This window comes from Poecilia reticulata, chromosome 19 (genome assembly GCF_904066995.2).
Source record: "Poecilia reticulata chromosome 19, P_reticulata-male-v2, whole genome shotgun sequence".
Classification (NCBI taxonomy): domain Eukaryota; kingdom Metazoa; phylum Chordata; class Actinopteri; order Cyprinodontiformes; family Poeciliidae; genus Poecilia; species Poecilia reticulata.
This window is the reverse complement of record NC_088848.1, coordinates 6,220,906-6,459,908: the sequence shown is the minus strand read 5'-3', so window position 1 is coordinate 6,459,908 and position 239,003 is coordinate 6,220,906. Positions and strand designations below refer to the sequence as shown.

The window sequence follows — 239,003 nt, the reverse complement described above, 5'->3', positions numbered from 1 at the left end:
GAGAATCACAAGCAAAACTTTGAGTCAAACAAAAACTTAGAATATCAAGAAAAGATTTATGACATGCACAAATAAGTTTGCTTAACAAAAACAATCACAGAGACATGAGACATGAGACTGCTGTTCATGAGACAAATGTGTGATTTAAATGTTTAAAAAAGTTTTTTTAAGCAAAACTTAGTAGGCTTTTCTCATGGTGACATGCATTAACAATTCAATTTTTGCTTTTGTTTTTTTCTTTGTTCCGCAGTTCCACCTTAAAGTTTGATATTTCTCTGCGAGAACGTTTTTGAAATCAGGTAACATTTCCCAAAATGACGTGATTAGAAGACGGCAGAACTCTGATCGTTTCCTGATCCCGCATCACTTCCCTCTGCGGGAGAAAACCCAGCAGAAGCGGATCAGCTGCGCTAGGCGCTTCAAAGCCTCGGGTCCGTTAAAGCGTCCAGATCAGAGATGATTCTGTGACAGATATTGTTCTTAGTCTGATTAATAATGAGCTCCACGATGTTCTCTGTGCGTAAAGTTGAAACTGTCTGAGCACCAAGTGGTCAGCTGATCACAGTCTGGACAGAAACCAGCGAACTGCTCTCTGTTCTTATCAAAATGAGGCTGAGGAGGGAATCTGACATATTAACTCAGTTAAGTTTTTACTGGTTTTGTTTTTAAAACATCATTAACGTAAGCAGTGTAACTATGTATTGTATATTTGGCGTTTGTCATCTCATGTGTGATTGATTGGAGCATTTACGCGCATTTATTGCCCAGCGCTCTGCGCTTGTTTCTGCCTAACGGATCTGCACTTTAATTTCTTTCCTCTCTCAACAGTCAGCTGTTATTCCTCTACTTAAACTATAATAAGTAGATCATAAAATTCTCTTTAGTTTTTCTCTGTGTGCTCCAAACTCATTAATGTAAACTCATCAGAAGCCCGAACCACCATCAGGCAAATAATTCTGGTCCGACCCGAACTATTGTTACCTGTCCAAACAGAGCTTCCTAAAATTTTGCCCCCCCGAGATTTGGGGGGGGCAAGGGGGAGCCAGGACTACTCCTGGCCCCCCCAACTTTAAAAGTCTAGCTCCGCCACTGGTTGTGAGCAGGGCCTAAAATCACAACAAAAGATTCATGATGTGTGCAAATAAAAGTTTATGTTTGGCAAATAACTTTAAGTTCACAAGACAAAAATTAGTTATTTAATTATTTTTTTAAAAGTTTTTTTTAAAAAAAACAACTTGTTTTTAAAAAAGAAATCATTACAATTCCAAAAGTTATTACAATTTTATTTTACTTAACTGAGGTCAGTTTTTTTTTCCCATTGGGAAAAAAAATGTAACTTCATGCTCTGCAAACCAGACCCTAAACTAAAGTCTGGGTTGAGTTTTTTTCCCCTTCATTAATGAGACACACTATATCTATTATGGTAATTCAGGGCGAGTTATTTTTAATTCTAAATGAATATCCTTGTTATTTAAGTGATATTCTCCTTCAAGATACATTTACCTAACACCTGAATAAATGCAATGTACATGATGCAGCAAAGAAAATTAGAAGATTGGACATATATCCATAATGGAGATGATAAGTTTTGGACGGGCGATGTGCCTCGTACACAGGGAAGAAGCTTTTTAGTTATCTAGTTTTGCTAGCAAAGTCGTTAGCTATCAGCTAGCTAATAGCACAACAACAACAGCCTAATGTCTATATGATAAAATAGTGAATTGATAGATAAGAACAGTTTTCCTCACCTGGCTGTCTCCTCCCGCTCAGTAGTTCTTCAGAGAAAGGCAGACGCAGAGGCCTGTCAGTGTCTGTTGTATTTCATTACCTCTCTGCTTAAACCGCGACTCCGAGCTGAAGCAGAAACGATACTTCAACGTTTTCCGTCATCTGACACGTAGCAAGTTACTCCACTTTATTCACCAAAAACGTTTTTTTATAATTCACCAAAAACTGTTTTATAATCTGGAACGTTCACTACGTTGAGCTCCAGTTAGCCGCCTCATCTCACTGCGCGAAAGGCAACTGCGTCATGCGTCACGGGCAAAAGGTCAAAGGTAACAAGGTGACCGGAGGGCTTATTATGTTGTACAAAAAAAAAAATTCATTTTAGTACATGTTATTATGTGTCAGAAGAGGGCTTAGAAAATAATAATACAAAAAAAAAAAATTAAAATTAAAAATTGACCAAAAGGGCACTTGGGGGCACGGAGCGAAAAGGGCAGGTGCTCAAGCCCCCCCAGGCCCCCCTCTGCACGTGCCTGGTCTGTATTCATCAACTCTGTAGAACTTTGAAGACCTTTGCACACTTACCCAGCTCAGCTTTCATTGACCTCACTTCTTGATTTGACTGACCTGACAATTTGTTTCCAAGTTGCTGTAGTTCCCAATTGCTTTCACTTCGTTATAACCCCACTATTCCAGCTACTGGTGGAATATTTAGTTGCAAGATCATTCCACAACTGGACTCACTGCTGGATTTCACACGTTTGTGGACACGGAAGTGACACCTGAGTTCAATGATTTAGAGGGGTGAATAAAAAGCAAAAAAGTATTCAACACCTCCACCAGACTTCAACAAACGTCTTAAAGTGAACTGCAGTAAAACTCCAGTAGCGGAAAAAAAGAACAAAAAAAACAACGTAGAAGTAATTGGAACGATACTTTCTAACTAATCATAACTTCCATGGTAATATTCCATAAAAACTGTTTAGCATGAGGTTCATGTGTACTGATGCAGAGGTGCTGAAATTTTTACATTAAATACAATCGCAACGCTACCAGATTTAGTACATTCATCAAACATGACCTGTTGACTAAAAACTAAGTGGGCACTGTACACAAAAATGCAGCTCTTTATGCTAGTACTTTAAACATTCAAGTTAGGCTGAGATTTAATCTTTTATGCTAAAACTCATTGGCATACATAAAATCAACTACTGAAAAGTCACAGTAGAGTTCAGGAAAATGTTTTCTGTATGACATTCTTACAGAAAACCAGTTCTTACAGTTCTGCACATAGCGCAGGGCTGCACAGTGGTGAAGTTGGTAGAGCTGTTGCCCTGCAGCAAGAAGATTCTGGGTTCTGGGTGCATGGAGTTTGCATGATCTCCCTGTGCATGCGTGGTTTTCATCGGGTTTCCTCCCACAGTCCAAACACATGACTCTCAGGTTAATTGGTTTCTCTAAATTCTCCCTTGGTGTGTGTGTGTGAGTGTGTGCATGGTTGTGTGTCCTGTCTGTCTTTCTGTGTTGACCTGTCCAGGGTGATCCCGCCTCTCGCCCGGAACGTTAGCTGGAGATGGGCACCAGCAACCCACCCGACCCCATTAAGGGACAAGGGTGTAAGAAAATGGATGGATGGATGGATGGATTACAATTACTAATTATTCACATGTTGTATTCAATAATTTACACATGAACATGAAAGGTACAACACAACATGTCAAAGAACATTACTAATAAATTGTCAAACAAAAACTTAGAATATGAAGAAAAGATTTATGACATGCACAAATAAGTTTGTTTAACAAAAACAATCACTGAGACATGAGACGGCTGTTCATGAGACAAATGTGTGATTTAAATGTTTAAAAAAGTTTTTTTAAGCAAAACTAAGTAGGCTTTTCTCATGGTGACATGCATTAACAATTCAATTTTTGCTTTAGTTTTTTTCTTTTTTCTGCAGTTCCACCTTAAAGTTTGATGCAGCTCTGCTTTCCTGATTGGACCGTCTTCATCTCCACTGCAGCAAACAGGAAGCTCTTTTTATAGATTACAGTCCACTAATCTGTAATCTATAAAAAGATTACAAGGGCATAAAGGTTGCTTTGTGCCCTTGTTTATATTTTTAATAGTGTAATTCTGTAAAGACAAAATATGTAAACCAGAGCTAGACCACCAGCTCTGATTTACAAAATAGATCTGCAGAAAGAAATTACTAATAAAATATCTTACATATGCATAGTGTTATGCTCTATGTAGAGATTTCCTTTAGCTCTGATTGTATGTCTCACAATTTTGTAATTTATCATTGTTTATTAAACTCTGAAAGCTGAGAGGCTGTTAATATTCTGTCCTAGAAGGCGGTTAGATGGGCCCTTTTTTGTTGTTGAGCACCTGCCCCTGTAGTGGTCTCTGTACGGCCCTGGCCATATATCTGCCGTAGCTAATACTAGGGACATTCTGTCATATGTGCATGGTTGTAAGTGAGGAAGACGCCGGTAAACCCAGGTAGTAATGAGGAAATTATGTATTTAATAAAGAATCAGGAACAAACTCAGAAAGACATGCGGCACTGGAAACGGACAGACGAACGATGAACTAATGACGAGGACCCGACGAAGGACAGAGACAACAGGTGGGGTTAAATACACAGGGAAGCTAATCAGAAAGACATGGACACGCTGGAGGGACTACGTCTCTCGGCTGGCATGGGAACGCCTTGGGATTCCCCCGGAGGAGCTGGAAGGAGTGGCTGGGGAGAGGGAAGTCTGGGCCTCCCTTCTGAAGCTGAAAACCTATTGATCGTTTTTGTAGGGAAACTGGAGCACCCAGAGAAAACCTATCCATCTATCCATCTATCCATCCATCTTCTATCTATCTATCGATCAATCAATCGTTTTTGAAATGAAACTGGAGCACCCAGAGAAAACCTATCCATCTATCCATCTATCTATCCATCTATCTATCAACCAATCGATCGTTTTTGAAGGGAAACTGGAGAACCCAGAGAAAACCTATCCATCTATCCATCTATCTATCCATCTATCGATCAATCGATCGTTTTTGAAGGGAAACTGGAGCACCCAGAGAAAACCTATCCATCTATCCATCTATCTATCCATCTATCGATCAATCGATCGTTTTTGAAGGGAAACTGGAGCACCCAGAGAAAACCTATCCATCTATCCATCTATCTATCCATCTTCTATCTATCTATCGACCAATCGATCGTTTTTGAAGGGAAACTGGAGCACCCAGAGAAAACCTATCTATCTATCCATGTATCCGTCCATCCATTTTCTTCAGGTCATGGGGGCAGCAGCCTAAGTAGGGAGGCACAAACTTCCCTCTCCTAAGCCACTTGGGTCAGCTCCTCCGGGGGATTCCCATCACATTCCTTGGCCAGCTGAGAAACAGATATTTATCTGGGACTGGAAATGGACGGGAATTTTACTCTTTTAATTTGCTGTTGGTGATCCTCAGCAAAGTGCACAGAGGTGGATTTGAGTAAAGGAAGTGTGACAGGCTTCCTAACTTTCTGACTACTCAGTATAGGTCTGTTCTTTGTGTCGTCATGTTTGTCAGCATTTCCCACCGATCTTCTTGCAGATCTTCTTGCAGACTCTGCCAGGGAGGTAGTTCTCCCTGGCAGAAGTACCTCCCTGGCAGCTCCACACACTCTGTCTAATTCCATCAAGGTCTGCATGTTTTTCCTTTCAATCTCACACTGTTCCTTTTTCTCCTGCCGTTTGAGTTGAACTCGGGAATCCCAAGAATTGGTCAGACTTTTTATAGCTGCAGCTTTTTTCTCTTTCTCCAGTTTTTCACGCTTTTGCTCTGCAGATTCCCGCTCTTTCCTTTCTTTCAGTAACTTTTCCTCCATAAAAGCCCGTTTTTTAGCTTCTTCCTTCTTTGTAAGTGACAGTTGGTCGTACACTATTTTTTTACGTATTTCACGACTTCTGTCCTTATCAGGAATGTCGCAGTCCATCAAGGAATCAGACCCTTTATTTATGATCTTGTCCATTTCAATCTGCTTTTGCCGTTTGTATTCAACTTGATCATCCCATGCATCAGTCAAATACTTTTGCATTTTGACTTTCTTTTCTTTCTCCTGTTTGTCAAGTAACTTTTGGGCAAACTCCTGCTTAGCTTTTTCTTGATTAAGCTTTTTCTCCTCAACAGCTTCTTTGACATATTCTTTTCTCCTTATATTCTCTATATTTTCATAGGCCATCTTCTTACATTTCTCTTGAAATTTTACCTGCTCGTGAACATTTTTCTCCCTCTCGTCATGTACATATTCTGACCGTTTGCCTTCACTAACTCTGGGTGTTTGCCTTGGCTTTACCAATCGTTCCTCTGCCTTCTCACTAACCTGTTTGATGAATTTTTGTTCATTTCCACGTGACAAAGACTTTTTAAACTGTATGCCATGTTTGTCCTTTCCAGAATCCTCATTGGAAAGGACAATGAGTTTTGGACAAGCTCTCAACTTGTCAGCTTTAAACTTGTCCACATCCGTGGACAAGTTGAGAAGTTTTTGCCCATCTCTGTCAATTTGCAGCAACGTTTTTGAAGGAGTTTTCTCCCGCTTGTCTCTCCAGTTTTGCACATCCCGTGCGTAGGCATTCGTTGGTCTTGGCTTCTTCTCCTGTAATTTACGAAGAGCAGCTTCGTGTCTTTCTTTCATCTCCTGTACTTTTCGAAATTCATTACGCTGGTTAATGCGTGCCTGAATATCAATTCCGTCTACCAAACTTACAAGGAAACCTGAGCTTGTGCTCGAGTTGGAATCACTTCTGGCGGAATTCTCCTGAAAATCTATGCAATCCTCCCGAATCTCTACTTTTCGTTGCGGTATGGGGGTAGGATGGATATCTTTTTTAATTTTAGGTAATTTTAAAATCGAGTTCCTTAAAGCATGGTCCTGATCCTCAATTTTGACGCTCTTCTTGAATCCAAAATCACATGGGAGGTCTGGGTCAAATATCTTTCTCATCATAGGCATAGGTGTATCAGGCCTCCTGGGGAATCGACGGGGCTCCATCTTGCGTTTCAGTCTCTGGGTGAAAAATTGCACTTCTCTATAAATCCGTTGAGTTCTGCGCATCTGGCTTTAGAACACACGTAACAAGATATTCAAAGGGTTCAGAGCTGATGTCATAGAATCTATGACACAAAGCCTGGGTTCCTAGTGACATCATCAGTTGGGTAGAAGTATAACAGTTGCTATGGTAACCAGGAAAAGCTCTGAAGTGATTCACACTTCTTAGTGAAGGAGATGTTTCAACCCATCAAAACATTTCCAAATAAACTCATTCATATTAACACAAATGTAACTTTTTCCAACAATTTAGACAAGATTCAGCCAATGTGGCTGTAACTGATTTAGGCTTTACAATGTGCAAAACACAATCACCTGGTTTCCCATTAAATCTGCTCAACAGTGTTTTCCTCATCAATACATTTTTTGATGAGGAACCTAACAATAGTTTCTAATTTCTTTTGCTGGCCGCTATCTAAGCTACGGCCTAAAGACGGCGTTCCCAGCGTGTCATTTCGTTCAACCTTAGCTTCGAGCGCATGGGCGTGTGAAAACCACCACGTATGTACGAGCATGCAAAGAGCTGAGAGAGGTAGAGGAAAACAGAATGATTTATTCCTGACGCTCTCTTCCAAGTGACCTGCACAAGTTTTGACTCTCCACTGAAGACTCCATCAACAGTCTTCATGCTTTTTTCATGTGGTTTTGTATGTTTTCCTCCCACAAATAGCTTAATACAGAAAACTTTTCATCAGAAACAACTGATGGTCAAGCAGGTGATGAGCTTTTTCAACCAAGTTCCATTGAACAAGTGGGTAGTTTAAGTATTTCCAATTTATTAGTAATGTTCTTTGACATGTTGTGTTGTACCTTTCATGTTCATGTGTAAATTATTGAATACAACATGTGAATAATTAGTAATTGTAATCCATCCATCCATTTTCTTACACCCTTGTCCCTTAATGGGGTCGGGAGGGTTGCTGGTGCCCATCTCCAGCTAACGTTCCGCGCGAGAGGCGGGGTCACCCTGGACAGGTCAACACAGAAAGACAGGCAGGACACACAACCATGCACACACACACACACACGCCAAGGGAGAATTAAGATAAACCAATTAACCTGAGAGTCATGTGTTTGGACTGTGGGAGGAAACCCGATGAAAACCACGCATGCACAGGGAGATCATGCAAACTCCATGCACCCAGAACCCAGAATCTTCTTGCTGCAGGGCAACAGCTCTACCAACTTCACCACTGTGCAGCCCTGCGCTACTGTGCAGAACTGTAAGAACTGGTTTTCTGTAAGAATGTCATACAGAAAACATTTTCCTGAACTCTACTGTGACTTTTCAGTAGTTGATTTTATGTATGCCAATGTGTTTTAGCATAAAAGATTAAATCTCAGCCTAACTTGAATGTTTAAAGTACTAGCATAAAGAGCTGCATTTTTGTGTACAGTGCCCACTTAGTTTTTGTCAACAGGTCATGTTTAATGAATGTACTAAATCTGGTAGCGTTGCGATTGTATTTAATGTAAAAATTTCAGCACCTCTGCATCAGTACACACGTACCTCATGCTAAACAGTTTTTATGGAATATTACCATGGAAGTTATGATTAGTTAGAAAGTATCGTTCCAATAACTTCTACGTTGTTTTTTTTGTTTTTTGTTCTTTTTTTCCGCTACTGGAGTTTTACTGCAGTTCAATTTAAGACGTTTGTTGAAGTCTGGTGGAGGTGTTGAATATTTTTTTGCTTTTTATTCACCCCTCTAAATCATTGAACTCAGGTGTCACTTCCGTGTCCACAAACGTGTGAAATCCAGCAGTGAGTCCAGTTGTGGAATGATCTTGCAACTAAATATTCCACCAGTAGCTGGAATAGTGGGGTTATAACGAAGTGAAAGCAATTGGGAACTACAGCAACTTGGAAACAAATTGTCAGGTCAGTCAAATCAAGAAGTGAGGTCAATGAAAGCTGAGCTGGGTAAGTGTGCAAAGGTCTTCAAAGTTCTACAGAGTTGATGAATACAGACCAGGCACGTGCAGAGGGGGGGGGCCTGGGGGGGCTTGAGCACCTGATGATAGACCTTACGCTAAGAGTTCATTGCAGAGGAAACTAAAATCAATCAAATAAAAGATCCTTTCTAAATATCATCTCATGGACACTGAACTAAATGCGTCTTTCTGACCGGGAGCTGACAGCGTGTTGAAGAGTTATGGACACCTTGGTTAGGAAGCTCTGTTTTGACAGGTAATTTGACAGGTAACAATAGTTCGGGTCGGACCAGAATTATTTGCCTGATGGTGGCTCAGGCTTCTCATGAGTTTACATTTAATGAGTTTGGAGCACACAGAGAAAACCTAAAGAGAATGTGATCTACTTATTGTAGTTCAAGTAGAGGAATAACAGCTGACTGTTGAGAGAGGAAAGAAATTAAAGTGCAGATCCGTTAGACAGAAACAAGCGCAGAGCGCTGGGCGATAAATGCTCCACCGTTACGCTCCAATTAATCACACATGAGACGACAAACGCCAAATATACAATATATAGTTACACTGCTTACGTTAATGGTGTTTTAAAAACAAAACCAGTAAAAACTTAACTGAGTTAATATGTCAGATTCCCTCCTCACCTCGTCTTGATAAGAACAGAGAGCAGTTCGCTGGTTTCTGTCCAGACTGTGATCAGCTGACCACTTGGTGCTCAGACAGTTTCAACTTTACGCACAGAGAACATCGTGGAGCTCATTATTAATCAGACTAAGAACAATATCTGTCAGAGAATCATCTCTGATCTGGACGCTTTAACGGACCAGAGGCTTTGGAGCGTCCAGCAGCTGATCCGCTTCTGCGGGGGTTTTCTCCCGCCGATGGAAGTCAGTGCGGGATCAGGAAACGATCAGAGTTCTGTCGTCTTCTAATCACGTCATTTCGTGAAATGTTACCTGATTTCAAAAACGTTCTCGCAGAGAAATAATAAATGTTTCGTTTGATGAATACAAATTGGAAATAAAATTATTTTTCTTTGACGGTCAACGAATAAACTCCAGCGCAACCTCTGCTCTGAACTATGAACATTGTCGGCCCCTCTTAGGTTTTTTTCTTCTTTTTTTTTTTTTTTTTGCGGAGGATCAATAAATAACTTATTGGTGTTTTACCATCACCACCAGGTATGAAGTGCTTTAGCCTTTGAGTTTCACCACAGCGCAGCACAACTGAAACACCCAGGAGAATATCAGCTTGTTCTTATGAGTATAAAGGAGGCTGGTATCGTGCCTGATCTAAATCTATTTATTTATGTCATCACATGGACTTATATAAAGTTTTATACATTTTCTTTTAATATATTTATTATTGTTTTCTTCTTTAGATATTAGGTTGACTTAGAATGATTCCAAATAATGTGCAGGAATAACCTGGCGCTGTTACATGTCAATCATCTGGGGGGCCACTAGGGGGGCCAATCAGATGACTGGGGGGCACTGGCCCCCCCTCTAGCTCCGCCACTGCCTAGGAGGCGCTATTGTAAAGACAATGCGCTTTGGTCAATAACTCATTCACATAAAAACCTTACATGAGTATAGTCCTCCAACGATTCTGCATCATGTGACATTGAGAAAGTTTTTTTATTGAAATGGGAATGAAAAAGACTTAATATGATTTCACATATAGACATGACCATATATATTTTGTACATTTTAGAATAAATGACAGATTTTTATTAACTTCTTAACCTTACATTCTGTTGAACGTTTTTAGTATGGAGGGGTTTAAAATGTGTTTAACCAGTTTGTGAACCCAGTGTTCCAGTGTAAAGGTTAAATACCTGCCATGGAACAGGAAGTTTCCTCTCCCTATATGCACAAACTGCCAGGATGTTCAGTCTGTCTCATTGTTGTGCAAGACATGTAACATCTGTCAACTTTCAGACTGATGGCCTCATATTTAACTCCACAATATTCTGGTATTAAATATATGAGCAAAGAAGAGCTGATTAGAAATGTTCTAACTTATTAATGTTAATATATATTCACATTAAATGTATATTTAAACCTTTGATATAATGGTTTAAAGGGACAAGACATGTGACCATCCATCCATTCATCAGTTCCTGACATACCTTAAACTTTGAAAGCTAACTTAAACTGCATCAGCCCCTTTTTTTCTCAAAGTATATATCTATAAAACATTTTATTTTGTTCTGCCGGGTTGCAAACAGTGTAATGTTCTCAGAATTTACAAACAGAATAAAACATTTTGGGTTTTCTGATCAATAATGCAGCACCTGAATAATGAACATGAGTTTTCATCTCTCCAATGCGTTTCTACTTAATATGCCGCATTGTGTTTACAGAAGTGCGTTAATCCCAACAGTGACTCTAATGAAACATCAGTCATAATATTCCCATTCAGCATCACAGCTCTGCATAAGCTCAGCAGCAGCTAAATTCAACATGACAAGCTGCTGAGTCAGAAAATGCTCAAATTTTTTTTTTAAATGAGGGGCAGAACATCAACTCGCTTCCTTGTTTTTTTTTCTCTCAGAAGTGCAAACACAGCCTCAGGTGATAAGCAGCCAGCCGAATGTTGACTGAATCGCATTAAAATGCAAACCGGCTGAAAGGGCATTTTATTCAGAGCAGGTTGGTTGTAGGATCACAGTGGAGCAGAGCCGCTGGGATGAAAGGCAACGGTTCCCTAAGATTCACTGAAACCATAGAGCAGAACCGCCGGGATGAAAGGCAACGGTTCCCTAAGATTCACTGAAACCATAGAGCAGAACCGCCGGGATGAAAGGCAACGGTTCCCTAAGATTCACTGAAACTGTGGAGCAGAACCATTGGGATGAACGGCAACGGCTACCTAAGATTCACTGAAACTATAGCGGTTCAAAACCAACCAGAGGTCAATATGAGATCTACTGATGGTAAATACAACGAGTATCCATCCATCCATCCATCCATCCATCCATCCATCCATCCATCCATCCATCCATCCATCCATCCATCCATCCATCCATCCATCCATCCATCCATCCATCCATCCATCCATCCATCCATCCATCCATCCTGCTGCATCACGGATAAATATTTTCTGGTTATTTATTTTCTTTAAGTTTAGTGAAAATCTGACGGCATCAGATCAGATAAATATCAGAAGGATTAATAAATATTTACAAAACCACATTTTAACACAACATGTTACTTCTTCACTCATTTGCAGCATAACGAGTCAGGCTGCAATTAGCAAGTGTCGGTGACAGTTTTACAGTGTAGTGTTAATAATATACAAGATGAAGCCAGAGACAGAAACACATTTTAAACTGACTTGGAAAAATAGATTGAAATGAGTCACAAAAACCAGCTGTAGAAATCAGCTTATTATGTTTGTTTTTGTTTTCCATGACTTATCTCCACTCAGATCTTTATAAGGTGAATAAGAGCACATTCTGGTGAACGCTGCCACCAGAAAAACAATCAATACATTTAGAAAAAGCTTCATTGATGAGACTGAAATTTTTCCGGCTCAGCTGAGATATTGATTCTGTGTATCAGGCAGACTCTTTTCAATCTCACAATGCTTTGGAAATGCCACATGGATTCGGGGTTTAATAAAAAAAAAAACATCACTGTGATTCGTCTTTGTTGTGAAAATGCAGGTTTATACAGTGAAGAGTGGCTTTGTTTCGACTGCAGCAGTTTTCATCCAGATTTCTCAGAACAATAAGTTTTGTTATCGTTGCAGTTTAATTGCCTAATTTGTGGGTGTGGAAATTACTGAAATGAGAAGAAGTTTCTGAAATAAGAAGAAAACATGAGGAAACAAGTTTAAAGTGTTGAGATTAATGAACGGCTCAGTAAGCGCTCCAATTACAGCCGGATACGTTAAGTTTCTAAATGTTAAAAAAAACATTGCGTTAAAGTAGCGGTCCTCAACGTGGGCGATACCGCCCCCCAGGGGGCGTTCAGAGGACGGCAGGGGGCGCTGGCGGACATTTTTTCAAAAGGGGGGCGCTGGGATACCTTTGGGGGGCGTTTAGTCGAAGGTAAACTTTACACCTTAAATGCACAACAATGCCAGTTTAGACTTTGAGCAACTTGGAAAAACTGTATTGTGTAACATTAAACCATGCTTGGCTGTATCGATGGCAGCTCTTCTTCTATTCAGTGTTTGTAGCTTCTGTTAGCTTCTTGGCGCAGCTCCGTTCTTCTTCTACTGGTAGCTAAAATCACGACACCCTCACTGTGTATCCCTCTGAAAAATGAACCCATTTAAATAAAGAAATCAAGAAATCCCTCCATGGGTGATACCACGATAGAGAGTGTTCATTTTATAGCGTTAACACCGGTGTTGTAAGTGGTCCGGTATATGAAACTGGTGTGATAGAACAACACAGCACTTTTAAATTTCAGTAATCAGAATGCAGTATAGCCTGTATGTGCTGCATCGCTTTTCCCCATCGATACGCTTCCCGACCGCCGAGCACCTTAGGGGCTTAAAAAAAAGACGCACATTGCGCAAAACTCTGAAACAGGAGAAGCGGGACATAAAACGGAGCGACGAACTAGATGTGAATTGTGGCATAAAAACAGAGAATCCGACACTGAACATTGAAAAAATCAACACATGATGTGAAACACATGACGATTAGACGGCGCAGCAGGTGATGAGTGAAAATTACTGCCGGTGAGCGTCAATAAATGATCAAATAAATCTAGCAACAGGAAAGAAACTAAAGTGGACATAGCAATAAACCAAGAGAGGATAATACTAATCAAAGGAAACTAAATGGAAATGAATGAAGAACAAAATGCAAGAATAAACTAAGAAACTAAAGTAAATACAGAGGAATAAACTGGTATGGCAAGACCTTTCGAGCAATAATTAATACAGAGACTGTATGGCAAGAATAAACTATTCTTGACACTATTTCCAGATAAAAGGTAAAATAATATTGTTGAAGTGCCATGGGTTTGTTGAGACCACATCTAGTACTGAGAATAAATATATCTTACAGACCATAACAGTAAAGAACTGATCACTTATTTATGTTTTTAATTAGATTTGATATATTTATTTCTTCAATATTATTTTTCATGTCAGTGTTAATGTCATGAGGCTGATGACTCCATGACACTTTCAATTTGACTCATTAGGATTTGATTAAGAACCAGATTTGTTCTTTGTAATTTCTGTCCAGTAAAACTATTAATCTATAATCAATAGTCAGGTCTATATAAAGATATAATCCATGTTTCTGTCTCATATTTGTGTGGCATTAAAAGGACCTGGAACTTTTGTTTCTCCACTGAAAGCTCTGGTTTGCACAATAAATGCCCTGTGGGTGAAGTTTTATGGATGATACTCTGATGTCCCATTCTCCTGAAGGCAGCACAGAGCTGCACCACCAGAAACTGACAAACACTGAAGAGAAGAAGAGCTATGATTAATGTAGTTACAGTTCTATCCATGTTTTAATGCTGCAGAGCTCAGTCGTTTCGCAAATAGTTCAAAGTTTAAACTGGCATGTTGTACAACTTTTATCTGGTCATTTTGTGGAATATTTAACAAATAGAAAATGGCACAAAATAAGAATATTTTTTCCACTCTGATTGGCTGCTATTAGGCCTACCAATTTTAACTTGAATGTTCATTGCATTTTTCATAGACACCTGTGAAAATAATTTCTATTCCCATGACTTTTTTGTTCTCTGGGAAATTATTTTTGATGATAAATACAGAAACAAGCATAAAAATCAAAACGTCTACAATAGTGATAGTAATATTAATGATAAAATAATAGTCAGTGCAAAGTAGCCTGCAAATTCTTTGGTGGGGGGCGGTGAGGGACCTGGATAAAGGCTAGGGGGGCGTTGGCCTGAAAAATGTTGAGAAACACTGCGTTAAAGGAAAGCTTGAAATGAACCAATTTGAACCAATTTAAAGAATCTAAACATTTATGCCAGTGGAGGAAAGAGATAAAACGAGAGAAAGAGATAAAAAATAAATCTAGCAAAGCAAACAAATGCATTTATTTTAAAGCTAAAGAAGATTTTAGCTGAAAACTGCTCATAATGTGGCATAAATCCGATAATAAGGACGGATATCTCCTGTCCATCATCGTCCTCTGGTGAGACGATACGTCTCTTCATCTTTAGCTTCCTGAAGGTTTTTGATCCAAACTGGATTTAAAATGTAACAAAAATCAATATCAACCTTTTCTACCTGCAGATAAACTGTGTAAATTGGACCTTAAAGGTGCTATCTTCAAGTTTTTGTGCAAATTGTAACATTTTCATTTACATTTCTCCAATATTTGGCCTAAAACTGTCTCAGTGCTGCCCTCTTTGGGCTGAAGGCTGAATTTTCCTATTGGTTACACAGCAGTTCGGAGTTTGGTGATCGCCCAGCGGTTCGGGTGTAAAACCGTCACGCCCCCTGGTGGAGAGTCAGGATCACTTAAAAGTCTCCAATAACAGAAAAAAGCTGTCAGATTTGTTGCTAGTTGCTTTTTTTGAAAAATAAATAAATAAAAAATCTGCTAACGTGGTCTGGGGCACAAAATTTGTTAATTTAGCAACAGTGTTTTTGTCTCTTCAGCCCGTCGTCTCAGCCCCACACTTGGCCACGCCCACTGTGCACCTGAGCTCCACCCACTTCAGAGGAATTTCAACATTTATCTGTTTCCACAAAGTCGACTTTATTCATGAAATCAAATCATATTTAAACCTTTTGACAAATCTACCAAAAACAACACTAACACTTAATTGCGCAATTTGACATTTCAAAAACAAATTTGCTAAATTCCATCCATCCATCCATTTTCTTGCACCCTTGTCCCTTAGTGGGGTCGGGAGGGTTGCTGGTGCCCATCTCCAGCTAACGTTCCGGGTGAGAGGTGGGGGTCACCCTGGACAGGTCGCCAGTCTGTCGCAGGGCAATTTGCTAAATTGAAACAGCAATTTAAAAAAATAAAACTAGTTGATTGAAAGTTTTGGATGCTACTTTGAGGTGGTTTTTCAGCCATATAATTTTTTTTTTCCTAAACTACAATGAAGAAAATGAGTCACATGACCAACAACCAAATGTTGCTACTGCCTGAGTCCTAAATCCTGAACATCATAGCATGGAGTGTATCCCAGTTTTCCATGTCTGGCATATAATCATTCATTTTAGCTTTTAAACTGGTTCTATTGATCCTGTGTCCAGATAGAGGGACAATCAGTAGCCCAGCATCATGACCTGTTTGTTCTGAAGATCCTGCAGCTTCCACTTCTCTTCCTAACATGGCGCCTCCTCACCCTGACTCATACTGATAGGAGGAACCACAGATCACTGTTAGGTTAAAGCACATCTTCTGAAGTTGGGATATTTTTCCTCCAACAGGTTCCAGAGGAATCACCTCAAACCAGATGTTGGACTGGATTTTATTTCACTGTCATTTGTGAATGTTAGAGCCTCATTTTCAATAGTGGAGCTAGGGTTGAAAAAGGTTATAATTTTGGAGAAAGTCTCATCAACATCAATATTTCCACTAAATAAGAGACACAAAAAAATTGTTTGATAAAGGAAAAACCTCAGACTCTGAGCCTGACAGCACCAAACTATTTTTTATATTAGACAATGTAATTTCACATAATTATGGAGGCAGAAGCCATTTGTTTGTTAAATACTTAATGAAACATATTTACCATGTTTGATGTTTGTTGTAAATGACATATACTCTCAAAGAACGAGGTAATTAGTCCAAGTTTGTAGTTAAAAACATTCAGTCCATCACAATATCAGGTTTTCAGGCTTGATATATATTTTGCGATTATTAATAAGCCTCAACTTTAGCTTGTAAACAGAGACCAGTGTTTCAGCTTGAGTTTAATTTCTCTATTTCTACTCTTTTCTGGAACTGCAACACATCTGGAAATACCTTTTGTTATTCTGGATCCTGCACCAACAGACACATAAACCAGGCAACACCCCCATAAAGACCAGTAAATCCTCACCAGCCAGTTTCTAGGCAACACTGGAGCCTCTAATGATGCCTGGTTATTGTGGCCTGCTGTCCGGGTGGGGGCATATATGGGGGCTGACAGTCAGGGGTTGTAGATGGGAAAACATTTCTGATGAAGACCTCATCTCTGTAAGCGTCGTGGGACCCAGCAGTCACCATTAACGCCGCAGCAGACGGACACGAGGGGCCGGGATGCTGATGCGAGTCGTGACGGCTGCAGAGCGGCCGAGGTGCCTTCTGTGTCGCTCCTTTTTCCAGAACAGAGGGAGGAAGAGCGAGGGTACGAGTGGGCGACGGCAAAAACGAACCCTTCAAACCTGAAAAACATCTCAGCAGAACACGATAACAACTCCCGTTGTTTTTATTTTATCTCAGCCTCCTTGCTCTGCTCACAGGAAATTGGATAAATTGAACAGTTGTTCCTAATTTACATCTCCACAGCTGTGGGAAAAATGAAGAGCCCTCTGCACTGAACCGCACTGAAAACCTGATGGTTATTCCACCAAATATTGATTTCTGAGTTAAAACATTAATATTGTTGTTTCTAAATTAATATAAACTTGTTCTCATTGCATTTTTTGAGCTCTGAAAGCTCTGTACCGTTTCCTTATTTTGACCATTTCTCATTTTCTGTAAATAAATACAAACATTTTTGCTTTGAATTTCAGAGACATGTCAGTAGCTCATAGAATAAAAGAACAAAGTTCATTTTACTCAAACATAAACCTATAAAAAGTAAAATCAAAGAAACTGATAATTTTAGGTGGTCTCTTCATTATTTTCAGACCCGTCTGAAAATTTTATATAAAAAACTTTTATTTTTAGACGTAAAGTTTTCCGCAGCAGATTAATGGCACGGATCATATGGAAGTCTAAAAAAATTAACTTTGAATAAATTTCTGAAATCCAACATTTATTTTGAATACATTAATTCAATGGAAGCCAAAAATATGTTCATATCAGCTTGTAGGGTAGCTTTATGGAATGGATTAAATTATAATTTCAAATGTAAACCATCTTAAAAACAAACTGTTTAAAAGGAGCTTATTGGGAAATATGGGTGTCTCACGTTTTGTCTTTTTGGAATAAATAATTTAAAAAATCTGCATAAACAAAATAAAAGTCACTTAAACTGAACCATTTTCAATTATACTTTACTTCAGACCGTTGACTAAATTAGCAATTACATAGTTTTTTATTTTTTGCTAAGTTATGCAAGTGGAATTAGAACTGTTTGCTTCACAAGGAGAGAGAGTGTTCCTGTAAAAATCTGCATATTTTTACTTCACTTTCCATATATTTGAATTCATAAAACATCAAATTATGAAGAAAAGTTGAGCTAAAGAAAATCTGCCTTCAGTTTAAAGTGACAAAAACAGTAAAAAACATAAAAGTTTAATATAGTTTATTTGCAGAGAACAAAAATCACAAAAGTAGCTCCTTCCATCCTGTCAACACTTCACTCTGACATCCATGTGATTTTTATTTTTACTGCGTTTCATCCCTCAGAGGCAAACTGGCAGCCGTTTTGTCAGGTTTAGTCAAGCCGCCTGAACCGTCTCCCCGTCGAAATTTAAAAATGCTTAAAAGTTACGAGCAGAAATTTCTTCAGAGGACGTTTTTGCAGCAAAGCAGTCGACTCACTGCAGAATAACAAGGTTTTTCATAACGCATTCCCAGCTGTTTCTGAAGGTATATCAGGACAAATAAAGCTAATTTTACCCCAGGTGCAGCATTAGAGCGAATGCACAAGCGTTGGCCAAATGTCTAATAGTCATGGGCGTCTCTCAGCGTGATGAAAATAAGTCATTATCAAAACAACAGCAAATGTAGAAACATTAAGACTACAGCAGTAGAAAGCAGCAACAACATGGTGAGAGGTTTCAGCAGCAAAGTGAAATAAATGATAAATATAATAATATTCAGGTCATTTCCATATATTCTCTTCTAAAGTTAGCCTACATAAATTCTATTGCTAATCTTGATTGATCAGGAACAAATTTAAAGTGTAAAAATCCTATTTTAGAGCCTGCAAACTGAACTGGAGCACATTTTAAATCTTTATCAGGGGAAGGAACCGTTGCAGTCCAATAACCCATCTTTGCCTCTTCTCATGCAAGATTTATTTTCTTTACAGGTGCAAGATGTTTTTAATCTCTGAAAAACTTTTAAAACCGTTGTATCCAACATTTGTGAGGGGACACATTAGAAAAATAACATTTTGAGAAGAACGAGTTGAGTTCTTTACAGTTATGGTCAAGACAGCTGACTTACAGAAAAAAACAGACAAAATAATATTTATGCTAATAACATAAATACAAAAAAAGAACATTTAATTTGTTCTATTGTTTTAATTTTGTTGAAGAGTTTGACTGGAGATGTTCAGAAAGAAGAAAGTAGTCATTCTTATTTTGCATAAAATGTTTACCTGTATCACCTTTTTTTTAATAAGGTACCCCATGGAGAAGCTAAAGAACGACAAATGGATGTGAAGCTGCAAAATGAAATTATTAAAAATGTTTTTAATCACAATCAGTCCCCTTGTGGGTCCCGGTTTGCTAGGTCTCCAAGCTACATCCTCACCACTACATAAGTCACCATATGCGTCCCCGAACGTTTTAGAGAGAGAACATTTGTTTCTAACATTTATGCTGGATTTCTCTGAAAACGGAGACACAATTATTTAAACTGATATAATGAAAGTCAAAGCATTTCTGAAAGTAGACCATCTGTATTTTTTTTATTTCCCGGCCCATTGCCATCATGTGACGACCAACCTCCCGGTTGTCTGACCGAGCGGATCAGCCACAGGGAATCACTGTCTGGCATCATTATGGCCGCCTGCCAGCATCCATCCATCATTAGCTCCGTTACAGAGCTAATGTTTGCCCACTGAAGACAAACTGTGCCACCCTGTGGTGGAAAAATCCCTCCCATCACAGCTCGGTGACCAGTACGTTAATCAAATGGTTTTGGTTTCTGTTCCAAACATCTGGACTCATCTATGAATGCTGAGGAAAATAAAAACATCGGTGTGTTTTTTTTTTGTAGTGGTCCTGATGCATCTTTTCAATTAACAGAAGCTTTGATTTATATATTATATGACCTGATTTTCTATGAGAGCACGAATAATCCCAGTAGAAGGCACCATTACACCAAATATTTGTTCAGTAGAGAAGAATAACTAACAAGTCATTAAAACGAGGTCATAACAACACAAATCAAATGTTTGCAAGTGTGGCCTATGTGGTTCTGGTGGCTTCTATTGGTGTGGCAATGAATGACAAGGAGCTGCTCAAGTTGGCATCAGCTGTTTCTTTAATTCTCCATCTGCATTTCACACAACGGGCATGGAGGTAAAGTCAGTCTCTGGCATAAAACAAGCTCCTCGTCGGTGATCCTCATGGCTCTGAGGATTACCCATAACACAGTTATGTTCTGGTCGTTTTTGTTTTTGGACTTTTCTGTTGGGCGTCTGGTAGCCGCCCCTTGAGGAGGGGGTACTGTCATGATCCATGTTTCTCTGTGTTTATTTTTGAGTTTTTCTGTGTGATCCTGTTCCCTGTAAGTCCTGTCTCTGCGTCTTCCCCTTTGATTGTCTCCCAGGTGTGTCTCGTTCCCTTGATTACCCCATGTGTATTTAGTCTCACCTGTTGTCTCTGTTCTTCGTGGGATCCTTGTCTATTGCTGTCCTACATACGTTGAATGTGAGTTGTTGCTCTCCAGTAGAACTGATAAGTCCTGGTTAGCTTAGCTCTTGTTTTCAGTCTCTAGTTATCAGTTGCTACCGGTATTAGCTGTGTGCTACTCTCTGCCGTGCTGCCTGTTCCTGGACTGTTTGAGCTTTATTATTCATTAAAATCATCATATTCCTCATCTTATCTGGGTCTCAGCGTCTCTCCTCACCATCACCTACCACCCCATCCTGACACAACTACTTTCACCACTGGTGACCAGTAAATCATGATGGTTTCCAGTATTATCAAAACGATGTTTGAGTTCTAGTAGATTAGGTAAAGATTTCACACGAGCTCAATGTCAGTTGAGTATGATGCAAAGTTGAAGAACGGCGAATGTAGTTTATGAAAAATAACATTACAGCTTATTTTAATCATTTAACTATATGAATCACTTTCAACGTCAAACTATTTTATGTGGAAAATAAAAGTTTTATTGGTATTTTCGTGGAAAATATTTGCTTAGTTAAAATTTTCTTATGGTTTAGTTACATAAATTATTCAGATCCTGAAACACCATATAATCACACTGTAATGATGGAACACACTGTAGTAAATATATGTGTATGCATATTTAAAACTCCATTTTAAATGTATTTTATAAAAACTTTGTCAAATGTTTTTCTATACTATTTATCAATTTTACATTCTTTCTATGCTGAAATACAGATTAGATTACCAAGAAGAGCCAAGAAATTTGTGAGATGAGTTCCTTTCTGCAGCAAAAAAGTTGTAGTTTACTAGATTTGAGGGACAATTAAATATTACGGTATTCAAATATCAAAATAAACATTCTTAATCCCATAACATGTACTTCTTGAATGTATTCAGATATTTTCTCCTCAAAAAATGACAATATTGACTTTATAAGTATTTGAAATTCCAGACATGATGAAACAGTGACATCTAGTGGCGCAATTGATTAGAGTAATATTTTTAATTTTACATGGATAAAACATTTTGAGGAACAGTACGTAATCAGAGGAGATTTTAAATTCTGAAAAAGAAAGCGTCATTGTGTGTCATTAAAGATTATAATGAATATTTGCTTTTGGTTAGACGTGGGGAAAATAATGAAGCCCCGGAAGCAGGCTCTTATTTTGAAAATAAGCGGTAAATGTGCTTACCGTAATACTGAGCACTCGTGCGCCATAGAAAAAGGCTCGTGGGGGGCTGGCTGGACCGTTTGTTCCGAAGCGAAGCCTGGTTTGACCGCAGCACCGCGGCCTCGGTGGCAACTAATCTGAATGTCCGCCTCGTGAGGTCTGATTTCCGGGAAGGACGCTTTACAATGGACCGGTGAGGCTGATGCTGTATAACGGCGTTTCTGTGCGATACCGAACCGGTGCAATACCCTCTAACAAAGCCAGACAGTTACTTTTTATTGAATCACCGCTTATTTATATGCTAAGAAGCGTAACACGTCATAATAAACATATTTATAACCACTGACCCACTTTGGAGGAATATCATGCACAGGTGTTTCCCAGGAAATCCGAGAACTCTATTTATTTTAGCAATAAATGTTAGAAAGTTGAATTCACAGAATTTATAGAATAGCTACAAGAAAAGTTATTTATTTTGTCCAAAAATGTCAAAGATCAATAAAATTTTTGTATAGAAATGTTGGCCCATTGAAACTACTACACTGTATGTGTTTTCAATACTTGGTTGGGGCTCCTTTTGCATGAACCACTGCATCAGTGCAGCGTGGCATGGAGGAGATCAGCCTTCTTATAGAGTCTCCATGATAGTCATAACATTTCTGAATTAAAAATAATTTTCTGTGATCTTGTGTAATGTTCTAACTTTCTAATAAACAACATTTTCAGTTATCACTAGGCATGTCACAAAAAATATTTTTAGCTGGACATTAAATTGCCCCAGAAATTGTGATAATATTGTTATTTTGAGACCATGGTTTTTGGAGTTAGCACAAAACAAAAGAAAAAGAAAAAACACATCTTTGTACAAGTCAATGGAGTCGGGTCTTAAAGATCTAAAAAGAAGCTGTTTTTTAGGATTTGCTGTCTATGGTTCCACCTGACCATAGCCACAGCAAATCAACATGCTAGTGATAGCTATCATGCTAACAATAGCATTTAAGCTAGTTTTGATATGAACGCTAAACTTATACTGAATGAAATGTCAATGATAGTCAAAATGCTAGTAATAGCCAACACTTTTTTCATCCTTTCTTTACAATTAAAACAAAGTTCAAAAATAGGCATCATTTTAGCTAGCTAATTTCTTAGCTAAGTTTTACTTACACAGTTTTCTGCTAAGTTGAACAAGTCAATGATAGTCAACATGCTACTTACACCCCACATGCTATTGTCAGCATTTTAGCTAACATTAGCATTTTAGCTAAATTTAGCTTTTCTAATCTGTATACGAGAGACACGTTTATTTTATCTTATTAGAAATACAAGATGTCTTCTCTTAGAAAGGTTTGTGGATTGACAGCAGCATAACCAAGTTAAGGGTCCAGGATCGTTTCTCTTTCTCCCTCGTTTCTCCCTTCAGATTTGCTACGGTGGAGCATTATAAGGCGGCCATGGTGCTGAGTGGTGCCGGTGATGCTCTGGGCTACAGGAACCAGCTCTGGGAGTATAATGAGTCCGGACCAGCTATTCACCAAGTCAGGAAACTAAATCCTGCATCTTCAGGAGCTGATCTTGAAGCAGAAAAACTTCATGATGTTTGTCCTCTTCTGGCCCCCGTAGGAGCTGCAGGAGCTCGGCGGTTTGAAGAACATCAAGGTGGAGCTTCCTGATTGGCCGGTGAGCGACGACACTGTTCTACACCTGGCAACAGCTGAAGGACTGGCAACAGGTGAGGTCAACAAACCCACAAACTACAGCTGAACGATTAATTGGATTAATGGATTATTCAAATAATTGTCAATAATAATACTGTATATTATTGCTATTGCCTTTTAGGCAATGAAAAGTTTATTTTCTACTTTAAAAAATGGTATATAAATTCTTCATTATGGTTTTCATGCATTTTAATATTGTATATAAACAAAAAAATCTTAATCTGATTAATCGATTAATCATTAGAATAACTGATTATTAAATAATTGTTAGAAACCTACCACAATCTCTCATGTTTTTCCTCAACTTAAGTGTTAAATATAATTCCCAATCTTGTCTGGAGTTGCAGTTTAATTGAAGTTCTATTTAAGACCAAAATTAAAAATGGACAATTAAATTGACCTATTTTTAATTGTCCAATCAGATGAGTTCTAGATTTGAGTGTTCAGAAAGCGCTATAAAAATTGTATTTCTAATTATTTAAAGTCTGAAAACTGTGGCATTTATTTTAGGGAAAACAGGGGATTTTTAATTGTCCAATCAGATGAGTTCTAGATTTGAGTGTCCAGAAAGCGCTCTAAAAATTGTATTTCTAATTATTTAAAGTCTGAAAATTGTGGCATTTATTTTAGGGAAAACAGGGGAGGAGCTCCTGCATGAGGTGGCCGGTCGGTATGTGGAAGCCATGAAGGACATGGACGGGAGGAAACCCGGCCCTTCCAGCATTCTGGGTATGTTTTGTTTGTAAAATTAAATAAAATCTGCTGTTTGGAAAGATAGATGTGCAGCTGTGATGTGCTCTTCAAGGCGTTTCCCAGCTGAAGCCAGGGGAGGAAGAGGGCTACAGAGTGCCGTATAACCCAGACGGTACAGGCTGCGGCGCGGCCATGCGGTCCATGTGCATCGGTCTGAAGTAAGACGCTTCGTCCTGCTGACTTCAGCCCGTTTCATTTTGTTTTTTTAAAACAACAAACCCACAAGGCGTGGCTCATACTGGTGAAAAATAAATGAAAATCTTCATCTTTTTCAGCTTAATTCCAAATATGGAAGAAACGATTAATCAATAATTGTGATTATCGCTAATTGAAATAATCGTCAACTAATTTGATAAGCTGCACAGTGGCGCAGTTGGTAGAGCTGTTGCCTTGCAGCAAGAAGGTTCTGGGTTCGATTCCCGGCCTGGGGTCTTTCTGCATGGAGTTTGCATGTTCTCCCTGTGCATGGTGGGTTTTCTCCGGGTACTCCGGTTTCCTCCCACAGTCCAAAAACATGACTGTCAGGTTAATTGGCCTCTCCAAATTGCCCCTAGGTGTGAGTGTGTGTGTGCATGGTTGTGTGTCCTGTGTGTCTCTGTGTTGCCCTGCGACAGACTGGCGACCTGTCCAGGGTGTACCCTGCCTCTTGCCCGAAACGTTGGCTGGAGATGGGCACCAGCACCCCTCCCGACTCCACTGAGGGAAAAAGGGTGCAAGAAAATGGATGGATGGATGTTTTACCCAGAACTCCTCAATTTTACCTTAATCTGGTTCAAAATCTGTCAAAAAAAATTCAGTTTTCCAGGAAACAGAATTTTCCTTTAGCAGAGCCATAAACATTTAAAATTGATCTTTAATTAGTTAATTGAAAGAAATTGACTCTGTGAAAAGATAATTTGAGACACGTCTCCTGCTTCAGGTACCCGAAGCCTGACCAGTTGTTGTCGCTCGTGGCCGTTGCCGTGGAGACGGGCAGGATGACCCATCCGCACCCCACGGGTTTCCTGGGGGCCGTGGCGTCGGCCCTGTTCGCCTCCTACGCCGTCCAGCGGCGGCCGATGACCACCTGGGGCCTGGGCCTGATCAACGAGGCCTGCCCCGTGGCGCGGACCATCGTCCAGGGCCGGGGCTTCGCCGTGGACGAGACGGAGCGCGATTGGGGCTACTTCTGCGACAAGTGGCAGTGGTGAGAAACAATAAAATATGTTTTAATTTTACCTTTTCATCTATGTGAAAGGTTCATAGGCCGCTGTTTGGTAAGTTTCACAATCAGAAATTTGAGTTATTTAGTGTCATAAGTTAAATTAATAACATTTTCACCATGTTGTTCATTCTTAACATGTCACAGTTTGAAACTAAATATTTGTTAAATATGTTTAACAAGCTAAATATTTAGCTAACAAGCTAAATCTCTACCTTCAAACTAAATGTCGTTAACTCACTAAATAATTTACAAACTAAATACCTAGCTATTTAGTTTTCAAGTTAAATATTTAGTTTTCAAACTAAATATTTAGTTTTAAAATTTGATAAAACTAAATATTTCATATTTAATATTATTGTAATGTAATATTTGTTTTGAAAACTAAATATTTAGCTAAATACAGCTGGCTAAATCTTTAGTTTCAAACTAAGTATTTAGTTAGCTCAACGGTACGTCAATATTTAACAAGTTAAGAGTTAAAAATTTTGTGTGGATTGTTAATAAAATATTTAGTTTGAAACTGAGACGTTTATAAATGAATGAATAACATGGTGAGATGATTTTGTGCCAAATGTCCCTGTTAGATTCAGTCCAGCTGCAGAGAATACTAAAGTCCAGCCTGACAGACGACTGATTGATTGATAGATAAAGTTAATTGATTAGATGGCTATCAATCAATGCTCTGCCTCCATCCTCAGGTACCTGGACCTGAGGGGCCTCTCTAACGGAGTGGGCCCTTTGCTCTGGCCCCCGTCCTTCGGCCCAGCTGAGCGGGACGAGGCCTATAAGAGCTTCAGTCTGTCTGGCTGGGCGGGACGCAGCGGCCACGATGCTCCCATGATAGCGCTGGATGCCTTACTGGGCGCCGGTTCCGACTGGGAGGAGCTGATGAACAGAGCTGCTTTCCATGGAGGTCAGTTAGAAAATGTAGAGTTAAACATTACAGGTGCCCTGTGGGCTTTACAAAATATTTTCATTATATATATATATATATATATATATATATATTTTTTTTTTTTTTTTGCACAAAATTATTCTTAGATAATGAGAGTTTAGTTTGGCTAGTTCTGCATATGTTGAGCTTTTTGCTGCTGCCGTTTTACGGTCCAAACAGAGTCCGGTGTGGATGCAAAATACACTTGATGCAGCGCCGTTTTGAAATATAAACACTCGATAAACTCAAGTTATCAATAGCGCGCAGATGAATGATGGAGCAACTTTCAACCAAAATTGTGATCCGCTATGAAGACGAGGACTGGATACCAGAAGACATAACAGGAACCTTAGCATGATAGAAAAGAAGCTTTCTAAATTTAAAAATGTGAGAATACCACCATTTTCTTTTTATTCAATCAGTATTTAACACCAAAATGTTTATATGCACTTTAAAAATTTAGCACTGCATGTTACGGAAAGACGGTCGGCCATTTTGAAACAAAAGAAAAACTCAGTTTTTAAAAAATGGCCGCTCAACCAACCAATCAGTCGATCGATAAGAGCAATCAACTTTACTTAATAACTTTAATCCCTACTACTGCGAAGTAAAACGACTTGCTTATACCTTCCTCTTTGATTCTGCCAAGGTGACAGCGACAGCACAGCGGTGATCGCCGCCTGTTGTTGGGGTCTCCTGTACGGAACCAAGGGGGTCCCCGAAGGCAACTACAGCAACCTGGAGTACCGCGACCGACTGGAGCGCTGCGCCGAACAACTCTACGCCCTCTCACACTAAAACAGCAGCAGAAACCGGGCCAACGAACCGGAGAGCTCCCATCGACCCACTAAGTGTGTTGTCAATTCAGCCTGAAGGGAAAAGCCTGGCCCAGTAACCCAGACTCGTTTTCCTCATGGGTGACAACAGCCTGGCTTGTGTTTAGAGCGCTCCCCCTGGTGGCCATTCCTGAGATAACAGTGGAGGAAATTACCTAATTTAGTCTACCTGAATAAAGACAAATGATCAAAGATGCAAAACACAAAGTTGACACGGACTAATGTATTGTAACGATATTACTTTAGTAACTGATTAATCAATTATTCTAATGATTAATCGATTGATCTGAATGATCTACAGGATGTGCCATTTTTTCAACCACTTAAGCCTTTCATACAATATTAGACATTAAAAGATGCAAATAGATCCTTTTTAAAATAGAAAATATTTTTTTGCCTTAAATGCAGTAACATGTTCAAGGCAAAAATATATATATTAGTGAATAGATGAATCTGCAGTTGAAAAAAATGTTTTAAATGATAAGGTCAGCTCTTCCCGCTTGATTTATCAATACTGTTTAGGTGTTTATTATTTTACCATCTTATCAATTGAATTAATTATTTTTGGCAGAATTTTAACCAGATTAAGTATAAAATTATCACTACAGCAGTACTGGGTAGTATATATTTGCAAAGTTGTTTTTTTTCCAAGTTAAATGCAAAATGTATACGTTTGTTAATCAGATTACTCATGATAAATGCGAGTAATGACGATTAATCACTCACAATTGAGCCAATTAATCACGATTAAACATATTACTCGCAGCTAATCCGATTAATTGTTTTGGGGAACATTTGCATCATTACAGCAGAAAGTAAAATAAAAACAAAAGACAGTAGTTGAGTAGAGAACTTTATTTTTTAGTCATTGTTTTTAAACTTTTTTTTGTCTTGTCCATTTTTTTTTATTAATTATATTTTCCTACAGGAGAGAAGAAGGGCAAAGGGGGCAGATTTTCACTACTAGATTGAGTTTTAAAAATTTTTTTGCTAAAAGTCCCCTCACGTCTTCACCTCCCTCCTCTGTCACGCTCTCAATCTTTTACATCAGTCCGTTTCCCGTTCGTGTTGTGGTAAATACAAAACCTCACAAGGCTTAAAAACATGTCTGGAAGAGAAAAAAAACGTCTGCAGCTGCCCCCACCCCCGCCTGTTTCTGATTCTTTCCCCAGTCCAGGGTAACAAAAAAAAAAAAGCGGGGAAGAAGGTGGAGGGAAGAGCTGCGGCTGTCCTCTCATCTTCATCGTCACCAGTAATAAACATGTCCTCGACTGGGCAGACGCTCTCGCCGATGAGCAACATCACAGCAGAAGAGTAAGGTGCCGTGAGAAATTTGTGTCGTCGTCTCTCCTCTGTGTGATTCTGTCAGTTCTGGGTTGTTCTGTCCTGGACCGCAGGTCCAGCAGGAAGTGGGGGAGGGGGGACCAGGACGTCATGGAGGATGGGACGGAGGCGTTTAGTTTCCAGGTGGATGGAAAGAGGCGGGGTGCGTCTGTACCTGCATCGCTGTGCAGGAGAACAACACAATCCGTTAAGATCGCCGGTATAATCGCGATTCTGCGATCATGGAAATTCACGTAAAAAGATTTTCTGAGTTTCAAAAGTCAAAAACTCTTGACTTTAGAAACTCTGAAAAATCCGAGCATTTTTCTAGAAAACTTTTGACTTTTCGATCCTGGAAATTTTCTTGTAAATTTTAGAAAATATCTGACAATCTCCAAATTTGAGTTTTTTTCAAGTTCAGAAAATTCCAAGTTTTTTGAGAAATTGATCTCACAATTTCAGAGTTTTATTTTTGCATAAATTTACTTTTAAATCTACAATGTAATGTTACATTGTACAAACCTGACTTCATTTAATCGTGTTTTTGGATTTACCGATATGTTTTAATGCCCTTGTAAAAAAAACAGAAAAGAGTTGAAAAATAATTCAGTCTTTTTTTTCACACTAACTGAAATGTATTTATTTATTTATTTATTGATTGATTAACCGAAAGGTTTCTGAGTTTTTAAACGTAAATGTATCGTATTTGTCATGACGAATACGATACCGCAGTGTATCTGAACGACAGTGGCTACCTGGTGGGTGTCCTATGTAAAAGTGCTGGTGCGGTGCTTGCTGCGGCCCGTGCTGCGGGTGCTGCGGCACGCCGCCCGGTCCCTGCTGCGGCGTCTGCAGCATCACTAGCTGCGGCTGGCCGTGGCTGCCTGAGTGGTGAGGACCCGCCATCGCTCCTTGAACGTGAGCCTGATGGGAGCCAAAGAGAGCTTAGATCCCGCCCAAGTAGAGCAGGACGGGCAGGAGGCAGAGACGTACCTGTGTCAGCTGGCCCAGAGTGTAGGCAGGCGGGAGGCCCTGGTGGCTGTGGATGCTGTAGCCCTGAATGGGGTAGGAGCCCTGCGGGGAGGTGTGGCCCGGCGGCATGTTGGGCGGAGTGGGAGCCGACAGCGGACCTGAGTGGTACAAGGACTGAGGCTGCGGGCCGGACTGGGCGTTCTGCAACGAGACACAGCGAGAAAACCTGAACCCGGACGTCTGAAGATGAGGCCGCCACTCAGAACTCACCGCTTATATCAGCATGACGGAGCTAGAGTTTAAATCTATCGACTCGAATGAACAAGTTATTAATACTAACAGACAGAGAGCTGCTGGGAAACTCCAGAATACATCCAGAAATTACATTTCTGGAACATTTTAAAAAACAAAATTCACAATAAATTTACAGATTTTTCACTCGTCAGGATTTGGACCATGAAACTGCAAAAACAAGACAAAAAAAAAAAAAAAGGATGAAAAAAGAAGCAAATGACAGCCGTAAGAAAGGATGAATGAAAAGATAAAAGGAAAAAAGGAAGAAAGACAGGGAAAAAAAATAATAAAAGGGTGAACAGAAACAAAGACAAAAGAAAGAACTAAATGACGGACAATAGAACCAGATGACGGAAAGAAAGAAAAACTAAAATGTTGAAATGAGTTGAAAACAAGAAAAGGGTGAACAAAAGTAATGATGAAAGAAAGAAAATATAAAAGAAAAAAAGAATGAAAGGACAGATAAAGTCACAAAAGGATGGAAGAAAAATAAGCAAAGTGAAAAATGGGGTACAGAAGAAAAATAAAGTTGTGTCTCTGCTGTAAAGTCTTGTTTCAAAGCTGCAACTTTCCTCTCCTACGTTTCCAAAAGTTTTTCTCGCCTTGGAAAATTACGTCAATCAAATTTCTGAACTCTAAAATATCTAATTAATTCTGCTGCATATTTAAAGTCACAGTCTCATAAAAAAACCCAGTGAAAATGAAAAAAAGGGTTATTTCTGGATGTGGTACCTGCCCAGGGCTGGGAGCAGCGTGCTGTGGGGGCGGCTGGTTGCCGGTCGGGGTGCTGGAAGGCTGCGGCTGATGGACGGCACCCGAGTGATGGGAGAAGGACTGCGGCGCTGCACACAAACAGAAAGGCCGTCACAAATATGGTTTTTCTTTAAAGAACTTGAATGGCTCGATGTTTGTTACGAAGTGGGAAGAATATCCAAAACTTCACTCAAGTAAGAGAAGTTGTCCAAGAAATTACTCGAGTAAATTACTCGAATTTACTTAATTTCTTGAGTTTACTCAAGAACTTAATTTAATATGTTTATTAAATCCAGGTTTTGGTTTAATAGACATGTTTTATTTTTGTTTGTTTGGTGGTTTAGTTTGGTTCCATTTTGTTATAGTGAAAAAACTTAAAAGTGATGGGGAAAAAAACTGCCTGTTGCCGAGATGTCCCGACTTGAAAACCCAGCCCCACTCACCATAGATGCCCTGCTGCGGCCCCTGGGGCCCCTCTCCCTGCGTGGAGAACTGCGGCCCTCCGGGCGGGCCGAGGGCTTGGGGGTGGGGGCCGCTGCCCTGACTTATCATCCTGGCTCCGCCCTGCAGCATGGAGTACATGGGCTGCGTAGAAGAAGCAAACGAGTTCAGGCCGTTACCTCCAGCCGCCCGGTGAAGGACATTTAAGGCCTTTATGTAGCGCCGTACCTGTCCAGGGTATGGCGTCATGGCCTGGATGACCTGCTGCTGGCTGTACTGCTGCGGGTTGTACTGAAGGTACGACGGAGGGTACGGAGACGCCACCAGAGGGGCTCCAGCTGCTGATGCAGCAGCTTGCAGCATCTGTGATGTTTCTGGCCGCGTCGGCACTGCAGAGGAGAAAACGTTCAGATAAATCTCACCAACTTCTACGGTGTTTTCACACCTGATAGTCAAACCAAGTCTTCCACAGTGGCCACATCTGTTAATATTTCCAGCTGGTGGGGTTTGCTTTCACACTGAACTGAGCCAAACAAACCAGTTTGATGCATTAACGGGACTTTGTAGGCAAACAAACTGGAGTTTGATCAAAGCTGACTAGATGGGGCACTCAGTCACTGGAGCAAGAAAATCTGATCATTCCCTGATTTTAAAATGAAAATGTTGGAAGTGTGGCAATACAAGTTTACTCAGGTGAGACAATAAGAGCAGTTACCTTTGCCCCTGGGGTATTTTCCTTGGTTAACTGTCGACATTGGGTACTGGTACATTGGCTGAGCCTGAAGGAAAAGTAAACAGGTCGATGAAAACTAAATTGTTGCTACTTTTACTATAAAATCCCAACTTATGTCCCATAAACTGCATCATGTGTTTAAAAGAAGTGTTAATTTTCATCAGATTAAATCAAATTTGCATTCTTACCCAAAAAATACAAAAAAATGTTGTTTTTTTTACAAAAAACTATAAATATGTTTGAATATTTGTCACTCTGCCAGATGAAATCGCTCAGTGATGCGTGTTTATACCTGTACAGGGTGGATCTGTGACACGTAGGAGAGGTAGGGCGTATTGTAGAGCGGTCCCTGCCCGCCAGGATGCTGCAGGACCACCGGGCTTGGAGGAGTTGGACGAGGCGGGGTCGGTGCAGTGTTGGGTTTTGTCTGTAATAAAGCAAATAATCAGGTAAACAGATGATTTTTTTAAGATGTCTCCAAGTTTGTAGTTTAAAATTACACATCAGGAGTTTCACTTTTGAGCAAATTCAGATAATAACCTGAAAAAGATTAAAACGGATGGTAAAGAAAGTTGAGGCTTTGAAGTAAAAAGTAAAATGTCATCAGCATAAAGGGAATAAAACTAGGGTGGAATGAATAATCAGATTAATTGTGGTTAATCAATTGTTGAAATAATAGTCAACTAATTTAGTAGTTGATTAATCATTTTTGTACCGTTTTGGCTTAACTTCTATGACTAAATTGCACTTTCAGCAAATTACTTTTTGAGTCTATATACTCCAGTTAATGATTAACTGATGACTAAATTACTTGACACTCATTTTATCTATCGATTAATCACGATTAATCGTTTCAACCACTGTTTTTATCAACATCAATCAAATCTCAACAGTATCTCCATATAATCCTCTAATAAACAATTAGAAGAGATAATGTGGATGAACTTTCTTACCATGGGCATCTGAGTTTTGTTTGGGTTGAACTCTTTAGCATTTGGATTTAAAGTTGATTTCTTCACTTGACTGAAAGACAGAGAATGATTTTATTTATCAACAGGGATGTGAACGTGCAGAAAAAATACCCTCAACCATTCACAGCCACTGAAACTCACTCTGCCACACCATCAGTACGCTCTCCTGACTCAGACCTAGCATCCTCTGATCCCGGGGTCCTGGCCGGCTGAGGGGTTGCTGGTGATTGCCTGTCTGGAATGGGAGCTGTGGAAGCAGCAGCGGTACCCAGTGGCGTTGTGGCGTCCTTGGTGGGCTCTTCAGAGGGAGCTGGTGAATGCTGAGGTTGGGACTGGGAGGGGCTGGGAGCTGGAGGCTGAGGTTTGGGCTCTGAGGGTGGGTGGGTGTCTGACGGAGGCTTGACTGCACCTGTCTGGGTCACCTCACCGACCGGAGGAGGCGCTGCTGCTGCCGGAGAGCTGGGAGAGCTGGAGTTGGCTCCACTGGGCTGGAGCTGGAAAACAGAGTTAGGTCATAATAAAGTGAAAATCTTAAGACTGTGTGTGCGTTCAAGAAGTCAATAAGAGGTCAGGAAATTTTTTTATCTACAAATGTTCCAACAGCACATAGCTTGAAATATCTACAAAACCTTATTTCATCCAATTTATGACACAGTATCACCTATGTACTCATATTTTCAAGTTACACTAAAACCACATAAATAATCACTGAGGATAAAACCTCATGAATTATCAAAGCAACTTTGGGAAAGGAGTTAAAAACAACAGAGGAATGAATGTGACAGGTTACCTTCCTAACTGGTCAACGAGGTAATGCAGAAACTATGTTATGCCAGGAGTAATAAATTATTTATTCACTTTCTAGGAGTAGCTTTTAAAGTAAAGAAACTAGATACATTTACTGAATTACATTTACTTCGGTAACTAAAAAAAATATATACTTTTAGGTGTATTTTTACAATGTTGTACTTTTTACTTTTACTTCAGTAATCATATTATGAAATATTTTTACACTTACTTGAGTAAAATTTCTGTATTTTCTACCCACTGAATAAAAACAAACATGTTTTAACCAAAAATTCACCCGACACAGACACACACAGCTGCTGTTTTTGTTAAAGTTCATAAGTTTTTATTCAAAGAAACTCATTTGGAAAAATAATATTTTGCCCGATTTTGTTACTTATATGAATTTTTGTCGTTTTGTAATTAAAATACCAAAATTTCCCACTTCATTTTATATTTTTGTCCATCTGAGGATGTAATTTTTAAGTATTAAATGATGACAGTTACTCAGTACTTGAGTAATTTCTTGAGTAAACCATATGTTGAAGTAGTGCTACTCTTACTTGAGTACTATTTTTGTGTACTCTGCCCACCTCTGGACAGGACTAATGTTTTGAATTAAAGTCTAGATCAATATAATTGTTAATAAATTTTTTAAAAACACAAACTTAACATAAACAGGCTTACCCTGAATTCTTTGCCAAATTTCCGCAGCTCTTCAATTTGTGATCTTTGCTGAACCGAAGGAGCTAATGGAGGAAAACAGAAAAACTGAGCAGCCGTTTAATAAACCGATGAATTTTCCTTAAATGTCCGAAGCTCACAAACCTTTACTGCTTTTGCCGTCCTCTGTGCTGCCGGGGCTTTCTGCAGAGCGCTCTTTAGCAGCTGCACCGAGGATCTCATTCACTGCAAAGGCAAAAATAAATAGAAATCAAATCTGCTCTAAAACTATGCTGAATTAAAGTTTTTGCGACTGCAGGATTGATTTTGTAGACTCTATAAAACCCAGGTGAGCAGGAACAAAAACAGACAGCCGGCTGGGAGCCTTTACCATCTACAGTGAAGAGAGGGGCGGGACCAGACGTCTTCTGGGCGGAAACAGAGACGTCTACGAAAGGCGAGTCCTGGGAAGAGGCTGATTTAGGAGAACGAGTGGCTGCAAGGACATCAGAAACACCACGGTAAGTCCGGCTAAAACGCTGCAAGGGAACCAAGTTTTATTGAATTTGAATTGTTACCTGTGGACTGTGAAAGTGGGTTTGGAACACGATTTGTCCGACTCAGCTGTGAAGGTCTTTGGGCTTTAGGAGATGTTCCAGCAGAAACTGATAAGACACAAAAACTTTGCTCAGCTACTCAAATTAGTGAGGCAGCAGATGAAACAATCAGCGATTTAATTCATGCAGGGTTTCACCAACAAATTTAAGACTTTTAAAAAAATTAAAGACAAACATGTATAAAAGAAAATATGTTACATAGTAATGTTGAGATTTTTAGCAGAATGAATGCATCATTGCATGGGTTGGCAAAAGAGGTTTACACTTTACCCATGATAGACACAGGAAAGCAAACTAGCTTGGATAAATTGGCAGCTAGTTAGCAGCAGCAGTCAGAACGCAGGTGACTCAAGTAGAGTGGCACTCATTCGTCGGACAGAAAAGTCCCACGTGAAAAGAAAACTACAGATTAAATCGTCCTCCCACAACAGAAAATTTAAGACCTGTGATTGACTTATTTAAGGCTAACTTGATTTTTTTTTTATTCTTTTACAAAAAATTTTTAGGCCTTAGTTTTAGATGCATAAATTTAAGTTTTTAAGACCATTAATTAAATCTAAGACCTGCAGTACAAGATCGTACAAATTGGCAACAGGAGTGAATCCACAGGTGATAAATTTACAATTTACACATGGACACTAAAAAGTTAGCTAGCTGGGGGATATTGGCAGCTAGTTAGCATAAGAAGCAAACCTTGAATCACAGAACGCAATGATAATGAGGAAAAAAAAACTACAGATAAAATAATCCTGCCATGATGAAATTTAAGACCTATGACTGACTTATGTAAGGCCAACTTAATTTTTTTAAATAGATTTAAGACATTTTAAGGCCTTAGTATTAGGTACATGAATTTAAGACAATTTCTTAAATTTAAAAGCTGCATCACAACACAAATTAGTCAGCAGGCAATAAGTTTACACTTTACCCATGATAGACATGAAAAAGCTAGCCAGATAGGGTATATTAGCAGTTAGTTAGCAGTAGCAGCAGCTACCTTGAGTCACAGAACATAATGATTATGTTTGACTCAAATGTTTGCCTGACAGTGAAGTCTCACAAGATCAAATATTCCTGCTGCGACAAAATTAAAGTCCTGTGATTAATGTATTCAAGGCCAACTTTGAATGATTTTAAAGCCTTAATTTAAGACTTTTTAAGGAGGCACGGACAGCCTGTCTTACCTCCATTAACAGGCCTGCCAGTATCAGACAGAGACAGCGGGTGTGAGTGGGAGTGAGGAACAGGATGTCCGTGGGGGGCGGGGGGGCTGGATGGAGACGTGGCAGTAGAAGCAGAGGCTGGGGTGGCTGCTGACCCCCCAGGAGAGGCAGGCGTGTACGGGCTCGCCGGACCGGAACCTGGGCTCGGACTTCCCTGTGCATGGTGGGCAGCGTATGCACCGACTCTACTCGACTGAGGGCTGCTTCTCTCCGAGGGAGAGACTCCGGGTTGGGGTCCAGCAGCCGAAGGAAGCTGGGGTCTCGGCGAAGACGAGGATGAAGGAGTGGGCCGGTACCCTCCGCCGAGTCGACTGTGTGGTGGCGGCCCACCGGGACCTCTCTCGGGTCGGTCTCGGTTCAACTCTCTCTGGCGTTGAGGTAGTGGAATGTACTTTCCCTCTCTGAGAAACAGGAAGTACATCAGAAATGTACTAAAAACAACCAAAACCAGGTGGTGCGGCATTTCAAATGTCAATCCTTTCACATAATTTCATATCTGATCTCAGTAGTGCCAATTAATCGCATTAACAGTGATTAATCGATTATAGAAATAATTGTCAACTAATTTAGTAATTGATTAATCTGTAACTTTGGAATACAGACTCAGAAAAGGTGAAGTTAGATAAATTAAAATTTAGTTGTTTAAATGAAGAAAGATTAATCGTCAGAATAATAGATTATTAAAATAGGTCCTAGTACAGCGGTAAAGTTATTAGGGACAACATAATGAGCATGTTTGCTTAACGTCTACATCAGGGGTCACCAACTCCAGTCCTCGAGGGCTACCATCCTGCAACTTTTAGATGCGTCTTTGCTCAAACACACCTGGATCAAATAAACTGCTCGTTTCCAGCCTGTTTCAGAGAGGAATGAATGCTGGTGAGGAAATTCAGACATTTTGGAGCAGAGGTGAATCTAAAAGTTGCGGGATGGTAGCCTTGAGGACTGGAGTTGGTGACCCCTGGTCTACATGAACATTTCATGGAGATCCGGTCTTACTTGCTGCTCGCTCCAGGACTGTCTCTGCCTTTTTCGCTGCCTCTGTCTCGGGGGCTCTCGCGACCTTTCTCGCGATCGCTGCCGTCTCGCACCACGGAGCTGTACTTCTCCTCCTCTGACTTGCCCTCGTCGTTTTCCAAGCCGACGCGATGGCGGTACTGGGGGCTGGACTCGATCTCGTTGGCCAGGCGGGCGGCGCGCGCCTCCCTCTGCCGATAAACCTCGGAGTTGCCCCGCTCCAGCGGGACGCTGCGAGGACGGAAGAAATGTTTAGAGCTGCAGCAAAGTATTCATGAGCCAAAAAATATTTTTTCTACTTAAGCAGCTCAATGACAAACTAAGAGCTCACTATTTTTAAACATTTCATAATTTAATTAGACAAATGAAGCTTGTCACATTATTCTCAGAAAAGGGATTTGTAAATCTTTGCAGAAATAAAACTTTCTGCATGTTTCCCTCAGAAATTTAAGACACCAAGATTGAAAATTACATTTGGATTGATTTAAAAAACATACACATAACAAATTATTATCATTAATTATCAGAGTAACAGTAAATCATTAGACAGATGTGGTCCTATCCAATACAAAATTAGAGAGAACACAAAAAGCATGTTTAATAATAGAATATAAGGCCTGTAATCTTTCTACACAATAAATTGTCCCATAAATTATTGCAATAAACTATAATATTGTCATTTTGACACCATTTTCAGTCAATATAATATTAATATTGGCAGATTAATGCAAGTATACGATAAAAGATAAAGTTTTATCCCCACTGAATTAGCGCAAAGGGAATAAACAGCATTTATCATATTTCTGTCAGGTTTCTGTTAGCTCTGCGTCAGCTCCAAGTTATTTACACCTAAACACAATAAGAATCATTATTTTATTGATCCTGAATAAAACTTATAACTACAGTAAAATCATTCTTAAATACAAATTTATCATGAATCATATGAACTTACGTATACATGGAGAGACTGGAATCATATGTAGATGTGACTCCATATTTTACTTCATTGTAACGAAACATCTCGTTTGCATCCCAGCCATTGGACTGCAGAGGAAGAATCAAGGAGACAATAAAAACCCAAGCAGCGTTTTATGGGATGGGAAGCAGAAATCCCCCATTTTACGAGGCGTTTCTGGTTTCTAAAACATCTTACTGCATCATTCTCGAGATCGTAGCTTTCTCCGTTGCTGTCTCCTCCCTCCCATTTCTGTAGGACCTTCTCCTTATGTTCTCCGTTAATGCGACTGGAGCTGATGGCCGTGTCTGTGAAGGTGTCTGAAAGTCAAAAACACACAAAGTCACGACTTTTATTTGGGGAACAAAAAAAACACACAGAGAGGAAGGACTATTACGAGTTCACAGGGAAATAATGACTGAGGAGTTGCAACACGTGGTTTTATTTTCCATGTTATCAGAAAATAATGTTGGTAGGAGTTCAGCGTTTTGGTCCAGCTGTTCATACTTCCTCCAACAAACTATATAACATGTTTTCTGGCTTCAGGAAGTTTAGCAGTTTGGCTCTATTCTGACCAATCATATATAACTTAGTATGATTGGGAAGTTCAGCAGGTGGGATGTGATAAGACAAAACAAACGGGCTGAGACGATTAATCGAAAGACTGGATTGTTATGAAAAATTTTATTATCTGGTAATAAAGCCATAATACATTATCTGATAATAAATTTTTCCACCACAGAAATCATGGTCATCTAAAATCAGAAGTATTTAAAATAAATTAATGTAATAATGATTGAATATTAAATAAAAAAACATTTGAAAAGTTGATGTTTCTTTACATATTTCGTATCGTCTGTGAGTTTGCAAAGGGGTTCCTCAGACAGAGCTTAATGCTTTTTGGGGGGAATAGCATGAATAAGTAATATAATCTTTACTGCTCAAATTGTGCAGTTTCAAAGAATCATTTGTAGCATTTAATCCAGATAAAAGCTACAATGTTCGTACCTCTGGTAGCGTAGTTGAGGTCAACGTCTCTGCAGATCATTGTAACCAGATCTGTTGGGCTGAAGATCATTGTGTCAGTAATGTCCTCACTGCGTGGCGGAGCAGATGACGAGCCCTCTTCCTCGCTGCGTTTGTGTACAGCGTCCACAGCCAGCTCACACTGGGAAGCAAACAGAAATATTAGGACAGAGCCGATACGCACAAGAAGCTAACAACCGAATCGAAGCTCCCATTTCAATCTGATTAAATTTATGGTGTTTAAGAGCGTCTTACCCGAGAACTGAGTGTCTTGAAAATGCCTTCAAACATGCTGCCATTCTTCACTCTTAATTCACAGGTGGAACCCTGAAAAATAAACATTTTATTTCCAAAATTCATACTATATTAACAGATTATTACAGAAGAATTGGCACATTTATTATGCAGCATCCTGTGTATAAAGAGTATTAGGAGAAATATGATGCAACTTGAAGAAATATTTTAAAAACTTTTCCAACCTGGTTTCACATGATCAGATATTCATTTTTATCTGGCTAAACATTTTTAAACTGTTCATAAGTGGAAAATCAATAAAATTTCAATTATAATATTTTAAAAATAAAACCCCCACACCTGTTTATATTGGTGGGATTGTTATTTTAACTATTTTCTTCTAAGAGTTTGTTGTTGTTAACAGTTTGTTGATATTTAAATGTGAAAACATAATTAAATGCAGATCCTATGAGCAGTAAATGCATCACTTCTTCATGTCTTAAAGAAGCGCATTACAAATAAGAATCGATGTTTTTCAAGAGCAGAACTATATTTAAAGATTTACTTAAATCTAATTTTCTCTGCACTCATTTATAGATTAACACAATTGCATGTGCATGCTTGTTCTTTATTTATATTCAGTCATACTGAATTACTTACATCAGTCTTAGATGTATATATTTTATAAACTTTATTTCTTCTGGTTATATTTGTATTATTAATACATTAGATGGAGCAGCTTGTCAGTGAATAAGCAATTTCCCTTTGAAGATCAATAAATATAGTATATTCTATTCTACATATATGGGGGGTATAATTGCTTGTTATAGTTGTACAATTACCTTAAATTGTAAAATGTGGCAATAATAGTTTGTTTAGACAATTAAATTGTTTTCAGAATAGTACCAATAAATATTGTGGTAAAACTTTAAGCCTACATCGCCCACCCCTGATGATATGAAGTGATTTTTTTAGACGTTTTATTTTAGACAAATGTCATTCCTTCCTATTTATTATTCATTTTCAATCCCATTTCATATTTATCCTGCCAAATATGAACAAGATTAAACATTGAGGGAAAGTAAATGGATTTCCACATAATGTGTAGAATCATCATCATCAGCTCTGTTTCACTGTGACCCAACATATCCAAACCCACAAGTGGCTTAATGACACTATAAAATAACTTTTTGTGTTTTTGTTGCTTCCTCGTCTTTCGTCTCCCCTCTAATAGCTGCTGCTCCACCATAACAGGAATAAATGTGTTTATAAATGCCATTTAACACACCTTAGTGAAGGTATTGGCGACAGAACTGAGGTTTTAATGTTCATATTCAAAGCAATATTGTTGCTAATTTTAGATATACTGGTGTGACTTATCACCATTCAATCCTTCCATGGAAAAATGTTGGTTGTCTTTGACCTCTAATGTTTTTACTTAGTCACACAAACTGAAGGAAGTAATTCTTCCAGACTAATTGGGGGGGGAAAACCTGACAAAGACCCAAATGACTGACTCACCACTACAGCTGTGAGGAAGTGAAGCATTCTGGCGTTGTTGTACACGCCCTCAAACACCTGTACACAGGAGACACACAGGTACGCATCATGAGAGAGTTTCACACACACCTGACACATAAACCAGAGAAATATTTATTTATACACCAGCTTTAAAAGACACAGATCACAAAGTGGTGTGCAGAATAAGACTGAAAACTTTAAACATCAGTACATCTACATTAGTAAAAATAATTGTAAAAAGAAGAGATTTTAAAAGTTTTTTAATCAGTTTAAATTATACAAATATTAACTAACTTTGAGTTGGTCATGTTGACATCCTGGGATGTATTTAATTCTGATCCATTTTAAAGACAAGTGAATAATTTAAAGAAAAATCAAGTCACAGATGATAAGTGAGAAAACCTGAAGTCAACTTCCGTTTATTAAAATCTTTTATGACTTGAATCAAATGAGAAATTATGATTTGAACTTTTAATCTATTTAAATGACTGGATTGCTGTGAAAATAAAACTATATAGTATGCATATAAATAACATCTAGTACTAGTTTTGTAAAGTGATTTAAAAAAAACAAACATTTATTATAAATTAATCCCATATAAAAAATAATTAAAATAACCTGAATACTGAAAATCATGTAAAGTTTTAAAGGAATATTTTCCTGTTGTTGAAGTTAAAACAGAATCCTTCTAATTTAAATGCTGTTCTTGTTTTTGTTTCATTAATTCTTCAGCTAAAGCAGATTTTTGTGCTTGGTATACTTACAGGAGAGGACTGAAACGACGGCTTTGCAGAGGAACGATTCCTGCAAGAAACAGAATTTAAAAAACTATTTAGAAGAAGAGTCACTTTTTTATGTTCCCGGGCTGCTGTTATTTCACTGCGGACATAAATGTAGCAATTTGTAAAGATTGAAGTATTTTCATGAGAGGTCAAATAAGATAAATGACTTATGCTGGTCAGTTTTCCCTGGTTCTGTGATTTCCGCTCTATTTCCTTAAAAGAAGCTGTACTGCAAGTATCCTGTTAATCTTTCCACATGTATAAAAATAAATGATTTGATTTAAAAAAAAAAAAAATGGAAGTATTCTTATCTTATTTTCAAAGATAAACTATTATATTGACTTTAAAAACTTTGGCTGTCGGGCAGATTGAACTCTTAAGCTGTTTTTAAATTGTAGATATACTTTAAAAGTAAGAAATATTTACTTTTTTCTAAATAACTTGAACATTACAATATTACTATCACAGTAATACTGCTGCCAGTTATTTAATTTATTATATTATCCTCCATCATTAGGTCAGCGTTTCAACCATTTCTATTGATAATGTAAAGTCAAAACACCTTCAATATTATCAGTTATGTCAAGTTTAACACAGTCATGTTTAATGTAATTGGAAAAACCATCTTTTTTGTTTTTGTGTTTTGAAAACTTAACTGATTTGATACCTGAGCATGTTTTATTATGTATCCCATTATATCACAATTTACCTTTTTGTTATTACTTAAAAAATGCCAACTGATTTTGTTTGTTTCTTTGTTACTGTTTCTAATACCTAAGACATTCAGGCTGTCTGAAGGGACTGATAAATCATTATCATCTGCTATTTACATTTAACCTCTTTAAAAGGTTAGATCAACCACCAAAGATCATATTTTTTAAAGTAATTTTTTGTGATTCTGAAACATAACTTGTCAAGGTTTTATAAATAAACCAGCGTTTTTGTTTGTTAAAAATCTTCTTGTCTTAATTTCTAAGAGAAGCACCAATCTGCTTGTGCATTGATCTTCTATTTTCAGTTTGACATAAATAAGAAAAGACAATCTTATAAATCTTTCATTTTTAATTGGATTTAAAATCCCTACATCCATGAAATAACCTCCAACACATTTGTCTTGTTTAATGTGTCATAGCCCTTTCAAAAACACACAAAAAATTTATTGATCAAAACTAGCAAGAAAACTAGAAATTGCTATGGGGCAATCTCTCAACAACAAACGTGCAATTTTTTATTTTGATTTTTGGCAAAAATATTTCAAAATCAAATATTTTTTCTTAATATATGACAATGAAAAATCGTAATATACCTGGTACTAGGCTTTCACTTGCACACGTCTAAGAGAGAAACACTGACGTATTTTTTTCCCTTTTAAGATTAAAATAATTAACGAAATAAAATTTCTATTGAGACATTTAACAAAAGCATCAGGATCAATTCAGATGAGGAAATTGCTAAGAATAAAGAAGGTAAGCTAAAATAAAATGTAATTTTATCGCTGCTACTGGTTACACACAAGGTTACAAAACAAAGACGAAGCTACAAAGACTTCAGTCAACAAACGTCTAACGACATGATTCATATATGCCGGAGTCTCTGCACCGTTAATAACTTACAGAATTATAACGACAGCAGACGAAAACAAAACTACGACATATCGAAACGACAAGTCAGATTTTCTGCACTGACAGGCCAGCTAAACTTTGCATAGCCTTAATGCTTCTTTATTGTTTTCACAAAGTCGGACCCACCTCACTGATTCGGCTATATAAAACAAACAGCATTTTTATTGGTCCATAGATTCTGCCCATCATAATATAACGAATCCTACTGGATAAGACAAAGTCTCTATGTCCAAGTCACGCCCCCTTTGAGCAGGGTGCTTTAACCGGTAGGCCTTGCGCGCACGGGACAATCCCCGGACTGTCCTACCCAGAGAGACCCCGCCCGCTCACCTTCCAGCCGGTGTCCGGCCGCCGCTGTTGATGCCGCTGACTGGGGAAGACATACCGCCGGGCCCTGATGTTCCGTTAGTCGCCTTTCTCCCGCCTGAGCCGGATTGCTGCTGGGGTTTCAGCATTGCGAAGCACAAGCCTTAGACAGTACCAAGCTTGAGCTAACTTAATAAAACTGAAATCTCCCGAAAAGAAGCTGGTGTAAAGCCAAAACTACCTTTAGCAAAATCACCTGCCCTACAGAGAGAAGAGCCGGGGTAACCTCGAAAAAACACCCCGGCCACTGTAGCTACTCAACACCAGTCGCCTGTGGCCTACAGTGTTGAGGCAAACCTCGTTGGAAATAAAATTAATTATAACATATAAATTAAACCTCTCGGTTACCAACTATTTTGTAACCCCTTGAGTTACGTAAAAAACAAACAACTACTCAAAAAAACAACAGCTTCCATGTAATTATTTAGCAGGCTAAGTTAGCATTAGCTTTGATCCTCAGGCTCACTTCGGACGCTTTCCCTCCGGGATTTACTTTCTTCCCTCTGTCCTGTCGCCTCAACTTCGGCACCGCTGGCTCTTCCGTTACAAACTAAGGGCTTGACGTTACTGTCAGTCGCCTCAGAAGGTTGAAATTGTTCAGGTTTCTCGGAGAAAACCTGCTGCGGTCGGTCAACACCACCTTTCGGTAGGCTCACTTGACTCAATCCGCGCGCGGCTGACTGGAAACCGGCTGGAAGGGGGAGGGGGCGTTGACGTGCTTTTTTCACGTACCGGTGAGAGAACAACGAGTTCATTAATCCACGCTTTGATCTATACAGGTATATAGCAGGCTATAAAAACAAAAAATTATGTATTGTAATGTACACGTGGCAAACACTACCTATCTTTATTTGTTTACAATATTTTATTCCATTTGATAATGTTCGATTCTATCTTCTCCCTCCACCTTTGCACATTAAGTTGCAGTTTTTTTTACTCAATTTCTCCAATTTCAAGAATAAATTCTAAATTGATTTTAAATGATACAAAATAGACACAAAAAAATTGTGCGTGCGCCTATACGACAGGTATTACGGCGCTGTGCTCCAAACAGCATGGCAGCCTCCGTAAAGAGCATTTGTGTAATGTAGCTGGGGTTTCACATTAAAGAAGCCTTTTTTTCTGATTTGGTCTTCGTTTCTGTTGGATTCAAGTTATACAGTAAGCAAATCAACGATTTTATTTTCTGGTTGGCTAACTGTAAGTACCTGTAATGCCTAATAGTGAATGTTAGTTGTGGATGTTCTTAAAGTTACAAAATATGGAAGCGAATTACCAATACTAGTTTTATGTATGTGAGCTTTGTACCAACAAAGTGCTAATATTGTGGCTCCAGTTCATTATTAATTGATTCTGTTTGTAAGATTTGTCAGAAATGTACATCCACTTTTGCCACTTTCAATTTAAAGGTTTAATACGGAAGTGGATTAGAGCACTAAAAAAAAGGAATTCTGACTTTATATATCAGAATTCCAATCTGTTTTGAAAGAATCTAAATTCTGGAGAAAAAAATTATAAATTCTGAAATTGAAGTATTCGGACATTAAACTCAGCATTCAATAAAACAGTATTCTGACTTTCTATGGTAGATTTCTGGCTTTTCATCTCAGAATAGAGAGAAAAAAGTCAGAATTCTGTCTTTGTTTTCTGAATTCAGATCTCAGAATTCTTTAGTTTTTTTCTTTTTCAGCTCTTCCATAGAAATACTATAACAATCTTGTATTTCCCAGGTGATTGAAGTATATCCTGGACACACATATACATAAAAAAATACCCTATCAGCATTATGTATCAACAAATTTTCCCCACTTCACTTCTAAATGTTGATATAAACATTACCAGTCAAATATTTCATATTTTTAAAAAAAGAATGTTGAATGTTAGCATTGTGTATTAAAAGTGCAAAACTAACTTTTGAAAAAAAAGTATTTTCATTGCATTTAAAGGAAACCTTTTATGAAAATTGACTTTTTTCAAGTTTTGTACTTTCACTTGGATCTCTGCTGCTTCTACAAACAACCCAAGCACTTAAAAAAACACCCAGATATTTTCTGACAATATGTTATTGTTTTTTGGTGCCCAGAAAATTAGGTGTTTCAAAAACCTCCTAATTTTTAAGTCCCAGTCAGAACTGCGCCATTACCTAGCAACCCCAGCTGAGCTCCAGCATGTTTGGTCAGCTGGTCTTACCGCTCTATGCGCTGTACAATGGGTGCTGGAAAACACGAGTTCTTTTTTGTTGTTTTACCGACCAGAAACCACTTGCTGCATTCTTGTTGGTTGTGCAGGAAGCTTCACTTCTGCTTTTCGAAGATGTAGGGTTATATAATTGGGCCTCTGATTGTAGCCATTTTGACAGGTGTATGTCTCACATGTTGACGAAGAAGCTTCGCCCAGTGCAGAGCGTCTTGTTCCTGGTTTCCAGGAGAGCCAGTCAGCTCTCCAGACAGCGGTATGATGTCATCGTGGTGGGCGGGGGCCACGCAGGAACCGAGGCAGCAGCTGCAGCGGCCCGAGTGGGGGCAGAGACCCTCCTGGTCACACAGACAATACAAACAATCGGTACGAAGAATGGGTTTATTGAGACTGGGTGAACATCTAGAGATCTCACTGTGCCTTCTTCCTCACAGGCGTGCTGTCCTGCAACCCGTCCCTGGGTGGCGTAGGTAAGGGTCACCTGGTGAGGGAGGTAGACGCTCTGGATGGGCTCTGCGGCCGAGCTGGAGACTGGGCGGGGATTAACTTCTCCGTCCTGAATCGTAGCAAAGGCCCAGCCGTGTGGGGGCTGAGAGCCCAGTTGGACCGGCAGCGCTACCGAGAGTTCATTCAGGTTCACCCCACACACACACACACACACACACTATCGAGGAAAAAATTACTTTAGCAAGAGTCTGGATGAGAAGAAATAAGAAATTTATTAAAACCTTGCAAGGTGAGAACAGAAATAGAGTCAAGTCTGCTCTGACCAACAGTGGATAGGTTCTGGTCAGAGAAGAGAGACTTGATTGTCCAATAGGTGTGAATCCCTGATTGTTATGTATCAGGGATTCTGTGGAGCCCAACTCAGATGGTCTGGCCGTTTGTCTATTGTTAGGGAAAGTGGGTTGTTCTTTCATGCTAAAGAGGGCAGATAAGTTCTACGTTGGGGAAGTAACACTTGGTCTCCAGGATCAACGACGTCCCCTGCTGTTATGGCACCGTAGACGTCTATAGGAGAGCAGCTTGATCAATCTGATGATGAGATCCTGCAGACATGATCTCATCATCAGACACAATCTAAAACACAAAAGGAGTGAAGAGCACATTATAAAATGTTCCATTACAACACACACACATATATATGCTGGGCCAGACGTTAGAAAGGGCTTATAGGGGCAGTAACCCCTCAATTTTGGGGGGTTGTCCAAAGATAATTTTTTTCTTTTATTTAGTAAAATGTACTTTTTTGAGCTTTACATCATGTCATCATGTTATTCTCTCATCAGGAACATTTCTGGAGTTTTGCTTTGATTCTTTCATGTTTGTGAAATCCTTTAATCTCAGATCCAGTTGTTCTACCTGCAGGCAGAGCTGCTGTCCACTCCCAGGCTGACGGTTCTGGAGGGATCAGTGGAGGAGCTGCTGGTGTCGGAGCCGAACCCTGCAGAACCTGGGCGCCACAGAGTCACCGGGATACGGCTCGGTACGCATCAGTCATTTTCCACATCTTATTCGGGGAATCCTTCATTCCTTCCTTCTTTTCTTTCTTCATTGCTTCATTCCTTCCTTCCTTCATTTTTTCCTAACTGACTGACTGACTGACTGACTGACTGACTGACTGACTGACTGACTGACTGACTGACTGACTGACTGACTGACTGACTGACTGACTGACTGACTTACTTACTTACTTACTTAATGAATGTTGAAAATATGTTGGATCCCTTTAACATAAATTTGTTTTAAAATCTAGACTAACTTTGTTCTCTAACATATAAATTGTCAGTGGTATAATATCAGGTCAGATTATGTCACCATGGCAACAGATTTCATCACCATGGTTTCTTAATCCGTCCATCAGCCAATGGCAGCCAGCCAATCTCCGCCTCCTCCGTGGTTCTGACCACCGGTACCTTCCTGTCCGGCTCGCTCTTCGTGGGCCGGACCTCGTCCCCCGGAGGCCGGATCGGAGACGCCCCGTCGAGTTCTGGCCTGACCCAAACGCTGAGGGACCGGCTGGGTCTGAGGGTGGGCAGGCTGAGGACCGGAACCCCACCCAGACTTTTAAAAGACTCAGTGGACCTTTCCCTGGCTAAGGTCCACCCGCCGGACCGCCAGCCGACGCCATTCAGCTTCATGAACACTCACACCCGCTGCAAGGTCCAGTCCGGGATTGGTTCTGACTCTGTTGTGTCCATCAGCACATTTTCATCATAATCACTGCAGATGCTTTTATTTTGAAACTTCTGTAGCCGGAGGAGCAGCTGCCGTGTTACCTGACCTACACGACTCCAGGTGTAGAGCGAGTGGTGAGGGAGAGTCTCCACCTGAACTGCCACATCCAGCAGGACGCCAAAGGACCCAGGTAGATGAAGAGTTCACCAAAAAAGTATTTACACCCCCAACTGTCACTCTGACCAGCATTATGCGGCCACCACTGTTTTTCCATTCATCAATAACTCGTTGTACATCATCATGTTTATTTATCCTTCCTTCTTTGCTTCCTTCTTTTCCTTTTTTACTTTGTTTTCTTCTCCCCTTGCTTCCTTATTCCTTTATTTTTCTTTCCATCTTTTCCTTAGTTTTATTCCTTCCTTCCTTTTTCCCTTCTATCCTTCCTTTGTTCATTTCCTTCTTTGCTTTTTCCTTCCATTTTCCCTTCCTCCTTTCTTTTCATCATTCCTTCTATTTCTTCCTTTCTTCTTCAATTCTTTCTGTAAATAACCCCAAATTTAGCTCCTCATTTGTTGTATTCCCTTTTAGCACTTATTGCATTTGCTTCGTTTTATTTTGTATAATATATGACGAACCTCCAGTTTTTGATTTAATGCTTTTATTTTGATAAGGGAGCTTTCGTTGTTTATATTGTGGAACGGCAGCAGAGCATAGTATTGAATTAGAGTTGATATTTTTAGTAGTGAACGTTATTTTTAGTTGATATGTTACATTAGTGGGGCTGCACAGTGGCACAGTTGGTAGAGCTGTTGCCTTGCAGCACGAAGGCTCTGGGTTCGATTCCCGGCCCCGCTCTCCCTGCATGGAGCCTGCATGTTCTCCCTGTGCATGCGTGGGCTTTCTCCGGGTACTCTGGTTTCCTCCCACAGTCCAAAAACATCACTGTTAGGTTAATTGGCCTTTCCAAATTGCCCCTAGGTGTGAGTGTGTGTGTGCATGGTTGTGTGTCTCTGTGTTGCCCTGCGACAGACTGGCGACCTGTCCAGGGTGTACCCCGCCTCTCGCCCGGAACGTCAGCTGGAGATGGGCACCAGCAACCCTCCCGACCCCACCAAGGGACAAGGGTGAAAGAAAATGGATGGATGGATGTTACGTTAGTAAAAGCGTGTTTTTGTAGCTTACGTTGTTTTTTTGTGTGTGTGTTTGAGCTACGGCTCTTACGGTGAAACTCAGGGTTTATCCCAATAAATAAACCTCACTGTTCATCAGTAAAGCCAGAATCCTTCACAATCCCGCTACTTTCCTTTAACTCCTTTCCTTCTTCCTTCCTTCCCTGTGTATTTGGAGTTATGTGTAGCTCCAGTTTTCTCCCACCCACCTTCTGAAAGCCTCTCTGCTCCAGCGTTAAGCTGTCAGCCTCTTCAGCCTCCTGCTGTTTTTTGATCCAGTTGAACTGAAGCAGAAACATTTAATCTCTGTGTTTTTCTCTTTCAGATATTGCCCCTCCATTGAGTCCAGGGTGTTGCGCTTTCCAGGAAGAAGTCACCAGGTGTGGCTGGAGCCCGAGGGGTTGACCTCTGACCTCTTGTACCCACAGGGTCTGTCCATGACCATGCCTCCTGACGTGCAGCTGCGCCTCATCAGAGAAATCCCTCCCTTGCAGAGAGCGGAGATCCACACACCAGGTATGCAGAAAACCTGGAAAACCTGACCCAGAGAAATGGATGCCATCAGTAGATGCGTCTCCATTCAAAATATATGTAAAACTTTGTCAATATTCCACTAAAGTAAAAAAAACACAAAAAAACACGATTTCACAAAAAAAGTCTTCAGTGATTCCATGAAAAAGGAACACAATTAAAATCAAACGTGTACGGAGGAGGATTAGGACCACTGACTTTAAAGACAGAAACACAGAATCGCAGAAGACTAAAGTCAGAATTCGGAGAAAAAAAGTCAAAATTCTGCGATTAAGTTAAAATTTTGAGATTAAAGTCAAAATTCTGAGGGGAAAAAATGTCAGAATTCTGAAAATAAAGTTAAAATTCTTAGATTAGCCAGAGAATATTCTGAGATTATTGTCTGAATTCTGGAAATTTAAATCAAAATTCTGTGTTTAAAGTTAGATTTCAGAGAAAAATGTCTAAATTTTGAGATTAAAGTTAGAATTATTTTTAGTGGCCCTTATCCTTCTCAATACATATGAATAAGTTTGTTCACAGTTAAATCATTTTTAAAAAACCTGCTGCGCCATCAGCCTCCTACGACTCCCTGTGATTTCATTCATCATTTCTGCCACTAGTAACATCCGTTTATTGATCACATGACTTGTATGATGCAAAATAAGTGTTTCCATTGCAGTTGTGTGAAATACGCCAATTTCAATGCAACGAATAACTTAGACAAAAACCCGTTTTCTTTTTTATCAAAAAATGCTTTTTTAAATTGTCCTTTCATCACACAAATTTATTTTCATAATTCCAATTTTGTTAAAATTTTATGGTTAATGCAAACGCACCTGCTTTTTTTTCCACGTACAAACCTCCCGCTCTCTGCAGGGTATGGTGTGCAGTATGACTATGTGTGTCCCACCCAGCTGAGTCCCGCGCTGCAGGTGAAAAACACGCAGGGACTTTTTCTGGCCGGTCAGATCAACGGGACGACGGGTTACGAAGAGGCAGCTGCACAGGTGATTCCTGAAGCTCAAAAGTAACTTAAGGCTTTGAATAGAGCTGCATAATCGTTTTAATTAAATCCCCAGCAAAACCGTCAATGGTTGGAAATTTGGAATTTCCAAGTAACAGTATACCTTGGAAAAATATTCAGAATGTAGCCCCAATAATAACTGCTTGAAATCAGAACAAATATTATTTTAAACTCATAAATGCTAGGAATAGAGATACAAGTTATCGATTGTTATAATTTTGCTCAATTATATCTCCCGCTTTTGTAGCTAGGCTAACCAATAATTTTTGAATGATATTGACTCGCTCCGCCATTAAGAACTGCTGAATGAGCGCTATTAAGGTGATAACATAAGGTCCTTGTCGATGGTTTAAATTCCTAAACAACTTAAAGAGTTTTTCGAGTGCTAAAACAGTAGTATACAGTTCACTTTTGATCCCATCCCTGACTTTGTTTGGACCGCTCCCGTTCTGGTGTGTCTGTGTGTCTTTAAATCCTGTATCATTCCTGTTGGTGAGCCTCCGCTTCAGGTTCACCAACAGGGCCCTCTGCTGGATGGCGGCCAAACTACAACACTAAAAGAAGGTGGATGTCATTAGCAAATGATCGGATCTAATTTTAATCCAATAAGCCATTATTCGAAAATTAATAGTAAGTCAGTTATCTAGCTAGCATCCAGCCTAGCTAGAGTTAATTAATAATTTTGGGTTTGACCGTAGCGATCAGAGAGGAAGAAAACGGGAAGTGAATCATGTTTCTCCGGTGGTGTTTTGTGCAGGGGCTGTGGGCGGGAGTGAACGCCGCCCGCCGCGCCCTCTCCCAGCCTCCGGCGGCGCTGTCTCGGACAGAGAGCTACATCGGCGTCCTCGTTGATGACCTGGTGAGTCGAGGAGTTACCGAACCGTACCGCATGTTCACCAGCCGGGCGGAGTTTCGTACTTCTCTGAGGCCGGACAACGCTGACCTCCGCCTTACGATGAAAGGTAGCCCTCCGTTTTTTTCATACCAAATCTGATTTTAGTCGATTTTTTTCTCTTTTTTTCCTTTTTTTTTCATAAAAGAAATTACAGAAAATATTTACAAAAAGTGAGTTTTTCAATCATCCATTCTGCGAGTTGTATGACGGAGCATTAGGGCCAGGCGATGAGCATTTTGGTTTTTGTAATAATATTATGACTGGCTTATAACTATATTCTTGTAATTTTACAGCTTTATTCCAGTAATATTAAGACTTTATGCTGGTAATATTTTAGCTATTATACAACTTTATCCTAGTAATATGGCTTTATTCAGACAATAAAGTTGTATTGTCGGAGTCAGACTTTATTGCAAGAATAAGTTAATTAAGACTCATTCTGGCAAGTCAAAAGAAAAAAAATCCAGATTTCCCAAAAGTTAAATCTTCAAAAACCAGAAATCTTGACTAATCGATGGAATCGATTTATGGGCAGCTCTGGACAGCGTGTTATTCTGCGTCTCCATCAGGGTTTGAGCTGGGATGCGTCTCGGCTGTGCGCCACCATGAGGCAGTTAGGGTGCGTTGCAGTCTCCAGAATGCAGTAGCCGCCCTCCAGGCTCTCACAATGTCCTCAACCAGCTGGAGGAAGAAGCTGCCGGGAATCGGCATGAGCGAGAACAAGAGCCAGACGCTCAGGTGAGTCCGGTCGGTTGAACCAAAACTACAAAGGTTTCAGTAACATCCCCGGTTTACTTTTGGTTCTGGTTTGTTTTCCTTCCAGCGGGATGGACCTGCTGGAGTACAAGGACGTCTCCTTCGAAATGTTGGCTTCTGTTTTTCCTGAGTGTCTTTCACCGTACATGGAGTTCTCACAAAGACTCAAAATAGAGGGTGAAACCTGACTTCTGACATTCTACGTTACCACGGCGATCTCACTGTAAACCCAGGGACACAGGATTAAGAGTTTTTTGATGGCCTTAATGGCGACACATTTATCTGCATGTTATATTGATATTAAATTACGACAGAGTTAAATAAAAATAAAAAATATAAACTACGAGAATAAAGTTGGAATATTGTGAGAATAAAGTCGTATGAAAATAAAGAAGTAACAATACGAGAATAAACGTATAATATTACAAGAAGGAAGTAGTACAGGAAAAGAGTTTAAATAATATGGGAGTAAAGTTGTGGTACTGTAAGAAGTCGTATGAGAAGAAAGTCAAAATTACGAGAATAAAAAGTCACAATATGGGAATAAAGTTATATGAGAATAAAGTTGAATTAATACGAGTAAAGTCTTAGTAATATGGAAATAAAGTCAAAATAATATGAGAATATGGTTGTATTACAAGAACTAAATCATAATATTACAACTTTATTCTATAAATATAACTTCTCCTAATATTATGACTTTATTCTCATCCTTTCTACTTTATTCTCGTATTATTTCAAGTTTATTCTCGTAATACTAGTGACTTTCTCGTGATTTTATTTTTTCTAGGTATGGCCCTACTACTCCCTCGTAGGAAATACGTTTCTTGAGTTTCGAACATTTAATAATCTTCACTCCCGTCTGTCACGCAGCCGTGTACAAGCCTCACAACGACCAAAACAGGAGCGAGATCAAGAGGATTCAGAGCGAGGAGAACATGTCTCTGCCGCAGGACATCGACTACCTCACTCTGCCTGTGTCTCTGTCGCAGGAAGTCAGGGAAATCCTCGACAGATTCCGACCAACCACCGTGAGTCAGAATTTTACTGCCTTTTCTGTAGTTGTGACATAAAGAAGTTCAATCTTTTCGTAACTTATCGCTGTGTCTGCCGGCTAGCTGGGAGCTGCTACCCGTCTGCAAGGGATGACTCCTGCAGCGATCGCCAATCTCTTCAATTACGTTCACTTTACAAGGAGGCGGGAGAGCAGGAGGAAGCAAGTGGACCTCGAGGAGGAACGAGGAGAGGAGCCGTGCAAAACAAATGCATCTTTACCTCAATAAGAGAGACTGAGAATGTAAAAAAGAATATTTATTCTGGGAAAATAAGAAAAAAATACAAGAGTATTTCATTCAGAAGGAGGAGGAAATATGTAATAAAATTCTGACTGGTCGAAATCCAAATAACCAACCAAATGTTCTTAGGTGTTAGTAAATAAAATCATACAACTGTTTCTTTCTCGTTAGAGAATTTGTAAATCTGAATTTTAAGCCCAAAATGTCCCAAATATAATTGGTAGATTTGAGTTTTGAGACTAGATTTGCCTTATTGTGCATAAACAATTTAAACATTTCTGATTCTGAGAAAAAAAAAACTTGAATTCTGAGATTAAAGTCAGACTTTAATCTCAGGGATTAAAGCCTGAATATTTTTCCATTGGTCCTAATCCTCTTCTGTACATTCATTATGTAAAACAGTGTTTTATTTTTGAAAAATAGCTGCACAATTAAAAAAATTTCTATGTTATGTCAAAGTTTATGAGTCCTAACTCTGAGAGCAGCAACAGTGGGAACGCCATTAAACTCCATGTGACCTTCTCGGCGCCGCTGCCGCTCGTATCAAGATGGCCGTCCAGCTCCGCGGCGCCTCTCGTGAAGAAGTCGAACGGAAACCTCCAGTGGGGCTGAGGAACCCCTCTGGGGGCTTCTGGGTAAACGGTGGTTTCTACGAACGTGGCTTTGGCCGTCAGGGTGAGAGGAGATGATAACGGACACTAGAGAGAAGACAAATGCATATAAAATTATCCAAAAAATGTTTTACAGTGTTTTCTACATTAACATATTGGGACCATTGTAGATTTAAAAAAAAAAACAAGCACATTTCTGCCGAAAAATTTCAGATTTTAAATTAATCTCAGAAATTTCCTAGGAAACACTTGAAAAATGTTTTACTTTGAAACTGTTGAAAAATAACTAGAAAAAAAAATCAAATTTTGAGATAAAAAAGTAAAATTTCTGACTTCCAAAAGTAAAATTTTTGACTTTAGGAGATTTTAAATTCCAAGTAAGAAAAGTCAGTAATTTCCACATTTTTTCTAGAAATCTTAGATTAATGTAAACATTTAAAATTTTTTTGCAAATTTTTAGCTTGAAGCTCAGAAATGTCGTTTTTTTCTGACATTTCTAAGATGAATCTAAAAATGTTAATTTTTTTGGTGGAAATGTACTTTTTAAATCTGCAATAGCCATAATATGCAGTCGTAGTTTTAAGCATAAGCGAGTTTCTGCACCTGGACGTTTTGACAGCGGAAGAGAAATTTGGCTCCCAGGATGTAGTTCTGAGGAACCTCGATGAATCCCTGACGAGCCCAAATAATTTGGATGGACAAAGAGAGAGGAAGGCTGCAGCCCGATTCACATGACTCCTGCAGAAAAAGCAGAAAATGTTACAATAATTGTGATACAACAGTAGCCTCACAATGAGTGGAATAAAGATCACCTGAGTTAATCTGAAGTTGATTGATTGATCTCAATCAATATAAATAACACGAAGCTCCTTTATTACTTTGTTTTTATTTGAAAGTCAACTTTGAATGCTAAAGTGATAGCATACTAATGCCACTGCTATCAAACCTATTTAGCATAAAATGCACATTTTTGCTCATTGAATTTGTGAATTTCTGACTGAAATACATTATTTCACACCTCCTTTTATCAATTTGTTACATCAGGATTCGTGTTAATGTGTATTTTAAAACATAACTGAATGATTAAAACGTGTCTTCTAACTACCCCATGCAGTACCTTCACGGCACCACTAGGGGCGCAACAACTAGATAATATTTAGTAAGTATTTAAATACCGACATAAGGGAGGTGGATATTTATTCAGTCATAATTTAAACGGTTATTATTTAATAGAAATCACATTTCATTTTGACATGAAAGCTGTTATTTTGTCATTTTTATTCAAAAAGCCAAATATTTTTATTTATAATTGAATTGTTCAAGCAATATAAAGGATAAATCATTCAAGGGGGTGAATACTTTTTATTTAAAAGCACTGTACGAGACCGAATAACACAAAGTAGTTAGTGAAAGTGAAGTAGAAGGAAAATGACACACGATTCTTTATTTTTTCATTTATCTGAAAAGTGTGGCATAGATTTCTTTCCCAACCAAGTTTACTTGAGCAGTTTGCTCCAGTTTCAGCTACAAGTCTGATGCGTTTTGACTTTCAGCTTTGTCAAGAGGCTGACATTTTTCCCAAATTATTTTCTTAGAAAATACCAAACTGAAGCGTACCTGCGGATCGATCAGACAGTCCTGTATCAGGACTCTCGTCCAGTTCGGCTGGAGGCCCGAGTTCATGGCGATCTTATCGGGAGCAGTGGATCCTCGGAAGATCTCATAAATCTGTGACCGTAGCTCAGTGCAATTCTGAGTTTCAGAACTGGACGGCATAGGAGAGGAAATGAGGATAAATTGGTGTCTGCTAGGCTGCAACTAATGATTATATTGGTAATCAATTAATCAAATATTTTGATGATTAACTGAATATGGAAAATGATGGATTCTGCAGATTTTTTATATTAACCACTTATGCTTTTTATATACAATACTAAAAAATACATGAAAATATGAAAATAAACAATGATTTTTTTTTAAAACAGGAAAATAAACAAGTCAATATAAACTATGCCCCTTGAGGAGTTCAGATTTACTAAAGTAATTCAGTTTATTTTATATTATATTGTTAAATTAAAAATCTGCAGAATGTGCCATCTTTTAATCCAATTGGCAAAATATTTGATTTACTAACATAATGATTAATAGCAGTCTAGCAGACACCAATTTATCCTAATTCTAACCCTAAATATGTTTACAAAAAAGAAATAAATATAATCTATATTCAATCCAAAGTTCACTGCAACAAAATACACCAGTGGGTCACAAAGATATACCGTATTTTCCGCACCTTCAATGAATGGCCTATTTTAAACCTTTTTCATATAATATAAGGCGGCATAGAAGAGACGCTACTGTGATGGTTGCCACCCGTCCCGTATTGAACGGGGCATGATTTGTTCCGTTCTCTATGTATAATAATAAGGAAATGGTCCCCGAGTACTTTATATAGTAGTCTGCCCGAGTCGTTGTTTCACTCACGGTGTTGGTGTTGTGATATTGTGCCCAACTGCTTTCTGGGTAACACAGACCAACCCCTTCTCCGTTCGCGCACAGTATGTTGGTGGAGAACGTGGTGCTAAATGACCTGCAGACGACCTGATTATCAGGTCGGTCGGTAGGTAGATAGGTCAGTCAAACTTTATTAACAAACCAGTTTTTTTGACAGCTATCCCAGCATGCACCACGCGCTTCTTCTACGGGCGAAAATGAAGTCGGCGGCTGCTTTCCAGTTGCTAGACCTGTTGTGGCTCAATATTGGTCCATATATAAGGCGCACCGGATTATAAGGCACACTGTCGGCTTTTGAGGAAATTGAAGGTTTTTAGGTGCGCGTTATAGTGCGGAAAATACGGTATATTTTTACACTAAGCCCTGGTGTCTGCTCACCTGAATGTGCAGCCACTGATGGTGTTGTGTGTGAAGAGGATGGGCGATAGTCTGCTGGGATCAGAGGAACACCTGCCACCTTCTGAAACGCCAAGTGACTTCAACTAATCCACCGTCAAGGAAGAACGATGCATTTATGCCGATAATAATCAGACTCCAGTTACTTTGTTGTCAAGGATACCGGCTGCATTTCTCCGTCAATAAGCGCCATGACAGCAGATCCCTTTCTCAGTCCAACTGGAGGTGGGTTTGGTTTCACAGGAGTGGGCCTGGGTGTGTACCACTGTAACAGCTTCATAACAGACACCATGAGCTGCATTTTCAGAAACCATAAAATATCCAAGAACTGAAATTACAAAAATAAATCCGCTTAATGGAAACGAGCTAATTTCAAAAAGAACTCATGCTTTTCGATAAAAAGTTTCGCAAAAATTGCAATGAAAACACTTCTTTCGCGACATACGAGTCACGTGATCAACACCGTGACATTACTACTGGCGAAAATGTTGAAGAAGACGACAGGAAGTAGTAGGAAGAGATTGGTTTGCTTTTGTTTTCTGTATTACACTGAACACTATAAACAATATTAGCTAGAATTTCGCCGGTGGACATAAATACAGCACAGAAAAATTCTAATCACAAAATCGAAACTATAATATGTCCATCGTACTAGTGAAAAGTTATCCCCCTCACGTCAAAAGTCCGTCGATTTGAATAAATATATCCGGCAGAGCCGAGGCTTCTACTGTTTTGGTAGGACGGACAACCGCTCCAAGATGGCCGGCGTATTTCCTGCGTGCAAGCATACGTGTATCTGTGGAGTTTGCATGTTCTCCCTGTGCATGCGTGGGTTTTCTCCGGGTACTCCGGTTTCCTCCCACAGTCCAAAAACATGACTGTCAGGTTAATTGGCCTCTTCGAATTGCCCCTAGGTGTGAGTGTGTGTGCATGGTTGTTTGTCCTGTGTGTCTCTGTGTTGCCCTGCGACAGACTGGCGACCTGTCCAGGGTGTACCCCGCCTCTCGCCCGGAACGTTAGCTGGAGATGGGCACCAGCAATCCTCCCGACCCCATTAAGGGACAAGGGTGTATAGAAAATGGATGGATGGATGAGACAAAGATACTGAGTAAAAACTTACCTGAAATTCTACAGAGTGTGTCTGGAGGACCAGCTGTTCAAGGGGAACGTCAGTCAGGGTGAAGTTGATGGATGTGTTCGTCAACTCTCCTTTGGGTGTGTAGCAAACCAAAAACTGTACCTGCAGGAAACGAGCACAGCTGAGTTTGAAGCTTCAGTTCGGATTAAAAGCACATTTAGGTGCCTCCTCACCGTTTTCACAACATTTAAACAAAAGCCGTTTTGTTTGACAGGTGCAGGCCAGTCTGACAGCGGTATAACAGGGACCTGAAAATAAACAGCCTTATTAATGTACCGCCATCTTTGTTTACACAAAATTATTTTAAAACAACAACAAAAGGTTCTGCCTGAAACTGTCAGGTGTTTCTTTACCAAACGATCTGATCTGATTGTCATGTCAGTTGTTGGAACCTGTAACAATAAAACACAGGCTTCATCAGGCAGCCAAGGCAGCCATTTTGTTTTACAGCTTCTATTTATTTGAATTTTGAATTCAGGTCAAACTCTTAAATTTTATTTTTAAGCCATATCGCCCAGCCCTGGTGTGTATATTTTTAAAAGAGTTCATCTGGACTTGCTGACCGTGATGAGACTCATGTTAAAATAGTAAGAGATGGTGCTGAGATCCGGATCGGTGGTGCAGGACTGAGAGGTCACCATCCGGGTACAGGACAGCGACGTAGATCTCAAAAACTCTGAAGAAAACAAACACAAAAAGCAGTGAGATTAAAAACAAACACAGAAACCTCTGCTTTAAGATATTAGTTTTTAAGTAAGTTTGCAAATACAAAGAAAAAAAAGTGCATTTAAAAAATCTGGTCATCTTTTACTGGTAGAAGCACAGAAACCAAGGTGTTTAACAAAAGACGTCCTCTGATAAAATACCAAGTTTGGTAATATTTGTTTCTCTTTCAAAGTTAATTAAACTCCAAACATAAAAAGCTATCTGGCAGGTTTCCATCTGAGTCTATTTGGGGAAAATCTGCTTCACCGTGAGACTCAGCAGTTTAACTTTTCATGCGGTGTGAACTTACTTGCAGGGTTAAGGTTGAAGCAGAGGGAGGAGGCAGCACCAGGAGCCGGCTGATGGAGGAGGCCTCGCACTGAGAAGTTGGACCAAAACGTCTGGATAAGATCATCAACCTAGAAAAACATTTTCTCTATCAAAAAAGGAAGAGAAACCACATTCCCTGTATTCCCTTTGTGTATTATAGGTATTTACCTGGTGAAAATGTCTGCTGTATGCTGGGGTTGTATATACTTGAGATGTGAAATGGTAGAAATCACCTGGCGCTGGATACTGAGTCACAGGAGGAAGACACAACAGCTCTGCTGCTGCAGGAAGAGACGGTGGCGCTGCTGCTGCTCCTGCAGGAAGAGACGGTGGCGCTGCTGCTGCTCCTGCAGGAAGAGACGGTGGCGCTGCTGCTGCTGCTGCAAGATCAAAACATTTTAAACAGCAATTCAGGTCGACATCTTTATAGCTTATAGGGCTGAAACGATTAATCGGATTAATCGTGACTAATCTATTGTTCAAATAATCGTCAACTAATTTAGTAATTATTTAATCGTTAAATTTGAGTATCCAGACTGAAAAAAAAAACTATTTTATAGAAAAACTAACTTTTTCTATAAATATGTTCTATCCAGAACTCCTCAAAATCTAGTTTTAGCTTCACCTAAACTAAAACCGGTTCAAATTCTGCAAAAATAAAAACATCAATCTCAAATTAATCACCTCTTGCTGCTCAATTAACAATCAGTTCATCCAAATATTAATTAACAGATCAATCCTGCACTCTATTGATGTTAAATCAAGCAGAAAGACCTGAGCTGTTTTGCATTTTGAGCAATAAAATGTTTATATTCTAACTTAAAAATAAATGTAACTATTAGTGTATTTTTAATGGATTTCTAATATTTTATGAAATAAGCTTAAACGGAAAAATGAAAAACCCACAAAATATTCCAGCATTTTTTTTATCCGATTAATCTTTAAAAAATAATCACTGGAATAAGCGATGACTGAAATAATCGTTAGTTGCAGCCGTAGTCACTTAATCCATTTACCTTCTGTGTGAACACAAAACAATGTGTCCGTCACCGTGATGAGTGAGGAATCCACGTTGGCTCTGAACATCAGCCATTTTTCGATGCAAACTTGTTTCCTGCATCACAAAAGTTGATTTTTTAAACCCATTAAAGCATTTATGTAACACACAGGGAGGGAATGTGTGGAGAGCCTACACGTCTTCTTTTGGACAGTCGGTGAAGACGGTGGATAGGTTGGCAACATCACAATCAGCTGTGTCACAGCAGCAGCCGATGTCGCAGAAACCAGGAGTTAGATCACAGAGACAAACTGCAAAAACAAGAAGATGAGCGTTAGTAACGAGATTCGCTGTCAAAATTAAATACAAGACTTTTCATGCTATATGAATAATGAAGAAAGAAGTGATTACTGATGAACCACAATCCAAAAACTTGACTGTTAGGTTAATTTGTCTCTCTAACACATCCTTAGGTGTGTGTGAATGTTTGTTTTTCCTTTATGATGCTGTGTGAGGAACTGTGCTCAGTCAGAGGCTTCTTCAGAGTCACTGCAAGACTGACTGCTACTGGAGATTCTTCCTGCCCACAGCAGTTGCAACACTTAATTTCCCTTTTGGAAAAATGCTTTGTTTTAAAATTAAGCAAAAATTATTATTATAACCTAAACAGTAAAGATAAATGGCAACAAAAAGGCACAAAATTGTTATATATACTACTAAAACAGCTAAATCTGGCATTTTGGGGGATATTTGGTGTCTTGGTATTTAATATTAAATCTGGAATGACTTCAAACATTAATGACTTTACACACAAATTTCTTCTAGCTTCCTTTTATGTAATGCAATTAAAAGTTACACTTTATTTGAAGTGTTGTGCATAAGACTGACATGACAGTCATAAAAACGACATAACACCTGTCATGAACATGAAGCAGTCTTCATAAATGTTTATGACTTGTCATGAAGTTGTCATGACAAGTAAAATATGGTAAATAATGATATTTCAATGCAAGGTTTCACTAAAAGATGTATTAAAAGTGTCAACTTTTAATGCAAGTTGACACTTTACATTAAAACTTTGCAGATTTTAATGCAAAGTTGCATTAAGTCAAAAGTCAGTGTCATGTCAGTCTTTTGCGCACGCCTTCAAATAAAGTGTTACCCAATAAATAAAATGGGGCAAAAAAGACATTAAAAGTATAAATATTTATAGAAAATGTTAAATATACTTGAACTGTCAAACCAGAAATTACTATCCCTGCTAAGTTGTTCTGCTTACTCTGTGGGTCACCCTTTGTTGACATCGGAGTTTGGTCGGTGGTTGGAGACGGAGTTTCTGTGACCAAAGTGGGATAAAGAGTGGCTTCCTCTGAGGCCCCCTTAACACCCGGAACCGGGGTGGGTAAGCCGAAAGGGTCTCCATTTGTTTGGCTGGAGATGGTAGAGTCAGTGAACCCTAAATCTGCGGCTGAGAGAGCCAAACGTCCACACAGGAGGAGGACGTGAAGTGAACACAAACGGCTAATAATCATTTGGCTAGCGGAGACATGGTTCGGTGAACGGATCCGGAGTTAAATAGTTAAATCAGCTACAAAAACAATGTTAGTTTTACAGTTTAGTTTCCACTACATACATAACGCCAAACACGGACTCTGTTTCATATACAAGTAATTAAGAAATTTCAGAAAATATCCTCCGAAGTAACATTTAGCTACATGCTAACCAGGCATCTCCAAGCAAGCTGCTTGTTACTAAGGAAGTTGTCGTCCCGACTTCCGTTTTACGAAACTGCTACCGTAAAATACGAATAAAGAAGCATTACATATCATGAGTGCCTTAAGTCTTAAACATTATTTGAAAAAAAAAAAAAAAAACACACACACACACAAGAGAATAACCTTACAGATAATAAACCGCTCAAGTAACCAAAATACTGGAATTAAATGGTGATGCTTTATCGACTGAATCATTGGTTTCATTTTATTTGGGCACTGTTAAAAATATGATAATATTTTAACAACAATGTTTAATTAGTGAAATTCTCTGATGACTTTTTAAAAAACTAATAAAACTGACTTTTTCCCCATTTTACACCGAAGTGAGATAATATTAAGCAGTACCTAGCAAGTTCTTCTGTCTGATTTCTAGTGATGCACCAATTAAAACATTTGGGACATTAATATTGCTGCTATGGCAGAATACCAATATTATTTATATTATATATATTTCCTAGTCTCTATTAACATTGCTAAAAATCAACAACACAGCTAACATTTCTTCTGTGCTGTAGTTAAACATTTTGCAATCGTTCCATGACTCTCACATGATCAAGCAAAATGTAGGTTTCAATTTGAAGGACATGTGTGAAGAACATTTTACTGCCTTAAAACAGACCATAAAATGTAATGGAGACTGATATTTAACTCAATTTCCATTTAGGACTAATAAAGTATTTTTAAATTAAATTAAAATTGAATATAATTTCAGGTGTTGTTTTAATTTTACAATATTTTACACAACATTATTGTATCTTTCTGCACGTCTGCAGGCTTTATATGTACAACTGGAGAGTATATGTGTAAGAAAAGCATGTCCATGATCTTCAGTTTATTCACTGTTACTCTCTCTTTTAAACTTTAATGCCTCCTTTCTGATGATTTATTGATGGATTTCATTTGACTGCATGTTTCCTCCCCTGAAAGCCAGAGCAGCTCTCCTGGAGCGGCAATGGAAAGCCAAGAAAAACATCTGTGACCTGGTATTAGAAATATCCCTGATGTGGACCCGTGGAACCGAGCAGCTTTAAATCAGCCAACGCTCACAGAAGCATGCTTCACTTATTCAGCCTGCAGCTGGGTGAAAAAAGGTAAAGATTTTGCTCTTAAAACACTGTTTTTATCCTTAAATACTTTAAACCTAGCAGTTCATCTATTCAGCATCAGATATGTTTTTATTCTTTGCTTTCGCATGAAGCTTGCCTGTGCATGTTTTCACTGCTTTTTTAGCTGTGTCGCACATAAAGCAATGATAAATAAATGAACAGATGTTATAAAGCAGGTCAGTGACACGCTGAGTTTTTAGTTCAAGCTGAGTCACCAAAAGGAGCTGATTGAAAAAACATGAATGAAACAAATCTCATATTTCTGTTAAGAACTTCGCAAAGATAACAGCATTTTACTGTTTTATGCACTTGTTCTTGAATCATTTTATAAATACTAGATGTGTAATTTTATATTTTTGTTTGTTTTGCCCTCTTGGGCTCATGCATGAATGGGCCCATTTTTAGTGGATGAATGCTGCTACTCATCTGCTACTCATATGTATTTATACACTTTTTATAAAAGCGTAGCGTCATTCTGACTGAAAACAGAGCAAAAGGTGGCCACAACATCCAAAATGGAGATTTGGAAAGTACTTGAAGAAGCCAGGAGGAATATTTCTCATTGGGTTACCAAAGGAAACCACAAGAAAACTTACCAATAAGCCACATGAATGTGTTTCTTTTGGGGGCAGAGATGGATGACGATATCAGAAAAATGTCATAGTAAGGAGTAAAATCAACAATATTAATAATTATATTTCAGAATTATGGGCACTGAAAGCATTTTTTGCATATTTTAAAAAGGCAAACCATACATAGTGCTCATGTGACGTCACACTTCTGGGAACTTTGTAGCTGACAGCCATCTTGGTAGGTATCCGTAACTAACTGTCATGACACTTGCCATGGAGTTGCTATGACAACAGTAAACAAGCCACATTGTCTATATCAGTGTTTCCCAACCCTGGACCTCAAAGCACACTGCCCTGCATGTTTTAGATGTTTCCCTGCTTCAACGCGCCCCATTCAGAGGATTGAGATTCAGATAAAGCTTGTTAATCAGCCACTAATTGAAATCATGTGTGTTTTCAACATGTGATCCCAACCAGCAATTGTCACCACAATTGATGTGATGATCCCAACCACAGCAATTTTATCAATATATATAGTTGTCAATAAGCTCTCTTTTTGTTGATCTCGAAGCCATGGTTCATCTATGCTTTGATCTTTGTTTGCCTACTAAGATGGCGGATCAGTGGCGTGGATCACTTCCTGTTCAAACTGTCTACACTAGAAATTACCCAGGGTGGCCATATTAATAAATACAAACACTGTTGTTGCTTCCTTTGGCTTAGTGAAGGACAAGAGAGTATTAGTTGGTTAATAAAAACCGTAAATTAAATCAATAAATAAACACCAGCTAACGTAGAAAATTATTTTAGAGAAATAAACAGCATTTAAAATTGGCTTGTTTTATGTTGACTTTTGTGAACCACAATCTCATTGTTATATTTTTAGGTTTTATAGCAAAAAGAGAAAAAATAAATCACAGGACATAAACAAGTTTTATTTACCTGGACTAAGGACAAAATTGCTCTTTGGATTATAAAGAATCATATTGTGTTAGAATGGCCTAATCAAAGTAAATATTTAAAATAGGAGATTTTGAGACAAAACTTTTAAATTGCTGTTCCTTTCTGACTGAACTCCGCTTATATTTAACAATGGGGAACAATTTTCAGTTTTTTATTTAAAGATTGAGAGAGGCTGAAGAAGTGAACTGCAAAGTTTTCAACCTTTTATTTGTAAAATTATTTTGTAATAATTTTTCTTCCACTTCTCATTTGTACATAACTTTATGTTGGTCAATGTCATTAAATCCCTAAAACGTATTTTGTTTTGTGCAAGTCCTCTGCCATCCACTAGGGGGTGCTGTTAAATCCTCAACACCAAACGGTACACAGGGAAAGACTAGAACAAGTCTTGACCTGTGAAGTCAAACAGGAACATAGACAAAAGAAACAGATAATATGAAAGAGGTGAATAGCAGGTTAGGTGGGGTTACTTTCAAATGAACTGAAATGTGTTACGACCAATTGTGGTGCAATAAAACAACCAATATAAAAAGGACAATATTTATTAGTACAAAATAAGAGGATGTATATTTGCAAAACAATAAGTAAACAAAATAAATGAAAAACAATGGAAAAAGGAAATCAAAAGGAACAGCAGGGTGCAGCAACAACTGCAAAACAAAGAAACAAAAATTACCAAAACGCCTATTAAATCTTTGAAATATAACCATGCAATTCAATAAAAAATTAAACAAAGCCTACCTGCAGCGTCGATCAACCACACGCCCAGGTAAAGCACTTGTCCAATTACAACATGTAGTGTGGCCCTATATAAAGAACACCAAACACTAAGTTGATATAAATCAAATTAAAAGAGTTTTGTCTTTACAATAAAAAGCACACACAAACCTGATGACAAACAGTGGAAGGCGTGGGCCAACACACCTGGTCCAACACAGAGGAGATTGACAATCTGCCACCAGTCCCGACAGCTTCCCTTTTATGGGCGCTCGAGATGTGGAGGCAGCGACCCCTGGTGGTTCCACCTGTTACATTCCCCCCCATCATTATGCATCGGCGACCCGACGATGTACATAAAAAACTATTGCCCAATAACTGAATCATTTCTTTAGCACAGGACAGGGCAGCCTGTAAGGGTTGGAATGCTGTCCGGCAGTTTTCCGAGCTGACCTCCTCGGCTCAGGGATGATGGCGGTGTCAATCTCCTGTGCGGGCTTTTTGCCAGAAAGAGGCTGATTATCAGAATTTACATCTACAGGAATAACATCATTCTCAGCCTCTGATTGAATCTCAGATTCAGGCAAATCCACCACTGGTTCATCACCCACTTCATCACCCACCTCAATATCTGTCCGCACATCTTCCAAACCATTTCCCTGATATCCTTCCCCCCACTATTTTCAGGGACACGTCTAAGCTCGACCCTATGGACCTGACGGAGGGGCCCCTCCTGACCCACAGGTGCTATAGAGTACACTACCCCTCGCTCAGAAGGTGGACGAACCACTTGATAGGGAGTTGAATCATAAAAATCCTGAATTTTGCTGCGACCCCTCACTGAATGGTTTCTCGCATACACCAAGTCTCCTTCCAGAAAATCTGGCGCCACATCCTCATCCTGATGTCTCTGAGCCCTTCTACTCTCTACCTTTTGGCACACCATTTCATAGGCAGCATGGAGTGATTTTTGGTGCTCTTCAACCCACTCTTCCAAGGGCAGGTCAGGTCCTCCATCACTCTCACCCACACCCACAAATAAATCCACAGGCAACTGTGGTTTTCTACCAAACATCAAAAAGTAAGGCGTCATACCAGTGGATTGATGGACAGTTGTATTATATGCAAAGGTGACTTGGGTAATATGCCGGGGCCACCTGCGTTTCTGTTCAGGTGAAAGAGTTCTTAGCAAATCATGTAAAGTGCGATTAAAACGCTCACACTGCCCATTCCCCTCAGGATGATAAGGAGTGGTGCGGCTTTTCTCAATTTTATAAACTTTGCAGAGCTGATGAACCAACTTACTCTCAAAATTTCTCCCCTGATCAGAATGAATCCGGACAGGGGGCCCAAAAAGTTGAAACCAGTGCTTCACCAGTGCCTCTGCAACAGTACTGGCACGCTGATCTTTTGTGGGGACAGTCTGTGTAAACTTTGAAAAAACATCAGTCATTACAAGGACATTTTCTCTGCCGTCTGTAGCAGGTTCTAAAACTGTAAAATCTATTGCCAGAATCTCATTAGGTCTAGATGCTTTAATTGTTCCCATATAGGTTTTAACTTTGGGCAACACAGCCTTTGACACCACACATCTCTCACAGTTTTTACACCACTGCTCTACATCTGAGTACATATTGGGCCAATAAAACCGGGACCGAATTAGCTGCAAAGTCCGCTCCACCCCCTGATGGCCATGATCATCATGAAGCGAACGGAGGACACCTTCCTGCAAACACTGAGGTAACACCACCTGTTCAACCTCAGTCTGCCCATCAGAGACCTGAACACAGCGATAAAGGATCGATTCTCGCTCCCTAAACCGATTCCACTGCCGAACCAATTTCCGGGTAACTTTATCAAGGTCATTCCTCTCTTTAGCATCAGGCATCCTACCCCTCGTCCAAAATTGCATAAAAGAACCGATGTTGGGATCCTTACGCTGCAATGTACACAGGTCAGCACCTGACAAACCAGGTAAGACACTGATCTCTTCCTGTACTCCAGCAAACCCCTCACATATACCAGAGCCAGCCCCTGCTTCTCTATGTGTGGTATGCTGACGGGACAATGCATCTGCATTGGCGTTTTGAGAACCAGGACGATATTTCAAAGTCAAATCGAACGCTGCCAGTTCCGAAACCCACCTCTGCTCTGTTGCTCCGAGCTTTGCTGTAGCCAGATGACTTAATGGATTATTATCTGTAAAAACTGTGCATTTATTACCCAGCAAATACTCTCTGAACTTTTCTGTAACAGCCCACTTAAGCGCAACAAGCTCCAACTTCATGGAGCTGTAGTTATTCATATTCCGCTCGGTGGGCTTCAGACTGCGACTAGCGAACGCTATAGGGCGCAATCTACCCCCATGATCTTGAGAAAGTACTGCTCCTAACCCCGCATGGCTGGCATCTACTTCCAAAACAAATGGCTTCTGGAAGTCTGCATAGGCAAGAACAGGAGTTGTTATTAATGCAGCTTTGAGCTTGTGAAAACTCTGCTCACACTCCTCATCCCAGAAGCCACCCAAGGGCTTCTTGGGGGTTTTGCCCTTTTTTCCAGGAGGGAGCATTCTAGCAACAAGACGGTTTAAAGGGGAAGCCATGTTCGAAAAACCACCAATAAACCTCCGATAGTAACTGGCAAATCCCAAAAATGAACGAAGTTCAGCTAATCTGATAGACCTGTTCCACCTGTTACAAATGCAAATTTTATAGTAGTTTATGACTGTTTTAAGATGTTGAAAAAGAAAATAAGAAGCTAAGGCCAGTTTAAGCAACATTATTTCTTGAATGCTAATTTTATTTTTCATTTCTTTATTATTTGTTTTTAACTATGTAATTTTCACATTATTCCTGAACAAAAACATATTCTGCTTTTAAATGTAAAGGCAATGTAACAGTACATGTATCACTTCTTACTTACTATTATAACAGAAAAATTGCAACTATTAGTGTGATTTATGTTGATGCTCTTATTTTGAAATGTAACCGGACGTTTGTGTTTTGTTAAGGAAGGTGGGAGGAGAAGTTTATGGAGACGCCGCTAATGTCGGAGCAGCTAACACAATCTCCGTGCATATTAAATATTTAATAATATTTAATAATTGTTAAATATTTTTGATACTCTCGTTTACAATAGCTAGCTCTAGAAACTAATTAAAGAAATGAAAGTCCGATGCCAGCGAAGTAAGCTATCCAAAAAAGTAAAAAATAAAAAAAGTGGAAGGGCGGACGTTAATTTCGTCCAATCAGATGTCCTCCTTGAGAAACGCCTACCATGACATCTTAGTCCAATCGTGTTGCGCCTGATTTTGTTCGTCCAATCAGATGTTGCTCTTGAGAAACATCTTCTTTAGAAACATTACTTCATTTTCAGATAAGATGTTTGCAATACTGAATATTTTGGTATTGATCTGACACAAAGTAGGGTCTAATACCAATACCGATACCAAAATTTTTTCTATCAAAGTTTTATATCTTCAATTTAGTTCCAATTTTAAAATATTTTATTAATCCTAAAGGAAAATTAAATCTTGTTGTAACTCATTAATTATCAACCTTTTTGACCTTTAGGTGTTTTCATAGTTTTTCCTTTGAATTATTTTGTCTTAAAGAAAATTTATATGCCTACAGAATACTACAATATACTGCATGCATTATTTTCTACAGGAAGAACAAAAAACATCTAAAAAGAAATACAGAGGATAAACAAACTTAATATCTCTTCATAGAAAACACACATGCTAACTTCCTCCAATGTAGGAGTTCCTTTCATTCTTTAAAAAGCTACATTTTGAGTTTTTGCACGTCAAGGCCACATTTGGAGACATTGTGGAGCCTCATCAAATTCAAATCAAATGTGGGACATGAGATCGTAAATGATCCTTTTTTTTAGTCCCTGTTAGATCCGTGCTGCCAGCGCTCACACAATGAGCACGTAATCTTTATCTTTCTCACTAACCTGTTTGTCACGTAGTGAAGGAGGGGAAGATGACTGATAAAAATCCATGCATGAAAGACGTTGGCTTGTAGCACAAGCTCAGACAGAGCAGAGAAAACAAGGAGCAGCTTTCTGCATAAAATTTCACCAGCAGGTCTAAACTATCATTTTAAATAGGAAATAGCTTATTTTGTTAATTTCTTATAGATTGACTTTTTTAAAACTCAGTTTTTGTTGTGTTTGTTGGCAAAACTTTCCTTTGTTACATTTCCTAAAGAAACCCTAACTGAGTGTCATGAAATATCTGCAGTTTGCTCATTACAGGAGCAACTGTCATGGTAAATTTGGAGCGTTTTGATTTTTTCAGGGTGGAATAGCTAAACATTATTTAACAGAGCTGGAACGATTAATCGTACCAATCATGATTGCTTAATAATCACTTAATCGTTAAGTGGAGTTTACAGACTCAGAAAAAGTCAATTTACTGAAAAGACAACATATTTAGATCAGTAATTCGGCCAAAACTGTACATCAAATGTATCCATTTCACAAAAAAGATAAATAAATCTTTGTCTGTCACACAGAAATCATCAAATGGCAAAGTTTTAGTTACATCTTGATTAAATTCTGTAAATAAAAAGCACCATTTTCTTTCAATTATTAACCAGTTAATCCAAACGTTAATCACCAGATCAGCCCTATAATATATTAATGCTAAGTCAAGCAGAAATGGTTTTTCACATGTTGAAGTTAGAATTATTATTTTAGCTGCAAATGCATCCTTTGGTATAAAAATGATCAACCATTGACTAAATGAATGTTGCTGCATTTTAGAAAATAAAATGTTTATTTAAAAAAAAAAGGAAAATATACATCATATTTTTGTTTTTTTAATGTATTTTTAGTATTGTATAAAATAAACATAAGTGGTTAACTAAAAAACATATCATAAAATGAGCCTTTCATATCAGTGAATATCAATGATAATTGATTAGATTTTTTGTTTCAAATATCTGAAATACTACCAAACTAGTGATGTGACTTTCCCTGTTTTAACCACGGTTTTCACTTCACACTATTGCTAGTGGCAAAACCTTTTAAACTGTTGCTGGGCAAGTTACTCTTCAGGTTGTTGCTGGGTAACCAGAGAGTGAGTTGCTAGGTAACCAGAGAGTGAGTTGGTTGATTCCATCAACCTTGCTTAGCTCCTATGAGTGGCTGAGCATCTATGAAGTAATTTCTCTGCCTACATCTCCCAGAATGCTGTGCGATTGTGAATCAGAGTTCAGTGAAATTATTGAATATTCTATCTGACATATTATTTATCAATATTGATCTCATGGCTGTCACGATACACATTGCTGTTGGTTTATTGTAGGTTGTGTGGATAATTTTGATCAATCCCCCCAAAAAACTCAAAACTTCAACGTCCAATTCTTTCTTTCAAAGATCTGTGAAGTTGTATTTTATAAAATCACTCTGTCAGCTTTAAGTTTATATTGTCCACATTTCCACAGTTTCTTAAAAAAGAAAAAGGTCCTAAACTGTGTAGCAGTTCTTTGTTTTGCGTCTCATGCAACTGCTTGGCTGAGCTTATTTACAGAGAAAACATTGTTTCTACTGTCAGCCGGATGTAAAGACTGGAAATCCTGGAATGTAAAGTCTAAACAGCCGCCTGGGGCTAAAAACGACGAAGCAGAATATGCAGAGATCTGAAAATATCACACTAATTGACCTGGACATGAAAAATGTGTCTATTCCTACAGGCATGTAGGAAGCATTGTTTTCCAGCATGGACTGGCTTTGTGTTGACTTTGAAAGGGTCCAAAGGTGTGTTTTAGCTGGAGAGTTTCCACAGATTTCCTCTCATCTTTTACGAAGAACTTGTGATTTCTTCGTATTAGTTGAGAAGACTGAATGACATTCGAGCCGTCCCCCTGGAACACTGTGCAATTACACGATGTTCTGTGAAAAATTAAACCCATCTGTCAGGCATGTTTTCTGGCTGCACCTCACGTCTGAGTGGCTCTTTCGGCTCCCTCCCCTGCCCCTTCCTCAAATTACAGGGGAAGCGGTTAAGAAAAGTGTGAGAAAGAAGTTGAATTCATACGTAACTGGGTTTGTTACATAAGGGTACTTTAGTGTAGATCACAAGGAGATAAGAACCTGGTACAGGCACTCAGGCAGCCGGGTTACAAAGATATAAAGAGAAGGGAAAGCAAGCAAGCACATTTCAGGAGATTGAAGCAATTTTACTGAGAAAAATCTTCTGACAGGTTGTTGATTTTTTTATTTATTTTTTTGCTTTCAGCTTCTGGGGAGGATTTACTCTCAAACAAGAAATCCAGAAGACAGAATCCTGGGAGGCAGGTAACAACGCAAGGAGGAGACAATGGCAGGGACAAGGAAGTATGCACACTGACTGTGGGCTTGCCGGTCACGCAGGGAGCAACAGTCAACAGTTGTAGTTCTTTGTGTGTGGAAGCAAATCAAGCTTGAATGTTGACAGAGCCAGCGCCCGGGCGAGCTGCTGAAGTCAGAACTTCGGGGAGAACGACCACACCGGCTTCACTTCTTCAGCCATTTCACTGCTGAACTCTTTTCTGACTTTCCTTGCCCGAGCGGAGCGGCGTCGATCATGGCAGATGAGAAGGAGTTATCCTACAAGGAGGCCATAGAGAAGGCCAGCTCCTCCATCACTCGCTTCCCTCTCATCCACATCAGAGGGATTCCTCTCATGTGCCACATCGCCAACAACTGGGACTCCATCTGGGCTTTCTGTCCTGACCCGTCAGACCTCCTCATCGCAACCTACCCCAAAGCAGGTACAGCCTCCAGACACAAACGTGGTAAAAATTAACCCTAAATCTCTGCATCTATTTCCCTGAACAAGAATGTTTGATGAAAGTTGCTGCTTGTCATAGAAAACTTGGACTGCAAGGAAAAAACTCTCACCAGTCACTTAGCGCTCACCTTGAGGGAAAATACTACATCGCAAAATACAAAACTCTTACAGAGTATTTTGAGTGTAGTTTCTTGTGCAGTGAGCTTGTTTTAAGTGAATATAGTTCCTTAATATTGATGAAAATTTTCTAGTTCCATTGGAAAATGATTTCACATATACCAAGAGATTTTTTTCCATTTTACAAGTGACATAATCTGCCAGTGGAACTAGAACTTTTTCATCAATATTAAGGAACTATTTGCATAAAAAATACTTTTATAACTTGCTGAAAGGTTACCTGTAAAATAGTTTTGTCTTATTTCAAGTGTACTTAGATTTTTGCACTAAATAAACCAAAGACATTTGGTATGATTTTCTAGTTTTGCAGTGCTGTGATGTCATTGACAGGGTGACTGAGCACAATTTCTGATGCAACGTAATAGATGGGAATCAGTGTTTCATATTCTTGATTAATGATGGGATTCTGTATGTCTTGGACCTTAGGGACCACATGGACTCAGGAGATAATTGACCTTCTTCTTCACAACGGAGACGCTGAGGCTTGCAAACGAGCTCCCACCCCGGTCCGGAGTCCGTTCCTAGAAATCTGCTCTCCACCCCCGATCCCGTCAGGTGTGCATTCATCCCTCTAATTATTGTTCCTTCATTTTTAATTGGGTTGGGAGATTGTGAAGTGTTGTTAGCTTGTTCTTCTGTTTGTGTTGTGTCAGAAGCTGTAAAAACCATTTATGGGTGATGTTATCATACGATTATTCCAGTCTAATGCACCTCAATGCACTATTACCCTGTAAGAATTTCCCTTCAACACGATTGTTAAAGTATGTGGCTCAAACATTAATAGATTTAACTCTTTATATTTCATGAATTTAAAAACTAACCGCAAAGTTGTTGCAAAGTTGTTTACTTTGCAACAAACTTCAATGTATTTTATTGGAGTTTTATGTGTTGGAGCAGCGAAAAGTAGTACATAATTCTCAAAAGGAAGGAAAATAAGACATGTTTTAAAAAAATTTTTGGAACAAAAAAATTGGGTTGTGGGATGAACACTCTAACTCAATGTTTCAACCAGTTTCCTGTTTTTTTGGGGTGTGTCTCTACAAGCTCTACAAGAGGCAATTACCAGAAAAAATAACATTTAAATTTTGATGAAAAAACTTTTGATTATCAAAACGCTTGGATGAAATTATCATCCAAGCGTTTTGATAATCGCTTGGAGTTCCAGCCAGTTCCAGCCGATTAACTAATAAAAGCCGCTTAGACCTTATTTTATAGTGTTGTAGTTTGGCCGCCATCCAGCAGATGGCGCCACTGGTAATCATTGATGGGATCCGTTGATACAGAAGCAAAAGATGGCGGCCATGCCAGAACGGTATGGCCGAAAACAGTGGTTCAGAATCAGGTGTGGGAGGCAAAAATTATTTTATTCTGTTTTGTTTTGAAATATAAACACTCGACAAGTTCCTTAATTTATCACCATAATACTCACTCACTCGGTCGAGCTGCTACTTGACGCGCAACGTCAGCATATTATGAAAAATGTAGCCGTTTATGTTATGGACAGACGGTCGGCCCTCTGAACACAAGAGAAAACTCAGGTTTTTAAGAATATTGCCGCTTATCAATTAATCATTAGTAGATCCATGAGATCAGCTTTAGATTAACTCAATTAGCACTACTTTAATTATTTTTGCAATGCACTGTATCTAAAATGTTAAACAGGTTATCTAGCTTCTCTGTGTCCTGAACTCAGAGTTGCATGTTGCATAAATACGTTTTTAAGTCTTTTACATGTTTCTGAATTTCTCGTGTTAGGTCTTGATCTTCTGAACAAAATGAACCCTCCAAGACTCATCAAGACACATCTTCCTTTTCAGTTGGTGCCTCTAGGATTTTGGGAAAACAAATGCAAGGTAAAACCGGATCTCCAACAGACTTATCAGACCAGGCTGCAGCCTCTTTTTACAGCTCCTAACTAGACCGTTAATTGCATATTTATGGGGTTAAAGGTTTAAAAACAGTGCAGGCCACTGTGACACAGACCCAAACATTATCTTCACCGCGGACTTCCTGCTGTAAATCTGTGATCATGTTTCTCCTTGTGTGTGAAGGCTATCTACGTCGCACGCAACGCCAAAGACAACCTGGTGAGCTACTACTACTTCGATCTGATGAATAAGACCCAACCTGAACCAGGACCCTTTGACGACTACATACACAAGTTTATGAGAGGAGAGTGTAAGTGGGTTGAATTCCATTCCTTTTGCTTTCCCTTAAACTCAATAAACTGTTAAGTCCCATTTTAAACTGAGTCAGCACATCTTCAGATTACTAATTAAACTTTATTGTTGAGTTTAGCAGTGATTGGTAAATTCTGCAACCTTTGTCGCCTCCTTTCTTTTTAAATCAGCGTTTCCCTTTAAAAAAATCTGCTTATGCTTCACTAGTTGTGATGGGATTAGCACCGGCTTGCCCAGCCAGCATCAGATATAAATACCAATGAAAGAAAAACAACCTGTGCAGATCTGCACAGGAATTTCAGCTGCATTTTTTAGTTACTGGTGTTTAACTGACATTACTGAAATAGTTGCGGCTTTACTGAATCCCAAGCTTAATGTTTTTACCATTTAATTTTATTTGTGAAGCACTATTCATGCATAAGTTAATTAAAAGTGCTTTTACATGAAAATGGAGAAACAGAGTAGAGGAAATTTATTTATTTCAAACATATTCACAATTTAAATACTATAATATATACTTTTTTGTAACTATTTGCTTGAAGTGGATGGTAGACTGAAATAAGCTTAATCCTGCACTTATTTTTTTACACATTATTCTTTACTTAGAGGACAAAAAATGTAAAAAATACACATACATTAATTTATGTATTTTTGATCAGATTATAAAAAGTAAAAACGGGAAGAAAAAAAAAAGAAATTAAAAGAACAGCAGTCTCACACTCTAAGATCAAGAATGCACATGTTGATATAGAAACACTGGCTGCCACAGGTTGGATAAAACTCCCCCAACCTGTTAAACACGAGCTTTAACACTTCTAATCACGACTTAAACGCCTGAATCCGTCTCCTCAGTGCCCTGGGGCTCCTGGTATGATCATGTGAAAGGTTACTGGGTGGAGCGGGAGGAGAAGAATATCCTTTACCTCTTCTACGAGGACATGAAAGAGGTGAGGACATTAGTGCTTAAATTAGATCTAAAACCTAAAAATCAAATGCTAGTTGTAAAAGCTATTTGACACAAGAAGATTTTAGAAAAGATTTAAAAACGAATGTAGATTTTTGTCCGATTTAATCAAATGTTTTGACACTTTCTTTAGGTTGACATGACCATACACTGCAAAAACACAAAATCTAGTTTCGAGTGCAGTTATGTTAGTACACTATAAATAAGAGAAAACTAATTTACAAATAACTTTTCTGCATTATATAGGATCTTGTTTTAAGTAAATAATTCCTTCATATTGATGAAAAAGTTCTAGTTCCACTGACAGATTATTTTACTGACGACATGTAAAAACATCTTGCTATAAGTAAAATAATCTGCCAGAACATTTTCATCAATATGAAGGAATTATTGACTTAAAACAAGCACCTACATATTGCTGAAAATTACTTTTTATTAAGTTAGTTTTACCGTAAGTGTACTAATATATTTGCACTAGAAACTAAACCAAAAATACATAGTAAGATTTGTATGTTTTTTGCAGTGTTACATTTTCCTTCGAGGTGAGCGCAAGGTGACTGCTGAGAGTCTGAGGTTTTTTGTATCTTTGTGAGGACCCACATTGGGTAATGCAGGTCAAATTGTCTCTCTTCACTTTAAAACCTGATTAAGCTGCTTTCACCTCACTTAAGTCATCAAAATTAAATCATTTAGCTGACAGTAAGGGAAACATTTCTTGCTTCACTGGTAGATTTTTTTGTTTTTTATACCAAAAACAAACTCTTATATCTTGCTGAAAAGTTACTTTTAAGTTAGTTTTGTCTTATTTCATGTAAACCAAGATATTTGCAGTAGAAACTAAACCAAATGCTTGGTAAAATTTTGTGTTTTTGCAGTGTACTTCAACCAACTCATTAATTTATGCTTCAGTTTTTGTCACGGTTGATTGTCTGAGTGTGAATAGCGTTCTGATAATCCCTACAGAATCCCCGCCGCGAAGTGGAGCGCATCATGAGGTATCTGGACCTGTCGGTCTCTGATGATGTCATCAACCGGATCGTAGAGCTCACTTCCTTCAAGAGCATGAAGGAGAACCCGATGGCCAACTACTCCTGCGTCCCATCGCCTGTTTTCGATCAGTCCATCTCCCCGTTCATGAGGAAAGGTGAGTCAGTCAAGTGAATCACTTGGCAGTGCACAATATCCGGAAATATACGCAGATATACAAGTTAGCGATCAAACTAAGGTTGCTTTGATGTAGTGATCCTAAATATGGGAAATGACGTACCTTACTATCACTTTTTCAGTTAAAAAAGAGAAAAATTAAATATAGTTTTTATCAATTGTTTAGTTGGCAAATGTGAAATACTAAGAAAAGAAAAAAAAGTGGGAAAGTTCAGGGTTTTCTCACTAACCCCCAACCTCAAAATCCAATATGGCTGCCATGTTTAAGTCATGGTAATGTTTTTTTTTTCCACATCTGATGGTTTTATATCAGCTAGTCTTTATAGTCACATTGTGTGCTATCTGTTAGTGAATGCTCCTTTAACATTTCAATACTTGAAAAGTCTTATTGTTAGCTAGCTTGTGTTGCTAACAGTAGTTAGCTTGTGACTGACCATAGCAATTACCACATCCCACTGGTTTTCTGATTGGCAGTTGGAACACACTTTGGTTGGGTTTCCCACATCCACGTTATGACGTTAGAGGAAAGATAAATTTACAGTTAATTTCAGCTCATATCAGGAGTTTTCATAATATAATTGTTTCTTGTTACCGTAATTAGCTTCCAGTCACCTGTGATGATTGCTGATATGAAAATGGCTCCTCAGCACCACCATAGCTGCTGTCACAGAATTGAAGGGATGTTAGGAAAAATCAACTCCTGTCACGTCCGAGTTATGAATAATGAATATCAGGACAAATGGTGTGGAATTCAGTATTCTGCCGCTTTTTATTACTTATTTTATTACTTTTACCTATGCCTCCCAGTATTAATAGATTTTTTAAATTCATATTTAAGAATCACCGTCTAAATGTAATTTCCAGTGCTCCATGAGCGCCCCCAACTGGTCAGATAATTATTACCAGCTGAATTAGTCAAAGTAGCAAAACCTTCAGTTTTCAGTATTTTCTTGCTGTATTGTATCCAGAGTCGGGTAGTAACTAGTTAAATTTACTCAGTTACATTTACTTCAGTAACCTTTTGGGAAGAATGTAGTTTTAGGAATATTTTTATTCCGCTTTATTTTTTACTTTAACTTGAGTAATTTTATCATGAAGTATTTCTTGAGTAAAATTTCTGGATTTTCTACCCACTGCATGAAAAACAAACATGTTTTAACCAAACATTCACCAGACAGAGAGACACACCTGCAGTTAAAGTTTCGTAAGTTTATTTTGAAAGAAACTGATTCGGAAAAATTTATTTTGCCTGGCTTTATCTTGTAATTTTATAAATTATTTTAACTTGGGTCCTTAAAATATCAAAATTCCACTTAACTTTATATTTTGGGCCATGTAGATGTAGTTATTAAATATTAAATGATAATTTGATCAGCTACTAAGTACTTGACTAAACTTTTTAATTTCTTGGTTGTCTACATTTCACTTAAGAAAAAATATGTTTAAGTTTAACTCGAGTAAAATTTTTGGGTACAAAAACTAGCCAAACAAATAAACTTTCATAAGAATAATTAATTCCCAGGAAATGTGACCAAACAAGGCAAATTACCATCAGATGCATCAGCCAAGAACTTGCTTCTGATTTTTCTGAGTATCTAAATATCCAACTGTGTTCTAATTTTTACCCCAGGTTTAAATGTTTTTAATTCTTTTTAATACAGGTGAAGTGGGGGATTGGAAAAACCATTTCACACCCGAGCAGTCAAAGATGTTTGACGAGGATTACGAAAAGCAACTGAAGGACGTCAACATACCGTTCAGGAGCCTCATCTAGAGGATCTGGAGGGGTTTCTGAAACGATTTCCTGCAAACCAAAGGCCGACGAACTGACTCTGTTCAGCACATAAACAGCAGCACTGTCAGCAAATTTGGCACAAGCTTAAAACCAAAACAAACTATCAAAAAAAAAAAAGTTTCAACACTGTAATCACTGCACCTCGTTATGTCTAAAAGTGAATAAATGTGTTCCACAAAAAAAAGTTTTTAATCGTCACTTTATTAGAGCTCATCACGTAAACAATAAATAAGACCAGAAGTGCTGTGGCTGAGTGGCCATTTTATGCCATGAGACCTCCATCATGGTACCTACGGCGAACACTGGCAGCTGGAGGCGCGTGCGTTTTTATTGTTTTATTTTTTTCTGCCCTTATGAAGTCACTTTTTGGAACCCTACAACACGCTGTACAGAGTCCGGGCCAAGCAGGGAGGCTGCGCGAGACAAAGAGCGACAAAGACTAGAATAAAAGTACTGAGCTGGAAAGTCAATCATATGAAAATGGACAGAGGACACAAAAACAACAGCTGAGAATATCCAAGAGGTTAACAAAAAAAATTCACCTTTAATACATACTTTAAGTCTTAGAATAAAATCTTAAATATTTTAATACTTTGTCAGCAGGCATTCTCTCCTTTAATTCAATTCAATCTTCTCTAGGTGGAGGCTGTTTTTCGGTGCATTTTTGTTACGTTTTTATCGTTTTTATGTTTATTTTTCCAGTGTTTTCTCTTCTTTTCTTCTACTGGTTGGAAAACTACGGCTCCCCTTTTGGTTATGATCTCGCTTTCTCTCTTCTTCGCTTCGAGAAGATTTTCTTCTTCTACATTTCTACTTTTTAGCCTCTGTGCCTGGTGAAGAGGAAACAGATCGATTAGATAGGATGCAATTTTTAAATGCATAGAAACACAAAGAACAGACTTTGGACATTATTTAAATCTGGGGAAGCAAGCAGTCTGAAATTCTTAAAATCTAAAATAAAACACAAGATAATTTGTTGAGTGTAATTAAATTTTAACTCTCAGCTAAAGTAATTTGTATTTTATCCAAAGGCCTAAAATTACTTTAAAAAAATGCTGCATTTGACATACCTTGAATTGAATAAATCACATTTAATCTAAACAGAAAGACGGAGATTTTTATGTCAAATAAAAGCAAAGTGTAGAAAAAGTAAAGGCATAAACAGTGAATTTTTAAAAACGTTGAACCCTTTTGTTAACGGGTTATAAAAACACCAGTGGCGAACCACAGGGTTCCATCTTGGGGTCCCTCATATTTAAAATCTACATGCTCAGAACAAATTATGAAATTGACCATTGCAGGTGATACTCAGCTCTACATTAATTATAATGTCACCAAGCGACCATGAATCCTTTCAACCACTGAACAGATGCTTAGTTCAAATGGTTGAGCCACAAGTTTCTATTCAGCTGAACAGAAAAAAACTAGCTGGACCTAAAGAGGAGCGATCCAGAGTCAGCAGCACACAGTCGGTTTTACAGCTAGAAACTATTGATCAGGCCTGAAATCTGGGTGTTGGGACTAAATCAGGTCTGAACCTTCAGTGACACATGGAGACGGTTACAAAGTCTGCCTTTTATCACCTGAAGAAAATGTTCATGATTAAAGGCGCAGCAAGATCTAGAGCAGGGGTCACCAACTCCAGTCCTCAAGGCTCCCATCCTGCAACTTTTAGATTCACCTCTGCTTCAAAATGTCTAAATTCCCTCACCAGAATTCATTCCTCTCTGCAATAGGCTGGAAACGAGCAGTTTATTTGATCCAAGTGTGTTTGAGCAGAGACACATCTAAAAGGTACAGGATGGTAGCCCTTGAGGACTGGAGTTGGTGACCCCTGATCTAGAGAAACTAATCAGCGCATTTGTCGTTGCAGCACAAAATACACTAAAGATCTGCTGTTGTTGTATTAATGTTCCAGACCAGTCAGGTCTTTTGGTTCTGGGTCTCCTCAGCAACCAGAACCAAAACCAAAACCAGAACCAAACATGGGGCAGCAGCATTCTAGAAAACTGCAAAAGTGCTGAAACACTGAGTTTCTTTAAATCAAGACTAAAAACCCATTTGTTTAGTGTTGCCTTTAACTAATAATACATCATAAATTTCATCTGTGTTTCAATTCTTCACTGCCATTTACTTTATCACTGCAGTGTATTTTTATTATGTTTTCATCATGTAAAGCACTTTTAATTGCATGGTTGTTGAATGTGTTAAACTGGCCTTACCTAAACTCACAGAAATGAGAACAGTTGTTTTTGTAATGCTAACTGTTTAAGCTACATTGATGCTAATATGGTTTCCACTGATTTACTGGGCTGGTTATCTGCATCAAAGGTTTAAAAACTACATATTTTTTATATAACATTCAAAACTTTTGAAATCTTTTTACTGAAATGCGGATTTTTCTCAGACAAACCAATGGCACCAATTATTAGTATTTTCGAAAAACAATTATTCGTCTATGTGGGATTTTTTCCCCCCACTGAATAAATGAACTCAAATTAAAGGTTACTTTTCTACATGTTTTAGTAGAAGATGTCTAAACTTTAAGCCTGTTCTTTACCAGACATGGAAACCCAAAGCAACACGACGTTGAACAGTGACGACTCAGACGAGACCAACTCACCTGCACGGTGTCGGAAGCAAAACTAGCAATAAGCAGAACTAACAGGAGCCAACAGCTGCACTGTAAAATTTATTTTTCTATATTGTTGTTTAAAATTGCAGAGAAACACAGACTAAATGCAAGTACCGGACATGGAAAAGACAAACAACCACAAACATCAACGGCTAATGCACACCTTATCACCACTAGCGACAAACAGTGGAATACCTTGTTTTAGTTACAGGTTAACGGAGATGGGTTGTTCAAATTTATTCTGGAAATGAGCAGAAAGGGTCAGTGAATTAATGATGAAAGGAGGTGAGAGACATGACACAGGTCAGGTAAGATCAAACAAACTTAATGGAAGTTAATGAAGGGAAATTATGCAGTGATGAAAACTGTAAAAATATTAATAATTCCTTAAAACAATTAGGTATTAATGAATTATCCAGCAGAGAAATTAATATGAATGGTTACCTCAGGAAACTTTTTACTTATTTTAAATTGCAGACGCCCAAAAGCGTGAGGCTACTCACTCTCAACGTAGTTGCGGGCCATGAACTTCAACACCTCATCAATGAGGATGACGGGGAAGGAAAGTTTCAGGACCATCATCCACTGCTCAAATGACAGATGGGTCAGCTTGAAGATCATCTGTGGAGGCGGAGGTTAAAGGTGGAGGTCAGAGCAACTTTCATTTTAAAAATGGCCTCTCAAAAATCACTTTGTACTTATTTGTACTTCCATTTGGGTCTCAACTGCTTCTAAAAACAGCCCAGATGCTTTAAAAAAGCAAGACATTTTTTTTGGTGTCTGGAAAACGAGCAGTTTTTAAAACCTTTTGATTAAGTCGCAACCAACAGGTGGTCCCCCACTGACATTCCTTCATCAGAGTATCTGCAGTTTTCAGCAAGTCAAATTTAAGACTTTTTAAAGGGGATCTATTACGCAAAATTCAAATTTTGCAAATTTTTTGTACTTCCATTGTTGCTTAGGATTTATGACTTGCCATCTAGAGAGCACTTGCTGCATTCTTGTTGGTGGTGCATAAGGCTCCGTGTTTGCTTTTCAAAGATGTAAGGTTGTATGATTGATTGTATATCCATTTCCGTGTGGGAGTGTAAACATTTAGTTGGCCAGCATCAGCTTATTTGGATTATAGGAGATAAAATTTTTTGCACAAAATCAATCTCAGAATTATGTTGTGCAAAAAAGATTAATCGTGTTTTGCATAGCCTGCAGACTAATCCTAACCTGTTCAGGAAGCATAGTAGGTCACCTTTAAAATATGTATGGAATTCAGAGACAAAATTGGTACAATGGACTTACGGGCAGTGGGTCAACATAGATGATCATGAAGTGCAGGGACATGGACAGGGTCATGGCGGAAAGCAGCCAGAAGTTGCTCCATGGGGGCATACGCACCAGAGACTGATTCTCAGACAGGCTGGAAAAAGACAGGGACACATCAGTTGAGGCCAACACAGCAGACCTAAAATTAATTTGTGGTTATGAAGGTTTAGAACCTGTTGAGAGCGTTGCACATCTCAATGGTGACCAGCACAGACAGGGCCATGGTCATGGGTGGAGCTGCCTCAAAGATCTCACATTCGAGACCAGCGAAGTCCTCGTTCTCATCATGGCACTGCATGAAGTGGGACTAGACAAGAAAGATGGGGGGGCTCAGCGAGGCATTTCAGCTGTATTGGTGGAAAACTTATAGAAAAAGACACCATAGCTTACCAGCTGGTAGTAGGTGACGCCAGGTCCGGTGGAGTCATAGAGGAACCACCAGGCAGCACCGCCAACAGTGGCAGCACCAACGTATCCTGTTGGGGTTGGACACCAGCATCAACGTCTGCAAGAGTTTGTCCTACAATTAAATGAAACCCAAACTAAATCTCTTACTTACCACCAATAGCCATGTATCTGAAGAACAGCCATCCAGAGATCAAAGGCTCCTTGGGGGAACGTGGGGGTTTGCCCATGATGTCCAGATCAGGGGGGTTGAAGCCCAGAGCGGTGGCGGGCAGACCATCAGTGACCAGGTTGACCCAGAGCAGCTGGACGGGGATCAGAGCCTCAGGCAGACCCAGAGCAGCGGTCAGGAAGATACTGAACAAACAGACAACTTAGGTTAACTCAAGGAACAAAAGAAAGACATTGCTTAAGTCACGCAAGTCACTCACCAGACGACCTCACCGACGTTGGAAGAGATGAGGTAGCGGATGAACTGCTTCATGTTGTTGTAGATAGCTCTGCCTTCCTCAACAGCAGCCACAATGGAGGAAAAGTTGTCGTCAGCCAGGACCATCTCAGAGGCAGACTTGGCAACGGCAGTGCCAGAGCCCATGGCGATGCCGATCTCGGCCTTCTTCAGGGCCGGGGCATCGTTCACTCCATCACCGGTCTGAGGAGGGAATAAATAACCATCATTTAGATTTTGATGTACTGAATGACACCACACATATCAAGTTAATGCTGCATCGCAAGGTGCAGAGCTCTTACCATGGCTGTAATGTCATCGTAACCCTGAAGGAATTCAACAATCTTGGACTTGTGGGCTGGCTCCACACGGGCGAAGCAGCAAGCCCTGCGCACGGCCTCGGACTGCTCGCTAATGGGCAGATCGTCAAACTCACGTCCAGTGTAGGCCTTACCAGAAACATCCTCATCCTCACCGAAGATGCCAATGCGACGGCAGATAGCAATAGCAGTTCCCTTGTTGTCACCTAGAATCCAAAGGGAAACATTTGGTCTCCCATTCGAAGGATTGTTTTAACTCTCCAGGAACATGCTTATCATTTTACTATGAATGAGGCATTACATTAACACAGCCTGCGATCAGATTGTGAAATTGTCTGATACTAACCAGTGATCATAATGACACGGATTCCAGCATCTCTGCACAGCTCAATGGAGCCAGTGACCTCCTTACGAGGGGGATCCAGCATACCAACACAGCCAACGAAGGTCAGATCAGTCTGAGGGGGGAAGGGTGACAATTAAGGCATGTTGTTAAAATCTCAATATCAAGCAAATCATTGACTGGATTCTGGTCGTGGTTTCAAAGCTGCTACACCATCATGTGATTTAAAAGAAGCTTCCCACTGCCGGACTGTTACTCCATCACACAACATGGTTAATGGATGAACACTTTATGTGCACACAACGTATTCGGTTCAACAAACGCGTCTACTTTACATCCTTTCCTAAATTTTGGTGCTTTGGTATCGTTTGCCCCTTCAGAGTTTTGGTCATTGCATACAGGAGGAAGTCAAGCATAAAAAGTCAAGACATTGTCTAACAGAAGATGTCTCAAACCCATCAGTGTTTTAATTTTCACCTGGCATGGGGTTGCTTTGTGCTTTTTTGACAACTAATGGTTATTGTAGAAGAAAATTTCTATCAATACTATGTAATATCTCAAGTACAGAATCAGACAAGATAAACATGTAGGTGGTTGTGTTATATGTTGTGTGTGGTATATGTTGGTAGCACTGTTGCCTTGAAGGTCCTGGAGTTGAATCCTTGCATAGAGTTCCCTGCGCATGTATGGGTTCTCTCCGGGTAGTCCAACTTCCTCCCATTGTCCAAATACATGGCTGTTAGGTTAAGTAGTCTCTCTAACTTGCCCTATGTATGACTGCCTCTATGTTGTCCTTTGATGGACTGGTGGCCTTTCTAGGATGTACTCCATCTCTATCCCAAAGACCATCAGATAAAGGCAACAATCTTAACTTTGTTATATGGTGAACTATGGTATTTTGACTCGACATCTCAAAACAGCTGATATCCATGTCTCACCTCATAATCGGCAAACTTGGTTGAGTCCTCAAGGTTCATCTCCTCTGGCTTGAGTGGGCTGTCGCGTGTGGCAAGAGCCAGACAACGCAGGGTGTCACGGCCAGTACCCCAGTCCCTGATGACGGCCATGATCTTGTCCTTGATGGCGTTGGTCAAGGGAACGCGGGTGGTGCCAACGCGGACATAGGCACATCTGTCAATCACACCCTCAGGGGCACCCTGAAGAGACAGCAGGATTGGATAAGGAATGCCTTATTAAGGCTCAGGTTGGTGCACAACAGAATAAGAACCCACCTTAATGAACATCTTGGCGCCACCGTCACCCTTTCCTGGAGTGCAGTATACAGACATGGACTTCCTGTCACGGGAGAACTCCAGAGTAAAGTTCTTCTTCATGAGCTGCTTAATCACCTTTGAGAGGATAAAGAGAAGGGAGGCATTTCTATCAGGTACATCACAGTCGCTAAATATTTAACCAAGAGCAATGATTCTCGTAGTTTTGTTTGTGAAGAGCAAACTTACACAGCAGCAGGCGTTGGCTCTCTCAATCCTGGACAGGTTCTTCACATTGCTGTTAAAGACGTTCATCTTCTCAACAAGGCAGCACAGGGCAGTCTCAGTGGCCTCACCAACCTTCTCATAGATCTTCTTGGACTGGAGAACAAAGATGATGATAAGGTGACTTGGTTTCATCACTGACATTGGTTGGGTTTCTCTCTGGCACACAGGCAGCGTTGAGGTTTACCTCGTTGTAGTCCAGAGAGGAGTCGTTGCACAGAGCACAGATGGTTGCCAGCTCAACGAGGCCATCATATTGGCTGCAGTTCACCTTGTTACCTCCCTGGGAACTGATGGGAAAGGGGCAAATCCAAATAAATATGTGATTCAAGAGCATCAATGGTCTCTGACAAATTGTAGTGAAGACAGACTTACACCTCGCCCTCGGGGGTGTACTTGGAGCCAGAGATGTCAAAGGCATCAAGGTCAACATGGTCCCCATCAACGTTCTTGATAACAAACATCTGAAGGAGAGGAAACAACGATTGGCTTTCCTTTGATTAATGCAATCTCTGACAGAAAACTATCAACATAACATTCTATAGCAGAGTTTCTCAATTCCAGTCCTCCAGGACCACTGCCCTGCATATTTTAGGTGATTCCCTTCTGTCACACACCTGACTTAAATAAGTGGGTGATTATTCAAGTCAGGCTTCTGCAGCAGATGGCATGCAGAGGAAATCATGCAAACATTTGAATCAGCTGTTCTGGAACAGAGACACATTTAAAATATGCAGGGCCGTGGTTCCTGAGGACCGGAATTGAGAAACACTCTTCAACGGAGTGAAGGTAGTGATGAGTTCATCTTGTAACCAGTGGGTTGCCAGTTTGAGCCCCTGTCTTTAGACAAGGCACTTCATCCGCCTTGACTGCTGGTGATGGTCAGAGGGCCACCTTACCACTACCATCTCAAACCAGCAACCCACCGGTTAAAAGACAAACTTCTATCACCGTCGCCCGATAGAAGAGTGTTTCTCAATTCCGGTCCTCAGGAACCACTGCCCTGCATATTTTAGATGCGTCTCTGTTAGAGAACAGTTGATTCAAATGCTTACATGCCCTCCTCTGCATGCCATCAAGTGATACAGAAGTATGTTAGTCACCTGCTGGCTTTGGCCCCTTTTCAAACACCAACAGGAACATAACATTGAATGACTGAATGTAATGTTTGAAGAGCTTTGGGGTCCTCTGAACTTGGTAAAGAACTATACCAGTGCAGGCCATTTACCATTCTGCTTTAGTAAACACCCACCTTGGTCACACACATCTGGTTGGTTGTGAGGGTGCCAGTTTTGTCGGAGCAGATGACGGAGGTGCAGCCCAGGGTCTCCACAGAGGGCAGACTCCTGACAATGGCGTTCTTCTTGGCCATACGGCGGGTGCCAAGAGCCAGACAGGTGGTGATGACAGCAGGCAGACCTTGGTGTTCATGAAGGACACTTAAAAGTCAATTGATAAACAAAGAGGAAAACAAGGAAGAGAACAAAAGAAAACTCTTGATTTGCCCTCCTTACCCTCAGGAATGGCAGCCACAGCCAGAGCAACAGCAATCTTGAAGTAGTAGACGGCACCACGGATCCATGAGCCACCGTGGACTGGGTCGTTGAAGTGGCCGATGTTGATGGCCCAGACGGCGACACAGATGAGTGAGATAACCTTGGACAGCTGCTCACCAAACTCGTCCAGCTTGGCCTGCAGAGGAGTCTTCTCCTGCTCGGTGGCGGCCATCTGGTCACGGATCTTGCCGATCTCGGTGGAGACGCCGGTGGCTGCAACCACGCCAATGGCCTTGCCAGCAGCGATGTTGGTGCCCTGCAGCAGCAGTCAGTTAGATGAACGACGTCAGGTTCAACAGAAACAAACTGGTGATGAACTGGACAGCAGCAGGGCACTCACAGAGAAAAGCATGTTCTTCTTGTCCTGGTTGACGGCTCTGGGGTCGGGGACGGCCTCATTGTGCTTGATCACACTGACAGACTCACCTGAGGAGCAAAAAACAAAAGATTTACCAAAAGCCACAGAAATGGAAGAATAAAAACACAACTAAGATGTTTTTTAGGAGACCTTACCAGTGAGGATGGACTGGTCAACACGCAGGGTGGTGGACTTGATGGAAACAATCCTGATGTCAGCGGGGACTTTGTCACCAACTGTTGAGATTATAGAGAATTATCTACTGAACTCCTACATAAACCATGAAGGGTTCATTGAAGTGTGGATGAGTTTTTCTACAGCTGCAACCAAAAGCCAATATCAAATTTTTTTATTAAAATACATGAAAAAAGATCAAATAAACACATAGAAACTAATCTGAATATTTAAGTCCATAATTATTCAGATTTTGTTTTAAGGGGATCTTTAAATTTTCAAGTATTTTTAACACAACTGGAAGTAATGTTAATGTTTTGGAGCGGCCAGACGGAGTCCTGGCTTGAATCAGATTGAGACTGTGAAGGAAACTAAAGATTAGGGTGATGGCATGGAGGCCTTGGAGCTCAGCACCACACATAAAATTATAAAATTACCAATCAAAACATGCAGAAAAAGCTGCCCAGCCATTATGAGAAGGGTTTGATTGAAATAATACCAACATTAATCATCCTTTAATCATTAAGAATGGTCTAAATAATTAACCACGACTGTGTGAAATGATCATATCATTCAGTTTTAGGGTCTTTTTGGCACTGGTGGCCTGTAAAAAACAGTTTTTGACAGGAAAATGGCAGACATGCAGTAAATGGCTTGAGCCTAGGACAAGCTGAGTCTTTTGTTATTTTCTATTTTTTCCTCAGCATACTTTACCTTGTTTAACTGTTTTTTAAATAATTTATTATCCTGTTTTACTGACTTTTGGTGTGTCGTATCTAATCTAGCTTCTCCCTAACTGGAGAACATAAATGTGTCAAAACAAGGACAATACCGCTGAGAATTAATTTGCAAATGATCCCTAAGTCATTGGAAAACACTATAAATCAACCTGTGGATTTCATAATGAAGCGAAGTTTAATGCGGCACTAAGCTGAGCAGACCAGCTGGACGGATGACAGGTGCACAGGACAGATGAAGGAAAGTGAGCGATGGCCGGCTGGGGAGAAGAAATGAAGCAGCCGCTGGTCAGGGTATTTATACTCACGATTCTCTACAGTCAGCATGTTTGCTCCGCAGCGCTGCACACGTCGCCTTAAAAAGGCACCGCGCTTTGCCATGAGCGTACTGTTCGCTCCGATTCCCTAAACACAGCCTGAAATTCATCAAAACTTCAAGCAGGAAGTAAAACTGTTTCCAGTTCGTTTGATAATGCTCAATTATCCCTGTTGTTTTCAGAAGCGGTGTTTTTTGTTTGTTCGACTTTTTATTTTATTTTTCATTTCTCTGGCGTTGATTAGTTGTAGCCCCACAATGGACTTTTAGTTTTATGTTACTGTGATGTAGTTATTATAAAATAGGTTTGCTCAAGCTGCTATGTGGTTGTATCTTCAAAGTGGAACATTTCAATAAATATTTAGGTAAAAAAAAATCCATTCAACCGTGAAGCTTATTTCTGACAGGAATTAAACGACGAAGTATTACCATGATAATTATTAAAAAAAAATTTGAGGACTAATATTATTACAAGAATAAACTTGTAATAATACAAGAACAGACTTTATTTTTGTTATTTTATGATGATATTCTTATAGTGTTATTTTATTTTTTTCTTTGCATGACCCTAATTCTCCAACAAAAAAGTGAGACAGACATCTCTCAAAAGATAATACAATAAGATAAAGAATACATTAAAGTAAAAACAAACATTTATCTACGGTGATGATGAGGTTGGAAGGCCTCTTTGCCATCGCCATCATCTTTATCTCCCTTCACAGATTTTCTGTCATATTCAAATCAGAACTCATGCTGGGTCAAATCCGAAACATGAATGTCTCTTCAGTCTAAAGGAAAGTGCTGGTAGAATTAAAAGATTACACAAAGCCCAATATTTGTGGTACTTTTTGCTGTCAGGGCCTTTTGTCTCTCATCATCTCACAGAAATCCAATCTTTCAGCCACAGTGACGAGCCTGGACAGCCCTTACCGGACACCTCCACAACGTCTCCGGGGACGATTTCTCTGGCCTTGATCCTCTGCACACTCTTTCTGTCAGAACGGTAAACTTTGCCCATCTCAGGCTCGTACTCCTTCAGAGCCTCGATGGCGCTTTCAGCGTTACGCTCCTGAGGACAGACAAGTGAGGAGATGATATTAAGAGGTGGGTAGTAACTAGTTACATTTACTCAATTATATTTACTTAAGTAACTTTTTTTAACCTTTTTATTGAAAGAAACAGATTTGGAATTTTTTTGTTTTGCCTGATTTTGTTGGTTTTTGTTTTGAATTATTGTCATTTTGGTCCTTAAAATACCAAACTTTTCACGTAACTTTATATTTTGGTCCGTCTGATGATGTAATTTCTAAATATTAAAGGATTGATAATTTGATCAGTTACTCAGTTCTTGAGCAGACTCTTGAGTAATTTCTTGGACGGCTGCTTTTTACTTTTACTTGAGTAGAAATATGTTAAAGTAGTGCTACTCTTACTTGAGCAAAGGTTTTGGTTACTCTGCCCACTTCTGATAATATTGAGGCAAGATTTAAAAACTGAAGAAAACAGCTAAGGATGAGTTAAACTAAATTTAATTGCTCTTATTGGTCTAATTGCCAAGCAGCGATTTTCTTAAAAAGCTGAGTTTTCTTTTGTATTTGACCATCTTTCTACAACACGAAGGGCTAAATTTTTCATAATATGCTCAAGTTAAAAATATAATGTGAACATTATATCTGAACAATGTCAATGTCATCATGTGATAATGACATTATATAAGATATAATGTCATCATCACATCCTCGCCTTCCTAGCAAATCAGTAATTTCTGAATGAGAAGTTGGTGCTGCTCGGCTAAATGTGCGCTATTAAGGTTAAACTTAGGCTTGTCAAATGTTTATATTTCAAAACAGAACCACATAAAGTAAGTTTTCCATCCCAAACCAGACTACGTTTTGACCGTTTCTTTTTCCTGATCCGCCATCCGTTTAAGGATGACCAACGGCGCCGTCTGCTGGATGGAAGCCAAACTACAACAAGGTCTAAGCGGACGTTATTAGTGAAGGTAATCGATTGGCTCTAACTCTAATCCAGTAAACCATTAATTAACCATTCATTGTTTGCATCCGTAAAAACACCAGCAGAGATACGTTTCAGCTGCTTGTTCTCCATAATCTTTAAGACTGACTAATAGTTTCTGCATGATGAGAAGAATTAAACTGGCTTAATCTCTGAGCTATTTTTAGCTTCGGTGTGAAGCAACCGCGTCTGGGTGCGGAACAGGGGCCGTAACCGAAAACCTGAGTACTTTCTGTCATCGCTGAAATGGATACAAGTGGAGATATTGCTCAATGTCTTGGGCCGGTGTCACCGACCTGCCACACTCCGACGACGGCGTTAGCGATGAGGATAAGAAGGATGACGAAGGGCTCCACGAAGGCGGTGACGGTCTCCTCGCCCTCCTCGAACCAGGCCAGCACCTGAGGTCAGAGCAGGAAAAACAGTCAACAAATCACCCTGTTCAGGTGATTCCCTGGTGGGAATCAGAGAAATAAAACTGTCTGAAGCTTTGGAAATGTATAAATATTTAGACAAAGGTGGGTAGAGTACCCAGAAAGTGCATTCAAGTAAGAGCAGCACTAAAAAATGTTTCGTAAAATTGCAACTCAAGTACTGTGTAACTGATCAAAACATCAAAATTACATAATCAGATAGACTAAAGTAACTATCTGATAGTTACATTTTAGTAACTACATTTTAGTATTTTAAAGATAAATATGAAAATAATTAATATAAATAACAATTACACACCAACAAAAGCAGCCAAAAAATCAATTTCTTTCAATGTATTATGAAACTAAAATTGCAGGTGTTTGTCTGGTGATTTTTTGTGTGAAAACAAGCTTCTTCATTCAGTGACGTTACTCACAGTGGGTAGAGTTTACAGAACTTTTACTCAAGTGCGAGAAGCGATACTTCATAGTGAAAGTACTCAGGTGAAAGCAAAAAGACTTTTACAAGACTTTTTACAAAAACATTACTGAAGTAAATGTAGTTACTACCCAACTCTGTGCTTGGGTTATCAAATATTTACGTTTTGTTTTGAACAACTGTCTTGAACATAATTTGTATGATGACACAATCCTCATTAATTTTAACCCTGTAGCTTCTCTCCTCTCCTGGTTTCCTCCTGAGGAGTTCCTCCATCTCTTCCTTCACGCCTGACCTTTCCCGAAGGATTCGGTTTCTCCCCTCAGCTTGGGGGCTTTCTTAAAATAAACCCCTCACCCCTCCAACCCCCTACACTTTCACAGGCCCCCCGTCTCCCGTTGGCTTCTTAATATTCGCCTTCTAAGGCCATCGTGACAGCTGGCCACGAAAACTAGGCACAGCAATTAATACACCTCCTACAAGCCCTTTGCGCTGCGGCTTCTCAAGTTGTCGTCTTTAAAAATACATAGAGGGGTCGAGGGCTTTGAAGAAGGGGGGATGTAGAGTTGTATTTCACAAAAGCGGCCACAAGGGTTGTGATTGACAAGTCTGGATTTGCTACATTGGTTTTTGTGATTGAAGATGGAATGAAAAAGTGAATATCTTCATGTGTTTTTAAAGCTTTAAATGTGTTGATGTCAATGAAGGTGGAAGATAAATGGCATGAAATAACTTACAAAAGAGATGCATGCGGCCAGCAGCAAGATCCTGACGAGCAAGTCCTCAAACTGCTCAATGATCAGCTCCCAGATGCTCTTGCCTGAGACACACAAACAGTCAAATCAGCCAATGACGGGAGGGAATATTGAGAAATCGTCGCCAATGATGGACAAACATCGTCCAACTTTTGCTGTTATGTCATTGTTTAATGGGATTGCTCAATGTAATTGGCGCGCATGTGGAGGAGGTACTCAAGTGGACACTTACCTTCCTCAGCAGGAAGCTCTGGAGATCAAGTTGAGGCATGGCGGAGATAGAGAGAGACAAGGAAATGCATCGTTTAGTCAGTGTTCACTGAAGAAGCATGTTTTCATGAAATGTTGGGGGAAATTCTCAACATAAATTCATCAAAACGCAAAGATTTCTCAAATTTGTGAAGGAACTTTAATTAAAAAAAGTCAAGCTGCAGTGTTCTTCTGTCAAATGATCATTCATTAAAATGTTTACAGACAATTTATGCAATGAAGACCCTCAGCCTACGGTTATTGATCAGATATATCAGCAAATAACCCATCTAAGGCCCTATCTGCATTACCAACCCTAAAATTATCTGCCTCTGCTGGTTGAGCCGGTCCATATATCACCCAGGAAGTTTCTTGAGCCGTCACCTGTCTCTCTCGCTCTCCAGCCATCTTCTTCGGCTATCTTTAAATAGCTCCTCACAGCCGGCAAAGTCTCTGCTTCTCAGTATCTCTGCATTTTATCAGCTGTTGCAAGTCCACTCTAAAGCAACGAGAGTTTTCAGAAAGCTACGCTGACGTCAACCCAACTGAAAACCAGAAAATGTCTGGTGGAAGTAACGTAGTTTTCTGAACTGACTAAATGCCAAACCCCTCCATCCCCATTGCCTGGATTCTCACCATTGAAGCCGTATTTCTCCAGGCTCTTCTTGACCTGGTCGGGAGAGAGGCCGACGTTCTCGTTCACCCCGAAGTAAGACAGGCATTCTGCCGTTGACTTTGCGTGTGCGTTCTCCATCCTCTCAGGATAGACTAGCCGTGCCTATCCACGCTCTTATTCTCCTGTTGCTGTGCGTCTGTTGTTTCTGCAATGTTCAACCCTTGGTCCACCGCCCTCACCTAGAAGTGTGGCACCCTCCAATTCAGGAGTGCTGGACTGACAGAAAGAGCGAATGGGTGCGTACACACGGAGGGTTTTATACCCCGAATGGGCTAGGGGATGGGAGGAACACCCCACTCCAAATTCCTGCATAGGCCGACATGCTGGTGGTGGCGGTGGGGGTTGAAGGGTGGGGTTTGAGGTGGAGCAATGAGGAGGTGAGACGATGGAGTTGGATTTGGAAAGTAGGAGGTGATGCAGGAGAGGGGCTGGAAGGAGAAGGAGGTGTTGCGAATGGAAATGAGACCTGTTTTTGGAACATGCATGGTCAGTGGAATAAGAATAAGGGAGAAGGTGAGAGAGCAAAGATGGGAGATTATGAAAGGGCGGGTGGACTGGAGGGAGAGCAGAGGGAGGGCTGTGGGGGGCACTGATTGACGGATCAACTGGTTTCTGCTCAAGACGATGGCCAAACTGGGAGGGAGACTGACTCAGGGAACAAGCTGGCACGGTTGGCACAGGTGAAGCTGCTCATCCCTGAAATCTCTGCAAAGATGTTTAGAAGCATCTGCAATTTTACACAGATGCCCACCCAGTTAGACGAGACATAAAGCGTTTTCACACCCAGTAGATAGGATTCGATTGGGGACTGAAACTGCAACATTTGTCCCCAACCGACAAATGTTGATTGGCTCTCCCATTAATCAACAACATTCTGATGTGTCGCGATGGCACTTGACAAAATGCATGCTTCAGTTGTTGAGTCTGCGTTCTGTGACTTTGTATTTTAGTGTTTTTATGATGTAAAGCACCTTGAACTGCTTTGTTGCTGAAATGTGCTACACAAATAAACTTGAAAACATTTGTTACATTTTCAGTTGGTGCAGGTCTCTTTCACACTGTAATGCATTTTACAATTATTATTATTATATAACATGAACTGGATGACTCAATGTCTTTACTGTATATTTATTGTAAATATTTCTGCATATGTGAATGTATATTTTCTTGTTCCATTCTTACCTGTTAAAGCTGCAGTATGTAACTTTTATAAAAAGTATTTTTTTTTACATATTTGTTGAAACTGTCACTAGTTTGGGATGAGATTTATTGGTTATTTAGAAACAACCAATCAGAGCCAGGAGGATGGTACTTCGTTACTGTACTTAAGTACAATTTTCGTGTATTAGTACTTTACTTAAGTAGATTTAATAATGGATACTTTCTACTTTTACTCCACTACATTTTACAGTAAGTATCTGTACTTTCTACTTCACTACATTTCTACAGAACTGTCGCGTTACTTGTTACATCCAAGTCGCGTTGCGCTTTTTGTCCGTTAAAATGTGAAGTTCAGGGACTTAAGGTGGCGCCGTAAAATCCAAGCAATAACGTGACTTGCGTGGCTGTTGTCACCCATCGCCTCCCCCTTTACTCGCACGCGGAGCTCCAGACATGCGCAGTGGTTTCCTCTGAGCGGGAGGAGATGTCTGTTTGATCGTCAGTAATATAATAGCGCTGCATTAATCATAAGATATGGCAACATGTAAAATCAGCAGCGCTTTGCTTTCACAGACAGTGGGGACTTTGTCCAACTTTTAGTGTCACTTCGAAGGAAAGCTTAAAGAAAGGCAAGATCTGTGGACGTGATGCTAGCAAAGCTAGCTGTACAGAGACACATGTTGCATCTGCGATGAAAAAAAGTTGTGACTCATGCGCTGAATTATTGTGTGGAGGTGTTGACTGAGGTGTCGCAAATATGGGACAACGCTGGTACCAAAGTGCAATATAGTAATAAGACATTCAGGAACGATCCGATTCTTCTGGACGGATCTTTACTGATTAAATTTATTTCAGCTCTAAGTATTTAATATCTAGGTGTTTTATGGGAACGTGGATCTTTCAGATCAATTTGAGAAGCAATTTTGATAGGTAAAACTTAATTTTTTTGTGTCATGTAGCGCGGGGTGCTGGTCTTGACTTGGTCTTGGGTAGGTGGTCTTGACTACAACTCTGCTACGTGGCCCCTCGGTTGCATGTCCTCCCCCACCTTCTTTCCATCCCCTTTCTGTTGGATTTCTTTAAAAATAAATGCCACTAGTGGCAAAAAAAGTGAAGTTTATGCTATGTTAGGACAGGAGACGAGATATTTCCATCCCTGAAATTATGATGCATAGAATCACATATCTAAGTCTAAATTATGTTACAAAGAGTAAACACAACATGCTTTATCTGTGGCATTGTTCATTAAAATGGCACATTTCTGATGTATTAAAATTAAATATGATTGGTTCACTTAATGATATTAGCGATTAGGTAATGCATTCAGCAAGTACTTTTACTTTTAATACTTAAGTATTTTTAAAAGCCAGTACTTTTTTACTTTTACTTAAGTACAAATGTTAATGTGGTAGTTTTACTTTTACTTGAGTACATTTTTGTCTCTGTATTTGTACTTTTACTTAAGTAAATTTTTTGAGTACTTTCTCCACCACTGCATAAAGGATTAATAAATGATCCCAACTCTTTGAAAAACCTATTCCCCTCCTCACCTGTGGGGGCGCTGCGCCAAGAACCATTGAAGGAAATGACCCAAAAACCTCTAAAGTAGATATGAGCACAACTTCCTTCTCCACAAAATGTAACAAAAATTGAGTGGTGTCAGGTTTTACAGTTGTAGGATTTATCTTTTATCCTTGGTTAAAATTTTTTTTAAAAAACACGAGTCATTTCTCTCGCTTGTTTTGGGTATATTTACCCAGAATGCCCTGCGCTGTAGTCCACTTCCTGTTTTACGAGCAGAGCTCATGGTTTCAACCGAACCACAGACCTACATGACTGTATTATAGCTTTTGGAAATAGAAAAACAAAAAAGGAAATGTGAGTTTCAGCCAAACATTTTGAGATTAATCTCAGAAATTTTATTAAGAAAAAAAAAAAAAAAAAGCAAAGTTCAGAGTTTGAAAAGTCAAATATTTGCTAGAAAAAATGCACAGAAATTTTGAGATTAATCTCATAAATTCCAGAGAAAAAACTTTTGAGTTTCAAAAGTAAAAAAAGAGTCAACTTTTGAAACTCAGAAATTTCCATGTTTTTTTCTAGAAATGTTCTGAGATTTATCTTCATGATTTTTTTTTTCTAGCAATTTTTTTTACTTTTCAGTTGGATTTTTACTACACTGTACCTCTAACTTTTACTCGAGTAAAGTTCTAATGAACTATATACGACGTATATAGAGTATTTGGCAAAAATTTACTTTTTTCTACAATGGCCCTAATACTCCGTTGTGTAGACCAGAATTTGCATTTTGGTCCACATCTGAGTTCAGTTGTGCATTCACACCTCTCCAAACAAATCAGACTTTTTAGGCAATCGAACTGGAGTTTGATTAAAACGGACCAAACAGGACTGGTGTGAATGAACCCTGAGTGGACATATGAAGAAAGAGCAGCAGAGGAATGATAGCTGGGGGACGGGAATACCAAGATATCGCATCACAGAAGAGTAGATCCTCCAGGATCAAGTTTTATTTATTTATTTGTTTTTTAGGAGGAAGGGAAAGCGTCAGAGACGATCCGGGTCCAGAGCAGGACATTGGCCTCTTGTGGTGGAACCGGTGCAGTGAGGGAAGCTGGTAAAAACTCAGTGTGCTGATTTACTGTTTGTTTTCAGAGCTGTAAATATCCTCCTCTACTGTTGGTAATAACAACTACAGCTGATTGTTAAAGTACTCGACACTTACTGAACTTACAAGACATATTTCATCAATATTTATGAATTATTGACTGAAAACAAGCTTCTATATCTTGCTGAAAAGCTACTTGTAAGTTTTGTCTTATTTCAAATGTACTAACATATTTTCACTAAAAACTAGATAAAAAATACTTGATAAGACTTGTATTTTTTTTGCAGTGCTGCATTTTACCTCGAGGCGAGCGCTAAGTGACTGCTGAGAAATTGAGGTGTTTTGATCTTTGTGATGACTCATATTGACAAAGCAGCAAAACGATCCCTCTTTACTTTAAAACCTGATTATACTGCCTTTGTCTTCACTTTAACCAGTGGGCTCAAGTTCCAACCTTCAAAATTAACAAAATACGTGCTTTTTGCATTATTACAGATGTAAACTGAGATTCTTAGTGACTCAAACTCATATCTGAAAATACAGAATACAGATTTGTATTCTAGGAAAGCTTCACTGCAAAACAAAATCTTACCAAGTATTTTTGGTCTAGTTTCTGGTGCAAATATATTATACAATTGAAATAACTTTTTTTGTAAGAATCAAAGGCTTGTTTTATGTAAATAGTTCCTTAATATTGATGGAAAATATCTAGTTTCACTGGCACATTATCTCACTTATTAGATAAGAAAATGTCTTGCTATAAGTAAAATAATCTGCCAGTGAAACTAGAACTTTTTGATCAATATTAAGGAATTATTGAGTGAAAACAAGCTCCTCCATCTTGCTGAAAAGTTACTTGTAAATTAGGTTTGTATTGTTCTAAGTAAGGTAAGATATTTGTACTAGAAACTAGACAGAAATTACTTGGTAATCTTTTGTGTTTTTGCAGTGCAGCGTTTGAATCTTTTCCCCACTGAAACATGTTTATATTTGTTGCTCTCCGCCAGCGTACCATCTCCGTTTCATCCGCTCGTTCTCCGGGCCCCCAGCTGTCGTACAGCCGCTGTGACCTCTGAGATTTCGGGGGCCGTGAAAGGGTTCGGCCTGTCAGTGTCTCCCTCAGGGCACAGCAGTGACATTTAACTCAATATCCCAGAAGGATAAGGTTTCTGCCGTGCTCCCCTCCATCTTCCGCCTCCGTCTGTCGCTGAAGTGTGAGTAGCCCGTGCACGCAGGAACTCCTGCAGACCCCGCGAACTGGGACACCCATCTCCACCAGCCCCCCGCTGGGTTAGCGCGCCACACCCTTCAGCCTCGCTGAGGGATCACCGTGTGCCACCCAGCGCCTTCCTCTCTCCACTTTTGAACTTTGTGAGTGTTCCCAGCTCTTTACAAGTGTTAAGCACTGCGGCGGCGCGGCTGTACTCATCCGATGCAACTAAGTCTGTCTCTGCTGACTTGCAGACCACAGGCAAAGTGAGAGGCAACGGGTGTCACTCCAAGATGCATAGGCCTGATATATTTTCTGAAGATTGCTGCACTGTGGAGAGGTTTTTACCCGCCACATAGAAAATTTGTACAAAAATTTGGAAAAAAACAAAAATCCTACCAAATATTTTGGTGTAGTTTTTAGTGCTAACGTGTTTGTACACTTGAATTAAGACAAAAATAACTTACAAGTAACTTTTCAGCGAGATATAGGAGCCTGTTTTTATTCAATAATTCCCTAATATTGGTGGAAAAGTGCTAATTTTGGTGGCAGATTATTTCACTTATAACATGGTAAAAAATTCTTGTTCTAAATGAAATAATCTGCCAGTGGAACTAGCACATTTTCATCAATATTAAGCAATTATTGACCAGAAACAAGCTCCTATATCTTTCTGAAAACTTACTTCTTAGATAATTGCCTTATTTCAAGAGCACTGATATACAAACTTGTGAAGTAACCATTTAAAGTGACCATCATCAATAAGATTTTGATGCAAAAAACGTTTAATTAAATTAAATTGATAGTCTGAGCTTGAGCCTCCTGTTAATTTTATTAAGTATAAAGTGAAGACGAAGGCAGTATGGTCAGGTTTCAAAGTGGAGGGGGACCAATATGGGTAACGCAGGCCAGACATGAGTTCTCACAAAGATGGAAAAAACCTCAGACTCATAGCAGTCACCTAGAACTCACCTTGAGGGAAAATGCTGCACTGCACAAAAAATGCAAATCTTACCAAGTACTTTTAGTCTAGTTTCTAGTGTAATTTCTGAATTGAAAATAAGACAAAACTTACAAGTAACTTTTCAGCAAAAACAGTTTTAAGTCAATAATTCCTTAATGCTGCCGATGATGTTGTAATTCACACAGATGTACACCTGCTATTTTTGCTAAACTTTCATAGGTTTCACATTGAAATAATTTCATTTTAAAAAAGGTTTCTTTAGCCTGATTTTATTTTGCAATTATGTCATTTATATTAATGATTTTCATTTTGATCTTTAAAAAAAACACGCAATTTTCATGTAACTTTATATTTTAGTCAAGTCTGATTATGTAATTTTTACATATTAAACGAATATTTGTTCAATGTTTGTTCCTCTGTACTTTAGTAGATTTTTTTTTACTCGAGTAATTTCTTGGACACCTAATTTTTACTTTTACTGCTTCTACTCTTACCTGAGTACAATTTTTGGGTCATCTAAGATATTTGCACGAGAAACTACCAAAGATATTTGATTAGATTTGTGTTTTTTGAAGTGTAGGTAAAATTCAGTTACACTGCATATAGTATTTTTGTAAAACCAAAACAGAACTGAACCTGCATATCGTTTTTCACACATGCAAAGTATGCTAAAAGGTTCTCAGATTGGATTTATACAGCTGTGTGGGCATAATTAGGGTTATGGATAAAGCAGCCATAAAGTTGGTTTTAGCACCGTACTTGTTACAGCATTAGCTAATAGTAATAATAGAAGTGGCAGCTGAGCCTCTGAATCCAGAATTCCTCTTTAGATATAAATAGAGAAGGTGACAGTGTGCAGTCGGCGGTGGCAGCACAACAGCTTTGCTGCGTTTTTATGTGGGAATGTCTGCTCCTCGCTGCAGCTCAGATTCATGAATCAAACCTCCACGTATCAGGGACAAAAGTTGGGACTCATTAAAACTCCACGGTGTCATTAGTGTCCAGTAGGGCTGCAAAGGTTCTGGTTGTTCACACCATTCCAGGCACTCAGGGATGTACTATATAAGCCACGAGAGAGCTGATGAGGGAACGAGAGACTGTTGATCATTTTAATAGAGTGTCGCTTACCTGGTTTGCGCTGCATTTTACAAACCGGAGGTGTTTTATTGGGAAACTCGAGGTGAGTTGAAGGTCTCACAAAAGAGAATAATTTACAGAGCAGCTGAAATTTTTAGAAAACCCAATCTGATCCTAAATAAGGTTAATAAGTAATTGTTTTTGTTTTTTTACAACATCATCAAGCCTTAGTAAAATTGTTGCCATAACTAATTGGTTGTCTTATTAGCTGTTCAAAATGGGAAAATGGAAATGACAAGAAAACATCACATTCTATCGAAATATCTGCAGGTTTCAGCAAGTCAAATTTAAGAATTTTTAAAGATCTATTATAAAAAATTAACAATTTCTGTGATTTTTTTTTTGTACTTCCTTTTGGGTTTCTATTGCTCCTAAAAGCATCCCAAACACTTAAAAAACCCACCTAGGCAGTTTTTGGCAAGAAGTTAAAAGTTTTTTGGTGTCTGGAATATGAATGGTTTCAAACATCTTCCGAATGTCAAGTTAAAAATCAGCAGACACTCACCTAGCAACCCCAGCCGGTTACCTAGCAACCCAAGCTGAGCTCCACCATGTTTGATCAGTGCGCATACAACCATTGTATTGTATGCTCAATACAATGGCTGCTGGAAATGACTTAATGTTTTGTTGCTGACTTACCATACAGAAATGACTTGTTCCATTCTTGGTTGTGCAGGAGGCTCTACTTCTGCTTTTCCAAGATGTAAGGCCATTTTCACACCAGGGCCTAAGTTGAATTGGGTGGCTTGGCCAACAGCTGCTTATCTGGATTTAAAGTGACAAGAGGCCCTACAACAACTCATTCTGAAAAGAGCTCAAAATAAGCAGAACTGAGCAGGCTAACAGCATTATCTAAGAATGATTTTGTGCAAAACATTGTGATGAACATGTTTTGTATCGCCTATAGACCAATCCTAACCTGTTCAAGAAAGTTCAGAAAATCTTAAAATTTCCAACTTTTCAAAATCAGAAATTTCCAAGTTCTTTCTAAAAAATTTCAGAGATAAATCTCAAAGTTTCTGATTTTTTTTCTAGAAACATTTTGAGTTTAGAATGTCATTTTTTTCTAATATATTCCTGAAATGAATCTCAAAATTTCACATTTTTTTGACAGCAATTTACTCCTTGTTTTTTCCATCTACAATGGCTCCAATGCGCCTTTGTAAAGTTTACTTACTCATGATAGACGGGAAAAAAAGCTAGCTAGCCAGCTAGCTAGCTAGCCAGCCAGGGTATATTCGTAGCAAGTTAGCGTTAGCATCAACCGCTTCGTCACAGAACACGCGCCTCTTGCATTTGACTGACAGAAAAGTCCCAAAAGAATAAAAAAAAATACAATCTATAGAATTATATCTCGGTAGAATACAGAATGTTACTTTAATTTAAACCACATTTTATAGAAGTTGGATTAGAAATAAGGGCGCTACAAACATTTTTGTGACCGATCGGAACGGTTTGGTTTACCGACATGACTCAATGCATAGTAATGGCATCTGAAGGTCAGATAGCTACAGTTAGCTTTGCTGCATAACTTTTGCGAACTTCTGTTAAAAGATGATGTAAATTAATAATACTTAAATTTCTGGGTTTAATTTTGTTAACGGAACTGTTCTAACGCGGCAGCGCAACTATTGGTGTATTCCGAAGCTCAAAAGTGAGCTTCAGAATACAAATAAATAGGTAAAAACGTGAAATATTTGAAATTCATAAATTCTCAGTTGAATAATTAGTAAAAGAAACGTCGTTTTGCCCCAATACGCTCCAGGACTGTGCGCATGCGCGAAATACCCGGATATAAAAAAACATTGAACGTGTCTATTTTAAATAGTCCAGCCGCCACAGATTTTAATGTGATCAAACATATCTAAGTCCAACTTGCTTTTTTTTATTTAGAAATTATTTGTTATTGGAATTTTAATTTCTGATTCATAAATTTTATATTTTTAAAGGAAGCGCAGACACCGTGATGTGATTTCTTTATTTACTCAAGGGTTTCCACTGAATAATGTTTCCAGCTTAATCACTATAATGAATTTAGTTGCAGTAAAACACATTGTTCAGCATTAAATTACCAATATTTGTGTCCACAAGAACATCTGCCTCGCCATGTTGACTGGCATGAATCAGGAGGCTTATATTTCATGAGGGCCATTCTGTTACCAGAGTGTCATAAACCAAATCCTTGTGCAGATTTATAATACCCGTCATAAATTACAAAACGGCTCAATGTGTCAGGCCGGCAAGACGATATGAATGGGTATGTACAGTATTTGGTATCATCTGAAAGATGAACTCTGTAAAATAAACATATTTAATGTCTTATCTATTTTAAGTGCACTGACCTTCCCGAACCAAAGGCACAGCTGTAAGCGAAGGGAGCGGAGCAGCCGCAAAACTCGAGTTTTCTCTTTCCAATGAATCTTAATCTGGTAAACAGACTTACTGAGGTCAAGGTCAGGATTAATTCGGACCTCAAAGCTCACAGAGCAGCGCAGATTTAACCCCCCCGCCCCCCTAGTGAACTTTAAAAAAAGAGGCAAAAATAGAGAAAAAAATTTAGATTTTTGCAAAAGTGAGCTTCAGAATACAAATAGGTAAAAACGTGAAATATTTGAAATTCATAAATTCTCAATTGAATTAGTAAAAGAAAGGTCAGAATTAACGTCATTCGACTTGTAAAATAACTTTATGACGTCTTAGGAAGGACAAAGAGTTCATGACCTTTTTTTAAGCCTCCATTCTACAGTAGTACACGTCGCTCCTCACCTCTGTTCCTGTAGAAGGAAGGCAGAGTGATGGACCGGGTTTTGACCGGGTCGCTGATGACAGGAAGACGAATGAGTGCAAAAAACGAGCCGGAGAAATGCCAGAAAAGGACTTCATTTAAATCATTAAATATAGAAAGACGCCAAATTTTTTCGAATAACGGCAGCATCAAATAGTTTTATCTTTAAAAACAAACACTTTGAAACTGTGATTATTTTTATTTAAAATGCAGCTGCATGCAAAGTAAATCTTTACATTTTTGCATTTAATTAAATTAGGGACGTCTTAACGTGTAACCTAGAGTGTAAAAATAAATAAATAAATTAAGCTAAATTTTATTTCTTGAACTGGTGGGAGTGAATTAATGTATTTATTAACACTGCCACCTTGTGGACAAAAGCAAACATCACACACCAAATACAAACTAAACCCTCCAGTGTCTTTTCATTTGGTTCCTTTTTTTTTGGTGCCTTGTGTGCAGGAAAAAAACAAACAAAAAAAAACTTGAAGTGTGGCTTCAATTTACACCAAATAAACAAACACAGTAGTGGAAAACATTAAATTCTTCACTTTGTGATGTAAAACAATTGGGATAAATCATGTTTGAAAAAAATGCGAACCTTTTCTGGGAGATGCATCATGAAGAAACGTTTCTCAATGAAACTACAATAACTTATTTAATCAATTTACTCATATCCGTCTTCACTTTATTCTGTGATGCGCATTTTTTGGAGTCCTTCTCCTGACTGATCCCTTTGAACAGTATATTTGTTTGTACTATATGTACAAACTCTAGCCATGACAGACAAGACATGAATGAAATTCAAGACCTGTGAAAAAGAAAATTGCATATTTTATGTTGTAGTACCAAGCTTTTTTGTGCAGAATGCACGTAGCATCATACAGCAATAGAAATGATCCGGTGGCAATGATCTGCATCGTCCAGCCAACGAAACTACATTTACCAGTGATGGGCACAAAATAATTAGCTAGTCAGCCATTAAGGGTTTATTAGCACTGATGAGGTGCCAATAAACTGGTGGGTGAGGCTACCACTAACTAATTAGCTGCTAAAGTTGCTAATTTAAAGTACTGTGAAAGCAGTTTAAAGTACATCAAAGTACTTTAGCAGCCTTCAGCTAATTAGCTGAAAGTAGCCAGTTAGCTACTTTAGCAACTAATTAGCTGTTAACTAGCAGCTAGTTATCTAATAAGCTTAGTGATAGCCTTAACTGCCAGTTTTTTAAATGCTAATAAATTAACAGCTAGCTGTTATTTTAGCGGTAGCCTCAATTACCTCGAGTGACAGATTTGCCTGACAGAAAAATAAAAAATCTAGACTGAGGTTAAACTGCCTCAACAAAATTTAAAACCTGTGATTAGCAGTGTTTAAGGTTAACTTCAAAATGTTCTAATACATTTAAAACACTTTAGAGCCTTAATTTTAGATACATGAAATTAAGACTTTGAGGATGCACAGAAACCCTGCTTGGTTATATTAGAAGAAACAAAAATGTATAAATCAGTGAATAATTTAGAGTTTAATTCCTGCGAGTAAGCGTGGGTTCAATGTAAGACTGATAATCACAAAAACACAGAAGAAGAGGGAGACACGGCAGCTCAGATTCTCGGTTTATTGGTCAACTCGATGAAAGACTACAAAACGAATTCACAAAAAATCTCTTTCAAGTAATCAAATCTGTACAAACCTAAACTGTATGGGGGGTTTTTACAGCTCTGGCTCATATGAATCTGACGAGTCATTTGTGTTTGTGCGTGTGTGTCGGCGTGTTCTTGCTTGGAAATGATGCAACTCCTCACAGCAAAATAGGCAAGACACGAAACACACACACACATACACACACACACACACACCTGTGTTTGAGATTTTACAGTACAGGAACAGGGAAAACAAAACACGCCTCCCCCCTCTTACTCTCTACAAGTATGCTGCCAAAGCCGCCATGACAGCAACCTGTCTCCCAAAAAACACCCTGCGATTTCAGTCTGGTTGCCATAGAGACCGACCCTGTGGTTTCAACGCGGTCAGAGCAAGGGGAAAGTATAAACCTTTCAATAAATTTGCAAAAATGTACATGTGATTTTAATGCTCACCTGCAGACGAGACAAGTTTATAGTCCGCGCACGCACGCACTCATTCACTCAGACAATTCATTACATTAAATGTTTTAAGAAGTACAGATAAAAAAGGAAGAAAAAAAAAAAGCCCTGGGTATAGGTTTGATTTCTGGCTGTTTGGTGAAATAAAGGAGAAGAGAGGTAGAGAGGGCAGGAGGGATGGGCCGGAGGTCGAAAAGCAAACTACTGCTGTCATTTCTTAGCTTTCCTGGGAGGAGTGACGGGGCGGCCGGAGCCCAAGCCGCCTCCGCCGCCGTAGAACAGCTTCTTATCGGCGGGTTTCAGGATCTGTTACAGGAAAAAACACATCAGGAAACGATAAACAAACAGAGAAAGTCATGTTTTCTCTATAGATATTAATATCTGTATTGGTCCCAATAATGGGAGGGGGAAAAAAATCAGTATCGGTAGGGCTGCAACGCAAAATTGTGCTGGACGATAAATTGTCCCAGAAGTTATTGCGATAACGATAATGTTGTTTTGAGACCATTTTTAAGTAATATGATGGTAAAGGCATAATAATAATGCAAGAACGCACTGTGAAGATCAAAAAAAATATTTTAAATGAATGATACGTGCAAAAAAGCTAGTTAGTTAGCCAGCCTGCATCCTGCAATGTAGATGTCTGGACAGAAAAGTCCAGTGAGAATAAAAATGCATGGCATAGACAATTAAATAGTTCTGTAAAGACACAATTTAAGACCTGTGATTTAAGGCCAACTTACTTTTAAGCCCTTATTTTTAGATTTTTAGGACGGACAGACACTCTGTTATGATTTCATTCTCACCATTAAACAGAAATTTCTTGTGGCCCTAAATCTCCGTCTGTCATTTATAATTTCTTTACAAGAGACTAAAAAAAAGTATTAAATTTGGAAATCGAGTTAGGTATGAAAATATCGTAGATTTTATTTTTCATAATTTTCAAAGATTCAGGTGTAACGCTCACCTGGAATGAACACATGAGGGTCTCGTCTACGCTCATCATGGCCCCTGCGTTGTCGAACTCGCCGCAGTAGTTTGGGGCTGAAAACAGCGTCACCAGCTGCCGCTTAGCAAAGAACTCATAACCGTCCTCAACCACCTGAAAACAGACGCAGGAGACGCTCAAAACACAGCAGAGCGAGCAAATAAAAATAATAACACACACAATAATAAAAAAATGGATAAAAATAAGAATTAAAAAAGTTAAAATTTGCTTTCCCCTCCCCAAAGTCTCAGTCGTTCAGTTGGGAGTTAAAACGCTCCTTCAAGACGCCAACATGTGTTGATCACCGATTTCAACAAAGGTTTTAAGATCTATAGAACATTTGATGCTATTAACGACGACACGGCTAACAATTAGCTGAGTAATCGATTATTCTATTGACAGACGATTAATTGATTTTCCCAAAGATTAATTTACTATCCCAATAATTAATAAATTTTCCAGACAATAAATCGATTGTTCTACTGATTAATTTAATTTTCGTACTATTGATTGATTGTTGTGTCGATTAATCGAGTGTTCTGACGATTAATCAAGTAAAGAATTTGCACATTATACTAAATTTTCAACCGCTTTGGCTTATTTTGACAGTATTAAAACACATTAAAAATGCTAATAAATAATTAAATTCCTTTCCTAAATGAGAAAAACACTGTACTGCCTAAAATGCAGCAACATATTCCTTTAGTGTACTCTTGATCATTTGTACCATCTGCAGCTAAAAAGTACTTTTAAAAATCAACATGTAAAAAGTTCAGCCCTTTCTGCTCAACTTAATATCAATACAGTGCAGGGCTGGTTATTTTTTTAAATGAACTAATTAATAATTGGATAAAAAAAGTGTTTAATAGGAGTTTGAACCAGGTGAAGCTTCACAGACAAAGGAGATTTTTCATCTTAAATGCAAAATGTTTATATTTTTGTTCAGTTTTGGCTTAATTGTTGCTCTGACTGTGCTGTTCTTTTTTTAAACAAAATAACAGTTTTACTTTTAAATATCTGTGCAGTCCAAATTAGTTGACCTTTATTTCAACAATCGATTAATCACGACTGAGCCGATTAATCATGATCGAGCCGATTAATTAAGCCGATTAATTAAAGGTGGGAAAAGGTAGAGTAGGTAGGAAGGGAAACCAGTAAAGATATTAAAACAAATCAGACAAAAATACAAGTATAGAAATGTTAGCAATATAAGATTTATGTACAATCTACAATCATAAACTAACAGAAATCAATAGCCAGTATTTACAACTCGGAGAGAAGTATAACTGAGCTTCAGCTTTCATTGTTGTTTTTTTGAGAAGTTCCACCTGCTGCACTTCCACAAAACATTTGAAAGTCATCAACCAGCTTGCTGTGAATTCAGAGAGGAAGTTCCCAGCCGACAGGAACAGCACGAGCGCAGAGAGAGCCGAGCCTTGCAGAAACAGGTTCCAACAAGCTGAACACGCCTCGAATAAAAACATTCCTTTGTCCCAACAGATTATTCTAAAACCGAATACAAATAATAATCAATTCAGCTGAAGAACAAGTCGATCTGCTTCTGATGACATCTCTCATGAAAAAAACCGACCTGATGGGCTCGACAAATCAGGTCCATGTCGTGTCTGTGGAGGAACTTGGTGACCACGTCTGCGCCGAAGGTGAAGGAGACGCCGCGGTCGTTCTCGCCCCAGCCCAGCACGTCCTTGTCCGGGTCGGCCCACAGCAGGTCGCAGAGGAGGCCCTGGTCGGGCACGTCGGTGGGACGCATGACCCTCCTGACCTGCTCCATGGACTGGAGGTCCGGGGAAAGGCCTAAAAATGAACAACGTCCGGGTTAAAAGTAGCCGAATCAGCACAAAATATACCAATAATTCTGATTTAGAGCATTTAGAGTTTAAGAAACTGAACCAGTTCTACAGAGATGATGCTATTTAATCACTAGGGATCAGTGGAGATTTAAAAAACTCAATAAATGTAAGCATTTACTGATACGGGCCAAAACGATTAATCAAATTAACCGTGATTAATCAGTTATTGAAATAATCGTCAACATATTTTAAAAAATGACTTATTATTGTGAATTCAATAATAATACAGAGCTTCTTTATTTCACGTTTTATTTTAAGCTTGAAAGCAAAAGTCAACTGATGCCACAGCCTCCAACAAGCTGTTATTTAGCATAAAGTGCAGAACTTTTTACATAAACTGATTTTGGATTATTAAATCTGTGAATTTGACTGATGTTCATTATTTTTTATATTTGTTTCATGTTGGATTCATGTTAATGTGTATTTAAAGACTTAACTTTGAATATATATATATATATATATATATATATATATATATATACACACACACACACACAAAAAATTCTCAATCAGAAATTGCACGAATTGCACGACCGCCATGGAGTTTCTCCTCGACGCTCCTACGGGTTTAATTGATCAGAGGTTTAATTGATCAATAATTATTTTTTCTTCAAAAGGAGCAAAAAAATTCCTGCGTATACCCAGAACAAAACAACCAAACTAACTTTTACATTTAATTCTGCAAACTACGAAAGTGATTAAACCAGATTTAGGTTTAAGCTCCATCGTCGTCCTTCTGCAAGGTAAAGCTCCTTCATGTGTTCACTCTCTCTTATGTAACCAGAGTTTACAGATCAGCAGTCTGTGTTTACATATTTTCACTCGACGCCGCCATTTTGTCTGAGCCCACTTTCACATGCTTTTTAATTTCTCCAAACACACATATTCACTGTGAAACACTGATATTTATTCTCAGCGGATGTGTTGAGGGATTACCTACAACACTCTCCAGATCCTTAACCGTTTTATCAGATGTTTTCCAAATGTAAATCCTAATAAGAGTAGGATAAAAATCCACCTAAGCAGCCAAACACAGACTCTCTGGAAACGGGACATAAATAGAGTGAATTTTACGCTCGTTTGGCTGCGACAGAAACGACAGATGAGAGACGGGGAGAGGAGGATACCTCCATGGCAACAGAAGATCTTCTCGTCAACGATGGCGGCGACGGGCAAACAGTTGAAGCAGTCGGTGAAGGTCTTCCACAGCTTTATGTTGTATCGCCTTTTACCTGTGAGAGAATCATCAGAAAGTCTGAATGTCGGATAGTTTCACTCTGCTGCAAACGACAGCGCGTTTCAGCGGGACTGCATGCAGAAGAGAAGAGAAAGTTATGTAATCTGCACTTTTCTTTTTTTGCAGATAAAATCTGAAAAGTGTGGCATGCATTTGCATTTAGCTAAACGGAGTTAATAGTTTGTGAAACAGAACCAAGTGAAAGTAAAGGTGCACCGATGGCAGATTTCTGAAACTGGACCAATTTTTGGGTCCATATTTAAACTCTCTGTTATATAGATCTGTTAATTCCCATTCTTTATGCTCCAACAACATTTTTCTTTTGCATGTTCCACGTTGCCGAACTGAAAAAGGAAAGCAAGCTTTCAGTGTGATGCTCCTTCAGCCTGGAATCAGCTCCAGTCTGAACTCAAGAAGTCAGAATTGATTTCACTGGACTCATTTCGAGCGATTCTTAAAAACAGGCAACGGGGTTCTTTTAAACAGTGTCACTGTTTTTAAATTGTTTTATACTTGTGTATATGTATTAATCAATTTTGTTTTGTAACCAGGTTGTTGTGCACTGCAGACTTCTGCCCAGGTCCCCCTTGAAAATGAGATCTGGATCTCAATGGGGTTTACCTGGTTAAATAAAGGAAATAAAAAAATAAATAAATAAATAAAAAGTTTAAAAATGATCACATTTTTGCCGTTCCAGTTTGCAAAACAGCCCAAAGTAAATCTGACTGGATGAGCCACGCTCTCGGCTTTCCCTTCCACGTCTACCAGTTAATTTCTGAGCACTTTAAACTTCGCAGAATAATAAATGTTCAAGTCTTGCCACACATTTGCAACTGGATTTACGTCTGGACTTTGACTGGGCCATACACTTTTCCCACAGTAAAAACTCAAGAACTTTTCAGGTAAGTTTTTATACTTTTCCAGCGCTGCACTTTGAAGAGAAAACAATACAAATTAACTGAAGAAAACTTTCTGTTTAGCATTATATAATTTACTACAATTATTAATACGTCTTGTGGTTGTATTTTACATTTTAAAGTCGGGTCAAAAAAGTAAAATATAACAACATTTTATGTTTTGAAACTTGTCTCTTACACACAAACCCTTTACACCCGACTGGTCTGAAAAAGTTTTCTGGAGTTTAGCAAATAAATGTTGGTGATAATAACCTAAAACAATAAAGGTTTCGTCTGATTTAAGTTCAAACAGTGAGAGAAACATTTTTTTTATTATTTTTAAATATTTGGTTTCATCTGTAAATAACATTTTCCAAATTTAGGCTCTTAATCAAATGGTAGATTGCATTTGATCACAAAACTGTGCAGCCTGAATATCAAGGACGTTCAAGGACTTTTTACAGAAATCAACCTTGAAAACACGTAATAGAAATAAAAACATTTTCAAAGATTTCAAGCACCCGATTAAAAAAAACAAAACAGAAAAGCTGCTAAAATAAGGAAACAAACGTATATATTTTACTCATTAGGATTAATTACTGGATTTTTAGACTACTTTCTGTTGAACGTGAATAAACTGATCAAACATCTACACAATGTAAAAAGTTTTAGGGGCATGAATACTTTTTATGAGCACTACCAAACCAAACTTCTTCTTCTTCGGTGGATAAACGAATACAGTCTGAATTTTTCATGACTTACACTCATCGTAGAAGCCGTATATTCTGTTAATGGAGGCGCACTCGTGGTTTCCCCTCAGCAGGAAGAAGTTTTCTGGGTATTTGATCTTGTAGGCCAGCAGGAGGCAGATGGTCTCCAGCGACTGCTTCCCTCTGTCCACATAGTCGCCCAGGAACAGGTAGTTGCTCTCTGGTGGGAAGCCTCCGTATTCAAACAGCCTCAAAAGGTCGTAGTACTGCCCATGAACATCGCCTGGAGGGGGCAAAGAGCAGGATTGTATGGAAGACCGAAAATTACAAAAATAAAGAGAAATGTATCCAATTTGTGTAGCCTTTTCTTTATATGTGCGTTTTTGTCAAGACTTTTTTAAAAACAAATGTCTGCTTTTGTTTTTAATTATGTCAGTTTTGGTCCTCCATAGAATTGAGCTTAATTTTAATTAAATTTTGACTCACAACAGTCATTCAGAGGCAGATCTGATTACTAAAAAAAAAATTTATCCATAAAATTCAAAGATTTCATCTGAGGAAGCCCAGACTTCATGTTGAGCAAGTACAGTGTCACGTAGGCAGAAACAACTCCCGTTTAACATCGTCTGCTTTCACTGCCTAAATTGAAATTACAAAAATAAATGTGCTTATCGCTAATTTTGAAAAAATTCCTGTTTTTCAATAAAGTTACTGTGATAAATTTCTTTTAAGAATTAGAAGAATTTTTATTTATTGTTGGAAAATCTAATGATGTTTTTAAAAAACTGAAACTGTCCTTATTGTCAGGATTGATAGTTTTTCAATTTCTCCATTGAGAAACTTCTCCTGCAAGCAGAGATGGTTGATGCAGTTAGACTGCTTGTTTTTCCATGTATTAGAGTGACAAAACCTTAAAATAATTTTAAAAATGTTAAATAGAAACAAATTTATTAAGCAGGTTTCTTCATTCTTTATTGTACTGTCGTAATTTGAATCTCAACATGCAGCAGTTTTTACTCAAAGCAGCTTAAAAAAACAGAGTGACCTTGTGTCCCGTTTTTGTGGCAGAATTTAGACTAAAAACCATTTTCCAGTCCAAATAAGAAAAACTAAACCAAAAATTTGGGAATGAAATCCTACTTTTCTGTTGTAGATCCTCAGTGATTTTTCTTTTCTAAAATAATTCAGACTTTTTAGTTCATTTCCATAACTGCATGCATGTTTAGGTGGATAAAATTTTTAAAAAGGTACAAGAAACAACTATTTTATGTTTAAAAATAAAAAGAACTGTGAACCTTGGCAGAAAGTTTGGACATTGCTGCTTTAAGGAGGTCCGACTTTAATCTGTAGTGAAGCTAAAACAAATGGAGAAACCAAACTTGGTGCCACTTTTTAAACCTAAAAACATTAAATCCTTATTTCTTTTCAGCCAAAACGTAAAATTAAACTCCTGGCTGCACTGCAGCAGTAATTATTGGTAAAATAGATATTAAATAACTCTACATTTAAAAGAACGAACAGCAAAGTGGTTAAAAGTGTGATTATCCTGTCTGACAACAAAAAGCTAAAGGTTCAACACTTTCTTTGGGGAAGCATTCATTTTTCACACCAACCATTATTTAACAAAATATTCAATAATCTGTGGATTTTTAGCAGAAAAAACTCAAGACATGAGCCTGAATTTAGTGCTGTAATGTAGGGCAGAAGCGATTAATCGTGATTAATCAATTGTTGAAATAATTGTTGACTAATTTAGTAATCGATTGATCATTAACTGGAGTATATATCCATGAAAAAGGGCTGAAATAACAGTTAAAATTGTAATTTAGCCATAACTGTACATAATTATACACAGTTTGCATTTAAGGTAAAGAAAACCTTTTCTCAGTAAACATGTTCTGAGCCATGTTGCATTTTAAGCAATAAATTATTTTTTTTTCTTATGCAAGAATTAATTTGTTTAATTGCATTTTTAAATGCATTTCTAATATTGTATTTTAAAAAGCTTAAGAAGTTAAATAAAAAATCTGCAGAAAGAGCCACATTATCTAGACAATTAATCAATTAATCATTAGAATAACTGATTACTAAAATAATCATTAGTTTCAGTCGTACTGTACTAATTTTTTTTCTCTCCGCTTTCTGCAAAGTACTGCAAACTCAGTCACTTTCTGAACTCCACACACTGTTCCTATGAAGTAACAGTGAATGGTGTCATCAGCACAAAGACTCAGGAGAACAAGTCCAAGGAGAATCGCACTGCAAAACAACACAGCAGCGGCAAGACAACAAAAAACATAATCTCCGCATGCTTTTAATAAGAGAAAGTAAAATCCAAATGCTTATTAAATCCTGCAACAGTTGGAGCTGAAATGATTAATCAAATTTGTCGTGATTAATCAATTCCTGAAACAGTCGTTGTTTAATTGTTAAAGGGAATAAAGGCTCAAAGAAAGACTATTTACTGGGGAAAAACAACATATTTAAAGCAAAACTGTATTTAAAAATGCATATATTTTGCATTTAAGATAAAATGCCTTTTACCATAAATATGTTTTGGCCAAAACTCCTTAAGTGGCAGTTTTAGCTTCACTCGGTTCAGATTTACTAAATTATTGCATTTTAGGCAAGAAAATGTTTATTTTCTTATTTAAAAGGGAATTTATTTATTTATTTGAATCTTTTAATTTATTTCTAAAATAGCACAGAAAAAGAATTAAGTGGCTAAATAAAAAATCTATAGAAAGTGCCATTTTTAAACCCAGTTAATCGATTAATCACCAAAACAATCAATTAATCATAAGAATAGTCAACAGATTAACTATTAAAATAATCGTTAGTTGCAGCCCTACAACAGTTTTCCACCTCTTTAGAGAATTCACCATAATGTTAAAATAATCCACAGAGCTACAACTGTCCTCCCAAACTCAAGTGTGTGAAAATGCTCTTGAAGATGACCCTTGACCCCAAGGCTCACCGCAAATCTTGAGGGGCGCCTCCAGTTCTAGCAGGATTGGCTGGCTGAGGAAAATCTCCCGAGACTTCAGGCAGAGGCCGCGGATTTCATTCTCTGTCAGCTGAACGTTTTTACCGGGTCGGGATCCTTTCACTTTGCAGGTAAAACAGAACAAAAAGTTCGTCAATAAAAAACAACATCTCTTAATAGTCTGAATTTAAATAGATTCATCATTTTGTGCCCAAAAATGCAAACCATTGGTACTGACTATTCCATCTCTACTTTTAAAAATTAGTTTTACACTGGATCCAAGGATGATTTTTACAAGAATTTCGAAACTGTGAATGCAGCTAATATTTAAGTGTCTTTTAAAAGACATTTTTCAGATTTCTCAATCAATAATTGTGATATTTTATGTCTGGAAGTAGAAATATTGTTAGAGAAATGGCCCCAAAAAAAAGGTAACAGGAAGGGACTGAATGTCCTTTAAAAAAAGGTTTAAGTGGTTAAATGAAAACTCTACAGAGTGTGCTATTTACAAAATCCGATTAATCGTCAGAACAATCGATTAATCGTTAGAACAATCGATTGTTCAACAAAAAAGGTGCTGTTCTCCAAAATTAATTATATTCCAATAGATTTATTTAAAAAAACTAATTTTTTTCATATGCAAAAATAATATGTATTTTTATCTTAGCATCCACAATTTTTGCAATACAATTCAAAAGTATATAAAAAGATTTTTTATATTAGTTAATTTCCTTGAACATAATCTTGCAAACACCCTAATATCAGCAACTATTAAACATGTTTAATCATTTTTATTTTAAATTATAATAGAATCAATCAACTTTTTGTTGTTTAATAAAAAAGACCAGCTACAGATTGGATACACGATTTATTAAAACAAATATAATTTAATATTCAGATCAAGTAAAATCTTCCAACTTTATCTTAGAATCAGTGACACATTTTATTCTGTTTTATGTATTATACTCTTTTTTTGAAAAAAAGAAAGAAAAGCTCAAAATCTAAAATCGACAAGTCAGAACTCAGAGAAAATCAAACATTTGAATTGGTTACCCTCTAATTTCTAACCTACAAATAGGATGAAATTGTGCTAAAATAAATACCATTTCAAATACAATCGTTTCAAAAATGTTAATATGCAGACACACTTTTTTGATAACTGTTAATTTTTTATTTTAGCTATTCAAAATTCCCACCTTTTAGATGATCAAAGATGATTTGGGAAGAAATTCAAGCAAATCCAACATTTCAAGAAATACATTGGATCACTGGAGGCAAAGTTTACATTTTTGCCCAAATCTGAGATAACGCATCCATCCATCATTCTTTCCTTCCTTAAAGTGTCAATGTAAGGTTAGGGAAAAAACAGGTTTAAAATGTCAGAAGTAGCGCTGATCAAACCAAGCTGCTGCTGCACAATTTAAATGTTCAGCTTCGTTTGCAAATCGCCAAAGATGACTAACTCGCCTAGCATTGACGGCTTCCCTGTTCGCTAAAATGGCACCTATGTGCGGATAAATGTATATTCTGAGTCTTACCTTCGAGCAGGCGCTGTATAATGGAGTCGATGTTCAACTTGTCGGCTTCCGCCATTTTATTACCCTATTTTTGGATCTTGGAATAATCGATAAAATAAAGATGCAGCGGCTTAAAGTGGCTACCGAGTTACTGTTAGCCTAACTACTTTAATCGGCTATCGTTAGCGCGCTAGCTCACTAACCTTGGGGAAAAACTGTCAACCTCAAAGTCTGAGGCCGGGAGTTCAATTAATGAGGATGTGATGGCTGACATGTGCTGCAAAAATAGTAAATTGTCAATATATTTTTAGTAAATATTCCAATTAGCTTTTAAATGTCAGTATTTTTTCCCGTGACACCCCCGTTTATGCCGCAGCCACTAGCACCATGCCATCGACAAAAAAAGGCTAGAAGAGCGTTAGCTCAAAGCGACTGTGAACGGAAGTGGTAAGACTGTTTTTGCGCTGCGATTGGTTAGTTTTCATATGTAGGCGGGATCTAGTGCGTTGTCTCCTCTCCTGGATTGGCTGTATTCGAAGTATGTCAGCATTTTGTTATCTTAAAGTTACAATAAAAAAAAGAACGCGTAGTCGTTCTATGTAAATATGGTAGACTGTGGTGTCATATAATCAAAACAACATTTATGACAATTTTTTAAAATCATTTTTAAACAATGACATTTATTCAGATCTGAACGGTAATTTTAATAGTTGAAAATTACATTTAACATGTGTAAGAAATTCACAGTTCCCAGAACTCTTGTGGGAACCTTTACATTGGTTTGAAAAAAACGTCTAAGTTATTATACAAACAGATTGCTTTAGGTAACATCAGTTTAATGGCTAAATTAGAGGAAATTTTAATAATAGGGGTTACTCCAACATTTAATTTCCTTTTGGGATCAACAAAGTTTTTTTTTGTTTTTTTTTTTAAATACCACATTACAGATATATAAAATGAAATACTCCCTCAGTGGCTTCCTTAATAAAATAATATTTCAGTTCAGAACTACAGAATGGCAAGCATCTAAAAAAGAATTTTGATAGTTTATAAAGAACTTTATGCATTGGTAAAACTTTCAACTAAATGAAAAATATATTATTTTACTGCATCGTTATACAACAACAGTGTGTCTTCAGTCAGAGGCTTTTCAGACGCACTGTAATACAGACTGCTACAGAATATCCTCCCTGCCCATCAGCATCTACAAAATCTATTTGAAGAGCCTTGGATAATATGAATTATAATAACATTTAGTTGCTCTTCCATATTAATAAAGTATTTCTGAATTTTAATTTAAAAGTTGTTGTTTTTTTTCAAAGAAATGTTCCAAAAGTATAAATAAGTAAATACAATTAACTATAATACCCACCTCAACACATTTCCTCCAAACTGGCGCTGAAGAATGATCCAAGCTTAAATCATCACGTGTAAGTATTAAATGATAAAATAGCTTGCCAAAGCGACGCCCACGGAAGTGACCCAAATGGAAAGACGTATTTTCTTGTGACGTAATGCCTCGGCGCCTGGCAACATGAACTGAGTGATTCATTCTAAAGTTAAGACATGGCTTTTTCTTAGTTTGCGCTCCTATCGGTATAAAAATGTATCTAACTTGGTCAAACGCGAACCTCGATAGCTTAGGCTAACAGTTGTGTTAACATTTTACCATCGTCCCACCATGAAGTTGCTCAATAAAGATATTGAGAAAGATAATGCCGGGTGAGTGCTAATGTTAGCAAGCTAAAAAAGCATGCTATTTGGTAAATGTGTCAACGTAGACGTAAACGAGCATGTGTAAGCTGCATCAACTCCTGCTTTAACGGGCGAAGGGGTTTGTAAAAATACATGAAAGCATTGCTAAGGTGTGTCCAGATTATAACTTTTCTGTGACTAAGCATACAACTATGAGTAAGCAGCAGCAACATTTATGTCATAACTTATCTACGCCATAATTACTGTATCAACATGCGTCATTTAATGTGTTTGTACCTTTCTAATTACATTTAAATTAATTTTAAAAAATACTGTATTGATCCCAAAAGGAAATAAAATGTAACGAATTTAATTAGAGAGCTATGGCGATGGCTGTGGGCAGGAAAAATCTCCTGTAGCAGTCCGTATTACAGCGAATTTGATAAAACCTCTGATTGGAGACAGTTTTTCATGAAGAAGATGGTCAGGGTTGTCCATAGTTTTCTTGATTTTATTTTATTATTCACCCAGATAATATTCTATTATAAGCATATTTTAATTAATTAACAAATTAATTAATATGTTGAATATGTGTTTATTCTGCCTCAGTCAGGTGACTCTGGTGCCCGAGGAGGCAGAGGACATGTGGCACACCTATAACCTGCTCCAAGTGGGGGACAGCCTGAGAGCCTCAACCATCAGGTAAACATTAATGTCCATAACATCAAGACAGGAAACCGGCCATTTTCTAAAACGTATTTAAATATAAAGGTGTTTTTATCTTAAGTGCAAAACATATGAATATATTTTTTGTACAGTTTTGGCTTATTTACTGCCCTGACAGAGCTGCTCTGCTGCGATTAGTCAAATCCTGCATTAGTTGATGATTAATTCAATAATGGTGATTAATTCCTGGTAGGAAGAGCTTCTTTCCTTCATAAAATCACCATTTGAAAACTGCTTTTAGCTCAAATTTATTTGATGATCTGAGAAAATGACAAAAAGAAGAAAAAATCAGTACTGGGGCACAGCGATCTGATAAAAATGCTTCGACATTTTAACTCTGCTGATTGATAACACAACACATAATTAGATGGTGATTACTTCTGTAATTACTAGATAAGCATTAATACGTCCCTTCCTGCTGTTTTCACCACCACAATCGTTACATAACCACCATAATTCTGAATAATCATTTGTAGATTCTAATCTGCTGCATGAAAATAACAGAGATGTTACGGTCTCCTCCAGCGCAGAAATAATATTTTAATATTTTTCTGAAACTTCATAGATATATAGAAATCAAAATCACAATTAAGTTGTTAATGTGCCGCTCCAGTGTTCAGTCTGTGCTACCCATTAATCTGTCCTGCCTTGTGGTAATGCGATGTGTGCATGCTACGTATCGATGCTACATATTGATGCTACGTATCGATGCTACGTATCAATGCTACGTAACGTACATTAGGAAAATCTGATGAGGCAGCACAGATAGTCAGAACTTCGGTCGGACAACAACTTCAAAACTGTAAGATGTTCTACACCGTTAGCATCCATGTTTACTTCCGCAAACATTGAGCTGCTCCTTCTTCTTCATTTTAATGGCGGTTGGCAAAACACTGAGCATGCTCTCTATGTGTGATGTTATTGCGCCCTCTAGTGCGCATGCTGGACACTTTCAGGTCGTTTGCAGTTCACACTGGAGATCACATACAAATGTTAGGAAATGTGAACACGCAACCCCCAAAAAAGAAAGAAAAAATCTGATTTAACCAAATAAATGTGAATTGAGCATGAAGGCCTGCAGTGTGAGCGCAGCCTTTGTTGTCTGCTGTCTCCCACAGGAAGGTGCAGACCGAGTCGACCACAGGAAGCGTGGGCAGCTCCAGGGTTCGGACCACTCTGACTCTGTCTGTGGAGGCCATCGACTTTGACTCGCAGGCCTGCCAGCTCAGAGTGAAGGGCACCAACATCGAGGAGAACCAGTATGTCAAGGTCCGACACGTTACCCGAAACCTTTTTATTATTTACATTTAAAGAAAGTTCAGTGTTTCTTCAGGATGAAAACGTATTTCATTAATAGACAGAAATATCTGGGAAATTAGATCAATGCAGGTGAAACAAAAACAGAGAAACTCTTTCATTATTCTTTCCTTTTTCTAGTCTTTTTTACATTTTCTTTCTTTTTTCTTCCACTCTTTCATTCTTGAGTCTTCTTAGTCTCTCTTTTCCTAGTCTTTCTCATCTTTTTTACACTTTCTTCCTGTTTTTTTAGTCTTTCTTTTTTCCTAGTTTTTTTTAGTTTCTTTTTTAGTCTTTCATTCTTCCTCCCTTTCTTTCTATCTTTTGTTCTTTGTTTCCTGTCTGTCTGTCTGTCTGTCTGTCTGTCTCTTATTTCTGAATCTCTAAAACGTGGCTGTTATGACGTCTTTTCTCCAGATGGGGGCGTACCACACCATCGAGCTCGAGCTCAACAGGAAGTTCACTCTGGCTAAGAAATGCTGGGACAGCGTGGTTCTGGATCGTATCGGTAACATAAACACAAAAACATATTTTTTAAAATTTAATCTTTAATTTGCCAGGATTAAAAAAGACACTGAGATTAAAAGCCTCTTTTTAATTACACAATTATTCATTCTGTTCATGTTGAACCTTTTTTTATTTTAAACTTTTTAAACGAGGTTGTCCAAAGTGTGGCCTGTGGGCCATTTGTGGCCCTTGGATTAATTTTGTGCGGCCTCTGAATTCAATAATGGTACAAATTTGATCGTTTTAGGCAGCTTTATATCTTCTTAAACGGAAAATATTAAATACAACACAACTAATTTTTCTTCAGTTATCCTTTTATTATTATTATTAGCCATCATGTTTGCAGTAACAGTCGTAAAAGAAAATTGCTTACTTACTTTTGTTGCTGGAAATAAACTAATAACATTTCATAGACTTAAAAAATTGAGCCCGTAAAGTTAAATATCTGTAAACATTAATGCAAACATTAAATTGTCACGTTTTATTTATCAGTGTGCAGGTAAAAGAGAGAATTCACAACAATATTTTTGTGTTTTTAATTGGAGGAAAGGAAAACAAATTGGCCCCTGAATACTTTCGGTTTGGGGATTTTGGCCCTCGGTTCATAAAGTCTAAACATAAATAAGACCTGAACCTGCATGAGGCGCCGTTAAGCACGTCTGTGTCTCTGCTTCAGAGCAGGCCTGCGATCCGGCGCAGAGAGCAGACGTGGCGGCCGTGGTGATGCAGGAGGGCCTGGCCAACGTGGTGCTGGTGACCCCCGCCATGACCCTGCTGAGAGCCAAAGTGGAGGTCACCATTCCTCGGAAGAGGAAGGGAAGCTGCAGCCAGCATGAGAAGGTGAGTCTGCTGCAGCGCCAGGCGTTTGGTTTCTCCCCATCTTCTCTCATTACAGCAATAAATCTAACGACACTCGCTGCGTTTCCATCAGATCTATAAGCCAATATAGAAACTTTATTTTAATTTTGACTGCAACTATTAATATAATAGCAAGAAAGATTAAAAATATTTAATAAGGTCACTTAAAATATATTTTTATGTTTTCTTTAGCTTTGGGGATTAAAAATTGTGTACGATCTCATATTTTATATGACGTCCAATCACCAATCATTCTCAGAGGTGTGAGGAGTACGCAAAAATTATACTCAAGTAAAAGTAGCAGTACTTCAACATACTGTATTTATGTTGAAGTAAAAGTAAAACGTAACCATCCAAGAAATTACCCCAGATTAAAAAAGTATTTGGTAAAAAGTTTACTCAAGTATTGAGTGACTGATCAAATTATCACTTAAAAAATTACATCATCAGATGGACTAAAATATAAAGTTAAGTGGAAATTTTGGTATTTTACGGACAAAAATGACAATAAGTCATATAAATAACAAAAAATGGCAAAATCAGGAAAAGGAAATGTTTCTAAATCAGTTTCTTTCAATAAAAAACTTATAAACTTTAACAAAAACTGAAGCTGTGTGTCTGGTGGATGTTTGGTTTAAACATGTTTGTTTTTCATTCAGTGGGTAGAAAATCCAGAAATTTTACTCAAGAGTAGAGATACTTCATAATAAAATTACTCAAGTAAAAGTAAAAAGTACAGTGTAGTAAAAAATACTCCTAAAAGTGCATTTTTTCTAAATTTACTCCAGTAAATGTAACTAGTTATTACCCAACTCTGATCCTTCTCCACGTATCTCTGTCAAGAGAGTGGCCCTGTGCAGCTCCGTCTTTATTTTCCCCCTCTGACTGTTTTCAGTCTTCTAAATGCGTAGAAGAAGAACGCCTGTTGCTCGTTGTGTCTACTGGGCTCAGCACCGCCCCCTGTCAGTGAGGCATGGTACTTTCTGCCTCACCTGCTGCATTTTCCCTACACATTTATGACTGATCAGAAAGACTGAATATGTCACACATTTTCATTAAATATATTTCTTCCACTTCATAAATATACTTCAAAGTAAGCAGCAATACAGCACATGTCTCTTACAGAAATAGGTTTTTCTTTTCTCCAGGCGCTGGAGCGGTTCTACGAGGCGGTGATGCAGGCGATTCTTCGTCACATTAATTTTGAGGGTAGGACAATAGCTAAACTACAAGTTCTCTATTTTAATTTGTTAATCCATATGAAGGTTTGCTTTTTGGTTGCTGTCAGTGGTGAAGTGCATCCTCGTGGCCAGCCCCGGGTTTGTCAAGGACCAGTTTTACGCCTACGTCTTCAAAGAGGCGGTGCGACAGGACAACAAGGTCCTGCTGGAAAACCGACCTAAATTCATGCTGGTCCACTCGTCATCAGGCCACAAATACTCACTCAAAGGTAGGAGCTGCTGCAACGTTTTGAATTAAACAGATGATTTTACTACAAGGATGGAAACAATTAATCCACTTATTATTAATTGTCAATCAATTATTTACTAGATTAAAATAATTCCAATCGATTAGCTAATAACTTCCACTTTAGACCTTTTAGTGTTGTAGTTTGGCCACCGACCAGCAGAGGGCGTAATGAAGCTGAGCCATATGGTGCTGAACGGAAACGTGATACAGAATCAAAGATGGCGGCCGAGCCAGAAAGAGTAACGGTCAAAACAAGAGTCCGGTGCGAGCTGCAAAATGCACTTTATGCGGTTCTGAATTTTAAACAGTCAACAAAATCCTTAAGTGTCACTTTAATAGCGCTCATTTAGCCGAGCTGCATGACAGAATAGCGTCACTTCCCTCATAATGCGCAACAAAGGAGAAGATGTGATGACAGAAAAGTGGAGGAGATAACTGGAGAAAAATGTGAAAAACATGGCGCCAGTAAGAGAGATTGATTTTAAGGGCTGCTGTGAGTTAATTCACTTAATGAAGCGCAGTTTGATCATTTCTTCAAGAGTAACTACCTTCGGTATGAATATGTCAGTGCGTGCATAAAAAAAAAAAAACTTCATGTTCTGATGGTCGGCCATCTTGATACAAGAGAAAACTGAAGTTTTTAAGAAAATGGCCACTTATCAATTTGTCATCAGTTAGTGCTTAGAATAATTGATAACTAGCGTCCCTAACTAGCAGCTAGAGGCGTGACTAGTTGTTTGTTTTGCAGAAATCCTGTGTGACCCGGCCGTGACCAGCAGGCTGTCTGACACCAAGGTGAGTTTCGGCTTCACCTGATTTCCTCCTCTATTCAAGGAGTTTTCATCAGTTTTTGTGTTTGACATCCAGGCGGCTGGAGAAGTGAAAGCCCTGGAAGATTTCTACAAGATGCTGCAGCACGAGCCCGACAGAGCCTTCTATGGGTCAGGAACCAGAACCAGAACCAGCAGTTTGGACCAGCAGCAGCTCCTGTCGCTCATTTGTCAGTTTTCCCTTCTGTACAGAATCGCTCACGTAGAAAGAGCCGCGGACGCGCTGGCCATTGACACGCTGCTGATCAGCGACAAGTTGTTCAGGTGAGGAGAGAGAGAGACTGGACGGGGTCGGACGGGGTCATGAGGTCACAGAATGAACTGGGAGACCTGGCTTCTGCTGAAAACATTAGCATTAGCTGCAACTGATTCACATTTTCTACTGGTTTCAACATGAAAATGATCCATCAGTCCATCTGCCCGTCCATCCAACTACACACCCATCCATTAAGTTGATATTTCCACTCATCCATCTGTTTGTCTATTCCATCCATCCATCCTTCTACTCATCTATCCAACCAACCAATATTTCTGTGAAGTTTTGTTTTTGTGTTTTGAAATGTGACTCTTAAGGTTTTGATAACTTTTTAATCTCAAGTTGGGACATGAGAACGTTTAGAAACCGTCCGTCTGTCGTTTCTCACTCTCTTTATTTCTCTCTTCTACGTTTTGTTTTGTTCTGGGTTCAGACATCAGGACATTCAGACACGCAGTCGATACGTCCGGCTGGTGGACAACGTGAGAGACAACGGAGGAAACGTCCGGTAACTAACTTAAATATTTAAATACTGTATATATTTAACCTTTAATCTGTTTGTTACCAAGATATTTGACATTATTTATACTTATTGATAAGTTGATTTGTCCGTATTTTTTTCCATGCAGAATATTCTCAAGCCTTCATGTCTCTGGTGAACGTAAGTTGCAGATATTTTGTCGACATAATAAATGCTAGTCACATCATTTTCACTTATTTTTCACATTTAAACTGCATTTTTTCACTAAAGAATTCAGAATGTCAAAATTTTGATGGCGGCCATCTTGATTCTTTTTACCAACAGTAGTAAATTATATATAATAATGAATTGATAGTGCATTTTCTAGTTTGTATCGTTTTTATCTCCAAAGTGCTGGAAAAGTTTGAAAATTTACCTTGAAAATGTTTGAATTTTACTGCGTCATAATTTTAATATTTTTTAATGCAACACAATGTAAAAAAAGCAATTATACCATTTCATCTTAGATAAATGTGCTGTTTGACATCCTCACTCCATTTTTATTTACTTACAATGCCTCACTATGCCTTAAAAATCTTTGTGTTTTTGTCATGAATATCCTGAACTGTTTCCTCAGAGCTGACCCAGCTCAGCGGAGTTGCCGCCATCTTGCGGTTTCCCATCGCCGACCTGTCAGACGCCGAAGACGACAGCAGCTCAGGCGAAGATTGACCCGGTTCACAGCTTTGCAGTGATTCTGTCGTTGAAACAAATCAGCCGAAGTAGCAAAAGTTTTTCCACTTCTGTAAAGCTGAGGTGACGCGTTTCTGAGTGGCCATATTTCTACCTAACCGAATGCAGTTTAGAGTGGGTTGATGCTTTCGATTTGAAAAGCTGCAGGAGCTAGAAAATAACAATCCAGTTGTTGCCAAATCCAGATTTATTTCAGAGATTTTCCTCCTTTTTTTTTTTGAAGTGTACATACAGCTAATTTTTCTTTGAGATTAAACAGGAGAACCATGCTGCTGAGACTCGTTTCACTTCCTATCATGCATGAAATAAACACATCAGCCCAACATATGAAAATATAATCTTTATTGTGCATTACAAGTTTACAGACTCTTTTGTTATTATGGGTCACGACCCAGAAACTGCTGCAGATCAGTAAACTATGAATCAAGTAACTCAGGATTTTCATCTGATACGGCGATATCAGAGTTCAGTAACGGTGCAGTTTGTTCCTCTTCTTCTCTGGCATTAAAAACTTCTGTGGAAAAGAGTTTGAGCAGCTACAACTAAAGTGCATTTTAAGGGTTCGTTCACAGCAGCTCTGTTTAGTCTGGTTTAATAGATCTCTAGTTCGTCTGGGGAGGCGTGTGTGTAGTCAAACTAATGCAGACAAACTTCGGTCTCGGTTTGGTTGAAATTAACTCTGGTGTGGTTTGAATTCTTACACTCCAAAAGCAGGAAGTGAACTGCTGCGCAGAGCATTCTGGGTAAATACAATCAAAACAAACAGGTGAGTCTAGCGCTAGAGGGAGAAATGAGATGTTGGTGTTTTGATAAAAAGAAATTCTACAATCACTAAATTTGATGCTACATAATTTTTGTTTTCGCTTTACAAAGAAGGTCTAAATGTCGTTTCCTTCAGTGGTTTTTAGTGCAGCGCCACCTCAGGCGAGGAGGGGAACCGGTTCTTCAAAGGGTTTGGTTTGTCTGACGTGGCGCAGTGTGAAACCTACGGAAGCCAAGAGCGGACATTTTCTGCATGCACGTTTTGAGATGATTTTTATCCAAATAACGAGTTAATCTGGTAAAAAGTTTTGTTTTCTTGATCTTGAGATCACGAGATGATGTGTTTGTTCAACCTGATTCCATTCTTCTTGCCACTGTGGATTGAACAAGTTTGTTCGAAAACAATGTTTAGCTCGTTATCTTGAGAAAACTATTTGGAAATTAAATAACTATATCAAGAAATGAACTCATCTCCAGAAAACCACTGGAAAAATCAACTGGTTTCCTCCAGAAAAAAAGGAGAAATTAACTACTGTATTTTCCGGTCTATAAGGTGCACCTTACTATAAGCCGCACCCACAAAGTAAAAAAAAAAAAAACTAAAACTGGAAATGTACATGTATAAGCCACTGGTTTCTCCGTTGCTCTCTTGTTTTCTGTCGCAGAGGGCTGCATCCTTAATAAATCTGCTATTAAGGACGCAGCCCTGCGCCTCCAACCATGGATTCGTTCACGCCGAACTTGTGTGCAGTGGCTCCATTTCCCTCCTGTACTGCCAGATCGATATCCCTCAACTTAAAAATGGCATCATATGAACTTCTTCGTGTGGGTTCCATGATGAGGGGGTATGAGTTTGAAAACATTTCTCCGTCGTGCCTGCTGCTAGCATGTGCTTGTTCTAAATGAAAATTAGCACTTTCTTCTTTGATTTCCAATTTTGACTTCCATTGATTCACTTCCTGCTGAAGTGAATCAATGGAAGAAAAATCCACAGAAAAGCCTCACCGGGCTGTAAACCACATGGTTCAAAGCGAGAGAGAAAAGTAGCGGCTTATGGTTCAATAAATACTGTAGTTATCTTGAGAAAACCATTGGGAAAAGGTATATGCGGAAAACATCCGCTCTTGGATTCCGTAGAAAGCAAACCGCAACAGCTGAAAATGCAACAAATGTTGAAAATTTTGTCCCCAGTCGAACTGAATCAACCGAACCATCAGGTGTGAAAATATCCTCAAGCATCCAGAGCTTCACCCTGCGGGACACTGGAAGGTCTTAATCCAGGCCAAGTCCTCCATGGTTCCCCAGTGCAGGTAGACGATGGAGCAGACCACCATGACGTGCATGATCTGGTGGCTGTTCCCCCAGTTGTCGAACAGGCCGGGGCTGAAGCGCTCGGGGATCTGGATCACGTTGACCAGGCCTCCCAGCACGGCCAGGGCGTCCATGATGACGAAGAGCCGCAGCGAGTCGGGGCTGCCCACGCCGCTGCCGTAAACCCGGAACAGGAAGAGGCTGATGCGGAACAAGGCCTGCCAGATGAACGCCCGCAGGCGCAGGAAGTTTGTGTGGGCCGTGGTGGCGCAGTAGATCCCGTAGGTCGACAGGAGGATGTAGGCCAACATGGCGGCCTGCTGGATGGCCGGGTAGCACAGGAGGGTGATGTAAATGATGGGAAGAGCTCCTGGACGAAGACCGATATGACATACATCAGGTCCTTCTGTTATACCACTAATACAACAAACATTTTCACATTTTCAACCTAATTGTATTAGTTAAAAAATATATGCATAAAATCAAAAGAGCAAAGCAAATAAGAAAATAACATTTTTTTGTGACTTAGCTTTTGGTTTATATATGTATACTTTTTGATCTGTTTGCATTTGCTGTATTTATTTAGTTCTAAGTTAATATAGATTTTGTTGTTTTGTCAATCCTTTTTACCATTAAGATAATTAAAAATAAAGACAGGATTTTAGCAGTAGCCATTATGCAAATTCACATTTTCCATGTTTTCAATGTTTCCATTTGAAAAAACTGCTACTAAAAAACTGCCCAAGCCCTTTAAAAAATGTAAAGAATAAAGAACACCCAGCCCTTTTGTCTAGGAAATAAGCCCTTAAAAAAAAAAACTAAGCCAGTTCCACGGTTACCTAGCAACCCCAGCCCGTCACCTAGCAATATGAGCAAAGCTCCAGGGCGTGGCCAGCAGTAGCTGCTTATTTGGATTTAAAGCGACAGGAGACCCTTCTAAGTTCAACAAATTATATATCTAAAATAAACAAAATTGTTATAAAATGTATAATAATTAAAATAGATTATAAAGTCTTGGTAACCAAAATCCTATTTCAAAAAATGCTAATTCAGCTTTGACAGAAAAAACATTCAAAAAGAGGCAAGTAGCGCAAACTAGCTACTTAGCACTGGCTGTCAATTGATTGGACAAAAGTCTTAAACAACTGCTGTCTAAATGTAAATTATAGCGTTCATTTTAATTTATCGTGTGATTAATTGGTTTATTGTTTATTGTGACAGGTTTACCTGCTGACTGTGTTGAAAAGCAGAGTTAACGCACATTAAACGGACTTTCCTTCAGGATTCTTACCCAGAGTGTTCACCAGGCAGACCCCAACCATGTCCAGGGAGAGCAGAGTGTCGTACACATGCTCACCGCCGATGTGGTTCATGAACACATGGTAGAGAACTGAGCCAATGGTGGGGCAGAGGCAGGCCAGGTAGTGGGCGACACAGATCCAGGTGCTGTCCACCTCCATCCAGGGGATGCTGTAAGGCAGCAGCACCAGGAATAGCAGGAAGGGGATACCTGGGGGGGAAATGGAGGAAACCTGGGTACAAGTCCTTAACATCCTGTAATATAGGAAGGTACTGCCAGAGCTGGGAAATTAGCTGCATTTACTTGAGTAACGTTAGCATGAAGTATCTATGACGGAGTATTAGGACCGGTGTAGAAAAAAAGTACATTTCTCCCAAAAAAAAAAAAACATATTTTGAGATTAATCTCAGAAATCTAAGAAAACAGGGAAATTTCAGAGTTTGAAAAGAAAAAAAAATCTATTTTTGAGATTGATCTCAAAATTTCTATGTATTTTTCTAGCCAATTTTCAACAATTTTGTACCTTTTACTTTTACTTGAGTTACTTTATTGTTAAGTATCTACGATGGAGTATTAGAGCCATTGCTTATATAACAAAAGGAAGAGGAAATTTCTGCCAAAAATACTCTGAAATTTGGACATCAATCTCGGAAATCTCCTTAAAAATAAAAATGTATTACTTGAAACTCAGAAATGTCCATGTTTTTCCTAAAACTATTTTTTTTTAATTAATTTCAATTTGAAAAGTCAATTTTTTTAACTTTTCAATTATATTTTAGAAAAAAAAGGAGGAGTAAATTCCTGCCAAAAAAAGAAAAGTTTTGAGAATAATCTCATGGAAATATCAGTTTCAAAAGTAGAAAATATTCAACATTTGGACATTTTATGAGTTTGAAAAGCCAAACATTTTAAAATTTTCAGTTGTTAAGGTTTTATATTGATAGAAATTGATCCAAAAAATGTGAATGATTTTGTTATTTTGTTATTTTGTAATTATGCTGTTTATATGAATTGTCTTCCATTTTTGATCAGTTACTTGAGATGCCTTTTTTCCAAATTAACTTTACTCTTAATTTCTTGGACGGCTACTTTTTACTTTTACTTCAGTAAGCACATAGTAGATCTAGTATTACTTGAGTAAAATTTTTGAGTACTGTTGACTTTTTATTGTGACACTTAATCACAACGGTTACACAGAAACGTCCTCTGATGTCAGGAAGCAAACAAAGTATTTCCTCTTTATCTTTTAATAATACAAAAATAATACAAAGTGGCAGCGGCTCCAACACATGGGGCACTTTAATGCTAATACCTCTTCACTTCCTCTCAGTAAGAGTGTTAGTGGGTAATGACCCTAAGGCCACGTTGGAAACGAGACAAAAAATAAATAAAATAAAACTTTTCCCCCCACCTCTAAATTTAAAATTTTACCAGTAAAAAGTGAAAAACGAACCAAACGGGTAATATTCTGTCCCGCTCTGCAGGTGACTGATGTTCCCCAGCAGGAGTCACCTTTAAGGACCCAGTTAACCATCGGATATTTCCAACTCTGGGCTTCCTGGGGCAGATTAGAGCTAATGCCCCATATCCTCATTACACTTCCCCCAGGGATGCGTGTAACCGGCATAAGTGAAAGTACAGACCATGTGCTGAGCTGAGCTCTTCCTCCATAGTACATTCCAATTAGTTAAAGCAGTTTCACCACTTATTCTGATGCTTTTATACTTCGTTCAGCTTTGGTCCAGATTCCTATAGAAGACCATTAATGCCACATTGATGGAGAAAAAAAAATAAACAAAAATGTATAACTCATAATTATGATGTCGCTAATCTCTAAATAATGAGAAATTCAAATTCAAAAATACTTTATTGATCCCAAAGGGAAAGTAAATTCAAAATTATGAGACAGTACCACATACTTTTGAGATTACCTCATAATTATGGATTAGTGTTTCATAACTCTGCTATACTTAGTCATACGACTTAGTATCTCAAAATTATGACTTAATATTTCATTATTATTGAGATAGCCAAGTCATAATTATGATGGCTATCTCAAAATTATGAGATACCTCCTCATAATTATGATTTGGTATCTTAATTTTGAGACATTGTCATAATTCTGAGATAATCTCTTCCTTGTCACCTTTATTAAAGACAAGTAGGTTCATATAAATATATAATGAAAATATTTTAATATTAATATTGAATATAACTATGTTACAAGTTTTATTTTATCAGACTGGCAGAAGTGGTGTTCCATATACTCCTAAACAAAAAAATTTTCATTAATTTGAAGAATTTACCATGAGAGTAATGTTCCAATCTCAATTATTGTATCTCAATTATTATTAAATATTATGAGATAGAAGTTGGAGATTTTTCATCAGAGTGGCAGAAATGTTCTTCCATAGATTCCTAAATAGAAATACTGAGGTGTTTTTTTTTTAACTTGAGGAACCTGCTATGAGTGAAGATGTTCCTCATGTTGTATCTCATAATTATTTATAAATATGAGACAGAAGTTGTTTCTTTTTTTCCACCATAGTGGCAGACATGGTCTTCCATAGATTTCTAAACAGAGTTTTTAACAGCCTACCATGACTGTAGATGTTCCCCAGCTCGTTGTGCATGTAGAAGAGGCTCCTGAGGCAGTCTGGCACGGTGGAAACAGGCCGGTATCCTGACAGGACGTACTTGTTGAACTGCAGGTGCGGCGGCGTCTTCGTTAAGTCCAAGAGCCGCGGACCCCGGTGAAGCCCCATCACGACTCCGCACGGCAGCTGATCTACCACTTCCTCTGCGGTTACATCCCAACGCTCAGGCCGCTCAGCCACGGCTCCCACATGAGCTGCAGAAAAGCCTGGGCGCTCTGAGATCCATCGCCGGACAGGTGCAAGTCCAAGCATGCAACCTGTTGAGCTGCCAGTGGCACGGCTCGAGCCGAGCCAATCAGCTGGCGGCTTCTATTCCTAATCTGGGGTAATCCCTGCAAAAGAACATGTGCACTGATGCAGCTTCTCCTTGTCATTGTTAATAACTAACGCGCGCTTTAACTTCACGGAAGTTCCTTTAAAGAGAAACGGTGAAGCTACACTGCAAAACCTCAAAATATTACTAAGTACTTTTTAGAAAGGCAGATTATTTAATCTAAAAGTGAAATAATCTGCCAGTGGAATTATTGATTCAACAAGTTCCTATATCTTTGCTGAAAAGTTAATTTTAAATTAGTTTTGTCTTATTTAAAATGTGCTATTTTAACTAGAAACTAGACCAAAAGTATGTGGTAAGATTTGTGTTTTTGCAGTGCATCTGTACTGTTTCTCTTCACCACAGTGCAAAATCACAAAATCTTACCCAGTATTCTAGTGAAAATATACTAGTACACAAGACAAAACAGACTTTAAGAGTAACTTTTCATAAATATTTTTTAAGTGAATAATTTGTACATATTCATAAAAAAGTACAAAATCTCATATATTTATAAAAAAATCTACTAGTACTTAAAAAAAAAACATTTACAAATTATTGACTTAAAACAAACTCCTATTTCTTGCTTTAAAGTTATTTTTAAGTTAGTTTAGTCTTATTTCAAGGGTGCTAAGCTATTTGATCTAGGAACTAGACTAAAAATACTGAGTAAGATTTTATGTTTTTACAGTGTGGTGAAGAGGAATAGTACAGTTACACTGCAAAAAACAAAGTGTTAAGTAAACATTGATAAACCCTAACCCTTTCACTCAAAAAAGCCATTTTTGATTTATCATAAATTAAAATAAATCTGCCAATGCACTCAGTACTTTATCAATATTGAGTAATTATTCATTTAAAACAAACTTCTATCTTGCTGAAATAAATTTGAAGTTGAAACTAGACCAAGAATACTTTGTAAGATTTTGTGTTTTGCCCAAAATAAAAAAAAAAATAAAGTTGAGAAAATGTAAAGCAAATGACATGAAGTTGGGATTTGGTTGTTTTAATCAAATACTGTACAATATTTATCAAGCTTTCTGACTTTCATAAATTAAACTGAATCACTGCCAGAGTATTTAGAGTAAAGATTTAAAAATAACAGCTTTATTAAACATGAATGGGAAACAGTACAAATAAAGCAACTAAATGAGCTGCTGGAAATATACAGTAAAACAGAACTGGAACATAATGGAGAAAGATTTAATCTGTATACAAAGAAAGAGGAAAATAAAACAGACAATGAAAACTGACTCCAGGTCAGTTCCCCTTCTACCAGTCTGCATCCCTTCCCTGAACGACGGTGTATGGTTTCATTCTTTGCTCTGATAAGCGTTTCCTTCAATTATGCAGATAAAAAATGATTAAATATATTCTATAATATATTTAACCATATATTATAGAATATAATATATTCTATAATTATTCATCCACCAATATTTACTTTGGTGGATGAATAAATTCAAATAATTTAGGCGCCTCTGTGTTGTTCACTTCATATGTTAGGATAGTAACTCTCTCAAGAGGGATTTTGATACAAAAATGATAAAAATTTAAAATAAAAACTGGTTTATAATAAAATAAAGACACAAACAAAACAGTTAGATGGCGATATTACCCCATGAAAATAACCAAAAAATTGTATTTCTTACAGAAAATGTTGCCATATTTTTGTCTTATAGTATATGAAAAGCCCATGTTTGGCATTTTAAACAGGTTCTGGTGCGTTTATCCAAAATAAAACAATGTAAATCTTGATATCTCACAAACAAGATATTAACATACATGTAAAAGCCTAACAAAAACATTGTAGTAGAAACATTAATTATTCAAGATTAATTGATTTCTAAATTCATTATTGCGAGGCTAATTAATATTGCAGTTTGGCAATTTCATAAGTCAACTGGACCATACGCTGATATTGCATAAAAATGGCCGACATCCATACAAATAATGTACAAATAAGACACAAAACTGAAAACAATGAAACAGGGAACATGATTGTTTTCTCAGCTGAGTCAATCTACGAGAAAAGAAATAAAATAGTAAGGAAAAAGACTAAATAAATTCAAAAAGCTATTTAGAGTAAAATGATGCTTACCTTGATGGTCACCGTTCCCAAAGAATCCATTCAAATCATATTTCTTTCCTCCTAAAGGTGAAAATATGCAGCGTCATAAAATGGTTTTTTTTAAAAATGCCACACATCCATCATAACATATATTTTAGATTACTTTTGTAAGAAAGAGCTATTAAATGAGAATAATGGTGCAAGTTATCGATTAAGTAACTCTAAAGTTGATTGCTCTTGTGAGTTGAATAACGATTAATTAATCTCAACATTTTCTTTAAAAACGTGTCTTTTTTTTCTTTTTTATCAAGAGTCGATCTTTCCACAACACAAAGGACTAAATATATGCTGACTTTTAAAAAATATATATAAACAGACATATAAATACATATAAAAAACCATATAATTTAAGTTATCTCACATTATTAAGTTTAGACAACCCTCAAAATTAACCGTGCATTTATTATCAAGTCTTTTTATATCAGGTTACAATTTTCTGCCAGCACATCTTCGCTTTCGTAGCACATTAATACTTTTTGGTTAAGAAAATTGCGTTACTCTGCCGTCAAGAGCGGCTGAATGATTGGTATAAAATTAAGTCTCTTATCGAGTATTTATTTTTCAAAACAACTAAAGGACTTTGTCTGGTGTTTATATGTCAAAACAGAACCGCATAAAGTGGATCTTGTATCCCAAATATAACTGTTAGGACCGTTACTGCGATGGTATGGCTCCGCCATCTTTGATTCTCCATTAACGGCTCCGCTTCAAGTCAGATGACCAGCGGCGCCCTCTGGTGGATGGCGGCCAAACTACAACACTAAAATAAGGTCTAATAGCTAATCTATTGGAACTAATTTGAATAAAACAAACTATTATTCATCCCGTGTATGAATAATTTTGCAAAGCCCTGCAGCGGAGACAGTAGTAGCAGCTCCAGGACTTGCCTTGCGGGTGGAAATGCAGCTTGAGTTGCTGCTGAATTTGTATCTGCCGCGGCAGCTGCAGGTCGTCCGGATTCTCAGACAGGTGAGCTTCGCCCTGCGTCTCTGCCACAGGTGATGAGTCCAGTAAACCCGCCGTGCCGTCGGATAAATCCTGCACACCTTCGTCCGGTGTGAAGGAGCCTACAAGGTCTGGCGAGTCCTCCAGGAGCGGACTGGGAGTGGGAAATGCAACCGCTACAGACGACAAGGTTTGTATTCAGATTTAAACTTTACATATTTATTTATGCTTTAACAGCGCTTTGTTCAATTATGTTGTTTGATTTACCGTCTGGCTTCACTTGTCCTTTTAAGTAGCCTGCATTCTCTAATCATAAAAAAAACAAATGAAAAGGAGTTAAATTAAAGCTGCAGTACGTAACTTTTATGTTTAAAAAATTACACGTTTGTTTCAATTGTCATCATGTTTTGTAAAATCTGCAAATATCGAGCTGAGTATTGAGTATATATGCAATACTGAGTATTGCAGAAAAAAATCCACTGCTCCAACCAATCAGAGGCAGGAGGGCCTTAGTGCTGTCAATCATCCTCATGTACAACTAACTGTGCAAATGGCAGAAAAACAACTTAGTTACAGGAAAACCGTTTATCCGCAGTCACTATGCTAACTAGCTTCAACAGGCTAAGCTAGCTGAAGTGTACGGAGGTTGATTGGCAGCGCTAAGACCCGCCTCCTGGCTCTGATTGGCTGTTTCTAGTTAGCACTGGAAGCGGTGGAAAAATGAAAGAGAAGCTCAAGTTTCCCCCCGCCCCGATTATCTCTTACCTTAATGTCAAAACAACAAATATGTAAAAAATAAATTAGTTAAAAGTTCCATCCTGCAGCTTTAGCTGAGCTGCATGAGTTAACTCAGCTTATATTACAGGCCCAGACTTACCTTGGACTGCAAATGCTGATGATGATTACAAGAAAAACATGAAATAAAACAGAAGTTGGTTTTATTTATCCATTTACTTATTCAGGTTTAGTAAAAACTGTAAAAAAAACTGTAAGGTAATTCTGTCTAGGGAGGCTGACGGTCATAAATCAAACCCGTCGTATCTGCAAAAGCCAATCATGCACCACATCTTTAATCCATTATAGCAGTTTTAATAATGCGTTCTTCATGTTTTCTACCTCCAGCTGCAGATTCAAGAGGCTGAGACTGCTGAGCTTCCTGTTTACCTGCTGGGATTGAATTAAATTATAAGCTGCAGAGCAACAGATAATCTGGGAATTCCCACAACACTTTATAAAACACACCGTATTTTCCTGATTTTGCTTCTCCAAAACCAAGAATCTGTGGCGCGTAGGGAGTCTCTCCACCACCTGCAGTGAGTTCCCCATAAAGCAGATCAGAAAACAAACAAAAGAGGTCAAAATTAACTAAACCTGAAAAGTCTTGACATGTCAGAAAAATCCAACCTTTACTTTAAGTACATTTATTCAAACTATACTTAAGTAAATTTCAAAAAAGGAAAAAAAAAAATTCTAGTAATTTCTTTTTTGCAAATTGCAAACTTGATAGCAACTACGTGCACCAGCTGTAATTTTAGCAATTTAAAATTTTCTTTTCCATCCAAAAATGAATCCTAATCTGTGCACTGTTTAATCTGGATTATCATCCCTAATAATAAGTGTTGTCACATCTTTTTCCATGATTTTTTTATTCTTTACTTTTATCTGTGATGTTTTTTTTTAATATATTTTTTATCTTTCACCTGTTTTATTTTTCTTTACACTTCTCTTTTCTTGTCTTTATTTTTCTTTTCTCTCTTTTGCCTTTTCTGGCAAAGTGTTTATTACACTTTATTCACAGAATAAACTTAACTGACTGCTGCAGATTCCTGTACGTAAACAACTGAAACGCCAATCACCAGTTTTTACTGTGATGAAAGTAAAATGCTAAATTTATGGAACAGATTAACTTTGCAAGTTTGTTTGTTTTTACTGTTTTTCTTACATGACACTGCAAAAACACAAAACCTTCTCAAGTAGCTTTGTCTAGTTTATAGTGGAAATATATTAATACACTTGAAATAAGACAAAACTAACTTAGAATTAACTTTTCAGTAGGATATTGGAGCTTGTTTTAAGTCAGTAAGACCTTAATATTGACGAAGAAGTCCTTGGCAGATTAATTCACTGATAAAACATTTTTCCCAGAAGTGAAATAATCTCCCAAAGAAACTAGTATTTTTTCATCAATATTAAGGATTTTTGAGTTAAAACAAGCTCCTATATCTCTCAGAAAAGTTACATATAAGTTGGTTTTGTCCTATTTCAAGTGTTTTAAGGTATTTGCACTAGAAACTAAATGAAAACTACTTGGTAAGATCTGGTGTTTTTGCAGTGCACTAAGCGGAACTGTGTCAAAATGTGGAAGTAGCTGAATTATCAACAAGTCATATGAAAACAGAACAAACATGCTAATGTTAGCTTAGCCCAGGAACCTGTAAACTTTACAATTTGTAAACTTTGAATTGACTAAATCAATATTTAGGCTTTTTATGCGTCTTTTTGTTGTGTTTGATTAATCTCACCATATTTTGCAGCTGATTTCCCGTTATATCCAAATCCAGAAGGTGCAGGATGATACGGCGATCCAATGAGGCCTGAATGCCAGAAAGTTAATAGAATCTGATTACAAACACGATGTAGTTTTTCATTTTCTCAGATTCATACTACACATGGTTATTACCTGCATTCATTTTAAAATGAATCATAGAAAAATAAAAGTTAATGGAGTAAGCCATAAATAAAAAAAACAGAAGTGTATTGTTTTGAGTTTATATTTTCATTGGCCTTAATTTGCTCGTTTCTCCTTCGGATTACCGTAATATTTGTAGTATTTTCTCAACTTTATGTCTGAGGGTTATTCCATGAATATTTCATAGTTTTAACATTTTCCTTTTTACCGTATTGGCCGGCAGAAATCGCTTCAGGAGTAAATCCAGCTGGTTGAGCTTCATAAGGAAGAGTCCCATAACCTGAAAAGATTATTAACATTTGAGTTTTAATTGTTGAAATGACAACAGATCCAAGTTTGCACCATTTTTACCTGGTATGTTTCCATTATTACCCAGGCCTAAAAGCTGCCCACCGTTTAGGACGCTTCCATATCCTGAACAAAAAGAAGAAAAATACCATTAATAGAAATGATTTTCTGCTAATTTTGAATTTCTGTCAAAATTATGACAGCACTTCTCATAATTATGAGACTTTCTATCTCAAAATTGACATAGAAATTCTGACTTTCTGTAATAATTATAACTTTGAAAGCCAAAATTAAGATTTTCAATCTCACAAATATAACCTTTTACATCAATCATGAGTTTAAAAGTCAAAGTTATCCCTTTATTTCAATTATGATAATCAAAGTCAAAATTTGGATGTTTGAACTCAATTACGACTTCCTGCTGGGCTTTATTTTTTCTTTCATGGCAGTGATAGGCTTCCATACTGAGGACTTAGAACTGATAAAACATTTGCTTGTTTGGGTCGTTGCCTTAAATGAATAATCGTTCTTAATAATCGAGTTCTCACCGTATTTTCCCGTTGCTTTAGCGTCGCCTGCAGGCAGATGCGGGTTAACTCCATAACCTGAACAGACATGAGACAAATCACGATGCAGTGATGGAGGCAAAACCTCGCAGCTGTCGCACACATACCATAGTTTCCTGCCCCGTTGGTTCCCAGTTGGACGGGCTCCCCAAACTGCAGCCTGCCAACACCTGAAGCAGCACGGACAGATCGACACGTCTGACTGGACAGGTCACACGTTAGAGATGCTCTGCTGCTGTATGAAGCTCACCGTATTTGGAGTACGATTTCTCTGCAGTCAGTCCAAGCGTCTGACCACCAGGAGGCGCTCCGTTTGGAAGAAGGCCTGCAGGCTGAGCCTCCAGCTGACTTATTCCTTAATGAGTTAATGCAAAACGAATGTGAGGAACTGCTGCACCATGCACAGAAGGAGAGCAGTCATGTTGTTTTTTACCTGACGTGCTTTAAAACAATCAACCACAATCTTCTTCTTGTTAAACTAACTTATTTTAATTTTACTAATAGTGCCCTCTGCTGGATGAAATAACTACGACAGCGTACTAGAACCACCGTCGATACATAAAGAAAAAAGAAATAAATTTTTGCCCCGCAAAAAATCAGAAATTTTGAGAATGTCGGAAAATTGAGACAAAACAATTGAGTTTCAAAAGTTGAAAATTTTCTGAAATTGCAAAGTCGAAATACATTTTTTTTTAGAAAACTTCTGAGATTAAGCTCAACATTTTTGATCTTTTTCTCACAAATTTTCAGACTTTTCAAACTCAGAAATTAATTTTTTTTTCTAGAAAATTAATCTCAAAATTGTAGTTTTTCAAGCAAATTTTCAATTTTAAAACTTTAAATCTCCTAGCTTTTTATAGAAAATTTCTGAGATTAATATCAATATTGATGAGTTTCTGATAGAATTTTTCAAACTCTGAAACTTCCATGTGTTTATCCTAGATCATTTTCAGGTTAGATTTGAAAATTTCAGATTTTTTTTTTGAAGATCTTTTGACTTTTCAAACTATTAAATTTTCATTTTTTTCTTCTAGAAAAATTTTCAGAAAAAATCTCAACATTTCTGATTGTTATTGCAATTTTTTTTCATTTTCAAACTCAAATTTCCACATTTTTATTTTCCAGGTGAAAGTCTTTTTTTTCTTGAAAATGTTAAACTTTTCAAACGCAGAACATTTGTCATTAAACCCAGAAGCTTTCAAGAAAAAACTGGAAGTTTCTGGTTTTTTTAGTACATTTTTGACTTTTCACACTCAAAAATTTCCAAGTTTTTCTAGAAAATTTTTGAAATTAATCTAAAAATGTGAGTTTTTCTTAAAAATTTTTTTTTGACTTTTCAAACTTATAAATGTTCAAGTTTTTAAAGAAAATTCTGAGCTTTTAGGAGTTAATTTGCTACTTTTTTCAATCTACAATGGCCCCAATATGTCACTGTAAATATTGGTCTGGCAGAAAATAAGCAGCACCAATGGAAAACTCCCAATCTGCCTTTACCTGCTCAGCTGGAGTCCCACAAGGCTCCATACTGGGACCATTCTCATTTAACCTATGTGTTAATTTACTGCACATATATGCTGATGATACTGTATTGTATGTTGATGCAAAAACTAAAAATGAAGCTGCTTCAGTATTTTCTGGTGCCATGATGCCAGTTTCTCTTGTCTACATCTTAACATTACAAAAGTCTGTTTTTCTCTTGCCAACGGATGAAAATGAGCTCTTATGCTAACTCCGGCATATTTACATTGATGCTAACTGCTGTCATTAATATGCATTGTCCTAATATAAATAAAAAAATCTCACCCTCAATTCCAGCAGGAGCTTCATCAAATGACACCTGAGTGGTTCCACCTGTAAAACAGGCATCGACAGATTATTTTCATACATTTAGTGACAATTTTAGCTAAATATCTTCTCTGTTGTCACGTTGTTCGTACCCGACTGTTCAGCAGCAGGCAAAACTTGACCAAGAGCTGCAGAAATAATATAAACCAAAACTGATCTAGTATATTCTCCAACTTACATTGTCATTTAAAGACACTAATCTAAAAAAAACTGAACATGAAGACAGAGAACATGGTTCTGAACAGGTAAGGAGTCGTATTTAGCGTCAAACCTCCATATAGGTTTCCGTATCCAGCAGCAGGGTAGACGCCTTGTCCGTAACCTGCAGCCAAACAGATCAGTTTACAAAAGTGCGGCCCAGATTTTTGAAATCATAATTTTCCCGAAAACTCCTACAAAATAAAAGCATTTACCAGGCTGAGCAATGCTTCCTCCGTAGGGGTACGCAAGACCTGTTGGTACGAATCCACTTATAGCAATCAAATCTAAATTACATGTAAAGTCTAACTAAGGAATTTCACCTGCTCCATGTCCATTACTGAGTCCTGGAAAGTTGAATCCTCCTAAAAATTTACATAATTTCATTCAGTTTCAGCTGAGAAACTGGTAAACAGATCAACCTGCTGCATGCATGAGAATAACTGGTTCCTTTTTCCATCAGGGTTTATTTTACTAAAGATCAAATCACATAATAATCAAAATTTAATGAGTTGATGAAAAAAATATTGGCAAATAAACCAAATGAAGAGCAAGAGTAATTATTTTACAGCAAGAGATCTGTAGAGAAATAAAATAGAAATTTTAAAATGGATTATAAAAAGAAAAGATTTTTTTTTTTAAAGTCTAGTAAAATTACATAAAAATAAAAAATAAAGATGAGAAAAAAAGAACAGTATAAAAAATGAAAAGAATAAAGAAATTAGGTAAAATTAGGTAAAACAAGAGAAAGAAAAGAAGACAGGATAAGAAAATGATAAAAGGAAAATAAAAATAAAAGATCAGAACAAAAAATAAGAAAAGTTAAAGAATAAAAAAAGCAAAAATAAGGAAACATTTGCTGCCCTGCAAATGTTTCCCGAAAGAGTGAAAATAATTATTTTAAATTTTATTTAGCGTCTTCTAAACGAATCAGCAGAAAGTTTAAAGAAATTGAACGCAAATTAGTGTTAATTTTCATATAAAAATAAACTTTTATAACCCTAAAAATGGAGTGACTCAAAGAATCCTGTGACAGTGTTGGATCTCTGTACGAATTTCCCTTTAATATTTTACTAAACTCCTCAGTAAACCAGCATTTCACACTAAAATTCTCAGTAACACAAAAAATTTACCAGATTTTTGCCTCTTCATCCATTGTCCTGTTGGTCCACAGCCTGCAAACCAAAACAAATGTTTATCATGCACACATTTTAAGAATTAGGACCAAAACACTAAGAAAGTTTTTTTTGTCCAAATAAACAAACTAATTCTTGGTTTTAACTAACGTAAGAAAATAAACATATTAAAAAAATTTCAACCAAAACACACAAAAACTTTAATTTTTTTCAAATAAAGAAACTAATTTGTTGTTTTAACCAACCTAAAAGTGTAATAACAACAAGCTACCTGCATCTAATCTGTTCATACAACATAACTAGATGCTGTTAAACTGAGATTAAGGGGAAAGTGGACAGATGTTCACCATGTTTGGCTGCTTTGGCTCCTTGAATTCTCCCATTTTCTGAAAACAAAAGGACAGAAACTTCAGAATATTTTTCCAAATTCAATCATTTCAGAGCCTCTCCGTCATTGGTTACAAGGATTATAGCCATTCAGTGAGTTAAACTGGCAATTCAACTCATGCACCAAATGCAGAAGAACACAAAGATGTTATGATTGAAACTAAATAAATAAGAGAGAGAAACCATTTGGTTTGGTGCGACATATAAAGTCGGATTTCTCTAGACTGTAACAGGCGGTTAGACCGACGTCGTGCAGCTCAGCCAATCCTTTTGTCTGTTTCCGTTTCTGACGCATGCAGTCCGACTCCAGACTCCGTTTACCCGTTTCCCCACTAGGGGCGCTCTTGCTCTTGCTGCCCGTTGCTGCAGCCGCGCTCAGTGTTGCATCCGGACGGATATTTTCTGCAGCAGCGGCTTTAGTTTTTATGGATCTGGTTCTTTCAGGGTCAGCGGTTCCATCTTCACCAAAAACAACATCTGATTCTGCAGAGTTTTGATCAGGAGCTCCAGTCAAAAAACCTACAGGTTTTAGATTTACACGTTTACCACAAAAAGCTTCTTTAAAAATCTTATAAATTACTAAAAGCCTCAAACTCAGGAAGTCAACAGTCCGTTGGTAGATTGAGCTTTAACTTTCATTATTCCGAATTTAAGAAGAAAATGTGACATTGTGCTTTATGATGCACTGCAAACATGGAAACGTCACCACATAGTCATCAGCGTATCATTTAACAGTTTACATTTTTATGGGAAGTTAAAAAGTATAATTTGTTTAGCTGTTCATAAAAACTTAAGAGTAAAAAAAGTGATTTATATAAGTTCTAATGTACAATATGAGGCGTCAGAATCTAGTCACATTAGTACTAATCTGTGAAAAGTAAAAATAAAATCAATGACAGGAAGTTTTCAGCTTATAGAAGAAAACTATTGTTATTTTTTTAAATTCAATTTTAACAAAAAATTGATTTTTAAAATATTAATTAAGGAAATGCTAATATTTATTTAGAATAAAATCTAGAATTCAATATGTGAAAATCTTTAATCTTATATTTTAAACATTTTAAGGGTTTTCTCTATTTTTCATGTAAATTACTTCAAAGGCATTGTCTTTATTTTATGTACTACCAAGAACATTTTAAAAATTTTAATCTTAAACTTTAATACATTTTTTGAAGTAAAAAGGAATGCAAAAAAATATTTAGAAATAAAAATACACTAATATATTTTGACTGTAAATTATTTGTTTTTTTTAAAGAAAATTATTTAAAATACTAAAATCAGAACATTTTAATATTTATAATCTTATATTTTTGCTATTTTTAATATGCATATTTTTTCTTTAAAAAATATATTTAAAAATATTAACATCTGAAACTGAATCTCTATTATTTCCATATCACGGTTCAGACATCCTTTAAAGGGATTTTTTTTATTTGAAAGATGTAAAAATATATTTTCTATATTACATAAATTTTTATATATAGGCCTACTACAAAAATATATATTTATATTTTATATAATCTAAAAATCCAGGAGAAAAGGATTATTGAGAGGGGAAAATAATCACTTTATTGCCAAAAAACTGCATAATAGAAATTATCCACCCAATTAAAGAAGACATTAATGATGAAATAAATTAAATTAAAGGCGCTTGCCTGGAGAAAGAACCAATCCTGGTTCTGCTTCATATTTGGTTCCTTTTTGACCCAAACTTGCCGGTTGGAGTCCGTGCTGAGGCTCTGGGAATCTGTGTGAAGCTGGAGCCGATTCTGGACCGGAGCCCAGGTGCAGCTGGTTCTGTTTGTACACTTTGTCTTGTGACGCATGATAGAGATTTTATCATTTTGTTGTTACTTTAGTTCATATTCAGGTTAAAGTGTTCTCTTGTTTAAACTGTATGTGTGAACTGACCTGGAAGTCACAGCTGCCTGTTATCTTCATGTGAAACAGTTTGACCGAGATTTGAACCGGGCTCAGATGTTAAATTGTTTTACGACCTTTGCTTTGTTTAGGTAAAATGTTTTACGACCTTTGCTGTTTTTCCTCTGCTGTCTATCTTGCCTATCCTCCCTCTTTGAAGTTTGAGAATAAAAGACAAGCTGTATCCAAAGAGAAGCAGAACGCTCTGTGAACAGCTCTGAGAAGCAGTTGACAGAGTCTTCTCCTTTTGCTTGCAGAAGTTTAGTCATAAATTCATATACGTTGTCTGTGGTTCTTTTATGTAGGTTCTAGGAAAATACCTATCATTTTGGTGCCGAAACCCGGGATCTCTCATACCGACCGCTGTCAGGCAGAGGAAGACGCGCTGAATCCATGCATGGCCAGAGTCAATTGGACCTGGAAAGAAAGACCCAGGAAGTAGAATTCTTCGCTGGGCCAGCGACGTAGGTCCGACTTTGTCTGCCAACGGCGGAATGACGAGATCCGACTGGACAACCCGAAAACTACAGAAACGTAGGTGAATTTTAAAATGGCTATTTTAGTGGTTTGAGTTCCCTTGTATGATGTCGCTCTGCTAAAACTCTGTGGTTTGAGAATCCTTGTATGATGTCGCTCTGCTAAAACTCTGTGGTTTGAGTTCCCTTGTATGATGTCGCTCTGCTAAAACTCTGTTCGAGGAGACCCCATAAGGGCAAGTCCTCAGGCGGATAGGAAGCTTGTCATTGCTGTGTGGTTTTGATTTTTTGATGGGTAAAATATCACTGGTGCTGAGTTATCTGACAAGGCAAAAACAGATAATGTTGCGCTAAATCATAGAGTCATTACTGTGCTTATATTGCTGGTTTGCTACTGCTGCTTTGTGTGTGTGAGAGTGATTGGAGGTTTAAATACCGCTCTGTATTTTACCTCATATAAAACAGTGGATTTAAGCAGCAAACCTCTTGTGGATGCAATAGGCAAGATTCTCCCACTCGAAAGAGTCGAAGCGGGGAATACCACAACAAGGTATTTTAATTGCTGGCCCACTGAAAAGAGCTCCAGTTCATAGGACTCCCTAGGAGTCAACGAACCTGGACCAAATTTAAATAAATTCAAATAAATAATATTTTTAAGCTGAAATTGCAAGTGTTTTAAATATGGGAAATAAACATTCTTGTAATTCATCACTCGGTAAGGGCGCCGATGGAGATGAAAGTACATGCTGTCCAGGTTTCCTGGTAGCACTGTACACATGAAAAAATGGAGAAAGAAATACAAAATAGATGGAAAGCTAAAATTGATCAATGGCAAATAATTGTGGGAATTTTGGAGAGTAGTGTAGAAAGAAAAATAGGAAGAAAATAAAGTAATTCCAAGCACACGGAATGCTGTAGCGGTGCAAGGAGAGCAAGCTCCTGCAGCCACCTCTCCCCTTGCTGCTTCAGCAGCTCCGTCTGCTCCAGTATCAGCCGCTGCTGTTCCAACAACACGACTGTATCCCTCCCTAGAGGAAGGGACACAAAACTTATATATCTTTAGACCCTGTACCTTAGAAGAGGTCAGGAAAGCTGTGAAAGGATCAGATGTTTTTCACCTGGAGAAATTTGGAGGTTTATATACCTCTGCCTTTTCCAACGACCGGACAAAAGGCCGTGGAAGAGACAGAGGCAGAGGAGGTCACGATAGGCGACGACCCCAAAATAACACCCCACAAAAACCACGGTATTCAAAAGGCTGCTGGATTTGTGGCAATATTGGTCACTGGGCAAGAAACTGCCCTTCAAAGAATGTTGCACGGGGCGACAAGAGGGGTGGTGGAGTGAGGAGACCACAAATAGGAGAAATCCTCAGCATAATCAGACTCTACCACACCCCAAAAACACAAACCCCCAGTCCAAATTGATGAAATGCTAGAGACATGTGCATGCAGTTTAAGACGTTAAGTAAAACCATAAAAGAAATTGAATTCCTGCAAGAAATCAGTGTATGCAAAATAATTTTTCTTTCCTGAAGGAGGAGAAGCAGGAAAAATAAAACTAAATAATAAAATTGTCCTCAGAGAACAATGTTTAATGTATTGTGTCGGAATAATATATAACACCAACTTGGTGAAACGATCCTCTGGCTTCTATCTGGAGGGGTCAGCGGTCAGAGTAAGGTACCGACCTGGACATTAACCAGCCTCGTAAACTCTCTTAGGCCTTGAGAGGAGGGCTGCCCGCTGACTTCACAGTCTGCAGCACTGAGATCAACAAATTTAGAGAAATCCATTGTTCTCTGGTGAGACGTGTCTTAGATGAAGTTAACCTAAACTTACATTCTACATTTTACAAGTTAATGGTGAACATGATGAAAGAGACTACAGCTTTTAACATGTTTCATGTTTATATGTGTTTGAATAAGGAAATGGTTTATGACTTCTTAAAAAGTTGGATAATAAGTGGCTAAAAGCTATACGATGAAAAGAAAAGAAAGTTATAATTGACTCTTATTTGCTTCTTTCCTTTTCCTCTGTCTGAGCCTCGCTGCGCTGCGTCTGACCTCTGACCTCAGCTCAGATCTGTCCTGCCAATCAGATGACTCCCTCCTTTATCACCAGCTAGTTGATAAAGAAGCGAAAAGGACAGGACGATTTCTACCAACTGGACACTGAAGGCAATAAAGTGTCCACTGGTCCTAATTCCTTGACATCTGGGAACTGCCATGCAGCAAAACTACTGTATGGAGTCCTGCTAGACGTTTGGAAAAAGAAAGCAAACTGAACTGTTTGCCGCTTGTTTCATTGGTGGACAAAGGGACGGTCTGGACAACTTATAAATAATCCAACACCGGCAAGTTGGACTGACAGGGAGCAGGAGAAGAGACAGAGGGGGGACCAGCTGCAGCGACGCCAGCAGCAGGAGCCGGAAGCGAGAAGTGAGACAGGAGAAATGCGAGATAAGTTATACACACACACTGCTGTGATACACACACTGCTACTGTAATGAGGACTTGCTTGCTTACTTACTAGCAGGAAGGAATTATCTAGCTAGAAAAGGACATATTGAAGGTTTTTAGGTACAATGTTAAACAAAATCGTCCATTTTGTACCCATTAACTCAGTCCTTAACAGAAGGACCAGTGATCCTCTTAGGGCCCACGAGCCATAGATTGGGAAACTGTGAAGGAAAAAACTGTAATGGTTAAAAGTTAAGAAAAAAAAAAAAAAAAACTGAGTGTGATACGGCTAAATTACACCAACTAAAATTATTAGATTCAAAACTAATAATGATTTGCAAATGTTTTATTTTCTTTGAAATAAATATACAAGTTTGGAACTAAATTAAACATATCTAAGTGTTGAACTTAATTGATATTGCAGTGTTGAAATACTATGGAGTATTTCTTTGCATTTAACTGAAACGCTTAACTTAGAGTTTAATTATATAAAGAATCTATAAATTGATTGGGATTGTGTTTGTGTGTTTTATATTGGGATGAATGACAATTATTTTGAGAAGAGAGAAATTTTACTGCTAAATTGAGTAACGGATAAAATTATTGACCATTTAATTTAAAATATAAAAAACTTACATTGTAAACTTGTCTGAAATGCGAGGTTAAGGGAAAGTCTGAGACTTTAAGCAACCTTGTAAACGGCTACTAAAAACTGATGATTGTGATTAAAAGCAACATTTTCTAGACTTCAGTCTAGAACATTTTAATCCAGATTTGATTGATAGTCAATAAATTCAAAAGAAATGGAAAATTAGAGGATTTGAGGTTTTGGTTTAATTTCAGGATGGTCATTTTTATTTAGGAAGAGTTATGCTTTGATGAATTTGATAACATCTACAGGGAAACCAGTCACCCATGCATCCTTGCTTAAGAATCTTTTGCAGGCCATACATTTACCAGCTGAACTAGCAGTTTGTAAGTGTGCAGTGCACACCACGGAACAGAATGAGGTTTCAAGTGGCAATAGATTAGCTGATAAAGTAGCAAGGGAAGCTGCAGCTGGGAAGCATGGGGGAGACAATTTCTCAATACAGATAGAAGATCCTCAAGTAATAGACAAAGCTGTGTTAAAAGACATGCAAGATAATGCTCCAAACGCAGAAAAACAAATGTGGATAATTAAAGGGGCGACACTGAATGATGATAACATTTTTTCAGTAAATAGAAGTCGGTCCTTCCAAAATCTCTATTTAGAGCGGCAGCAATTTTGACACATGGACATTGTCATGTGTCAACAGGGGGGATGGTCTCTATGCTACAACAGCATTTTACCACATATGGATTAAATTCTTACTTAAAAAATTTTTTGTACTGCATGTCCAGTTTGTGTCAGAAACAATCCTCAAGGAAACATTAGACCAAGAAGAGGAAGTTTCCCAAAACCCTCATCCATTTCAAACAATGCATATGGACTTTATTGAACTCACACAAAGTGGACCACATAAATATTGTTTGGTGATGATTGATGCTTTTTCTAAAGAGTTGAAGTAGTTCCAGCAAAGCCTGCTTTTGAAATAATTTATGGGAGAGCTTACATATTGCCTCTGTTTGCTCCAGACTTACAGAAAGCTGATGAAGAACAAACATTGGTAGATTATATGATCAGGATCCTGAAACAGAAAGAGGTGTTAAATGCAAATTTACTGCCGTCTGACTGTTCTCCTCTACAGGAAATAAATAAAACCACCCCCATCCAGCCAGGAAACTGGGTCTACATAAAGGTCATAAAAGAACCCTTCCAGGTGCTGATGACCACACCAACAGTCGTAAAGACCCAGCTGGATACATCTGAGTCACTGCAAGCTGCAGAGAGTGTTTGAACCCCTAAGTAGGCGGAGGGAGGAAGACCGGACTTCAAAGGGGGGCTATTTTTAGGGTAGCTCGTCTCAAACCCGGTGAAGAAACGCTTAAGATTCCCCCGTCTTTAGTTTGGGGGTTCTGACATCTCTGTGCGCCGAGCAGCAATGGGGACTCCATATGCCAGATGGATCTTCTACTGCGCTGTGACTGCAGCATCAACCTGTGGTGGAAACTAATGAATAGAACCGCGTACGAGGGACATGCTGTGAACTGCTATGTGTGTGCGCAGCTGCCAATCGCCACACACAACTCAGGTCTGCGTGTAGGACACATCACGGATGACAAATAGATGTGTCTCTATGGCCTGAGCACACAACCACGACTCAGCGTCCCCATGCCAAAGGGATGCAAACGGTGAAAAAATGACTATTCTGTTCTACTTCAGATAGGAGATGCCGTGAAGGAACTTTTTGGATCTATGAACTGTTCCTTTAATGCTGACGTATTTCCATTTCCACTAACCGCATGGAAAATACCAGAGACCATTTCATTAGCAGGAGCTAAACCAGGATCTCTGGGGAACTGTGTCTACAATAATGGACATGTTATTCTAGGGACGTTGCCCTGGAACTTGTGTAACAGAGTTTACACCTACTGCGAACCAACACAGGATTTCATCGACTGCACAGCCTGCAGGGGTCAAAGGATGACTCCACACTGCAAAGTCTGGAAGGACAACCCAGACTGTGACAACATGCTTCAGGAGAGGAGTTTCAACATCACGCATAAGACAAAGAGGAAACAGGAGACAACGCTGTGCAGTGCCATAGTGCCAGGAGACTATGGTTCACGGGTGATGGCAGACTGGTACTTCCTGTACCTGATTGTATTCATCAGGAAAGGACGACACGTTCTGGCTGCTCGCTCCAAGCGTGATGCCTGAGGTCAAACGCTGGGGAGGCCTCACAACAGACACTGGAGTTCCATGGGAATTCAGGATTTGGAACGGCGGAGAAAAATTCATGCAAGGTCTGTTTCCGTGGGTTGGAGTAGGTGAGATTCGGGACCACGTAGAGATAAACAGGTACGGATTACTGCGACTAATCAACATCACATACCAGCTGGCCAATGGCACCGCGAAGGAGCTGACTGAACTGAGAAACATGGTTATGCAAAATCGTGTTGTTCTGGATTTCCTCACTGCCCCTCAGGGAGGGGTTTGCAAAATTATTGGCCCAACGTGTTGCACTTTCGTTCCTGATGAAACAGGAACTGGAGGAACCATTTCTGATGCTCTATATGAGCTGGAGGATCTTGAAAAAAAAAATAAATATGTGGAGAGTGGAACACGCGGCTCATCCTTTTTTGATTTGTTTTCATGGCTCATGTCTGGTCCATGGTGGACTTTACTGTTAAAGCTCATGACACCTATTCTGTTTGTTTCGGTTCTGTTCTGTCCTTTTAAGGGTTGCATTATTCCATACCTACGAAGTATGATGTTTAAGACAAGTAACACAACTGTTGTCAGTTATCAGCTAGCAAAGGCATCCTATGAGACGAATGAAGATGACTTGTTTTGAGATTCTGACGATTTTCTGTGCAATGATGATGTTCTGTAATCACTGAACGGATTAATTCATTTGCTGAATGATTCCTACACCAAAAATGTGAAAACAAGTGGTGTTAGGGATGAGAAAACTGCGTTTGATTTTTTGCTGTTTCTTTCTTTTGTTTTTGTTTATTTCATTTATTCATTATGATCATTGTGTAATTTCTATGTTTAGACTAGGACAAAAAATGTATATATTTTGCATTTCTTGGTTCTATTTTATTTCTTTTCTTTTCTATGCTTGGCTTTTGAATAAGGTTTACACACATGGTGAAATGATAAAAAGGGGGGAATGATAGAGATTTTATCATTTTGTTGTTACTTTAGTTCATATTCAGGTTAAAGTGTTCTCTTGTTTAAACTGTATGTGTGAACTGACCTGGAAGTCACAGCTGCCTGTTATCTTCATGTGAAACAGTTTGACCGAGATTTGAACCGGGCTCAGATCAGGGGCCAGATGTTAAATTGTTTTACGACCTTTGCTTTGTTTAGGTAAAATGTTTTACGACCTTTGCTGTTTTTCCTCTGCTGTCTATCTTGCCTATCCTCCCTCTTTGAAGTTTGAGAATAAAAGACAAGCTGTATCCAAAGAGAAGCAGAACGCTCTGTGAACAGCTCTGAGAAGCAGTTGACAGAGTCTTCTCCTTTTGCTTGCAGAAGTTTAGTCATAAATTCATATACGTTGTCTGTGGTTCTTTTATGTAGGTTCTAGGAAAATACCTATCAACGCAGGTGAAGCCAGGTTCTGGTACTTCTCGTTTGGGCCCAGGTAGTGAACGCCAGCGGTGGGACTGGAAGCAGCAGCCTGTTGCTGAGTCGGCAGGACTCGGCCTTTCAGGCCGTTTCCACCTGATGAAGCTGCTCCTCTTACAGATTGACCTTTTCCAGTCACCGACCCGAAACCTGGAAACCAGACATAAACGACAGAGCCACTTTACTGATGATATTTGACGTGAATAAGAGGTGACATGGTGGCCTTCCCACCGTCAAATGTAATAAAATTGGTGTCAAACATTTGTTGTGTTTGTGCAGCAAAATCTTTAAAAGATTACTAAATATTTTAAGAGGTCATGAAAGGTCAATCAGCCGTCGCACGCTCTTCAAATCAAACAAAATGGATGTCAATCAACTCTGTTTGTGCTGCTTTTGTTTTGAAGATATTAATAAAAGTTTAAAGGTCCAGCCTTACCCAAATCAAAACAGACTGGCCTCAAATGTTTGCTGTGTTTGTGCAGCAACAATTTTCATTTGAGCTGCTTTTGTTCCAGAAAACATTTAAGCATTTATTAATATCTTTAAAACAATAGTGGCACAAACAAAGAATTTTGCTGCACAAACGTTTGACACCAATTGTGTTCTATATAAAGACAGTGGTAGGAAAGCAGCAGAATAATTTTAGCTGTCTAATGACTCCTTTTGTTTGTTTTTTTTCCTAAATACCTCTTTTGCTATTGGCTAAAGGAGACTTACCCTCATGTTGGTGTTCGTGGCCCCCCAGCGCAGCAACACGTCCAACTCCAAGGCCTCATGGGAGAAATGAACACACAGTAAGGTTAAAAATATTAATTTTGGAGAAGTCAAAAATTATTTTACATTGCTTCCCTTCCAGAATGAGATGTTTTTAGGACTCTGTCACTTTAAACCCAGTAGCAGTAAAACCAGCTGACTAAACCTTCTAGAGTTCCACTACGGTTGCTAGGTGACGGGCTGGGCTTGGCTGAGGTTGCTAAGCAACGGTGTAGTGCCCGTACACTATGACTCAACATTTGGGAGGTTTTTGAAACAGCTCATTTTCCAGACAACAAAAAATTTGAATTTATTGCCAAAAAAATTGGCAATAATTTTTTTTATTTTTGCTATTAAAAAAATTGCAAAAATAATCGCAATTTTTTTATTTTTGCAATTATTTGGCAAAAAAAAAATTGCACATATTTTTTGCTGGGTGTCATTTCTATAATGTTTTTAGAAGCAATTAAGACCCAAATGGAAGTGTAAAAATGTTCAAAAAATTTATTTTTGGTGGTAATTACCATTCATCTGAGGACCAAATCCTTTCACAGCTCCATAACCTTGGGTTAAACAGACATAGTTAGCAAATGTTCGACACTATAAACCAGGAATGTTTAGGTCTCAATCGGATTAAAACAGAATCTGGTACCTTTATGGTTGGATCCAAACCCATTGGGAGTTGCTCCATTTGAATACCCTAAAGATCAAACGCATAAATAAAGCATCACCCAAAATAGTTTAAACTTTTAAATGTTTGAAACATGAGTTACCTAGTTGGGGTCCTAAAGCAGCTCCTGTGGTACTTCCATATCCTTCAATTATCAAATGAAATCAAATTACAGTACAATTGATAAAAAAAGACAACTTTGCTCAGTAGTTAAGATATTAATGCTCTTCTAAGCACTTCATAAATCATTAATGACTGTTTATTATACATTAATTAAGAGTGAGAAGACCTATATTATATCTAGAGTTGTTATATTTAGCATTTCAGGCTACCTTGTAAGCACAACAATCATTTGTAAATGTAATTTTTTAGCATATAGTCTCCTTCTCACCCTTATTTAATGCATAATAAACAGATTTGATTTATAAAGTGTTTATAGATGAATTAATAACATATCTCTAAACTATTTATTAGCCATCTATAAGGGGGGTCTTATTCTAAAGTAGTACCAAACATTTGCACAAAAATTTTATTTAGGTAAGATTTGGTAATATAATCTAAAACAGGAAAAGTTTATTATGTTCTAATGTCAGGCACTGAGGAATAAAAAAAAAACTGTTATACATTATTTTATAGTTTGTGAAAATATCTTCATTCAAGTGGATATTACTGTAATATATAAGGAATGTTGTTACTATTAGGTAACAAAATCCTTTAAAATAGGAAAATATATAATCATGAGTGAAACACGTGAAGAATGAAAATCAGTCAAATAAAAATGATTTAAAAAATCCTTAATTTGCAGCTGTACTGCTTCTGTGTATAAATAAAAACTGTGGCTGAATAATCACCTGCTTTAGCAGCCTTGGCAGCTCCAGTCCTTGAATTTGCAAACCCTAAATAGTTACAAACCAACAATAAGTATGATTAAATTCACCTTGTATATCTAATAATACTAATACATGAAGTAACTGACCATTTGGTGATCTGACTCCAGCACGACCTTTTGCAAGATAACAATTAAAATGTTAAAAATGTGTCACTGTTTGTAATTGTTTTGCTACATACTTAAGTATACAATATTTACCATTGGATTGTGAACCTTGTCCATTGGATGCACCAGCGGAAGCACTGTAACCTAAAATATTAACATTATTAAACTGTGCTGTTCAGAAAAACATGGAAACAGTTGAAAAAAAAAACAGTTTTTGCTCAACAGAATCAACAACCTTTCATTGGTCCCTTTACGCCATTTCCATACAGAGATCCCAGACCCAAACCAGCTCCACCATAACCTCCACTGAAACCTTTAAACACGTTTTACACACAAGAAGTACCTTAATAAATTATTTATACTCCTTGTTTTCCACATATTGTCATGCATTTCACTGGGATTTTAGGTGAAGGATCAATACGCACCTTTAGTTGGATGAGTTCTGTAATCATTACCACCATACACTGAAACAAACAAAAAAAAGTTTTTACAAGTGTGTTATTTTGGTCGACTCAGCACTTAGTAATTAACTACTCACCATTCCCTTGGTCTCTGGCAGGATGGGGGCCTCTGATCTGTCCCATTCCCACAGCTGGGCAGAGGAACATTTTTAAAGGTTTAGTCAAACAGTTTTGAGTTATTGGACAAAGAATTAGACAACATTACCTGGACTATAATGAGGTCGGCCATATCCCTTCAGGTAGTTCCCTCCATGTCCCTGACCTGTGAAACAAGGGTCAAAGATGAAGGTCAACACATAACAGACAAAAAAAACAAACTACGGCTGCAACTGAGCTAAAGATTAATCAACTATTCTGATGATTAATCAGATAAACAAATTGGCACATTCTTCCGATTTTTCATTTAAGCCTTTTTTTAAACATTGGAAATACATCAAAACATGTAAAGAATTCCATTTATAAATAAGAAAAAAGCATTTTTACTTCCTAAAATGCAAAAACTTGGCACTCCTTTAGTGTAGGCTTCATCATTTATTGCAAAGGATACAAAAAACATAATCCTAATATCAACATGTGAAAAGTAAAGTGTAGGGCTGATCTAGTCATTACTTTTAGATTAACCAATTAATGATTGGAGAACAATAGGTGCTTTTTTATCGATTTTTTACAGAGTTTGGACCTGGTAAAGCTGAAACTAGCAAAAAGGTGTCTTTTTTATCTTAACTGCAAAATGCATATATATATTCTTGTAGAGCTTTTGGCTCAATTTCTCCAATGTGTTGTTCTTTCAGAAAATTACCTCTTTTGAGTCTGAATTTGAGTCAGTTAATGGTTAATCAAGTACTAAATTAGTTAATTATGTTAATAATCGATTAATCACGATTAATCATTTCAGCAACACAAAAACATGTTTATGACTATGTTTTATGTTTTTTTCTTACCATTTGGCCTTGCTCCGTTGCTACTGGACGCTCCAGCTACAAGTCTTTGACCTGAGGAATGATTGGTGTATTTAACATTTAACAGTATTTATATTTAACTTCCAAACTGTCTTAAACTTTATTTTGGAGTTATATTTAAACTCAGTGCTGTCTAAAATACCGTTGTCTTTAGTGCCTTGTCCTCCATATCCACCGGCTTGAGCCCCGTAACCTGAAACAGTTGCATTCTTCAATGTAAGAGGACATTTTGGTGCTTTTTATTATTACAAAAACATTTAAATACAATCAAATACATATTTCATACCATTGCCTTTATCTCCTTGCCCACCGTACGCTGCAGCATGAGCACCGTAACCTGCAAAACAAATATTTCCAACTATATAAAAATTCCAACCAATCACGTCCAAACCACAACAAAGAAGAGGAAACTGGGAGCTGTGAAATAAATATTAATTTAAACCAAAACAGCCAGAAAAATATGACAAAAAAAAAAAAAAAACAGGTTTAAAAATGTTAAATTTATTCAGAGTAATTAAACTAAAATGTAACTTTTTGGCCTCAATCATAAATGGTAGATTTACCATTTACCAACCCAAAGCAACCATTGACATGGAAGGTTTATGTTTTGAAACCATGAATTATCTGAAAATATTAGAGAATTTGCTCATTAACCTGGAAGCTGAACTAAGGGGTGGGATGTACGTTTCAAGAAAACAGCGATCCAAAATACATCAAATAAATTAGGAAAAAGTTTCTGTGGAGTTTCTCAGTCTCCTGACCTCCATGTCACTGAACGTTTCTGTTCGTATCATGATTTAAAAAGAGCAAACGAAAATAAGTATGAGTGGAAGAAAGAAAGTTTTTCTCAGTTAAATATGCAAAAAAAAGAATTGTGCCAAACTTATGTGTCTACTCTGAATAAATCTTGGATTTTGCATCAACACAAGTTGAAATACCGTTGTCTTTGGTTGCTTGTCCTAAATATCTACCAGCTGGAGCCTCATAGCCTGCAACAGGAGTAACAACTAATTAAACGGAGTTTCCTTAATGGCTCTTTGTGTGACTTTAATAAGCTATACAACCTTTGATTTGTTGTAGAGTGGTTGGTCCAGATATAACTCCATACCCTGGAATAAACACACAATGATTTTAATGTCTGAATACAGTCAAAACATTAAAAAAGCTGAAATATGTATTCAGTGATGTTTCCTCTTATAGTAGAAGCAAATGAAACAGAGGATAACATTAAATACTTGTTCCTTGGTAAGCAAAAAAACTACCACAGGACAAATGGCTTTACTGTTTGGAATAACAAATTTAATCTGCAGCTTTCATAGAAGTAAAACTAAAGTTGTCCTAACACAAGTCTAAAGTTTTCTCAGCTGACCCGATTTAAAAAAACACTGAAATCCTATAACAAGAAGTACTTTTCCAAAAGTATCTTTGCTTGAAATATTAATCTCTGCTGGTACTTTCAACCTTTTGCATTCAAAATCGTTAAAGCCCAAATATACTTTAACATTTCCTAACTCATATTTAGTTATTTGTAGTTAAAGTGTTTGCCGTACCGTTGCCTTTTCTTCCAAATCCACTTTGTGAAGCAGCTGCAGCACCGTTACCTAAAACAGACAACGCCGCAGCTTCTCATCACTCATGACTGTTATAAACACTAGTGTTCGAACCCAACATCTAACCAACTTTCCAAAAATACCGTTGCCTTTAGATGCTTGTCTGCCATATCCACCGGCTTGAGCACCAAAACCTGAGATGGAAACAAAACATTTAAATCAATTCTTTTCTGTTAAAATGCGACTTTGTTAAAGCGAGTCTCACCACCTTTCATTTTTTGTAGATTTGCTGGTCCGGCTTTTGCTCCATATCCTGCAAAAACAATAAGAGAATAGTGTAAACTAAACTAATTATTTCCACAAGAAAGAGACACAGTCTGTATTTACCGTTAGCGGCTCCAGTTCTTCCTCCTGGAGTGAAAACAAATCCAAATAAAACGAAAAAAGCAGTGCTTCTAATTGGAATTATACAATACTAACATCATTTAATCTATAGTTTAGTCATTTCCATGAACGATTCTAGAGCTTCTTTAGCAAACCACAAAACTGCCGAAACACTGAATTTCTTTAAATCAAGGCTGAAAACCCACCTGTTAATTAGCTGTAAGTAAAACATTGATCAACAGATGTAATGTTTATTTCTTGTTTCATAATTTGTGATTGTATGATGTAAAGCACTTTGAACTGCCTTGTTGTTGAAATGTGTTTAAAATAAATTTTAATTTGATTTAAAGAATGTGGAACAGCAGGTTTGTTTCACTAAGGTCATATTTTTACATTTTAAAAAATAAAACACCCTTATTTGTTGAAAATAATGGATAAAGTTGTCATAACTAGTCAGTCCAAGTCTTGGATCGAACTTTCAAATCGTTTAATATTGGTGGATATCAAAAATTAATTAGTTTTTTGTTTTAAATATCTGAAATACTGCCAAACTACAGGCGTGGCCTTTCCTCTGTTATCCAGTTTTCACTTCGCACCGTAGCGAAATCTTAAACTGCTACTACGCCAGTTACTCAACAGATTGTTGCTAGGTAACCATAGAATGAGTGAGTTGCTAGGCAACCAAAGAACGAGTGAGTGAGTCGATTTCACCAACTTTGCTTACAGAATGAACAGGAAAAACTTACCATTTATTCCAACTCCTTTGTTCACCCCAGCTCCATAACCTTTTAAATAAAAGAATTAAATATGTGGTGAGACATTTGATGCTAAAGTTAGTAAGATAAATAAATTACAATTATTATATTTTTGTCTATACTTTGATTTTTCGGGTTTAAACTTAAAAAAAAAAAAGAGCATTTCAACCTGCAGTGTTATTTAGTTTTCACACTGACCCATTCCTTTGTCCCAATGACCGGCCAAAAAAATAAAATAAAATAAATATCTTAAATAAGTGAAAAATATGAGTTTGAAGCTGCATCAAGTGGTTTTGCTTTACCTTTCGATGGGATCAGGAATGATGCCGCCCTGCCGCCGTTCTGAGGCGCATTTCCTGGAAGAGTTAGGAATCATAATTAACTGAATCTAAGCTGTGATCCATCCAAAAGCAAATCAAAAGAAGAGATTATCTATTTTAACACCAAAGAGTCTGAAGGGATCACCATTAGGTCAGACGCTCCATAAGAGGAACTATAACCTTCAACATCACAAAATAAATCTGTTAAAATCTGAGATGTAATAAAATTTACAAGTTCAGCCTGATGCAGTGAAGATAGATGAAGATGGATGGATATAAAATACCTAAAGTATTTTATACTTTAGGTATAAAAATATTTTTATAATTAAAGCATTTTTCTACTTTGGGTATAAAAAGTATAAAAATTAATGATTTCTAGAGATGAACAAACATTTTGACCTCTTATATTTTATTCACTTTTCAGTCATTTAGAACGTCGATGTGCATTAATGTTTTTTTACTGTCGACAAAAAAGCTAAACTTTCCTCTCACATTTTATTTAATTTTGTTTATTTGATTTGGGACATTGTGCATTAATAACAATTTTGAATATCATCAATAAAAATTACAGCCAAAGTTGATTTCCATTGTTTGCCCCCAAGCTAAATATTACAGGCTGAGTGACAAATCAAATTAATACATGTAGAAATAAAAATAGAAATATTTTGGATTGATTTTTAGTGTAAAATTTCAATAAACTTTCACTATAATACAAAAAAAGTCCTTTCTCACCAATATTTTTTTAATAATTCTGTTAAAAATCTATTATTTTAACTCTTTATTCCAGCAAACATTCATTATCTCTTTAAGTAATTTTATATATTCCTTGAAGAATATATAATTGGAGAAATTATATATTCAATTTCTCCAATTTAAAATGTTTTGTACTGAAGTGTCCAAAACCGACAAAACAATCTTGAAATTCGATTCTGGAAAAGCACCAAATATCTACGGGAACCCAGATTAACTGCAATAATGCTGGTGAGGATCTTTCTCTGTAAAAATTACATGTTATTTTATCTGTTTGTGCTTTTAAAATAACAGGATTTACAGTTAAAGGCCTGAATTTACTTCTCCAGTTTGTGATTTAAAACTAAAGCTTAAAAGTTTCCCTTTTAAGGAATTTGCTGATTAGTGAAAAATGAAGCTTAATTTATGTATGGAGTCATTTTTTTGTCAAAGATTTGAAGGAATCCTTGAAAGTATTGGAGTGACTGTCTGAGCGCAGTAAAACCGTCCTCCTCTCACAAACAGATGCTACATTTAGACTGCTGCTGCCACTGAAAACTGCCTCTGATTGCACAAACCAAACCCAGATCAGAAACACAGAGGGAAGATTTACGGCCGCTCCTCATCTAACGCCGGAACCGTAGGGAGGTTGGTCGTTTGCACATCGTCGTTCTCAGATTTCAATTTCACACGACTGTTTGAAATTTGACAGACAAACTCAACCAGCTCACTGCAAAAACACAAAATCTTACCAAGCATTTTTGTCTAATTTCTACTGCAAATAACTTAGAAAACTTGAATTAAGCCAAAACTAAAAGTAACTTTTCAGAAAGAAATAAGAGTTTGTTTTAAGTCAATAAGTCCTTAAGACTGATTTTAAAAAATTACTAGTTCCATTGGCAGATTATTTCACTAAGACATTTTTCCCATGTTATAAGTGAAAGAATGTGACAAGTCAGAATTCTCCCAAAAAAAGTCAGAATTCTGCGAAAAGTTAATTATGCAAATAAAGTCAGAATTTTACCAAAAGAAAGACTGAATTCTACAAAAAATTCTGAATTCTGCAAGAGTCGGAATTTTACCAAATACAGTCAGTTATGAGGAAAAGTCAGAATTCTACAACAAAATTCTACGAAAAAGTCAGAATTTTATCAAAAAGTAAGAATTCTCCAAAAGGAGTCAGAATTCTGCAAAAGAGTCAGAATTCTGCAAAAAGTTTATTATGTGAATAAAGTCAAAATTTTACCAAAAAAAAGTCTGAATTCTAATGAAAAAAGGTGAATTCTGACTTGAAAGTCAGATTTTTTACTTTTTGTGGTCCTAATCATCTTCCATATCCTGCTTAGTTTTACTGGGATTTTATTTGACAAACCAACACAAAGTCCAACAGAACCATCAACTCCATCAGCTCCAGCCTCATAACTCACTCTGAGGATTTCACCTTCCCGCTACAGTGGAGCAGACGTGTAAAAACATGTGCGGACACATTTCACCCTCAGACTATAATCCATTCAGCTGGAAATTTCCCAGTTACTTTGACAGGCTGGTGAAAATCTGACACAGTTCCTCTGCTGAACATCTGAGCAAACAGCTTCAGGTTTCGTGGTTTTCATTTGTCATCGTGGCATTTCTTTCAAAAAACGATCAGCATTGCAAGTAAACTAATAAAACCACAGAATTTATATACAAAAATGTCACATTTTTGTAGCATTTAAGTTGGACATTAAATGATATTTTTACTACACTTTAAGCAATTTAGACAATATTTTTATTGTACAATTTGATTGTGAACTAACGGAAGAGTGAATCGGAGGGTAAAGAAAAAAACCTCCAAAAACATTAAATCTGTTAATTCACAAGAAAAACACATAAATGCAACAAAGCATAGTTTTAAATCAATATGTTTAAAAACGTGTTAAATTAGAAGGTAGCAAAAGGTTTGAGGACTTAAAAAGCTAAAAGACATTCTAAAAAAACTACCTGTAAAATATCATGAGAGAAATAAATTGTCAGAATGATTGAAGAAACTGAAAAATATGTGACTGAATTACAAGTTTTTTTTTTAGTCAAAACATTTGGAAATAATCCTCAGAAGACTTAACTTTTTAGAAAAGTGCAATTAAATTGCAATGTAATTATTGTATATTAATGTATAAATTAGAATTGATTTGTAATTCTCAAAAATTAAGTCATAAGCCAAACATGTGAATCTACAAATAAAAACAAAAAAAAAAAATTTCCACAAAATAATTGATCTAAACGTTTGAAAAAAAAACTGAAAATGTCTGTACTTCAAAAGTTGAAAATTTTCTACTTTGGAAACTCAGAAAAATTCCAAAAGTCAAAAATGTTCATTTTTGAGCTCAGTTGTTTGTTTTATAGAAAGATTCTGAAATTAATGTAAAAATATATGATTTTTTTTCCTTTAAATTTTTTTTACTTTTGGAGCTCAGAAATGTCCGTGTTTTTTTATAGAAGATTTCTGAAATCAATCTGAAACTTTTTGAGTGTTTTAGTGGAACTTTTTTCAACCTACAATGGCTCTACTAAACCATTGCGTATTTTAACACTTTGATGCTGAAACCTAAATTTCCCCATTGAGAAACAAAAATTATTTCTATTCTGTCTGGTTGGTTGATAAAAACAGATATTCATATGTGCAGAAACTCACCGCCTGTGTGTGCAGCCTGCACCAAACAAAGAACCAGAACTCCCTGAAGGACAAGCCGACCCGCCATGTTGGACGTGGAAAGAAAACCCGGGTTTAGACCCCAGCAGGATAGGAAAGGTGGAGAAGTGGGAGAGGTTCCCGGGTCGGTAGGGGCTAATATTCAGCCCGGGGAGCCCGTCCTCTCCAGATCCTCCCCTGCTTGTTGTGAGATGCACCCAAGGAGAACAAACATTGGATAATTACTTCAAATCCATCACCACTTCACTGAAGAACTGAGGATTGGCTGTTTGCTGTATTAGTTTGAAAGAATTATATGTAAATAATAAGGTCTTTGTAAACCTGTGTAAAACTTGCTGGTGAATGCTATGAATCAAATTTGTTTCATTTTTACAGTAGCATAATTGTGTTCTGTAAATGTTCATAATGTTTGCATTTTGTGTTGGGTAGTATCAGAGTTACTACCCAACACTCATAAGCCCACTTAAATTACATTTACTTGAGCAACATTTTTGAAAACAATTTACTTGTAGGATTATTTTTACTACACTGTACTTTTTACTTTTACTTGAGTAATTTAATTATGAAGTATCGCTCCTCTTACTTGAGTAAAATTTCTGGTTTCTCTACCCACTGAATGAAAAACAAATTCACCAGACACAGATCTGCAGTTTGTGTTAAAGGTTCATAAGTTTCAAATTAAAACAAACTGAAAATTTTTCTTTTGCCTGATTTTGTTATATTTTATATGAATAATTTTCATTTTTATCCTTAAAATACCAAAAGTTCCACTTAACTTTAGATTTTGGTCCATCTAATGCCATTTTTTAAATATTAAATGATTGATAATATGATCAGTTACTCAGTATTGAGTAGACTTTTTACCAAATACTTTTTTACAAGAGTAATTTCTTGGACGACTACTTTTTACTTTTGAGTGCAAAGACTTCCTTCTTGAGTACAATTTTTAGGTTCTCTACTCACATCTGATGTTAGGGAATAACATTTCTTTTAAGAGTTACAGAATTTCGGTTAGCTTTTATAACCGGGGCTGAACATCGGAATTACAGCAAACATTATATAATGTTAAGATACCGGCTAATATTAGCTCTACAGCAATGACATCTTGCTAGCGGACAAAATATCAGCTAGCAGTAATATTCTTTTCACAAAATACCATAATAGGTTCATCTTACTTGTGAAACGTTATCCACCGAGCCCTCACGTCAATAGTCCGTCGATTTTAACAAAAATATCCCGCAGTACTGGGACATCTTCTGCTATGTCGTTTAGCCAAGTGGGCAGGACAACCGCTCCAAGATGGCGGCAGTATTTCCTGCGACCGATGGCAAAGTCGATAAACTTCGTTTGCATTAGTTCTTACAAACATAATTTAAAGCTTTACTTTCAGTGAGCGAACACCACTTTTAATTTATTTGGAGTCACGGGCGCTCAATATAACGTTGATTTTATACAAACTTACAAGTTTATTATAAAAACATTTCCACCAAATCTTTAGTACTGTGACAGCGAGAAGCGGCCATGTTGAAACTGAAGCCAGCCTATCAAGTTATAACTAGGGATAGTCACAGTTTCTCCCAGTAGAAATCAGATTTTAGAGGTTGAGTTTCTGACTGGGAAGTTCCAGTTCCGAATACAACTGGAAGGCAGCATAAAACTACATCCACCGCTAGCAATTTTATCTTGGTCATCCAAACTTATGCTGTAATTCTAACCATATTTACTGATAAAGCTCCTATATGTTGCCAAAAAGACATTTTTGAGTAAGGTGTGCATCATTTCAAGTGTACTTATATTTTTGCGCAAGAAACTAGACCAAAAATATTTAAATATTAACTTGTCCTTGATAAAAACTTAATTGTAGCTTATGTAAACTTATCCCAACTGTACTTTTCTAGTTTCCTGGAGCAGCTAGCTGTGCTATAAGGCTGTTAGCTTACGAATAAATTCAAATATCACATGCTTGCGATATATTTGTACACATTTGAGAAATATTTTCTATATTGGACTTGAAGTTGAGTTAAATACCATTGATATTGATATGTATAGATCCAATATTAGTAATTTGATAAATAGATTAATGAAAACCAGTTATGTAGCAAATATGCATTATGCATTTTTGTCACCAAAACATGATAGTGCTGTATGAAACCAGATAGAGCAATTTATTTCAGACTGTAGGTTTTCTGTGGTGCTGTCCAAGTTTTCCTTTGGTGCAGTTAAAGCTAAAAGTGGGTAAAAAGAGAAAGATGTCTCACCTTTCACATAGATTCCTCACCTGAAGTCCAAATCCTATTCTTATGAGGTCAAGCAGGGGTCAATGTCTCACTTCCCTGTCCAACTGGATCTCTCACTTACTTGGCATCTAAACAGACCCGACCATCTGGCTACAAATACGAGTTTCAATTCTTGATTATGCTGCTTCAGATCCCTCTGCCTGGTCAGTTCATAAGAAAGCAGTTGGTTGAATGTAAGGAACATTTGAGCTAATAAACTTGTATGGACACAAAGTGGTACAAATATTACATTAGTTTCTGATTTGATGGTAAACCTGGACATTCTTCAGTCACTACTACAAACCTTTAAGCTTTAAGATGCGATTTCAAATGTTTTCAGTTGAGCAAGGTTTCACTTTTTAAAATTTTTTTGCTGCGTTTCATTCTCATTTCCTTTTACATTAATCTGTCCGATATTCTACACACAAATACCCCATAAACAGTTTGAGATTATTCCTTCTTTATAAAAATGGCACCATTTCCAAGTTGGAGTTGCGATTTTTGCCCACTCAATTTTTGACACATGAGAAGCAAGATTTCTCATTTCTAGTGCAAATTTCTTGGTACACTTGAAATAAAACTTAACTTTTCAGCAAGATATAAGCTCGTTTTAGATCAATAATTAGTTAAAAGTACTAGTTCCACTGGCAGATTTGAACATTTTCACCTTGGATGGGGGGAAAAAAAAAAAAAAAAAAAACGCTAGTGGGACTGGTCATTTTTCATCAATATTAAGGAATCATTTACCTAAAACAAGCTTTTAGGTTATTTCAAGTGTACCAAGATATTTGCACAAGAAACTACCCAGAAATACTTAAGATTTTGTGAATATGCAGTGAAGTCTTTTTAGTCTCAGAGAAAAATGAGAATTTTTCTTCCCTGTAGGTCTCAGTTCTCATTCAAGCAATCAATGTCCAGAAACCCAAAACCTAAATTAGCACCAAGCTCAGCCTTCATATCAGTTTTACTGAATAGTTCAGATGGTGATAAATATCCATTTCCATGCATTTTAAGGATAAAATCTCATCCCCATTTAAATGATTGGGCCTGTTGCAACTAAAATTATATTTAAAACCAATTTTGTTGCATTTTTAAAAGGTAGAGCCTTTCATTATGATGAGCACCAAAGTAAAGTTAAAAATCACAAGATTACAGCCCCAAAATATGGTTATGGAGTCAATGGATCCAAACTGGCACTAAAATAATGACAAAAAGGTACATCTTGGCCAAGTCTCAGATTTAACCCTTAGAATTAAAAACAGAAATATTTTGGGCCAACATAGGCTCGTTTCCATTTCACTTGATGCAGAAACGTGTGCAGTGAATAAATAAAATGCATTTCATGTTCTCTTGATCAGATTTTTCTCATTTATTTATTCATATTGCAAGTGCTCTACAGGTGAGCAATTTAAATTCCCATTTCCAAATTAATACAATAAGCAAAAAAATTTTACAGATGAAACTTAAGATTGAAAATTGTCAAAGAAATCCATTTAGCATTTTTACACATGCATACACAACACATTTTTTACAAAATAATTTTACAAAATTGCATTACCTAAAGTTGGGTTGACAAGTTCCTGCAATGGTAAATATAACATAGTTCCAGTATTATAAATTATGAAACTCATCTTAAATTGATCGTTCTGATGATGTTAGAAACATTAAGAAATGGGTTTAAGCTGCGTTGTGGAGGCTAAAGGGAGGAAAAGCAAACAAAGCAAATAAAGGGAAAGTTTAAGATGCAAAATGTGATGGGAGAAGTGAGGGTGAGGAACAAAAAAAAAAAAAAAAAAAAAAAAGTATATTACACAACTTCTGTTGTACTTGGTACTAAAGACTCTGCTTCCTCCATTTTGGGTCCAACAAACCTGGACTTTAACTTAGCAGGTTTCCTAAGATGGCAGAGCCAGGTAGCTGGTTGCAGACCTAAAAAGACAAGTTTGGAAATTAAAAAGTATTTATTTGCATCCATTTAAAGTGAAAATCTGTTGGTATATTTAACAGGACTTACTCCAAGTTGCTTTTCAGCTGATGCAAGGTTCGCTTGTCGAGGTACCGGCAGAAGAGCGGCACCAGGTTTGACGGGAGGAAGAGCGGCTCCACCCGTGAACACTGGCACAACTGTCCCGCTACCTGGAAAATCATGTCAGTCCTAAAAAAATAAAAAAGTAAAAACAGGGATGAGAAAGTGTCATAACATGCTAAACAACTGATTTAGAGGAACTAAACTGTTTTCCCCACCAGGTCTCAAAGTCTCCGATGCTGGGCTCAAGAGGAACGCCTGAAGAAAGAAGTTTCTCTCCGTGGGAAAGAAGAGCGTACAGCAAGCTGAGTCCAAACTGAACCAACAAAAATCAAAAACAAAATCAGTTCCAGCAGCAGAGCAACACAAACTGGAAAGGACCAATAATACGTCCAAAAGCATTTAAACAGTTGTTTTATGGTTGCCTATTTAATTAATATTTGAAGTAAATTCTTTGACTATGGTATTTGAGTCACTAGTTTAAGAAAAAAAACCCAAACTACCATGATTTTTTTTTTGTGATGAATCTCAAAATTTGAGCTTGAAGAGTCAAATAAGCTGCAAAGTTTGAGATTAATCTCAGAAAAGTTCCAGAAAAAAAAAAATTTAAAACTGAAAATTTGATTTTGAAAAGTAGAAACTCAAATTGAAATTCAAGTTTTCAAAAAAATAAAAATTCTGAGCTTCAATAATTTAACATTTTTCAAATAAAATAATGTTCTTGCCAAAAAGAAAAAAAAGGGGAGGGGGTCAAAAAAAAGTGGGATTTTTTACAATCTCAAATTTCTGTTTCAAAAGTTGACAATTTGCTAGAAACAAAAATAGAGAAAATTTCTAGAACGGGATTTTATTAGTTCCAAAAATCTAATTCTCAACTTTTGAAAGAAATTTCCACATTTCTTACAAAAATTACCAAATTTAGATTTCTCTCAATTTCTGTAATTTTTATATACAGCGATCCTAATATGCTGTCGTAGCAAAGAGTTTGATTCATCGTTTTTGTTAATAGCGCATAGTGTGTTCAGCACAGAAATTGCTCTGAATACACTCAAAGCGTAATGAACCGTTAGTGTGAGCGTCTGTTACTCACTGAAGCTACAAACCTTGTTCTGGCAGGTCAGGGACAGGCGCTCGCAGGTCGACGGAGACTCTGAAGACGTCAGGGCTTTGAGAACGTTGATGAGCTGGCTGAACGTCAGAACGCCGATCACATTTCGGAGCGACAGGTAAAGAACTGGAAGGTCCTGAAACCACAATAACTTTTCAAAATACAAAACTTTTGACATCTTCATTGAGTTTAAAGACCAAAATTAGACCTTCAGCTACTGCCGAGTGGTGCACCTTAAAAATAAAACTTAATATTTTTTGCCTGTTTTCTTGTCTGAAAGGTCTCCAGAAAATGGTTCTTGGCTCAATCATCCCTTCTCCGACTTGTGAAATGGAGAATTTATGTTTAACTACATGAACATTAGCAGATAAAAAAAAAAAAAAAAAAAAAGCTTTGTCCTCAGGTTATTACATGACCTACAACAGCATAACATTTCTGTGTTTCAAAAGTTGACAAATTTTTAAACAGAAATTTCCAAGTTTCCTCAAAAAAAATTTTTGATTAAAGATTTGAGGAAATCAGCACCTCCGTTTGTGTGGATCTTTGGAAATAGTTGTACAATTGTTTCAAAGTCCTGCTATTAATAATCTGATTAATATTTATATTATGTAAAACTTATAAATCATAACTTCACAAGATGATCAAAATTACACCTATTTTGTTAACACTTTACTCTTAAATTTCAACCATTTTCAGATGATTATTCTTAATGTTAGGACTATTTAAACTGCATAGTAAAAATTAAAACATCTTAGCCCTAATATCTTTGTTTACTTGAATTCAAAGTCCAAATAAATAGAAGCTGCAAAAACAAGATGGCCACCTTGAGTGTGCTGACATCACTAAACTATGGAAACCCAAAGAGTTCAAGGGTGAAAGAGAAAAAAAAAAAGAAAATCCAGATTTTCCAAAACTTAAATCTTCAAAAACCAGAACTGCAAGGGAAAAAAAACCCCTGCAACTCTCAGACCCCAGTGATCTTCAACCCCAACTCACTTCCTCTGCGTCTTTGCTCATCAGCGTAGGAAGGTTGGAGGCGACGATGTGCAAGATCTTCAGCGCTGAATCGTTCTTCAAGAAGGGCAGCAGACGAGCGAGAAGCTTTTTGCCTTTCGAGATGCTCAAGAAAGAAAGAAACCCGTCTCCTGAATCTCTACAACACAAATTTATAAGTTTATTCAACAAAAAGCACATTTTTATTTCTGGTGTTGCATTGTCAAGACTCACGGAGCATTGTGTTGCTGCAGCCGAGAGTAGATGTGCTCCACTTTCCTCTGAATTTTTTCCATTAGTCTGATTTCTTCTGCTCCAGACAAAACTGTTGTCTTCATCCTCTCAGTTTCCTCCACCTCCAGCAAAACTATGAACAACTGCATTAAAAAAAAAAGTCAGGAATACAAAAACTACAACAGAAATTTTACAATTCTCACATTTTCTACAAAAAAAAAAAAACATTACAATGTAGAGAATTCCAAGTTGCAAAAGTTGGTTCTTTCCTTCTACTTTTGAAACAAGAAATTCACATTTCCTCAGCAGTAATTTATTCCATCTACAACAGCCCTAATACACAGTAGAACAAATATGCAACTTGCAGATGTTGATTTTCAACATTTACTATAAAGTTCAGTTCAATAAATCCATTTACCTAAAATACTAGCAAATGCAAGTTTTTCCTAATAAGTTAGTCATTTAAAGGGGACAGATTCTGCCCAAACAAATTTAACATTTTATTTGTGTCTGAAACGTTTCTAGAAACAAAGCTAAAAAAAAAAAAAAAATAGTTTCTGGTAATAAGTTTATTTTTCCAGACACCAAAAAACATTAACATTTTCCAAAACCTTGCAAATGTATCATGACAAACCAGCAAAGACCAGCCTGTTACCTAGCAACCCCAGCAGAGTTCCACTCATTGCCTAGCAACTCCAGCAGAGTTCTGCCCATTACCTAGTCAGTTTGGCCAGCTCCAGGACCTTTGGTCAGCTGGTTTTACCAATGTATGCGCTGCACAATGGCTGCTAGAAAAGAAAAGAATTTTGTTTTTGACTTATCTAGAAACCACTTGCTGCATTGTTGTTGGCTGTACAGGAGGAACTAATTATCCTTTTTACAGATGTAGGGTTGTATGAATGTGCATCTGTTCACAGCTATTTTCACTTGGGAGTGTAAATGTTGAGTTTGGGGGACATCGCCATCAGCAGTTTATTTGGATTTAAAGTGACAAGAGACTCTGTTACCTTTTCTATTTTGCTGAGAATCTCTAGTCGCTGTTGTCTGGTGTCTTTTTGTGCCTTTGGGGAAAAAAAAAAAGCTGATCATCAAGGAAGGCACTATAATATCTTTATTTACAGGAGTTGAACAACAAACCTCAAGAGGGCCGTGAGTTTGGACTGCATGGACGGCACTGATGGCCCGGCGCGGAGAATAACACGTGGAGACAGCGACCTGACCCAAAGAGCCTTCGATGTGGACCACTGAGAGACCACACAGTTTATAGACACAGGACAACCTGAACACTGGAAAACTAAAATCTTAAGTACTTTTGGTCTAGTTTCAAGAGCGAAAATCAACTTGTACATTTGAAATGAGACAAAACTAACTCACAAGTAACTTATCAGCAAGATGTAGGAGTTTAAGTCAATAATTCCTTAATATTGTTTGGGGGAAATAAAAATAAATAAAAAAAACCCTACTGTTCCACTGGCAGATCGTGTCAAAATCAACTGTCACTGTGCCGTTACCTAGCAACACCCGCCAAGCCCAGCCTGTCACCTAGCAACCAAATTCTGGTTCCTTAATACTAAATTCCACTTGCAGATTATTTCACTGAACAGGAAAAATGTTCAGTGAAATAATCTGCAACATTAAGCAACCAACGTAAAATAAACTCCCATTTCTTGCGAGTTAGTTTTGTCTTGTATCGAGTGTCCCTACATAACTGGGCCAAAAATAGTAGTTGATGTTCGTTTTTGCAGTGAAAACGCTTCAACGCCAAAGGGAACCTGGTGTGTAGGCGTCCGTCTTGGTGATGTACGGTGTGGTGAGTTTGGGCGGCTCCTTCTTGCTCCTGATGCCCAGCTCTTCCTCGGCCATCTTGGCTTCTAATCGGCGATAATACTCCTATTGCAGAGCGAGAGTTAAAAACTTATTCTCAGATGTGATTAAGTTTTCTAAATTGTTAACTTTCCTACCTGGTAATAATAGTCCTCGAGGTACGGATTCTCGCTTTGCAGCTGAATCATCTGCAGGCGAATGATCCACTCCTTTTCTTTGTCTGTCATGAGGTTGGAGTAAGGGTCCCAGCCTTCACATTTTCTTCAGGAAAAACACTGTTAATCTTTTCAACATTTTATTATAATCCTTCAGTTAGTGTAGCACCAACCTGTGAAACGGACGCCGCTTTTGACTGAGAAGCCGTGCATGTTGAGGATGGAGCTGCGTGACTGGACCAGGGAAACTGATGAGCCAGAGAAACAGGATCATAGACATAATATAAGAGTAGACCCTGCATTGGCTGCTCCGGCACAGGAAATACGGCGGCCATCTTGGAGCGGTCGACCCTCCTACTTTGCTCAACCAAAAAACAACAGAAGATGCCTCAGCACTGAGGGAAATTGTTGTTCGGATCGATTGACCATTGATGTGAGGGCTCCACAGACAACATTTCACATGATGGACATATTATTATATACATTTCGTAATTAGAATATTACTTTACTGTATTTATGTCCACCGGCGAGATGCCAACTAATATTAGTTTAACCATTAGTGCTTGGTGTAATACGGGGTTCAGCCCCGCTAAATCTAAAAAAATGAATTATTCTCCAACATTGACTTAGATTATCTGACACAATAGCCTATATTAGAAATGAAACAACACATATAAAACTTGTTATAACATTCACCAGCAAAGTTTACACAGGTGGTAAAGACTATTATTTATATGCAATTCTCTCACTGTCAAAAGTAAGATGCGTCCGAAATATTCCGTTTGTTTTGAAGGTTTCATAAAGACAAGGTGAGGAAGAAGAGGGAGATGTCTATAAAGAGAGACGGATTCACTGCAGCACAGATGAATCTCACATCGGATTTTGGACTCAATCTCAGCTGCTGAATCTCTCTGAAGCTAGAACTCGTCGGCTGAAAAACGTGCATGTATATATATATACACACACAAACATGTATCCAATATACATTATTCAGTATTAATCATTTATTTGTGTTTGTATAGTTATATAAATATGTATCGACATTACTAAATAAATTATGAACGGCTGTGTGCTTTGTAATATGCTCATCATACTGAGTTGGAGCGGTGGACTGCTCCAAGATGGCTGCCCTAAATCTCATCAGCGACAATAGATGAGCGATCCATGAGGCGTCTATCCTTATATTATGTCTATGAACAGGATAACCTGACTGATCATCTCTTGCGTCGTTATGAAACTGGGCACTGTAGTGCCACCTGCTGGTTGGTGGACTCCAGATGTTGTACCATGTTGGACCAGCGGCTGGCGCATATAATTTGTGACAAGTATTTCTCCAGTAAAATCCAAAACAAAAAACAGCCAGATTAGTACACATTTATTGTGTGAAGGTTACCTGAGCGGCTGCACAGGGTTGGCTGATGGGCTGTAAAACGGGGACGGTCTGGGAGAGTCGTCACCGAAGCGAAGCTGCATGGATTTTGAAGTCAGAGGCCGAGGCGTGGAGGAGGAAAAGCGGTTTTGAGGGAACATGAAGCATTCCGTCTGGGGCGAAATTACAAAAAAACAAAGTCAAATAAATGCAGCCAAGTCTGAAATTATTCATAGTCCATAAAAGATCTAAATTTTAGCAACAAGTTCCCTGTTGACTGCAAGTTGTACATTTTGACCATTCACACCAGCCATGTATAGTCCAGTTTAACAGAACTCCAGTCTGTTTGTCTAGAAAGTTTGTTTCGTTTGAGGAACGCGTAACCAACCAAAACCTCGGTCTCCTCTTGGTTGCGCTTCTGATGCATGTGTGAACACCAAGCGGACAAGAGACACTCCTAAAGCAGGAAGAGGACTACAGCACAAAGCATTCTGGGTAAATACAACCAAAACAGTCGTGCTAGCCTAGCACTAGCGGGAGAAATGGTTCATCATCTTCCAAGAGAAATCAAGCAACTGCTAAAATCTGAAGCTACTCCAATTTTTAAATTTTGTGAAAAAGAAAGTTGAGCTCAGCGTCTTCAGAGGTTTGTCATTTCCTTCAGTGGTTTTTGTTACAGCGCCCCCACAGGCGAGGATGGGAACATTCCCCCCCCCAAATGATTTGGTTTGTTTGACACAATGCAGTGTGAACTGAATACAATTATAAATGCATAAGAGGTCAGAACATTTAAAACAAAAACTTGCACGCAACTTTACAGTAAGAAATAGGAGCTTGTTTTACATCAATTCCTTAATATTTATGAAAGGCACCAAGCCCACTGAAATTCTTTTATATTGATGAAGTAATGTAAAACAAGCTGCTTTATCTTGCTGAAAAGTAATTTTTAAGTTTGTTTGGTCTAATTTAAGATGTACCAATTTATTTGCACCAGAAAATATTTGGTAAGATTGTGTTTTTGCAGTCCTCTGCTCTAAAGTGATGAGGGTTTAATAAAACCTGATTCAAGTGTTGCCGTGGCGTCAACGGTTGCCGTGGCGTCAACGGTTGCCGTGGGAAGATGGGTGATCTGGGCATCACTGGTGCATGAATCTGAAAAATAAAATTAAATATAGATGGACAGACAGGGAAAGAAAAACTTTAAATCTGAATATATTACAACACAACACTTTTTACATGGATTTCACATTAACCTACACTGGGCTGCTCTGTAGCTCATTTTTAATTATAAATTATTTTGATCATGACATCAAAAATATTAACAGAGCTTCTTTATGGCTTTTCTTTCTCAGACCTCCTCTGGTTGAGACGACGTCTGTTGTGAATTGGCACCATGTAAACAAACTGAATAGAGATTGGTAAAAAAAGTTTTACCTCCTGTTAAACATATTTTTCTTGGCACCAAACAGTTGGATTAAAAATTAAAAGCTTGTTACGAATGCTAAAACTAGCTAGCATGGCCACAGATGACAGCAGATACAGTTTTCTAGTAACCAATTCGTTTCTCCACCATAAACACATTTTGTAGAGAGTACGAGATTGATTGACAGCACTAAGACCCGCCTACTGGCTCTGATTGGTTGTATCTGGTAAGGGAGGAGAGCGATCTTTTCACAGATTGTTTTATATTATGCCATCAGTGTGACAGTTTAACAAGTGTCTAAAAAACATTTATAAAAGGTTACATACTGCAGCTTTAACCCATTTTAAAACTACCTCCAAGTCTCAGCCATGAAAATATTCCAGTTAAATCAGAATAATCTACCTGAGCAGGCCCTCTTTGGCCAAACGCCCTCCTGGAGTACAATCCTCTGGGTTCTCCTCTCTGGACTCCGTAGGAAGAGACGGGACACAGTAGATCCAGGAAGTCAGAGTTCACATGCTGACCCCGCCCTCTGTGACCGATCACACACACTATGGCGCTGTCCTACAGATTTGAACCCCAACACAAGGATTTAAGCCGTCTTCAATCATCATTTGTTGTATTGAGAGATTGTTTTCCTCCGAACCTGGAGTATCGATCCAGAATCGGTACGGTTTTTCCAGTAAGGAGGTGTCATTCTCTAGAAAAGACATTTGGTTACCATCAACTGCTTCGGAAAAACAAAATCTTAACCATTTTTGGTCTCGTTTCAAGCTCAAATATCTTAGTACACTTGGAAAAAGTCTAAGCTGACTTCTAATTAACTTGCCAGTTAAATATAGGGGCTTGATTTCCATTTTAACAAGACATTTCCCCATATAAGCAAACTAGTAATTTTTTTTAATCAATGTTAAGTATAACTGGAGAATAAATATACATTGAATGTACTGCACAGCATTCTGGGTGATTTAGACAAAGGAAAGGCTGCTCAAAAAAGTCAAATATTTGCTAGAAAAAAAAAAAGTCACGTTTTGTAATTAATCTCAAACTCACGGGGAAAAAAAATAGCTTCAGGTAAAAAAATTTGACTTTAATTTTCTACTTTTGAATATCAAACTTCCAAGTTCTTTAAAATTTCTGAGATTAATCTCAATTTTAGATTTTTCTAGCACATTTGTCACCTTTAAAACTTTCTAGATTAGTTTTTCTGCAAAAAAGAAACAAATAGTGGAAATTTGAGGTTTTAAAGTAAAAATTTGCTAGAAAAACCTCAAAACTAGAAATTTTTTTATTTTTAATTTTGAGATCTCAGAATTGTCCAATGTGATAAATATTCGACTTGGAAATGCAAGTTTGTTCTAGAAAATTTCTGAGATTAATCTCAAAATTCCATAAATTTATGGTAGAAATTTACTCTATTTACAATGGCCGTTGTACATGTCAAATATCTCAAAAAATTATTTTTACTTTTTATAATGATTGAAATAGACTAGACTTTGATAAAAAAAAAAAAGTTATTTTCCTGGTTTTCTGAAGCCCACCTAGCGCCATCTGGTGGCTTCACTTTGAAAAACACCACCAAGATATTGTCAGCAGAAACTAAACCAAAAATACTTGGTAAAATTATTTGCAGCGTTCAGACAAGGGAAGTTAAAGTCCAGCGCTCCCTTACATCATCCACAGAGGTATTCCTGGACACGACGGGCCCACACTTCACTATGGCGCTGTCCAGACTCTGAAACGGTAAAACAAGCCGATAATCAGATGAATACGTCGATATGTGATCAAACCAATGTGATCTCAGAGCAGCCATCTTGGTCACCGTGAGGCTCGGTCGTCCCTCCACTATCCTCATTACGGCCGGGTCTTCAAACATCTGCTCCCTGCCCAGGTCCCCCCTCCACCTTGACCTCTGACCCCGCTGAGACGGGGCGACCCGGGTCGGATGCAGCAGCTTCTGCCTGGGAGGCGACGGAGGTTTGACCTTCGGCCGCAGCGACAGCTCTTGAAAGGAAACGGCGCCATCAGCCAACAGCGCCGTCGTTCCATGTGGGTCGAGATCTAAATTAAAACAATTTACATTCATCCTGCAGATAATGGATTCCGTTTATGGACATTGGCCTGCACTACAAAAAAAAACAAACAAATCTTAGTCCAATTTATAGTGCAAACGTTTAAGTTTCAAATGAGTATTTACTCAATGTGGACTTAACTAGTTTCACTTTAAATGCAGATTTAATCAAATATGCAAGTTAGTTAAAAAATCCCAAATATGACTAGAGCACCCAAGTAAGAGTAATGACATTTTTAACTCGAGTAAAAACTAAGAAAATTTGAGTAAAAAAAAAAAAAAAAAGTTACTTATGTACTGAGTAACTGATCAAAATGTAATTTAATATTTGAAAAAAATGTCAGATGGACCAAAATATAAAGGGTTAGGGTTAATCATAAATGATTTAAAAAAAAAACATTTTCAAATCAATTTTCTCTCACTTTACAACTTATGAAGCACAGATGTGTGTCTGATAATGAAGTTTTATTTAAAACGTCTTCATTCAGTGAAGTTACTCAGTGGGTGGAATATCCAACTACAGCAAGTTAGAGCCATTGTAGATTTAAAAATGACAAATCAATGTAAAAATAATGCAAAATAAACTCAAATAAAATGTCTAGCTGCTAAACAAAAAAATTAGATCTGTGAAATTTTCTAGAGCATGGACATTTCCAAGTTTCAAAAAGTAAATTTTTCAAACTCAAAATTTCCAAGAGACAAAAAATTTAAAGCTTTGCAGTCAGAAAAGTTCCATGTTTTTCCAGAAAATGCCAGTTATTTTCCAGCATGCTCAGAAATGCCCAGGAATTTGCTTCCTAAAAAAAAATCAGTTTTTGTAAAAAGTTTACCTTTACTATAAATGCATGTAGTTTCTCTAATGCTCCATTGAAGTATCCAGACAATTTATTCAAGAGTATTGATACTTGATATTAGTCGAGTAAAACCTAGTAAGTAAAGCATGTTCTAAGGTATAATTTTACCAAAACTGTACTCAAATTGCTACCCATTCTACAAACTTTTTTTTTGTTCAAATGCAGTAAATAAAGCTGAAATACAGACGTTTCATATTCACCTTTTTCTGATTAAATACAGGAGTTTCTGATGGACTCACCCGTCCCAAATGTCTCCTCATTGAAGACATTCATGTCCTCGTCCTCCTTGGTCATGGCCTGCAGCAGCTCGCAGTCCATCCCCGCATCAGCCTCTGCGTCACTCCACGCATCTCCATCCTCAGGCCACCGAGCTTCATTCATTTTATCAGACTCCTTGAAGAAAACAACCAAAGCGCGGAAGTCCGAGGTAGTTCTGATCCAAACAGAACTACCTGTGTGCGTTGTTCACACAGTGAAATGACGTCGACTTACCTGTTGTTGTTGTTGTTGTTGTTACGAATCACTCATTGCGTTTGTAGAAACTGTCAAATCCGAAAAGTTTCAAAGCGCTTTCCCGTCCAACATCACCTGCTTTTTTTATGCTTGGACACCTGGAGACGCTGATTAACCTCTAAATGAACACACCTGAGGCGCAGAGGCCTGGACACGTCATCACGCAGATGAAATTAATGAGTAATTTCGAGCTACATTTACAAGGTGAGGAAACAGCGACCTGTACTGGTCAAAGCCAACATTTTCTGAACTCTGCTGCAGATACATTTAGTAGTTGCTGCATATATTTATGCTGATACTGTGTGTATTTATTTTAACTTGCAACGAACGTTAGCTCAATGTGTGCATTTCAAATGTAAATAAAGTCTGTCCACGTTTATAAAGCACCAGTATTGTTAATTTAAAATGCTAGCTTTAGCTAATATTTAGTGTTTTACTGCAACAACTGCACAACACTTTTTTCTTCTGCTATTCTGTTCGGTCATTTTTTGTATTTTTAATCATTATGCTGTTTTTTAATTTTTTTTATATCTTAATAAACCTTGCATTTATTCAAGGCTCGTAAGTGTCTGCAGCTCTATTTACACTGCTCAAAAAAATAAAGGGAACACTTAAACAACACAATATAACTCCAAGTAAATCAAACTTCTGTGAAATCAAACTGTCCACTTAGGAAGCTGCTGTTGTGCAAATGGAATAGGCAACAGATGGAAATTATTGGCAATTAGCAAGACACACTCAATAAAGGAATGGTTCTGCAGGTTGGGACCACAGACCACTTCTCAGTACCTATGCTGTCTGGCTGATGTTTTGGTCAGTTTTGAATGTTGGTGGTGCTTTCACACTCGTGGTAGCATGAGACGGACTCTACAACCCACACAAGTGGCTCAGGTAGTGCAGCTCATCCAGGATGGCACATCAATGCGAGCTGTAGCAAGAAGGTTTGCTGCAGCGTAGTGTCCAGAGGCTGGAGGCGCTACCAGGAGACAGGCCAGTACACCAGGAGACGTGGAGGAAGCCGTAGGAGGGCAACAACCCATCAGCAGGACAGCTACCTCCGCCTTTGTGCAAGAAGGAACGGGAGGAGCACTGCCAGAACCCTGCTAAATGATCTCCAGCAGGCCACAAATGTGCATGTGTCTGCACAAACTGTTAGAAACCGATTCCATGAGGATGGTATGAGGGCCCGACGTCCACAGATGAGGGTTGTGCTCACAGCCCAACACCGTGCAGGACGCTTGTATGGAAGTAAATATGTGCCATCAGAATTTGAATAAAAAATGCATCTGAAACTTGAATGTTGTATATTTGCGCTTACTTTTGAATTTCAAAATGAATTCAGAATACAAGTTTGACCTAAAAAAAATTCAGGGTTCAATTCCCGGCCCCGGTCTTTCTGCATGGAGTTTGCATGTTCTCCCTGTGCATGTGTGGGTTTTCTCCAGGTACTCTGGTTTCCTCCCACAGTCCAAAACATGACTGTCAGGTTAATTGACCTCTCCAAATTGTCCCAATGTGTGAGTGTGTGTGCATGGTTTGTTGTCATGTCTGTCTCTGTTGCCCTGCGATGGACTGGCGACCTGTCCAGGGTGACCCCGCATCTCGCCCGGAATGTTGGCTGGAGATGGGCACCAGCAACCCTCCTGACCCCACTAAGGGACAAGAATGTACAGAAAATGGATGGATGGATGGAAATTTTCAATATTTATATTTTTCAGTGTTAAAAAAATTCAGCATATAAAAAAAATTCTACTTTTAAAAATTCAAATGCAATTTTTTCAGTGTCCTAAAAATTCAACTTGCTCAAATTTAGCGTCTAAAAATTCGCTGTACAAAAATGGCTAGGTTACTTCAGGTCACAGACATTAGCAATCGTTGTCAGATTTCAACACCCAGCCAATCACATGACCCAAGCGTCAAATTGAAGAAATACTAGCATCGCCGAGGCCAGCGACCCTGGAGGCGAACGCAAACCCAACGGTGAGTCTATGCTTTCATATTTCTGTAGTACATTTTATTTTGCGCATGAACTTTGATACATGATATTAAAGCTTGACTTAAAACACGGGTTTGGGCCGTTGTTAATCTTACGCCATGTAATGCTGGCATATTAGTTCTCGCTACCTGCTAGACCTCCACCCCCTTCTCTTGGCTGTCCCACACCCAATTTCCCCCCGTTTTATTTAAAAAAGGAATATCACTTGCGCCAAGTCTAGAATCTTTAAAGATAACTGATGGGTGGCGACTTTCCGGGTTGTTTGTATGTTGTCTTAGGTGAGACTGAGACAGGCAGTCTTAGTAAAAGTTTTCCAGGAGATGCTAATGCTAATGTAGTAAGCCAATATGGTTGCCTTGTGTGCTTCAAGGAGGGGCGGTGAACTCTTCCGACATTAATTATAACCACAACCCCATTCTGTTCATCTACTGTGTTGTTCATATGACTTCATTTATGAATAAATTAATACATTTATGGTCATTATAGCGTCATCCAAACTACTGCTTCTCTTATCTGACAAGTATTGATGTATATTAATTTACATTATTTTTACTTTGCGGTACAAAACGTTCTGTTACCTAGCAACATTAGAAACGACCTTCTTTGTTTTTTCATTAGATTTTAACTCGGTGTGTCAGCAGTTCCTGCAAGATGAAGGCATTGAAGCTATGGACTGGCCTGCCCGTTCCCCAGATCTGAATCCGATTGAGCACATCTGGGACATCATGTCTCGCTCCATCCACCAACGTCACGTTGCACCACAGACTGTCCAGGAGTTGGCGGATGCTTTAGTCCAGGTCTGAGAGGAGATCCCTCAGGAGACCATCCGCCACCTCATCAGGAGCATGCCCAGGCGTTGGAGGGAGGTCATACAGGCACGTGGAGGCCAAACGCAATACTGAGCCTCATTTTGACTTGTTTTAAGGACATTACATTAAAGTTGGATCAGCCTGTAGTGTGTTTTTTCACTTTAATTTTGTGTGTGGCTCCAAATCCAGGCCTCCATTGGTTAATAAATTTGATTTCCATTTGATGATTTTTGTGTGATTTTGTCAGCACATTCAACTTTGTACAGAACAAAGTATTCAATGAGAATATTTCATTCATTCAGATCTAGGATGTGTTATTTGAGTGTTCCCTTTATTTTTTTGAGAAGTGTATATTTAGCTACAAATCGTTAGCTTAATAGCCTAACTGCCTAATGAAATGCAAAATTATTTTTTGTTTTGTAAATATTGCTGATATATATCCCGGGGTTTTCATTCTGGTTTTATTCTCAAAACAAACTAATTTTAAAAATATTTATTTGTTGACTGTAGCAACTGTGGAAAACCATGAGACTTTTTCTTTTATCTATAAATGGACACACATGGAGTGAACTGACAATTCATCCAATATAAAACAATAAAGAAACATAAAACATCATAAAAACTTTTATTTCTAGAAACGCGTCTGACATTTTGCATAGAGCAATAAGTGAACGATACCCGACTTTAAAAATAAGGTAGTTTACATAAACATATTTAGCAATCAGCAAACAATACATAAATGCAAATGCAGTGAAGTGTGTACTTGAGGCAATAAAAAGCAAATATATTATAAGGAATTTTCTTTCATAACATTTAACCTCATGGACTGAAACAATACATTTAATCTGCTTCTTTCCTTCCTTTGGCAAAAAAAGATACAATTTTATGGCTGAGAGAAACTTTGGCGTCAATTTACTTCATGCTTCGTCTCAATCTCATTTTCTAAAAAACAAATTATGTGCTGTGTTGGTTGACTCTACTCCATCCTCACTGCTGCACTAAATAACCGAGATACGATGTAGAAGAACCATCTGCTTTTATTCAGGGATTCAGAGGATGAGAGAAATACGGAGGAAGATTAGGGCCACAGGAAAAAGAAAATGTAATTCTGACTTTATTTTCTCTCTTTTTTCCATAAACAGAATGACAAAAACATAATTTTGAGAGAAAAAGATAGGTAACTGAAATTAAAGTCAGAATTCCGAAATTACTGTCAAAATTCTATTAATGTCAAAATTCTTAAATTAACGTCAGAATTCTGATTTCAAAGTCAAAATTATATTATAGGAAGAATTCTGAGATTTAAGTCATAATTTTGAAATTAATGTCAGAATTCTGAAAAAAAAAGTCAGTTTTAAGTCAGAATTTTATACTTTTTTTGTTGGTGGCCCTAAGAGTCTCCCGTAGAGCCAGTCCGTGGAGCGGTGGGTGTCTAACCGAAGAGCTTGATGAAGCAGGGGTGGCAGTAGGGCTTGTTCTCCTGCTCCTTGAAGCAGCCCTTGCTCAGCGGCTTCATGCAGAACTGGCACACCAGGTGGTGCGGGTGGAACTTGGCGCCCATGGCGGTGACGCAGCGGCCCAGAATGGGCTGCTGGCAGGCCTGGCACATGCTGCCGCGGGACTGGTGGTAGTGGGCCTCGCACAGCGGCTTACCCTCGTGCTCGAAGAAGCTGCCATTGACGAAGGGGCTGTAGCACTCCTGGAAGCAGGTAGCGCGGAGACGATTAATCGTGATTAATCTAATTTGGCAATTGAATAATCGATAACTGGAGATAGATCTCAAAATTTATTTTGAATTCTGCAACTAAAAATTAACCAAAGACTGAAAGAACTAGAAGTACTACTACAACTAACAGACACTAAACAACATTAAGCAAATAAAAACTAGCAAAAAAAAACTTAAAAACTAATTAAAACTGACTGAATTAGACAAATAAAAAGTCACAGATGAAACTAACTTATGATGAAAATCCCATGTATACACACTCAAAAAAAAGAGTAGCATTCAAGCGAATACTGTACAAAAAATATATACATAGATTACAGTTGGTTTGGTTGCTAGGTAACAAGTTGGGCCTCAGTGGGGTTGCTAGGTAACGGCGAAATTCCCTTAGCAACTTAACTTAGCAATCAGGAGAGTTTTGAAATAAGAATTCCTTAATATTGATGAAAAAGTACAAATTCTACTAGCATTATTTTACTTATAACAGGACAATTACTATGGTATAATTACTATGTTATAAGTGAAATAAAAAAATATTTCTTTGAGTTAGAATCCTAGTATTTTGGATTAAAATTAAACAAAAATATTCCTGATTTTTCATGTGCATTTATGACTGCTCTGTGTTTATCGGTCTGCGCTAAACAGACTGATAAACACGGTCTGTTTATCGGTCTGTTTCTAAATAATTCTACAAAAATCACCTCAAAACTCAGTAACTAATTAAAATCTATCACAATAATCTCCAAAAAATAAAATTAGTGCATCCTAACTTTAGCTGTTAATAAAGTGTTAATAAAGTTATGCAGTTTAAGGTGATTACACAATTTTCAGGACATTTTTTCAGATTTGTAGTGCAAACTTTAAATAAATTCTTTGAAAATCAATCAACTGATTTGGGGAAAACAGCAAAAAACAAAAAGATAAATCAATAACCTAATTAATATTGACAAAAAGGGTTTAAATAAGAAAATAAATTGGATTGGTCCAAACTAAAAGCTTATTGTTGTTTTAGATTGTTTTATTTATTATTTCAGGTCATATTGAGGGTTTTTATCAGTGGTCCACTGCTGATTAAATGACTAAATGACAAAACTCACCCGACACACGAAGCACTGCGGATGCCAGAGAGAGTTCAGAGCTGAGATGTAGTTTTCCAGAATCGGCTCGCTGCAGCCCTGACAGCGGGAGGCAAACAGGGTCAGGAAGCACTGCTGACAGTACTGCTGGCCGTCACGGTCATGGAAACCTGCAGGAGGAAACCACAGAATTACAACAACTCCACCCAAAAGGAAAAAAAAGGTTAAATACAGCTGAGAAAAACAGTGCACCCTTTTTAAATCGCCTTTCATTGTAACAAAATATACCCCAATTTACTTATTTATTTCTTAATAAAGAGAAAAAAGTATGCTGTAGCCCACGGTTTTCAAAAGAGGGCCATGAGTGCATGATTTTTTAAAATAAGAAAATTTAAACTATATTTCAATAATAATAATAATTATAAGTTTAAAAATTACTTAAAATATAATTTTGATGCCAGTCAAATTTGTCAATCTACTTTGCTCCTCAAGCTAGCATAGCGCGACTAACTAAAATCTGAAAGTATTAGGTAGCATTTATGCTAAAAGAATAGCAGATAAAAGTGAAATAAACATTCTAAATGTTTGTTTATTTACATGTTTTGTGTTTGCCTGTTTTCAAAAGTGCTTCAGAAATATTATAACCCCTACATGGATCTAAAACCAGTCCAGGTTTACTTAGAAAACACTTTACATTTAAAACAAAAGGCTAACAAATAGCTTCATCAGCATGAAAACAAAGGATATTATCTTATAATTTCAGTATATTTTAGTTAGTTTTATAAATGCACAATAAAGTTCCAGTTGGTTACAGTTTTCCCCTATAACTTACAATTTTTATTTATTTCAGTTAAAACTGTTTTCTCGCTTTCAGTTTTTGTGACATGGTTAGTTTTAATTAATTATCCAGGGATTTATAAACCTGGCAGGCCACCAGGCTTTACTTGTGCCCTGACCAGGCTAAGCATCGCTTATTTACTTAAGTCTTTTTAAAATGTTTGCATTTTTTAAAGATTTTATAATTGGTGTTCAGGTGTCAATCTTCCAATCTTTCAACAACACATAATTATAAGGTGACATTTTCAATTTTCCTGTCAACTTTAAACATTTTTTTTAACTCAAAAACACGACAGGCTGCTGGATGAATGACTGCCCTAGTGCCCAACCACCGGGCTTAGCTAGTTTTCTGGGGGGAACCTTCACTATAATAACACTGATTCAAATCGATTATATTAATGTACACCTAGACTTCTTTCAGTGTTGTAGTTTGGCGGCCATCCAGCGGAGGGCGCAACCCGGTCTTGCCTAAGCAAAGCCGTTTAAGAATTAAAGATGGCGGCCATTCCAAAACTAGGAAAAAGAAACCGTCCAGACAGAGTCCGGTAAGGAATGCAACATCCACTTTAACAAACGGTCTACTTTTGTGTAGCCGAGTGGTGAGGTGTTGTTTCGCAGTGGCCACCAGAGGGAGCTGTGTGTGCCAGCTCGTTAGAGAATGGGGTGAAAACCGTTAGACCGGAAGAAGCAGCTTTGTTGTGCTCGCTACGGTGTGCTAACGTTCCTAACGGTTTTCTGCGGTCCTAAACAGAAGATTTTTGTGAAAAACTGTGATGCTTGTTCGGGCTCCGTGAGGAACTGTGGAGCTTGGTATGTCTTGGGATATTGTGAGTTTCTGTTGAATGATGTCTGGTTCTAGTTGAACAATGATCTGTTATTTCCCTGAATGTATGTTTATCTGACCTTACTATGCAGTGCCAGTTAGGGTGAATGGCCCGTTGCCTTCCGCGATTTCGAGTTGTAAGCCAAGTTTACTATGTGAGTATTTTGAAATGTTACACTAGGTTTTTTATATTGTAATAAGTCTGTGTGATTTTATTTCTTTTTCTTTTATAGAAGCGTGCCTGCTTCAGTTGTTTATGCACTCATAAAAAAAAAGAGATTTATTTGATTCCTGCTATTAAAGTAGCTGTCATTATAAGATCTTTAACCAAAATTTACCATTCTGTATAACTCCAAATCAATTTAACAATACTCTTATTCTATTAAGAGTATTCGGGAAATAAAGAAAACCCCATTTATAACTTTGTGTCTGGGTTCCTCATTTTACCAGGCTACATTTGATTCTTTTAGTAAACAGAGTCTGAAATTTAGCTAAAAAACCTCAGAAATGTTTAAGATCTTCTTTTAAACTCTTTCTAATAAGTTTTCTTTCTTGTTTCATGTCGCTTACCTTCGTCTCCAAACGTGCGGCTGCACTTGACGCAGCAGAAACACTCCGGATGCCAGTTGTTGTCCAGAGCAGTGACCATTTTCTAAACACACAAAGAAACAAAGGTGAGGGAAACAGCTGTAGCTAACCGTTATCGATCTGGTTTTATTAGTGTGGTTCTATGTCTCACGTTCAGTATCGGTTTGCTGCAGTTAGCGCAGTGCGGGGAGAAGAGCGTGAAATAGTCCGACTCGCAATATGGCCGCCCGTCCTTTTCGAAGAAGTTGCGGCTGCCCAGCTCCGTCTCGCACTCTGTGCACACGAAGTGCTCCGGGTGCCACACCTTCCCGAGCGCCGTCACCACCTGTTGCACACGGAGAGTCGGCTTTACTGCTGCAAATGTGATATATGAGTGAAAGTCATCTACTAACGAGTTTAAAGTAAAGCTGATTAACTGATAAGCGGACATTTTTCTTAAAAACCTGAGTTTTGTGATTGCGTGTTAGGCAGGGGTGAAAGTAGTTTTAAATTCTTGGGGGTACCATGACAATTATATATATATATATATATATATATATATATATATATATATATATATATATATATATATATATATATATATATATATATATATATATATATATATATATAGGGGGCTGAATCCACGAAGCTAGACAACGCCCCAATGGGCACAGCGAGGTCGCTGGATGATGAGGCTGGAGAGCCAGCTGTGAGCTGAGACACACAGAAGTGAGCAACCCTGGCGGACTGGTGACGGCGTTCTCCTGGAGGTGAGCTGGAAAAGATGATCCGGTCAGAGGAGTCCACGACGAGATCAGCAGGGGAGGGCTGACAAGAGTCAGTGGTGGGAAGAAAGGGATGGCGGATCGAAGAGAGGCCAGGACAAACAACCATGCACACACACACACACACCTAGGGAGAATTTGGAGAGGCCAATTAACTTGACAGTCATGTTTTTGGACTATGGGATGAAGCCGAGTACCCGGAGAAAACCCATCATACACAGGGAGAACATGTAAACTTAATAATTAATTATCCATCCATTTTTGGTACACCCATGTCCTTGCTGGTGCCTATCTCCAGCTAACGTTCCGGGCATGAGGCGGGGTCACCCTGGACAGGTCGCCAGTCTGTCACAGGGTAACACAGAGACAGACAGGACAAACAACCATGCACACACACTCACACCTAGGGACAATTTAGAAAGACCAATTAACCTGACAGTCATGTTTTTGGACTATGGGAGGAAGCCGGAGTACCCGGAGAAAACCCACACATGCACAGGGAGAACATGCAAACTCCATGCAGAAAGACCGAGGCCGGGAATTTAACCCAGAACCTTCCTGCTGCAAGGCAACAGCTCTACCAACTGTGCCACTGTGCAGCCCACGTTACAATCAAAGTATCTAAAACTTTTTAGAACCAGTACCTCCAAATGAACCACCCAATTCAGGGGATGCTGCAGGTAACCAAAGAAACCCCAAAATTACAGGTAAACAACCTGGTTGTCCATTACAAAATGAAGCAATACATTCCAGGTGAGTAATGTCATTTTCTCTTCATGGCAGGAAAGAAGGTCCAAAAGACCCAGTAGACGACGTGGCTTCCAAACAGAAAGTCCCAAGGCCCCAGGTAAGGACCTCACTTTGAGGAATCTATTTAGTCTTTTCTTCTATCGTGTTTGTATTCATTTTGTCAGATAAGTAGTAACCTTTCTCCTCCTTTTTTGCAGGAAAACAGCGAGGCGTACCCAGGATTTCAGTTTCCACCAAAGAAACAATATAATCCCCAGGTAAGTGAATCAATTTCAGGGAATTAAACAGAGAAAACAACTAACTGGTGAATAAAACTTGACCTTTGACCCTCCACAGGTCATGCAAAACAAGTGAAAGTGACAAACCATCCGTAAAATTGTTTGTAGAACCTCCTCATCCTCTTACATGCCGAACCTTTAGAAACTGCATGGTAACAAAAACCTCTGTCCATCCGTCCATTTTCCTCGCTGTTTCTGGGTCTTGGGGTAACAGCTTCAGAAAGGAGGCCCAGACTTCCCTCTCCCCAGCCACTTCTTCCAGCTCCTCTGGGGGAATCCCATGGCGTTCCCAGGCCAGTTGAGAGACATAGTCCCTCCCGCGTGTCCTGGGCCTTCCTTGGGGCCTCCTCCCGGTGGGACGTGCCCGCAACACCTCATCAGGCCCAGGAGGCATCCTGACCAGACGGCCGAGTCACCTCAACTGGGTCCTCTCAACTTGGAGAAGCAGCGGCTCTACTCTGAGTTGCTCCCAGATGTTGGAGCTCCTCACCCTATTTCTAAGGTCGAGTCCAGACACCTTGCAGAGGAAACCCATTTCGGCCGCTTGTATCCGTGATCTCGTTCGTTTGGTCATGACCCAAAGCTCATGACCAAAGATAAGGTGGGGACGTAGATCGACTGGTAAATCGAGAGCTGTCTCTGTTTGACTCTGCTCTCTCTTCACCACTACAGACCGGTACAGCGCCTGCTTCACAGCAGGCACTGCCCCAATCCGCCTGTCGATCTCCTGCTCCCTATTTCCCTAATTTGTGAACAAGATCTCCAGATACATAAACTCCTCCACTTGAGGCAGGAACCCCTCTCCCAATCTCTCCCAGAGAGGAGACATTCCACGTCCCAAGAGTCAGGTTCTGCAACTGAAGATGAGGTCGACGGGGACCCCTCCCTCAAGTACCATCCAGATTCAGAAGAGGACAGAACAGTTTAGGACAGAAGTTTTGAACATACAATGAGAACTATGCCTGCAGCTGCCCCAAAACCCAACCCGTTCATAAATGACTCTCCACAATCGGTCAAAAAGCTCCACATACTCCAGCTTGCACGCTGCTGCTGCGGCACTTCTCGATTCAAATTTTGAAGAATCGCTTCCACAATTTCCTCTTCATCTGACTCATTTAAATTGTAAGACCTTTTAAGAGTCTTCATCAGTTCCACTATTTCTCCTAGTAACTCCTCTGTGGTCAAATCTCTTATCTTCCTCCTTTGAACCCTTATGTAAAATTCCTCAATTTCATCTCTGAGGTTATTGTCCATGTTAAAAGTTTTAAAAGTCTCCAGTCTTTCTTCAGAGCTCGAATGAAAGATCTTGGGAAAGTTCAAGTACTTAGAGACAGTTTTATGTCATAACAAAAGAGAATGATATTATTATATCACAGAGAGAGTTATGTCATAACTGACATACATTTGGATTTGCATATATTTATGAATTTTATAAAATATGTTGATATGGTTTTCTTTTGCATATTATTGAAATATGTTTAATCTAGGTCATGTTAGTTCTGCTATAATATAGTTTTTGTCATCATGTTTTAGAAGTGTTTTAGTTTGTGAGAAAGTGTGGTGGGAATTTAACATTATGGCTCCTCCTTGCAGGAACTTGTTTTATGCCAGACACGATCAAATTTTATTTGTATAGCACATTTCAGCAGCAAGGCATTTCAAGGAGCTTTACCTAATTAAAGAAAAAATAAAAACATGTGACATTGAATAAACAGTAAAAAAAGAGAAAGAGATTTTGAAAATAATTAACTATGCTACATTAAGAAATTGTATTTAAGCCTCGGTGCTACATGAAGCTCATTTTGAAACAATGCAAGTTAAGAACAATATTTCAATATTTTGTATTGTTTTTAATACGATATATATATATAAAAAAATAAAAATAAAAAAATTCCCTTCTCACCCTCCTCGGGTGGTCTGTTTCATCCTCTGAGCTCGGGTCCTCTACCAGAGGCCTGGGAGCTTGAGGGTTCTGCGCAGTATCTTGGCTGTGCCTAGAACTGCACATTTCTGGACTGAGATGTCTGATGTTGTTCCTGGGATCTGTTGTAGCCACTGCTCCAGTTTGGGGGTGACTGCCCCGAGGGCCCCGATTACCACAGGCACCACTGTGGTCTTCACCTTCCAGGTCTTTTCCAGTTCCTCCCTGAGGCCCTGGTACTTCTCCAATTTCTCATGCTCCTTTTTCCTGATGTTGTAATCACTTGGTATTGCTACATCCACCACAACGGCTTTCCTCTGTTCTTTATCCACCACCACAATGTCCGGTTGGTTCGCCATTACCATCTTGTCTGTCTGGATCTGGAAGTCCCACAGGATCTTAGCTCGGTCATTCTCCACCACTTTTGGGGGTGTTCCCCACTTTGATCTCGGGGCTTCCAGTCCATATTCTGCACAGATGTTCCTGTACACTATGCCCGCCACTTGGTTATGTCGTTCCATGTACGATTTCCCTGCCAGCATCTTGCACCCTGCTATTATGTGCTGGACTGTCTCAGGGGCCTCCTTGCACAACCTACACCTTGGGTCTTCTCTGGTGTGGTAGATCTGAGCCTCTATTGCTCTGGTGTTTAGGGCCTGTTCCTGGGCGGCCAGGATGAGAGCCTCTGTGCTGTCCTTGAGTCCAGCTTTCTCCAGCCATTGGTAGGTTTTCCTGACATCAGCCACTTCAGTTATTTGTCGGTGGTACATCCCATGTAGGGGCTTGTCCTCCCATGATGGTACTTCCAGCACCTTGTCTTCTGTTCCCCATTGCCTGAGACATTCGCTGAGCACATCGTCCGTTGAGGCTTTGTCCTTGATGTATTTATGGATCTTGGATGTTTCATCCTGGACAGTGGCTCTCACACTCACTAGTCCTCTGCCTCCTTCCTTACGGCTCGTGTACAGTCTCAGGGTGCTGGATTTGGGGTGGAATCCTCCATGCATGGTTAGTAGCTTCCTAGTCTTAACATCCGTGGCCTTCATCTCTTCCATTGGCCAGCTAATTATTCCGGCAGGGTATCTGATTACTGGTAAGGCATAGCTGTTTATTGCACGGATCTTGTTCTTGCCATTGAGCTGGCTTCTCAGGACTTGTCTTATTCGTTGGAGGTATTTGGCTGTGGCTCCTTTCCTTGTGACCTCATTGAGGTTGCCATATATATATATATATATATATATATATATATATATATATATATATATATATATATATATATATATATATATATATATATATATATATATATATATACTGCGCAGAACCCTGAAGCTCCCAGGCCTCTGGTAGAGGACCCGAGCTCAGAGGATGTAAGAAACCACCCGTGGAGGGTGAGAAGGGAATTTTATATATATATATATATATATATACATGCTGCCACCCCTGAAAAAGTCCCTGCCACCCTCTTGCCACCCCATAAATATTTTTCTAGATCCGCCCCTGATTGTAGATATAAAAGAAGAGTAATTTCACGCCAAAAAACACCCCACCTCAGAAATACAGAGATTAATCTCAGAAATTATCTACAAATACCTTTTTGAAACACAGAAATAAATATAACAATAATCTAGGAAATTTCTGAGTTTTTTTTTTTGGGTGGAAAATGACTCCATTTTTATATCTACATTTAAAGATATGTAGATATTTTATTTTTAAAAAAAGGACAAGGCCACTGTAGTTTTCCACTCACATCTATCATCCCATCCTCGCCTTTGAAGCACATCAGTTATTTTTGAAGTTGTTGTTTCTCCGTCATGCAATGCGGCTGAAAAAAATCCCTATTAAGGAGAAACTCAAGGACCTTGTTGAGTTTTTATTTTAAAACGGAACCACAGAGTTAATTTTTCACCCCAGACCAGACTCTCTTTGGAGCCGCTGTCTTGTATCAACTGGCTGCGCTTTAACACAGCCAGCGGTGCCCTCTGCTGGTTGGCCCAAGCTACAACACTAAACTTTAACTGACGTCATTAAACGACTGGGACTCCATCCATCCATTGTCTTTACACCCTTGTCCCTTAGTGGGGTCAGGAGGGTTGCTGGTGCCTATCTCTAGCTAACGTTTCGGGCGAGAGGCGGGATCACCCTGGACAGGTCGCCAGGGCAACACAGAGACAGACAGGAGGACAAACAACCATGCACACACACATTCACACCCAGGGACAATTCGGAGAGGCCAATTAACCTTTTTTGGACTGTGGGAGGAAACTGGAGTACCCAGAGAAAACCCATACATGCATAGGGAGAACATGCAAACTCCATGCAGAAAGACCAGGGCCGGGAATCGAACCCAGAACCCTCTTGCTGCAAGGCAACAGCTCTACCAACTGCACCACTGTGCAGCCCTCGACTGGGACTCGTTTTAATCTAATAAACCCTTTAAGTTCATTAATTGTTTGCATACCCAGTGGTGGTTCATATGGCAACAGGAAAGGGCGGTGAAGCGGCTCACCTGTCCTACGACTGGTTTTTGGCAGGCTGAGCAGTTTCCCTTGGAGGACGTCTGAACTCCTTGTCGGCTCAGGTCTGATTGGAGGAGTCCCAGCATGCTGTCCAGTGAGCCTCCAGGTGTGGGCTGGGCTGGAGCGGCGGACTGCTGCGGCGGGGTGGCGGGCCGCTGCGGCGCGGTGACCACTTGGCTGACAGGCGGAGTTGGCTGGTAGAAGACAAACAACGGCCATCTTTAAAAGGCTTTATCTTACATTTTCAGCTGCTTCGGTTCGCTTTCACACTGTCATACAATCCAAACTCTTTTAAAAACCTATTCCCCTCCTCACCTGTGGTGGCGCTGTGCCAAAACAGACTGAAGGGAATGACACAAAAACCTCAGAACAAGACACTGAACGTAACTTTCTTCTTCCCGAAATGTAAACAAAAATGGAGCAGAGTCAGATTTTAGCGTTTGTAGGATTTCCTTCTTCTCTTTGGTAAAAGACAACGAGTCATTTTTCATGCAAGCATAAAACTCACACGTTTGTTTTGGTTATATTTACCCAAAATGCCCTGCGCTGCAGTCCACTTCCTGATTTTGGAGCGGTCTCCGGTCCGCATGGTGTTCACATATGCATTCAAACCGCACCAGAGTTCATTTTTTGCTTGATTATTCATTCGGATCTCCCCGAACAAACCAGACTTCTAGACAAACAACTACAGTTTGATTAAAGCAAACTGGTGTGAATTCACCCATAAGTCTGGTCTGTGAAGCTGAACTCTGACCTCAGATTGAAGGATACACTTTAAAACAGATCGTTAACCTTCATCCACTGAAGACCACGGATGTTTGGAAAAATGCAGGAATCTTCCTGTAAACATCTGGGCTTTGTTTATATCCCACAGCTGGATCCAAAACAGCTTTAAAATGATGCAAATAAGTTCCTACCTCATCTAAAAAGGAATATCTACCAGCTATACGTCTACTGTTTCAGCTAAGAACAGTTTTAGTTTTCTAACTTCCTTCATGTTCTCTGAAGTGCGTAACTTACCGTCGTCTGGACTCTGAAGTCAGACAGTGAAGCCATCAGTTTGTCCAACTCCATGGTGGCTGAAGTCGCTGAAGGCTTAGAAGAGCTGGAACAAAAAGACAAATCAAGTTAGGTCGGATCTAGAAGAGCCTGAGGATAACGGATTCTCTACATGCAGCTTCTGCAGGACAAATTCAAACATCAAACAGAAGGTAGAGGTGACGCCTACAACACAGTAGATAAAAATAAAACAGTAAATTTCCCCCAAAAAACTTTAAATGTTTTAGATAGACCTCCAGAAATGTTCTAGAAAAAACAGGACATTTCTGAGTTTGTATTGCCAAAAGTCAAACATTTGGAAAGGCTGAAGTTTCAAGTCTTTTTCTAGAAAATTTCTGACAAACTCAAAATTTTAGATTTTTTTTTAATAGAAAATGTAAACTTTTGAGGACCCACAAATCTTCAGGATTTTTTTTCTACATTTTTTCCGCTACTTTTTTCCTAGAAAATTCCTGAGGTTAATCTAATTTTTATTTTTTTTATTTTTGTCTGGCAAATTTTTGACTTGTGTCCTCTTTTTTGTATATAATTTCTGAGATTAATCTCAAAATTTATGCTTTTCTAGCAAAATTTTGACTTTTGGAACTCAAGATTTTATTTTTTCTACAAAAGTTTATACCCCGAAATGTTCTTGTTTTTCTAGAAAATTTCATAGATTAATCTCAAATAAATTTTTTTTTTTATCGCAAATGTTTGATTTTTGTAGCTCAGAAATGTCATTGTTTTTACTTTAAAATTTCTGAAAGGAATCTTGAAATTTGAGTTTTTTGTCAGGAATGTATTGCTGTTTTTCTCCATCTACAGCCGGGCTGATGGAAACTGTTTGGATGCTTATGATTTGTAACCAGGACTGTGATCTAAAATCATTTGTGTTCTCCAGCACTGGGCCGCATGGTGGCCCAGTTGGTGGCACCATGGATAATTTAAAAATTATAGTACTTCAAAAGGAAATTAGTTTTTAAAAAATGCCTGCATTACATTTATTTTTACAGGAATTTTTATTTTACAGGAATATAAAACATGTTATTAATGTTCTGGCCCATGGATTGAATGTTCCCTCGTCTTTCCAACTTTGAAAATAAAGCTTAGAAAACGTTTATTGGATAAGGATAGTGGTGTTGCGTCTGTGTTTCCTGATCTGAAAATAGCTTTTGACACTTTAAAACATAAAATATTTTACATATTATTACCAGTTTACCTTCTCCATTCAGGGACTGTTGTTATTTTCTCTATCCATAAATGACCTCCATTCAGTTCATCCTGATGTATTTCAAATGTACGCAGATGATTCTGTCATTTATACCCTAAGGCAAATAATTCAAGCCAATGAGCGTACGCAGTCTGTGGCTAATGAATCGGATTGGTTAAAACTCAACGTAAACAAAACTGTTGGAATGTTTTTCTCCAAATCAAAACTTCCAAATTATGAAGCAGAAATTTATCTGGCTGGAGAAAAACCTACAACTTGGGAACAAATTTAAATGTCTTTCTATCATAATGGACTCAAAACCTACTTTAAATCTCAAATTATAAAAAGTTTGTATTTGAGTTAAATTTTGCATTTAAATTTTTAGTTTCATAAAAACTACATTTATCACTACAGGCTTCTAAAATGTTTATGCATGTATTTTATCACATCAAAACAACATTTTAATGTGACAAAGTTAGTTTGTGAAGCTATTTGTGTATTAAATATGCCGTGCTTATATGCAGTTATCAAATTAATTTTTAATTCAGCACATTTTTGTTTGAATTACAAACAAAATGTAATTCAAATATTGGATCGAATATCCGATATTGGATATTCAATCCAATATCTTTCTATATTGGATCGAACAGACCGATACTGGAAAAAAGTGGATTGGTGCATTTCTATTGAAAAAGGTTTTAAAAAGTTGTCAATTTGACTTACTGAAAGCTGTGAATACCCTGGTTTGATGCTCATGGTACAAATTTAAAAATAATTAATATATATTCATTAAATGAGACCTGGAGGAGGTTGAGGTCTTATCCTTGATCTTGTCCCTCTCATCTTTCTTAGAAGCAGGAAACTGGGCCAAGATCTCATCTGCAGACAAAATTACACCATCAAGTTAAAGTATAAACACGTTGCAGAGTAACGTCCCGCGCTCTAGATCCCACCGCCATCATCTCTCTGCTGGGAGGCAAAAAGCTGCTGGCTGACCATGACTACCTCTCGTTTTAGCTGCTAAATTGTCAATATAATGCGCTAAATCTTAAATGTATGCCTGATATATAAAAGAAAAAGGAATGTAGTGCTTTGTGACTAATTGTCAACAATACAACTAGATAACAAGGTCAGGAAAAAGTTTAAGAAAAAAGAGGGAAGTAGCTCAGTTATGCTAGCTTGACTTTGACAATCTTAACATGTAGATGTGCTGTGGAATTATGTGTCCTTTGGTTCAGTTACCAAATAAAAAAGGCGACTTAAACACCAACCAGCTGTAGCTCACTGCTCTACAGCTGGAGATGCAATTCCTACATCTCCAGGTTTAATTTTGTTGACGGGATTTTTCTACCGCAGCAGCGTAGCTTTTGATGGCAAGTAAAAAATCTTCTTTTTGCCCTCCAGCGTTGTGTGCATGCATACATTTCCAGACTTAAACAATAACTTGCAAAGGATCTACATCTGAACAGCTGAGACTTGAGGTAAACCCATGGAAATGCACTCACAGACCTGTGATGTTAAACTGGGTGGCGTTGAGCTCCTGCAGCAGGTGATCCAGCTCATTCAGACCGCCGCCCAGCAGCGAGGAGGAGAAAGCAGGCGGAGGGTCTGCAGAGCGCGGTTTGCACACGGTGCTGCAGGGCAGAGGAGACATGACATTACAGCTCTGAGTGAATTATTCTTTCAGTAAATGGCCTTTTTTTATCTGTATGCTACAGTTAATCAATTACAAAATCAGTCGACATTTATTTCAATAATCGATTAATCACGATTAATGCAATTAATCAATTCAGCCCTGATTTTTTTCTTGATTAAAATTCATCCGTCCTGGATCCCCAGTGTTATTGTTGTGTGTTGATTTATAATTAGAGGTGAGATGCTTGTCCACTGCAGACCGGACCCACCTGTATAATTTGTCCGGGTTGGAGTTGGTTGAAGACTTCATTGCTGCAGAAACAGTCTGAGAGACAAAACAGACGATCAGCGAAGGTGAGGAAATTACACAATATGACATGAAATAAATCTCTGAGTGGCGACCTGCTGCGGCGTGTAGGCGGGCGGCGGCGGTCGAGCCTGCGCCGAGTCGTGGGAGTTGGCATCGGAGTTCTGTGGAGGGTCAGAGGTCAGCAAGACGGGACACCGAGGAAGAGGAGAGCTGGTGTTCTCCAAGTCTGCAAGAAGGGCATCTGGAAGGAAGGAGGAGGGCATCCAAATGTTAATTTCTAGGGAAACAATCTAATTTTGAGAGTTTCAAACAGCAAAAATATTTTTTCTCAAGAATTTGTGCTTTTCTTCTCACAAATCTTTAACACTTGAAACTTTTACATTTTCAAGTTTTGTTCTCAAAATTTTTCTGACTTTACAGTTTTTTCCAAAAATTTCTGAATTTAATCTTACGATTTGAGTCTTTTTCTAGCATATTATTGACTTTTGAAAATCTAAAGTCTGAAAATTTCTGAGATTACTCTAAAAATTTCTTGTAAAATTTTCAAACTCAGAAATTTCCAAGATTGTCCAGAGCATTTCTAATTAATCTCAAATTTTCTGATTTTTTTTTTTCTAGTTTATTTTTGTTTTTTGAAAATAAAAAAAATTTGTATTTTTTTTTCTAAAAAAAAAAAAAAAATCTGAGATTACGCTAAAAGTTTCCAGCAAATTTTTAACATTTCAAACTTGAACATTTCTACGTTTTGTTTTTTCTCAAAAGTTTCTTAAATTAATTCTAAAGACCTGGGCGGAAATGTCCTTTTTTTCAATCTACAAAGATTGAAAAAATCTTTGTAGATTGAAACTCTAATATGTCATAATATATTTCCAAAAGCATAACTTACTATCTCACATCATTATTCTATATTCTGGATATTTTTTGATTGTGCTCAGAGTGGAAAAAGTTAAGAAAAGACATGCAACATTAAATGTGAATAAAAATATGCAAAAGCACGGTGCAACACGAACATGCACAGACAGTTACGTACCAAACACAACAACACGAGGACTGAGAGGGTAGCAAGGCGGCTCAGACAGTCCTGAGGAGAGACAGACAGCCAGAGTGACCAAAACAGCAGCAGAAAGTCAGAGCAAACACAACACACAGCTCAATCCTCAGAGATAAGTCAGCCGCAGGACAGGACAGTCTGCTGTAGCTCAGGCGGGAATCCGTCTTCATGCTGACATTACTGGGACAGACGTTCATATCTGAGGCATGCCAGGGTGCAGAGGAAGCAGGGGAGGAAGAGTGCTTGGCTGCTGATATCCAAGCAGCAGCCAGCCGCCCCCACACTCTCACTCACATGCTGACTGCCAGAAACAAAGCTAGTTAGCTAGCTAGCAGCTGCACAGCAACTTTGTAGCTTAAAGGTGACCTAATATGCTTCTTCCAACAGATTGGAATAGGTTTATGACAAAACAAAACTTGTTCATTACATTTTCAGTCTGCTCAGGTCAGTCTAGTTTGAGCTACTTTCATGATGAGATGCTTTAGGGGAGGGGTCCCCAAACTTTTTCCTGTGAGGGCCACATAACTTTTCCCTTCTCTGGTGGGGGGCTGGAGTCAGTTTGTAACAGAAAAAGTGTTACACTGTTAAATAATCAGAAAAACAATTGAGGTTGAAACTGTTCAGCGGGGGGGTTCTCGATTGATTTTTACCCAGAAAGCACATGGGCAAAAACCGTTAGTGGAACTGTCACTGGGACTGACTAGTATATATTTCATTGAGGGAAACCTGGAATGCGGCGTTCATAACAAACACGTGTGTTCATCTGCTCTACCGCTAGCAAACAACCGTACTGATTAAATAACATAAAAGTCAAGCAGTTCCCTAAAAGTCTAACAGATGGCAGCAATGCGCCATGCAAAACAAAACACCCACAGTTTACAGGACACACTTCCTGCTAAAGAGCCCCCTGATGGTTGAAGAAAAATCCACATATAAACCGGAAAATACAATATATGAAAAAAAATCTGAATGCTCTCTGGTATTGTTCGGGGGTCCGGACCAAATGTGGCGGCGGGCCACATTTGGTCCGGACACTCATCATCATGCTATTTATTCTGTGCCTCTCTGGCTGTGTTTATGTCTTCTCAGACAAGTGATGAAAGTATTTTTAGGGCAGGGGTCCCCCGTAAGGTGTGCTACGGCCCGCACACCTTACGGCCCGCGGGCCGTAGCTTGGGGACCACTGTTTTAGGGGGTCCTGTCACTTTAAATCCAAATAAGCTGCTGCTGGCCACGCCCCCCCAACTCAACGTTTACATGTAGACGTAAAAATGGCTGCAAACTATGAGGCGGGTTGAACTTACGCTAAAAAATCTAAAATTTTCTATAAAAAAAACAATGGAATTTCTGAGTTTGAAAATCAAAAATTTGCTAGAAAAAAATCTGAAATTTTTAGATTCTCAGAAATTTTCTAGGCAAAAAAAAAGAAAAAAATCAACAACAAAACACTTGTCTTTTCCAGCAGTCATTGTGCAGTGCATAGTAAAAACCAGCTGCACAAATGTTCTGGAACTCATCTTGGGTTGCTAGGTAACGAGCTGGGCTTCGCTGGGGTTGCTAGGTAACGGAGCAGTGTCTGTCGAATGTTACTTTTTTTAAAAACTTGACTTCCAGACACAGAAAACATGGGCAAAAAAACGACCCTACATTTTTTTTCAGCGCTTGCTCTGGTTTTAGAAGCAGAATATGAATTTAGCATAAAGGGTCTGACTTGATTTGACCTGACTTTTAACGCAATTCTTTAGTAGAGTTTGATTTTAGTTATTTCTGTCTACTAAAATTACAATGAAGGAGCTGTAAAGAGCAAAATGCAACAGAAGTGTTCATAATCTGTTTATTTTACTGTATTCTTACTCTTAACTTTATTTGGGTTTAAGCTACAAAACCCTGAAAATTTAATTTCTGACGCTAATGCCAATGTTATATAATATTTTATATAATATGATGGATTTATTTTCTACTTTGCTTATTAACTTGACTATTATTTAGGTCACACACTAAATAAGGTCTAAAAGACTGAAATAAATAAGATTAGGCTACTGGATTTAAAACAACTTAAAAAATAAAAGAAATATAAAATTTTGGTTATAGTATAAGACTGCACCACTGAAACTTAGAAAAATCTGTTTCCAAGAAACAATTTATACATAATTCAAGTTTTTAATTAGTAATGCAGACCATCTGCTGTAAAACTGAGCTTAGACACGCAGCTCTATAGTCTGTGAGCATCAGTAATTCAATCCTGTTTATTAATTTTAACAAAATACTGTTAAACTTTTTCACTTTCAATATTCAAATTTTCTGAGCTGAACTTATATCTGTGCACAAACAACAAAGCACCTATTAAAGTTGGGTTTAATTTCACCAAACAGCATTTTTGGCGGATGCAAGGCCTGCGATTTTTCCTGCATTACTGCATTGTGAGGTGCCAAGGATTATAAATCCCAGCATGGAAACAGATGTCAACCTTCATTTCAAGTCAGCAAGTTGTCACTGATCATATCGATCAAACGAGGGAACGTTGCACAGATGACAAGCTTTGGTGAATTTGATTTAGTTTATGTTTCAGGTTAATTGAAAATGAGTTACAGAGCAAATGGAATCGGATATCTATTATGTCACCACTTCATAAGGCAGAAACTCTCGCATTTAAACATTAAAACCATCACTTTAGTCAGTATATCTTCACTTTTCCAGGCTGGAAATAATATAAATGTTGGAAATCAGAAAGTCAACGTCACACTGTAAAATTGTATTTACTTTGACATTAGTGGAATATTTAAAGTTTTGCTTACCCACTTTTTGCTCTACTGGTTTTGAACCCCGCATGAACTCCTGACAATAGTTTCCATTTACTGTGTAATTGTGCAACTCAATATTATGGAAATAAATGTGCTTAATGGAAAAACATCTATTTTTTAAAAAAGTATGTTTTTTAATAGGTTTTTGTGCTAAATAGATGTATTTTGTAGAACTGCAATGGAGACACTTTTTCGGATCACATTAGTCACGTGATCACCAGCAGGATATTACTACTGGCGAAAACAACAAAAACATAACGACAGGAAGTAGATGGACGATCATGGCATAGCAATAATAAAGAAGTCTTCAAATTTCTTAGAACTTTACTTCAACTAAACTCCTACTTTAATGCATATTTATTCATAATGAACCAAAGCAGCTGAAATTATTAGCTTGTTTGAAAACTATTCCAGTGAAATGTTCTGTTATCTGTATTTTGTGGTGGATATGAAACATTAACGGTATCTTACTTTTGATATTTTAAAAAGAATTTGATGTTTGTGATAAATGACAAACTTGTTTAAAGATTTAACCTCAGTTAGCCTTCACAGCCAGAGCTGAAACCCAATTTTACACCATAAAGCTCATGTTTGCTGCCACTTCGCTGGCGAACTTAAATACAGTAATATCCCATTCATAACATACAAATAATAATGTGTTGATTTTACTTGTGAAAAGTCACGTCAATAGTCCGTCGATTTGAACAAAAAATATCCCCGCAGTGCTGCTGTTTTGGACCGCTCCAAGATGGCGGCGGTGTTTCTCTTCCTCTTTCTTATGTTGATGGGTGATGGCGCAGCATGTTTTTAATGACTTTCCCAGTGAACAAGCTTATTTTAATTTTGTTTATTATTAATAGAAACACCGTAATTGCGAAATCATCCTTTGTCTTTTACATTTGCGGAATATTTACAAAGTTTTCAGCTAGTAGTGGCATCGGAAAAGCTGCCATTACCACGATTTGAGCTTGCTGAGAGGCTCAAAGTTTTGCGCACATTTGTAATGGAACCGCAACCACACAGTGCTTACCAACCTTTTGCGCCACTGGTTTTGAACCACGCATGAACTCTTGCGACATTTTCTGCGTGAATCAGATATGAGACACTTATGACGTGAACGTATCCCGCCTCGGATCAGCCCTGTGGTCACCTTCTCACCCGGATGATTCACACTTGTGGTATGGCCATGTGTTGGGAAGCTAGTGCACAGTCTACATGCCTGCTGGGTTCTTGCCATTTCTCAAACACACACACACAAACACGCGCGCATACAGCCTGCACATATAAGGAGTTGGGCTTCTCTTAATGGGAATTATGACCATATTTAGCTCTGCCTGCTGACTTGTTTGTCTTGGCCAAAGAGACCCTCTAACAAGTGGTCTCACTCCCTGAAAGTTTTACAAAAACTGCGTAAACTGAGACAAACACCAACCCGGTCGCCCAAGTAACCCTGCCTCTGCGAGTGCAATCCGATCCAGATGTGCCCAGATGTGCTACATCTTGCCATTCACCCCCTCCTGTTGCTTGAGAAGCAAAAGTGCCCGATGACTTCACATAAAAAAAAAGAAAAAAGCAAATGGCGAATGGGCGGCAGAGAGAAAAACCTTCTCCTTTTTCCTCGAACTATGTGGCTTGCTGAAATGGAAGAGTTGCTCTGGGCTATTTCTAACACAGAAAGCTGTCTCCCTAAACATGTTTTCAAGAAAAAAACATCAATAGAAATAAAAGATCCCTTTATGACTTTAAACAGAGCAATGCTGTGTTTTTCCTCTCCATCCACAGCTTGTCAGGGCTAATGCATGGAGAGGACAGTTGCAGATCATTTAAAATCTAATTTACAAAGACTTTATTGAGTTAGCAGGCCGTGCATGAAAAACTCAGTAGCGGTCAGGCAGATGTGGAGTAATTTATTGGGCTCACGTTGTGTGTGGCTTTCAGAGCTTTGACTCTTCCACAGGTTGTCACGTTGCAACCATGAGCTAAAATGTGTTTCAGCAGGATTCTCGCATCTTACAGGTAAAAATGCGAAAATGCTTGTTAGAGAACAAACCGGAACACAGCAGACAGGTCAGAGAGAAAGTTGTGCAGATGTTTAAAGCAGGTTTCGGGTCCAAGAACAACATTTCATTATGTGATCATGAACAGAGGATTAAGCAGAGAAGCAGCCTCCAGTGGTAACTCTGGAGGAGCTGCAGAGATGCTCGGCTTGGGTACAGGAGGCCAACAGATCAACTTTTTATTGTGCACTCCATGGATGGATGTAATGATAATTTTAGAAACCGGTTAATCAATTATTCTGATGATTAATCAAATATTTTGATGATAATCGAATATTTTTGACAATCGATTATTTTTGCTGATTGATTGGATGAAAAAAATTCAATTAACCACGTTCATACAATAGAAATGAATTAAAACCGATTAATTCTGACGATTAATCAAATATTTTGACGATTAATGTATTATTCTGACAATCTGATTTTAAAAACCACTTAGCTGTATTTCTTTTGCAATAGAAATGCAATAAAATATGAAATAAGCAAATATTCAAATTAAATGTTTTATTGCCTAAAACATAATAAGAGCGTTCTTTATCCTTGATTATTTAAGGACAACATGTTCAACCCTTTCTGACTGATTTGACATCCATACAGCATAGGGCTAATCTGTTGATTATTTTTTTTGATTAACTGACAAATTATTGAATAGAAAAAAGCGCTTAATAGGACATTTTTTGTTATACAGGACTTGAACCAGATGAAGCTAAACCTGCCACTTGAGGAGTTCAGGAAAAATATTTACTGACAAATAAGGATTTATTTGAATCTTAAATGCAAAATGTATAAATGTTTTGTACAGATTTGACTCAATTACTGCTCTGAATATGTTGTTCTTTCAGAACAAGGCCATTTTCAGCCTACATATTCCAATTAAATCTAATCTAGTCATGATTAATCGTGATTAATCATAATTAATCGTGATTAATCACACTGGGGCTTCAGCCTTAGTTATTTTAGTTTATTAAAATGACCATAAGACAACTTTAAAGAGCAAATTAAGTGTTCATAATCTGTTTACTGTATTTCTCTTCCCAAAACAACTTTAATAATTTATCGATTATTAAATTAGTTGACAATCATTTTAATAATCGATTTATCATGATGAACTCAATTAATTGATTCAGCCCTAGTTTGATCTGAGTTATTTTCGTCTATTTAAATTACCATAAGGCAATTCTAATGCAACAGAAGTGTTTATCATCTGTTTATTTTATTGTATTTTTACACATTTAATCAATTACTATTATTAGTAGATGATTATTTCAATAATTAATCACGATTAATCAATTAATCAATTAATCATTCAAATACATGATGAATCTTGACTTGAGATGTACTAAAATAAAATGTTCTGACCTACATACTAAAAGCTGTTTGTGGAGGAAACACTTAAAATCCATCCAAACCATAAAACATGGTGGTGGCGGCTTCATTATGGGGTGGATAAAATGGATCTAAGTGACTACAACGTAATAACTGAAAGAAAAAATAATTAGGCTTTACTTCCAAATAAAAAATAATAATTGGGAAGATGTCTGAAAAGTGTGGCATGCATTTGCATTCAGCGTCATCTACGAAAACTTGAGACTTAATCGAAAGTCAGTCTACAGATTTTTTAAGTCATTGGGCCAAACGTACAATTTTCCTCCAGCGTCACAATGAAACGAACAGTGAAGAAGTTGAAGGGGAATAAATAAAATTTTGCATGCCTTTCTACTGAAATGGGTTATTTTTAAGCCTTCTGCATGTCTGCACTCTGACTGCCAGGATCAACAGAGGCCAAATTTCTTCTGCTTGGGCAGACCGCCCCTTCCCACAGATTCCCTTCAAGATATCCCAGTTACAACGAAACGAAGATCTGCTGCTACAGTACTCACCCAAATCCTCCATGATCTGATCACAGCCGGCCGCTTTTCACTCTAAAACCAGAACATTTATGACTGATGGCCGCGCTTTTGTCTCCCTCCGTCCTGAATAACTTCTTGGACACCGTTATCCGCTAAGAGGCAGCAAGAAGAGGAGGAGGAAGAGGGAGGGCGTCCCGTTTCTTTTTCCAACTCTCTTCCTGTCCAATGCCTACCAGCAGACTTTCAGACCGGAGGAGGCGTAGTTAAATAAATGTGGTTACAAACCCGCATTTCCCCCCTCCGGCGCACGCAAGAAAGACGTAATCCTGGACATTCCCGGTCCATATTTGGGATAGAAAACTACGGATTGAGAGGGAGATAGACAGCGGCGGGATGGACCAATGCTGCGACCAAGTGTTATTACTGACGCTACTGCGTCCTTTACATGCAGCATCCCTTTTTTTAAACATCCACGTTAGTGTAAAACCTTCTGTTCTGTGAAAAATAAATAAAAACTGATGTCAACATGTATTTATCTACGTTTTTGAAAATTAAATTAGTGATGTTTTTTACTTTTGTGGGAGCGCAGGGAGTGATTTCCATGGCAACCGGCTGAAAACTATTGTTCTGCCATTGTAGATACAAATAAATAAAAGGAGGAGGTAATTTAAAAAACAACTCAGAAATTTTGATATTAAACTCGGAAGTTTTCTTGAACAAACGTGAAATTTTCTAAGCTTGAAAAGCAGACAAAGCGCTACAAAAAACTTTTTATATTAATCTCAACACTCATCCTTTTCTTAACTATCTGAAATGGCCCTAATACCGACTAAGCTGTATATTTTTTTGTTGCTTTATCAAATGTAGTTATAACACATGGGTATTTTATGATACCCATGTGTTATAAGAAAAAAGTCAATTTGGTATAATACTTAATGAAATATTAAGGCTATTTAATGTTCTATCTGAATTAAGGCAATGTTTTCTTATCATTCTGGTTTTATAAATTAAATATTTCGTTTGAATTCTAATTTGTTAATGACATTTATAATCTGTTTTTTCATTTGAAATCCAATTTTTCTGTACTGAAGTACATTTTGAAGTTTTATTGGACAAAAAATAATAAAGGAAAAATTTCTTTAACCACTGCAGTAGCTCTCAGTTCTTAGGGCAAATATGAGAGCAGAAAATACATATTCCATGTAGATCCACATCAACAGGCGTTGTGAAACAGAACCACACCAAGACTTGAACTTTTAATTTTATTTGCTGACTTATTTCATAAAAACATTTTTTTTTTGACAATAACTTGACTTGAAAATGATCAATTTCAAAAACACTCGGAATGTAACGTCACAAATTTGGCCCTGGGTCGTTGCTTAGCAACCCCAGAGAAGCCCAGCCCGTTACCTAGCAACCCAAGCTGAGTAGCGCCACGTTTGGTTTTACTGCCGTGTTCCGTACAGCGTGCTGCTGGAAAACACGAGTGTTTTTGTTGTTTACTTACCATCCAGAGTCCACTTGCTGCATCCGTGTTGCTTCTGCTTTTCAGAGGTGATCAGTTGTATAATTGCGCATCTGTTTTAAAGTCATTTTTCACGTGCGAGTGTAACATTAGGGGGGGCGTGGCCAGCAGCTTATTTGGATTTAAAGCGACAGAGGCCCTAAAACGGCTCAAAATTGGCAGAACTGACCAGACTGAAATCTCATTTAAAATGATTTTGTGCAAAGAAAGTAATAAACATGTTTTGTATCACATTTGTATGCCTTCTTGCTGCAAGGCATCAGTGCTAACTTTTAATTCAAGTCCAAATCAAACGAATTTACAACAGGTGGACTCCATTTGTGTTGTAGAAACATCTCAATTTTGAGCTTCATAACTGCGAATGGTTACATAAATGTGATTTCTTGGCTTTGTGTTCTTTCCATATTGTCATAATTGGGTATTATGAGGAAAGTATGAATTTAACAGGTTGTAGCACAGCAAAATGTGGAAAACGTGAAGAGCTGTGAATACTTTCTGTATGGCCTGTATCTGCTTTACAGGTGCATTACACTTTGGTGCCACAACCATTTTAAAAATAAAATGCAGACTTTATTCTTGCACAACTTTCTAGTAACAGGACTTCTCATAACACTATGACTATTATTTAAAGTATTTAGACTACTCTGGTACAATTTTGACTTTATTCTCGTAATTTTATGATACCCATAATTTATTTTTCCCCGCTTAGTTTAGCCATAATGCTATGTCATACATAATAAACTATACGCATGACATTTAATGAAACAAAGATTGATTTCTGTCAAAAAAGAATAAAGTGATTATATTTGAAACAAAAAGTGGTTTCAAATATAACCACTTTTTTTGAGCATCCACTTATTTCCTTTTGTTCCACTGACTTGACGAATGTTTTGCCAGGAAAAAACAAATACCTTTTTTTCCCCACAAACGACTGTCTTCCTGTAAACAACCCAACCATCATGTGACGTAAATAAAAATCTGATAGGCAGAGGAATGAAAAAAACAAAACAGGAAAAACTTTTTAATTAAGCGAGCTTACAGTTACAAGCTTTGTTTGTGTTTGTGGGGTTAGGAGATACCATAATAACGTTGGTGACATGATGAAAGCATATATAAAAAATAAAAATTACAGAACAAAGTTCTCATTCGGTGTTTGCCGTATGTCACAGACCAAATGTGCTTTGACCAAACGCATCATCGCCTTTGGTCTCAGTGCATGAAACACAACTGACTGACGACTCACACATACTGGATTAAACAAACCGTCGTTTCTAGATGTGTCAAATTGGTGATGCGGAGTAAATAGCAGTGAGTATCCGACCAAGTAAACGTCTCAGCGGCCGGTCTGCAACCTTAGCTTCGAAGTTGTTCATGCAGAGTCAAATACTGGATTCTTACCCGAGCGGTTTTTACGTCTAGCGCACTGCGACACACAACTACGCCTTCCCAAAAATGCTAGTGATAATAATTATAGTCAACTCAAAGACGCACGCTTACATACACTCACACTTTCCAAACCAACAACATTCTCACTCCAAATTTCGTGACGGTTGGTGCTTTCGGATGAATTCAAGGAGCAGGGCTGCACAAGGCGTGGAAACTGGAGATAAAAAGAAAGACGTTGTGAAGTAATTTGACGAAAGTGAGGAGGAGTAGAGGGGGCGGAGGCGGGACGCTGATGTGATGGCGTGAAGGTAACGTGGGCAGGCTCGGTTACCCCTATAATGTCCGCATTCATTAAATTAAATTACTTCTTCACTCCAGTTAATCCACACACAGCCGCTCCCGTCCTTGCCGGCGCCGCCATCACTGCACCGCTTGCTCGTTGGCAGTGCTACCGGAGTCCTGAGGCTTCATCACGTCGGGGAGTTCGGGGGGGCTGGAGAAGGCCTCGATGTGCAGCTGCTCAAACATCTCATCTGCAGGGGAAGCAGAGAAACATGAGCCTCGCAGTGACAGCGGAGATTAAATCATGTCAGAGAGCGGAAGGGAAACACATCGGTCTCACAACAAGAGGAATTAGCTGGGCTGCTTAACAACAAGGTGACTGACTGGATGTTGACACCTTTCAACTGCAGAGGGAGAGAATAAAGAGCTCTGGGAGTTTTTTCTCTGTAAAGCTACAGTTTTAACTTACCAAAGTATGTTTTTATATATTTGTTGAAGCTGTCACCATGTCATGACAAGAATTTGAGATACAAATAATCAGAAAAATAAAAAAAATGTGTGCATTCTTCCAGTGCTAATTAGAAGCAACCAATCAGAGCCAGGAGGCGGGTCTTAGCGCTGTCAATCACGCCTGTGTGTACCACCTAGCAGAGCCTGCTGTGAATGCTCAGGCTACTTAGCATAGCCACAGATGTCGATTTTCCTGCAACTGTAAGTTGTTTCTCCACCATTAACACATTCATGAGATGGATTGACAGCGCTAAGCCCCGCCTCCTGGCTCTGATTGGTTGTTCTTGGTCAGAAGCGGCGCATTTCTTCAGATTATTTGTCTCATATTAAACTGTCAACATGGTAACAGTTTTCACAAACATGCAGAAAACATTTTTTGTAGAAGTTACACATCGCAGCTTTAATGACAAGCTGACTGATTGGATGTAAACACCTTTGAACTGCAGAGGGAGTGAATAAAGAGCTCTGGAAAACCGGAGTATTCATCCACCAGCCTGAAAACCCTTCAGGGCCTTAAGGCTGAAGCAACTTTTATAAAGAATGTTTTTACGTATCTGTTATAACTGTCACCATGTTTGTCATGAGACGGATCATCTGAAAAGATCGATCTCCTCCACCACCTCATCCCTGAGCTTCTACTGCCGTCTAAAAACAACCAATCAGAGCCAGGAGGAGAGGCTTCAAACTGTCAATCAACCTCATGTACGTGCTGCAAATGTGCTAATGGTGGAGAAACAACTTACCGTTACAGGAAAATCATTTAGCAACCGTCATCTGTGGCCATGCTAACTAGCCTTAGCATTCATGACGCACTCTGCTGAGAGTCGCACAGAGATGATTGACAGTGCTAAGACCCGCCTCATGGCTCTGATTGGTTGTTTCTAGTTAGCGGTGAGAGAAGGCAGAGGAGCTTTTTATGCTTTTGACTTTAATATTTAAGTAAAAAACTTTTTTCTTTGAAAAATCTGATCTACTGCTTACAGGCAATAAATTCAACTTACTTTCTAAATGCTTGTTTTTTTATTACTAGGTTATATTTTTATGTTTTTGGTAACACTTTATTTGAAGGGGTGTGCATAAGACTGACATGACACTGTCATAAACATGACATAACACCTGTCATGAACATAAAGGAGTCTTTATGAATGTTTATGACAGTTGTCCTGAAGTGTTATTCAGTAAATAATGACACTTTTAATGCAAAGTTGCTCTAAAAGTTGCATTAAAAGTCTATTAAAAAAGCCAACTTTGTATTAAATTGTCATTATTTACAAAATCATGCAAAGTTGGCACTTTTAATAGACTTTTAATGCAACTTTTAGAGCAACTTTACATTAAAAGTGTCATTATTTACCGAATGACACTTCAGGACAACAGTCAAACATTCATAAAGACTCCTTCATGTTCATGAAAGGTGTTATGTCAGTCTTATGCACACCCCTTCAAATAAAGTGTTACCGTTTTTTTCTTAAATCATATTTTGCTCTAGTTTTACACTTTCAAGAGATCCATTTATTTTGCTAACTTATCTGAGGAAATTGGACAAAATGATGTTTTAAAATCTTTTAGATGGTTTCTATACAAAAAATACACGTGTATTTTTTGTTAATGTGCATATTTATTTGCACATTAAGTAGCAAATAAGTATGTTTGGATTCCACTTCTTGTTATTCTATCCAAAATATTTGTGATTCAGTAAACCAAGAGAGCACAAGATGAGACTTTAGAGTTGCTAGCTCAGAAAAAACAAAGCCTTAAAAATACTAACTAGAGTAGAGAAACATATTCCTGAGCTTTAGAGGCAAACGCATCGATAAAACAATATTTACCATTTACACGGAAGGCCAGACCAACTGTAGCTGGTGCTTGAGGTCTGGCAGTCTGGTTGGTGAATCCACAGTCTCCCAGAGTTTTGCTGTCCTCTAACAACTGATCATCCTGCAGAAAGAAAACGAAATCCATTACAAACAGGAAGCCTCGCAGGAAACCGCTCCAATAAACATGATTTCAGAACTGTGTGCTCCTGAGGTTTAAACTCACTTTGTAGAGCCGCTGGTCCTCAGGAGGTCTTTTAAGTATTCCTTCAACAATCCGCTTCAGCTCATACACGGTGGTGCATTCCTTGGCGTCTGTGAAGATTGTCGTCTTGTGACGCCGGATCATTAGGAACACGTCCTTGAAGATAATCAGCACAATCATATGTTGTTGTTCGTTACAGTTTGTTGTTGGTCTTTGTCACGTAGATAATGCCAAAAACGTGGCATTATCAGTTTGATTCAGACTTTGGTTTAAACATGTTTAGTTTGTTGAGGGTGATGGAAATTTACATTTTCTTTTTTAAATGCATTAAAAGAACTTAAAAAACTCTTAGCTTTGTAGCTAAAACCGTTTTATAAGAAACTTGTGTTCACACTTTCCATATGCTGAACACATTTAGTCAGAAAAAGGAGCTCTCACTTACTTTAATGTCCCCTTCTGAGTTGGTAAAACTCATGTTTAAGAAAGAAAAGTGTCTGGAAAATGATGATTAATACTAATCAATATTGTTATCGCCATTAAAAAGTGAAAAAAATCTTGATTTTATACTTTTCTCAACATTGTATGAACATTATATCCGATAAATGACCTGATGTTTACAAAAGATAAATCCCTTAACTTAATCTGATGTTTAATAAACTCAAATACAATCATTACTTGATGTACAGACTTCTTATTTTAGACCCAATTCATAAATAGGGAAGGGAATAAAACTGATTTTTGAGTGATTGACCAGTAGATCACTGATCAATAGGTCAAATATTGGAACATTCTTTTGTATTAGATGCAAATTTAAAGCGGTTATCATCTCAGTAATCAAAAACAATGTAAAATCAGACTCAAAAATAAAGCAAACGGTAGATGACAGCTGTGCCTTCGCTAAAACAAGCAATTCTAAATTACTCAGATTACATTCCAACTATAGTTTCTGTATCATAGGATAGCATAGCATTTTATTTTCGATTTTCACTTCTGGTGTTTTCAGTTTAACATTTAGTTTTGTTATGAACTCATAGTACAAAGAAATCAACACAGAAGTCTTCCCAAAAAAAATCGCTATAAGGATTCAGTTAAGGCTGCGGACAAAACATTGATTGACAAAGAATAATACCTAGCTCTTTCAACGCACACTTAGCTGTAAGCTAGCACGTATCCAGTTTGAGTATGGCATTAAAATAAAGCCAGGTTGTAAAAAGCAACGTTGGAAACTTGACAGATAAACTAGAATTGTTTTCAGCTGCCCGTAGTTAGCCTAATGTTGTAGCTAACTTGTTAGCATTACACACATTAGCGACAAGATAACCAAGCTAACACAGCCAATTTAGCTTGAACAGGCTAACAAAGCCAAAGCTAATATAGCATTCTATAACATTAACACTTTCATGTAAGATAATTGGTGTTAATTCCGTTAAGGTAGTTTGGGACTAATCACGTAAAATAACCGTTAAACAAAGTTACCATTTCAAGGGATCAGCTAGCTAGCCAGTTACGCCAGCCCCGACTGTACTGCACCAACGCTTGACGCTTGCGGATATTGCGCAACATACGTACAGTTACGTGGCACTACGCAACGCTGCGTAAACTGTTCAGAATTTGGCGCGAGCAGGTGATTATGAGCTGAAAGAGGACTGTACGCTCAGCTCTGGAAGGAGATACCAGCAAACAAATAATTTTCTACTGGAAGCCATCAGGAAAACGGGATTATGGTTGGTGTCATGTGACTAATTTAATGTTGTTTACTAAACCCAGAGGTGTCAGAGGGTGGAAAGGGGGTTTGACGGGACGGTAGTTAGCTAGCGACGTTAAGTCTGCAAGCTGCTCCGCCTGCGTTGTTATTGTAAGCTACATGTTTTACAGATTTGACAGTTGTCCACGTTTATGACAATTGAGCAAGTTTTAATCGAGAATATTATTAACTTTCAGTGAAGTCAGTGAGTTTATTGTAATTGCTACAGTTTTATAGTGTTTGTATATTTGAAACTTGTTGATTTAGCTCAGTTTTAGCCTCATTTTTGGATTTGTTTGACTCGTTTTTTAGATCACATTGGGTTTGTAATGAGACTAATTTATCTTCTTAAATTTTTGACCACTTCATGCCTCTTATTCTCCTGTCTTAAACAGGTTTTGCTGTTTGCTCATCGCAATGGAACAGCAAAACCACAGCTTTTTATTTAATACAGGTTTAAGTTAAAACGTCGCCCTGGTTCTAACTTAGAAGAAAAAGGTGTTTTTGAAGTCGTCAGTGAGAACACAATGAAAGTACAATTATAGTATTTTTATGTTCAGTTTTAAAATTCATTAATTTATTAAAACAAATAAGCCCAAGATAAGACTCCTTAAATTATCTACTCAGATAATAGAATAAAGTCTGAAAACAAGCAAAAATATTGGCTAATGGGGCAAAGAAATAGATTAAACACCAACTGTAGTTGGGTTTGTGGGTCTTGTCTTACTGGTGCATTTACCACATAAGAGCAAAGTAAATATCCAACATCAGAACATAAATTACTCACAAGAAGTTGCTTAATTTTTAGTTTAATGTATTAAAGTAAACATTCCAGATCTAGAGATGCGTTGCTTCGTTTTTCTGGTTTTCTTTGATGTCTGACCTTCTAATTGCAATTTTGAGCAACAAATTTAGCAAAAAGTAAAATAATAATAAGATAAGTTTGATATCTCAAGTTGATGACATCTGATTACAAGGCCAGTTCTCTCTATAACATAATAATTTAAGAGTTTTACTCAACAAAACAAGACACATTGAAACATTTAGAGATTTTGTGATTTTTTTTTATTTTTATGCTTTTGTTCTTATTTTAAGTTAATCAGAGAAAAAAGGCTCTAATGAACTTATAAAACCACATTTCTTTGTTTTGTTGCCTTTTTGTAACTAATATAAAAAAATAATCAAATTAATATTTGGATGATTTTAAAGATCTCTCAAATATTGAATTATTGCTGTTTGAATTTTGAAATTAATATGTATTTTTGTTGGGAAGGAATGTGTAAATTATTACAGATTCAAAACTTTAAAATAAATTTGGAGGTTTGCTTAATAAAATAAATTTAGCAAAATTTCTATGGGAAATTTTTAAAATGAAATTTAGTCAATTCTGAGCAATAAAAAAAGGATTTAATTTGCTTTTTGTTTGAAAACTTCAGCTGTATTTAGTGAATAGTAATACATTTTATGTTATGTAGTGTAGGCTTTAGAAGTATAACATCATTTAACTTACTGCACATTTGTTCCATCTACAAACACATTATTCTTGAATTAAAGTCACGGGCCACACACAATCAGTCCAGGGGCCAAAATGGCCCCCGAGCCACACTTTGGTCAACCCTTCGTAAACAGCTATTAACCTTTGGGCTGTTAAACTTGATAGCTGCTGATCTGGTCGCTGCTCTTCAGGCAGGTTAGACTTGATAATCAACAAATGAGGTCATTGCAGCATCATGAGTCTAAATGGCCTAAAATGACAAATAAAAGCAGCAAAATGTCTTAAAACGTCAAAGTTTTTACTCTTTTTAATAAATTCTTACGGGTTTGGACTCTTTTTCTTCTTAGTTAATTGGCTCAGATTCAAATCTGTTTCCAGCCTTTTAATGTTTTTGTTTTTATATCTTTCAGCAGAGTTGGGTAGAAATTAGTTACATTTGATTGAGTAAATTTACTTTTAAGGGTATTTTTACTGAGCTGTACTTTTTACTTTTACTTGAGTAATTTTATTTTGAAGTATTTCTACTCTTTCTTGAGTAAAATTTCTGGATTTTCTTCCCACTGAATGAAAAACATGTTTTAACCAAAAATTCACCAGACACAGACACGCACCAGCAGTTTTTGTTAAAGTTTCATAAGTTTTTTTTATTGAAAGAAACTGATTTGGAAAAATGTTATTTTTGCCTGATTTTGTTATTTTTTTCGTGCTTATATGAATTGTCATTTTCATGCTAAAATGTCAATATTTCCACTTTATATTTTGTTACGTCTGATTATGTAATTTATAAATATTAAAAATACTTCAGTAAACTTTTCACCAAATACTTTTTTACTCAAGTAATTTCTTGGATGAATACTTTTTACTTTTACTTGAGTAAAAATATATCGAAGTAGTGCTACTTTTGCTTGAGTACAACATTTGGTTCCTCTGTTTTCCAGCCCGCCATCTTGATTGAACAGAGCTGAAGAAATCCTCCCGCCATGTCGGTTGCCGTGGAAACTACGACGTCCAGGGTTCCCCTCCCCATCCCGGCGCACCTCTCCCACGCAGAGCAGTCCTTCTCCCTCAAGAAGCGCAAATTCCCGTTCCCCTCGGCGTCCATGTCCAGCGCCTCCTGCTCCTCCCCTCCTCGAGGCTCCTACTGCCTCCCTCCTCTACCGCCCTCCAAAGGATGCCCGCCGCTGAGCAGGATGTTCCCTCAGCATCAGTCGCCGTGGACGCCGCTCTCCGATTCGCTCAGTAAATCTCCACCGCCCAGCTCCGTGTATGATCCCAGTAAGCAAACGTCCTACTTTGGTCAGTGCTTCACTAATCTGGGTCTTCTTGGGAGAGGATCCTTTGGAGAGGTCTACAAGGTGAGCAATGTTAGGATTGGTAAACATTAAGGCTGAAACGATCAATTGTGATTAACGAAATAATAAACTAAGTTAGTAATTGATTAATTGTTAGTAAACGAATTCCAAAAAAGGGTCATCGGTTGATAGAACAACATAAGTCAGGGGTGTCAAACTCCAGTCCTCGAGGGCCGGTGTCCTGCAACTTTTAGATGTGCCTCTGCTGCACCACACCTGAATAGAATAATTAGGTCATTAGCAAGGCTCTGGAGAACTGATTTACAAAAGAAGGAGGTAATTAAGCCATTTCATTCCTGTGTTTTGTACCTGTGGCACATCTAAACACTGCAGGACAGCGGCCCTTGAGGACTGGAGTTTGACACCTGTGACATAAGTAGTAATTAAGCCAGAACTGTACAAAAATATTTACATTTTGTATTTAAGAGAAAATATTTTCTACCCAGATTTCCATTTTAGCTTCACTTAGTTCAAATTTAGTGAAATAATTAAACATCTTTATTATTCAATTATTAATCTGACAATCCAAAATTAGGACTGAAACGATTAATCGTGATTAATCTGATTAACTAAATAATTCTCACCTAAGTTACTTATAGATTAATTAACTGGAGTATAAATCCTCAACAATAAAACCTGAAGGTGGAGTTTCAGAAAGAGCAGGAGCTTCTTAAAAAGACAGAGGCCCAATTTCAAGACGTTAAAATTTCTGAGTCATATTTGAAATTTGCAGCATTTTTATAATGACAGAAGGTAACATTGTGCTATAAAATGATTGGAAAACGCATAATACTTCCCCTTTAAGCATTTTCTTTATTTTTGCAGGTGCAAAACAACAAGGACGGGCGATTGTACGCCGTGAAGCGCTCCGCCCAGCGCTTCAGGGGAAACGGCGAGAGGCAGCGAAGCGTCAAGGAAGCCAGGAACCACGAGCGAATTTGTCCTCACCCTCACGTTCTGGATTTTGTGGCGGCGTGGGAAGAGAGCGGCCGTCTGTACATTCAGACAGAACTGTGCAGCACCAGCCTGCTGCTGCACGCCGAGAACAAGCCTCCCGGCCCAGGTCAGCCTTAGAACATCTTCATTCAGAAACCCAATCGCTTCTGCACCCACTGATTGCCATTTTGTTTCTGGTTGATCCAGATGAGCCGGCGGCGTGGGGCTACCTGTGCGACCTCCTTTGTGCCCTGCAGCACCTGCACTCTCATGGTTTCGTGCATTTGGACCTCAAACCCGCCAACGTCCTGATCACGGATTCTGGGCGGCTGAAGCTGGGAGACTTCGGGCTTCTGTTTCAGGTCAACCAGACCGGCGGTGAGTCCAAAAACAGGAAGACGAAGGAGGACGTCCAGGAGGGAGACCCACGATACATGGCGCCGGAGCTGCTGCGCGGCGAGTACGGACCTGCAGCGGATGTTTTTAGGTACGGCAGGGCAGAAATGGAGAATATTAAAGGGGACCTATTATGCAAAACTCATATTTTGCCATTTTTTATGCTTCCATGTGGTTCTAAAACATAACTCAATTGTTTAAAAACAAAACGATTATCGTATATCATCTATTGTGATGCATTTCTAAGTTTTGATTTCTTGTTGTCATGATAAATTCCAAGTAATGACGGTAAAGCCCCTCAAAACTGTCCTTATTGTCAGGATATATACTTTTAATATTTTCTCCATTGTTCGATGAAAGCCTCAATAAATGCCAATAAATTTGAAAATAAACTGACCCTGTGCAGCTTAGTGATAGAAATCACACTTCATTATAGTTGTTGACTTACCAACCAGTTATCACTTGCTGCATTCTCGTTAGTTGTGCAGGAGGATCTACTAATGCTCTTCAAAGATGTATAGCTAAATAGAGTTATATAGTTGTGCATCTGTTTGTTACGACGTCGTATTAGGGCCATTGTAGGAAAAAAAGACGAGTAAATTTCCGCCATAACACTCAGAAATTGTAAGATTGATCTCAGAATCTTTCTAGAAAATACTTGGGGATTTCTGAGTTTGTAAAGTCAAAAAGTTGCTAGAAAAAAAATCTGAAATTCAGAAAAACTTGACTTTTGAAACTCGGATTTTAAAAAAATATCTAGAAAATTTAAGATTTTTTTTTCCTAGCAAATTTGGAACTTTTCAAACTCTGAAATGTAATTTTTTTTCCTAGAAAAATTCTAAGATTAATTTCAAAATTTCAGGTTTTTCCAGTAAATTTTTGACTTTTAAAACTCTAAAATGTTTTTGTTTTATAGAAAATTGAGATTTTTCTGCAAAAATGTACTCCCCTTTTTTTTCTATCTACAATTGCTCTAATATTTGCCGCCATTTTCATATCTGAGTGCAAAAAATGAACTGGGGGGCGTGGCCAACAGCAGCTTATCAGGATTTAAAGTGACAGAGCCCGAATTCTAAAGGAGCTCAAAGTAGGCAGAACTGATCGGACTAAGTTCTCATTACTTACTTACACATGTTTTGTATAGATGATAAAGCTATCCCAACTTGTTCACAATGCCTTAAACACTGACAGTTTAAGTTTAATAAAAACTCTTTTTTTATGCTTAGTTTGGGTGTTTCCATTCTGGAGCTCGCCTGTAACCTTGAAGTTCCAAATGGTGGCGAAGGATGGCAGCAGCTCCGACAGGGCCACCTTCCCTCAGAGTTCACCAACGGTAACATCCGCCCTCCGTCTGCCAGTGATGAATCTGTCCGGATGAAACAAGGAGCTTTTCTTTCTGCCCGTGTTTCCAGGCCTGTCTGTTGAGCTTCAGTCCGTCCTCAGGATGATGCTGGCCCCAGAACCAAACGAAAGACCAACTGTCTCTCAGCTTCTCGCTCTGCCATGCGTCAGGAAACGCAGATGGAAAAGGCGGATTTACCTGATGGTGGCTGAGACCATGCTGACACTGGTGTCCTTCTGCCAAGTACTGGTTCCAGTCTGCATTCTGCATCATAAGTACATTTAATCACCGCAAAGATTTTTAATGTTTGATTTCTCTTCAGTTTGTGGTGTGCTTCGGTTGCAAGCTCTTCCCCTCGGTTCGCTTGCCGTTTCTGCCTTGCTGGTCGAAGCCGGAGCCGTGTACGCCGCTGAAGGACAGCTGGGACAGAGACGTGACGCTGTCCCTCAGTTCCCTGCACAACGACCCAGGAAGCCCAGAGGACGACGGCGTCTTTCTGCATCTCTCAGACCCAGAACTTTCCCCCACCTTTTCAAACAGGTACAGGATTACGAACAGGTTCAGGATCATAAACAGGTTCAGAATAAAGTAGTAAAGATACCAAAATAATCTAATAATCATACGGGAAAAAGTTGGAATGGTATGAGAACAGCCTTAGCGATGCAAGAATAAAGTCGCAATAAAATGAAAATAAAATCGGAGCTTTGCCAACATGAAGTTAAAATGATACAAGAAAAAAGTCGTAATAATAAAAGAATAAAGTTGTAAAATTACCAGAATGATACGTATATTATTTTTGTACTAAAACTAGAACATATTCATATGTCTGTACAGTATATGCAGAAATCACTGAAGTTGTCTGTTGAATAATCTTTACATCTTTTATTAAAGTTAACAACATTCATGCAGATATTTACTGTAGTTTTTTTTTTTACTAATATAAATTATCTATCCAACTCTTCTTTTTTTTTTTCTTCATTTTCCCCTCAGAATTAAATCCCGACTCTCGGTGGAAAGCACATCCACTCCTCTGCCGGGTTCTCCGGTCCCCGGCCCGGTCCACTCCACCCAGTCGGTTCTGGGCGGCTGGTCATCCTGTAACCTGCCTCTGACTCCAACCAGCTCCCACCTGGACGACTCCTGCCACAAACTCACCCCCAACGTCAGCCCAATACACGCAGAGCGCCACCCAGGCACCGCGTCCTCCGAGCGCCAGCGCCGTGGCCGGGTCCGGGCGGACGAGGCGGCGGCGACGGCGGCGGCGCGCCCCAACTTTGAACCAAAGAACCTCCTCAGCCTGTTTGAGGAAACGACTCTGGAGGGACAACCTTGAGAACATTTTTTCTTATGCCTCTTTGGAACTAAAGAGTTTATTTTACGGCGCCCCCTATTGGACAAAGTAAGGTTTTTTTTATTCCCTTGCAACGAATTAGCAATTTTTCTTTTGTACACAGTCACTGTGATAACAACTGTCAATTTAAAACCGCAAATACCTTTAAAGTTCCTCAATGAAAAAGTGTTTATGCATTCTGAAATGATTAGAAATTGATCTATTAGTTCAGGCGTGTCCAAAACCGTCTGCAAACCATCAGAGGGCCAAAATTCATTACATTAAAAATGCAAAAATCTATTTTCTTTTCTTCAAATTGTTTTAATCAAATCTGTTTGTCTTTAGAGATTCACAGCATAAAAAGGGCTTCAGACTGATGCCTTATTGCTAGAAAAACGTGAAATTTTCACATTTTTGGGGTTATCAATAGTTTCTACTGTTCTTGACTCATTTCAAGGGTCAGATATTAACATACATGGAAAAACCTTATATTGCAGCAGAAACTTTCAGTTTTCAATGTTGCCATTGAAACAACCAGTAAAAAGAAACATGTCCACCAGGGGGCGCCATATTATTTAGTGTTGGATTTTTGTGAACTTTTCTTTTTTCCTGCCATTTTTGTGGGGTTTTTTAGAGCGTATTTGAAAAAGAAGGGATTCAGGTAAAGGGTCTGGCTGTGTAATCAGACCTTACAGCACTTTTTTTTTTACATTTGTGTTTTTGTGCGGATAGTTTCCCCAAATGGTTTGATTTACACTGAAATAAGTTACAAGCTGCATGATGGTCTCCAGAGTAAATTTGCTTATATTCCGCAAGAGAGTACACTTAATTTGTGGTGCATGCTGTGGCTATAAAGCTTCAAAAAACATAAACTTTGTCTTGTCTGGTTTGTTCTTTTTTGTGGTTTAAATCTGAAATCAACCGAATTAAATTAGTGAGTCTGTTTCACACCATTACCACTACATGACAGCCATATACTGAATGCTAGATACCTGGGAGTTATATATTAACTGCTGGATGAAGTCATTAAACATTCACCTTAAACTATGTGTGTCAAACTTAAGGTGTGGGGGCCAAATCTGGCCCACCATAACTATTTATGTGGCCTTCTATCTACCATAGGCCCCATTAGTACAACTTTTAAAATAACATTTGTGCATTCAAATACTATTTTATCAATCAAATCAAAGAGCCATATTCATCTGTATACTAGGAGTGCCATTTGTAAAGTTACACAGTAAAAAAATAGCAATTTCATTTAATTTGGCCCGTCATACCGGCCACACATTTATAAATGTAAGAGTTCCAAACTAAATATTTAATTCACCAGCTGAATATTTATCTAGCTTTATTTAGCTATATTTAACTTTCAAGTTCAATATTTGAAAGCTATTGAATTGAGCTTTCAACATTCAAAGCTAAATTTTAATTTTAGTTTCAAATTTAATTTGAAGCTAAACATGAGCTAAATTTGAATTGAAAATCTGAAATATTTATTCAAATATGCAAATGTAACCTGGTTGTAATTCTCTTATAATTACACAAAATGTCTTTTGTTCTTTTGGTTATTTGTCTTGTTCCTTATCTTACTGAAACACTTCTGTCATTGTTTTAACCGTGGTACTTTAAGATTGGAAGCCCCTCCCTTCTATTTCTTCTTCTGTGGTATTGTCTTTAAATTGTTTGCGCCCCTTAGCCCCTCCCCTTTTTAAACGTCCTGCGGGAGAGGTGCATTTTATTCTTCCATCTAAATACATTGTTTATTTATAGATCTATTAAGTTAATTTTTGCTTTATACTTTTGTTTGGTGTAGGACTTGGAGCGGGCAGCCTTTAACACGGTTGTTTTGTCTTTGTATTCTCGTTAGAAATAAACCGAGAATCATCTGTTCGAAAGATAAACTGTCACGGTCCATTCACTTGATAACAAGCACAACGCAGAAAAGGTTACACAAATTCAGTATTGGAAAGCTACATAGTAGTTAGCTTTCAGTTAGGTAGTAGTCAGGAAGCTAAATATTTAGTTTGCAAACTAAATATACCTGGGTCGCGGCTATAAACCGTTGGCCACGATGTATTTTGAAAATTCAAGTTTCTGAATGGGGTGGAAGCTTTTATTCTGAAAAGGAATCAAGATTTGACGTAATTTCCGGCGCGCTTTCTGGGCTCACAAAGGTGTTCCTAGGTTAGTATCGTCATGTTTTGTAATATAATATTTAATATATATGTGTGAGTGTGAGCTGAACCAAATGAAATGTCGCCATGTTTCTGCATCTTTCAATCTTCGGGTTGTTAAAGCAAATCCTGACGGAGCGGAGCTAATGTTGCTAATGCTAGCTGCCCACGTTAAGAAGGACCAGACGCTCAGCTGCTAACAATAACAGATTCAGACTGGAAAGTAATACAAATGTATCCTGTTTTAGTACAGAAATTGTCATGATTTTAGCTTTGTTTAAATTAATAATTCAGAAAATATGTACTGCATCAGTTAGAGTTAATATTAATGTATATTTAATGTCAAATTGATAGCTATAAAGCTTAGAAAGCAAATTGGGAACATCCAGCTTGAACATAATTAGATTTTTATAATTATAATTTAACGTTATTATTGTTTGGTGTTGGAAATGTAGATAAAGATTTGATCAGTAAGACCCAAGACTCCACATTGATTTGATTAAAAATTGGGTATTTTAATTAGGTTTTTCCTTGGAGACGCTGATTTAGGGGTTTAGTTGCTTTGTTTAAACTTCAGCAAGTCGTCATCACCACACATTTCTAAAGTTGATGCGGTGAAACTGGGTGATATTTTTCTCAAGAAATTTTATTATGTTGAAGTATAAATAAGTTTTGATCACTTTATTTCAAAAATAAAGTGATCACAATAAAATAAAATGTTATTGTTTTTTCAAATTATTTTCCTTCAGAAAAATTAAAAGGATTTAAAACTGCTGTAAAACTAGTTTCTTAATGATAAACAACCAATCAAGCATAATTGAGCGCCTGTCGCTAAGGATTTTTAACTCGACGAGTTGGATTAATGCAGCCAGAATTGAATGGTTCAATCATTTGATCATACTTTTTCTAGTCTTGATCTGTTTTTATGTTTTTAGGATGTCTAAACTGGAACGTCTGAATGCCCGTGTGGCCAAACTGCTGACTGAAGCTGTGCAGGAGGTTCTGGTGCTGGTGAAAGAGACGGTGTGCGAGTACCAAGAAAGAACCTTCAGAACACAGAGAGAAAACGAAAGTCTGAAACGACAGCTGCAGGAGCTGCAGGTCAGACTAACCAAAGAAAACACAGGTGGGTTATGCATCGTTCAGTTCCTCCAGGATGTTTCATGCAATAGCTTCAGCCCAAAGTTACTGATTTTGCAGCACCTATTTCAAAAGGTTGCGGTAAAAGTTGCACAAGTTTTTAAACCTTTAATTTTGGTAAACTGCTGCTAAGGCTGCAACTAACTTATTTATTTATATTTAGTATCTGATTATTCTGACAATTATTTGATTAATCAGATAAAAAAATCCGGCACATTCTTTAGCATTCTTTAGAATATATTAGAAAAGCATTAAAAGATGCAAATAAACTAATAATTCAATTCTTTTAAAAAATTAAATACATATTTAATGTCTAAAGTAAAATAGCATATCATTGCTTTTAAGGGTTTTTTATTTTATTTTAAATGCAAACTGTTTATATTTTTGTTCAGTTTGTTCAAAAGGTCTTTTATAGTCTCTACGCTCCAGTTAGCGACAATTTGGTTACTAAATTTGTTGATGATCACTTCAATATTTGATTGATCACAATTAATTGTGTCAACTCTAATTGTCTTCCCACAAAAAGACAGAATTTTAACAGTTAAAATTTAAAGTTTGGTCAAAAAAGAAGAAAGTACAGAAAATATTGAGGTGATTTGTCTGATTTTCTTTCTTTCCAGTTATGAGTAAATAAAATTTTCTTGTTTTTTTTCTAATGATTTTCCTTCAGAAAAATTAAAAGGCCTAAAAATTTAATTAATTAAATGCGTGAATTTTGAAACTTTTCCTGACTTGAGTAAAATAATTCCCATAAAACTAATTTAGATTGGATAACATAGCTCATAATAAGAATAAACATTTTAAAGTAAAACAAACATTACAAAGTTGACTTCACTTAGAAATTTGTTAAAAACTTATGAAAATGCAAATGGAAAAAAATACATGTAGTAATGTAAATTTAATTAAGTTTAAAATTTCAGTATAATAGTCAGAGAGAGATTGCTGTATCAGTAGTTTTTAAGTGTTTTGAATTTGACAGTTATTGTTGAGAGAAGCAACAATAAAACTAGACTGAGTCAAGTGGAGTCAATAAATCATTTTTACAGTGTGGAAAAGTTGCAGTAACTGAAGATTGCAAATCCACGCAAAATTTCCAAATAATGAGTGAATTTGCATTAATAGTTGCGATCGCAACTTCTTGGAGGGACTGGTTGTTGTTCAGGCATCTTAAGTTTCATGATGGATAAAAGTCTTTTATTTTTTTCTACGTTTGCAGCTGTTCTCTCTTCGACGAAGCCGTTTTTTGAGAAAACGGATCATGTGGACGAGCCAAACCAGGATTTGAGTCTCTTTCAGAATCATCATCGAGATGAAACTTCCACAGAGCCAACACTGATCACTGAACTCGTCGTGAAGGAGGAGCAACACATCGACCACGAATCAGGAGCTGAGCGCTGCAGAGCAACAAGTGGGGAAGTCCAGGCGTCGCGCTGTGCAACCAGGGAATCGGACGCTGCGTCGTCCAATAACGTGTGCAGCTCTTACACTGGCGGGATCCTGCTTCCTGCCATCAAAACAGAAACGGAGCAACAGCAACTGGCTGGATGTGCCGACTTGAGCTACAGCTCTTCAAAAGATCCCGGTCCACAAGTCTGCGCAGAACAAAACGGACTCGTCTTCGTCGATTCAAATCTCTCCCTCGATGGGAGGCAGGGCGTCGTCAACGGCAACAGGGCCGCCACGGTCAACGGAAGACGAATCAGTTTGGATCGTGTCAGCAGAAGCGGCCCCCACCTCTGTATCTTGTGCGGGAAAACGTTCAGCAGGGTGGCCAACCTGCGGATCCACCTTCGGTGTCACACAGGGGAGAAACCGTACGGCTGCGTACAGTGTGGGAGGCGCTTCAGCCAGGCGGGAGACCTGACAAAACACAAGAGGGTCCACACGGGGGAGAAACCGTACTACTGCAGCCAGTGTGGGAAGAGCTTCAGCCGAGGAGAGAACTTGAAGAGACACCAACGGCTTCACATTGTACAAACTATGCAGCTGCAGCAAGCGTGGACAGAGCTGCAGTAGGGGGACTCGGCACACTTCCTGCATCTGATCTTATAGGTTTTAACATATTTGATCAAGATTTGTTTGGTTACGTTCACACAGCAGGCAAATGCTACCCAAATTTGATTTCTGTATCATATATCCATATCCAACCTACATCCAGCTTTTTCGCTGCAGACAGACAGAACGGCCCAATTCGGATCTTTTCACCCAAAAAATATTTTATTTGTGCCATTTCAATATGTGGAACTAATTTAGATATCCTATTGTTACAAATCATGGCAGCAACAAATGTAACCGGTAACATGACATATATTCATAATTCAGCCATAGTGCTAGCATTCATCATCGATTGGCCAATCAGAAGAGGCGTCTGCGTGTGTTGGAGCGACGAGAGGTGTATACTTGGGAGAGGCTACATCTGCGGCGTTTTGGGGAAATGGTGCTTGGCGATTTTACAGAAGAGCTATGGATTCAACACATTAGAATGACGCAACTTTTTTATGAACTGTGTCTGAAAAAAGACATTCAGTGCTACAAAAGTCTCATTACAGTCGAGTTTAATCAGTAGTTTGAAGAATAACACAAAAAAATAAAAATCGGATTTCAAATGTCCCACCATCTTGCTACTCAGTCTATCAAATGCCTTCCTTTTTCACATATACACGGCTATGGTGATGCTTTGTGTACGAATTTCTGCATGTGTGAGATGTTTAATCGTGATTAAACGATTATGGAAATAATCGTCTACTAATTTAGTCATTTTTTAAATCGTTAAGTGCAGTATGCACACTCAGGAAAAAAAGGTCATTTGCTGAAAAAAATACATATTCACAGCAGTAATTAAGACAAAACTAAACAAAAAATTATACGTTTTGCATGTAAGATGAAAAATCATGTTCTACTCAGGTCCTCAAGTAACCGGTTTAAGCTTGAGCAAATTCAAATCCTGGGAAAACCTGTATTAACCTTTCGCTATCCAGTTATTAATCAGTTAATTGAAAAACACAAGCAACAAATTTAACTTATTTTGTATTGATAAGTAAAGCAAAAAGGGTTTTTCATATTTCTTTGCCTAAAAACATTGTATTTTAGGCAATAAAATGTTTAGTTTCTGATTTTAAAATTTAGATTTTTTTATTTGCATTTTTAAATCTATTTCTAATATTGCATAAAACCAGTTTTAGTGTTTAAATGAAAAACCTGCAGAATGCAACAGTTATCCGATCAATCGTCAAAATAATCAATAGATTAATCTGTTGGTAAAACGGTGAACACAGTTTGACCCAATGAGTTTTCATGTTGATGAACTCCAGATTAGTGCATGATGAAGGAAAAGTTATTATTAGTTCATCATCACATTTAAACTGTTGTGACTTTGAATTCATATCCAGTAAATCTGCTTTAAGCTGATAATTGTTGTTTACATGGTGGAAAATATTTCTCTAACTTCTTCTCTGTAGCTATAGGCCATGCAGCGGCGCCTGTTCCTGGTTGACTCCATTGTCCTGCAGCCTAAACAGTTCAAACATTTATTTTTGAAACGCTAAAAATGGCTGAGTTAATTATTTTTAGCCAGTTAAATCTTTAACAGCCTGTTATCATTTATTACAAACTTGTTGACGTAGCCGATGCTTTTTTTCTCAGTTTTTAAAAAATTTTTTTACCAGTTTTATCAGTGGTGAGTAATGTAAGAGTAATATATGACTTTAAAGTGCAAACATTACACAACTAGATGTCTTGATTTACTTTCAATTAACCAATAAAGATGGTTACAAATATTTACTGTGTTACTTTTTCTTTTTTATCTTTGTATATATGAAGCTTATATTAAATATGAAGCTTGTATCCATATTTACAGATGTATATCAGCGTATGGCTCTGCACCCAGGGTGTCATTCTGTCAGAGAGCAGGATCAGAACTTTAAAATATTTTAATCACTAAATATTTAGCTCCAAATTAAACATGTATTTTGCTGACTGAATATTTAGTTCTAAACCAAAATACACAGTAATTTTAAAATAAAAATATTTATCTTCCAAACTAAGTATTTAGCCTGCTTGCTAAATATTTCATTTGAAAATTAAATGTATAGTTTGAAAAATATTAGCAAAATAATTTGGAGCCAAATATTTATTTAGCAATATAAACATTAAATGTGGAGATAAATAGCAAAATATTTAACTTGAATCTAAATATTTGCTAAATAAATATTTAATTTGGAACTTAATAGTTAAATATTAAGTTTGAAAGCTATTTAGTTAAGACTTGAACATTTAGTTTCAAATGAAATATTTAGCTTTCTGCTAAATATAAGTTAAATACTTAGTTTGTAAGTTAAGTATTTTATTTGGATTTGACATTAATGAATATAGTAATAACATTGTGGAAATATAACTGGAAAAAGTAACACCCACATTTTCTTTTCTTTATGACGGGCTAAATAAACTCAATTATCGCTTCGTTTTTTTAACTTTGTGACTTTACCAATGGCACTCCATATTTCTTGACATGTACTTTTGATTCATTTTGCACGTGTTTTTGTTATTAATGGTCGAAATTCATATTAAATTCCCATGAAAGGCATTTTACAACACTTTATTTTGAAGGTTTCGAAAGTAGATTTCGAAACAAACGCGTCGCTCTGCAATAGAAACCGCATGATTACGCAACATTAAATTTATTTCTGATTATAGGAAAACATGCATTGAAAATTAGTAAAATTATTAAAATAAAAAGGAAAGTGTTATCTTAAACATATAAGATTATATTATTTGCACGCATATTTATATATTGAAAGCTTTATTTGCTCAAGTGAGTTGACGTGGAGTCGAACCAGGAAGCAGCTGCTTTACACACACACACACACACACACACACACACACACACACACACACACGCACACACACACACACACACACACACACACACACACACACACACACTCTCTCTCTCTCTCTCTCTCTCTCTCTCTCTCTCGCTTTCTCTCTCTCTCTCTCACACACACACACACACACCCAAGGGAGGAAACTGCAACACGCTTTACGGAAAGGTGAGTAACCAATACCCATGCTGATGGAAACATTTTCTCGCTTCCCAATTTCTTCAAAAGTTTCGATTGAGTCAGTTTTTGTTTTTAATCGACGCTGTCGCTTTAAGTAAAACAGCTGGGCAGGTATAAGCGGCGACATGAGCGCCGCTAATAAATGAAAAATATTTACCGTTACAGAAAACTAACAGTAATCCTTTGAAAATAATAATAAAGTCAGTAGGTTGGATGAACTCTGGGGTGAAACAAGGGAGAAAAATCCAGTTCTTTTGAACTGAGTCACAGTTTGTAACAGTCATGGTCATAATTAGTTCTCGGATCAGTTAGACGCGGAAGTGGCTCAAACTGTGTTTATGTGTGCTACAGGTTTATGTTCTGAACACCCTGCAATGTTGAAATGAAGATTGATGAAAAGGTTGTCAACTACTTTGAATCTTGCAACTCACCTGTGGACAAAGAGGGATACCTGTCCAAAAAGGTAAACGCCAACATTTGAAGTTTTTCAAAATAAAACACGTTTTATATGTTATGTTTTCACGGTTTATAGATGTGACACGTTGCAAAACATAAAAATTGCTGCGGTTCCATTACCAATATGCAAAATATTTCTAATGCTGATGTCGAAAAGTACAATCTCGCAGTTGTGGCGTTTCTGTTAAATAAATTTAAATTAAAATCACACATGAATAAACTTGTTCGTGCCATAAGTCATAAAAAAAATAATGGCAGGGAACGTAAAAATGAGACGCATTCATAAGTTAGCCATGATGCTAGCACTCATTAATCAGCCGTCAGAGAGGAGGCTTTGACTTTTATTCAGGCATTGTAGCCACAAATACTCTGGGGAAATTGTTATTGGCGATTTTACAGAACAGATATGAAGTCAAAACAACTTTATATAAACAGAGAGCTGAAAGCTAGAAGCACCACCATCCCGCTCTTCGTCGTTTTCGCAAGTAGTAACATTCGGCTGTTTGTCACGTGACTGTGTGCAGTGAAATGACTTGTTTCGATAGCGCTGAAAAACCACAAAAGCCTTTTTATTTTATTTTATTTGGCCTGTTTCCATTAAGACGATTTATTTTCGTAATTTCAATTCTCTGGTTAATGACGCAGCTAGTGTCTTAAAATCCCATTTTGACCAATGTTTCAACTTGGGATGTGACCCCTTTGATCTATAATACATTTTAGCAGGTGGGTTTATTTGACCGGTCAACCTTGAAGTAGGAACCAACTTCAAAAACATAAAAACACTTTATGTTGCATTCCCCATTAAACATTAACCCAGAACAAAAACCGTATGAAATGTATGCATTGAACATTTCCAGTCTCTTTTTCAATCTAGGCCTTTTTAAAGAGATGAAAATGTAATTGTTTTTACTTCACAAATTAATTTCATTTTTGTATTGCAGATTACAGAACATTATTAGGAAATCTTATGTATGTAACTTTCTATGAGAATATTGTTTAATATTCCCACTCTTCCAACTTATTTACATTTCAATATTTGACATATATTTTTAATCAGGTAACTGTATTTTATTATTTTTTTTTCCACATTTTTGTTCCAAATAAAACAGCAGGCAGCCATTTTGTTAAGTATTGTAGACAAACTTTTCAGTCTCTATTATTTACTTTGGAAACAAGGAAATTTACTGAGTCGTTAAGCAAACAGTAACTAGATACAACTTGTCTCCAGCAATGATGTAAAATTATTAGTACCTGCAAAAGTCAGAGTATTTTGGATTGACTCTCAGTTTGTAATTTTAAACATAAAGATATACAAACACTGATGCTAGAATAAACTATGCTTATTCTAGGCTAAATGGGTTAAACTCTGTTTTTCAAAACGGAGATAAATGGGTCTCTGAAGACACATTGTTCGTTTGCCTTCGGGCCTCAAACTGAATTCAATCTCCAGTCTCAGTTTTACGTGAGAAATGACTCATAAGTTTGGATTTTAGGAATGAAAACAGGAGGAAAGTTGATAGTTTAGTCAGAACTTATGACAATCCTGCAGGAGTCAAACTTTTCATGGCTAAATATGGGAGCATTAATTTAAAAAAAATCCACAAGTCAAGATTATTTGTACAACACATTTCAACAAACAAAACAAATTAATGTGCTTTACATGATAAAAACAAAATAACTGACTACTATGATGAATAATTAAAAGCAACTCTTACCAAATATTTTGCTTCCCCCCCTTAATTTAAAAGAACGCCATGCTAAAGCATTTTTGAAATTTGAAATTGATTAATTTATTTGGCAGGAACAATCCGTAAAAGCCCCAGAATTAGCCGAATGGTTGTATTCATTTAGTCAATAAACAATTGGTACAAACAGGAGCAGTTGCAGTTTTCTGGACGTTTGCTCCAGATTAGAGGAGCATAAACTGAATGCTGCTTCTCAATGTTTGGTTTTGATTCTGGGCATGCAGAGCAGACTTGAACTAGACCTGAAGGCACTGTGATCATTTCAACTAAAGATAAATGCATGGATGATTTTTTCAGGATCTTGTTAGGACATTCGTAGTTTGGAAATGTTCTTCAGCTGATGGAAGACTAACTTTGAAACTGTCTTTATGTGGCGCTGAAGGTCCAGGTCCATCACTGCACCCAGATTTCAGGCCTTTTCAGTAGTTTGTATTGACTGTGTGCTGACTCTACATCGTTCCTGTTTTGATCTATAGATAATAACTTCAGTTTTTAAAATTCACAAGAAGCCAATTTAGTTAATACAAAACAGGAAATATACGAGGTTGCATGTTTTGGTCGAACAACTCTTCTGAATGGCTAATAAACGCTTCAGTAAAGCTTTGTCTAGCCTTGTTTACAGTGACAGACAATGCGTTTTTTTAGCTTTACGGATGGCCATACAAGTTTGATTAATTTAAAAGTATTTCTTATTTGAACGGGACAAGACTGGGATTTTTAGAAGTGAACCCAGAGTTAGGTCGGAAACAGAAATTAAGCTCTGGTTTGAATAATGGGAGCTAAACCAAAATAACAACTCCAGCCTTGGGGAACGCCACAGATCACTGAAACCTTCACATTTGAGTAGTTAGGTTTTACTGAATTTAAACTCGGTTTCAACATGAACTGAGTTTAAATTGGATTAAACTCAGTTGATGTTGGAGCCAGAGATAAGAGCCAAAACTATTATAACTCTGATGTAAAGTCATTGTTTTGTGACCTGATTTTAACCCCATTCCACACTCTCGTAATTACAAACCAACACAATATTTTGCAATTAAAATTAAGAAAACATGCGCAACGTATCCTCTTTGCAGACTACAGATTGCTTCAAAGCTTTTGTGTAAGTGAGAGATGTGTAATCTGCTCAGTGAACCGCACCGTGTGTCACAGGGTGAGATAAAGACTTCGTATCAGAAGCGCTGGTTCGTGCTGAAGGGAAACCTCCTCTTCTACAAGGAGCGCCGGGGGGACAGGGACGTAATTGGAGTCATTGTTCTGGAGGGCTGCACTGTCCAGCTGTGTGAGTCTGAGGAGCAGTTCGCCTTCTCCCTCGTGTGGAGCGAGCCGGGACTCCGGACCTACAAGTTTTCAGCGGAGAACCAGGCGAGCCAGGAGAGCTGGATCAAGGCTCTGCTGTCGGCCAGCCACAGCTACCTGGCCCTGCTGGTGACGGACATGGAGAAGCAGTACAGAGGTGAGAGACGGGGGAGAGAAGGCGACCTTTGTTCTGGCTCTGAGTCACCGATTACAGCCTCTACGTCTGGCACCAGGCTCGCTGTGGTACAGATATGCAGACTTGGGCTGCAAGTACTGATTCATTTAGTTATCAGTTGTTCTGACTAGACCTGATAAATGCTGCTGGACGATAAATTGCCGAAAAAGTTATTGCAATAACCAATAATATTGTGATTTTGAGAACATTTTCAAGCAATATAACGATATTGGCATAATAATGCAAGAAAACACTTTCAAAGATCAATAAACTTAAAATTATAGGGATTCACAATATATCGGCACTAACATTGTTATCAGTCAATTAGTCTTTTTTTTTTTTACATTTTGGTATCGGCCCAATAAATAAAATATCAAAGATTGATAATTTGATCTATGTATTTATATCTATATATGCCACCTTGATGCTGTTGGGGGCCCCTGATGGTGTGGGGACCTCAAGCAGTCACTTAACTCTCATATGCCTTGGGCCGGCTCTTCCTCAGCCATTGTTGTTATTGTAGCTACAAGCAGATTTTTGAGTCATGGTTTTAACCATCTGACTTTTTGGAGCTCCGTTGTCTTTCTGTCATGTTTCAGTCCATCTTTTCTTCCTCTTTCGTAGATGCCTTGCAGTTGCATCCCAGCCAACTCCACCGGCCGTTCACGATGCCAACCTTCCACACGTCAGGACCGAACTTTGTGGAAGCAGGAGTCTCCAACCAAATGCTTCAGCCTTCAAACATTTCAGCAGCCACAGCGTTTTCTAAGAAATCACCCAGACTGCGCCCTAAGAAGAACTCAAACCTGCCGCCTGTCAGCACGCCTGCTCTGCTGATGCTGGAGTACTCGGGTTTGTCTTTAGATCCAGAGGAAGATTTCATTAAAATGCACGAAGACTTTGGAAAGGAGGTGAAGAAACTGATTGCTGATTGGTCCAGGACAAGAGGCGGCGATGAACCAGCTCTGGAGGAAAGCCTGATAAATCTTGGATAAAGAAATTTTACGTTCTCGGTTTTTAATCATCGTGTTAAATCATGTTTGCAATATTTCAAACCTTTTATTTCATTAGAAACAGGAAAAGTTTAGTTTCATGTATGTGCTTTGCTCAGTTTTTGTGTTTTCCTCCCATACATTGTTCAATAAATTATCTATAATCTCTTTGCTATGTTGATCATTAGTGTGAAGTTATTCCTTTGTTACATTTTGACACTGTAATCTATAAAATACAGTTCTGATTAAAGAATAACTGTGAACATGGATGCAATATTAATTTTTAAATCAAATTTGAGTTGACTTGGATTTACTGCAGTACACACAGACTCATAGCGATTAAAGTTTTGATGTATTTTCCTTGACAACTTGCGGAAAACCGCCCACTTCCTGTAGAAATACACAAACTTCAAAATATTTGGCAGATCCAAATTCCTACCGAGTTTCAAGGTATCAGTTTCAGTCTTGTAGATCTTAACTCACTTTTTTTCTTTCAAAAGTGACAGTTTGGATCACAGATTGAAACTTTTATAAAAGAAAATGGTATTTCAACAGCACTAACATCCCTAAACCACATCAAAACTGGCGCTATAACATAAATAAACAATATAACAATATTGTTGTATGAAATGGCATTTATCTTATGCGTTTTGTTAAAGATGTGGGTTACTGTTAAAAGCCAAAAATCATCTTAAAAATTATCCTACCTAATCTCATTACAAGAGTGGCCAAATTGTGTACGTTTATTAGCTGCGTTTCCATATAATCGTGTAACTTGACAATTAAAAAAAAAAACATGGGTAATGGAAACACGCCAGTTTGGGGGGGGAAATAGTTTTTCGATAAAGTTTTGGCGTTAGGATGATCAAAACTGGTTTATTTAGCAAAACTACAATGGAAACATCGTTTTTTCTGCACCACACGAGTCACATGATCAAAAACCGGAAGTGACCAGTGGCGCAAACCACGAAGAAGACGACGACAGGAAGTGGAAGGAGGATGATGACGCGGCATGTTTGGTCTCCGCTTTTGCTACATACAACATGCTAGGTAAGTTCAACGGTTTTCTTTTACACAAAATCTTTTCAATCAGCTTGGCTTGTATTGTAAACTAAACATGACACATAACCACGGCTTATTCCAATGAAGTGACGTGTGTCCCATTCTACTTTTAGACGCTCTAAAATTGTTCCAAAAAGTTATAGATTAGCTATGTTTGCATTTTAGATTAGATCCGGCAATTCGTCACCAAATATTTCAATAAATGTTTAACATTACAAACGATGCTAAATACGAGTGGGTTTTCAAAAAGCAAGGTGATCAGTGAAGAGTGTCAAAATGTTAGAACAGGGTCAAAATGGCTGCAGAAGAGAATGGTGGTGATGATGGGGGGGCAGCGCTGCTATTTCAGTCTGTACAGCTGTCTTGTTTTTATGGTGTTTGACTGCTCCCTCTGTCTCTCCTTTCACCTTCAAGACAATATCTGGAGGAGAATGAAAAAATAAAAAAAGGATTTAAAATAAAGCCCTGTCTTATTATGAGACCTGGGTCACACATATGTCATGTGAAAAACATTCAACCTGCAGGAGAGGAGGGGCGCCGACTCCACTCCAAATACATGCCTTGGTTGTATCGTGGACTGATTGATGGAAGCCCATGGAGCTCATATATGGCTTTAGGTGGATGGGTTACGGTCCTCCTGTCCTAAAACCCCGGAGTAACCAAAATTAGTGCATCCCTGATCAGAAAACTACTAAACTAGTTAATAATCTTCATTTTTTTGCTTTCCAAATGCTAAAAAAAACAACAAAAAAAACCCCACAAAATTTTACCAAGTAATATATCAAGTCTACTGAATAGATTGGTACACTTGAAATAACATAAAACTAACTTATAAGTAACTTTTCATCAAGATATGTGTTTGTTTTAAATCAACAATTCCTTAATATAGAGAAAAAGTCCTAGTTCCTCTAGGTAACGGACTGGGCTTGGCTGGTGTTGCTAGGTAACGGACTGGGCTTGGCTGGTGTTGCTAGGTAACGGCAAAGTGCCAGTTCATTGTGAAATAACCTGCTAGCGGAACTAACACTTTTTCCATCATTATTAAGGAATTATTGACGTAAAACAAGCTCCTGTTTCTTGGTGAAAAGTTACTAATAAGTTAGTTTTGTCTTATTTTAAGTAAGATATTTGCTCCAGAAACTAGATAAAAATGATTGGTAAGAAGAGTTTATGTCTTTGCAGTGCATTTAACACTGGAAGACATTTTACTTAAGGGAAAAAATTATTCTTAAAAGGGAGATCATCCTAATACAAGCTCCTATATCTTGCTGAAAAGTTACTTATAAATTAGTGTTGTTACTTACTTTAAGTGTAGTAAGATATTTTCATTAGAAACTAGACCAAAAATACTTGGTAAGATGTTGGACTCTGGAGGATTTTTGCATTAACTTAAATTCCAGCTTTTCCTCCCATTTGTCACTCATCATTTCTATTTACAAAGCGTTTTGCTGCGTCTCCTTCAGTCGTAAAGGCCTGCTTGTGTTTCTCATGTGAGGCCTGGTCGTCATGTGTCATCGCTGGAGCCGGTCCAGCGTCCTCTCGCCAACAGTTTTCAGGTTTCATTACTGTTTATACATCCTAACTGCGATCGTTGATGGGTCGTTGAGGCCCAGGCCTATCACTTACCCAGGTGTTGACTTGGAAATATGTTTACACCAACCGCACGTCGCTGGAGGATAAATTAATAGAAAGCAGAGTTTCAGTTGACCCCATCTGTTTGGGGGTCATTCGAATAAAGCCGGTGGACGTCTGTCTTCTTCTTCCACCGCCACCAACAAACGCAAAGATGAACCGGTCGTTCCTCTGCATCCATTTGGCCTTATTTGTCCGCTGACGACACCAAAGTCAGCCCTGTCTGTTGGCATTGAATTCACCTCATTCCAAGACTTCTCTGGCCTATTTTGGAGCCGCCTGTAAGCCGATCCGCGCAGCCGCCTCCTCACTCCTCCCCTGTTTCTCTTAACTCTTTCCTCAGCTCTGCTTCCCTGCCAAACCTGATGATGTAGCTAAAGTTAGCCCCCGTCAAGTTAATATATAAGACCCCAAGGGGCCGATGCATACATGTCAGTCTCATCGGCTTGGTGTACAGGCTTCTCTTCTTGACCAACAACAACCCAACAAACTTTAGAGATGGTGAGTCTGGTTTCTTGGAGCTACGGTTTGCATCACAGTTTGGACAACCAAGATTGTTGGAGTCACCTAAAATCAAGCCTCAAAACTTTGGATTAGAACCCTTAATTATGAAGAAGAAGGATAAATGCCTTTTTTTAAACTGGTTTATTCCAAGATTATAAGACAAACTTTCATTTTAAATTGGATAATGAAGTTATTAACAACAAAGTGGCAGAGATAAAGGTCTTTTCTTGGCTATAAATCAACAGTTTGAGATACTTTTAGATCTAGGGTTAAAGTTAAGTTTTCTTGTCTTATTTATTGATTATTTTCTGTATCTTTAAGGGTGTAGAAACCTCCTGTTTTGTGTGTGTTTTACCTGTTTTTCTCCATCTCTCAGTCACCCAAGAAGGCCAAGAGGAGGCAGCAGCAGGGTGAAGGTGGATCCTCCAACGTGTTCTCCATGTTTGAGCAGAGCCAGATCCAGGAGTACAAGGAGGTAACTTTTTTAATCACTGCATCACCTGTCATTTTTACTGGTGTGATTTTGGTGAATGTGTGTGTTTCACTATGATTTGGCCTTGTTTAGTAACATAAGAGCGCTTCTGAAAACCAATATTGTCCTTCTCAGCAGGACAGGATGGTAAATCTGGGCTTTTCTGGAGTCAGGTGATACCTCCTCTCCTCTGTTAACTTTGTAATTCTCCTTAGAGACACTTTGCTCCATGACTCCACTGGAATGCAGCCCAACAGCTGGTGGAAAGTCCAATTAATCAAAGCTGGAAAGAACGGGGTGGGGGGAGTATGAAAACATACAAGTTGAGTCAACATCCAGGGATTACCAAGGTTGTTTCGCCCCTTGAGTCTAGTTTTTATAGCATCAGAGGGTTGCAGCCTTGATCTTCGACAGAAATGTCTCCTTAAGCATCTCTGGGATTGGAGAATGCGAGGCCAACGGTAGCTTAGCTGGCACCTCCAAAGGTGAAAGAACATTGGTGGCATGGTCAGAAGATTCGGTCACAAGGCAAAAGGATGACAGCTGTAATCAATACCTTGTCCTTAAATGTCGGAAGGGGGCTTGTCTCGCATTCCAGAGCCTTTTTAACACCTTCGAGAGACAAGTGGACGACCAGCTGCCAAGTCCCGAAAGGTTCCCAATGCCATCTTTGGTTTCAAGGGGGGTGAAACGCCCTGCTATGTGACAAGGGAAGCGGCTAACGGCTCCACATTTACACATTTGCCTTGGCAGACTAGCTCCCACTTACAATCACTATTAACAAGTCTTAAGACAAGGACTTGTGAGAAATGTGAGAATCTTTGTTTTACAGTTTTAGTGTCTTATATCTTGACCTTTTAATCCCACGCATGCTTGCATACACAGCTAGGCCAGTCACTGTAACACATTTTTGCTGGACGATAAATTGTCCCAGAAGTTTTCAAGTAATTTAATGGTAATGGAAACTAGTGCAAATATCTTAGCATACTTGAAATAAGACAAAACTATTTTAAAAGTAACTTTTCATCAACTTGTAACTTGGTTTACTTCAATAATTATTTAATATTGATGAAATAGTTCTAGTTCCACTGGCGCGTTACCTAGCAACCCCAGCCAAGTCCAGCCCGTCTCCTAGCAACCCAGTTCTAGTTCCACTGGCAGATTATTTTACTTATAACAAGACATTTTTCCCATGTTATAAGTGAAGTAATCTGCCAGTGGAACAAGAACTTTTTCATCAGTATTAAGAAATTATCAACTTAAAATAAGCTCATATGTCTTGCCGAAAAATGATTTCTAAGTTAATTTTGTTTTAATTCAAGTGTACTAAAAGAGTTCCACTAGAAACTAGACAAAAATACTTGGTAAGATTTTGTGTTTTTGAGTTCAGTTAACACTGGAACTTTAAGGCATTTTAAATATCAAAGTAAATAAACAAAACAACAAATAAAACAAATTATGAAGTTTCTGCAAACAAAATAATTCTTAAAAAAGGTCAGTTGTGACAAAAGCACCAAACTGAAGACTTTAGTCAGCCAGGTTTTGGTAGAAAGAGATAAATCACGCAAATGGAAATTATTATTGAGCTCGTTTTGATTTATCATGTGATTAATTGATTGCGAACAGCGTATACACAGCTACATATTTAAATATTTTCTTAATATTTTAGTTTTGAGCTTTTCGACTCATGTTTCCTGCAGGCTTTCACAATCATCGACCAGAACAGAGATGGCATCATCAGCAAGGATGACCTCAGGGATGTGTTGGCCACCATGGGCCAGCTGAACGTGAAGAGCGACGAGCTGGAGGCCATGGTGAAGGAGGCCAGCGGCCCCATCAACTTCACCGTCTTCCTCACCATGTTCGGCGAGAAGCTCAAGGGTGTGCTGACAAACACTAACTGTTCACCCAGATGGCAAAACATGAGTGAATCAATGCTGAAATATGTTTGGACATAAATATTGAATCAATGTCGAAGCCTGACATGTTGAGTCAACGTTATGTTTCCAACCATTACTGATGCTATATCAATGTTGATTCAACCATTATCTAAATTTTGAACTACATGTACATTTATGTTAACTTTATATTGAATCAGTGCATACATTGATTAGACGTTGGCATTTCAATTATTAGAATTCAAACACAAACCATTACTCAATGATATCTTTTCAACAAAAGTTAACTGGCTAGAGTTAGTTATGCTTGATTTTATGTGTGTAAATTCTAATGGTTATCTCTTTGGCATCATAAAAACATGTGCTGCAGTAACTGCGGTATTTACATTTAGGCACCTTTTATGCTACTGTTTATTTTTAAGCATTTTCCTGAAGGCAGATTTTCACAAGTTGGTATTATTCAAGTCATTACTTACCTGTTTTGTATGTGTAAAATGTGTTCGTCACAGCGTTCTCACTCGCATCCAATGAGACTTTGTGTCCTTCATCATTTTTCCTCTTTGGCTTTCACGTTAATTTCTCTGTTGTTTCCCACTAATAACCTTACAGACCTGATGTAGGACTCTGAGAATTCTCAATCTTTTTGTCCATAATTCAACATTGAATTGACATCTTTTGCTATCTGAGTAGGCTTCTCTAACCTTTTGTTTGAGATTACTTGATGAATCGGGTTTGTGTTGCTGTTAGGTGCTGATCCCGAGGACGTCATCGTGAGCGCTTTCAAAGTCCTGGACCCCGAAGGCACCGGAAGCATCAAGAAGGAATTGTAAGAATATTTCTGTCAGATTTTTTTCAGAGTTGTTTTCTTCAAGTTTATAAAAAATATATCTTTGTGTTTCCAGCCTCCAGGAGCTCCTGACCACCCAGTGTGACAGGTTCACCAGTGAGGAGGTGAGCTACTTTCACCGACTTTTTTAGCCGTTAGCTGCAAAACTTGGTGGCCCTTTCACAAATTTTTTTCTTTTGTGGGCCCAAAATGCAATTCAACAATGATGCAAATTCATATATTTCACTTTTTTATTTTAAATCAGCGTAAAATTGTCACTCATATGGTTTTCATTTAATGAAAAATGTTAGGTACAACACAAAGTATTTGTCTTATTTCAACCAGACCTTTATAATAAGTAGAAAAAACATCTGTCCTGAGACTTTTACTGAGAAGCCAACTGAATTTTTTTATTTGAGTTATTTTTATTTGAGTTATTATAACTCAGCTGCATATATAGCAAGCATTTTGAAAGAAAGTGACTCAAATCTTGTTTTTATAATTGAGAAGATTTTTACATGAAAATTAAAAAGATTTTTGGAGTAAAATGTTCTAAACTTATGAAAACTGGAGAAAAAGCATGTAGTTTATTTTCTAGTGACAAAGACTTGAATAAATGCACAATAGAGATTTATTCTACCATCAGTTCTGCATGTTGCAAAAGTGCAAAAGAAATTTAGCTAGCTCTGTTTATTTTATCATTTTTATTTGTCCAAAGTGGCTTTTAGCACTTTTGGGCAAAATTATATAGAATGAAGAGCCACAAACTAAGAACAATAAATGTTTCCATGTAATAAGTGAACTAGAACTAGAACTAGAACTTGGTTGCTAGGTTACGGCCTGGACCTGGCAAGTGTTGCTAAGTAACAGCCAAATGGCAGTTGATTGTGGAATATACCAGTGAAAATAGTACTTCATCAATATTAAAGAATTATTGACTGAAAATAAGCTCCTATATTTTGCTGAAAAGTTACTTTTAAGTTTGTCTTAATTCAAGTGTACTAAGATATTTGCACTAGAAACTAAACAGAAATGATTAGTAAGGTTTTGTGTTTTTGCAGTGTGCCTGGCGAAATATAAATGTACTAAGTAATTAAACAATTTTTGACCTACTCAGACTGACCTCGGTGACCTCTTCTCCCCTTTAGATGAAAAATCTGTGGGCTGCCTTCCCCCCCGATGTGGCTGGCAATGTGGACTACAAGAACATCTGCTACGTCATCACACACGGAGAGGACAAGGAGGAGTAGATCCCTTCTTCTCTTCAGCTCTCTACCTCTACCAACGCTCTGCCACCGTACACTCGCTCCGTTTTCTCCAATGCTGTGACTTCACTTTCACAAACTCTCTCGTCCAACATTTCCGCTCGCCAAAAGACTTCTCTACTTTGCCCGAGACGCTGTGGACGGGGGCGGTTTGTGAACAACAGGAGAACATGGGATTATTTTCAATAAAAATAATCTTATGATACTGAAACTCTCTCTCTATCTCTGTCCTTACCTCTTTCTCCTCCCTCCATCATTCACTCTGTTCTGCTTTTTGAGGCCAACAGTGCAAACGTACGGCTAGCAGGCAAAAGCTACAGATTTTGGAAGTAACTAGTTACATTTATTGTAGTAACTTTTTTGACAAAATTTATTTTTACTGTACTTTTTACTCTTATTTTAGCCATTTAATTATGAGGTATCGCTACTCTTACTTGAGTAAAATGTCTGGATTTTCTACCCATTGAATGAAAAACATGTTTTAACCAAATATTCACCAGACACAGACTTTGCAGTTTTTGTTAAAGTTTTGTAAGTTTTTTAATGAAAGAAAATGATTTTATTTTATTTTATTTTATTTTTTAACCGGTTTTGGTTATTTTTTGTTACTTATATGACTTATTGTAATTTTCGTCCTGAAAATACCAAAATTTCCACTTCATATTTTAGTTTGTCTCATGGTGTAATTTTGATCAGTTACTCAGCACTTGAGTAGACTTTTTACTAAATACTTTTTTACTCTTACTTGAGTAATTTTTTGAATGGCTACGTTTTGCTTTTACTTGAGTAAAAATATGTTGACGTAGCTCTGCTCTTATGTACATTTTTTGGGTTCTCTGCCCACCTCTGCTAGCAGCAGTTGGTCAAAATGTCTCCTGGTTGCTTCGGTGTTTGCACGGCAACTAGCTTGAAACAAGCTAGCCGTCTGACCCGGTCGGGTCCGTTGGTCTCAACTTCACAGAGTGCTTAATGGCTTCCTCCCATTTATCTGGGAGAGTAAAAGAGTGGAGGTACCGCACTACAATAGATAGCCTACCCCTCTCTTTTACCAAGAGGAGCTGCAATCAGAAAAAAGAGGAAAGCTTTAGACTAGAGAAAGAGACAGTGGAAGATGGTGAGTTGGGGGGAAGAAAATGGACAATCAAAAGGAAAAAGATAAATAAATCTTTTGTTTTTGACTCGTTGTCCTCCATGTCACTGCTGTTTCGCTCCTGTTGTGATTGTGATCTGTCTGCACTGTAACAAAGAAAGAAGTACAAATAAAATCCGCTCTTTCGTACGACACGTTCACTGAGTCGGCTGGTTTGAACAAGTTTCAAATTATTCCATGACGCCAAGCTGAGACAATTTTCAGAAAATTAATCAGAATGTGGCATTAAAAATGTACAAATATGGTGAAAATTGTTGATACCCCTCTGCAGAGCTGGGTAGTAACTAGTTACATTTACTCAATTACATTTACTTGAGTAACTTTTTGAAAAAATTAGTAAAATTTCTGGATTTTCTACCTACTGAATAAAGAACAAACATGTTTTAACCAAGAATTCACCACACACACACACACACACACAGACAGTTTGCAGTTTTTGTAAAAGTTCATAAGTTTTATATTGAAATAAACTAATTTGGAAAAATTTTCTTTTAGCTGCTATTGTTAATTTTTACTTATGAATTATTGTCATTTTTGTCCTTAAAATTCCTAAATATTCTACTTAACTTTATATTTTTGTCTGTTTTATGATGTAATTTCTAAATGATTGATAATTTGATCAGTTACTCAGTAATTGAGTAGACTTTTTACAAAATACATTTTTACTCTTGAGTAATTTCTTAGATACTTTTTACTTGAGTAAAAATATGTTCATGAAGTACTATTACTCAAGTACAATTATTGGGTAGCACAATATCTAATTCTCAGTAAATTTCTTTTTATTACTACTTTTCTCGGTTATTTCAGAGATCATTGTGGGTTTTTTGATCATTAACAGAGAGGACACTGCCATTTTTACATAGTTTTATGTAATTCTGAGAAGCTCCACTTCCTCCAGATCGGCTTCAGTGCTTGAGTTACTTCCTTTTAAGTCTTCAAGTGAGCACAACTAAACCAGAAATAAATGTGACGACGCATAAATCAATCAAATCACAGGTCCAACATGTTTGTGCTCTGAGGACATTACATTCTGTTCAAGACACAAGACCCTTGAGGTTTTGTCTCTCATTTTCCAAGGTTGTTTTGCTCAGTTTAGTAGAGCAGGGGTGTACAAACCTGTTATCAAGTGGGCCAAAAAATAACAACCCCAGTCTTAAGTCAAGCAGGTAGTCAGATTTTATTTATTTATTTATTTATTTATTTATTTATTTATTTATTTATTTATTTATTTATTTATTTATTTATTTTCAAAATGGATATTTACTTTAGATCCAAAACTTGACATGATGGAGTATTAGGCCATTGTAGATATATATAAAAAAAATGTAAATAAAAAAGTAGTAAATTTCCACCAAAAAGGTTGCAAATTGAGATTAATCTCAGGAATTTTCCAGAAAAATTTGTGAACATTTTTGACTTTTGGAATTTTTCTAATTTTTTTGACATTTGAATCATTGAAATTTCCAAGGTTTTTTTTTTTGTGGAAAATTTCTTGGTGGAAATTTGCAACTTTTCTATGAAATAATCTACAACTTGGCCTATTGGATTTCGCACATTTGCTATAATAAAAGAAAGACAAATTTGTATAAATTATGGGGGCCGCATAGAATCAGTCCAAGGTCCACAAATGGCCCCCGGGCCACACTTTGGACACCACTGTTGCAGGGAGCATAACTGCAATGCACATTATGAGCTGAAAAGGAGCCTAAAACCTGAACAGCTGTAAAGATTTTAGCTCTTCAGGATATTTTTTTTTTACTGGATGTGTAACTGGGTTTTATTTTAACAATATGTGATTTTTGTCTAAATTTGTCAGTTTGTTTTGTTAAGAAGTTGTTTCTCCAGACATTTATTGGCGTAATAAGTTCTGTTACGAGGCTCTTGAAGGTTGGTGGTTACCATAGTAACCAGTAACTGACAGCTCCTCCCACTTTTTCTGTTGCCGTCTCTAACTGTGATATTTGTTAGGATCAGCTCTGTTTTCTTTACAAGTGTTATATTTTAACATATATTTTAGACAAATTTAACCTTACACAGTGTTCCATTAGTAATTTTGCCATGTTTTGTATATGTCATTATTAATGTTGTGCTTTATAGCTGTGTTTAATTT

General features: G+C 38.0%; 18 protein-coding genes and 5 long non-coding RNA genes across 39 annotated transcripts; 11 read left to right on the top strand and 12 right to left on the bottom strand.

Annotated features, from left to right (window-relative positions):
* Nucleotides 1-21,653: 21,653 nt before the first annotated feature.
* On the top strand, nucleotides 21,654-27,905 carry adprh (ADP-ribosylarginine hydrolase). The gene is made up of 8 exons (XM_008436784.3): nucleotides 21,654-21,817; nucleotides 23,045-23,159; nucleotides 23,245-23,353; nucleotides 23,970-24,068; nucleotides 24,145-24,250; nucleotides 25,012-25,278; nucleotides 25,995-26,209; nucleotides 26,880-27,905. Exons 1-8 carry the CDS (start codon nucleotides 21,810-21,812, stop codon nucleotides 27,026-27,028), a joined length of 1,068 nt encoding a protein of 355 aa, XP_008435006.1. The 5' UTR covers nucleotides 21,654-21,809; the 3' UTR covers nucleotides 27,029-27,905.
* Nucleotides 27,906-28,389: 484 nt separating this feature from the next.
* Nucleotides 28,390-43,973, bottom strand: atxn2l (ataxin 2-like). 4 transcript variants are annotated; one of them, XM_017310952.2, is made up of 24 exons: nucleotides 43,832-43,973; nucleotides 43,330-43,436; nucleotides 41,360-41,399; nucleotides 40,596-40,652; nucleotides 39,096-39,167; nucleotides 38,823-38,982; nucleotides 38,013-38,134; nucleotides 37,812-37,903; nucleotides 36,842-37,090; nucleotides 35,804-36,243; nucleotides 34,581-34,667; nucleotides 34,394-34,498; nucleotides 34,168-34,248; nucleotides 34,027-34,088; nucleotides 32,695-33,047; nucleotides 32,536-32,605; nucleotides 31,875-32,009; nucleotides 31,565-31,628; nucleotides 31,078-31,238; nucleotides 30,852-30,993; nucleotides 30,388-30,497; nucleotides 29,383-29,562; nucleotides 29,145-29,313; nucleotides 28,390-28,572 (listed from the first exon to the last, which is right to left on the bottom strand). In XM_017310952.2, the coding sequence occupies exons 2-24, from the start codon at nucleotides 43,380-43,382 to the stop codon at nucleotides 28,523-28,525; spliced, it is 3,054 nt and encodes a 1,017-aa protein (XP_017166441.1). In that variant the 5' UTR covers nucleotides 43,383-43,436; nucleotides 43,832-43,973; the 3' UTR covers nucleotides 28,390-28,522. The 4 variants fall into 4 exon arrangements, with proteins under 4 accessions (XP_017166441.1, XP_008435003.1, XP_008435001.1 ...); XM_008436781.3 differs by having other exon boundaries at nucleotides 43,330-43,439; nucleotides 43,832-43,972; XM_008436779.3 differs by lacking the exon at nucleotides 43,832-43,973 and having other exon boundaries at nucleotides 43,330-43,629.
* Nucleotides 43,974-44,018: 45 nt separating this feature from the next.
* mto1 (mitochondrial tRNA translation optimization 1) lies at nucleotides 44,019-53,842 on the top strand. 4 transcript variants are annotated; one of them, XM_081600602.1, is made up of 13 exons: nucleotides 44,019-44,144; nucleotides 45,725-45,927; nucleotides 45,996-46,195; nucleotides 46,930-47,047; nucleotides 47,426-47,724; nucleotides 47,817-47,929; nucleotides 49,234-49,424; nucleotides 50,298-50,428; nucleotides 51,203-51,407; nucleotides 51,910-52,078; nucleotides 52,164-52,273; nucleotides 52,970-53,127; nucleotides 53,215-53,842. In XM_081600602.1, the coding sequence occupies exons 2-13, from the start codon at nucleotides 45,729-45,731 to the stop codon at nucleotides 53,377-53,379; spliced, it is 2,058 nt and encodes a 685-aa protein (XP_081456728.1). In that variant the 5' UTR covers nucleotides 44,019-44,144; nucleotides 45,725-45,728; the 3' UTR covers nucleotides 53,380-53,842. The 4 variants fall into 4 exon arrangements, with proteins under 4 accessions (XP_081456728.1, XP_081456724.1, XP_081456725.1 ...); XM_081600598.1 differs by lacking the exon at nucleotides 44,019-44,144 and adding an exon at nucleotides 44,376-44,526; XM_081600599.1 differs by lacking the exon at nucleotides 44,019-44,144 and adding an exon at nucleotides 44,396-44,526 and having other exon boundaries at nucleotides 45,713-45,927.
* Nucleotides 53,393-61,858, bottom strand: LOC103461065 (tectonic-3). Of its 3 annotated transcripts, XM_081600605.1 has the most exons (14): nucleotides 61,359-61,857; nucleotides 60,276-60,390; nucleotides 60,100-60,196; nucleotides 59,251-59,466; nucleotides 59,063-59,171; nucleotides 58,611-58,723; nucleotides 58,401-58,439; nucleotides 58,221-58,295; nucleotides 58,030-58,149; nucleotides 57,073-57,183; nucleotides 56,892-56,995; nucleotides 55,620-55,767; nucleotides 54,606-54,740; nucleotides 53,393-54,089 (listed from the first exon to the last, which is right to left on the bottom strand). In XM_081600605.1, exons 1-14 carry the CDS (start codon nucleotides 61,609-61,611, stop codon nucleotides 53,835-53,837), a joined length of 1,890 nt encoding a protein of 629 aa, XP_081456731.1. In that variant the 5' UTR covers nucleotides 61,612-61,857; the 3' UTR covers nucleotides 53,393-53,834. The 3 variants fall into 3 exon arrangements, with proteins under 3 accessions (XP_081456731.1, XP_081456730.1, XP_081456729.1); XM_081600604.1 differs by having other exon boundaries at nucleotides 58,221-58,439; nucleotides 59,251-59,462; nucleotides 60,099-60,196; nucleotides 61,359-61,858; XM_081600603.1 differs by having other exon boundaries at nucleotides 58,221-58,439; nucleotides 61,359-61,858.
* Nucleotides 61,859-62,843: 985 nt separating this feature from the next.
* sult1st6 (sulfotransferase family 1, cytosolic sulfotransferase 6) lies at nucleotides 62,844-79,018 on the top strand. The gene is made up of 8 exons (XM_008436777.3): nucleotides 62,844-62,945; nucleotides 71,463-71,976; nucleotides 72,600-72,728; nucleotides 73,929-74,026; nucleotides 74,225-74,351; nucleotides 75,206-75,300; nucleotides 76,281-76,461; nucleotides 78,143-79,018. Exons 2-8 carry the CDS (start codon nucleotides 71,790-71,792, stop codon nucleotides 78,253-78,255), a joined length of 930 nt encoding a protein of 309 aa, XP_008434999.1. The 5' UTR covers nucleotides 62,844-62,945; nucleotides 71,463-71,789; the 3' UTR covers nucleotides 78,256-79,018.
* LOC103481374 (uncharacterized) lies at nucleotides 65,003-65,879 on the bottom strand. The gene is made up of 3 exons (XR_001777643.2): nucleotides 65,384-65,879; nucleotides 65,237-65,301; nucleotides 65,003-65,145 (listed from the first exon to the last, which is right to left on the bottom strand). It is a non-coding gene; the product is annotated as an uncharacterized LOC103481374 (long non-coding RNA).
* Nucleotides 78,458-93,160, bottom strand: atp2a1l (ATPase sarcoplasmic/endoplasmic reticulum Ca2+ transporting 1, like). Of its 3 annotated transcripts, none has more exons than XR_014085051.1 (24): nucleotides 92,893-93,160; nucleotides 92,240-92,257; nucleotides 91,990-92,072; nucleotides 90,697-90,801; nucleotides 89,315-89,453; nucleotides 87,313-87,393; nucleotides 87,140-87,225; nucleotides 86,758-87,055; nucleotides 86,496-86,662; nucleotides 85,619-85,707; nucleotides 85,431-85,533; nucleotides 85,208-85,339; nucleotides 84,980-85,096; nucleotides 84,686-84,904; nucleotides 83,751-83,862; nucleotides 83,387-83,610; nucleotides 83,068-83,288; nucleotides 82,791-82,993; nucleotides 82,622-82,707; nucleotides 82,405-82,538; nucleotides 82,208-82,325; nucleotides 81,415-81,532; nucleotides 81,075-81,152; nucleotides 78,458-79,106 (listed from the first exon to the last, which is right to left on the bottom strand). XR_014085051.1 is itself a non-coding variant. In XM_081600594.1 (24 exons), exons 1-23 carry the CDS (start codon nucleotides 93,008-93,010, stop codon nucleotides 81,148-81,150), a joined length of 2,976 nt encoding a protein of 991 aa, XP_081456720.1. In that variant the 5' UTR covers nucleotides 93,011-93,160; the 3' UTR covers nucleotides 78,458-79,106; nucleotides 81,107-81,147. The 3 variants fall into 3 exon arrangements, 2 of the variants coding, with proteins under 2 accessions (XP_081456720.1, XP_008435000.1); XM_081600594.1 differs by having other exon boundaries at nucleotides 81,107-81,152; XM_008436778.3 differs by lacking the exon at nucleotides 81,075-81,152.
* Nucleotides 93,161-93,265: 105 nt separating this feature from the next.
* On the top strand, nucleotides 93,266-99,211 carry LOC145549099 (uncharacterized). Its single transcript, XR_014085052.1, has 3 exons — nucleotides 93,266-93,612; nucleotides 96,641-96,725; nucleotides 97,724-99,211. It is a non-coding gene; the product is annotated as an uncharacterized LOC145549099 (long non-coding RNA).
* Nucleotides 99,212-104,413: 5,202 nt separating this feature from the next.
* On the bottom strand, nucleotides 104,414-115,554 carry ppp1cab (protein phosphatase 1, catalytic subunit, alpha isozyme b). Of its 2 annotated transcripts, XM_008436775.3 has the most exons (7): nucleotides 115,141-115,549; nucleotides 113,594-113,725; nucleotides 110,669-110,899; nucleotides 108,901-109,005; nucleotides 107,494-107,717; nucleotides 105,882-106,016; nucleotides 104,414-105,220 (listed from the first exon to the last, which is right to left on the bottom strand). In XM_008436775.3, exons 1-7 carry the CDS (start codon nucleotides 115,193-115,195, stop codon nucleotides 105,125-105,127), a joined length of 978 nt encoding a protein of 325 aa, XP_008434997.1. In that variant the 5' UTR covers nucleotides 115,196-115,549; the 3' UTR covers nucleotides 104,414-105,124. The 2 variants fall into 2 exon arrangements, with proteins under 2 accessions (XP_008434997.1, XP_081456722.1); XM_081600596.1 differs by lacking the exons at nucleotides 104,414-105,220; nucleotides 105,882-106,016 and adding an exon at nucleotides 107,095-107,408 and having other exon boundaries at nucleotides 115,141-115,554.
* A 1,065-nt stretch (nucleotides 115,555-116,619) lies between these two features.
* On the top strand, nucleotides 116,620-124,239 carry pelo (pelota mRNA surveillance and ribosome rescue factor). Of its 2 annotated transcripts, none has more exons than XM_008436774.3 (13): nucleotides 116,620-116,841; nucleotides 117,424-117,516; nucleotides 118,659-118,809; nucleotides 119,254-119,344; nucleotides 120,020-120,183; nucleotides 121,350-121,410; nucleotides 121,490-121,651; nucleotides 122,420-122,466; nucleotides 122,539-122,612; nucleotides 122,694-122,765; nucleotides 123,191-123,265; nucleotides 123,387-123,418; nucleotides 123,855-124,239. In XM_008436774.3, exons 1-13 carry the CDS (start codon nucleotides 116,801-116,803, stop codon nucleotides 123,947-123,949), a joined length of 1,158 nt encoding a protein of 385 aa, XP_008434996.1. In that variant the 5' UTR covers nucleotides 116,620-116,800; the 3' UTR covers nucleotides 123,950-124,239. The 2 variants fall into 2 exon arrangements, with proteins under 2 accessions (XP_008434996.1, XP_081456876.1); XM_081600750.1 differs by lacking the exon at nucleotides 116,620-116,841 and adding an exon at nucleotides 117,277-117,297.
* Nucleotides 124,240-125,790: 1,551 nt separating this feature from the next.
* LOC103481371 (progestin and adipoQ receptor family member 4) lies at nucleotides 125,791-130,555 on the bottom strand. The gene is made up of 3 exons (XM_008436772.3): nucleotides 129,943-130,555; nucleotides 127,335-127,553; nucleotides 125,791-126,413 (listed from the first exon to the last, which is right to left on the bottom strand). The coding sequence occupies exons 1-3, from the start codon at nucleotides 130,250-130,252 to the stop codon at nucleotides 125,980-125,982; spliced, it is 963 nt and encodes a 320-aa protein (XP_008434994.1). The 5' UTR covers nucleotides 130,253-130,555; the 3' UTR covers nucleotides 125,791-125,979.
* Nucleotides 130,556-131,391: 836 nt separating this feature from the next.
* LOC103481367 (uncharacterized) lies at nucleotides 131,392-142,317 on the bottom strand. The gene is made up of 19 exons (XM_081600618.1): nucleotides 142,154-142,317; nucleotides 140,459-140,497; nucleotides 140,109-140,150; nucleotides 139,299-139,340; nucleotides 139,191-139,229; nucleotides 139,049-139,099; nucleotides 138,870-138,905; nucleotides 138,736-138,783; nucleotides 137,183-137,287; nucleotides 137,040-137,102; nucleotides 136,915-136,971; nucleotides 136,430-136,492; nucleotides 136,287-136,358; nucleotides 135,912-135,983; nucleotides 134,632-134,697; nucleotides 133,657-134,553; nucleotides 133,332-133,565; nucleotides 132,415-132,465; nucleotides 131,392-132,336 (listed from the first exon to the last, which is right to left on the bottom strand). Exons 3-16 carry the CDS (start codon nucleotides 140,125-140,127, stop codon nucleotides 134,459-134,461), a joined length of 828 nt encoding a protein of 275 aa, XP_081456744.1. The 5' UTR covers nucleotides 140,128-140,150; nucleotides 140,459-140,497; nucleotides 142,154-142,317; the 3' UTR covers nucleotides 131,392-132,336; nucleotides 132,415-132,465; nucleotides 133,332-133,565; nucleotides 133,657-134,458.
* Nucleotides 142,318-142,340: 23 nt separating this feature from the next.
* On the top strand, nucleotides 142,341-145,639 carry LOC145549102 (uncharacterized). The gene is made up of 2 exons (XR_014085058.1): nucleotides 142,341-142,952; nucleotides 144,972-145,639. It is a non-coding gene; the product is annotated as an uncharacterized LOC145549102 (long non-coding RNA).
* Nucleotides 145,640-149,521: 3,882 nt separating this feature from the next.
* On the bottom strand, nucleotides 149,522-161,010 carry LOC103481809 (uncharacterized). The gene is made up of 24 exons (XM_081601016.1): nucleotides 159,824-161,010; nucleotides 156,406-156,459; nucleotides 156,095-156,133; nucleotides 155,352-155,375; nucleotides 155,233-155,277; nucleotides 155,108-155,158; nucleotides 154,965-155,015; nucleotides 154,479-154,523; nucleotides 154,353-154,403; nucleotides 153,701-153,751; nucleotides 153,557-153,607; nucleotides 153,397-153,447; nucleotides 152,661-152,717; nucleotides 152,533-152,586; nucleotides 152,420-152,458; nucleotides 152,230-152,307; nucleotides 152,088-152,138; nucleotides 151,977-152,003; nucleotides 151,852-151,896; nucleotides 151,104-151,145; nucleotides 150,983-151,030; nucleotides 150,855-150,893; nucleotides 150,295-150,348; nucleotides 149,522-149,727 (listed from the first exon to the last, which is right to left on the bottom strand). The coding sequence occupies exons 1-24, from the start codon at nucleotides 159,888-159,890 to the stop codon at nucleotides 149,522-149,524; spliced, it is 1,320 nt and encodes a 439-aa protein (XP_081457142.1). The 5' UTR covers nucleotides 159,891-161,010.
* A 2,461-nt stretch (nucleotides 161,011-163,471) lies between these two features.
* Nucleotides 163,472-175,054, bottom strand: patl2 (PAT1 homolog 2). 2 transcript variants are annotated; one of them, XM_081600617.1, is made up of 19 exons: nucleotides 174,667-175,054; nucleotides 174,414-174,567; nucleotides 173,072-173,310; nucleotides 172,922-172,984; nucleotides 171,896-171,949; nucleotides 171,652-171,813; nucleotides 170,886-170,978; nucleotides 169,851-169,999; nucleotides 168,631-168,705; nucleotides 168,440-168,563; nucleotides 168,251-168,368; nucleotides 167,616-167,722; nucleotides 167,486-167,539; nucleotides 166,479-166,621; nucleotides 166,248-166,404; nucleotides 165,247-165,387; nucleotides 164,362-164,459; nucleotides 164,132-164,272; nucleotides 163,472-164,046 (listed from the first exon to the last, which is right to left on the bottom strand). In XM_081600617.1, exons 2-19 carry the CDS (start codon nucleotides 174,553-174,555, stop codon nucleotides 164,013-164,015), a joined length of 2,094 nt encoding a protein of 697 aa, XP_081456743.1. In that variant the 5' UTR covers nucleotides 174,556-174,567; nucleotides 174,667-175,054; the 3' UTR covers nucleotides 163,472-164,012. The 2 variants fall into 2 exon arrangements, with proteins under 2 accessions (XP_081456743.1, XP_081456742.1); XM_081600616.1 differs by having other exon boundaries at nucleotides 174,414-174,564.
* Nucleotides 175,055-178,103: 3,049 nt separating this feature from the next.
* On the bottom strand, nucleotides 178,104-200,980 carry LOC103481365 (transforming growth factor beta-1-induced transcript 1 protein-like). 2 transcript variants are annotated; one of them, XM_081600561.1, is made up of 12 exons: nucleotides 200,757-200,980; nucleotides 193,998-194,048; nucleotides 193,060-193,208; nucleotides 192,927-192,982; nucleotides 192,532-192,656; nucleotides 191,823-191,901; nucleotides 189,795-189,879; nucleotides 188,765-188,968; nucleotides 182,691-182,864; nucleotides 182,522-182,603; nucleotides 180,313-180,461; nucleotides 178,104-179,191 (listed from the first exon to the last, which is right to left on the bottom strand). In XM_081600561.1, the coding sequence occupies exons 1-12, from the start codon at nucleotides 200,767-200,769 to the stop codon at nucleotides 178,925-178,927; spliced, it is 1,434 nt and encodes a 477-aa protein (XP_081456687.1). In that variant the 5' UTR covers nucleotides 200,770-200,980; the 3' UTR covers nucleotides 178,104-178,924. The 2 variants fall into 2 exon arrangements, with proteins under 2 accessions (XP_081456687.1, XP_081456688.1); XM_081600562.1 differs by lacking the exon at nucleotides 193,998-194,048 and having other exon boundaries at nucleotides 200,757-200,978.
* Nucleotides 182,536-185,297, top strand: LOC145549095 (uncharacterized). 2 transcript variants are annotated; one of them, XR_014085046.1, is made up of 4 exons: nucleotides 182,536-182,625; nucleotides 184,090-184,153; nucleotides 184,254-184,313; nucleotides 184,393-185,297. It is a non-coding gene; the product is annotated as an uncharacterized LOC145549095 (long non-coding RNA). The 2 variants fall into 2 exon arrangements; XR_014085047.1 differs by lacking the exon at nucleotides 182,536-182,625 and adding an exon at nucleotides 183,930-184,013.
* A 2,279-nt stretch (nucleotides 200,981-203,259) lies between the features above and the next one.
* On the bottom strand, nucleotides 203,260-208,064 carry LOC103481364 (elongin B). The gene is made up of 4 exons (XM_008436769.3): nucleotides 207,925-208,064; nucleotides 206,470-206,604; nucleotides 206,259-206,367; nucleotides 203,260-204,170 (listed from the first exon to the last, which is right to left on the bottom strand). The coding sequence occupies exons 1-4, from the start codon at nucleotides 207,925-207,927 to the stop codon at nucleotides 204,058-204,060; spliced, it is 360 nt and encodes a 119-aa protein (XP_008434991.1). The 5' UTR covers nucleotides 207,928-208,064; the 3' UTR covers nucleotides 203,260-204,057.
* On the top strand, nucleotides 208,033-215,915 carry pkmyt1 (protein kinase, membrane associated tyrosine/threonine 1). Its single transcript, XM_081600560.1, has 8 exons — nucleotides 208,033-208,172; nucleotides 210,626-211,042; nucleotides 211,865-212,102; nucleotides 212,183-212,462; nucleotides 213,598-213,704; nucleotides 213,784-213,956; nucleotides 214,036-214,253; nucleotides 214,704-215,915. Exons 2-8 carry the CDS (start codon nucleotides 210,668-210,670, stop codon nucleotides 215,044-215,046), a joined length of 1,734 nt encoding a protein of 577 aa, XP_081456686.1. The 5' UTR covers nucleotides 208,033-208,172; nucleotides 210,626-210,667; the 3' UTR covers nucleotides 215,047-215,915.
* Nucleotides 215,916-216,790: 875 nt separating this feature from the next.
* LOC103481363 (uncharacterized) lies at nucleotides 216,791-222,133 on the top strand. 2 transcript variants are annotated; one of them, XM_081600847.1, is made up of 3 exons: nucleotides 216,791-217,227; nucleotides 218,153-218,343; nucleotides 219,574-222,133. In XM_081600847.1, the coding sequence occupies exons 2-3, from the start codon at nucleotides 218,154-218,156 to the stop codon at nucleotides 220,371-220,373; spliced, it is 990 nt and encodes a 329-aa protein (XP_081456973.1). In that variant the 5' UTR covers nucleotides 216,791-217,227; nucleotide 218,153; the 3' UTR covers nucleotides 220,374-222,133. The 2 variants fall into 2 exon arrangements, with proteins under 2 accessions (XP_081456973.1, XP_081456974.1); XM_081600848.1 differs by lacking the exon at nucleotides 216,791-217,227 and adding an exon at nucleotides 217,311-217,440.
* A 1,090-nt stretch (nucleotides 222,134-223,223) lies between these two features.
* Nucleotides 223,224-228,252, top strand: LOC103481359 (sesquipedalian-1-like). The gene is made up of 4 exons (XM_081600586.1): nucleotides 223,224-223,405; nucleotides 223,769-223,880; nucleotides 226,771-227,074; nucleotides 227,717-228,252. Exons 2-4 carry the CDS (start codon nucleotides 223,800-223,802, stop codon nucleotides 228,085-228,087), a joined length of 756 nt encoding a protein of 251 aa, XP_081456712.1. The 5' UTR covers nucleotides 223,224-223,405; nucleotides 223,769-223,799; the 3' UTR covers nucleotides 228,088-228,252.
* Nucleotides 228,253-228,417: 165 nt separating this feature from the next.
* On the bottom strand, nucleotides 228,418-231,110 carry LOC103481361 (uncharacterized). The gene is made up of 3 exons (XR_536275.3): nucleotides 230,773-231,110; nucleotides 229,665-229,788; nucleotides 228,418-229,567 (listed from the first exon to the last, which is right to left on the bottom strand). It is a non-coding gene; the product is annotated as an uncharacterized LOC103481361 (long non-coding RNA).
* A 16-nt stretch (nucleotides 231,111-231,126) lies between these two features.
* Nucleotides 231,127-237,027, top strand: mylpfb (myosin light chain, phosphorylatable, fast skeletal muscle b). The gene is made up of 6 exons (XM_008436767.2): nucleotides 231,127-231,279; nucleotides 231,659-231,757; nucleotides 233,455-233,635; nucleotides 234,400-234,478; nucleotides 234,555-234,603; nucleotides 235,627-237,027. The coding sequence occupies exons 1-6, from the start codon at nucleotides 231,277-231,279 to the stop codon at nucleotides 235,726-235,728; spliced, it is 513 nt and encodes a 170-aa protein (XP_008434989.1). The 5' UTR covers nucleotides 231,127-231,276; the 3' UTR covers nucleotides 235,729-237,027.
* The last annotated feature ends 1,976 nt before the right edge of the window (nucleotides 237,028-239,003 follow it).

Coding starts and splice junctions, on each gene's coding strand:
- adprh (XM_008436784.3), top strand. Junction 23,354..23,969: donor AGCTGAAGGACTGGCAACAG/GTGAGGTCAACA, acceptor CATTTATTTTAG/GGAAAACAGGGGAGGAGCTC. Junction 24,251..25,011: donor TCCATGTGCATCGGTCTGAA/GTAAGACGCTTC, acceptor CTCCTGCTTCAG/GTACCCGAAGCCTGACCAGT.
- atxn2l (XM_008436779.3), bottom strand. CDS start 43,454: ATGCTGAAACCCCAGCAGCAATCCGGCTCAGGCGGGAGAAAGGCGACT. Junction 38,983..39,095: donor TCAAGACACTCAGTTCTCGG/GTAAGACGCTCT, acceptor TTTGCTTCCCAG/TGTGAGCTGGCTGTGGACGC. Junction 31,629..31,874: donor CACAGATCCACCCTGTACAG/GTATAAACACGC, acceptor CTTTTCCTTCAG/GCTCAGCCAATGTACCAGTA.
- mto1 (XM_081600602.1), top strand. CDS start 45,729: ATGTCTCACATGTTGACGAAGAAGCTTCGCCCAGTGCAGAGCGTCTTG. Junction 46,196..46,929: donor GCTACCGAGAGTTCATTCAG/GTTCACCCCACA, acceptor TTCTACCTGCAG/GCAGAGCTGCTGTCCACTCC. Junction 53,128..53,214: donor ACAGATTCCGACCAACCACC/GTGAGTCAGAAT, acceptor TCTGCCGGCTAG/CTGGGAGCTGCTACCCGTCT.
- LOC103461065 (XM_081600603.1), bottom strand. CDS start 61,611: ATGATTATTAGCCGTTTGTGTTCACTTCACGTCCTCCTCCTGTGTGGA. Junction 60,391..61,358: donor AACAAAGGGTGACCCACAGA/GTAAGCAGAACA, acceptor TTGTTTTTGCAG/TTTGTCTCTGTGATCTAACT. Junction 57,184..58,029: donor CACACTCTGTAGAATTTCAG/GTAAGTTTTTAC, acceptor TCTGTTATGAAG/CTGTTACAGTGGTACACACC.
- sult1st6 (XM_008436777.3), top strand. CDS start 71,790: ATGGCAGATGAGAAGGAGTTATCCTACAAGGAGGCCATAGAGAAGGCC. Junction 71,977..72,599: donor CGCAACCTACCCCAAAGCAG/GTACAGCCTCCA, acceptor CTTGGACCTTAG/GGACCACATGGACTCAGGAG. Junction 72,729..73,928: donor TCCACCCCCGATCCCGTCAG/GTGTGCATTCAT, acceptor TTCTCGTGTTAG/GTCTTGATCTTCTGAACAAA.
- atp2a1l (XM_008436778.3), bottom strand. CDS start 93,010: ATGGAGAACGCACACGCAAAGTCAACGGCAGAATGCCTGTCTTACTTC. Junction 86,663..86,757: donor TGTGGCTGCCATTCCTGAGG/GTAAGGAGGGCA, acceptor ATGAACACCAAG/GTCTGCCTGCTGTCATCACC. Junction 82,326..82,404: donor ATGTGCAACGCTCTCAACAG/GTTCTAAACCTT, acceptor GTCTTTTTCCAG/CCTGTCTGAGAATCAGTCTC.
- ppp1cab (XM_008436775.3), bottom strand. CDS start 115,195: ATGGCGGAAGCCGACAAGTTGAACATCGACTCCATTATACAGCGCCTG. Junction 110,900..113,593: donor GGCGCCCCTCAAGATTTGCG/GTGAGCCTTGGG, acceptor TGCCCCCTCCAG/GCGATGTTCATGGGCAGTAC. Junction 106,017..107,493: donor TGATTTGTCGAGCCCATCAG/GTCGGTTTTTTT, acceptor GTCTGTTTTCAG/GTGGTTGAGGACGGTTATGA.
- pelo (XM_008436774.3), top strand. CDS start 116,801: ATGAAGTTGCTCAATAAAGATATTGAGAAAGATAATGCCGG. Junction 117,517..118,658: donor CTGAGAGCCTCAACCATCAG/GTAAACATTAAT, acceptor TGTCTCCCACAG/GAAGGTGCAGACCGAGTCGA. Junction 122,613..122,693: donor CCCGACAGAGCCTTCTATGG/GTCAGGAACCAG, acceptor CCTTCTGTACAG/AATCGCTCACGTAGAAAGAG.
- LOC103481371 (XM_008436772.3), bottom strand. CDS start 130,252: ATGCTTGGACTTGCACCTGTCCGGCGATGGATCTCAGAGCGCCCAGGC. Junction 127,554..129,942: donor GGGGAACATCTACAGTCATG/GTAGGCTGTTAA, acceptor TTTCCCCCCCAG/GTATCCCCTTCCTGCTATTC. Junction 126,414..127,334: donor CTGCCTGGTGAACACTCTGG/GTAAGAATCCTG, acceptor GTCTTCGTCCAG/GAGCTCTTCCCATCATTTAC.
- LOC103481367 (XM_081600618.1), bottom strand. Junction 137,103..137,182: donor GAAATCGTACTCCAAATACG/GTGAGCTTCATA, acceptor GTGCTGCTTCAG/GTGTTGGCAGGCTGCAGTTT. Junction 136,359..136,429: donor TAATAATGGAAACATACCAG/GTAAAAATGGTG, acceptor TAATCTTTTCAG/GTTATGGGACTCTTCCTTAT.
- LOC103481809 (XM_081601016.1), bottom strand. CDS start 159,890: ATGGCGGGTCGGCTTGTCCTTCAGGGAGTTCTGGTTCTTTGTTTGGTG. Junction 153,752..154,352: donor ACAAGCAACCAAAGACAACG/GTATTTCAACTT, acceptor TTTGTTTTGCAG/GTTACGGTGCTCATGCTGCA. Junction 151,146..151,851: donor TGCCAAGGCTGCTAAAGCAG/GTGATTATTCAG, acceptor TGATAATTGAAG/GATATGGAAGTACCACAGGA.
- patl2 (XM_081600617.1), bottom strand. CDS start 174,555: ATGAATGAAGCTCGGTGGCCTGAGGATGGAGATGCGTGGAGTGACGCA. Junction 171,950..172,921: donor GGAATACCTCTGTGGATGAT/GTAAGGGAGCGC, acceptor TGTCTTTTCTAG/AGAATGACACCTCCTTACTG. Junction 164,460..165,246: donor CCCTGACCTGCCAGAACAAG/GTTTGTAGCTTC, acceptor TTGTTGGTTCAG/TTTGGACTCAGCTTGCTGTA.
- LOC103481365 (XM_081600561.1), bottom strand. Junction 189,880..191,822: donor AAGACCTCAACCTCCTCCAG/GTCTCATTTAAT, acceptor TTTTTGTTCCAG/CTCTTCTAAGCCTTCAGCGA. Junction 180,462..182,521: donor CCGCACGTTTGGAGACGAAG/GTAAGCGACATG, acceptor TTCCTCCTGCAG/GTTTCCATGACCGTGACGGC.
- LOC103481364 (XM_008436769.3), bottom strand. Junction 206,368..206,469: donor AGGACCAGCGGCTCTACAAA/GTGAGTTTAAAC, acceptor TTCTTTCTGCAG/GATGATCAGTTGTTAGAGGA. Junction 204,171..206,258: donor TCTGGCCTTCCGTGTAAATG/GTAAATATTGTT, acceptor CTTCCCCTGCAG/ATGAGATGTTTGAGCAGCTG.
- pkmyt1 (XM_081600560.1), top strand. CDS start 210,668: ATGTCGGTTGCCGTGGAAACTACGACGTCCAGGGTTCCCCTCCCCATC. Junction 211,043..211,864: donor CCTTTGGAGAGGTCTACAAG/GTGAGCAATGTT, acceptor TTATTTTTGCAG/GTGCAAAACAACAAGGACGG. Junction 214,254..214,703: donor TCCCCCACCTTTTCAAACAG/GTACAGGATTAC, acceptor TTTTCCCCTCAG/AATTAAATCCCGACTCTCGG.
- LOC103481363 (XM_081600847.1), top strand. CDS start 218,154: ATGTCTAAACTGGAACGTCTGAATGCCCGTGTGGCCAAACTGCTGACT. Junction 218,344..219,573: donor ACTAACCAAAGAAAACACAG/GTGGGTTATGCA, acceptor CTACGTTTGCAG/CTGTTCTCTCTTCGACGAAG.
- LOC103481359 (XM_081600586.1), top strand. CDS start 223,800: ATGAAGATTGATGAAAAGGTTGTCAACTACTTTGAATCTTGCAACTCA. Junction 223,881..226,770: donor AGGGATACCTGTCCAAAAAG/GTAAACGCCAAC, acceptor CGTGTGTCACAG/GGTGAGATAAAGACTTCGTA. Junction 227,075..227,716: donor CATGGAGAAGCAGTACAGAG/GTGAGAGACGGG, acceptor CCTCTTTCGTAG/ATGCCTTGCAGTTGCATCCC.
- mylpfb (XM_008436767.2), top strand. Junction 231,758..233,454: donor AGATCCAGGAGTACAAGGAG/GTAACTTTTTTA, acceptor TGTTTCCTGCAG/GCTTTCACAATCATCGACCA. Junction 234,479..234,554: donor GGAAGCATCAAGAAGGAATT/GTAAGAATATTT, acceptor TTGTGTTTCCAG/CCTCCAGGAGCTCCTGACCA.